The sequence below is a fragment of the Sinohyriopsis cumingii genome, chromosome 13 (genome assembly GCF_028554795.1).
Source record: "Sinohyriopsis cumingii isolate HCF-2022 chromosome 13, ASM2855479v2, whole genome shotgun sequence".
In the NCBI taxonomy this organism is placed as follows: Eukaryota; Metazoa; Mollusca; class Bivalvia; order Unionida; family Unionidae; genus Sinohyriopsis; species Sinohyriopsis cumingii.
In genome coordinates, this window is record NC_142973.1 from 16,963,876 (window position 1) to 17,252,233 (window position 288,358).

General features: G+C 36.4%; 2 protein-coding genes across 13 annotated transcripts; one reads left to right on the plus strand and one right to left on the minus strand.

Moving 5' to 3' along the window:
* Positions 1-7,399: 7,399 nt before the first annotated feature.
* On the plus strand, positions 7,400-163,025 carry LOC149784993 (uncharacterized). The gene is made up of 20 exons (XM_089978671.1): positions 7,400-8,203; positions 84,465-84,536; positions 89,149-89,220; positions 91,627-91,698; positions 97,374-97,517; positions 106,140-106,211; positions 107,737-107,808; positions 112,537-112,605; positions 114,584-114,727; positions 117,411-117,551; positions 126,125-126,190; positions 128,470-128,613; positions 130,376-130,447; positions 133,048-133,231; positions 147,425-147,506; positions 148,425-148,574; positions 148,931-149,158; positions 153,885-154,064; positions 158,068-158,193; positions 158,828-163,025. Exons 1-20 carry the CDS (start codon positions 7,977-7,979, stop codon positions 160,528-160,530), a joined length of 4,020 nt encoding a protein of 1,339 aa, XP_089834797.1. The 5' UTR covers positions 7,400-7,976; the 3' UTR covers positions 160,531-163,025.
* A 37,821-nt stretch (positions 163,026-200,846) lies between these two features.
* On the minus strand, positions 200,847-276,602 carry LOC149784994 (transcription intermediary factor 1-alpha-like). 12 transcript variants are annotated; one of them, XR_016425345.1, is made up of 16 exons: positions 276,151-276,602; positions 257,541-259,514; positions 249,042-249,077; positions 243,859-244,068; positions 238,255-238,399; positions 236,936-237,032; positions 236,235-236,315; positions 233,926-234,003; positions 231,689-231,778; positions 228,375-228,452; positions 226,907-227,130; positions 220,841-220,994; positions 213,735-213,809; positions 211,897-212,049; positions 207,759-211,455; positions 200,847-207,591 (listed from the first exon to the last, which is right to left on the minus strand). XR_016425345.1 is itself a non-coding variant. In XM_089978674.1 (15 exons), the coding sequence occupies exons 1-15, from the start codon at positions 276,344-276,346 to the stop codon at positions 211,237-211,239; spliced, it is 3,798 nt and encodes a 1,265-aa protein (XP_089834800.1). In that variant the 5' UTR covers positions 276,347-276,602; the 3' UTR covers positions 200,847-211,236. The 12 variants fall into 12 exon arrangements, 11 of the variants coding, with proteins under 11 accessions (XP_089834800.1, XP_089834801.1, XP_089834799.1 ...); XM_089978674.1 differs by having other exon boundaries at positions 200,847-211,455; positions 231,689-231,766; XM_089978675.1 differs by having other exon boundaries at positions 200,847-211,455; positions 220,841-220,976.
* Between the last annotated feature and the right edge of the window lie 11,756 nt (positions 276,603-288,358).

Here is a 288,358-nt window from a genome sequence, read left to right on the forward strand (position 1 = left end):
TCCCCATTGAAGTATTCTTAAAATATGACTACCCATTCAAGTATTCCTAAGGCATTACTCCCCATTCAAGTATTCTTAAGAAATGACTCCCCATTCAATTATTCTTAATACATGACTCCCCATTCAATTATTCTTAAGACGTGTTACGACTCTATGGTCACAAACTTAAGTAACAGAAAAGAAGCAAAACCAACAAGTTTTGTGAAACTTAACAAACAACTTAATTATTAAAATAATAAATGAAAAATGTGAGACGAACTTACAGTATAATGAAGTGAATCCAAATTAGTCCTTAAAAAAGTTTATGAAAGTGCCAAACGAATGAAGAGAACCTTATAGTTATCTATACCGGAAATGAACTGGTCCTCCAAGAACCGTGACATCGTCAAGATGGCGTTGTCTATAATTTTTTTGAATAATTTATAACAGTTCTAGAATAATAGTATTGTCCAAATTATGAGCACTGTCTATTACACCGAACAGTCAAAACAATTTTTTATTCCTCTCGAAAAATCTCCAAGTACATCATAAAACACGTCTGCAGACTTACGTCAAGAACACAAAAAGTGTGAATGACTCCAGAAATGGGAATGAAAAAGAATACTTCATTTCCTCCTTATGTACATTGTATATTGCAACTGTATTACACAATAGACCCAACGTAGCGTCATATACTATTGATTTTTGGATGAACTAAGCATATTCACTTGAACTTGCACAACCAATGAAAAAACAGAATTATTCTCGAAACTTCCATACCCCATCAGTCATTAAGAAACTACGTTATAGGTGCCATTTTACGTCTTATTATTACGATTATTATTACTAATTGTCAACACATAAGTAAACATCTATTTATACATCCTACGACAATTTGCGTTCTTAACAGAGCCAGGTCCCGTACAATTTATAACAAAAGATAGTCTATACACATTTCACCCATGAATAAGAAAGATAACGATTAGATAAAACCAAGTACCAGGAGTTACAAAAAAATATAGATATATATATAACACGTCTCATCATTCAAGTATTCGTAAGACTTGTCTCCCATTCAGATAGTCTTAAGACATGTCTCACATTCCAATATTCTTACGACATGTCTTCCATTCAAGTATTCTTAAGACATGTTTCCCATTCAAATATTCTTAAGACATGTCTCCCCGTTCATGTATTATTAAGACATGTCTCATCATTCAAGTGTACTCAAGACATTAACTTCCATTCAAGTATTTCAAGACTTTCAAGTTTTTCTTCGTACTTTTTCCTGGGGTGCCCTAGTTTCCGCATTCCATTCTTGAGCTCACAATAGAAGAGCTGTCTCGGTATTCTGGTCTTTTCCATCCGAATGACGAGACCAGACTATCAAAGCTGGGCTTTCAGCAGCAGTGCCTCACTGTTCAGAACACCGGCCCTGTTGAGGACTTCTAAATTGGACACCCTGTCTTGCCATCGGAGGTGCATGATTGTACATAGTGACGCAAGTGGAACTGCTCCAGTTGCTTCACGTGCAAGTATTATACAGTCCAGGTTACACAACGTGGAGCAGGGAGGTGAGGACGACAGCTTTATAGACCTTCAGCTTGGTGGGCATCCGAATGTATTTTTACTGCAGGACTCTGACACGAAGTCTTCCTAGGGCTTGACTTGCTTTCAGGTTTCTGACTGATTATCATTGTCCAGAGACCCATCTGAAGACACTCCCACGTTCTTCAACGGTCTCCCCTCGATCTTGATGGTGGGTTGTGGAGGGTTTGTGTAAAGGGCTAGCTGAAGTAGTAGCTGTTTTATCCAGGCTTATTGTCAGACCAAACAGCCTGGATGCCATAGAAACATATTCAAGAATCTGCGGCCTGGACAGAATCCGCACTGTGATTAATGTAGCAGTTCCTCTGAGATGAATCTGACAAGTCTGTTCGAGATGGTATGGGAAAGAATTTTCCCTACAATGGAGAACAGAGAAATTACTCTATAGCTGTTGCAGTTAGATCTAGCGGCTTTATTGTTGCATAGTGATGAAATGGTGGTGTCTTGTAGATCTGCAGGCATCTCCTCCTCGTCATAGATGCTGGTGAGGATGTCATGGAAAGCTGCAAATGCTTCTATGCAAAGAGCCTTGAATACCTTTGCAGGGATTCCGTCTTTACTCGGTGCTCTGCTGCAGTTCATCTGTTCAATGGCCTGCCACACCTCTTTCTCGGATGGGGGCAAATCCAACTCTTCGCAGAATGGTCTATGATGGATTTATTGCAGTTTTGCCATATCGACAGTTTATGGCCGATTTTTAGAGCTTGCAAAAGTATTCCTTGCTTATATTCTTCCTGTGCCTTTGACAGCTGTGTGCCATCTTCTGAGAGCAGAGGGATGGATCCTGATCTGGAAGGGCCATAAACAGCTTCAACGGCAGTCAAGGACATTTTGGAGTTCTTCATTATCAGCATATTGTTGATTTTTGGATTTCCTCAGCCTCATCTCCCCGCCATCGATCTTGCATTTTGCTAAGTTCCCGCTGAGCCCTTGCCAGCAGATACTTGAATTTGTCTGTCTTGGAGATTTAGTTTTGGTTTTTCTTTTCGTGTATGCCTTGTTCTTTTCTTCAATCAGGATCTTGACGTTCTCATCATACAATTCCTGGTTGTTTCTTGTACTGTGACGCAGAACTGATATAGTTGTTTCCTTTGAACTGAGTCTATTTTCAATTTGGCCTCCAGTTAGTGGTCCTTTGGTAGACAGCTTGTTACCCTGCTTGATATGGAACTCCTGCTTGTGCTCCGTTTGCTGTGACTTGCTTGTGTTGAAGACAGGTCTCACCTTTTTGGGTCGCTTGTAGTGGTGAGGGATAATGTGTAGGTTAAGCATGGTTCGGACAAAGTCTGTGGTCAGTCCAGCACCCTGCTCCGTGCATAGCTCTAGTGAAGTGGACATTTCTTATGTCAATCCGCTTAGTGATGACCTAGTCTATGAGGTGCAAATGCTTAGACCTTTTGGTGCATCTGCGATGTCTTGTACTTGTCCGCTTGTCTAAATATGGTTTTGGAGATCCCAAGGTTGTGTTCAGCACATTTGCTCAGTAGAAGCAGGCCATTACTGTTCATTTTTCCAACCCCATGTTTCCCGATCACACTACTCCACTGAGCTTGGTCCATTCCAAGTCTGACGTTGAAATCACCCAGTAAAATCAGCTTGTCATTTGCCGGAATAACGGGTGAGGATAGAGTCAAAGTCGCTAGATAAATTTTCGCAATACTAATAGTGCCTTTTGGATTTTCGCTTTGCATTGTAGATAAATGAATTGCTTGTTGATTTAACTTAAACTGTTGGTTTCACCTTTGCTTTCTGCTTCATATTTTAAGACCTGGATAGCAATACGCTGCATTTTAGTTTTAATAGTGTATTGCTGAGGACAATGTGATAATAGGTTGATTTATTTAGAACCAAATTATCACAATATAAGGTTATTATTATTATTGTTATTATTATTATTATTATTATTATTATTATTATTATTATTATTATTATTATTATTATTCTAAGGCGGTGTAAAAAAAAGCAACTGTTAGATCATTTGAGCTATACAAACTGGAATTGATATTCATTGAGAATCAATCACATCAATGAGACAGACTAGCTAAGAAATCACAATTTTCCTAAAACACGAATGGTCTTTTACATTGTGATGTATATGAGAAAAATATATGAATACAAAAATCTATTTACCCATGTATCGTTTTCTTTATCATTAATTTTGTTTTATAAAAATCAAACACAAATAGATAGCCTGTGCATTTGGGTTTTCTTTTGACACAACAATACCATTCTGCATTAGGGTTATACTTTTGACACAACAATGTAACTGTGTGTTAGCGTTATACTTTTGACACAACAATGTAACTGTGTGTTAGCGTTATACTTAATATAACTGTGTTTGGGGTTATAATTTTGACACAACAATTTAGTTGTGCATTAGGGTTATAAGATAAGATAAGATAAGATAAGATAAGATAAGATAAGATAAGATAAGATAAGATAAGATAAGATAAGATAAGATAAGATAAGATAAGATAAGATAAGATAAGATAAGATAAGATAAGATAAGATAAGATAAGATAAGATAAGATAAGATAAGATAAGATAAGATAAGATAAGATAAGATAAGATAAGATAAGATAAGATAAGATAAGATAAGATAAGATAAGATAAGATAAGATAAGATAAGATAAGATAAGATAAGATAAGATAAGATAAGATAAGATAAGATAAGATAAGATAAGATAAGATAAGATAAGATAAGATAAGATAAGATAAGATAAGATAAGATAAGATAAGATAAGATAAGATAAGATAAGATAAGATAAGATAAGATAAGATAAGATAAGATAAGATAAGATAAGATAAGATAAGATAAGATAAGATAAGATAAGATAAGATAAGATAAGATAAGATAAGATAAGATAAGATAAGATAAGATAAGATAAGATAAGATAAGATAAGATAAGATAAGATAAGATAAGATAAGATAAGATAAGATAAGATAAGATAAGATAAGATAAGATAAGATAAGATAAGATAAGATAAGATAAGATAAGATAAGATAAGATAAGATAAGAAAGATAAGATAAGATAAGATAGGTAAGATACGATAAAATAAGATAAGATAAGATACGATAAGATAAGATAAGAGTTTTAAGAGCTTCTAAACCTTTTGATACCGCATACTACTTTCTTGAAAACCTGGTCCTGGTTCCATTCCCATGCTAAGTATCTATCCCATAGTGCGAAGTGTCTCCTGCTAAATCGCCTTAACATATTCCCAAGTGTCTCTCTCTCATGTCTCTGAAACAGGAGGTCGTGGGTTTGATCCCCGGACGAGTCATACCAAAGACTTACAAAGATGGTACTAACAGCTGCCTTGCTTGGCACTCAGCATTAATAGGTTAGTGTTAGGATTGGTCGGCCTGGTGTCAGGCTAATGTGACTGGGTGGGACATCATGCTACATGTCTGCGGCATGATGTCCCAGTGCTAGACATCACTATAAACTGCAACACTGCAGACATCGTAGCAATATGAGTGAAAAATTGTTAAAGCTAAATTAAAAATCCAAATCACACACACACACACACTCTCCCTCTCATGCTTCTCAGTCTCTCTCTCTCTCCCACACTGATAAATCCCTCTCCCAAACTGTCAAGTGCCACTCCCACACAGCTAAGTCCATCCTGCTAAGCACCCCTCCCATATTGCCAAGTTCCGCTCCCACACCAATAAATACAACTGACGTAACTGTTCTCCAAGTGTAATATCTGATCTGGGGTCCTGAGTTTTATTTTGAGTTTTTGGGCTTCAAGGCTATGAGGACAAGTTTTATAACAAAATACCTCAAACTGCATAGAAAGGAATTTTCATTGCTCGTTATTGTGGCAGCAGGTGTGAAACTTACTGTTTCATGTTCACAAGGAATGAAAAAAATTCTTTAAATCTGACAAAAAATAAAGGGAGATCTTGAGGCGGAAGCGGAATGTACATGTCCAGCTACATTCATCTTTTTGGCAAAACACGATATTTAACTTATTGGCCACATGGATCCTAAAGTTGCTGCAATGACAGACTGTGCATATTTTGGAAAGAAATCATTCCATTGACTCTGGACCTCACGCGGCAAACGTAATATACGTCGAGTCTAGAATGAATACTATATCTAAATATATTCGTGAAAATAAACTTTTTTAGACTTCTGTTCGTGGAACACAAATGTCCCGCGACAGTGACCCTGTTTTGCTGAGAAGATATTGAACTGACCAGAACACACCAAAAGATAATGTTGTATGACCCCGTAGATAAATATTTCAGAGAAAGTGACCAAACACAAAACTAGATCAACGCTATTAAGGGAGAATATACATAGCATAGTTACCTAATCTTGCATTCATTAAGAAATATTTCAACATAAATCTCATCGGAGCTAACAATGCCAAAGAAACTGACCCAGTCCAAAACTAGTTATGGCTCTATGCCTCTTTCATTATCGTGTTGATGAATTCAAACTCGACGATTCGTTTGGCATACTAGTGTTATATGTTTTAAAGCTGCCATTGTAAGAAAGGAGCGATTCGATTTCGTGGTAAAAGATTAAGGTCACTGTGACTGAAAGAATAAAGCCTTCCAGACAATGCCGTTTGTTCTACATAACGTCTTGCACTTGGTGTAAGGATAACTCCTATAGATTTTAAAGCTAACCGGTCATAGGAAAAGGTCAATATCCTGACAATTCATCTTTACCAAAGTTTATGGGTGACTTTTACGTTGAATGAGAAAGAAGTCTGGTGTTTCGGGGGTCAAAGGTCAAGGTCACTGTGACTGAAATAATAAAGCCTTCCACACAATGCCGTTAGTTCTGCATAACTCTTGCACTTGGTGCAAGGATAACTCCTATCAATTTTAAAGTTAACTGGTCATAGGAAAAGGTCACTATCCTGACAATTCATCTTTACCAAAGTTTATGGGTGACTTTTACGTTGAATGAGAAAGAAGTCTGGTGTTTTGGGGTCAAAGGTCAAGGTCACTGTGACACTGTGACTGAAAGAAGGAAATTGGTTATTGCATAAATTCCGTTGTGATGGTCTTGCACATAAGGAAGAAACGAGATTTTGTGATTTGTGAGTCAAAAGGTCAAGCGTTAATATTGTTGCTCAATCGGTTTTGTACAATGACGTTTATAATATAGTAATTTACTTAACCAAACTTTGTGGATCGCTTGCACGTAGGATAATAATGCGGTTCGCTTACACTTAGGGTAATAATTAAACATATAGATTTTGGAGACTAATAGTGAGAGGTCATGTTCTAGCTAAGATACAGAAAGAAAAGAATTGTTTTTGTGCACCCTGGGTTGTGTTCAGGACAGCATACCTTGACCAAAACTGGAGATCACTGAGACCGGTTGGTTAATAATCTCCTGAGTCAACCATACTACATTGGTAAATCCACAGGGGACTAATAAACACGGAGTGCGAGTGCAATCTGCCGTTCATGGGACTCTTGTTATTGATAATAAGACCAAGGTGTTAAATCATAATTAAAAAACGCACTGCCGTGTGTGAACATTTTCCTCTTTTACCAATTACCATTGATGATCTGCATGTCTAATACGAGCAAGATTTTAAATTATCAAAAATGCAATGATGTTTGAAAGCATCTGGACCTGAAGATAGCGGAATCAGCATCGTAAAAGGGTCCTTTAATTCACACATGATATCAGAGAGACAATCCCTTATGGATGCACGGATTTTACCCTCCCTCTTCTCCTCCTACTCCACCTCCTCTATTCCTCTCTCACCCTCTGTTTACTCTTTATCTTTCTCATACACATGAAGTTGCGTATTTATGTTTCTACTTGTTTCTCTTTTCAGATACTAAGCTTATAATAGCAAGACAGAGGATGGAACGTCGTTAAGAATGGTTAAGATTGATGGATGGATGCTTAAGTAACGGGTTATAGGAAGTCATTACGAAACATATTAAACATGAAAGACCTAGGTTTTTTCACGTTTCAAATATCAAATATGAGATACCCTGTTAGATCACACGGTGTGAACGACAGGTTCGTCGGGTTGGCTGATATGTCCAGCAGACGATATTATGGGTGTCTTCTGCAACACTAGAGATAATTCTTGGCGAAGAAATTATCACTGAATAAACAGTGATCGGAGATACTGCTGCTTTCCAATCGTTATCGCTTCATTTTCTATCTAGAATAAATAGTTCAAGAAGGAAAGATAGTTATCATTGAGCTCGGAGCTTCCAATTATGGAAATTTGTTTGTGTCAGGTTTGATAGTGTGAAGTGCCTGATCGGTAGTTAATCAATGGCTTTATCGTTATGCCACCCTATCATAACATATTCGGCTACAGTCATAGACTGAAGCACAATAGCTTCAGTGCGTTATAGAAGTCTTTTACAAGATGCTTTGAGTGTATAATGGAGCGAAAATTACATGCGAGACGGTATGTGCGAGTTCTGCTGTCAAGTCTAATTTGGATTATTTGGTGCCCGAACTTAACCGGACAGTGCCTTGGCTTTGAATTTGGCGAAATAGAGTGTCCGGAAAAATGCGTGTGCAGAGAAAACAATGGTTTTGAAGTAGACTGTACAGCCAGAAATCTGACGAAGATTCCCACAGGCATCAACGAGGACATTATCAAACTGTAAGTAGGTCATTCGGTTCACATTATCACCGTCATTAAACTGTAAAAAGGAGAACAATAATGTATAATTGAGCAAGATGTCTTGTCATGTACGTTTAATAAGCAAAACCAAAATGATCAATTGATATTATTATTATTATTTTGGATGAAACAGTTTGAAACTTAGAAAATTAATCCCGTGTCCAGCAATATTTGAAACTTCTGTATTCCAAACACCACTGGAATCGTTAAAATGTTTGGAATAGGCAGTGTATTGGAGTAGGGAGGGGCATGTTTATAATTCATTCATTGCTTTCTCCATCGTGGGGTTCAGAAAAGTCATTATCATGGGATAACGAATAAACATCTCTGCAAAATAGTTGCTGAGTAATCAACTGATATGTTTGCCTTTTTGAAGAATTGGCAACTGATTATATCATTCGTTCCTAGCGACATTAATCACCCACACACATTCAAAAATCTAGAAGCTCAAGTTTTCAAAACTACTTTTCTTGTAGATAACAGGTCTTTGCTTCTAATTACAAGTGGACGTGGGCATGGAATGAACAATTGTTTTACAGTAGGTTTTTAGCTGGCGGGGAAGAATACTTAGTTCCACTTATATTGAGAAGGTTCGGAAAAAACGAAATAGTGTAATTTTATGATCTGATTTTACAAATATTAGAAGTAACTAGGATTCGGTTTATGCTATACTGAAATTCGCTAATTAATAATATGCAATCCTTAACTCAGTTTAGTTTTTTTTTTTTCTCCATATAGAACAGAGTATCCTAAAAGTCAGTACTTAATTAATATGAATCAACTTCTTGAAATATACTTTCTCTCAAACGTATCCCTTCTTACAAAATCTTCCGCTTTGTTCATTTATTCATTGAGAATTTCAGAGACGTCTTTGTTATTTATATTTATTATTTGTGCAATAAAATATAAAGCATTAAAAACCGGATAGAATCGTATCATTTCAAGCGCTATTCAATGTTTGGACTATACGAAATAAAAAACGTGCACAAGTTTTAAAAGGCCTACTTCGTTGCTTAGATTACATCTGTGTGTGTGTTTGATTTTATCACAATCTTTCCCTCTCTTTAAATCTCATACATACATACATACATACATACATACATACATACATACATACATACATACATACATACATACATACATACATACATACATGCATGCATGCATGTATGCATGCATACTTACATACATACATACATACATACATACATAGACAGACAGATAGACAGACAAACAAACAAACAGACAGACAGACAGACATAAAGCCAACGACAACTGGCGTTTATGATAAAATCTCAAGCACATCATTTCCTGTGACCTTTAATTATAATATTATGTTTTGAGTTTTCCTTTCCTGGTTATAGAGGTTGATATAACATTTCATGGATGTGATATATAATGAACGAATCAGTTTAATGACTGGCAAGTTTTTTTAAAATAAAAAATAGTTACTCTTTCTTCCGGATCCAAATTTTAAGTGTAAAATGTTTTAAGCATTCATAGAGGATATCTACGTTTTTTTTAGTAGATCTACGCAAAAAACTCACGAGTGAAGTGGAAATATTGTATTGTCATCATTTGAGAAACCACGAGCAACAATACAAAATGTTTCCACTTCATGTTTCCACTTTCATGTTTCCACTTCATGTTTCCACTTCATGAGTAAACTATTTCCTTATATATACTATACAAAACTTAGGTTTTATTTTATACAGGCAAACACCGTCGATTTACGTTTTCAACCGTGTGTGCCATTGCGATTTAAACTACAATACTACACGTATAAAACGAAGTTCCTTCATTTTACAATACTTATAGGACAGCGACGAATTAAAAATCGAGCTTGTATAATTCATGCTTCAAATTGTGATTTTGTCAAACGATTAATGTCTTTGAACGAAAATTAAGACACTTTTATTTGCTTAAACACATTTCATTAGCTGATTCATAATGTTGAGTTGAGTAACTAGAAACATCACATAGTGGCTCTGTCTAACAGACTTCATAGCGTAACACACAGAGTGGCTCTGTCTAACAGACTTCATAGCGTAGCATCTTTAAACAAATGAGTTTCATGATTGTGAGTTAACTTGTAAAGAATTTCCTTCTGCAATTTACTTATTTCTACATTCAAACGTAAATTTCTACCTGGCCTTGGCAAGCTTGCAGCCCCCCTCATTACCAGACGTTCTGTCCAATTTTCAATTGTTACTTAGTTTCGGTTTACATTCAAGCCTAATCAACGCTCGATTTATCCATTCTTTTCAGTTTTTAAGCTCAGACAGTTTCATAACTTAACTCAAGGTTAATGATGATTGAACGATTAGGTGGAGATTTTGTAAAAGCAGTTGCAGTTCCCCCGACTTAGTGAAGTCAGTCATTTTAATGATGCTTCTTGCAACTCAAATGTAAAAAAAAATGTGATGGTCTATAAACTAGCTCAGAGAGTTAGAGGGGTTAGAATAAAAAATCTTGGAATTATGTTATTGGTTTTATTATATGACAAACAAAACTAGCCTTGGTGCATATACGTATTTTATGCCAAATTATGAGGAATGCAAATGAGCAATATACAATTAAATGGAACAAACTGGATTCCCCTTGTTTACGCCAAAAGCAGCAATCTAAATTTGTCAGACAAATGTCATTGTTATTAACAACCACATTATACTGAGTACCAAGCAGACGTATAAGTGAGATCTTGCCATGCTTGCATTAAAATTGAAGCCTAACAATGTTCTTTTATTTTCGCAGCAACTCGTATATATTTCCAATTCCCTTACAGTTGAATATATATATATATATATATATATATATATATATATATATATATATATATATATATATATATATATATATATATATATATATATATATATATATATATATATATATATATATATATATATTTGTATTCATTCCTATATATATATTCATTCCTATATATTTTCACATCTGGACTTAGCGAGGTACAAAAGGTGCGATCGCACCGGACCAGAAAGCTGACGGGTCAGAAAAGTTTGGAGTTTTTTTAAAACAGAATATAATTAAAGCAGATTCTTTAAAAAAAAATTTGACTGAAAACAAACCTGTATTTTTTTTAAGATTACTTCTCAGAATTTCTTCAGTGATATAGAAATTAGTCATTTCGTGCCAGACCCGCAAAGCCCTAAAACAGCTGCTAGCTAGAGCAATTGTGTGGGAACCAACTGTTCTCTCAGGCATAGAAATAAATTATTGTTTGTCTCATATATATCTCAATTGCAAAAGAGGGTTTAATTTTCTTAACTTCGATTCAGGTTTTATTATGGCATATAATAAAACAAAATGTTTGATGTACTGAGTAAACACAGGACATGTTTATTCTTGTTGAACGAGAAAACGAATTAACCGCGGTGCCACTCGTGTTGAAAAGGGCGTGGGTTCGACTCGTACCATCGGATCAGACAAAACAGGTTGCATACCTCATTGCGTCCTTGGGTTAGGCACTTTACTTCAGTAGCACTAAATAATCTACACGTGCTACTGTGACGTAGAACACCAAGCCAAGAAAGAAAAAATAGATACATTTCCGCCTGTCGTTAAAATGTCACGTTTCTTGTACCATATGATGAAGTACCCGTCCACTCACCTACAATGTAGCTTTGCATCACTTTTATTTACGGTAAATTCTAACTTTGCATGATGAATGTCCTTAAAATAAATTTGCTTACAGATTTCAATCTAACATCAGTTGGTACGTAATGTATCTTACACCCGTAATGCTGAATAATAATAATAATAATAATAATAATAATAAACAACTTGGAACGAGATTTAATAAATGCAACTAATTTTATGTTTGGATTATTTGTTTCCATCAAAAAGCACATCTGATTTGTGGCAACAAACTTCAGGTGACTAGCATTTCATTCAAGCAGTCGCGGTGTTACATAACATTTCTGAGTGGTGTATCCGATTACTTAAGGAAGAAGAAGTTGTCATGGAAACTGTTACGCTTCTAAAGTGCAGGAGAAGCTGATCTAAATGGACGATTTAACCCGACATACGTACGGATGGACGTACTCAGGCCCGACCCCAGGATCTGCGAGGCCCAAGGCATCAAGCGATGAGCTCGGGGCCGCAAAGCGCGGGACTCAAGGCGGTTGCTTCGTTCGCCTTGCCCTAAGGCCGGGCCTGGTCGTACTGACCAACAATGATAATATTACATGTCTAAGCCACAGTCTTGGTGCTGAGCATGAAAAAAAGCAACGAAACTTCAGGTGACTAGCATTTTATTCAAGCAGTCGCGTCTGTTAAATAGATAAACACACTGTGGCACTTACCACTGAGCTGTCACCTTATTGTATGGTATTTTTATTCCTATTCCAATCCGGTTGTTGCACCTCGTCTCATATCAACTATTACTCGCTAATATGCGTACTTAACTACACTAGAGCTTTGAATTTTGTCACGAATTACTTACATACAGCTTGTGTTCTTTTCATCTAAATCTATATGGACAAAAAGTGTTCTCGGTCAACGTGATACGAGTCCATTTCGGACATGGTTTACTCTGAACTAGCAATCCCTCCAGCTTAAGAGTGTATAAACAAATTTAAATTTGCCATATATATATATATATATATATATATATATATATATATATATATATATATATATATATATATATATATATATATATATATATATATATATATATATATATGTGTGTGTGTGTGTGTGTGTGTGTGTGTGTGTGTGTGTGTGTGTGATGTAAAATTATTTTAATTATTGTAATTTTAAATGACCCCTATTCACTTTTGGGGCAACTCCATCTATAAATACAGCAGTCTACCAACTACATATACCCTTCTATGACAACAAATTAGGACCACATAACTTAAGCCTGATTCGGCATAATGACTGGAAATCGTACTTCTGTTTCAGCGTGTTATTATTGCCAATGGAAAATATTATTCCGCACCATGAGAATCATGTATATAATGCGACTCAAAAACGAATCCGAAACGGCGCCAGCGAGTTTGAAAATACAAGGGAAGATTGTAGTATAATTCATTGATAGTATAATTCATCGGGAGTATAATTCGTTGGTAGTATAATTCATGGGAGTATAATTCATCGGGAGTATAGTTCATGGGGAGTATAATTCATCGGGAGTATAATTCATTGGCAGTATAATTCATCGGGAGTATAATTCATCGGGAGTATAATTCATTGTTAGTATAATTCATCGGGAGTATGATTCATTGGTAGTATAATTCATGGGGAGTATAATTCATCGGTAGTATAATTCATTGGTAGTATAATTCATTGATAGTATAATTCAGAAATTGTCTGATAGAGATACTGTTGAACATTTTAGGGGTACAAAGTAGTGATAGACTTAATTTATAACTTGTAAATTGAAAATCAATATACGTTGAAGCTTTATTTAGTTAATTAAATATTTAAATAGCTTAATTAACTAAAATTATGCAGATTAATGGGTTCAACGTTTTCTTTGTCATTCATATACTGAAACAAATAAGAGTGTTTGTATATTAAATGAAACATGAGTTTTATTCCGATTAAGATTATAATTCCTGAAATAAAAGATGTATAGACCTGTTGACTGTTAATTTTATGTATGTATTGGCCGTCGAGAGGAGTAGACTTAGTCTGCGTAATTTGACACCTAGAAAGCTTTTACAAATATATCATGAAAAATTCACAATTTCTGGGTTAGTTGAGTGTGCTAACCACGAGAGTATTAGTGGTCTGTGAAGACAACAAAAAAATTGTTACAAATAAAACTTGAACAAAATAAGAACAAGTTGGAGACAAACAGACTATTTCAATGGGTACATTTTAGAAATGGGTGTTTTCTAATCATTGGTGTAGCAAAGACAGGTTATGCATTAAAACTCTTCACTAACGTCAATGTAAGAAATAATCTGAGATTAGCAAACGTTTTGTCTCAGTCACGAAAATAAGTATGTGTGTATATGCAGAGTATAACGGTATCAACACAATACTGGCTACATATTGCCTGATACGTTTAATGATCATAAAAAGGGCCTACAAAAGACAGATAAAGGCAGCAAACAGTAAAATATTTTTTTTTTAAAAAAGCAAGGTCGCATGTTTTTTATAAATCGCCGCACTCTTTTCAAAAAGTCCAAGAGCTTCTCATCGAAGACATCACAACATCGCGCATCCCAGGGCAGAGAGTTTGCTTCCATTGGGCCCCTTTAACGACACGCAGTAATCATTGGGCTTTTTATATATCTCCGAGCCGAGGGGAAATACAGATGTCAAACCACACACTTTTAAAGGTTATTATGGCGTACACAGATGTATCAAAAGTAAAATTCATAGAAATTAAAGCTGTTCTCAGGAGTAATTATGTGTGATTCTTGTTCGTGTCAACAAGACGCTCATCTGCAGAAACGACAGTTATGTACACACGCGGTACCATCTTTGTACCGGTGTACACAGCTAGCAAACGTTTCGCTTTAATCATATGGCTTTTTTTCTGTGTAGCTCAAATATTTTCAGAATGAGAGGTTACAACTGTATTCATGAAAAGAATATTACAAAACGTTAGTTTTATTAATGGAACGAATATTCTAGAATGTTAGTTTATTAGTGAAACTAAATATTAAAAAATGTTAGTTAATCAGTGAAACGAAATATTCCAGAATGTTAGTTTATTAGTGAACGAATATTCCAAAATATTAGTTTATTAGTGAAACGAATATTCCAAAATATTATCTTTATTGATGAAACTAATAATCTAAAACGTTATATTTAATTGTGAAACGAATATTCTAAATCATTAGTTTTATTAGTGCAGACCCCTCCCCTGCTTTGTAATGACACACGTATAAACAATTTCTTAAATATCTAAAATCAAATACTTTTCATGAAAATATGGTTTCCATTTAATATCATTCTCTTTCTTCTAAGAATATATAGACTTATGTTACAAAATTACTGAAACTATAAACCGTACGGCTGAACTTGAACCTCGCAGAACAAAGTTATGTTTTATTCCTATTTAAATTGTGAGAAATATATAATTACCTTTGGCATGAAAGACAAATAAAATCGGCAGGGGGAAATGTAACGACGCGACAGTTGGAAGTATGCAATATTACTGGCTTGCTGCCACGAATGTGTCATAGCCCGTCACAAGCTACACAAATCGCACAAGTTTTCTTTTCTTATTCCAGTCTTTAGAAAGCCAACGAAATGCTTTTCAGCAGCCCCGTGCCAACGTGATAATCGAAACAGTCTGCATGTTTAGGTCTGCTGTAATTATGTTGTTCAATGTTTTTCTGCGGAGTTATTTTTCACGCCCCATTCTAATTGCCACCTACAAAATATACATTACATTTATCCATGCTTGACTATTGCATATGAGGTTTTCATCGATACACGTACAAAAAAAATGGCCCAACTTTGGATCCTGAACAAGGTTGCGATCTAAAAGCGCTAAATAAAATTACTCTAACTTGGTTCTTGAACACGGGTCTCCGTCCTTAAAACCTGCATACAATTTCGGTTCTTCAAACGAGTTACAAAAGTGAAATGTACATACAATTCTCTCTTCTTGGTTCTTGAAAACTGTATATAATATTGTTCCACTACAAAGCATGGACAATAGATAGATGTCGCTTTTTCGACATTCAGTTTTTGAATTTAGCTATTTTCTCTAACACTGTTGCACGGTGCAGCCATGAAACTGTATGGGTATATAATTCTTGGAGGATGCTGCTTGTCACTGGCTAAAGAACCTCATATTGACCTACTTTAATCTTCACTTTCATCGCGACATTTTCAGTTCAAGAAACACGCTTTCATGTGCAAAAAGAAATAGGAAAACATTGCTCCATTTTCCGTTCTTGAAAACAGTGTAGAACTTGCAAAACTTAGACATAACGTTTCTCCATTTTCGGTTTTCTAAAAGTGTTTTCAATCGACAAAACTCGACAATGACTCAGTTTGTTTTATTGAAAACTGTATTCCAGTCTTACCGTCGTCATTCAAAAAGACCTCTATTAACCACGTGTATTGACCCTTTTGACAAATCAATCAACCGTAATTTGCACGTCATCATCCATAGCCAAGATGAAACTTTGTGTCAGTACGCACATTATGTTTAACACGAGTTCAAGGGGCAAATTTATTAACTTTATAAATCTTGGTAAATAATGACAGATGTTCCAAAGCAAATCAACAGAGGCGTTGCTGAGAGCAAAGTTTGGAATCGCTACCTTAATCCCTTTGTAGACAATTAGGTTAGTTTGAGATAAATCTCTCTCTCTCTCTCTCTCTCTCTCAGTAGGTATTACAATAAAGTGTTCTTAAATAAGAAGTAAGCGGCGTGTATGTGTGTGTGTGTGTGTGTGTGATTTGGATTTTTAACGTAGCTTTTACAATTGTTCAGTCATATCGCTACGATGTCTGCAATGTGGCAGTTTATAGTGATGTCTAGCACTGGGACATCATGCCGCAGACATGTAGCATGTTCCACCCAGTCACATTATCCTGACGCCAGGCCGACCAGTCCTAACACTAACTTTTAATGCTAAGCGCCAGGCGAGGCAGCTATTATTACCATTTTTATAGATTTTTGGTATAACTCGGCCGGGAATCGAACCCACGACCTCCTGCATCCGAGGCGGACGCTCTAACCACTAGGCCACCGGAGCTGTAAGAAAGCAAGCGGCATATTTAAGTTCAAATAATTTGTATTCACAATTGTGAAATCAATTGTTTGTTGTTTGCATTAATCAGTTTACGAAAGTATTTATGATGTTTTAAGGTTCTTTCTTATGTCCCTTTACGTATTTGACAGTGTATATGATGTTACCCTTGTTCTACCGTCCGTGTGTCTGTCGGTATTGCGTTTAGTATTCGTGTTTCATGAAAAAAACATCTTTTAGTTCTCAACGTATTATTCATTATTTCATGTCCATTCCTTCAAAGAACGTTGTTTGAAAAAGATCATGTCATCGGTGCTATTCCTTAGATTACGTTTCAATTACTTGTCGTCTGCCGTTTTAACACACGTGATTCTGTAAATGGTAATTGGTCCAACTTGATATTTTGATGTATTATCTGTCGTCCCTTCATAATACACGTCTTAAATAATGAAACTGATTTTTCAATATACGCGTATTTCTTAAAAAATGTTACATATACTGATTTTGCCTTTCACTATGAGAACTGTTGTTGTAGGATGTGTTTCGTCTAGTATGAGAGAAGACACTTCCTTCAACGCAAGATGGTGGTTCAAAAGAATGATTTTTAATATGAAAATTAAAAACTGATCAAGCAAAATATACATAGATGAAGGTCTTTCCTTTCTGTTTTGTTGGATGATACGATTGTCACTAATCGTGACTTGTAACCTAATGCAAAATGGTTAGTGAAGGTATAACGTATATACTATACACCCTCGTTGTTTCCACAGTGGAATATACGATCTGACGATTAGAGCACATGTAGGGAAAGAGTTGCAATCTACGGTGTGGCGATTATGTCACTTGTAGGGAAGGAGTTGAAATTTCTTTTTTGGAGCTAGTTATATACATATGGGTGGTGTTTAGTGATATTTCTTGTGTTTGTTTCAAATATTGATTGCTTTTATGAGATATTTGAAAACATCGGGTAATTAAGTTTTTATTCTGCTACAGTATGGTCTTATAGAATCTACGTAAGTGTTTGCACCGAGATAAGGAAATCAAATTCGAGAGGTTACATTATTTGTCCCCCACCACGCTCTGCTGAACGCAGAGACAACTATTGTAACCCCTCGATTTGGATTTCCTTGTCTTGATTGAAAACCTAGCATAGGTTATTTTTATCACTCAATCTGTGATTTCTAATGAAAATAAACCATCAATCTTTTGCAATATAGTTTTGCACATTCAGCACATAGAGTATTCATCACGTACTATTTTTTCCTTTCCTTTCGTTTGAAGGTCATTTGTCCTTAAGTTCTGTGAAAATATAAATAACTGTATCAGTGGAATCATACTATATCTGCTGCTCTTACATACAATCTTTTAGCAATTTAAGTTATGATTTGTACGTATTGTGTGTATTGCACCAGATGCGTCGTGATTACCGTGCTGTTGTTTTCTAACCATAGAGCATCAATACATAATTATCAATGAAAGCAGTGGTGTAACCGGGCTATCCGAACTACACAAGTTCTACGCATGCGTAATTAAACAAGTAAAAGCTTTCGATAGTATTGCGATTTCATCACATTGAATCAATGAATATTATCTGAAAATAGCAAGAAAGAATTAATTTTGTTTGAAAGAAGAACTTGTATCTTTGAAAACTTTGTTGATATATAAATTTAGCATTTGACAAAGTAGTTCCTACAACTGCTGTGATAGGAGTAATGACCGAGACAACCGAACTGAGACAACTAGACCGAGATAAGAAACGTACAATTAGTCATTCAGCTAGACTTTTCTGTCGCATGGGTTAGAAATTGTAAGCACATGGGATGCGTTAGAAAGATGAATGTAAACAGGCGCTGTAGTGTCGCTGCTTATAACAATACCAGGTAATGTAAAAATTAATGATACAAAGTTCCCACTAAGCAATTCTGAGTATGTTTAAATATTATTTGATAGAAATTTTAAATTACATTTTTTCATCACGTGGTACTGTCACTAGGAAATCACTTAGCTTGGTAAATATGGATAGCGAGACAGCTATGAACCGTACATTTCACACAGTCTTAATATTGAACAAAAACAATATATACTTTTCTTAATTGATTTAGCGTCGTCATGATCGGTGCATAAGAAGTAACGAACTGCGAAAAAGCACAAAACAAGATCTGCCGCCATATATAGTGAAGTCAGATCACTGTCGACGCTGATTCTTTTAAATCATAACTTATCCAAGTTAAGCGTGATTTGTCGGCGCATCGTGCGATGTTATATCCGGTTCTGCATATTACTTATGCGTGGGTAATCAGATATCATAGTCAAGGTTTATGCTGATATATTGAATAATTATATGACGCTACCTGTGTGAATTCACTGTGTACTTTTTTTAAAAGAAAAGCTAAACCAATTTTCAACCCATAGTTTACAACATGAAAATGTGTACAGAGCTGGCAAGCGTGGTGATCCCCTGCAATGCGTTATGAATAATGTGATAAGTGATTCACTGTTCCGCACTCTTCAGTTTTCAGTTTACACGAACATGAGAGTGAGATTCCAATAAGCTATCGAATTCTCTACAATAAACAAAAATCAATCATAGACAATTTAGACAAGCCATGAAGGTACAACCCAACTACCAAAGATAGGCTTGGTCAAAATTTCAACAAAATATCGAGAATTTAGCATACCTTGACTGTATCCAGTTTTTTAAAGAAAAAAAAAAACACGAACAGAAACACGTATAGAAGTCTTTCATGTGGTCATCATGTAATGGATTTACATACCGTGACAAACTATGCACACACACCTGACAAACTATGCACACACACCTGACGGCTATGCACACACACTGTGACGGGATATGCGTACTTTATGAACGTAATCAGTAATTTTAACATAAGGTATAACATTCAGTTTAATCGGACGTCATCATTGCTCCTGTATTTAAATCTCAAACCAAAAGTAAAAAATTATTTTAAATGAAATTCAAAAAATCTCGAAAATAAATGCTTTAAAAAGTGAAGGAATATCGACTTCTGACTGGTTAATTCAAGTGGTGAAGGAATTATATATACTTTAAGAGAAAAAAGGGCAGGGTAGCATTTCACCTCCTCGTTATTATGTACTCAGACAGTTCTATATGTGTAACATCTGGTTACAAAATGGGTTGCTAAGTTTAGTGTTCTCTGCTGGCGGTTGATATGGAGAGTCCGCGACCCTCTTTGTCCAGAACTTGGAGATCCTGATATAAAAACTAAAGGTCCGGGTGGAAAATAGAGGAGACCATTAGTGGATATAAAACTATTTTTACATTCAAAAAAGGTCAATACAACTTTATTATAGTAGATAATATGGAATACAGAGTTTTACCATTTTTGGACTTCATTAAATATTTTATCTTCACTTTTTTAAATATAAGAATTCTTCCTACTGTTCATGTAAATATCTTTCAAGTCATTTAGGCCGTTTTTACTTGTTAGAGAAAATATACAACCATAGGGTTCAGTTTAGAAAAATCGAGTGTCAAAGGCAAGTTATTAAGGGTCAAAATACTCATTTTTGAACACTGGTGGTCCAAAGAACGCACACTCTTAGAACCCATAGGCTCCATGGGATGCAATCTTAGAACACAGTGGGTCCATAAGATACGCAGTCTTAGAACACTGAAGGTCCATAGGACACACAGTCTTAGAACACCGAGGTCCATTGGATGCGCAGTCTTAGAACACTGAAGTATAAAAACACCGAGGGTCCATAGAATGCACAGTCTTAGAACACTGATGGTCCATATGATGCACAGCCTAGAACACCGAGGGTCCATATGATGAACAATCTTAGAACACCGAGGGTCCATATGATGCACAGTCTAGAACACCGAGGGTCCATATGATGCACATTCTTAGAACACCGAGGGTCCATATGATGCACAGTCTAGAACACCGAGGTTCCATATGCTGCACAGTCTTAGAACACTGATGGGCCATAGAATGCACAGCCTTAGAACACACGGAAAGTCCATATGATGCAGCGTCTTAGAACACAGAGGGTCCATATGATGCACAGTCTTAGAACACCGAGGGACCATATGATGCACAGTATTAGAACACTGATGGTCCATATGATGCACAGTCTTAGAACACACTGAAGGTCCATATGATGCACAGTCTTATAATAACGCTGAGGGTCAATAGGATGCACAGTCTAAGAACACCGAGGGTCCATATGATGCACAGTCTTAAAACACTAAGGTTCCATAGGATGCACAGTCTTAGAACACACTGAGGGTCCATAACTATCATTTTAAGGTCCAAGATGCGTTGAAAGTGCCTACAAAAAGCAGTGCACGTGAAGATGACCTGATTATATATTAATACTGGTAAATATAATTCATCATCATCATCGTCGTCGTCGTCGTCGTCATCATCATCATCATCATCAAATCCTTAAGCCAATATGTCGTTCAGACACCACAGTGGACTTTACAACCAATTCTCTCCATCTTTCCCTTTCTCTACTGCCCTTTTGGAATCTCCAAATCATATGCCTGTCCACTCCTAAATTTTGTCTTCCCACCTCTTTTTCTGTCTGCCTCCTCTTCTGCACCCTCGCTCTGTACCTTGCAAGATTGTTTTTGCCAGTCCAGATGATATTGAGACATGACAGTACCACTTCAGCTTACGCTTTTTTACAGTGGTCAAGAGGTCTTCCTATGATCCAATGGCTCGTTGGATCCTGTTGTGGACTTCTCGTTGGTTACATGGTCAATGCATGAGATGTCCAAGATCTTGCGGTAGCATCTCATTTCAAAGGGTTGAATCCTTCTTTGTAGATCTGATGTGAGTGTCCATGTTCCACAAGCATACAGAAAGATGGATATGACAACTGAGCGCGTCAGCCTTTATTTGGAACCAAAAGCAATGTTGGTATCTTTCCATATTGGTCTCAACCTTGTCATTGCTGCTGTGGTCTGAACAATCCTGCAAAGTAGTTCTGGTTTGGAGCCCTCACCTGTGATAAATGACCCCAAATACTTTAACGTTGTGACTTTTTCCAGCTTATGTCCACTGACCTTTATTTCTGCACTGATGCCGTTGGTGTTGCTTGTCATCAATTTGGTGTTTTCGGCGCTAATCTCCATGCCGGATGCTGTGGAAGTTGAGTCGAGGCGCTCAACCAAGTCAGCCATTTCTTTTTTTATCTCCTGCTAAACCATCAATATCAACTGGGAAGCAAAGGTTGGCGATTGTTCTCAATATATTTGACCATATTTCACATACATACATGAAAATTGGTAGGTGGGTGTAGGTAACTGTGACCTAATTTTGAGTGAATGAAATTTTCCATTACATCAGTCAGAATATTATCGGCAACTCCAAATGTGATCCAGATGGCGACGGATTTGTGTTTGCGATTAAACACCTTGTATTTTATTTCATTTTAGTCTCATCGATAATCTGATATACCAGTCTATATACTACATGAATTCTTCAAACATGGTTCAAATCTCGAATTTCTGTAAACCCAGAGTGCATGATATTTGTAATTTCGTTTCCGTTTATAACTTAGCTAAATTTTAGTGATTATTTTGTTGTTTGTAGGGAGCCGACCCTCCCTGATTTCTTAGCATAGAAAATGATCTGGGTAGTTTTTTCTTATACATGTTTAGTAATTTTAAATAAGAATATATCTTCGTACTGGGTATTTGGGTCGTATTTTGTATTGCATGGCGTGAAATACTATTATTCGGTTCGATAAGACTTTCTAATAAGTCATACAAGTATGAAACAAAAGAAGCACTTTGCAAGGATGAAATTAGAATTTCGCGATATCTGGTGATCAGAGAAAAATTACTGTAATATGTGTGCATTGAAGAACTTCTTAGCTGACAACGATGTTTGTCTTGATGTTCTTGGAAATGGGGAAGAAAACATAGACTATCAATCCATGCTCACGCAGGTGAATGATTCTCTCGGTTTCAGACCCCATGCGCGTAACAATATCTTCAACATTTCTCTTGTATTAGAGCAATAAAGACCTTTAAAGGGATTATCACAGAATAATCCATTGTGATAATTATCAGGACATTAAGATTTACTATTGGAATCCATTTTGAGTTTTCATATTTTGCTGATTTTTTCAAATCTTCTATTTCTGTGTTTACTTCTGTAAATGATTGAAACCTATTCCTTTATCAGGTCGCACCTCCTGAATGATAGAGGTAGAAGAAACAAAAGTTGTGCTTTCGTATGTACCCACAAAAAGCCCAGTTTCACCTACACCTCACACCCACACCCCATACACATACACACACAGTATACACACACACACACACACACACACACACACACACTTTCGTATAGCGGGATAAACACTGCTGTAAACAGTTGTTTTATGCACCTTCCCTTTTTCCTTTCATCTCTACTTATAGCGATTCAAGATGAATTATATAAGTAAGCAAGTTAACATCACATAATTAATCCATAATGTCGAGGACGGGGTCTGTCGCATATTCAAAGCAAATTTACTCTTGCTCATCGAGTGGCAAAATCGTAGTCTAAACAGGAATTAAAGTATCCACCTGCACTCCAAAACAATTAGAAGAGAGAATTGAAGACTTGCTCTGAATAAGTATTTCCGAAGTATGTGCGTCCATGCGTTCAAAGTTTTTGTACAGTGCCTTGGTCAAAGTGGTATGGAAACGAGAATGTTAATAATGTGTGATTTATAATAATGTCTGCAAGATGTGTATTATGAAGGAAGATACATTAACGTAGTCAGAAAATAATCAGCACGGAGAAAAGGAAATACGCGCTGATTAATAGCAAAGCTCCCTATGTATATTTTTAATTGAGAAATACAGTTGTAAATTCCACCAAGATAGCGTATGCTATAACTGGACAAATTTAGCACGTCGGTTTTACTTCTTATTTGAGGATTCATTTGCGCCTTGCTCACTGTCTTAGGAAGATGTGAAATGATGATACATGTATCACATGAATTAAAAAAATGTGTAAATGTGTTAAAGTGTAAATGAGTTTTTGTCATCAATTTGACAGAGATATCATATGCTATCATATGTAGCCGTAGTTCAGGTGATGCCGCAATATGGCGGACAGAAGGTCGCCATTTATCCTATTGGGTCGTTTTCGTGTGTTTAAGCAGAACAATATTTCTGCATGATAAATTATTGGTCGGAAGAGACAACTTCGGTCAAAATGGCTAATGCAGCCTACACCACGCTCACAGGAAGCTTCCAGGGGAACACCAGGCCTCGAACAATATACCAAACACACCCTACACCACGCTCACATGAAGCTTCCAGGGGAACACCAGGCCTCGAACAATATACCAAACACACCAAACACCTCGTTCACAAGAAGATTCTACGTGAACTCCCAGACATGTTCAGAATGCCAAACACACCCTACACCACACTAACAGGAACCTTTTATTGGGACACCCAGACATGGTCAGAATACCAACCACAGCCTACACCACGCTCACAAAAGCTTTTATGGGAACACCCAGACATGGTCAGAATACTAAACGCACCTTACACCACGCTCACAAAAGCTTCAACGGAACACCCGGAGAATTCAGAAGTGAATACTTCACCGAAATGTTAAGTCGTTGTGTCATTTTGACTGACCGATAGAGTCATCCACCCACGGGGTCAACGTATGAAAAACTGTTTCATCCTTTAACCATTTGCAATAATTATCCAATTAGTTCCCTTCTTCTGCATGCGAGAATGATATTATTTTAATGCAAAACCAATCATGAATATCATTTTCGTCTGGTCTGTTTGTTTGGATTCGCGACAACCATCGCAACAAAGAGGATACTGGAGGAAAAAACCCACTAATTTCATTTTCAATCCAAAGCGGGTTTAGCTTCTGTCATAATTACACGGCGCCGCATTAAAAGCAACTTGTATGTCTCGTTTTGCACTAGTCTGGCTTGACTAAAAATGCTTATTCGTCTATATTTTGTATCATTTCAATTTACAAACTACTTGTTTGAAAAGATTAAGGTCAAAAACTGTAGCGATTTCCGTCCGGCGTCTTTTCCACTTCAAAGAAAACAGCAACTAAGATTTTGCAGGTGTGTATATTTAGCTAATGTACAACAGGTGCATGTGCATATATCAGGTTTATATCGTGTGTGTATTTGGTGAATATACATAAAGTGCATGTGCATATGACCGGTTTGTATCGTGTGATTATTTGGTGAACCACATATTCCATGTTGTTTATAACTGTACTGTTGTTAATTCCGGGTCACCAGTGGCTCTCGACCAAATTCTGCCTTTCATGGTCATATTAACACTCTATCCGACAATCGAACACTACGGTCCATGATCGCATTTAATACATGGATCAGCCACAGGTTAGCGATGTGTCAGTCTTGTAATTCCTTCAAAGATTTATACATGAGGTCATACAGATAACAAACACGATTAATATGATTCACTTGCGCTTCATCGGCGCGCGTGGTTGATTACTAGCGTTCAACCGGATATCAAGCCGAGTGCCTGGTCCACAGTAATTGTATCCGGGAAGATGATTCTCTCCAGGATTTAACACGCTGAATGCGCAAATGTAGCCATCACCGAAGTACTACAATGACATGTTCACTACTCTAGCGTTATCGATGCATGCTGAAACCGAAGGTCGTTGAAGAACAGCGATTACTGTCATTTATGTCGTGTAGAGGTCAGTCTACACTGTCATGCTGTCAGTGACCACCGACATGGTTCAGTGCGTAGTGGCAGATCTACAACACGTATTTGTTGCGTTTCAGGACACGTGACAGCGGAATAGTCTTATAAGAAATCCGATAGTGTTTGACCACCTTAACGTGTTTGAAGTATCACTGCGACTGAATGGTCTTCAAGAACCATCAGAAGTAGTCATCATAGATTTTGATCAGGACCATGTCACACGAGCATATATTTGACTGATGTTGTTCATGGGGAGACGTGAGAAAGTCGACACATGACCACAGATTTATTACTTATCCCTTGAGTATCTGGATTAGTTCAGACAGTCCGTCTTGGGTATACATTTCCGAGCCCGCGTTCGTGCACTGCCAGACGGTGTTGTCGCGTGCAGATATATCGCAGATATATCGCTGTGATATTATCAGTCAAAACACTGAGGACTGAAGGGGTCGCCGTACAAATGAAGGTTGTTGTTGCGTCCTTGGATAAGATGTGAGTGGTGCAGATCGCTAGCGTGGATCGCCATCGATTTGCGATTAAACAAACGTGTACCTACAGGTATAATACACCGACATCGCAGTCACACTGTCGCAAAATCAGTTTCAGAAATTGAACGCGGACATGGAAGTACGCACGGTCGTGTCCTTGAAACTGTCCAATGCCACACATGCGGGAGACACACATAATAGACTGATGTTGCGTCACAAGAGAAACGCAGCAACGTGGCACGGCAAAGCGGACACGGAGTCACAATAAAGCTGTCCACGGCTGAGGTTTCTAAGATGATCAAACAGTGTGGAATATTGCCTCTGTTGGCGGCAATCCCATGAATACTCGACGCAGTTGCACCTGTAATTACCAAAGGCGCACCTGCTGCATCTGCTAGAGAAAATAACCAGTGACACGCGAGATGGGTTTTTTCCACTGTTGTCGGCCAGGGCGATGTTGTAATAATATGTCATGAGATTTGATTAACCCCTCGACGTGGAGCAGGACTAAGACTCGTTGCTCCCAATAGATTGCCACCGTAAACTTTAATTTCCTCGCCATCGCGCGGAGACTAAAATTAAAGATTTTCTCTGAGTTTTCATTTACCGCGATGAAACCACCGACTCGTGAACTGTTTTACGCACGCTGTTGATTATTTTCATTCATACGGGTTAGTACACACCCGTGGATTTTTCAGGTAAGTGTCGAAGGTCACTGGTATTCCACCACTGTAGAATTCGACGTTGGTTACACAAACACGCACCGATCAACCGATATGCGGCATAGAAGTCATTGTTATGCTTAATGCGATCAGCAAGTCTGACAACCGTGTTGCTACCTTTTCGAGATTGCGAAAGTAACAACAGCGCCCAAACGGTAAAACATGCCCAGGATATCAATGGACATGCACGTGGCAAGACAACAACGCAATAAAAAATTACCAACGCACCTGCCGTAACGTTTCAATATTCGCAACGCTCTATGACATAGCCTAGATAACCGCAGAACTGACCGAACTAAAAACTTAATATAACGCTCACCTGTCTGCATTCCGGCAATTTCGCTCATCAACTTCAAAGTTCATTGAAGATTTGTACAAAGGTATGTGGAAGATAGTTAAAAAGATAACCGTGGCCCTGGACATAGCATGATTCTGGAACGTCGTCATGTAAAAAATTGATTACACCACCGTGTGATACAGTAAAATATGTCCATGGATATTTATTTCAGTAAGCGTAGATGACAAAGACCTGGCACCGGGCCCATCACCAGCACATCCCAGGTCTGCAAACAAAGATGATTTGGCGGACTTAATAAATCTCACCAGGGGTGTCCCCGACGAGGTTGTTGTTTCAGTTTGGTCAACTGAAAACCAGTAATATCAAATAGTCCGATATCGCCACACGACCACTATGATCCACGTCTGGAAATTTTCCTGAGATTAATCAGGTTGGTAAATTCTAGTGTGTTCGTGAAAAATATCTGAACAAAATACATTGCAGAATTAAAAAATCCGCGACACAAAGACGTCCGAACTAAGCATACAGAACAAAAGAACTGTACTCGTGCAAAAAGCCCGCTAGTGCCGATGACGCAGCTTCAAAAGCATACATCGCCAACAAACAAGCACCATTTGTTACACCCTAAATCGAATATGGTGAGCACATTAAACGTTTTGCTAATTTGCGTAATAACTTCCGTGACGACGAAATAGTGGCGTATGAGTATTTTGGTGACCATTGTTTTAACATGCTGAAGTTGTCACGCTGATGAATAATGTTAAAACGACGTCGAAGCAATACTCAGCTAGCAGGTTACGGCCAGGGTGACAACAATCGAGATCACACGACTATTTGGTGTAATTCGCGACGAAAGACGAACTTACCCATCCGCGCTGAGACCTCAGTACAGCACAATCACAACTGACTGAAGTGGACAAACTGACATTTCCCCGCGTGATTCAGTTTGGGACTTTCGAAAACGAGGTAGGAAGATAATGTTTATCCCTCTATGATTAGCCTATATCCCTACGCTGAATGGTATTATTCGGATTACAATGTTGCCCACGGATATGCATTGAAATTAACAAACGCGCGACATTGATGCATGTATACAACGCTAGTAGTGTCATGGATTTCACATGTTGGATATCCGCTGAGGTGTCTGTTAGTCTGGGTGTCTTCGTGAATGCCACGTATATGACCTTCGAGGCTGACTCTGTCGGAATTGCTATCAGTGCTGCCTCGATTTTCAGGTTGTTGTGGAAAGGTTTATGTATACTGATTAGCAATTCTTAGATTTCGTGTATAATCAACTCGATACTATATACAGTTCGTGTTTTATATGCTTACGGTATCTTTAAAATGACGATGTTCATCACCTTGATACATTCACACAAAATGAAACAATCTCGGTAAGGTTGTGCCGCAGACTATTTCTTTGAGATTAGGCACGCTACTGTTGGAAGCTGTTGTACATCTTTTCTTACGGTAAGCAGATGTGTATTGAGCTTGTGTTCATTACAGTGGTGTGAACTGCAGACCCATAGAACCACTAGAATGTCAAACAACATCTTAAAAGGATCAGAAGTTACTTCAAGATCTATGGATCTGGCAAAGAAGTATGTGTGCCTGGTAGGTAATTAATACCAACGATCAACGTCAATTTGTCTTTCAAATAATATACAACCAACCTGAGCTCCTATATTAATAAGAAAAACATCTCACATTTTTACCGCGACCGTGACTCGAACTAGAAATAATGCGATTAACATTGTAGCGCAGCGCTCTAGCCAATTAAGTCACTTATACACATGAAAGAAAGAACTTGTATACGAAATTAACCGCTCTGGCTCACGAACATATGATAACCAAGACTGTGCCAACATAAAGAAAAATATAGAGCATCGATCGACGCTCATCTGTGATAATATAGACTTACCTTAATGTTGGCGGCATTAAGTTTGACTATTATAGAGGACACTTGTTTGATAAATTGTTGCCTGTTTAGGCTCCAATAAACAGTATTTAAAAAAAGAGAGAAAACAAGAAGCTTTGAAATGTTTAACAAATAATTTATTTCCCTGGGAAAATACTGTAAAAATGAAAAATACGAACTTTCGGTTCTTAGAATCAGATAAAAAAATAATCCAAGAAATCAAGTTCGATTCCCGACGAAAAATCCAAGATGGAAGGCGATGACGTATACTGGATCCTTTGTGGTGTTGTAGGGTCTACAGTTTTGTGTTGGTCACAAACAATAAATCCAGTGTTTGAGTTAATAAAATGTCTTTGTCCAAGAATTCTGCATGAGCACTCATATTTTTCCAGGAAAAATAATTATCCTTTAGAATCCGAATAATTCGAATAAACATTAAAATGTAATTCCCCTAGCTGGTCACAAACAAACGAACACCTTGACATCAAGTGTTTTAAGACCAGACTGAGAAAAATCTTTATAAATAATGATTATACAGTAACTCGAAACTCAAAACAAATTCCCGGATGAGGTCAGCTTTCCAGAACCTTCGAGAAGTATTTACGTATAAAAGCACTTAGTCCTACTATGACCTTGACAAAAACCAATCATTTTACTCTAATAATAGGATAAAAATAAAAAGTTGTTTGCTTCTCTCACTGATTTCTAAATAAAGGTCGGGATCTGGGTCAGCTTTAGGTGTCTACAACTGAAGAGTCAAGGTCAAACTATTTTCTGAAAAAAATATCTAGTTCCTAGGAAACAAAACTACATTTCTTTGGACATATAATGAAAGTAAAAATAAAAAAGATTTTATAACTTACAAACTATTAAATTAAATCAAATATACATAACAAAATAGTATCCCTTCCTTGAGATACAAAAATGCACCTGGAAATTTGTCTTTATTGAAGTGAGGTGTGTGCCACTCAAAAAGCGTCATTTGCTGACTGATTTAATACAGTGTTGCGATCTATGTCATCCGGGGTGGGGACGTATGTACTGGTAGTCTCTTCAGTGGATCTGGCTACCATATTACGTCGTAGATTTTATCAGATACGTAGTTATAGTTTAACTATTGCTATTTACTTATCGCACTATTTTTTTCTAATCATGATCATCGACATAATCTCTGGTCTCGTGAAAAAGTTTTATTATCAGATGCCTGATCCCGTAAGGTGTTCCATTTAGCACTGTAAAGTTCAAGAATACATTCTTGATAACGATCGTTTATGTCAATTTTTCATTGTGTACGCAAATCATCCGATATTTTGTAGTATCACCATCAAGAGTTTTTTCATTTGCCCGTTTCGATATTTTTCACCCCAGGCTTATACGAGAGTTGCAAATTTTTTCTTCATAATTAGACTCTGTGTGCGCTTGCAAATATTCCCTCGCTTGCAGTTAGAAACCCGCGGAGGTGGCCAAACACGCTTGTTTGAATATAGTTAGTGGAGTGCGCCAACGACTTACACAACCACGCGTATGTACAACCCTTGTCATAGGGTACAAGAAAGTAGATCCACCCGCCCTGCTGCACATTTTTCTAAAAATGATCTGCAAACGCACGTGCAGTAAGTATATCGAACACCTGCGTATGTATGTGTGTGATGCAGCATATGGAAAACCTAGTGATGTAAAATGTCAAAGGAGAAACAATACTGCCACTGAACAAAGAGCATACTGTAAAAATCCGGGCACTCTTAGGGTACTCTCTTACTCGTCTCAAGCCGACTTGGATAAAGTTTACGGGTGTAATTGTCTGTCATATCCTAAAAATTTGAAATGGTTTCACCATTTTAAAGATGGTCGCGAATCTATGAAAGATGACCCGTATTCTGGAAGACAGTCTGTGATAGGTTGAAGGGGGAAGTGACTGGTATGAGGAGGGAACTGATTGAGAAATCGATAAAAATTGGAATGTATTTCTGTTACCATGGACATTAATTCGTCAGCAGTTTGTTATACATTGAAAAACCATTCGAAACTCATAATGGTTTGTGCAAGATTGGTCTCTCATTTGTTGATCTTTGATTACAAAACTGGATGAATTTGAAATCACCAAACAACTCCTCACCAAATATGAACGGAGCTGACACATGTTTGAATGAATTTATAACAAGTGATAAAACATTGATTTATTTTTGTCTGAATCCGACGAAACAGAAAATAAGAAAGTTTGGGTCGGACAAAACTAACAGAGACCACAAATCGCTAGACGTGGCCGAACTGTCAAGAGGGTTTCATACACATCGTGTTTCGATACAAAGGCCTGGTCATCCAGGTACGTGAGTCTGACTCGGCCAGTGTCAATGCACATTGTCATGCATCAGTAGTGATGCCACAAGTTGTGGCACACTACCGAACCACCCGTCTTTGAACCTTTACCCGAAGTATTCCATCTAATCCGTGACAACCAGGGCATACAGCCACCATCTTGACATACTTCATGAAGGATCACATCTCTCAAACTCTGCTATATCCTTCTTGCGGCCCTGATATAACTCCAACGTACCAAAATGTTAATACAAACTGACATTTAATAATTGGCTAATCGGACTGAGAATATGTGTAGAAGTGCATGGAGAATATTTTAAGTGGATGCACTGATATGATGTTCGCTTAATTAAGAATCGTTTTGTAAAAGACAATGGTATTCAGAGGTTTTTTATTTTAAAAACCCTCGTAATCCGCATGATTGTATAGGTCTGGTTAGTGTCGTTAAATCAGTTTTCATATTCAGACACTGTTTGTGCACCTGTTTTGGATTTATAATGTTCTTATTTATTTATTTATTTATTCGAATAAAGATCACTGGGAAGTATGAGCTCTCTAATTCAAGAAGAAGAGCATCACATAGAAAATATTGACGTACCAATGCACATACAAAATGATTACTATTAAAGCCCTTAATTGCATAAAATATATTTTGTTTCTAAATATGACGCCCTGTCATTATCTCTCTCCCTTCCTCTAGTAAATATTCACCACACATTGAAGTATTTTCTTTAGTTTTGTATTTTCATGAGATGAAATTAAAAAATGGATTTGGATACGTTTGTAAACTTGTTCGATTATACGTGTGTATGTCTCTCTCTCTCTCTCTCTCTCTCTCTCTCTCTCTCTCTCTCTATATATATATATATATATATATATATATATATATATATATATATATATATATATATATATATATATATATATATAGCAAGCAATGTCTCAAACTGGAGTCCATTATACCAATTCGAAGCAAGCAAACAATGTCTCAAAAAAGAGTCCATAATACGAATTCGAGGCAAGCAAACACACAGGAAGGGATATGAACGGTAGTAGTGTTGGTTTTACTTGCGTGTTGTTAGTTGTATTTAAGGCAGCCATGTTTTGTTGTCATTCGAAATATATGTCGGGCAGCAGTAACAGCAACTTTTTAAAAGTAATTTCGATGTCATTTAATTGTAAGCACCTACAATAAAGTTGGCAGATTATTCAAGAAAAAGAGAAGAAAAGATTATTATAGTTGTAGTCCACGAAACGAGAACTGTCGAAAGCAAGTCTCATGAATAAGATACCATTTCAAACTAACATTTCTTATTTCTAAACATGATAAATTGCCCAAGTTACGTAAGAGTATATGGTATAATTAACAAGTAAAGCTGTTACGTCCTGAACAATAATTGAGCCATCAAATGTACTTAAAAATATGCTGGTGTCAGAATGCCCAATTTCGACGTCGTGAGCATGGAAAGTCAATTGTTCCCAGTGGATAACGCCTGGGTTTGACTGTTGTATATTGTGTGTCGTTTGCAAGTATTTGACACCTTCTAACTCACATTCCATATTTAGATTGAATATACCTTCCAAACCCCCTACACACATAATACCAGCAAGCAAACTGAGATTTGACCAACATTACTTAAAAGCCGAGTTTGTAAACTGGCCGGTTTGGTCAGGTAAAGTAGGTAGCATATTCTGTGCATGAACTTTGATCGGTTTGTAAACTGGCCGGTTCGGTCAGGTAAAGTAGGTAGCATATTCTGTGCATGAACTTTGATCGGTAAAGGTGAATCAATAACTATGTATCCATATCAAATAATATGTAATGACTCCCACCCCTTCTGCTCCGCATTCTCCTCATCCAGGCACTGTCTCTTTCACTACTACTACCATTGCTACTTCCAACACACTACCACCCTCATAACAGCTACTTTCTCTGCATATGAATCTTGTTAGGCCGTTACAGATGAGCCAACAAGATGTTTTTCTGACACCATGACCTATCATGGACAGGGTGCATGGTCAGTTGATCAATGTACAAATAAACACACAAAATAAATAAATAAATCAGTTATAGAAAGATGGACATGTGGACTAATCGAGTACTTGGGAGAGATCCATCACCTATCACCACCCAGAGGAGTCCCCAGTTCCATTTAAAACATCACAAAGAAACTCCAATTATGCTATAACACATTTATTCCCAAACGATTTCTCTTATGTTGCACCAAAGCCGTCTCGGATGCGGGAGGTCGTGCGTTCGTTCACCGGCCGAGTCCTACCAAAGACTTATAAAAATGGTACTAACAGCTGCCTCGCTTGGCGCTCAGCATTAAGAGGTTAGTATTAGGACTGGTCGGTTTGGTGTCAGGATAATGTGACCGGGTGGGACATCATGCCACATGCCTTCGGCGTGATGCCCTAGTGCTAGACATCACTATTAACTGCCACATTGCAGACATCGTAGCGATATGAGCGAAACATTGTTAAAGCTACGTTAAAAATCCAAATCACACACACTCACGCATGCACCAAAGCGCCTCATTTGTCACTCAAACCTATACGCAGCTTTCAAATCGATTGTTCTTAATATTTAAAAGCTGTTTAGATTCGTGCATGGTAGATTATTAGTATGTGCTTTGTCCACCTACCCACCTACCCTCAATAACTTCCATTTGTCCACCTACCCACACCAATTTCCAGCCATTTAAAAAAAAACTAAGTCAGAATGGTACCCATGTGTCGAAAATATGTAATGGCACAAGTACATCTAATGAAAGTTTTAAAACCACAAAAATGGTTAATTTTTTACACGGATATGTGATATGATTAACTTTTTTACACGGATATGTGATCTGGTTAAGTTTTATACACGGTTATGTGATATGGTTATTTTTTATACACGGTTATGTGATATAAATGTGCATTCACAGGCTGAAATATTTTAACTTGAACAAGTCCACTTTTATTCCTTAACCGTTGAAGATAAAACAGGAAAGAGGAAAAAATAAAGCTACTTAAAGAAATGGCATGCTCAGAATAAAAACAACCAATACATTATACCTCTAGAAGACTTTTGTACAATACGGATATCATGTTTTCCTGTATCATAAGTTCTGCTCACGAGCAGACCATGTAACAAAGCGAATGAATTCTCTACATCTTGCGACATACAGAAATAATAGAATCCCATGGAAAACCAGGAATCTGTAATAAAGGTTTTAACTCGGACCGAGATACAGTTGTAAGAAATTATTGGCCTAAATTGTATTGACAGCTGTCTTCATTACTGACACTAATTAGGAAGAGTTTGTCATTGGATATTGTTCTAGCTCATTACACTAGTTTGCTCTTCGGGGTATTTTTTTTTTTTTTTTTTTTAATCTTATGTCTACTCGCCTTCCAAAGTTGATACTTAAAATTCGGTGAAACATACCTACAAAGGACACTCAAAGGCAAATGTCACCTTTGTGGAGAGTGCCCTTTATTTATAATGAAGTAAAATGGGGAAATGAAGAAAAGTGTTTTCAGTGTTATCATCAGGTGTCCTTTATATGAAGACGGAAACTTAGATTTTATTCCATTTCTGTAAATGATAACAGAGCACTCTCCGATCTTGGGGCAAAGTAGGATGCTTTACATTCAAAGTAACATCGTATGAGCACTAACAATGCAGGATCGGTGTGTGTGTGTGTGATTATGATTTTTAACGTAGCTTTTACAATTGTTCAGTCATATCGCTACGATGTCTACAGTGTGGCAGTTTATAGTGATGTCTTGCACTGGGGCATCATACCGCAGACATGTAGCTTGATGTCCCACCTAGTCACATTATCCTGACACCAGGCCGACCAGTCCTAACACTAACCTCTAGTGCAGGATCTAATAATATATTTGTATTTACTGACGTTTTAGGGACTTCACTGTTTACAAAACTTTATTTACCTATACAAGTGATACAGTACGTCCAGGGCCGACAAGGGGGGGGGGGGACAGGGGATATATCCCCGGAGCTCGAGCCCATAAGGGGGGGGGGGGGGCCCGCGGGCCGAACAACACTTTTTAATTTTATGAAAGAAATTTTTTATTTTGACAGGAACTAGGAAAGGCCCAGATGGTTCTTACCTCAGTGCGTGATCGCTCCCTACGGCCCTGAGTAATTATACGCAATCACAGTGACACAGTCTCTTTAAATGTCAATCAACCTTATCATTGGCAATCACCCAAAAGAGTAATAAATACGTCAATTCCATCATATAGCACATAGTCTCCAGATTGTGTATCAGTTTAATAAAGCCTATCATACGTGAAGATTTAACAGCGATCGCTATGGGGTCATGATCTGGTGACCTTTGAATTAGCCAGTGGAAATGCAGCTTTCAGAAATCTGAAAGACAAATCAGATCTTCAGCCACCACAGTACTCAATCTCCCAAACGCGAAGATTAAAGACTTTATCTTATTGACTGATAAAACTAGCGATTATGGCAATATCATAGGTCTCCAGAATATGACCCCTAAACGGCTTCTGTTAGATCTTCACATAGGACATTGGAGATCAGATTTTAATCAGTTCGACAAATGTAGTGTCCAAAATATTAAAAACACAACATGTGTAAAGTACGTTTGCTTTATATAATGAACAAAAAGCATGTTTGTCCAGGTGATATCTGGCCTATATTATTGCATTTCAGTATTGTTGCATATTTGTATAAATTACGTGTTTCATGCATTTCAGAAATTTTATATATGTTACAGATATGTCAAACATGTGTGGCAGCGTTATAAGTGTATATCTCAAACAACGTTTCAGTTAACATAACAGTTAAATCACGACGAAGAATAACATATTTCCGATAATAATATTTCATGTTCCTTTTGTTGTGCATTATAGTTAGCTAATTTCAGCATCACATTTAAGGTTCCTTAATAAAACGTGATCCTGAGCAATATAATTCTAATACAACGATAGTATTCATATTTGTACTGAACATGGCCGGAATGTATTTCTTGCTCATTACCTATGCATCCTAATGACATGAACCCGAATGATGTGTCAATTGACTGCTAATCTATGTACAACGATACATATTTTGGACAGTTCTTTTTTATTAATATTAGAGGTGAGTTTTTGTTTTTATTTAAATAATTTTTTTTATCAAAGCTCATTTATTTTAGCATGCCTAAATATTCTCATAGTAGTTGCTACTGACATACAAGTCTAGCGAAGAACATGGGCACGGTGTTAGCTCAGCTGCTAGACCGTCGGATTACTATATCGTCATGGATAGTGGGCTCAATACACGCACAGACTGGCAAACCCGATTGGGCTGCGTTGATGTGTCTGCTTGAAAGGCACTTCAGTCTCATTCTTCTTTGGCATGATATAGCCAATCATGTTGAAATTGGTATCAAAACCAACAAGCCAACATATTTTGTTTCCTTCAGATGACAAAGAATGAAAATATTTAGTTTGTACATTTCAAATTTCCTAATTTCTTGCGCAAATATATGCACACATTAGTCCAATATTTTTGGTGTTAACACTGCTTTGCGCAGGTGAGTGGATTTTTAATAAAAGTGACCAATAACAGGGCTGTGATAGAAATTAAATATACCTTAAGATAAGAAATTGCATTTCCTACAGATAGATCTTACTACAACAGCGTATCTTTGTATCAATTCCAGCTGTTAATATTCAAAACCCTTCTCAGCCCAAGTTGGGTACCTCACCAGAAGAACGCACATTAGGGTTCAGTCACAGATCTGTCTTGTGACACTTTACGAGATATTATGAGATATTACGAGATACTGCATGTAGTTTCGACAATTATAACAACACATATCACATAGAGGGTAATGGCTGATGTTGTTGTTGTTGTTGTTGTAGGGTTTAACGCCATTTTTCAGCACACGATAGGCTATACATGGCGGCCAGTATTAAGAGGAGGAAGAACCCGGGAAAACCCCGGAAAGAACCACCGACCCACGAGAAGCTACTGGCAAACTTTCTCACATACCCACATTAGCCGAATCCGAGACTCGAACCCACGCAGACAGAGGTGAGATGGCAGTGATCCGTAACGGAGAGCGCTTTAGACCACTCGGCCACTCGGGGCCCCGGTAATGGCTGAAGTAAAGAGTATTTAGAAATTTGACTTTCTGGGAATGAGTCATTATTTGATTGGAGTAATAAAAATCTGCAGCCTCATTATCAGGTCCAATATGTCCTGGAGTGCATTTTAAATGCGACTAGATTACTTGCTCTTGTTTTTTCTTTTTTTTAAAATTAAAATTCATTAAATGAGCTTACACGCACGCATGCACGCACGCACATACACATGTACATGCATACATGCATACATACATACATACATACATACATACATATCTATAAAATATATAGCACGCAAAAGCAGATGGTGACAAATAACACGTCGAATGGTATGTGTGAGGTATTTCAACTACGTAATATATTATCGGGTTGCATGTGTATTAAAGTAGTTTTTAAAATTCCAAGTGTCTGTTGAAAAAAGACACTAAATTGCAAACAAAACACAAGGAGTACGTGCGCATTTACTATGGACAGGCGGAAGGACGCGATCCCCACAGTATCGTTAGAAATTGCTGAAAGAAAATAGTTAAATGAAGAGTATGTTATTATTTTTAGCTTCTGCCTCTTAATAACTTACTATTGAACAATCACCTCAACAAATCCAATTTTTGACAGTGAGTGAATAGTTCATTATCTAACATAAAATTGTCCGAGAATAAGTTGTCAAGTGAAGTTCGTCTCTTCAGCTAGAATATACTGGTGCTCAATATTAGATGTGCTTTCAAAATTTGCTCAGTAAACTTGATCAATAATGCTTGAACAGAGGGTTGTAAATGATTCTTAACCTAATTCGTCTCAAGATCCTGAAATTCAACGATGAGAGAAATTTTATAGAAACCGATAATATTCAATCCAGACGAATCATTCGAATCATTTGCCAATAATGAAGAACCCTTTGTTTTCTTTTTTCTTTCTGAAATTAGTTTATGGATTACAAGAGTAACATTTAAATAAACACGAAACTTGAGCAACTTTGATGGCTTGCCATCGCAGAACTCTATGCTTTACGTAGACCAGTGGTAATCATGGGATGGGCTTCTCTGTGTTTGGCCAGTATCACTAGCTTGATATCATCCCTGCTTCTCCAAAACTACCGTAAAACTGTACACATACATTTATCTGAAGGTCTAGTTGGTCCTGGACGAAAAATGGTATTCCTCGGACATCCAATATAGCCGCCATTGATTAAGAATTCTTGTCTGGAAATCAGTTTGACTTCAGGAAAGGACGACATGGTGTTTGCTTGCTCGCCAACTCCAGAAGAAATAACCGCAAAACATAACCCCGACTTGTACACGACATTATTCGAGCTGACAAACTCTTTTGGCAATCAGCCGTGGGTGTCTTTTGGACAGAATTTTGTATGGCACCTAGATGGTCCTAAATAAAGACGGATACCAGTAGACACTTTGACTGATAAAATGAACATTTTTAAAATAGTGTCACTAATTTTCCTGAATAGATTGTCATATTTACATGCGTTTTGAATAAAATATCTTTTAATGGAATCGAGTTTGTCCTACAAGAAAATGGTGCCGATTTTACATTGCATATTGCATATGCCTACCACAGCGGCGAATCTCAGCCAAGAATGTTAGAGATGGTTTTAACACGCAAAATTGAATTGTGAAGAAGCTGTGTTACCCGAATTCCTGGAAATTTGTTTCCAACAGTGGATAGTCAGTCCCTTCGATGGACTCTTGTTATATATTGCCTTTACCTACCCCTTACCCAACTCAGGAACGGACTTAGCAAACGCAGGGCCCGATTTGGATCATTTTGGCGGGGCCCCTGTATTTACGCGAATGGCCCCCTGTGAGCATGGCATTTGGAAATAAACTTTTAAACAAGTTGATACTGAACTTAAAATTTTCTTCCATCGCTTTAAAAATACTTTCTCTCTATAGATGTATTTTTAAAATTACTAACGCAGGGAGTCCTTGTGAGCGCGGTGCCCGATTTGACCAAATCGGTCCAATCGGCCTAAGGCCGGCTCGATTTGACCAAATAGGTCCAATCGGCCTAAGGCCGGCCCTGATCTTATCAGACAGATCGACAGGCAGACAAAATATTTTTTAATATTCCCAGCTCTTTCACAAAAGCGTTGGAAATGAAATATGTTATGCGCCATCTACTTTGCTAACTGGGGCCCCGAGTGGCCGAGTGGTCTAAAGCGCTCTCCGTTACGGATCACTGCCATCTCACCTCTGCGTGGGATCGAGTCTTAGGCTCGGCCAATGTGGGTATGTGAGTAAGCTTGCCAGTAGCTTCTCGTGGGTCGGTGGTTCTTTCCTGGTTTTTTTGGGGTTCTTCCTCCACCATTTATACTCCGCCATGTATAACCTATATTGTCCTGAAAAATGGCGTTAAACCTACAACAACTTTGCTAACTGAGGAACATTGATAGGACAAAAGTAAAGGCCAGTGTGTGGGTCTTTTATAAGAGGGCATATTGGCCGCATAATCAAACAAAAGTTTACAACAGTTATACATTGTTCTAGCCTACTTTCCTTTTCCTGAAATATAATTCAAGTTTAATTCAATATAATTTAATTTTCTATCTGTTTTTTTTTTCTTTCTTGTAAATTGGCGATAAACATTCCGTTTTCGACTCTTTACATACATGTTATTGAATTGTGACATAAAAAGCTCGATAAAGACGACTAATATTTCCATTCAGCGTATAAAGTTATGAAGTTTGTGTTAATTGCCAGTCTGTAGCGAATTGTTTCTAATTTTCTAATTTTATTATGCTCTTTTTTCGACCCAAGTTTAGGACATGGCCACCATTGTAAAATTCCATAGCGATTGATAATTTTCGTCTGGAAATTTCTTGGTGACATACAAAAATGCAGAGCATTCAATAATTAGGATTAAATAGACTTTGGTAAAGGAAATTTAGTGTTCAATTTTAAAAGAACAATTTATGTTTAATTTAAAATGAGTTAATGCGCATATATGACCCATGTGACTTGTTCTGTATTCAAGGCTGCACGTGGTGTTCATTTCTTTATGAGTGGCCCGGAGTTAAAGAGCAATAAGTATTAAAGGCTGCACGTGATGCTCAGCTCTTTATGAGTGATGTTAAACCGGTACATACAATTATTGCTGTGTTAGCACTATCAGGTCAGTTTAACTCGGCCCATTTTTGTAGTAGTACATGAAGCAGCAGGGGGGGGGGGCGAATCGGACATTTTGTCCAATCGTCATTTGGCTTAATTAATACGTTCTGCACTCAGCGGATCCGGTGTCGTCAGCGCCCGGTAAAAAAAAAACGACGTCGTCGTCGGGGGGTCGTCCAATCGTCATTTGGTTTAATTAATACTTTCTGCACTCAGCGATCCCAGCGTCGTCAGCGTCCGGTAAAAAAGCGCGACGACCGCGTCGATGTCATCCCCCCCCCCCCCCCGCTGCTAAGGGGCTATTTACAATGATCTTACAAACAGAGTGATCACTAACTCCTCCTCTTGTAGATCAATTAGGTTATTTGACTGATCGGTAAGTCTAAAATTAATTCTCGTTAAAAACCGATTATGGCATCGCATATAGACCGGATTAATCGGGCTCTCAACGATTAAGAATCCGGGAGGGGCTGTTGGTGAAAATGAATAAAGGATATACCCCTGTTGAGCTTGATTTGATTGCTTGGTATCTACCTGGTAACTCCCTTCGATAACATCAAACACTAGACTGATTGCTATCACCGATGCGATATTTACGTTGTATGGGGCAATATGCCTACCACCCTCTCCGTTATCGTGTCTGAGGATAGTTGATGGACCGAAAAAATCATTAAGAGACTTTCTTAGTTCTGGCGCGTTGTATCCTGGAAACTTGAAATCGGGTAAATCGGCTTCTGTGATATTATACTCGGTTAGGAATTCTTGTTTACTATTATTGTTGTTATCGGATATTATTTTAACGATTCGTTCATTGATATATTCCATGTCTGATATAAGTTGATTTAACACCTCAACGTGTTTTTGTGCTTTTGTTTTCCGTAGTTGTTCTAGTTGCAATCGGTAATTACGATTAATCTCGATAAAAGCACTATCGATATCATTTAAATTAACTGTGAACACGACGGACGATTCAGGGGTTTTATCATACTGAAAATACCAATACATGGTATTCCTGTCTTGAAATATAAACCTACTGGGTAATAACGTGTTTTTTATAATAGACAAATTATCTCGATACCTGGGATTAATTTCATGATACGATTGCGCATTCGTGTGAAATTCCCGCGGACTTTCATGAGGTGGATTCTCGGGCCAACCTAGTATGGTTCTTATTGAACTGTTATAAATATCAACCATATACCCCGGTGTGCTTATTTCAATCGTCGACGATAACGTCGGTTCATGAACCGTAATAGCGATTTTTGATTCTTTTCCTGTGATCGATTTTATTCTGCGTTGAAATTCTTTATTGATTTGTTCTACTTGGTATGACCCAGTTGGTATTGTAACCTCCTTCCAGTCTGGGGTCCCATTGGGTTTATTTGTCCATGCAAAAACCAGCGAGTTATTAGGTTGTTGTCCGTTAAATGCTTCCGCTCGGATATTAGGCCAACTGTGATATATTCGCAATTTTGCCAGCGCTATTTCCTTCACTGGAATCGGAGAAGGGAAGTTTACACTGAATTCTGGCTTCGTTGATGTTATCGATATCATACTTGTTTGTACCGGAGTGGTGTTCTCCGCGATCCGTTGAAGTAATTGAAACCCTTCGGGGTTCAGCGACATTATTATTATTCGCTGTTTCTAGTGTTTAATTTCAACACCGAATATTAACAACCTGCTTGTTTTCAGGAGAATGTTTTAAGCCCATTGAAGTGGTTTCAGCGACGTGGTTTCCAGCTTCCAGTTGAGAATCCTCGATTTTTGACATCGCGGAGTCATACAACTGGACCATCGTGGAGAATTCAACATCGGATATAAACGAATTATCTATCGCCAACGAGATCAACCCGGATAATTTCGAGTACGCGTCGGATACTATTTGATGTTTTACTGTATACTCGTTGAGTTTTTTCTGAGAACACGATGATATCTTTCTAGTGATTGCGTTGGCGACTCCAGCAATTGTTGTCGCCGCGGAGATAGCGATTGGAACAGCGATCGGGGCCATCATTGTCACCGTGGATAAAATAACACCGGTACCGGCTACTATACCTGACACCGAGTACACGACCGCGTCGATGGCGGTTATTTTTCGACGGTATTTTTTTATTTTTACACGGTATTGTTCGGAAAGCGTTTTCAAATTCGCGGAGAATTCTTTTACGGTATTGAATCGATATTGATGTGACGTCGGTGATACCTCTGATTCAATTACCTTGGTGGTCATTTTTATTTTAAAAGAGCTAGTGTTTTTAATTACTTAGATCCGCTACAAATTCCACATACCATGTAATGTTTGCCCTGGTTAAATTTCTATCAACGGCATAAATTGTAAACGGTTCAGTTGCGTCCTTGTCTATAATTGTTGATATTGTATTGTTAAACCCGGATGAACTCGACGATAATATATTAAACTGCATCATTGAAACCAGTGTCAATCGATAAATGCCCTTAACAGTTGCGGTAATATTTACTATATTCTGTGTAAGAGTCCAAGTGAATGATCCATGCCGAATCGTGTATACTGTGTTGATGGTGTTCTCATGAGGGATTTTTATTTTTGTCATTTCCGGTAGTCTGTCTTTGATATCTGTAACATCAGCTCTGATTGTTCCTATTTCCTGTGTATGCGCGTCTATATTCCCCTTAATCGCTGCAACATTAGTTTTGATTGTTTCTATTTCCTGTGTATTCTCGGTCATACTTTTTTTGTTCGCTGCAACATCAAGTTTGATTGTTCCTATTTCATATGTATGCACGTCTATACCTTTTTTGTTCGCTGCAACATCAGTTTTGATTATTCCTATTCCCCGCCAATACGCGTCTACATTTTTTTTGTTCGCTTCAACATCAGTTTTGATTGTTCCTATTTCCTGTGTATGCGCGTCTACACTCCTTTTGTTCGCTTCAATATCAGTTTTGATTATTTCTATGTCCTGTGTATGCGCGTCTACATTATTTATGATCGTTGCAACATCAGTTTTGATTGTTTCTATTCTTCGTCCATGCGCGTCTACATTATTTATGATCGTTGCAACATTAGCGCCGATTATTTCTATTTCCCGTTTATGCACGTCTACACTCCTTTTGTTCGTTGCAACATCAGTTTTGATTGTTTCTATTTCCTGTCCATACGCAGTGATATCATTTATAGTTATTGTAATTTCATCCGGTTTGACATTTTTTCTACCAAAGAATTTATCAACGGCGTCATCAACCCTGTTAACATTTTTTCGTAACGAGGTAAATTGGCCCGACAGCGTTGTAAACTCCAAAATACTATTTTTTATCACTGCAAGATTTGGTTCGGTCACCGTCGGGGTCCCAAAAAAACTAGCAGTAGTGAGTTGTATACCGGTGACAGACTTTTGTATCCCCTCGAACTGATTTGCTTGCGCGTTAAATTTATCATAGAAATTTTTTAACGAATTCGACATGGATATATAATTGTCGCCCAGTGTATTTATTTTTCCATTTATCGTCAAGATGGATTCACCTGATTTAAGTCGTCCGTCGCCGGTATATAGCGCGATAGTGTTCTCGGCGGCATTACGCTGTCGTGTTAAAACGTCATCCAGCGACACATTACTGGATTTCAATTTACCCTGACGATCTTGAAATACAACTATTTCGCCCGGGTCAACACTGGTTAGATTTAACGTATCAGCGATTTCATCCTCGATTAGTTTTTTTATGTCATCGGTGGCGAGCGTTTCCGTGGATTCTTTCAGCGCCGAAACCGGTCGTCCCCAGATATCAATCATTATTATTGTAAAACAACACAGTGTTTTTAATTAACCCGCCGGGCCTCTACGACCCCACTAGTGTATTCGTTTACAACCACATGAGGTGGTTTCCGCGATGATGAAATCTCCGCGAGTACGTTCAATACCTCACGGCCGCATATCGGTGGGTCACTTAATTGCTGTGTTGGCAGCGTGGAATAAAAAACCGGGGCTGAACACGCCCGGATATACCGCATGAACTCGTTTGGCGGGGCTAACCCGTATGAATCAAAATAGACGATCAATTGCGTATGCAACCCAATGAGTTCCCGCTCCGGAGGATTTATCGAGGTTAATTATACCGGTTTCAATATTCCTTGGTTTTGTCGGTAATTGATCCCTCATAAAAACACCTCTGAAGTTTTTTATCGCTAACGCGTTTGCGGCATCTATTAAATCAAAATTAGACATAGGAGTCATTGACTCTTGCGTTAATAAACGGTTCCCGGTAGTCTTAGACCCTTCCCGAGTACCATGAATACGGGGTTCCCGGTAGTCTTAGACCCTTTCCGGCTACGGGTCGTCCTCGTTTCTTTTTTTTATAGCCTTTCCCGGTTGCCTTCTTCAATGCCATTCCCGCCGCGGTACCAACGGCTCCTAACGCCGCCGCCTTCGCCACTGCTGGGGCCGCCGCGGCAATCAACGCTGGAATCGCAGCTAACAGCGGAAATATCCCACCGGTCCTTTCCATGTTTTTAATCGCTGCGGCCGAAAAATCTATTTGAACACCCTTTTTATTCCTCATCGCATCATTGAAATGTTTTATTTGACGCGCCGTCAACGATATCTTATGATTACCACCTGCCATCTGTGACGGCTTTAACGTTATTGTGGTTCCACATTGTTTAGCCGACTTTGATCGTAATTTCTTGACTTGACCATCGGTCAACTCTACACCGAGAACACTATACGACATTTTTATTGTAAACGCGTTTATGTTTTCAATTACATGTTTTCCACTGGTGCATCAACGATTCTCATTCGTCCACCAACACCTTCCAACAGCATTGATTTATCGCTGAGAATGACAGCAACCGCTCTATAATCAACACCACCCGGGGCTATACGAGCTCGGAAGTGTATATCAACGACGGACTGTCTCGTTAAATCAAGATGTTCCAGCGAAAAGTAATAAATCGGATACAGGTTTTTAAAATCAAGTTGTGATATTTGCAAACCGGTGTCAACGTTTTGATCACGACCCATATATGACAGCATCCGATGATACACACGTGCGACATGGTTGTTGTCGTAATTAAGCTGTATATCCTCGGATGGTTCCTGTTGTCCGTTTATTCTCAGCGAAACCTCCCTGACTCCTAATCGATCAAATATCATATGGCTGCGTTCTTGATTACCCAATCGATCCCTATTCTGTAGCGCTATAAATATATGACGCGGGGCTGAAACGCCTTGTTTTGATGCCAGGTGCCATGTAAATGTATCAGCGACATTATCCTCTTTAGCATCAGTTGTTACCGCTAGCCAACTCAACAACGATTTTCCCCCCTGTTCCATAAATGATAACAATCGTGCTTCCATGGTAACTGATGGAGTCAACACCGGCATCCACAATGCTATTTTAGTTAAAACGACTTTACCGGCAGCGACACCAGCAGCACGCCATATTGCATTGTTATCATCGCCCCTTCGCGTTAGAGCGATTGTATGCTTAGCCCCATAGATAACTTTTCTGACATTTCTACAAAATCCGAATATGTGATGGAGTGGAATCGCGCATGAAGACTGTCGGCGTTGTCCTTGTAATGTTGCTACTCGTGTTGCAAACCCTAGATTAAAATTATCGTTAGTACTTTTTATAATAGTAAAATTGTCACCTGGTCTTGCCCTGCGGTCTGGGTTGGCTGCTTCAGCTTGATTAGCAACTGAAGTATCTTGTGGTGTCAGCACGTTAATGTACTGAATATGATCAGCGTTATTAGTGGTATCCTTTGCGAACATCATAGATGGGCCCGCCGATCTTGTATAATCATCTGAGTATCTCGCTAGCCCAATTATCGTCGTTGCAACATCAACCTCGCGTTCTATTGATTCAATTTCTCGCCCGTCAATAAGATATCTGGCACTCTCAAATAACGCCATGATACCGTTGTTGACAAAACCAACTCGAACACGACCGTCATTTGCGTATGGTGCATTATCGGCGACATTTGTTACAAGTTCTCCCTCAATTTCGATAAACGCTTCACACGGCAAAAAGTATTTACTGGTATCTTGGACTTGAAGTTCAATTCGCGATCGTAGGTCGGCTTGTGGTGGTTGATAGGAATAAAATTGATAATCACGGACAGAATCATCCCTGCGCACTGGGGCGTCCATATCAAACGCGGGATCAGCGGTTCGCGCAAACATTTTATTATTATCATGTTGATGTTTTCAATTGCAATTCATCAACGTCGTTTTCGTCGTAAATTCTTTGAATCCTGTTTAAGACCACTTCCCGCTATCGCGTTCATGAGCGCGTTGGTTGTTGCATCGGTGGATGGCTTTGCCAGAGCCGCCAACGACTCTAGTTTTTCTTCCACGGCGTTATTTATTACTTTACTGACATTTGCAGGCATCACTGTCGTTGATGGCATCACCGGTGGTTTCTGTTTTCTTTTTCTCACCAACGACATTAGTTTATCTCGTGCGGCAGAAAACGCCTTTCCGGCAACATCGATTCCCTTATCACGAATAACATCAATAGCCTTCATTCCTGATTGTTTGGCTAACGGCGCCACTTTTGGAGCCATTCTTGTAAATAACCCCGCAATGGTGCTACCGAGACCGTCTCCGTACCACGCGCGGTATACAGGCAATCGTGAGTTTACCACGTAGACGCTGACTGGTTTATCATGGTTGTAGTATATAATCATCTTTATTATAAAAACACCAGTGTTTTCCAATTAGTGATTGGTCAATCGCTGTAATGACCGTGGTCATCAAAACCGTCCACGAGTTCGTCTATGAGCGTTCGATATACATTAATGTCCATGATACCACCGGCAAATAACGCCTGCAAATATCAGCGGCCTCATTGATTATTTCCGGAGAGTTATTTCCGGCTCGTTTTCCTCCGATTAGTACTTCCAGCCGTGATATATCACTGAGAACATTACCAGGACATGAAACGTCTTTACCAACGGAGTATCCTTTTCCGTGCTTTGGTCTTTTACTTTTTACTTTCTCGTGGAATATTATATAATTATTATCACGCGGTGGTAATACATTTTTATGTTTACTTGCCAAATACACTATTCTTGTCCAATCCTTTAACGACTTTATATTTTTCTCGTAATCGCTATTGATATACATCTCTCGTGAATTCTTATCAAAATTTATGGCAGTAAAATTAACTAATCCTTCGTAGCTGTCGAAGGCTCTAATTTTATCTATTGCGGACTTTGTAAGTACTTTAGAGGGTATATTCTCCTTTATCTCTATTTCTTCCGGTATTTCTTCTTCTGGTTCTCTTGCGGTGGCGCCTAGTTCTTCTTCATCGGCCATTGTAACATAAGGTTCTTGTGGGTCCGTTATAGCGAGTGGTGGCGGCCTCCCCCTCCGTTGGTGTGTTGTAGCAACCGCTATTTTCGCAGGAAGTGTCTCCAGAGACTCTTTTGTTTGCTCGGTCTGAGCCGCTATCTTTTCAAGCGCACCGAGGACGGGCACAGTTGCACTCGTTATCGGAGCAAAGAGTTGTTCACTTCCAACAGCAAAATCAGTTTGTAGTTGTTGCCGCGTTTGAAGTTGTTTTCGGACCCTGTCTCGTAACGGTATGAACTTTTTAAGCGCTGCTAGCCGCTCTCTGGCTAGCCGAGTAGTAAGTGATTCGCCTACCATTATTGCAAATTGCTCCGTAATTTCTAATTTCCCTGTGGCAGCGTCAGACGCACGTTACCACGACCTATCGGGGGGAAAAAAAAAATGTATACAACGTAAAAATTCACTTCCGTACGCTACATGCCATTAAATTGGGGGCTCCACGGAGTTTTCGTCTATAATCCTTCTAATGTTTTTAATTTTATTAGAGATTTCTCGACGCCGTTCAAAAGCCTGTCCTAGTTTTTGTCGTATTTTTTCAACCGTAGTAAACAATCCAATAAATGCATTTACGTCATTGCCATACAGGTTTTCATTGATCGTATATTGTAATCGCTTTATAAAAGAATACTCACGTGGCAAGGTATATCGACCTTTCTTTGATTGCTCGTTAATAATTTCATAATCGGACAATATTTTTTGGTTATCAAGCTTATCAGATAATTCAATTCCTTGATTTTTTAATTTTGAAATCTCGGTTAATATATTATTGATGTCTTCGATATTCATATTCTTATAAAACATCTTATTTCTAAATAAAAAAAAATTATTTTACAAAATGAACCCTGCGTATCAATCCCGAGGTGTGTTATCTAGTATGAAGTTGAAACAGACAATTCGTCATGGTGACCTTGTCACGGTGACCTTATAATCGGAGGATTTATTTATATACGAAAATCGAATTCTGTGACCCGTCTTTTTTGAGATCGCTGTTTGATATACTCGTTCTGCAACAAATCGTACTGAGGCCCTACAAATGTCGAAATATTTTCCTGCCTCATTCATCGACTGAAATATTTTTTCCTCGTGCGTTGATGTATCAAACGATTTGACCCCCCTTGCTTGCTTTGAAAACTTACCAGTTTGGCCTTTTTTATTATTTTGACTCTGAGAGATGGCTTGCAGATTACACAGTCTGTTATTTTGAGGACATCCATCAATGTGATCAATAACAAGACCGTCGTTGATCAATCCGTTAAACGCTTCATATACCACCCTGTGAACAAGATAAATTTCCCCCCCCCGGCACCAAACACCAAATACCCGTGATTATTTACGGTACCAACCGGCTTCTTCAGTCTGCGGTTTCTAACAACGCCGTCGCGAGAAGCCTCGTAATTAACGAGCACAGGATGCGGCTGAAATTCTTGGTTCATTTGTATAATAATACTACTTGTCTAATTCATTATTTGGTTTAATTATAAACCTTGCAATGTAGTCCTGAGGAGTTTTGATGATTTTGTCCTTGACGGAGTCAAGGACGGAGTCAATGACGGCGTTTTTTATTCGCTTATCATAATAACGTTTTAGTTCCCTGTATCGCTTTCCGCCACAATTGATACACAACTGTGATTTTCCTCTTACACCAACGTGGCAAACCAAGCACGGTAGGGGGCCAAGAGAACCATTACGAACGCTTTGTAAATGATACCCGCAGAATTCACCTCTACATGATTTATTGCACGGGGTTGTCGACCCAATCATCAACCATTTGCAGTGATTCATTATACTATATTCTTTCATTTAAATACTTGTTTTAATTATATGGAGGAGGAGTTCAAGAAACTAGCAGCAATTAAGCCCTGGAAAAATATTAGGTTTAATCTCGATAGAGTCCTCAAGGACGCACCAAAAGCGTTAATAAACGATAGAACCCTGTTGAATAAAATACGCGATTGTATCAATGAATTCAAGCGTGATGGTGCATCTCATAGTTGGTCAACATTTCGAATTGATGGTGTTGTTGATGCTACCATGAACGACAACCGCGCAGCAACGATAATATCACAACTTGACGGTAAAAAGTATTTCTTCAGAGTAAAATTCATTGTCCGGGTGGAATCAGGTAATTGGATCATACGTGATAAATTTGAACCGGTTCTCAGCGACAAGAAATCAGTCATTGTTAGCCGCGACTCCAAGCCAGGGCTGTTAACCGGAACTGACAGACCATACTATGAACGAGCGTATCCTGAAACAGCAGTTGTCTATGGAATATACCCGTTAAATAAGAAACCTGATATCGGAAAACTAGCGCCGATGAAACAGTCAACGGGGATAAATTGTGTAGCAGAACGAGTAATAGAGCATTTTACAAATGCGTGTCGAGGAAATAAACTGACCGATTTACGACGTAGCAAAATAAACCAATGGGAGGAGACAGTGCGCGAGCGAGGAGCAACCATCAGCGACATAGCGAAATTAGAAACGTCGTTGAGATTTCCAATAACCGTTACAACAATAACCGGTGAAGTATTATATGAATCAAAGTATAGATCAAAGGGAGCCCCAATCAAAATTATTGATCATAACGAACACGCGTGGACGCCCGCGGTCACAATATTTCCACGGGATAGAACAGTAAAGTATATCCCGGGGGAATTCCTGGGAGAGGATGGTTTTCTCGCGGAGAGGAAACTATTTGATGCTATTGCTTGTTTGTGTAAAAACGACCCTGTGTCAGTGTGGTTACTTCGCAGCGCTGAAAACGATGCGGATACCTTTGATCAGTTTGTAAGACCAAACGGTGAACTATATCGCACTGAAGCGTTTCACAACAAGATGAAAAAAACCGCCATGGAATTTGAAGAGCATGATGAACAACTGCTAACAAATTGTTTTACGATTCCATCGGTTGCGGCTCATGTTGCAGCAAGGAAAAATGCGTGGAGACCAACGCGCAAGGAATTTCTACCGGATGTACAATCCAGTTGTTTGGAATACTATCACGGTGGACTGTGGAACACTGAATACAACCGCGACGCTATGATTTCCGTTGATATGGTTGCCTGTTATCCAGCGAGTTTTCTTGGGTATGGATCCGCCGCTGAGTACTTTAAACGATTTGGACACCCCAGACATGAAATGACTCGTGTTGCTATTAATGGACCACTGCCTGATTTTGATTTAACCGGATTCGCTCGCATAGTATCATTTGAATTCGCAGCAGGACTTCATCGCTGTTGTTATATTTGGATCGGTAGACACATGGCTGAAAAGAGATGGCTTCCAATAGCGCTGCTACGGTTTATGATTGATTGTAGCATGCTTGTATCGTTGATTGTCAGTGACGCGATTATATCATACCGGGCGCAGACTGAAGTCTGGTTACCAGAACCAGAGCGTCTAGATAGCATAATTGACGAGTCCAGAAAACACATTGATGCCAACGAGGAATATATCATCGAATGGTCCAAAAAGATATTCAACCAACGAAACCGCGAGGCAAAAGATCTCGGTAGAAGGATAATTGGTAAGTTCACACAAGGTGGAAAAAACTGCGACTACAAACGATATTGCTCACGGCTGATTATAGATGACGCAGAATATGATTTCGTAATCAAGGACGCAGTGGCAAAAAATAGATACGTGAACTGCAAAACAGCTTTCTTGTCCAATGGAACAAAGTTGGGTACAGTTGTTACCTACAGCGATGGAGACAGCCCCGCGTATCCGCATTTGAGGGCGTCTATGCTGGGTTACGCCGCTATCAATTTATTCTCGATGATAAATAGATTTCCCGACACCGCGGTTAGAGTTGCGATTGATTCATTTTACATAGACGTAAAGTATAAGGGAAACATAGCCGAGTTTACTAGTCCGGACGAGAGTTGGGGTATATGGAGAATTAAAAATGAAATACGACGCGATTATTCCCCGTCAGCAGATGTCACCGTTGAAAATAATTACTTACGCGGTGATAATCTATCAGAATGGTCTAATGCACCACCGTGTTCTGATCCAATTTGTAGATATAAAACAGTTTATTTAAGCGGCTGTGGCGGGTCAGGAAAGACGACTCGGGCAATTGAATTATTTCGAACGCGGGCAAGTATAATCGTGCTTACACCGACCCATAGACTAGCGCGAGAGATAAAACAACGAAATGTTGACGCCGTTACTTATCACAGCTTTTTTCGATACAGCGGCGGTGAGTGGACTCCTGATCGAATGGGGGAAAAATTTATTCCTGAGGTTATCATCTGGGATGAGATATGTACTGTTTCGTTAGATGTTTTACAAATGTTTCTTGAGTGGTTGCTGCGCGCGAATACAGCGGTGATAATGTGCGGAGATCATGGCCAACCACCACCATTTGTCGGCGAGGGTCCACATGATTGGTTAAAGGGTTTTGTGGACTATTATGAAGAAACCGATACTGATTACCGAGCACTTGATGAACAACTGCGCGAGGTTAAAAAATTAATCAGATTACAGCCGGATAGAGTTCTATGTGAAATAATCCGCGAGGTGATTCCGGAAACGCCGTTAAATGAATTCTGGGAAACATGGAGACCAAACGATTTGATTGTAGCGAGTAGAAAGATAGTCAGAGACACACTTCAGCGGAAATTGTTTACATTGCATAAGGAAAAGTTTCCAACGCGCCCAGTGCCGTTATGTTATAGACCCGCGGACACACGGCGGCAGAACATTGAAGCTGAAATCCCGGGCCCGACAGCGTCAGGGACAAAAAAACAAATTCTTGTGCTGAATGATATTGTGCTCGTTGATATCAGCGTCGTCGAGGACGCGCTACGTGCTGATAAATCCCCGTGGACGCTAGGATATGCAACGACAATACATTCCTCGCAGGGATTGACTATCACGGATACAATTGTTTGGATGGTTGATAATCGCATCGAATGGTCAAATCTAGTCTATCTTGCAGTGTCCAGAGTACGGAGAATGAATCAGCTTCGAAGAATTGTTATTGACGAAGCCAGTGACAACGATGACATCATCGATGCAAGCATCATTGATAGAAAACTCTCGGGTTACCGCCAACAGGATAAAAAAAACAGCGGCGTTTTGATATTGATGCCGAATTAATAATTGCGTTACGACAACAACAGAATAATCACTGCGCGAGTTGCAATTGTGTAATGCGCTGGCGTTATTCGGATAAAGACGCTCGCCAATTTACCGTGGACAGGATCGATAACAGTCTCGGTCATGTAAAAAACAATGTGAGGTTGACCTGTCTTGAGTGCAATAGACGCAACGGCGCTAGTTAAGACCACGCGGGGGCAATTGAGTATCGTCAGGTATCACTTGTAGTTGCTCGCGTGTAAACCCCCGCTGTGGGGCAGTTGAATCCAGTCTATAGATCGGTGGTCTACCAGTTGATCGTGTTATCGTTGATATGTTATGTGTGGTAACACTCCAAATAGGATCAGTAGCTCTTTTTTTACCGCCTTCAAGCTCTCCTGGTTCATACAGATATCTAACAGTGACATCGCCGAGAATCGGCTTGGAAACGCTATCTATTTTTGATCTTCCGGGTATATACTTTTTTTTAATCGCGTCGCTGGGCTTCATGTTGATTGCTCGGGTAATCTCGTTATTTAACGCTGAAATTACGCCTGGTAATCTTTTAACCCATTCACGAGATCGTTTTTCCTGGATGAATTCTTTCGCGTATTGATATCCAAATAACCGTTCAGCAAGAGTCCGATTGAATCGTTCAACAATTGCCTGATCACGATGTAGCGCAGTATGACCTCGTCGTATCGCGACGCTATGATGTTTCAGCGTTGATAAAACAGCGCCGCGAAATTCATTGCCAGGATCAACTTGTAATAGATTTGGCCAGCGCAGAGGACCCCTTCGGTAAATCCGCTCAAACGCATCGGCTACTTCAGTTGCTGACTTTGTTTTTAACGGCTCCGCTTGTTTGTATCGACTCGCAACATCAACTACGGTTAGCGCGTATTTGTAACCGTTGTCATGCGGCAGAAATAGTATATCAGCCTGATGAACTTCATTGGGTACGGTAACATCAAAGTGCGAGAAGTTGATTTGTTTAGGCGGTGGTAGATAGATTTGCCATATAGCCTGTTTGGATAACCAATTAGCCGCAGTGGCCTTTGTTACCTTTGCAGCGCTTGCGAGTTTACCAATTGCGGCCTTCCCCTTCCAGTATCCTCTCGGAGAATAATAGATGGATTCCATTTTGTTATTATAAACGCTAGCGTTTTCAATTACCAGCGCGAGAAGCTCCGCTTCCAATCATTAATTTACCTTTCATAGCCGATTTTACCAACCATGAAGCCAATTTTTCTTTGAATGATTTATCAGGAATAGCATTTAACGCGTGAATTAATTTTACATCCGCGATATGACGCTGTTGCAGATCGCTACTTTTGTAGTAACCAACATCATGAGCATGACACGCCTTATCGATAGCGTTTATTGGATACTCACCGGGTTTGGGCTGATTTTGATCATCGAGTCTGATATCTAATCGTGTTCCGGGGCCACAGTAGCTATATCCTGGGAGGTGCTTTTCTCCTGGATACTTTGCCCACGGTGTTCCGGGGAGTTTTGATAACTTGGCTGCAATATCACCTCCTCGCTTTTTTTTAAAACATCCCCGGGTCTAATAGAAATAAATCTAAATTTCTTTTTACCGCATCGTGCACACTTACCAGTAAGTGCCGATCTGTTATTTCTTGTTGTAACGGTTGTCATATCATTTGTGCCAGTACGCACTCTACACTTCACACAATATAAATCCATAATTTATGTATAGAGATATGAATATAATTGATTTTTCGGCGACTAAAACAAGAGAACCAGTTAAGCATGTTGCAGCGTTACCAAACTCGATCCGGATGATTATCATCGGACCATCTGGATCCGGCAAGACGCAATTGTTACTCAATTTAATAATGAGATGGATGAAGTGGGATAAGTTGTATTTAATCGCCCCTAGCGTAGATGATCAACGATGCTACGAGGTGTTGAAAGATTTTAACGAGAATGCATCAGCGATCGCTGAAAAAAATGTTATTGAGTTTATTACAGATATCAATGATGCACCAGGTATTGATGATATTGATGGCGACGTTAACAATCTAGTCGTGTACGATGATGTTATGTTAGACAATCAAAAAAACCCAGCTAGGATATTTTCCAGAGGCAGGCATAAAAACACCGACGTGATATATGTCACTCAACGATACACTCAGATTCCAAAAGTAATCAGAGACAACTGTAATATTCTTGCTGTATTCAACGGCGTTGATACACACACGCTACGAAATATTTGGCAGACATGGTGCGGCGGTGACATGGACTTTAATGGTTTTCGAAACTTTTTTAGTCATGCTCAGTCGACCCCACATGGATTTGTAACGATAAATTTACATGATCCTCGGACACGATATCGTATCGGACTTGACCAAATATTCGGTTAAATTGTAACTAATTTTCATTGTAAATAACTTCTTAGCAGCGGGGGGGGGGGGGGGGGGCGATGACATCGACGCGGTCGTCGCTGTGTTTACCGGACGCTGACGACACTGAGATCGACGCGCAGAAAGTATTAATTAAACCAAATGACGATTGGACGACCCCCCCGACGACGACGTCGTTTTTTTTTTACCGGGCGCTGACGACACCGGATCCGCTGAGTGCAGAAAGTATTAATTAAGCCAAATGACGATTGGACAAAATGTCCGATTCGCCCCCCCCCCCCTGCTGCTCATGATATGTTTTATAAATGCCGGCAAGTATATCTGGTGGAAAGAAAACCGGGTAGAACTACCTACCCACGTTAAACAAGACTGGCAATTTAACAATTCATCTATGTTGGTCACTTGATAAGAGGAAGCTTAAGTACAGATTACATGAATGGGTAAAACGGGAAACAAACTTGGACAAACGTGCAAACTAAAAATATTCGATTTTTTTCTTTGCAGTCAAATTTGTGCTAAATGCACTAAGTGATCAGGTAGACAGACACTCAAAATACACTCTGGTTAAACAGTTATATGTTTGACAGATACCCTATACCATTACAGGACATATAAAATTTAACTCGAATATGGTGTTTCTTAAAGAGTTCAAAATAAACATATTAGTGCAGTCAGAGTGACAAAGAAAACTAGGAACATGCTAGTAATGTGATTTATTAATTGGAATTAGATAATGAACATCTGAAGACGTGAAACATTTTAACTTAACCAGTACATGTCATATTTGTGAGGGAGAAATATGTTAAGACAATGATCTCGATTATGGTTACTTGACTTAAATGTACATAGGTTCACTAGTTACTGTAAACCGATTTTCAGCAACACAAAATGGATCCGGTTGTTATTCATAACTTGCCAGGTTATAACAGTCATCAGTTCATTAAGATGCTTAAGGAAAGTTATCCATATTGTGAGGTACAACTCAACGATGAGGTACCACTCAACGATGAAAATTACATCTGATTTTAGCAAAGATTTTATAGTGAGACGATGAAACATCCTGGTTCTGTCTCGTCTGAGGAAAGAAAGAAATTTAACCATATGCATGTGGTTTTGATAGATATAATGAAACATATATTCCACCCGATCCCACCTCAAAAACAAAATTGCATTCAATCCTGAGCCACATCAGCATATAAGATAACGATTACCAGTATGCTTATAATGGCATGCAGAACAAATGCATAAAAATCACACTTATGTTGTATGACATTTTTGAACAGTTCAGGAATGTTAGTATGACGTGCAACATACTTGATCCAGTGAACCATTACTAAGCATCGAGTTAAGCTTTTGATGCCAGTTCAATTATGTCAGTTGTAAACCCATTTATTTAATGTTTTGGGTGATTTTAAGTGAAATTAGAGGCGAGGTGGTATTAGCCTGATCCTATACAGATACGTCGAGACAAATAACGAATAACTCAGGGATCGTCCTGGGCTTCGCCAATGTCGCAAATTGCGATTTTTTTTCCTTATTGGCGACAAAAATATCCCACCTGGCGATTTTTTTGGCGACATACTTTTTGGTTATTTAATTTGTACATACAATCATGGATTTGGACTGAATAAATTTAAAGCCAGAACGAAAGGAAGCCACAAACTTGACTAAGCAATGCATTGGAATCAATCTGTTACACAAACGATCCTTTGTTCTTATTGACAACCCTATCTTTACAGTGCATTGTTACGTCATAATCTGCTTATGCTGACATCTGGGCTGAGTACTACTGTATGCTGCGATACAGTCAATCATGCTACCGCACTATACCTACAACTGACCGACTTCTGAAGACGCGAATAGAACAGATACAATTAATTGTATGGCTAATCCTTCTGTTTTTTTTTTGTTTTTTTTTTATACATATACCAATACAGTAGTTTTGCTGAACCTTCATAGAAAACTGATAACCTTTGAAGTACCGACTACTGTGTATAAATACAAAGCAAATGGAAAAAATCTCAAATCACAATTACATCTGTCGCCAGTGCAGCATTTTACTCATTGATCTTTTCCTTTTGCCATCAGTCCCGTGTTACGGCTACAGAGACTTAAACTCCGCAACAAGAAATAGCAAAAAAAAAAAAAAAAAAAAAAAAAAAACCAGTTTTGCATAATTAATAATAATTATTTATTTCTCAAAATACAGGAGTGAAAGAATCCCTAAATTGGGTGTGAATTTACGCTTATATATACGGTCCAATATTGCCAGGAGTTGACTCGTGTAAGTTTCATTCGTGGGAATGGAGATCCTATTTTTCTTGTCGAGAAAATTTATACAGCATTCAGTGATTATTCTTGGGATTTAGGAAGCAATTCCCTACAAGCTTTGTGAAGCTAGCCATAAAAGGGGGGGGGGGGGCTGCTGAGAGACTACTGGTGTCACCTGCCAGCACTGAGGACTGTGAACGTGGATTCAGTAAGATGAACCTCATAAAAAGTGACATCAGAAATAAGCTCTGCATCTCATCTCTCGAGAATTTAATGAGAATCAGCATGTACAGATGTGAAAAATTAGACTTTGAAACTGCATTCAACAAGTGGGCAGCCCTAAAATGGCGACGGATCTTCATGTAACACTTTGTAACATTTTGTTAATGCTTGTTGTAATTAAAGTAGTAACTAATCCATCTTTTGTAATTTTCATTGCCTGTTACATTAATAGACTAAATTAACACTTGGAAAAATGTACACTACTTTTTTTGGCGACACTTTTTGAAAATTGGCGACAAAATATTGAGGTTGGCGATTTTTTTGGCGACAGCTTTTTAAAAGCCAGGACCATCCCTGAATAACATGTTGATGATGATGGAAAGATAGAATTTGATTATTAAAGGTCAAGGTCATATATATTGTACCTTGATTCCAACAATTTATATGTTTGGTCTATGCGTCAATAAATGCTGGTTAAATACTTCACATCGGCGGGTGTGAAACAGATCACGCGAGTGGATTTTAAAAAAGCGTGAGACAGTCCAGATATTAGTCAAGCATGGTTGACCATAGAAGTGAGATTGGAGATACCAACACATTAACACGACCATTTCAAGGATTATCTGCTAGCTAGCTCTGGACAAATTGTATCCATACAAAAGTGATTTATCCTTCTTCTTTAAGAAATTGATAAACGATTGCAAAGGTACTATACCAACTATACCAAACATGTCCTGGCCCTGTGCAAGTTGTACATCGTACAGCAAAATACATCCCGGCATTAATCTACTCAAACTCACTGTGCATTTTCATCAAATAATTCACTATTCGCATTACACCAACTTCCGTGGATAGTTCAATTTCAAATAACTCTCAGTTAACTTTTATTTAGTACAAATTTTGTGAATATAATCAATTTACGCTCGTGTCTTTTTTTTGTTTAATTTTGAATGCATTTCTCATCGATAACTCTATTATATCTGCCACCTAACATTAGTGTCGTTATATCTGCTTCCGGTTTAATGTATCTATAGCTATTATATAGGTTTTCCCAATTCAATTAAAATGTATTAAATTCGCTTAATCTTTTGTCTAATCCCTCAGTGTTAAGTTCCACTAGACCGATGCTACTTGTTCTTCTCAGTCAACACACTTGTTTGTATTTGTTATAGATTGTTCAATGTCAGTGTATAATTTGTTTTATATTTTACAGTTTTGCACATGATAGATCGTAAGTTGTCTTGAATGATCTAATCGCACTTTTCATTTTCATTCATTTTTTTACGTTGTCTATTTTTTTCTGGTTATCTATGTTAAGTCATACTTTGCAACTCTGACAACGTCTTTGTTTTTTATGTGATCTTGTTGCCCAGGCAAGTCATGTGTGTGTGTGTGTGTGTGTGTGTGTGTGTGTAAAGCATCCATTAGCATTCCAATCAATATCTTGATTGTGCGTCTTTATTTCATTATTTAATCTCTGTCTTTAACTGGTCAGACTGAGAATGTAGAATGCATTCGGTTTCCTGAGACATTTAATTGTCCATGTTATTCTCTGAAGCATCTATCTCACTATTTATCCTCTGTTCATTTTGGTTTAAAAATGTATTAATATTTTGGCGAGTATCTCTGTGGAAAAAACATGCGCTTTACTGGCTGATTGTAGGGTTTGTTTTAGATTAGATAATGTGTTAATTCTCTGTCCTTTTTTTTTTGTCCTGCGTTTTTCCTTCTTCAACGCTCAGTTTTGGGTTGTATGAACGTTCTCAAGTTACCTACCAATTTCATCTCTACGAGGAACTATTGTTCTTTTCGATGCCACCATTTCAGACACTATTTCAGCTTTTATTTCATCTTGCTTTTTCTCTTCTTCACCTTTCATTTATTTTACCGTTAAATTTGGATGGTAAAAAAGTAGAATCTGAATGTTAACAAAGGTCAGTTTTAAGATGACTTGCAGGGGACTTACGAATAGTTGCAATACTTTTAAATGTAATTGAGTAAATACAAGCATCAATTCCAAAATATGATCTTTGTGTGGAAACGTTTCCATTTACAGGGCCAGTAGTATTACAAACACTGTTAGAAAGAGTACGCGATAATTGATATTGTGAAAACAAAAAGCACAAAACAGAATATAATTAAGACATAAAACTTTCAAAATGGGGATATGACATCCAATAGTACTTCAAACAATGACGAGATGAAAAACATATACGTCAATCAAAGTTAGAACAATAAGGAAACTTGATATTTTATTTCTAAATTGAATCCTATTGTCTTTCTGGAATATACAAATTTAAGCGATATTAAAAAAGCACTTAAGGCGGAAGGATATACGGCTAGCTTGAATGACAAAAATGCTGTGAAATGTCTCGTTCCATTGGATTTCATGTTGTAATCTTTCAATTCATTTTGTACAATGTCCAAGTGGTGGACTGGAAGACTGCTGGTCTGTGATGTCACAGTGTATATCTGAAAATGATTTGGAGGCTCTGTGAATGACAAATATTTTATATATCTGTTATACTCTTTTCTCGTCCATGTTTTCAGACTAATTTTCAGTCAATCGTTTACCGGTCACCTCTTTATATGTTCCATTTGATGTTGATATGTTCAATTCCTGTGTCTACTCTTTATTTGCAGGTATTGTTTCGTGTACACTTTCAGGATATACGGATACAGGTTTGTCTTTGATTAATTGTAGGCGGCGAGCCTGGTCCGAAGGGATAATGTCACTTGAAGAGAATCCTAATTCTTTTTCCAGCTGCGATGCATCCATTTTATTATTCATTTAAATAAGCAATACGTAACTGATGATGGTGAAAACATGAAATAATTGAAAGTAGAGAACTTCCACTTGCGTAACAAGATCATTCAATAATGAAGATAGTTGTTCAATTTCCTTTGCTGTTTTAACTGGACTTATGTACATGTCATTGGCTATATCAAGCAGAGGAAAAGGGCGCTATGTGCCTATCCCAAGTAAACACCAAAGTTGTCGACCCAGGTTGGGCTTGGTGGGTACTGAAACCTACGACCGTTGGATTACGGGCTCGACGTTCTGCAAACTGCGCTACTGCGGGTACCTATAGAAGAGGGTCCGTATAGAAGAAAGTGCCTATATAAGAGGGTCCCTGTAGAATAGGAAATAGAACTACGAGAATCTATAAATGCTGTAGAAGTTGTCAAATGAAAAATAAAATTCACTAAACGTGGTCATGAAATGTTTGATACACACATTAAAGATCTATATAAAAAAAATACAATCAGCATAGAATCAAGACGCAAACAAAAGAAACTATATTGCAACAGTTGAAAAATGTTGAAATAAGAACAGCACAAGTAATTGACCTCCAGTACTGCTAGAGATAAGTTACAGATAATAAATTGGAAGAGAAACAAGAAGAAAATTGCATTGCCATTAGAAGAAATGTTAAACCTGCTGTTCAAAGAAAAGATTATAACAACAGAAGCAGTTGTTGTGGAGATTTGAATAATATCAACTGTTTCTCTGTCTGTAAAAATTTTGCAAACAGTTCTATTTTCCTTACTTTACCTACCCAACTCCACGTACTACAGGTTGATCATTTTTAGAAGTAAAAAAGGTTAGAATAATTTAGCTGATTATTCGTTTGCTTTAGCCAAATGAATACGAATATTATGACCTGGAATTATTGGTAATGCGATAGCTAATTGTTAAATAGTGCTGAACAATTTGTTTCGTTCCTTACTAAAATTAATTTTATTACTTTTCCATACATTGGTAGGTTTTGCTACTCCTCTTTTTGTTGTTCAACGGTGTAAACTTCGCGCTAATGGTTCGTAAATAAGTTCCAGTAACCGTGAGAATCAAAATAAAAGATTCTTGCCTATTTCATTGTCAGTGCTGTTTTTTTTTTGTTTGTTTTGTTTGTTTGGTGTGGGGTTTTTTTCTTTCTTCATTTTGCATTTCAAAATGATCATTGGCAGACAGGCTGAGCACGGCATCGCCAGAGCTGTGGCATTTCGAAGTAACATCATCGTCTTAGTCCTTCATCTCTGCTATAAATATTTGTCGTTATATTTGTCATCTACAGTTTATTTGTGGTATGCCACTGATAGCTTATCTTCATTTAAATGATAGAGCTTAGCCTCATTTCAAACGAGTTACTTGATTTTGCAAATTTTATTATATCCAGTGATACTACCCAGTTTCATTACTATGTCATCAAGTAGTAAAAAGATTCCATCAATCCAACATCCAAGTCCAACTACACCCTATTTAAAAAAAAAAACAATTTACCAGTATGTTTTCATGTGTCGTAATTTTACCGTTCTAGATTCAGTAACTCCATCAACATTTTATCACTGTCCGTTACGGTTGACACAAACTGAGTGTGTGAGAATCATATAGATAATGTGCAAAAAATAATTTTTTTTTTATTGTTGTTCTACAATTTAATGCTAAAATAGTTCAACCAAAGCCTATTAAATCATGAATTTTTAATGTTCTGTACCTTAAATGCCACCAAACCTTCGAGAGGAAAATTGTTGATCGCTACGGACTTTTACAATAGAAACCAGGTATTAAACTGGGTCAGAAAAGAGAACTTCAGCACTATCATAACAAATAACAGGATAGCACTTACTAGTTTTCACCGCGTGTCGCTTTCCTTGTGATATTATAGCGTGACATTTAATCCAATTTAAACTGGATATTTAAGTTTATAGATGTAAGAGACCACAGCTGCAGAATGTTGTCCTAAACTTTGGCGTACAGTTTTATGTTCATTTGGGCCGTTATCAATCAAGTATTTATTTTTCATTTAAGAATATCCAGTCATATTGTGATGGAATTTTAAAAACTGTTCCAGATTAAATTAGATGGTTTAAATTATATGCATTTATAATTTGAATTGAATTCGTCAACATCAGGGAGGGGTTGTGTATATTGAAACAGAAACTTTCGTATCTAGAAATAAACTTGAAATATTTTCACTGATCTCGTTAAGACTTGTATGTTTTTGTCTATCAAATGTCAACATGAAATGTCGCAACCGGATATTACCATTAATGCTGTCCAGTTTAGCTAAATCTACAAAAATGTAATGCACACTATGATTTGTATATTTTCATTAATTCATTGCCGTAAATTCTTTTAGTCCTGTTTTTAAAAATGTTCTTTGGCTTGTATGTGAAAACTGTACTTTCTTTTTTGCAACGTTCTGTCTCGTTAAATTAATTTTCAATGTCAACTTGGTCAAGGTGAGTTGATCACGTCAAGACCTTAAAGTGACTTGTGGTACAAGGGTTTAGTGCTATATTAGAGAGTTCTTTCTTAAGTTATAAAATCAGATTTAATAACACTTTGTGCTAACTCATTGCTAATTACAAAAATTTTGTCTAGGAAAATGCACAGTTAATTGAGAACAAGTATGACTCGCAAATAAACCTATTAGAAATGAAATTGAGAGAAGTCTTAGCTGATATGCTGTTTATAGTAACGTGTCATTGCTTTTAAGCTTGTTCACATTTTATTTTTACATTTTATTGAGGTTATTATTTTTCATATACTATTCAAATGTGGATTCAATCAACTTGATTTTCTTTAGTGTTTTCTTTTCATTTTTTCTCAGTTGTGATGTAATACCTTGACATGACTTTGCCAGCATTGCAGTCACCTTATCACGTTTCATTTGTACCATTTTTAACTACGATGTGATTGGTCGCTGTTGGTATTTCTCAGTTGTCTCATGATCATTGGAAATAATATATGAGAGATGTTTTAACTTTTTTATTTTCCAATGCACTGTTGCTCGGGGTTGATTCAATGGTTGTTTCTTTTTTTATAACTGCCACATTTTAAAGACTCGTTATCATTTATATATTTAAAAAAGCCACATGTTTTCTTTCTTTGATTCTGTTTGTCATGAAAATATTGTCATTCTATTCGCCATGCATGGATAATCTTCGCTCGCAAGGAATGAACTCTGTATCCTTTCCATTCAAGCGTGCTATGCGTTTGATCGCCAATTATTACTTGCCTAATTTTGACTATTTCCTCGGTGAAGTTGGTAAGGTAACCCGTGCAAAAATTGTTTGTATTTTAAAACTTCTGAGTATTTTACAAAATTTGAATTTTCGAATTGCATCTTTATCTATTGTTAATTGGTCGAATTGATCGACCTATGCCCTTAATCCATTGTTTCTCTTTGTTCATTGTCACTGAAGTAATGCCTATCAATGTGTGACGAATGTTCATATGGTATGAGTGTCATTGTTAAACGGACCTTGGTATCGCGTACGCCGTATTTTGGTTTCGTTTGTCAGAAATATTTTCATGTTCTATTTTTGAGTGCTATGTTAACTCTCTGCGATAAATTCCTTTCTGTCTGAGGCAGTTGAAAAGTACTCGATGTTTTCTTTTGCTAATAAATCCATTACTAATTATTTGTTGCAAAACTCTTTCCTATCTTTACTCTATATTTTCTCAGACTTTCTTTGTTTGAAAACGACCGTGAACGCTTCGTGTGTGTCATCTTTATTTTTATTGTGTTAAGTTTTCAGCCCACGCATAATTTGAATGGACATCCCTGTTAATGTCAGTGTGCACTTTATCCATCGCTATATGTTTGATAGACTTGCATATCGACAATGTCTTCCTCCCACTGATCAACTGTGTGAGTAACATATACCCTGGTGGGAAAATATTTATTCCTTGCTTTTTGCAATATGGGTAGTTTATTCGGTTAACCATTCTTTCAATCAGCATACATTATTGTTTGATATGTCTAGTTTATCTTCTTTCGACATTTTATTGATATTTTGTGAAAACAGTCATACTTTCAGTTTCGTAGTAAATATGTTTTAAATACAGTTCTTTGTCTTGCTATCCAGAGTCTAAAACTTTTAGCCATTCAAACAGATATAAAAGTATGGAGAGAATACTTGAAGAATTGTCTTCTGGTCAACAAACCAATAAAACACCCATGGAAAACTGGCTCTTTCTTTTCATTAATTTGAAATATTTTTAATGCTTCACACATGTAGTTTCAGATGGCTGTTTTCCATTAGCATGGTTGGTTCATAAACAGCTACTTCATGCAATGAGCCATATTCTGCTTTGAATCTAACTTCTCTTTCCACAAATATTTTCTCTGACTTTGACGAATCGTTGTATATTGACTTTGTAAATTTTGTGAAATTTTATATTCGTGCCGTTAATTTAGCCGAATGCAAATTCATGTATTTATGCACATCAAGTGGGTAATTTGATCCGTCTGCGTACTGCATGGTTTTATCAACTTCCTTTCGTGGCTGATAAGGTTTATGTCTATATTTTGTCACTGAATTAGATCTGTACATCGGGATATTTCCTGAAACATTGTAGTATATCTGTTTTGATGTTTGACATATTAACATTTGCGTTATCCTGAGTGCTGTTTTATCTCACACTTCACTTGTCCACAATTTAATTTCACCCACGCTTGTGAACAAATACACGTACGTTATCATTTGATACCAAGATCGTTGTTTTTACGTTGAATTCACTAACTATCCCTGTCACTTCTCTGGAAACTGCTGAGTTGATCACAGTGTAGATCTGCGCCCTCATTTCATTGATTTTGTGCATTAAGTTTCAAATTATATTGTATTATTGTGACCTTGAATTCTACGTTTTTAGCAGCTTATCGGCTCCATTAAAGTTACCAGTAATGTTTCAACAGTATTGTGATTGTTCAGTAGTAACATAATGTATAGTCATCGACCACATCTCTCAAAATGAAACTGGCCTCGTGACACAGTGGGGTTTCTTTGTAATGCAGTAATACTGTGTGTGAGCTCGTGATCAAATGCACATATTGTTATGTTTCAGTATTAGGCATCATGCAAGAACACGATAGAATTGTTCCTTTAATTAATCCGTGAATTATTTTGTGGTATTTATTGTCATTTTGAACTGAACTAGTAATATCGTGCTGTTATATATTACCTACTTATTTCCGTGTGTTAATTTTATTTTCTTCTGTATTTTGATTATCTGATTAGCCACAATTTTGAAATGGTCGATGTTCGATTAAAGAATGGTCAGAGCTGACATCTAGCTACAAACAGATTATTTCTAAGAAAATCAAAAAGAAAACTATTTTAAAAAACACAAAAGAATAGAGCAACTAATAGGGTTCAACTTTGTAAATACATACGACACATTCCACATCATTACTCCACCTCATCACCCAAACCACCCCCAACATTTGTATTCCTAAGTTTCCATTAGAATAATATGGAGAGGCTGTGTATTTAGAGACCATTTTATTAGTGGGTTGCTAGCATGTGTGTTTGCAACGTTCGAATCCCTATATTCACGATTAAGTTCCAACCATTTAAGGAAATGTGCGCTTAATCAGAAGGTATGGCATGTGGGCAAGGCAATGTGTGCTGTAACTTGCTGACTCAACTTCCGTTGTCATTGGGGAGACATTATGATGCTCTAACCAGTATGCAAATATTCTTACTCCTTGTAGCTTCACTTGATATTATCACGTATACTCCTGTGGGATCCAGGGATAGTACATTCTGCCCTGTAGGATGTATTTTAAAATCATATCTTGACCCGTTTGTTATATACGCTGTAATTAAAACCAAATTTTGACCCTTTTGCTGTCCGTGCTGTAATTAAAACCAAATCTTAACCATTTTGCAATACACACTATAACGAAAACCAGATCTTAAACGTTTTGCTGTCTGCGCTGTAATTACAACCAGATCTTAATCGTTCTGCGATCTAAGCTTTAATTAAAATCAAATTCTAACGCTTCTCTATTTTCGTTGTAATTAAAGCCAGGTAATGATGCTGCGTGGATCTATAATGCCAGGATCTGAAATATTCGGACTGAGGTCATATCCAGGTTGATACAGATGTATTATTATTCAGAGTTTATCCAACCAATTATGATTCCTTATTATTATTCCTTATTATAGACTGTTCAGCCTGTCCTTTCCATAGTTTTCTGTTTTCTTACATGTGATCGAGTAAAGTCGGGTGAATGTTGTTGTTGAAGATGTTTTTTTATATATATTATAATCGAATTGTCATTTTAACATGACCTTTAACACGAAAGTTGTAGACGCTGACCGATCCAATCGATGTAGCGTTAGGACTTGGTTTTTAATCTGATTGATACAGACACGTCAGAATAAGGTAAAGTCTTTGTACGTAAGGACTATATAGTTATTCTTATCATGTATACCTTTTTACGGTCTAAAGTATATGTAAAAATAATATTTAGCGCGCCACGCCATTATACGTCAAGGGAATGAAGACTTAGGATGGTTAGATTTCTGCAGGTCTTACGGTCACTTCAGTTGGAACAACCTCACCCATTTCAGACACAAATCGAAGAACTTTGATTCTTTCGCATGCAAAGGAAAAAGCAGAGTACGATCCTATTGACGTTCACCTCCGTAAAAGAACAATCTCGTTCAAATCTCGAGAGTAACGCCAAGCTGTATACTCTGGAACCCACATTACACCCATCAACCATACACCAAAAATGAAGGGAATTAAAGGTTCTTTGAACAAGATCTGTTTATTAAATAGCCAGTACAATCAGTGAGGAAACCCGGGGAAATTTATTTTTCTTTAAAATTCTAACCCTATGCAAAATATGAAACTGTAGAGCGCCACCTAACCACTGAATTTACTGTGTATAGTAATTATCAACATTGTAGAATTAGACTGCAGTTTCCAAGAAACTGTTCCTTTTAATCTGTTTAAGCAAACGAATGATATGAAACTGGTATGTTCTTTTACACACAATTTGCATATTTTCATCGATTTAAAACCTGATATTTTTACATAACACATATGTAAGGTGCCGTGTATTTGAAATTCCATCTTTTCATTTCCAAACTTTTATGTAACTATTGTTTACAATGGAGTCGTTCCATGCCTCGTTCTACTCGCGGAATGGTACAGGATAAGTAATTATAATGCCATAGTTCATTGCCTGATGATATATAGGGTTTTATTACCGGGATGGGAGGGGTACATTTATTCTCGTTTATATAATTTCATTGCGAGGTTTTGGACGAGAATTGTACGTACTTTAAGATGTACTTTCATATTAATTCGTCCATTCATTTACGTAGACACGACACCACCCCCATCATACTCAGTATCTACAAGTATATACTAACACAGAAAAAGACAGAAGGCCCATTGTCATTATACGAAGAAACCTTTGCTATCCACAACTTTATTTCCAAAAATAGTCTTCAATCGTTTATCAATAAGTACAAGTTACTGTGGAAACGTAATGTTTTAACTGCTTTGGTGAAGTGTTATTTATTGAACATTCACATGCAAACATTACATTTGGTATAATTATGTACTTTTATTTCGCATAACAGATGTTGTGTTATTACATTTGGCCTAATTGTAGACGTTTATTTCGTACAATAGATGATGTGTTGTATATTGAACATTCACACGCAAACCTTACATTTGGCCTAATATACACATTTATTTCGTACAACATATGATGCTCATCAGCTTCATTTGATTTTCAAAAAGTTAAGTTTTTTTCCTGTTAGCAGTTTGTCAGCTGCTTTCCTTGATATCTATCTATCTATTTATATATCTATCTATCTATCTGTCTGTCTGTCAATCTATCTATCTATCTGTCTATCTATCTGTCTGTCTGTCTGTCTATCTATCTATCTATCTATATATCTATCTATCTATCTATCTATCTATCTATCTATCTATCTATCTATCTATCTATCTATCTATCTATCTATTTGAAAATATAAGTTTTCCCATCATGCCATGCGACGCTTGATTGTGTTTGCCCACAAATCTTTTACTTGCAGAAACAAAAAATGAGTACTTTCTGATCTAGAACAAATAAACAGAAACTGCCGCACATCACATATATGTAAATTAATCTTTGATAAAGAAATTCGACCTGACGCCATTTACATCTCTGAAGTTACCCCCCCCCCCCCCAAATTCATTGACAGCAACGATAAACCCGCTGCGATGAATTGCTTCTAAGGTCAAATAGTTTGCAAAATGACAAAAATGTAATTTATTGTAACAGATTAGGTCAATTCAATCCTACCGCTTTCTTAGGTTATGAATATTTATTTAATCAGGCTATTAAAGTACAGCGAGTTTACGAAAAGAAGGTGGGGGTTAGCGTGTTACCGGAGAATTAGTTTAATCTTCTAAACTTTTACCATAGAGCAAGTCTGGTATATAATTAAAAAAAAAATTCGTATTCCTACATTAATACCGGACATATTTCATCTCGTGGTATCACACACTTGTTAAAATATCTTGCTTTTTGGTATCACGCAATGAAATATATCCGGTATTAACGTAGGAAAAAATATAAATATTCTCTCTCTCTCTCTCTCTCTCTCTCTCTCTCTCTCTCTCTGTATTGAGAGAGAGAGAGAGAGAGAGAGAGAAAGAAAAGATGGATGCATGGATCGTAAACACTTTTACAGAAGTAAGTAATAAATGCATTTTATATCCGTTGTCTCTGAATATTGATATTCATGTATTGCTTTAGTAATCGTGTATTACCTTAGCATTCTTGTATTGCCTTAGTATTAGTGTACTGTCCTAGTATTCGTGTATTGCCTTCGTAGTCTTGTATTGCCTCAGTATTCGTGTATTACCTTAGCATTCATGTATTGCCGTAGTATTGGTGTATTGCCTTAGTATTGGTGTATTGCCTTAACATTCGTGTATTGTCTTAGTATTCACGTATTGCCTTAGTATTAATATACTGGCTTAGTAATCGTGCATTACCTTAGTATTAGTGTATTGCTATAATATTCCTGTATTGCCTTAGTATTAGTGTGTTGCCTTTGTATTCTTGCATTGCCTAAGAATTCGTGTATTGCCTTAGTGAAACTTGTCAACACGTCTAAGTTAGTTGAAAGTGTAACTTTTCTTTTGACAGAAAGCTGTTCTAAGTGTTTTTCTCCATGACGATGATTATTTATTTATTTATTTATGTATTTAATAATAATAATAATAATAATAAGAAGAAGAAGAAGAAGAATAACAACAACAACAACAACAACAATAATAATAATAATAATAATAATAATAATAATAATAATAATAATGATAATAATATTGTTCGTAAGCATTATCATTTGTATTGACCGTATGTTGGTTAAAATATTTTATTTTTTATAAGTCAAGTAATATTGAAATTGCAGTAATTTTTCATTGATATCCATGAAAAACATGATATGGAAAAGAAAGCCTGAAATTCCCGCAATTACTTTTTTCAAGTGTTCTTTTAGATGAATGTTTTTTATTGTTCGTTTAACTTTTTGTGACGCTTTAATTAGGCTGTATTTATAAGAGGGGTTAGTTTGGCATGTCGACTCAGTGACTTATATTTAGTTAATTTTCTCAAGCACTACTACTTTAGATTTACATGACTTGATGTGTTACATAGTAACGAGGAATACAACAACCATCAGTGAAAACCATGTCGGCATGATCTATATTTATTGGTTAGTGATTTATGTCTGCCTGTACAATAAATTAATTTTCTCCAGGGTGGAGTTCGCGTTTGTATAATTTTATCAGACACTATTGCCCGAAGAGTGGCATAAATTGGTATTCAGCCGTGTTATATCACGGTTCGAACCCAACAAAATCTACAACATTGGTACCCAGTAAACCCAAATGAATTTAGAACATTCATCCTTGTAGATCAGGCCATACCGCTATATTCTGTTATCTTTTATGAACTAGGAGGGTAACTAATTTCAAAAACATTATGAGATAATTATGTCCAATACAAAGATCGTGAAAAGAAAGTAAATTGTTTAGTATGGTAAGATCAAAATCGATCATTTACGTAGTTCAGTACAGTCTATGCACATCTTTGGGTTGGTTTGGTTTAGAACATTACGGCACATTAACAAAAGTAGGATATTCAGTGCCAAGGCAATTAAACTAAGGTGCCTTGCATAGTATATGTCGGTAATGGAGCAGTTATTACTTTCTGGAAGAGGGTAGGAGGCGGTGTTGAAATTCGCATTCCATAGAAATTTTGAAGCCAAATACCGTGACGCATGATACCAAAATTACACCATTTCCTACTTCGAAGCCATCCCGAGCACCGTTCCATATGATACCATAACCACTCTATTTCCTCCCGAAATATCTGACACTCTCTAGCCAAGAAGCAGAGGGTAGAATAGTTAACACTGAGACACATATCAAACTTACCCTGATTCCTTCCCAAATATTTAGCACTGTGTAGCCAAGAAAGAGAGGTTGGAATGTTTTACACCGAAACACATATTACCAAATTTTCACTGCTTTCTTCATAAATATGTACCATTCTCTTGTCAAGAGACAGATGGCCTGTTGGAAATCTTATGTCATGGAAATTTAAATGAAATGGACTTTATTTCCTGATCTTAACACTTTGTTATAGTCATCAATCTTCTAAGACGACCCAGGTTTGCAGTTACTGGACGGTTGTTCGTTTACAGACGCTATTTGTTTTTTTTTAAAAATTTAATTTTGTTTCACCTAACACTTCCTCGTGGGAAACCAACATTTTGTGGATTATGTTGGTTCTACAAACTATAAATTTAAGGACTCAGCTAACAAAGATCCATTTGTGAAGGCGTATCCAGCAGAGGTTTTTCCACGAATTTAAGTATCGGCTGTTTTAGCCAACGAAATTGATACCAATGAAATTGCAAAATCCCCAATAAATTATTTAAACTTGTCAATATTTTGATACATTGAAAATTGCGGAAATAAGGTGTAAAAGAAATTGACATTTCTTTCCTCAAATAAAATATAGATTGTCGAGGAAACTGACATGTTATATCAAAGCATCAAATAGTTATAGAATGCAATTTGTCTTCACATAAAATTGTCCCAACACTTGGCGTCAGTGTCATTTTATTTTGTCGGTGATATATTTTTATGAGCTACTATACAATGAAAAAATTATTTTTATATGCAAGGAAAAAGTGGTAAGATATCACACATGGGAACGTTCCCAATGACCAGGCAGAAATAACTTAACGTGATAAAAGTTTGCGTTCAGAATAAAAATGATTTGAATATATAACTAATGTAATACCGAGTTTTTTTTCTTCTTCAAATACGGTATATTATTGGTAAGGAAATGCAAACTATCTAGCACAAACGTGTGTGTCTGTGTGTGGTTACAAAAATAATTGAAGATAAAGCGGACAGTTAAAAAGAAATATGTACGTACTGTCTGGAAGAAAGCAATGCATTCATCACTGGAATAAAATCGATATGCGCTAATAATGTTTGTTTAGCGTGTAAACTAAATCTAGCATCAATGTTAAAATGTGTTACTCATACTTGCAACAAAATACCTATTACCACAGAAACAGTTGTGATTGAACGACCACTTCCTAAAGGACATGCTTTCAGAGGAAGCAAATGTCTGTTCAGGGTATATTATCTTAATGGGGTCAATGATGAACTAATTAGACAACACAAATTAGCATATTATAAAAGAAACTGAAAAGTTCAATGCAAACATATAAAATATGCTTGACTATTTGAAGGAAATGTTGAGAGAACGAAATTTGGTGACTCATTACTTCAACAATGCATCTACTCACACAGTAGCATAAGCAGACCAAAATGATGTGCAACATCGAAAATACAACTCCCAGAACTACATGCTTTACAGTATGCTTCTGATGATCAAGCGAAATACGGATACAGATTCGTTACACTCTTGAAACGTATTAGTGTGTGATCAAGCGAAATACGAATACATATGCGTTACACTTGAGATCGGTGTTAGTTTGTGTGATCAAGCAAAATCGGAATTCATATTCGTTACGTTTGTGCTGGGTATTAATGTGTATCATCAAGCGAAATACGAATACATGTTCGTTACATTTGTGCTGGGTATTAGTGTGTATCATCAAGCGAAATACGAACACACGTTCGTTACATTCGTGCTGGGTATTAGTGTGTGTGATCAAGCGAAATATGAATACTTATTCGTTGCATTTTTGATGGGTTTTAGTGTGTGATAAAGCAAAATACGAATACACGTTCGTTACACTTCTCATGGATGTTAGTGTATTTGATCAAGCAAAATACGAATAAAAAATATTCGTTACACTTGTGATAGGTGTTAGTGTGTGTGATCAAGCGAAATATGAATACACGTTCGTTGCACTTTTTATGGGTGTTAGTGCGCGATCAAGCAAAAGACGAAATACATATTCATTGCACTCATGATTGGTGTTAGTGTCTGTGTGATCAAGCGAAATCTGCAAACATATTCGTTACACTTGTGTTGGGTGTTAGTGTTTGTGATCAAGCGAAATGCGAATACATATTTGTTGCACTTTTGAAGGGCGTTAGTGTGTTATCAAGCAGAATGCGAATACACATTCGTTACACGTGTGACGTGTGTTAGTACGTGTGGTTGATTATCAGTTTTTGTAACAACACTATGTCTATCGTTTCTCTTAACACATTGAATGGTGAAGCAAGATTGCTGCATAACTCCTACAAAGGAGGAATATATTTCATTCTAATTCTACGATGAATTCCACGTTCGTGTGGTATCATACAAATCCCATCACGAATTCCACGTTACATCATTAGATTTATGTCTGAATCTGTCGAAAGTTCACATAAAGTTTGATTCGCATCCTGAACGAACCCATATTGGTTGTAAGGGTGCACAGGCTCCGATAATAGTTTCTGATACGTACTTTCTTAAATTCTTTCAAAATGTCGCAAAACATGACACTTTCTTCTCCGTAATATTGCATAGATCACCTTTTCTATGGAGGCTGTAGTATGACATCTATCACGTGTCGTAATTTACGATATTAGGGTAATAAACTAATTAACAACAAAGAGCAAAGACCAAACAGTCTTTTACAGAATCATATTGTCTAATTTTTCTCTACGAAATCCTTTCTTAACTATGGCTCAGCATTATTAAATAATTCATACAGATCTTGATTGACACCGCCATAAAATCTGTACTCGTTTAAACTTCTCTTAAATGAGTGTCTAAGTCTTTGACTGATAATTCGGTTTAAATGTTGCTTGTTTATAAATCTCATTTTTTTTCCTGTTTGAACATTAGTATGAAGCCTTCACGATTTCCTGAATTTCTTTGTAATCGACACATAACGTATCAAATTCTTTATCATTGATTTACTTAAATAGCAATATAAACACATACATACATTATATATATATATATATATATATATATATATATATATATATATATATATATATATATATATATATATATATATATATATATATATATATATATATATATATATGTTGAGTAGTCGTCGATTATAAAAATATGCCCGTTATAAAAAGTTGCTTACTCAAAATAAATGTCCAATATTATCAGGAGTTTACCGTAAGAAGTGACCTTTATAAGTGGCTTTCTACTATATATAAGTGTCCACTTTTGGCATATGTTTATGTCGACAAAACTCAAGACGCTACTGGTTTTTGAAAATAAAATCAATTAATTTTAGTTAGTACTAAACGATCTGATAAGTTAAACTTAACTGACCGCTCCGGTTGCCTAAGTGGTTATTGCATCAGCCTCAGATGCAGGAGGTCTCAGGTTCGAACACCTGCCTAGTCATACCAAGGACTTATAAAAACGGTACTAGCAGCTGCCTCGCTTGGCGCTCATCATTAAGAGGTTAGTATTAGGACTGGTTGGCCTGGTGCCAGGATAATTTGATTGGGTAGGACATGATGATACACGTATGCGGCATGATGCCCCGGTGCTAGACATCACATCGTAGTGATATGACTAAAATTGCTAAACTTAGGATAACAATCCAAAACCATACACAAACAGTTAAATTTAACTCACATATCTTGAGGCGGAAAACAGTTAACTGCCACTATGCCATAGGTACTTGGGTGTTTTTTGAAAACACACGTTGTTGCTATATGGTTCGATTTTCTTCCATTGTTCAACGGAGTTTAAAGCGGTTTTCTTAACTCCTAATTGCCAGCCGAAAAGCTGACAATAGTGAACGCCTACTAACCTATTTATAAAAACACATACTACTGGTATGTCGCTCTATTTTATTCGATTTTCCCCGATGCTTTACCCATTGTACCCTAACCCCCAATTCCCAGCCGAAAAGCTGACATATGCTGCCAACTACTAACCTATATCGACATGGTGTGTTTAAAAACACTTTCATTTTCTCCTTTAATAAAAACCAGAAAAAACAAGACCGATTTTTCTTGATGACGTCATTATCGAGCTAGCATTTTCCATTTACGTCATATAAAATATTCCATGTTCGATCGACTTTACACGTTTTAATACTGTCTTTGGTATATCAATTAATTTTCATCCATATCAACAAGGATAATAAAGCAACACGATTGTAAAGACAATTCTTATCAATTTGTAATAGGCATAATAATTTGACATAGCTCACATTAGAGTCGGTAGATCACTGCAGTTATTAATTTCATTCCTGATACTTCATACATATTTAGTTAAGTATTCAGATAGTTAGGTCCATATTTAGTCTATAAGACGGTGAGTCACTTGTGGGGAATGCAATTAATGATGACGATGATGACGACAGACGATACCTGAAAATAAAATAAATTGACTTTAGTTTGTGCACAAAACCTGAGAATTACGCACAAGTTTAGTTTTCGGAGCGAGAAAAGCTAAGCAGTTGGACCTCCTTTCTCTGACAGACTTGCTATTTATAAACGGATTTGTTATTTCATAACAGTTTTGTGGTTATTCAGCTCTCTAGTTTGACAGATTCGCCTACAACGTTTGTTTGCCATGCACCTTTGTCTTTTCTTCCTTCTACAGGCTTGGTGTAAACGAAATGTTTGGAAATGCTTGGTGTGTGCGAAATGTTTGGTGTGTACGAAATGCTTGGTGTGTGCGAAATGCTTGGTGAGTACGAAATGCTTGGTGTGTGCGAAATGCTTGGTGAGTACGAATTGCTTGGTGAGTTCTACGAAATGCTTGGTGAGTACGAAATGCTTGGTGCGTACGAAATGCTTGGTGAGTACGAAATGCTTGGTGTGTGCGAAATGCTTGGTGTGTATGAAATGCTTGGTGTGTACGAAATGCTTGGTGTGTCCGAAATGCCTGGTGAGTACGAAATGCTTGGTGTGTATGAAATGCTTGGTGTGTACGAAATGCGTACTTCTTTTATGCAGATTCTTTTTATGAATCGGTCTCTTATTTGACAACAGTTTATTTTGGGCATTCAGATCCAGAATTTCCCCACTAAGACGATGTGAAATATTCAATACCCTATTGTCAATTTATGTATTTCTGTATTTCATTTAGTTTATAAATTAATTACTTGTCATCTTTTTTCGTAAATTATAAAGCCATACAATTATAAAAGGTTTATAATAGGTAGAATTGCAACGCAAATTTAGGTCACTCATTTAAAAAACACATAATTCTTTGAATATCTAAAACCACACTCGTATTATCATACTAAAGTAAATATATAACTCAAATTATGTGTAGTAGTAACCATTGCTCAAATTCTGTGTAGTAGTAACTAGTACTCAAATTCTGTGCAGTAGTAACCAATTTGAATGTGTAGTAGTAACCAATTTGAATGTGAAAGAGTGCTCTAAAGCATTTAAAGTTACCTTTTTCTGTCGCTTATGACAACGCCCTAAAAAAGCACAAAAAAACCCAAAAAACATGCAAAATGTAGGACACCAGATTCAGAATTAGCTAGTATCGTTTTATAGAGTTATTAACACATTAAAGTTTATTCATAAGTAAACCAACAAATAAAAAATTAGTTGTCCAGAACATGTTCAGTATAAAATATTGATCCGTCCACTCTTAATTTGAATTTTGTTGTCAATCTGGAGCAACTTCTGGAAAATGTCGCTGATGCAGTAGGCCTAAAAGTTACTTCGTAATATGAAAACCCCAAACCGCAGCCTGGATTTCACGCTGATTACACATTGCAAACCAGCCTGTAGCTTCTAATTCACATGTAGAGAAATCAAGAAACCACGTACACGGAAATAGCGATAAGATTGTGTGTTCGTTTTTTGATTTTTTTACTGATTTGTCAATACAATATAGCTTGATGCCATCAATTAGAATGTTTTAAAACCTCAGTTTATTTATGCTCTTTTCAATGCACACTCAAGAGAAAACTACAATGTATTTCGAGTAATCATGAAAATGCGAGTACTTTAGTCAGTTGAGGTATTCTAGACTGTCATAAAGTCCAAATTTTACCAGACTGTCATACTGTCCAAATTTTATCAGACTGTACTACTGTCCAAATTGTCCAAATGTTACCAGACTGTCATACTGTCCAAATGTTACCAGACTGTCATACTGTCCAAATTTTACCAGACTGTAATACTGTCCCAATTGTCCAAATTTTACCAGACTGTCATACTGTCTACCAGACTGTCATACTGTCCAAATTTTACCAGACTGTCATACTGTCCAAATTTTACCAGACTGTCATACTGTCCCAATTGTCCAAATTTTACCAGACTGTCATACTGTCTACCAGACTGTCATACTGTCCAAACTTCAAAAGAAGTACACATTCTCTTTCATACCGAGATTCATGCTATTATGTTGAACTCATTGAGGTTTATATTAAGTCTCTAAAAACTGGAGTTTATCACATTGTAGCTTTGCTGCATTATTTACATTGCTCAATGAATTTCAGCTTTTTGTATTGTGATTTTGAAGTACCACAATGTTTATTTAGATTTTTGTATTGTGATTTTGAAGTACCACAATGTTAGCATTTTATAATTTCCAGATAATTTAGCAGGTCGATTTTAATACCATCTTAGTATGATGCTATTTCAGTAGTAAGACATATGAGAGTTTTTGAACACATCTCTTAAAATCTAGATGTTATCTCTCACCGAGTGCCGTTTTTCGTTTTTATGCAGCAGAAAGGTAGTTGGTCACGTGATCATACGTACATGCTGGTGATTTTTTAGTAGTGTGCAATATATGAGATCACGATAGAGCAGTAATTTGAATTAATAAATTGTTTTCAAAAAAATGAATTTCAAGTAAAACTTACTGATTCTTTCAGTATGCGGTCACAAACTGCGATGAATAAAAGAGAAATGGGTCGTGGTTTTCTTTCTAAATTTCTAAATAAAGAAAGAAACAGAATATGATGATTTTCCGATGATGCTGTGTGAAACCGTCAGATTGATGAAGTGAGAAGAATCAAAACAATTAGAAACAAGTCGTAACCTTTAATACAGTTCATAAATTAAACTAGGAAAATATCTTCATTAAATATTTGCTTTACAAATTTATGATGAAGAAATAATAGCATGGTATGTAAAGTAAAACATGGAGAAATATTATTTTAGGAGACAAGGGTTTAAAGAGTAAAGCGTCCCCATGGTACCATTGGAAGACTTATTTTCAATACTTTGGACTAGAAATACATATCTGATACATTTATATTCTTAATGGCTTATATAATATAAAAGTTAGAAACTGCTCAGAGATTTATTGTGAAGGTCATACGTTTAAAAGCGGTTATTTTGCAAAGATGCAATATAAATTCACAAGAACTAATGTGTGTTTCAGGTACGGAAGATTCAAAAATCAGTTTTAACAGAAAGCTCCACATGCGACCTTTAATGTAGCACCGTGAAATAATATGTCCAAATTTTGCATTCACTGAAAGTTCGGCTAATTACTTCTCGAACTCAGACTCCTCATACTGGTTAGATGATGACAGACCTATAAAACTGTAAGTCTGGTGGTAAATGCCATATGGAGAAAACTGTACTTTTTGATAACTTTATGACACATACTTTACATTGTATTTACTGAGATATTTTCTTTTTAGATGTCTTCGTCGCGGGAATTAAAAGATTTCGAATAATATATCTGAAACAAAAATTCCTGTTATTATTTGTTTGCTGTGATGGAATACAATTCCGATGACGTTGTATGCTAGAAGACACTGATATTTTGGCATTACATCCTTCAGTGTATTTCTCACAGTGGAAGACACGTATTTATTTAGTATTACATCCTTCAATGTATTTTTCACGCTGAAAGACATTTATTTGGGATTACATCCTTCAGTAAATTTCTCACAGTGGAAGACATTTTATTTATCTTTACATCCTTTAGTGTATTTTTCACACTGGAAAACATTTATTTATTTGGCATGAAACAGTTCAATTTTAGATATATCACTCTGGAAGACACGGTTTTATTTGTCATGAAATAATTCAATTTTAGATATTTCACTCTGGAAGACACGGTTTTATTTGGCATGAAATAATTCAATTTGACATATTTCACGCTGAAAGACACGGTTTTATTTAGCATGAAATAAATCAATTATTGATATTTCACACTAGAATACACTGATTTATTTAGAATAAAATATTTCAATATTGATTTTTTTATATTTAAAAACTGATATACTTATCATAAAATCTTAAAATGATGTTTTTCAGACTTGGAAACATTGATTTATTTGGTAGTAAATATCTTAATGTTAAATGTGTCACGCTGCAATATATGATTTTATTTGGTATGAAACTTTCAGTGTGAAATTGCCATACTTGAAAACAATAGCCTCTTTGGTATGAAATTTTCAGTGTGAAATTGTCATAATAGAAAACAATAACCTCTTTGGTATGAAACTTTCAGTGTGAAATAGCCATACTTGAAAACAGTAGTCTCTTTGGTATGAAACTTTCAGTGTGAAATTGCCATAATTGAACACAATAATCTCTTTGGTATGAAATTTTCAGTGTGAAATTGTCATAATAGAAAACAATAACCTCTTTGGCATGAAACTTTCAGTGTGAAATAGCCATACTTGAAAACAGTAGTCTCTTTGGTATGAAACTTTCAGTGTGAAATTGCCATACTTGAACACAATAATCTCTTTGGTATGAAACTTTCAGTGTGAAATAGCTATACTTGAAAACAGTAGTCTCTTTGGTATGAAACTTTCAGTGTAAAATTGTCATAATTGAAAACAATAGTCTCTTTGGTATGAAACTTTCAGTGAAATTGCCACAGCTGAAAACAAGTTTCTTTGGTATGAAACTTTCAGTGTGAAATTGCCATACTTGAAAACAATAGTCTCTTTGGTATGAAACTTTCAGTGTGAAATTGCCATACTTAAAAACAATAGTCTCTTTAGTATGAAACTTTCAGTGTTACATTTGTTACTCTGGGAAACAGATTAAATTTAGCACGAAATCCTGAAATATTTAACTCGATAAAATTATTATTAAGCTAAAACTGTAATGTATGTCATGGAATAAATTCCTTCTTTGATGGACCGCTGACAAAAAGGTCCATAAACAGTGGTATTCCTTGGGCTGTAATCTGCTTATTCTAGTAAAGTACATTTTGTCAGCTATCGTTTTGTGTTTATATGAAGAATATTGTTCATATAAGCTCGTACGAACAGTTGACAAAATGTACTTTACTAGAATAAGCAGATTACAGCCCATGGAACACCACTGTTTAAGAATTATTTTGTAGCGATCCATCAAAGAAGGAAATTATTCTACGACATACATTTACATTTTACATTTACTCCTTCTTCATTTTTATATTTTAATTTTGTCCCCATTTTCTTTCTTTTATTATTCCTTTGTAATACTTCATATGGTTTACTTCTGACGCTTTCTAGTATCACGTCGTGTAAATCACGTATACAAACCAACATACGAATTGGTTTGAAAATGGTTTGAAAATGTCAAGAATAAAACTGATTGACAGTTGGTATTTAATGATTCAAGGGCATTAATTGGGAGATTTATCAAATATTAAATTCTTCATTAAATATTTTATAATAACGCTTAATTTTACTTCATAACGAAGTGGATCACATTATCTCATGTTAAATGAGGTCAGGTATTTCATGTGACTTTCTCGTCTCTTTTTGCGTTTGCATACTGATTAGGTGTGGTGCTGTTTTTCCATAGAATTACAATCACAGAAATTAACTTCCACTGCTCTTTGGTTAAAAAGTTTCATATTTTTGGTGCAAGACCTTAATTTTGATCAACAAACAACTTCGAGATAATCAAAAGAGTTGCTTTCTTGACACTGCAAAATGAGGTGGACACTGTTTCTCTGAATTAGATTATTAAAAAACAAAAACAAAAAAAGAACTAAAAATAATTACATCTTAGCTTCCATTATATCTTCTTGTAATTGTATGCAGATGCAGCTGACAACTCTAATATGTAAAGCTAACAAACACGCTTGTCAGTTGTCATGTGACCCTAACATTTACTATCTGAGCAGGGTTCCGTTCCCTCTCCGGGATTTTTGGAGCACCGCTGAAAAACGAGGCAGTCACATGACAAAGTTGATTCTTGTGCAATTTTCATAGCGAAGAGAAAGTGAACTTATCCTTGCACGTCATTCGTCTTCTTGGATTGACGCTTATTTACAATCGGTATTAGTGAAACCGTGTGCTGTCTGAAGCAGACAGTTGATGCAAACGAATGTCCTCTAAAAATGTACTTGAAAATAGCACACTAGCTTTAACTATTTTTGAAATTCAGTTTTAAAAGAAATCACAATTTAGATTTCACTAATTTTTGAAAGTGCGTTCGTGACATTATAATGTGCATAAAGTCATATCTTCAGAAAGTTAAAGACTTTTGTTTTGTTTTTGTCTTTGTATTTTGTTTGCTTTGTTTCAGTTTTTGTTTGCTTTTTGGTTTTGTTTTATTTTGATGGGGGCTGTTATTTACCTCTGAAATTCAGAACATGAAAGTATCCATGTAGAACTAGAAATATGTCAAGAGCTGCAGATCAGAATTAAGGTTAATGGACTCGCAAACCGACATAAACCCCAATAATTAAGATATTAAAATAAGATATCAAAAAAGATATCAAAATATAGAAACGCTCGGTTTACCCGTACTTGTGCTTACTCTTCAAACACCTTCGAGATAGTGACTCTAGCGGTAACTGTAATATACTGAGTGACCCTTGTGTGATAATTCCACAAATTTCTTGATAATAAACAATTTACATGATGTGCAAGACATGATTGCAGGGAACGGACATCTGACATGTTTTAAAACAAGTATCAGTTCTACATATTAAAGGTCACACTCGTTTTTCCGTAATAATTATTATTATCTTGAATATTATTCTAAAATATATGCAAATACAAAAATATATGCAAATACAAATGTACTTACATAATACAATATAAAAATAATCCAATAAATGTGTATTAAAATGTCGACACATACCCACAGACACAAGACCACGTACTGAACCATTCAAACAAGTACTCTGTTTACCTTAGATATGTAGTTTCAAGGGGCGTCACATGATTTATTCTGTGGCTAGATAATTATTAAACTTGGTAAAACGTAGCCAAAGAATGGGCCAACGCATACATCGCAACGTCGGCATTTCAACCACAGAACACGTTGACCCAACTAGCATTTTCCAACGTCGGAATTACAACCTGTCGGAAAACGTTGACCCATCTTGTGCTTTCCCAACGTCGGCAATTGAAGATCGGTCTGACGTTGGCACAAAGTCTTGCACCAAACGCCGACTTTATGATTATTTTCCTACGTTGTCCCAGTGTAGCTGTGCTACGCAGGTGTTCATTCTGCGACTCAGTTACGCACGTTCCTGATTCAACAACCGATCAAAAATCCATTTCCAGACTGATCAAGCGAGACATCAATAAATCAACCAAGAAAACAAAGAACCAAATCATTGGTACAACTATTCATACGCCCAAACAATTTCTTGAATTTTCGTAGAAAGGCTATATCGAGTCATTACTGCAGTATACATGTTAGTTAATAAGGATGTCGCACATTACGCTTTATCGGTTATTACTATGTTCAGTTTATTACTCCCCTCCGCCATCGTATATACTTTATCTATTACCATGACGACATTTAGATATAATGATGTTAGTTTTGTTGTCCCTGGGCATTTTTACATCCGGAGTAACTTTATACCAACAAAATGCGTGCAGGTAGTTTCAACGATATAATGGAGATGACGATGGAATAGGGAAATTCAAGAGTCATTATTACACGTACATACCAAGTCATATCTTATTATAAATGTATTATGTCCACATAGGATAGGACTTTATCACTAAACGTTTAAATCATCAGTTCAGTCTGTATCAAATCTATTGGAATAACAACTTGAAACTTCATCACCTAATGGAGGTTTCGTGTTTTACCCTGATCCATACAGTGAGGCGGCATGACACTGTTGATTGCTCGTTAACGATAAAGGTGCTGTGGTGATGAAACGGGCAGCTTAAAAATTTTAGTCTATCCTCATTGGCACGAAACTGTCTGAACACAGCAATTAAGTTCACACTAAAATACAATTTAAAACGATATTTAACTTCAGAATCTCAAATTTACTGGAATTTCGAACAATGTTTCATTTATTAAAGATAAGATACATATCTATGCATGTCATCATCCTGACATTGATTGATCATAAATTATGTAACATTAAGATTTTATTTGTCTGGGTGAGTAGTACAAATGCGTGCTCAATGTAGTTTCGTGACTGCATAGCCTACATTGAAATTTCAGCTCTTCCTTTTTTAAAAAAGGAAAACTATAATGATTAGTTCCCTAATGTGCTAATTTGTATGGACTGATTATCGGGTAAGTGGAAATATTGTTTTCCGGGTAGGCAATTACCTATCGAAGTAGTTTAATTTACTTCATCGTTGTTTGTTGGGATTGGGGGGGGGGTAGAATGGTACAATTTTTATATATGATAAAAGAGACTGGCACCACCATTGTTAATGATAAAATGATGGATATCGATAGATTTTATAACGTCATAATATAATTATGAATTTGATCAAATTGACATTTTAATGTCATTGACGCGATAACCATAAATAACCATAAATAATAACTTGATGTTAGTATGAGCGATAACCATCACATTTGCGATAAATGGTCATCGTAATACAACATATTTTTATCTTAATGACAGGTTATTAACAAATATGATTATTTTATAACATTTTTAATAAAAATATTGCATAATTTATATATGGCACTATTTTGTTGATTTACAACGTGTAAATAGATATGTCCTACATAAAATATTCAATTAAATGTAATTATGAAATGAGTTAAATAATTTTCATGTTTTGCAGCAAATGTTTGAAATAATTAAACACGTTTCATATAATTCGTTTGAAATGATATGAAATACAAGATTATTCCTTCATATGATGAAAATCAGTGACTTTACCTCAAATTAGTTTAACGAAATATATTTACTGCTTGGACATTACGCATTTGATTCATATAACGTCATGATGCTATTTGTGACGCTTTGATTTGATATAGTTTACATTTGTAGAGGTAATATTGAATGTTAGAAAACACATTGACAGAGAATAGCATGTGTACTAGAGTGAAATGTCTAAAATATAAACGACAATCAAAACGACTGACATATTTTTATTTATTGTTTTTTTGCTACAGGGAGCTGAGTATGAACAATCTAACAAGTATACCTGACTTCGCCTTCAAGAAGTTCAGAAAATTAGAGAGCCTGTAAGTATCGTTTTATCCACATTTGAATTATTCAATGACCTTTTCTTCCTGTTCACTACCGATTTCCTTTGTAGTTGCTTTTGTTGTTGTTGAATCACTGCTCCGTCAATGTCATTGTTTTTTTTTTTAATACTCTGATTTCAGTTTACCTACTTATCATGGCAGCCCGCATATAGGACGGGGGGGGGGGGGGCACTTGTATTCCCCCCCCCCCCCATTTCACCTCTAAACATGTTTTGGCCCACACCCGTAAAAGTTAAAAGCTAACTACTACATGTTTGCCCTTCCCCCACCAAAAAAAACAACAACAAAAATATTAAGCGAGAACGCCTGCCACCTCTATACCTACATAGATACTTATCGTCTAACATACCTTACCACGCTCCGTCATCATGCCTATCTAACTTCCTCTCGACTTATCTTGCTTCCAGTTTACGTATTTGCTCTTGTTTTTGCAAAAACAAACAGACAAAGCAAAATCAGTTTCATCTGAGCTAAAATTCGTTAATATGCATTTGACGCAGAAGGGGAATTTTGTCTGTCTTCACAAATGGATAATTGTCATTGAACCTTAAAATAATAATTTGTCGCAGTCACAATAAAACAATAACGAAAATATTATTCAGTACCGGTATTTATATATCTGAATGATTAATGAACACTCAGAAACCTAAAACAATGTGTGCATTTTAATTTCTTTTCATTCTTTTCTTCCTTTCTTTTACTTTTTTTTTTTAAACTTAGATATTCAGAATGAATGTTTCAGGCTATTTTCTTTATGAAGCATACCTCAGGATGCAAAGTCATTGACTATGAACTTGAAGTCTCCATGATGCTGGGGGTGGGGTGGGGACAAAAATTGTCCCTATATTTATCTGTGTATACCGCGCATCTGAACTGCCGACAACGTAGACTCGGATCTGCCTTTTCGTAATACTCCGATAGATGAAGTGTACGTGATTTCCTGAAATCGTAAAAAATAAACAGCGATGAAACCGATCTGTCAGCGCATAATACTCTAACAGATGAAGTGCACATTGTTTGTTTTAAATCATAACAACAACAAAAAAGAAACGTAGACACTGATACGAGCTTACTCTGACAAAATAAGTGCACACTTTTTGCTTAAGTCATAAGAAAAATAAACAGCATAGAACCTCATCTGCCATCGCATAATTTATTAACGGATGAAGTGTACGCCGTGTTCTTGAAATCATAATAAGAAAAAAACCAGCATAGAACCTCATCTGTTATCGCATAATTAGTTAACGGATGAAGTGTACGCGGTGTGCTTGAAATCATAAGAAAAATAAGCAGCAAAGAACCTCATCTGTCATCGCATAATTAGTTAACGGATGAAGTGTACGGCGTGTGCTTGAAATCATAAAAAAAACGTACGTAAATCCTGATCTTCCACGTAAATACGCTCTTTGCCGGAAATCGTAAGCAAAATAACGCATAGATCTGACATCGAATAATACTGTAACAGATGAAATGTACGATGTTTTCTTGAAATCATAAGAAAAATAAACAATGTATTGATCTGTCGTTGAATAATACTGTAACAGATGAGGTGTACACTGCTTGCTTGAAATTATAAGAAATAATAAACAGCGTAGAACCGATCTGCCGCCGTTTAATGCGATGACAACTATGAGACGAATACGTTTGCACAAACAATACGATATCATATTTTTGGACCCGTTTAAATTATACTAGTTATCGAATTTTGACAATTAAGATATGCGTGTCCGTATCTGTCAACGGTATTTAACTCTCAGCAGGGGTCCACTATCTCTACTCTAAATCCTAACAATCTATATCGAACGAAGAATCCTGTATCTGCGTGGGCAAAGCTAAGTCTCCGAGCCAACAGAGAGAGTTATCGTACATCCCTTATTTTTGTCTATCCGTACTTGATTCCGGATAACGCACACTCAAATGTGAACAATGTGGATTTAGCTCTAATGCGCAAGCAGATAAGATCAGTTAGTACGCTGTTCGTTATTGGTGTGATATCATGCAAGCAGTGCAGACACTCATCTTCCAGCGCGTTATGCAACGGAAAATATAGGTCAACTCTGTTCGTCTGATATTCCGACGCATTATGCAACGGAAGATATAGGTCAACTCTGTTCGTCTGATATTCCGATGCATTATGCAACGGAAGAAATGGGTCTACCTATTTTATACTCATAATTTTGCGCATTATGCTACAAAATAGTGGGCTCGACGCTCTATACCTGATGTTCCGTCGCATTATGCGAAAGATATGGTTCTGCACTGTTTACCTGATGTTCTGGCCCATTATGCAACGGTAGATCTGTTGGACTTTTCGCAATTATGTAGACCTTATACGCAGGTTATACGTCAATTTTCGATTGGTAATAAATAAATTTCTGTTTCTTTCTGATACACATCTGAGTCAGATTTCTAGTTTGTTCTTGATCATAAGTTGTCCATATATTGCATTTATACAGAGGCAAGGAAAGATCTAAAACACAAACACCAACGAAAGAGAAAGGATTGCACTAATCATTCATCAAAGTACAGCACTTCCGAAGATTTTCAGGCAACCGTTTGATTAAATATCTCTACTCTTCTCGTTCAGTTTATATTTTGTCTTACAATTTTGACAGTATTGGAAATTTTTGTCCAAGGTAGAGATAGAAAGAAATATAAAAGTAAATTTGTAGCTTTTAATATTGTACAATTCTGAATCATTGCATTCTTAATAAAGGAAAAAGACGAGAGGAACTCCCTAATAAAACTACTAGCATCGTCAAATGTTCCTCGAATATAAGCCAAGACTGATTCAGAAGAATCTGTGTTATTTATGACAGACATTGAAATCTTATTGCCTGAAGATTTCTCAGAGAAAAATTAATTCTTGGCTATCAAGCAATAAGAAAGATTTTGTGAGAGAAAAAAATAGAGATTTTTGTGAACTGGGGGCCAGATTATGTGCATTGTAAAAATATGTTATATAAACAAGGACCAAGTGCATTCAAAAATTGGGGGACAGGTTATGTACATCGTATGTTTCGTGAAGGGGGGACGGGGAGGGGGGGGGGGCGGGCGGGACAGATTATGTCCAACGTATAAATATGTCATATAAACAAGGGCAATGTGTTTAGTGAAATAGGGGCAGGCAATGTACATCGTATATTATATAAACAAGGGTAATGTTTTAAATATGGGGTCACGTTATGTACATCGTATGTTATGTAAACATGGACAACGTTTTAAATAGGGGCCACTTTATGCACATCGTATGGTATATAAACAAGGTTAATGTTTTAAATAGGGACCAAGTTATGTACATCGTATGGTATATAAACAAGGGTGGTATTTTAAATAGGGGCCACGTTATGTACATCGTATGGTATATAAACAAGGGTAGTGTTTTAAATAGGGGCCAAGTTATGTACATCGTATGTTTTATAAACGAGAGTAACGTTTTAAATAGGGGCCAAGTTAGGTACATCGTATGTTATATAAACGAGTGTAACGTTTTAAATAGGGGCCAAGTTATGTACATCGTATGGTATATAAACAAGGGTGGTATTTTAAATAGGGGGCCACGTTATGTACATCGTATGGTATATCAACAAGGTTAGTGTTTTAAATAGGGGCCAAGTTATGTACATCGTATGTTTTATAAACGAGGGTAACGTTTTAAATAGGGGCCAAGTTAGGTACATTGTATGGTATATAAACAAGGGTAATGTTTTAAATAGGGGCCAAGTTATGTAAATCGTATGTTATATAAACGAGGGTAGTGTTTTAAATAGGGGCCAAGTTATGTACATCGTATGTTATATAAACGAGTGTAACGTTTTAAATAGGGGCCAAGTTATGTACATCGTATGTTATATAAACAAGGGTAACGTTTTAAATAGGGGCCAAGTTATGTACATCGTATGTTTTATAAACTTGGGTAATGTTTTAAATAGGGGCCAAGTTATATACATAGTATGTTATATAAACGAGGGTAATGTTTTAAATAGGGGCCAAGTTATGTACATCGTATGGTATATAAACAAGGATGGTATTTTAAATAGGGACCACGTTATGTACATCGTATGTTATATAAACGAGGGTAGTGTTTTAAATAGGGGCCAAGTTATGTACATAGTACGTTATATAAACAAGGGTAATGTTTTAAACTTTAGTCAAAATATTTTGACAGTCGCAGTTTTCTGTATTCCACTCTTCTGACGTGTATTTCCAGTTATATCGTACGTATTCTTTAAAATGCCTGACTTTACTGAGACATCATTAATATTCGTTATATTTCTATTTGATATTCATTTAAAATATCAACAGTGTGATGTACTGTGTTTTATTTTATACTCTGCTGTCTATATTAAATCGTTGTTGAGATTTATGCTTGCTTATTTTAACCAATTCTGCACCAGTAATATAACTGTATATTAATCAAGGGTTGCATAAGGATTTCAAAATGTTGATATGGAAACGAAACAATTAATTATTTTCTTCTTCATTTCAGCAACTGTCAAATATCCTTCAAGACATTCAATTATTGCCCATAAAAAATCGTGCATTTCATTAGACGTTATAATATTCAAGTACATTTTTTATCTTGCAGGTATTTGGTTGGTAATTCTTTAACTACTCTCTCATCTAATGCATTTAACGGACTCGTGATGCTGACCAATTTGTAAGTATGAAATACAGTTAACAAATCACTTTTAATTATATTTTTTAAAATTTCACATTGGGAAATTTCTTCATTATATTAATAGACTTATGTGTTACACACCAAACGTGTATGACCAAGAAAAATTGTGATAACACTTTTGATGACAACTTGCTATTTCTTTTAATGATTTAGAAAATACTGAAGTACAGATCTGTCATAAGGGTCATATTAAGGGCGTATTGGCAATGAAATTGATCATATTAAGGGCGTATTGGCAAAGAAAAGGGCCATATTAAGAGCATATTGGCAATGAGCTTGGTCATATTAAGGAATTATTGGCAATGAGACTGGTCATATTAAGGACGTATTGGCAAATAGATGGGTCATATTAAGGGCGTATTGGCAAGTAAATGGGTCATATTAAGGGCGTAGGTGTCATATTAATCACTTATTAGCAAAGAAAAGGGCCATATTAAGTGCGTATTGGCAATGAGTTTGGTCATATTAAGGGCGTATTGGCAAATAGATGGGTCATATTAAGGGCGTAAGGGTCATATCAATCACTTATTAGCAAAGAAAAGGGCCATATTAAGGGCGTATTGGCAATGAGATTGGTCATATTAAGGGCGTATTCGCAATGAGATTTGTCATATTAAGGGGCTATTGACAATGAGAAGGGTCAAATTAAGGGTGTATTAGAAAAAAAGGTCATATTAAGGGCGTATTGACATTGAGACTAGTCATATTAAGGGTGTATTGGTAATGAGTTTAGTCATATTAAGGGTGTATTGGCAATGAGATAGTCATATTAAGGGTGTATTGGCAATGAGATTGGTCATATTAAGGGCGTATTGGCTACGAGATTGTTCATATTAAGGGCGCATTGACAATGAGACTGGTCATATTAAAAGAATAGTGCAAAGCGATGGGTCATATTAAGGGCGTATGGGTCATATCAATCACTTATTAGCAAAAAAAATGGCCATATTAAAGGCGTATTGGCAATGAGACTGGTCATATTAAGGGTGTATTGGCAAAGATAAGGGCCATATTAAGGGCGTATTGGCAAAGAGAATGGTCATATTAAGGGCATATTGGCAAAAAGAAGGGTCATATAAAGCGTGTATTGACAATGCGATTGGTCATATTAACGGCGTATTGGCAAAGACAAGGGCCAAATTAAGTTCGTTTTGGCAATGATACTGGTCATGTTAAGGGCATATTAGCAAATAGATGGGTCATACTAAGGGCGTAAGGGTCATATAAATCATTTATTAGCAAAGAAAAGGGCCATATTAAAGAGATGGGTTATACTTAGGGCGTATTGGCAGTGAGATTGAGCTTATTAAGGGCTTATTGGCAAAGAGATGGGTCATATTAAGGGCGTAATGCAAAGAGATGTGTTGTATTAAGGGCATAAGGGTAAAATTAAGCACTTATTAGCAAAGAAAAGGGCCATATTAAAGGCGTATTGGCAATGAGACTGGTCACATTAAGGGCGTATTGGCAAAGAGATGGGTTATACTTAGAGCGTATTGGCAATGAGACTGGTCACATTAAGGGCGTATTGGCAAAGAGATGGGTTATACTTAGAGCGTATTGGCAATGAGACTGGTCACATTAAGGGCGTATTGGCAAAGAGATGGGTTATACTTAGAGCGTATTGGCAATGAGATTGGTCATATTAAGGGCGTATTGGCAAAGAGAAGGGCATATTAAGTGTGTAAAGCAAACAGAAGGGCCATATTAAGGGCTTATTAGCAAAGAGTAGGGTCATATTTGATGCCAATGAATTAGATTAGCAATCTATTCAGAATTTCATTCACAAGTTAATGCATAGAGAGACTGTCATATTTTTTCCACGCATCCGGGATGTGTCTGTCTGTCCGTCCTAAGCTGTTGAATGTAAATTCACGAATACGTTGTTATCTTGTCCATACGTAATGAAGCGCGATAGTGGTCCCATTCCGGGGCCCGGGAAGAGGATCAAATTCCAATTTACAAAAGTCATAATTACAGTGACATTTTCAAACCTTCTCAACAAAAGCACGTGTGCGTATACTAAGGAGACACGTGCTACTTATATACTCCCTTATAAGACGGTCCAACTGCAAACAACATAGACCGATATCTGCCGTTACATAACGTGCTGGTATATCAGTATATATGTTATTTGTTTTACTGGCTACTCATATACATAAACAAACTGCATAGACCCATGTCTGCCTTTGTATTATGCAACGGCAGATCAGGGTCTATGCAGTTTGCAGATGTACACGACTTATAAGCAAGTATATGCAGTATATGTAATTCATTGCAAATCCTCAACCGCGGTTTGGACGTATGCAAGTGGGGGATAAGGAGGGGGATGGTAATAGATAATAAAATTTTAGAGAATTAAAAGTAGTTTATTTTTATGTCCAGGTTTCTTCAGGATAACAAGTTCAAGGACGTTCCCAGAGATGCACTACGATCCCTTCCTTCATTACAAACACTGTAAGTCATACAAATATCTAGTTCCCATTTATACATTTTAAAAAAATCCATAGTTAAGTTACACCCAGATGGAATACAGAAGTAAAGTGGTATTTTTAACTCCGCTTAGATCTAGTTTGCATCAGTAATGTTATCATTAGTTAATATTCGTTCTTGTACTTATCTAGTTTGAGTTTCCTCTGACCCTTGCCACCCCAAGTTTCGATATTTGGACATTTATGTTGAGGTGTAGGGTCAGAGTCCATTCCCTATCGAAAAGCTGGAATTCGCCGACACCATTTGGTGTGGGCATGGGGTAGCCGCGTCCTAGCCTGTCCAGCAAACTTGAACGACCTTTCATCGAGATATACCTGCATGAAATCGATAGGAATCTGATTTATTTTCTCAGAAATTGCGATCATGCATTCGTTATGTATTTAATCCGCTTACAGACGAGACGAAAGTACATCGTTGCTGAAATTTGACCTGGATCTGTATATTTGCATCCCGAGTCACATGACTATACAAATCTCGCAACCAACATGTCAATGACATTATAGGTCATATGGTCACGTGATATCGACAATATGACCAAATTTCAGCAACGACGTACTCTGGCCCTACACCCTAACATAAATATCCACATATCAAAAATGGGGTGACAAGGGTCAGAGGAATCTCTGACTAGTACTTTTCCATATAGTTCTTGTAACTAAAGTCACCATCCCGAACACCTTTGCTTTCTGACCTTGGGGAAAAATATTTAACCATTCAAAGCTACTAAAGCACTTATTGTCAAAATTACTGAGCTCCGTCTGCAATAAATAGGACATTATTTCAGTCAATATTTTCACAAACGACTATGGATAAGGTCCTAGTAAACCGAATGTTTTCACTCGCTGGAAAAGGCTTTGACTCGTATGTTAAATTAATGGATACATTATGAGCCACGTGAAGTGCTGGCAGAATCACCAATAACTTGATTCGCGTGAAAGTGCTATGCATTTCTTAGGGTAAAAGCAGTCTGACAGATTCCTTAGAAATTCGGTAAGATTTCGATTCATTTTCTCAAAGTATCTATACTACTGAATATTAGGTCTCACTGGACAGTTTATCTGGTGAATTTTCATCGTACAATATCCTAATTGCAGAAAAATGAGAATAATTTTACACTGAAGATACAACTAAAAACAAACTAATGATTTTTGTTGAAAGCATGCATGTGAGACTTCGATTACGGCAATCAGGTTAATTCCTTATACAACTGGTGGCTTTTATAATGAACCAACGCTGCCACCAACCCCTCTTTTTACATTCATTTTTGACAACAAAAAGCTATATTGTATATTTTTCTGGGACAAGGCAGCTAAAGGAATCAGTATGTGCCTTATGCATGAATATAGTTTACTAGTACTATAACAATTTAGCATACTTTTCATCAGCCCTCAACCATCTCGATTTTTAGATATCTACCTCTGTAGCAGATATACGTAAACACGTAAGCCAAGTCGGCTGTTCATTTGCAGCCCAAGTTACGCTTTTGATCTCCAGTGTTAGTCTAACTGTGACAGGCAATCACCAAACAAACAAACCCATTTTCAAGCCTAACTCAAAGTAAATCTAAACCACATTGCAGATTTAGCTTTTGTGTGAATTTATAAATGTTAGGCTTATTATAATTAGGTTCATGCCTTCTACCTTAAAAATTAGGAAGGTGTCAGAATAGCCACTCTTGTGTTGGTGTACATTTCAACACTACTACATGCATACATACCCTTTATATTAAATTTAAATAATTCGTTTATGTTTCCTCATAAAAGTGATCCATTCTCTTCTATGTATACGACAACATAGTCGACTAACACGAAAATTAATGTATAGACAATAGTAACAACATTAATCTTCCTATATTTCCAAGGAGATATAACGCAGTTTTACCAGTTTTTACCAGTTTTTAAAATAAAAATACTTTTAAAAAATATAAATTTTCTTACTGAACAGATCTTAATAATTTTGTGCGATCAGGATAGAATGAACGATAGTAAACGCTCAAGAAATTACTGTACAAATAGGCACCATTTTTGCAAGTCAGAGAAGGTATCTTACTGCAAGTTGCTGTCAAGTCTGGTATCAGATTATCTTTTTAATGGATTATAGGGGTGAACCGCAATGGTACGTTTTAGTACCAGTCATGCCTACAATACATTGCAAAACAAAAACAAGTGTTCATTTACAAATATTGCGCCGATTTATACAGACATATCATTTATACTGTCGTCTGGTACGTAATATATTGCTAATTCCTATCGGAATTCATTTACCTGCCCGAAATAATGCGGATTTACTATTTTAAGGTAGATAGTTATTTTTTGTTTGTTTGTTTAACTTGCTGAAACAATTTCAGAAAAGTAGTGGTTTGTATCAACTAGACCTCTGTAAGGAAGACTTTAAAAGGAAATGAACCCCTCGTTATTGGGAGTGAAATAATACTAAAATTATTTTATTATTTACAAATTTGAAAAACTGCGACACTAGGCAGAAATTATATGTGAGCTTTAATACAGATGTACCTCACAACTATAGAACTTAAACCTGATCGATTATTGTTTCAGTTTGGACATGTCAGCTGCAAATATAAACAACTTCACATTACACCCACCACTATCTCAGAAGTTCATAATATCTGTAAAGCGCCCCCTTTATACCGATCTCGGAGTCAGCTACCCCTTTTGGTAGAAAAACTATGACTAATATTGCGAGGGATGTTATTTTAAGACCTTGAATATCGACTGGGAACAACATCCCCTCATTTACCTTAGCAAATCATGATTACTTTCTCTAATCGCCCATCGAAGTCAGAATAATCATCTCAAGTCCGCCTTTATTAATAATTATTCTGGAAAATATCATTGTATGACACCTGTTTCAGATGGCTCAAACTTTTCCAAAAGATTTGCTCTCACTTGTCTCAACCTTGTCACTCCTTACACTTAATTCTACATTGACATATATGTCGGACCGTTATCGAACGAACTCTAATTAAAATCCAATTCATTACCCAGATAAAGCACATCCCGTTCCTCGCTCTCGGCAATGTATTGCGAGCATAGCCCATACATTAATCTTAATGGTTGCGTGTCACGCTGACCAAGACAGAATGTACTGCAAAATTATCTCTACAAAATTTTACACCATTAAATGTGGCTACCCAGATGATAATATTCCAAGCAATCGTTATGCTAAGTGTAACGTATCCAATGCGATGACATGTAAATGAATACAATAGCAGTGTCGCCGATAGCTAACTGTTAATTTCTCCTGACGCAGACAGACGAGACTTAATTTAATTTTCCCAGAAAGGGAGCATCTTTTAAAAACTTCAAACGAAAATAAAACCCATCATATGTTGGCCTCTTGGCAAGGCTTCTTGTCACTGTGGTAAAAATAATTGAATTATCGCCTCTTGTCAATCATGCTGATCAATTAACCAACCAGCGAGTGTAAATTAGACACACCTCCAGGCAGTGCTTGCGTCCGCCATTTTCCTCCGACAAAATGCATAATAATAAATTGATTATGATAAGTATTTACAATTTTTGCAATGATTTGTGGATGTCTCGATCGATAAGGGTAAAGAGAAGGCCGAGTAATTCTGACTCTCGATATGCAGATCGTCTAAATTGAAGAATTAAGAGTTATTCCTTTCCCGAAACATACACAAAGCATTGATGGATAAGGTCTTTTTTGTGATCGCGTGTACTATCAGCTGAATATGGAAACAATTGATGGCAATTAAAGTATGTTGAAAAGAATGTCCCGTCGATGGCTTGAAGGGGAAAAAATGAATTGAAAAATATATGTAAAAATAAACGTTTCTAGAATATGGGTGGCTCCCCTCCCCCAGGCTGTATTATTTAAAGTTTGAAAATTTACACTTTATTGTATCGATCTTTTAGACACTTGAGTGACTCTTTACTTTCTCACTGGGCTGACGGAGGGGTGGAGATAAAAAAATCTAATAATAAAGAAATACAAAAACAATGGTTTTGGATAATTATCGCCCGATATATTAAGCATGCATTTACAGGTTTACAAAAACGGATATCATTGATGAAAATTCCATCTGACGAACATAGCAGAACTTTAAAGTTGTTATGTACAACACTATACTTCTAAACTGTAATTATTTATGATTTTGTTATTAATTTTGAATTTATTTACTGCCAATACAACAGGAACAAAAGCCAGATAAAATTAATAAGGATAAGATCATATATTAAATACCTTAGTATCTTTTGGATCGAAGTTCCTTGTACATGAATACAATCTCGAGAAGCTTTAAAATTGATTTTTATTATTTACTGAAATAACACACTTAGATTATTATTATTATACGAGCTTGAACTGCAATTATAACTATTGTCTACTGCAATGTAAGTAAGGCAACTTTGAAATTTTACCATTTTAAGAATAATGCACTTCATTTTTAATAAACAAATCATTTAGGCTGAAACATATTGCTTTGCCAAATACTGCATGTTTGTAGGCGGTTAGTGGGGCGTCATGTCACGTGATTTGGTAGGCGGCGCGATCTATCAGCTCCCGTAAGGTCAATTGTATTCTGCGTGAGCTATGTAATGAACTCACAGATCCGTTCTGTTCACTTTTTAATCAGTCTCTCGGAGAATCAACCTTTCCAAGCATTTGGGGGGAAAAAAGCAAAGGTTTGTCCAGTTATTAGGAAGGCTGGGGCTTCCATCGTATATAATTATAGACCAATATCGCTTCTCAGTACTGTTGGCAAAGTTTTTGAAAGACTGATTTTTAAACATTTAATCACTTCCGTGAAAACAACATTCTTACACTTTTCCAGTCTTGTTTTATTCCAATGGATTCTACGGCGAATAAATGGACATATCTCTATGATACATTCTGCAAAGCAATAGATTCCGGTAAGGAAATTGGAGTTGCGTTTTGCGACACTGGCAAAGTTTTTGACCGAGCTTGGCATAAACGGCTCATTCACAAATTGAAAGCTACTCGTATCACAGAAATCATTATAAATGGTTCTCTAGCTATCTGTAAAGCAGAAGAAAATGTTTCTCGGTTTGAATCCCAGAAGGCCTGTTATATACTGGTCTACAAGCAAATTAAGCTTTAGTTCGTTTCTTTTAGTACAAATATATAGCACAAAATGTCAGGGCTTATAACGTTAAAAAACGGACACATTTTCAGAGACAACAAACTATCAAGTCTGAAATAAAACAATATTACTATAATATCAAATTTGCAAATCCTCTTCAATTTGTATTTTAATGTCATATTTCCTGGTTTGTTTAAATTTTGCAGAAATGCAAAATTCAAAGAAAAATGTTTATGATTTTCTTAAGTATACCAATGTTCGGTTGTATTTATTTTTAATTTTGTACACTTTTTGGTGGGAATATTCTTCTTGATATATTTGCAATCGGTCTTCATTAAAAATAATAAAATAAGTAATAAAAAATAAACAAAAATATCCTTGAAATTTTGACAAAAGATACATAGCAATACAAAATTTTATTAAAAATAATGTCCAATTAACAGCAGGACCAAACTAAAATCCCACGAAAAACTCTTAAAATCTGAAGTGGGAATCGCAAAAATAATCCTCTGTACATTACATCGCTCATTTATTGCATTTTTATTTCGCATAGATATCTTGACGCAAACGACATTGAACTTGTGCCGCCAGACAGTTTCCAAGGAATGCACAACCTGAAACAGCTTCGTTTGGATGCTAACCGTATAAGAGAAATCCCAGTGGCAGCTCTTAACCAGGCCAAGAATCTAGGGGCTATGTAAGAACTGCATTTCCTCTTACTTGTGGTTGAAACTTTTCACGTATAAGTTTAAGAGTTCAAACCTCTGTTGAACTAAAATGTTAAATGGTCTGCCCAAACTGTGGTTATACGTATTTGGCTTATGTTTTTTTATTATTATTATTATGCTTGTTTTTGGATTCTTGCAAATGTGTTTGAAGATTACTCGATTTTGTAGAATTTTTAAATCTCCCTCAGAGAAAAAAATGACGTCTTTCTGTTGAATTCGGGTAACGACTATAGTTTAGCGCTTCTTGTCTGCTGAGTGTCCGCTGTACGATTTATTGTTTCCAACAGACAGAAAACACGATATTGGAAAATTACCATTTGAAGATAAAAAAAAATTCGATGTTTAGTGAAACTGGCGTCAAGTTATCAAATTATCAGCATATTTTTGTTTAAATTATAGTGTTTGTGATGAGTTATGGCTCATGAAACTAAGACCAAGTTGTCACATAGACACCAATCTCTATCATGCAGCGCAAAATGATATGACAAAAAAACTCATTCAGACCTTTTGTAAAGTATGTGTCAAAGGGACACAGAAAGCGACCGACACACCTACTTGTCCAGTTTAAAATATACGTCTTTCTTTATACGTATCAGGTTTCTAAGGTCTAAGAATGCAAAGAGTCTAGTAGATCAATTTTACATTTTCGTCTACACTGAAATTGCTAAAGATGAAGACTTGGTACCTATCTTCCTCGTGTAGTAAAGTTATACCAAAGTGAATGGAACAAACATGTATATTTATATTACTAAATACTCAGGCATACTAGGTGAAATCCGAGACAGACTCTTGCAAACAGTCCACGTGATAAAGCCTTATCACCCATGTTCAGTAGCATGTGATCTTTTTGAATTGATCGCAACATTCCGGCTTTTTCCACGAGATGAAAGCGTCATGTTGTTGTTTATGTTACTTTGGGGGTTTAATGCCATTTCTGGGCGCAGGATATGCTACGTTTGGTGGCCAGTATAATTGGTGGAGGAAGAACCCTGAGCCAGAACCAATCTTATTGTTGTGTTAAATATTTCGTTTGGGTCTAATTAATTTTTAAATGATTATTCACTGGAAATGCAAAATGCCCATTCATAATATTCTTGAACAGAAACATCAATTTGAAATTATAGTGAATTCAGACAATAATATTTCTGGATTAAACACATTATTAAGATACGTCAAAAGACTTTTAGCACATCGCCATAATCCAGGCTACTGGCACATTAGCATATTCGAGACTAAAGGCACATCAACATATTCAGCGTCGGATCATATTTTGGAATACCACTGACATTTAATTAGAACTTGACTCGTTAGGACTTGTGATATAACTTGTTGGTCTTTTGGGGATTTAATTCACAAGAATGAAAGTTCTTTTTAAATTTTCACTTTTCATTCTCGGAAAGTAAATTATTTGTTGAATTTTACAAGACTTGTTTTTTTTTTTTTTTTTTTTTGCTCTTTTCTATTACTTAGTTTAACACCAACGAGTCGTAATAGCACGTCGGGGGCTTGAAAAAGAACGAATTGATCCAACTTGCACGATCATTCTGAAACGATGGCTTCTTTAAATAAGCAAGAAATAAAAATATTTTGGTCCAATATTTGGAAGACTTTTGTGGATAAAAGTGTTTTATGTTTAATAATTAAGTCTGTATCCGGCTCTGATAATGGAATTGAAATTTCAACACAAGACCGAAATAGAGTTAAGAAAGTTTCAGATTCAGAAATAGGAAAGAGAGAGAGACAAATGCAGCCACAAAAAGAAAGAGAATTGCAGGTGGAGAAAGAAGAGAGAGAGAGAGAGAGAGAGAGAGAATTTCAATAAGAGGAAACATAGGGAAAGAGCAGATAGGCTAATCCAAAAGCCAGTGCAATGATATAAAGAAGAGAGGGAAATGCAGATACAGAGAGAAAAAGTAGAAAGTAATTTCAATTTAGTTAAAGAATTAGATCTGGCACATGGAAAGCACTCCCCCATTTTGCACAGCTTTCATGTTACCAGAAATATTAGGTTATTTCGCCCTTTTAAGGAAATAGAATTAGATAAATATTTTCCTCATTTTGAAAACAAAAAGTGCTGAAAATTTGAAATGGCCAAGAGAGCTTTGAATTATATTATTACAAAGTGTACTTTTTGGCAAAGCTCGTGAAGTCACCACTTTACTGTCAGTACAACAAAGTGGTGATTATGATACCTGAGTCATACCGAAAAAAAAGTTTAGGAACTCTGAAAAATAAACAGGACAGGCCCAAATCGAATTTGCAAGGGAAAAAGAGTAATTATTTGACAGAAAGTGTTCCATCGAGAAGGCTTGTCAAGACTGTGATAACTTCAGACAACTCATATTTATTGAAAAGTTCAACAACTGCGGCTACAGTGAAGTTAAGACTTATCTTGATGAAGAAAAGGTCGAAACTTTAGAAAATGCTGCTCTTAAAGCTGACGATTATTCCTTCACTGACAAAGATTATTTTGTCAGTAAGTCGTCCAATGAGCAGTTTATTGATTAATAGCCGTTTCAGTCTCATACGAGCACCTACAAGTTTCACATTGGCACAACGTTTAAGTATCAAGTATTGATAAGACTGATCAGTAATCTTTATCTTCCTATATGCAGTTATTTCAAGAAGAAAGGGTACGTTATCTCTGATTGACACAGATTGAAAAATAAGCAGCATAATGAAGACAGATTTATTCTAAATGCTATAATCTCTAAGAGGTCAAGGTCATGTTCATGTATTGAATGCCATAAATAAGTTCGGTCAAACAAAACTTTGATCTTGTCATACTTGTTAAATGCTAGGAAAACTAAATCAGAAGATACCTAAGGCTCATCTACAACCTGTTCGTGCATTTGACAAACCATTCTGCCGAATAATGGCAGATTATGTCGGTCCCTTACCCAAACTAGGCGATAGATACTTGTTGACCATAATGTGTGCCTCCACAAGATTTACAGAGGAAATTCCTTTGATAAATATTAAGACAAGAACCATAGTAGAAGCTTTGATAAAGTTTCCTACACCTTTTGACCATCCCAAATCTGTTCTATCTTATCAAGGCTCAAATTTTATATCTAGAATTTTCTAGCTGGTATTGCATCATTTAGGCATCCTGCAAATTCAATATTCTAGCTATTATCCTGTGGAAAGATTTCATCAAACTTTGAAGAATAATGTTCGGTCGTATTGCTTGATACAGGAAAAGACTGGGATGAGGGTGTTCATTTGATGTTGTTGTTGATACAGGAAAAGACTGGAATGGGGGTGTTCATTTGATGTTGTCGGCTCTTAAGGAATCAGTTCAAGAATCATTGGGTTTTAGTTATTTTGAACTAGTGTTGGGACATACTGTCCGTGGACCATTTAAGTTATTAATACAAATTTCTTTCAACTGAAGACTCAGATAATAATTTTCTTGATTATGTCTCTGATTTCAATATGAGTTGTCAAAGGCTTGTGCAGTTGCAGTACTTAATCTTCGCTCAACTTAAGCAAGAATGCAATTAAGATATGATAGAACTACAACAAGAAGGAGTTTGCAGGCTGATATAGTTCTTGTTCTCGTGCCTATACCTCAAAAATCTCTTCAGGCTATGTATTATGTCTTTAAAAAATTGAAAATAAACTTACTAAATTATATCATTATTACTCCTAGCAGAAGGAAACATAAGCATCTTCCCCATATAAATATGTTAGAGGAGTATATTGAAAGAGAAAACACGTTTAACCAATCAATCAATTTATAGATATACCTGCCCCACACAGTCAGGATGTAAACGATGGAATGCAATCTCACTCTAATGAGCTTCGTTTAACTAATCTTGGGAATTCTAAAATATTAAAAAATATGTACGGGAAACTTTCACATCTACAACTACAAGAAAAGAGTGAATTAAAACAGCTGTCATTTGAATATGAGCACTTGTTTCCAGATTGTCCAAAAAGAAACAAATAATTATACTAGGATGCTGAAATTGTAGTTTCCACACCTATGACTCATTATCCTTACAGGATCAATACTCACAAGCAAGAAAGTCAGAGAACGTTGCGGTGGGATTTGACATAAACGTGGACATTAGCTGTAACAAGGGAAACGATAATATGATTGCAGATACACTTTCACCTGTATAGAAATACTTCATTGCTATATTTTGTATATATTTCGTATCGTTCATAATACATTTTCCTAATTATAGCTGTGTTTAAAAAGCATGTAAAAGTAACATTTATTGTATAAACCTTTCTTTTTCTCCATAAGGGTTAGCTTTATTTATATCTATCTGTCTAGTGTGCTTAACTTTTATCCATGATTGTAGGTTTTAGTTAAAGCTAATGAAGATTTGTAACCAAACCTATTATGCAACTAATTCTTTTTTGTGATGGTCGTTTTGTACTTTAAGATAATATCATTTTTGGTAAACATATATACATGGTCTTTTGACATTGGAAGCGTCTAGAATTGATATTGTTTACGAATTTGATGGGAAAATGACCCACGCCATGGTCGTCTTATTGTGTCTTAAGTTTGCATATTAGTTTGAGATTGTATTCAGACTTAATTTGAGATGAATATTTTATTTCAATTATTCATTGGTGTAGCAAGATAACTGGGTTGGGGTCTGATTATAAAAGAACACATCTGATGGTGAAAAAAATGCAATGTTTATTGATGAATGATTAAATGAAAAAGACTGTTTGATTCGTGCGCACACAAAATCGAAATATTGGATATTTAACAAAATATGAACGAACCTGATTGCGGGTGTTACTTTTGCTAAGCCCCTGCTATAGATTCATGTGTAATCTATAATCCACCTGTCTTGGGAATATTACCGCGGCCTTGTGTTTGATCGCTAAGCATTGCCGCGGGATTAGTGTTGTACTCTTACGCAAGGTTACCATGACCAACCAGACACCGGAAAATTGAGTTGGCGAAGGCGACCGGTCGTATCACTTACCAAAGGCTTGCCGTTATCACACTTATACGTTAAAGGTTAGTTCAAGGATCAAAAGGCAAGTCCACGGGGTGAACTAGGCGTGTTCTTATCCGTCCCCACGTTGACAGACAGCGAGAGCGACATTGTCCGCTAAGTTTGATTGGATCGGTCCACAGCAATATCCAATCAAACATTTAGATAGATGGCGTGACTACAATTCAGTCCCGAATGATACCTTAAGACTAATTCAGTATTCATCTGAAATGATTCCAGATCAATAGGGTTTACTCCTAGAAAAGAAGCCACACGTAATCTGGCGGTAGAACTTAGAGGTAGATTCTAAGGAAAGACAAAGTTCGAAAAGGTCGGTAAGTTATTTGCTCGATTTTTGCAGAATATTACGGTATCACAATTGTAATTATTTGTAGTATGTACCCTTAATTACTAGGATCGTTTAGTATGTATTTGTAGCGTTTAGTTTACATGCGTGTTTGAGAAATGAGCTTGAGCCTGACGTAGAGAATTATGTAGAGTGTTAGTTGCGGTGAGAATTAATTTTGTCATTCGCTGTTAGGTTACTTCGTAGTAAACCAGTGCCTTTATTAATGCGTTATGTTAGAATTTACACATGCTTGAATTGTGAATTTGAAATGGTTGAAGTATGTAAGGTTAATTACTATGGACATATGCATATATCAGAACATGGATATTTGAATATTTGCGTTCTTTGTTTGAGTTGTAAGGTAAAGAAATGCGTCTATTATTATTGTGATTAGATTATTGTGATATTGTTTAGTATAACGGGATTAGGAATATGTACTAATGTAACGGAATTTATTGATGTATGTATAAGAAGTAATTGATACCGTGCTGTATTATGGCGTTTCTTTCATCATACAAGAACGTATGAGTATCTCGACGTGAACAAATGCGTGACCGAAGAAATTTAATACCCGTTATCTAACGATAGGCTGTGTGTAGTGTTAGATGAATTGGATAAGGAAAAAGATTGTACCGTCCTATTGTTTTCACAGGAAGCATTTTAGGGGAAAGATAACTTCCGGTTCCATTGGGTCCCAAGTCTTCCAGAGTCGGAGACGGAATTGAGACTGTAGCCGAAACAGTCGAAGTCGACAGAAGAGTAGTCGTGGGGGAGAAAGTGGAAGAGGAGGAGAAGGAGTCTGGAGAAAGTGGAAGTGGAGTCGAAGTCTAGAGAAAGTCGAGGAGGAGGAGGAGGAGAAGGGATTTGGAGAAAGGTCGGGAAGGAAAAGGAGAAGGGATTGGGAGAAATAGGAGAGAGAAATGATACAACAGATGAGTAGAAATACAAGGACAAGTGGAAATCAATCTCACACTGCTAATCAAGTGATGCAATATGCTTATTACAGGAATGTAATTGAAAAATTGAGTCATTTGATTATTGAATTGTTAATAAATTGGTATTCATTGAATTTCAACCTTTTTTGTATATTTAACCATCTAACCGTCGGCATTGCTGACTGGGTACTCGGAGCTTTACATCTATTTTTCACTACACTTAACTTCCAACAAAATAGACCATGGGTGGGACTTTTGTAATAGTTTAAATAAAATACTTGGAGCACCCCACCGCAACCATATACTTCGTCACAGCGATTTAAATGAAATTTGAACTGGTACGCAAGAAAAAAAAACTAAATAATAAAAAGATACAATGATTAACGATTCAAAGTCATTCCACACAAACAATGGAAAAAATTATAGTACTTAAACATTGACAATTTCCACACGAAAATGATATATTTCACTCAAATAGTGACGTATGATATGTTTCACTCAGCTAATGATATTTGATGTGTTTTCACTCAAATAGTGATATTAGGTGTGTTTCTACTCAAATCGTGATATATGATGTGTTTTCACTCAAATAGTGATATATGGTGTGTTTCTACTCAAATAGTGAAATATGATATGAAACGTTGGGACATTATATGTTGCGGAGTCCAATACAAATACGAAAGGTCTTCTCAGCCTCAACGCTCTGTCGATTGGTTGAGGAGCCACCTCGAACGGTCTGTCCCTCCTGGTCAGCCTGAAGATCCGTAAAATCTATTGTTCTCTACAGACCCGTTGGTCTAGAAGCCTTGGTTCTTCACCACGTGATGACTTTATCTTCTTCCTGGCCAACGTCACCCACCGACAGTATCACACTGGGTATAACACAACCCAAATGAGCACCAAGACTAAATAACAGCTACAATACGGTGCATACACGGAGATACAGCGTAACTGTCACTCCTTCACTCCTTCAGCATTATACTTAGAATTCACCAGTTACATTTAACCGGCCCTCATTCAATCAATCACCCATCAGTCATCAGTGATCAATCAGTCAGCTGAAAATATAATATCCGAATCCATGTACTACAAATGACACGGTCATGTATAACCGCAGGTAATGACGTTATGTACTGTAAACTTGAGTTGATTATTTTATACAAATTATATTATCGGGACTACCGTGAAAGCGATAATCAGGGTCAGAAATAAACATGTGTCTGACAAGAATATTAAAGTACTTAAAGTAACACCTTGTCTTCCTTAATAAATAGAACATTATTGCGAATATAAATGTTCTTTTACGTTACATGCAGGTAAACTAGGAAACAGACTATAACATTGCATTATACGACACAAGTTGGAATTACCTAAAATACAACATAAAAATGTGTTACTAAAACAATTTATATCCTATAATACATGTAGGAAAAAATATTTAACTCACATACCTCTACAGCTGGAGATCGCGCGTCATAAAGTGGACTGATCACTGACAAAACTCTTCGTAATGTGATGTATAACTCTACGATGAGATAATGTATACACAGGCCATGTAACCATATACTGCCTATGCTCTCAAAGTATATCGGTTTCCCCCTCGTAAGCACTTTGCTCGTACAGCATGGAATGAACCGAACTCACCATTTCGAAATAATATACGATAAACATAAACCACAGTCGGGTAACGCTTTAAACAAATAACGAAAACCGAGTACATGTATTTAATCCAAATAATAAATAAACGAGAAATATATACAATTCTGTGACAACTGGAATTACAAGTGATCATAGGCTTTTTTGGACTAAATCGTTTTTTGGGGAGTATTGGCAATTGATTCAAGGACATTCTGGATTATATCATTGTGATATATCAAGACTATTGACACACTAGCTCATTCAAAGCTACTGGTATAATCATCACATTCAGTAATGGAATCCATACTAAACACTCTATAATTTTGGACTTGTGATAGAATAGTTTAGGTTTATTTGGGATTTAATTCTCAATACTGCCAGTTCCTTTTGAGTTTTCTTTTTATAAGTTAAATTATTTTTTGATTTTACACAACATGATGGTTTTTGCTTTTTATGTTACTTGGTTTAAGACCGCATTCTTGTTATTCTTTTATTATTTTCAAAAGCTAGACGGAGAGATTGTTTGACTTTCTTTAAAAGTATCGAATTATAAAGTTGATGCAGCATTGCGTATTAAAATTGTAAAATAAAAATGTTATCGATCGTACATACCAAATTAAATTTACATTTTCAAATATTGTTTATATTTTTCTAAATGCGAATGCGTACAAACCTGTCTTTTCTTTTTTTCAATTTCAGAAATCTTGGATTAAATCAAATTTCAAGGATACCGGATTATGCGTTTCGAAATCTCAACAATCTGATTGTTTTGTAAGTCAGTGAAAGAAAGAAACAAAGAAAGAAAGAAAGAAAGAAAGAAAGAAAGAAAGAAAGAAAGAAAGAAGGAAAGAAAGAAAGGAAGAAAGAGAGAGAAAGAAAGAAAGAATGAATGAATGAATGAATGCATCTCAACATGTATCGTGCAAATGTCGAACCAAACATGAATGAAAAATGTTCGATGTCATAGTTGTGACAGAAAACCTATGCCTAGAATTCAATGTTTCGTTGATACGGGTATTTTTGTTTTCTTCTCGTCTTTTTCAGGAGATGTTGATTTAGACTATTGCATATGGGCATTTTATGTGCAAAGATGTCATAGTAGATGCTTTTATTAGAAATTATATCATATTATTTCCGTTTGAAATTATAGTATATATTTCCACTGGAAATTATAGCATATATTAAATTTGATACTATAGCGTATATTTTCTTTTGAAATGAAATTATATATTTCCATTTGAAATTATAGTATATATTTCCACTGTAAATTATAGCATATTATTTCCATTTGAAATTATAGTATATATTTCCACTGGAAATTATAGCATTTTATTTCCGTTTGAAATTATAGTATATATTTCCATTTGAAATTTTTAGTATATATTTCCACTGGAAATTATAGCATATTATTTCCATTTGAAATTATAGTATATATTTTCATTTGATATTATAGTATATATTTTCATTTGATATTATTGTATATATTTCCATTTGAAATTTATTATGTATTTGCATTTGATATTATAGTATGCATTTCCATTGGAAATTATAGCATATTATTTCCATTTGAAATTTTAGTATATATTTCCACTGGAAATTATAGCATATATTAAATTTGATACTACAGTATATATTTCCATTTGATATTATAGCGTATATTTCCTTTTGAAATGAAATTATATATTTCCATTTGAAATTATAGTATATATTTCCATTTGAAATTATAGTATGTATTTCAATTTGATATTATAGTTTATATTAAAATTTGAAACTAGAGCGTATATTTCCTTTTGAAATTATAGTATGTATTTCCATTTGAAATTATAGTATGTATTTCCATTTGAAATTATAGTATGTATTTCCATTTGATATTATAATATATATTTTCATTTGATATTATTGTATATATTTCCATTTGAAATTATAGCATATATTTTCATTTCATATTATTGTATATATTTCCATTTTGAAATTATAGGATCTACTTCAATTATTTCGTAATTTGTTTGATAAGCATGGATATAATATCAATTACACAATGTCATTAATGTTAACACATAAATCATCGACACTGTACAACAAAAATTAGTACAATAACACCACCACTTACAACAACAAGAATAATAATTATTATTTTTATTATTATTATTATTATTATTATTATTATTATTATTATTATTATCATTATTATTATTATTATTATTATTATTATTATTATTATTATTTGGCATGACTTTACAAGCGTTGTCTGTTGCTGTACTAATTCTTAGGCGATTTTGTACCGTTTGTTTTCCAGAATTTTATCAGCTAATAGCATCTCTGAAGTTGGGGACCATGCCTTTGAAGGACTTCCTGTGCTTCACTATTTGTATGTATGACATAGTGAGAAAAAAGTGTCGAATTTGATTTGTATGTATGACATAGTGAGAATAAAAGTGTTGAATTTGATTTGTTTGTATGACGTAGTGAGAATAAAAGTGTCGAATTTGATTTGTATGTATGACATAGTGAGAAAAAGTGTTGAATTTGACTTGTATTTATGACACTGTGAGAAAAGTATCGAATTTGATTTGTATGTATGTCATAGTGAGAATAAAAGTGTCGAACTTGATGTGTGTATTTGACATAGTGAGAAAAAAGTGTTGAATTTGATTTGCATATATGACGCAGTGAGAAGAAGTGTCGAGTTTGATTTGTATGTATGACAGTGAGAAAAGGTATTGAATTTGATTTGTATATATGACATAGTGAGAAAAGTGTCGAAGTTTATTTATATGTATGACATAGTGAGAATAAATGTGTTGTTGTTGTTGTTGTGGGGTTTAACGCCATTTTTCAGCACAAGATAGGTATGCATGGTGGCCAGTATTAATGGTGGAGGAAGAACCCGGGAAAAACCCCGGGAAGAACCAACGACCCACGAGAAGCTACTGGCGAGCTTTCTCACATACCCACATTGGCCGAATCCGAGACTCGAACCCACGCAGACAGAGGTGAGATGGCAGTGATCCGTAACGGAGAGCGCTTTAGACCACTCGGCCAGTCCGGGCCCCGAGAATAAATGTGTCGAACTTGATTTGTATATATGATATAGTGAGGGAAAAGTGTCGAATTTGATTTGTATGTATGTCGTACTGAGAAAAGGTGTCGAATTTGATTTGTATGTATTACATAGTAAAACAAAGTGTCGAATTTTATTTGTATGTATGACAGTGAGAAAAGGTATCGAATTTGATTTGTATATATGACATAGTGAGAAAAAGTGTCGAAATTTATTCGCATGTATAACGTGGTGAAAAAAAGGTGTCCAATTTTATTTGTATGTATGAAATAATGAGAAAAAAGTGAATTTGATTTGTATATTATGTATGACATATGAAGATAAAACATTATCGCATCTGGTTTGTGTGTGACAGTGAGAAAAAAGTGTTGAATTTGATTTGTATTTATAACATAGAGAAAAAAAGTGTTGAATGTGTTTTGTATTTTATGTATGACGTACTGAGATAAAACATTGTCGCATTTGGTTTGTTAATATGGCATTGTGAGAAAAAGGGTCAGATTTGATTTGTATGTATGACATAGTGAGAAAAAGGTATCGAATTTGATTTTGACGTAGATTTAAAGATTTTATTCACAGAATTTTTTAAAAACTTTTTGTCTCTAATGGCGTTAGATTTTCTCCGCGAGCAAGAACATTTTCTCATCGCTGGAGCGGAACTATTGTCGAAGTGATGAAGTGTTTCCTGCAGAGAAAAATACATTTTCTCTGCAAATAATTTTTTGACCAATGTGAAGAAAATTGACTTCATAAATTTCTGTACAAAATTTAATTATTTTTGCTTGCCATTCGAAACGTGCTTTACGCAATTTCTTCAACAAATTGTTTGAATTTTCCCCATAAAAATAAATGTAACAATATAAAGATGAAAGATATGTAATCTAAAGTAGCTTTGAATGTAAGAAATTCTAATCAGTTTGATTATTCAATGAAAGATTAATTGATGACTCTCTAAATCAATGTTTTCGTCGCAGCTCTTAACATATCAACCTTTTCAGTAATTTCAACAAAACAAAATCTCCAAACCACTCAAAGCTGCCTTTTGTTCCGTTGGTTTCAAACAATTTTACAACGCATTTATTGGATTGTGAAAACTGAAAGCTATGGAACAATAGAAATGCAATCCATGAAGACATGGTTTCTTTGCAACGAAAATCACTGGCGAAAAATAATGAAAATATCTCAATAGCAGGAATTCAAGTATCGTCTGGGAAAAGTTAATAAATGATCTTACAAATATTCTGACTGGTTAAAAAAGGTCATCGGGTACAGCTAAATTCAAATTGGCCTTAAATTTTCAATGGAGAAAAATAGTAAAGAAGTTGACATGTATTGACAAGAAACGTTTTCACCAAATCGACTCAATTGTCACTAAAGATCTGAATGTGTCCCTACAAGATCAACCCCTTTCCTATAAGAAAAATCAAAAACATTATTCCAGATGTAGGTTATGTCCCTTGTTTTGGCTGTGAACGCATCTGAGGTCTTTTCTGAATGTATCTTTTACTGTAAGTACACATTTGCTGCCTGATAATGCGCTAAGAGATCAAATTCCACATTGGTTGCGCTTAGAGATCAGGTTATACATAGGTGGCGCATAGAGACCATGATCCACATTGGTGGTTCTGCTTTTCTACTTTGGATTTGAAGCACCCAGGTATGTTGACTCTTTAAACCATGGCGAAGATCTAGATTTGAAGCTGCGTACCCGTCATATATGGACAAAAAGGGAAAAGGATTTGCGTACCAACCTTTCATTTCTCTTGACATCTTAGATGAATGATGACAACATTGGACAATCAGCAAATCTAGTCTTCTGGCTTGCTAAATGGAGTCCTAATGATGCCAAAATGGTTTTCAGTTATTTGTTTCTTGACACGCTTATCGTACCAACATAGGACATAGAAGGATATATTTCAACACAGAAAAACTCAAATACAAACTATTACAGTAAAATAAACCCACAATTTCATTCCATTGTTGAAATATGATATAGTGTGATAGTCAGAATACCAGAGGGTGAACAATGTTGAACTTTTCTCCAATCACATGCCATATAAACGCACAGATCGCATAAAAAGTCATTTCTAAAACAACCACGCATTTCAACAGAATGAAGTTCAAAATATATTTGTCAGTTAGAGATCTTGTTATTGTCATATTAATTCTTTCGAAATGATAACAATTAATATGTCCATCTTGGGATGCGGAAGGTCGTGGGTTTGATCCCCGGTCGAGTCATACCAAAGACTTACAAAAATGGTACTAACAGCTGCCTCGCTTGGCGCTCAGCAATAAGAAGTTAGTGTTAGGACTGGTCGGCCTGGTGTCATGATAATGTGACTGGGTGGGACATCATGCTACATGTCTGTGGCATGATGTCCCAGTGCTAGCCTTCACGATAAACTCCCACACTACAGACATCGTAGCGATATGACTGAAAAACTGTTAAAGCTACGATAAAAAATCCAAAATCACACACACACACACACTGTTCATCTTAAGGCACGCTTGTTTTCTCAACACAGTCACTGCACCGTCTAGTTGTGCCCGGTTAATAACAACATCTTGACCTATCCGTCTTTTGTAATTGCTGTTGGACAAATTTAATCCTCTCTCACTACCAACTTAAAGCTTCATTCCCTCTCAAATAATAGCAAACTTATCTAATTGTATGACATGATTTACTGGCTCTCACTTCAAATAATAGCGAAAAACTAGTTGGAACACCTCGCACCAGAAAGGAATTCAGGGTGGGGGTGGGGACTTGTGAACCCTGTACCAGTCTAGAAGACGGCTTAGCATCCAAATGAGAGAGGATGCTATTCAGTACTTTGCCCGTCAAGTACGTGATTTGTGATACAAAGAATGATTATTGTGGCTTACATAGTGATGACTAATCTACCCATTAGTAACCATAGGCTTTACAGATCAAGGTGTATGCTAAACCTTACAACTGTTATGCCTATGTAGAGATAATGGACCAAGTAAAGAACAATAATAATTTTAAATATACACGGCATATTTGAAAGTGGGACTACTTTTAAAACTGCAGCTTCACTTGGTACAGTAGTACTTTTCAAAATCTATACCAGGGTTTTCAAAAAATATATAAAGAACTGAATGATATAGGACGATATTGGTAGTCAGACGATCCTTTCAAATAACTGGGTGATAAAAAGAACAGGTTTTTTATATCGGTTTGAAATTGTTTTTTTTTTTTTTTTTTTTTTTAATGGAACGCATCTTTAAAGAAAACTATGAATGGCATAATGTGAAGGAAGAAGTGCTTTTGGTGCATAACGTCTATTCAGTCTCTCCATATGAATTAAACGGGTGTGTCATTGTGTTAGGTATTTTTCGTAGCCAGATTTTGCCCTAAGAGTGTTTAAGAATTTACGGAAACGCCATATTTGTTCTTATGTAAGATTCCTATCCAACTGCGAACAAAACAGGAGCATTCCTATCATCGCGCAATGCGTAGATCAAGGGTTACACTGACCTACTTATCGTTTCTAATGGACAGTGCACACCATGAACTGCTGCCCTGTATAAGACGGATCTGGGTTTCTGATATATGCATTTGATGAGGGATATATATGTATAAATACGGTAAATGCATGGCCACCAGCAGTTTTTGATGCTGGACTTCATTTTGTATCTAAACATTAAAATTTTGTTAAGATGACATCTTTGAAGCTTCTGTTCTTGCAATTCAGTAGAAAATTGCTCTTTCAGCAGTGATCCCCATCTTGTTGGTTTTCATGCACTCGGCTGATTACGATACTCGAAGACGTAATATTTTTTTATGCAGCTATTCCGCTGTTCAGCTTATCTGTCTTTCGGTCACGACAGTCATACATTCTTGTGCACTATTCAAGATTTTTCTTATTTCCTCTTAAAAATCTTAACTTTTAATAACGAGTTCATAATAATAATAATAATAGCATCTAGCACTATCGCACAATTGATGTTTTTACCTTCAATTAGTGATGCTGGGGTTATTTGTGTATCAAAATGTGTTTTCTTTGACAGAGAGCTGAACAAGAACCTGCTTGGAAAAGTGCCAGCGGCATTGATTTCTTTGCCCGATCTTGTGGACTTGTAAGTACCATTTGCTAGGCTGAAAACATAGCCAGATTGCTTTAATTTTAATAAAGTGTTGCATAAGATATTCTAAAAACAATTATTCCACGGGACATACGGTTTCAGAGAAGTAAACTTGGAAATTGAAAGTTAAAATTGAAAATTGTACGATGAAGCTGACGATAATGAGTAAAACTTGTCTATAAGTCGGGTTCATTTGCATCGCATGATGCGACGAAATATCTGGGTCTATTCAGTTTATTAGGATTAATCAGTAGAGCAAACAACACAGACTCTGATCTGTCTGCGTATTATGTGACAGCATATCAGGGTCTATGTCGTTTGCAGTTGGATCCAACGTATAAGCGAGTGCGATGGTAATAATGACAATGTGGTGGTATTCAAGTTAACCATGCCAAAATCTGACTTGTGTAAGATACTGCTAAAGTAAAATGGGTGGAACAGTTAAGGTAATTGAAATTGCTGAGTACGTTTGTATGTTATAAACAAATATTTCCAGTTTTGGTGCAATTTTTTTCTCCTGCTTTGGACAGATTTGTTTAGTAAAACATTTCTTGGCATGGTTGCTCAGAAAATAATTGACCTTGATCGATCCACTTTAATATGCCTATTTATATTCACATGTATATGACCTGATTATATTTTTGTTCCATTTAAATAATTTGTGTTAGCTTTATAATTATTTGTTTACTTTTCTGACCTTTAATTTTTATCTGCAATTGATATATACGTGTTTGATAAAAATAAATATAGTTAATCCTACAACCTAAGTGTTAAAAAAATCATTTGGAGAAATTCTGTTTCCAGAAGTACAGATATTATTTTGTCACGTTGTTTAATCTATACCATTAAATTTAAATTTTGTGACCTAAACTATCTTGGACAATTTAATACCGGACGTGTTCTTTATAAATTGCGTCTCGCTCATTTTTCTGACAAGTGACTTTAATTCAACGACGATGAGTATCGTGAAGAATTTTAACATAAAATACAGATATATTTTATTACATGACTTATGACCTGTGTAGGTTAAATCACCAATAACATATTTTTCCACATTACACATCTGTATCACACCTAGTGACTTAATAAATACCCGAGGCTACCAAACTTTCTCGAATCCTTTTTCACTAAAATGCATTGTGGTTTTATCAAATCAAATTGGCATTTTCGTTATGTAATACATATTTTTACACGTGTGTTCTTTCAAATTAAATTTTTAAAGCTCATTGAATAATTTCAACCACGGCTCCAAAAAGATGGAAAATATTCCAAGCGATCTGCAAATTTTTAAATAAGCACACATGCAAGATTCTGTCTCTCATAACTTTTCGCAAATAGATTTTTTTTGCTGAAGTGTTGTGCTTTGAATATCATCGGACGCATGACATGAAATCTTTTGTGTACAGATATATTTTTAATCGGTATATATTGGCAAAACAATTGTTATTGATTTTGTTGAAAAGTAACATTTTAGAATGACGATGAAAGGCGGTTCACACCCGTGAGGACTTTGTTATTTCTTCTTTGGACTTTATAAATCCCTTTTTTCTGTCATATAGACAAAGGATTCGAATGGACCGGACAAATGTAAGGACCATGAGAAAAAAAAAAAAATCGTCTGGACTTATCCAATATGAAATAGAATAATACTGCTTTTTCTCAAATTCCACAAAAAATCCCTTGTTTCTTCTTAACTCCGTAAGACACGGAGTTCGTACATAATAAGCAACAAAGAAAGATTTGAGGAAAACAAAAAGCAAAAACAATATGTCAAGAATTAATTTTTCTTTAAGATCAATATGTCAAGGTTTTGCTGCTTCTCGCTTATACTATTTTGTCAAAAAGTGTTCCTTTATATTTGACCATTCTAAAACAAACAATTTTTAAAAAAACAAAAACATGCAAGAGCTAAACACATTCTTGGATAAATGCTTGAGATCATTCTTTCTGTTATGGATTTTTTCCTTTTCAGAAATATCGCCGAAAATAGAATCCAACACCTTGAGAATGATACCTTCAATGGAAATAGAAAGCTTGAGACGGTCGACTTAAAGGATAACCCAATACGATCGATAGCCAGAAATACTTTTAGTAATTTGCCGGAACTGAAAGAACTGTAGGTATTCCTTCATTATTACTGATCTGATTCTTGATAAGAATGTTTGCTCTTGTTTCCATTTTTGTTTTGTAGGGCAAAACTTCCTGCACCATTTAAGCATAAAGAATGCTGATACAAATCGCTATAAAAATACACCGTATTAATCACGGGATTCCTTGTGTTGCAAAATGATATGGTAATTGCAGTTAACACTGTTACCTGGAATGGTCGATGGCTTCAAGATCTCTTATCATGTATTAATTCCTACTTCACAACTTCATTGCTACTCCATTTTCCTTTTTCCCTCCTTGAGACTTTCTACTTCACGTTGATTTCTTTCATGAATTGACATTCGTGGGCTTTTCTACTTCATTACTTTCAATCACTTTCACCTATTTTATTGTATGTTCTAATTACGCCTAAATAAATAAATAAATAATAGGAAAACACAAATAGTAGTAAAATGTGTCACATTGCCTGTCATGGCAATACGCCAGCGTGAAAAGTGTTCCAACTGTGATTAGCTGAACAGGCCACACGTGCTCAAGAGAAATAACGTTTTGGTTTTATAAAATGCATGAAGGTTGAAAGGAACTTACGTTTAAAAAGGATACAGTTATAAAGACTTTAGTAACTTTTTCTTTATAGCACGTGTTATATAATATTTTGATTAACCACACATACAAAATATACAACGACAAGATTACAAAACAAACGCCATGAAATTTCCAAACTAAAAGATGCTGACAATAATTAAGAACGTAATCACTGTTAAGTCGTAAATTTGTTCTTGTAGTTGAAATAGGTGATTAGGTTTAAGAGCACTCTTGAATGAGGGTACAGTGTTCTTGTGTCTAAGATATATGGGAAATTGGTTTCACGTAGCAAGGTCTTCGGTAAGCAAAAGAATGTTGTCCGTATGACTTCATTTTAACAGTGGGAACAAGGAGAATACTTGACTTGGAAACGGAACGTAAGTTTCTTGATGGAGTATACACATTGGTGAAGTCAGATAGATATGTTGGACTAGAGCCAGTCAACGAAATGTAGCATAGTGAACATATTCTGTGCGTAATTCTGCATCGAACAGGTTGGCAGTGAAGGTTACAGCACACAGAGAGAGGTGTGGTCAGTTCTTCATAACCTAAAGATTATCCAAGCAGTCGATTTCATTAGCTCTCCTTTTTATTGTTGACCTCTTTGAAGTTTCTGTAGTTAATACTGAGACGAACTAGAATGATGTGAATTACAATAGTCCAATCTTGAAAGTACTAAGGAACACACAAGTGTTTTAGTGGCGTCAGCCGAAAGACAATTGCAGCCTTCCATATATTCATGACATGTTGGTGTAATGAAAGCGTGCTGTCGAGAGTGACACCTAGGTTACTTACTGACTGTAAATGTAATGTTGTTATTGCTGATGCTTAGTATTTTGTGTAAAATGTGAATAGGACTATATTTGCGTGGTAATCAGGGTGGCTTCAGTGTCATCATCAGTCATCTGCATCTTGTTGCATGTCTAATCGATTTCACATTGGAAATTCACCTCTCTAGATGGCAGCCTCATCTTCAGTTGGACAGCTAGATTTATATATTTGAGTGTCATCAGCGTAAACTTTATCTGTAGGATACGTTCCGGTTGTTTCTAAACTGATTTGTATGTGTACTTCTTAATGTTTTTATTTATTGACATTGCTTCCGCATATTTTCCTTTTACATCCATTTTATGAAAGAATGCTTCTCTTTGCTCGTATTCATCGATAATAACTTGAAATATCTTTCCTACCTAAAAATATTTCCCCTTTTCATGCATTCTATTCATCCATTTATTAAGGACTTTTTTTTCCACCATGCATTTTATTCGTGCACTGTAATTTAGACTGCCTTCCTAATGACTTTATTTCTGGACAATGCCTAAAAATATTTCACATCTCGATGTTCATACACCATATCTAATAGTAATTTTTACATGATTAGTATATTTATTAAATGACAGGTCTGTATGGATACTTTGCTTCCTTTTCTTCATCCACTATTCCAACGATACTTACTCTCTTATATTTATAGACGATTTCCTTAGAATATTTGCCTTTTTTATTCATCGATAATGCCCAAAGAATATTTATATTCTCAATCCCTTTTTATTCATCGACAATGCCCAGAGAATATTTACATTCTCAATTCTTTTTTTTTCTTCTTTTTTTGATCGACTAGTCTCTAAGAACATTTCCGTTGTCAATCAATGGCTTTAATGTTTATCAACCCTGAATGCCTGAGAATATATTCCCTTGAATGCCTTTTTTCATGGACGATGCCTGCTCCTATCTTTATTTATCGATGATGCATATGAATAATTCCATCCTATATGTCTTTATTTATCGACGATGCATATGAATATTTCCATCCTATATGTCTTTATTTATCGACGATACATATAAATAATTCCTTCCTATATTCACTTACGTATCGACGATACCTATGAATAATTCCATCCTCTATGTCTTTATTTATCGACGATGCATATGAATATTCCCATCCTATATGTCTTTATTTATCGACGATACATATAAATAATTCCTTCCTATATTCATTTACTTATCGACAATACCTAGGAATAATTCCATCATTTGTGTCTTTATTTATTGACGATACATACGAATAATTTCTTCTCATATGTCTTTATTCATCGACAATGTAACAGAATGATATCCGAAGCCCGCGACCAGACCGTGTTTCCATCTCTAACTGGAACAAGAGGTCTTGACAAGATAATATTTGACAGAGCCGCCATTACTGCACTGCCAGAAGACCTCTGTACAAACATGGACAAACTAAAAGTTATGTAAGTATTTGCAAACTTAATCACGCATTTTATAGGTGTAATACAAATTCAAATGTTTCTTTGTGACTGATAGACTAATTAATCGATTGATTGATTGATTGATCGATTCTACCCTCACTTTTCTAAGACAAAGCCGGAATTATATGATCCTGTCCGCCAGTAAGAGCACCTGTGTGGGGGGGGGGGGTAATGCGCGTGCGTGATGTTGTGCACCTCCTTCAACACCCCTTAAGTCTGCGACTTGAAACCTGTGATGTAATTGGGGTAGTTTGTAGATAAGCACGCCACTTTTAAAAGGTTGATTCATGCTCTGGAGAGGAGCATGGGAGTGGAGACTAGGGTGCACTTATATAGGTGTATTTATGGGGGTAGGAAAAAGTGCAGCGATACGTTGCTTTGCTGCTGAATTATAGTTTATTTATGTAACAGAATGAATTTTGAAGCACAAAAATATTATTACAACAAACACAGGAGTCGTTCTTGTCGAAGTCAGCGTGACACGTAACAATCAAGTTTTACCAATGGGCTAGGCCCGCAATAAATCGCTAGCTTGCGATGGATGTGATACTCTTGTTTAGGGCTTAATTGATTTTTAATTAGGACCCGCTGGGATAATGGTCAGATAGAGAGAGAACAGGTAGAGGAGAGGCTAATTGGGGTGGGGGTAGGGGTAGATAGAGGAAAATGTCAAAGTAGAGACAATCCAGAGGTGAAAATGATTGGTAGCATTTGGAAATAAGTGTCGAATATGATTTTCTCCCCGAAATAGTTATTAATAAAGGCGGAATAGTGAGAATTATTCTAACATCGATGGGCGTGTTAAATGTTTGGCAGATCGATAATATCAATCTTGATTGGCTAAACTAAATGAAGAGGTGTTCCACAGACGAAATTCGATGTTTTAAGTAATTTCCCTCGCGAAAGTAGTCAGTCTAATTTTCTGTGGGAAGGCAAGAAGTTCTTAGCTCCGGGAAAAATCAAGTCTTTCTCGTTATAAATTGTTCAAGGGACGGGTGTCTGGAAGTTGAGGGGCACAGGACTTAAAGGAAAAGAGAGATCGACTTCGTAGAAAATAAAGCTGTTCCTGGAAAGCACAGGGGGAAAATAGCTCCATATGTGCACCACACAGTGATAAAACAAAAAACAGAAGACAACCAAGTTACGGTTGATGACCCGAAAGAGGCTGATGAAATAGAGAGAATAGGAAAAGGAATAAGGCGACTCTGAACTGTCATCAACGTTGACGTTAAGAGGACCGGAAGTAATTAGGTAATCCAGTCAAACTGAGCAAATTAGTTCGATCGCTCACTCGATTCTATGAAGCAATTTGTTTTATCGGTACAACAAGACGGCTAATCGTATTTCTTATAAATTTTGTAATTATTCAATATAAATTTATATAATAATACTTATGTACTTTATTTTTTGCCGTGTTTAACCTTGTCACGTTGAACAGTTTCTTTCTTTAAACAAAGTGATAAATCGTTCAGATACTTATGTACAGATATATTGATTAACTCGACGGATTTATTTAGAAGTCTGCAATATTCCGTTTTTCATCTGAGAAAAGTCCTTATGTTTTACATGTAAGGGAGATAGGATATTTTAACATAATTTATTATCAAAAAATAATACAGCCTTCAAAAAAGACCTGGTGTGTATCACTCACAATAAATACATTGGGAGTTTTAACAGTCCTGCCGCTTTTATTTATGTCCACGTCAAAAATACGGTTGATTTCCTTGAAAATGCCTTGTTTCAAGGACGGGCAGATCTGACTATTGTGGTATCAAAGTTTCCAAAACAGACATGCCAAAAATAAATATATTACCAGAATAAGCCTATCGATTTCATAGTAATTTCCTTAACTTGGCGAACAATTCCGGAATCAATTATCCGGAATCTACTCATATTTTCATTCAAATAGTGTTTTGTGGTTGCATTTGTAGAAATTCAGACATGCGTATTCACGTATTAATTACACCAAATACGATCGTATTCCACACTACCTTGACTCAGTAAAGTGTATGCAAAGCCCAAGGAAGATAAATTGGGTTGATTTTTGTTACTATTGATCGACTGAATTGATATGTGTTACTACTGATCGATTAAGTTGATATATGTTACTGTTGATCGACTGGGCAGCTTTTGGTCGATTATGTCGATATATCTTACTATTGACCGATTTTGAAATTATTTCGTTTTGAAATTAAACTGTTATGCTCTTTCTAAATACTATAACTATAGACGTAGTACCAATAAATATAATTTTTTCTCTCAACAAGGTCAGAACAGAAATAAAAATTATAATAATAATAGTAGTAGTAATAATAGTAATAATAATAATAATAATAGTAATAATAATAATAATAATAATAATAATAATAATAATAATAATAATAATAATAATAGTGCCAACGTTATTAGCTTTAGTTTTCTTTTCCCATTCACTATTTGTGTGTATCTCACAACCGTTCCTTCTACAGTCATGACAATGGAATAGAACATTTTTATTACGAACCACCTTTTTATTAGGGTGAATGGAAAATTATATTTCAACAAGAGTATTTGTTGTTTATAGCTGTAATAAAGTATAATTAGTATTGAAAATTAAAATAAATTGTTTGTCAGTATAGTTAATGTGTGTAGTTATTAGTTGCATCATTGAGTTCAGAGTAAAGTAAATTTGTATTGTGTCTTGACAGCCATACTATTTAAAAAAGTAATTAAAAAAAATCACTTTTATCCCTATGCAACTTTTAATGCGGTGGGGTTTATGTCTTCATGTCTGTCTCTCTGTCCCTCCATTATTAATGCCATCTATCTCCTATACTATTAAGACACAAACTTTAAATTTTGGGATTATAGCCCGGGTAGTCTTTAGATATACACAGTGGTTCTGGAATTTTCATTGAACTCTTGCAATGTGGCTGTTTTCTGGGAATAGTTCTTGTTTGTTGAAATCTAAAGATTTAAAGTCTTATAGGAAGAAATCTGAAGTTGGTTTGCGTCATCTTCAAGATCATACTTGATTCTTTCCAAGCATGTTTCAATAACTTCAATAACCCAAATAAAATTTTCTTCATTCATGCGACCTATTCAACATATTTCCTTTTATACTTTCATGTCAATAAGAAGGCAGTATATTGGATTTACTTCGTCCATCTATGTGTGTAGGTTAACCTGTCTTCAGTGTCCATGCTGAAACTCTAATACAGCTTCACTTATTAACATTAAACTGGGAACTTGGTACTAGTATGTGTTTACAATATAGATAAATAGATAGAGGGCTTATCCTTTTATTATATTATTTTATGAGAGAGAGAGAGAGAGAGAGAGAGAGAGAGAGAGAGAGAGAGAGAGAGAGAGAGAGATTTGATAACGTAAACGTTCAATCAGTAACATTTTTATTTGATCCCACATATACACGATCCAACTACACGAGAAATTTACTTGCTTATCCACCTTAGTTCCAGGAGAAAAAATTACTATGTATTTAAACTCTTTCATCCCATGGGCCACAGTAGTAGATACTCTCTTGTTATCATATAAACTAATGTGGTCGCATCAACATCCACTCGGGAAGTTTGCGTCTTATATTTTAAGTTTGATTTTCACGTGGCCACAAAAACGTATTGACAAGCTCTATTTTTGGACGAGGAAAGCCTTACGTGCGTTGACATTTGAACGTTTTAAACGCGAATTTCAGCCTTTTTAAGTTGAACACGGGATTAATATGATTCGACAGTTTGAATCTAACAGAGAAAACAAAAGAAAAGAATTTTTAAACTATATGTAGTAGTCTTCCTTTAGTAATCAATCTCAAATAAAATTCTGTCGACCTGCAGTCATCTTCTGTGTTCAGTCCAGGTTTGTCGAGCTGCAATCGTATGCTTGGTTGAGTGCAGCCTTTGATAGTCTAATTTGTGTCGAGAACCCATGAAGTATGCAAACAATCAATGCCTGCAGCAGTGCAAATAATACTGGTTTGGCAGTGAGGATTGGAGGGGGGAGGTTGGATGTATCATTTGCATATATATATATATATATATATATATATATATATATATATATATATATATATATATATATATATATATATATATATATATATATATATATATATATATATATATATATATATATATATATATATATATATATATATATATGTGTGTGTGTGTGTGTGTGTGTGTGTGTGTTAGCTTTTTTCTCGATAATTATATGTTATCTACAATTGTATTTTGGACTTGACCTTGTCCAAAATCATGTTCATTGTGTCCTGATAAGTAACTTTTATTTTTAAACAAATAATATATAGTTAATACATAGTTAATGTTTCTCTACAAGTATGGTTTAAATATTAGAACAAATTTCAGCTGAGGTAAATATTTTTATTTGGGTCTTGGTCTAGTACGTTGTAAACCTGTTGTACATTATGTTTACCATCTCCTCTGTTGTAATTTTAGTAACAGAGTTTATCTTGTTTTCAACTTAGAGTGTTCTAGAAATGAACGTTTGTCCCTCATCCTGGTTCTGCTTTTGCGTCTTATTTTTTATATATAATGTTATTGACTAGAGAAATTACTCATTGTTGTATTTAACATCTGAGGTAGAGTCCGTCTTATTGTTGTGTTCAATATTTCATTTGCGTTGAATTATTTATTCAAATTATTATTCATTGGAAATACAATGTGCTCATCTACAATATTCATGGAATATCAATTTGGCATTATAGTGCTTTCAGACAAGAAAATCTTTGGATTATATTATTGTGATACATCAAAAAACTGTTAACAGGTCACCACATTACAGGCCACTGGCACCACAGCATACTCGAGACTACAGGCACGTCAACACATTCAATTCTGGAACTTATTTGGAATACCTCTACAATTCAATTGGAGCTTTATACATTTGGACTTGTGATAAATCTTATAGAACTATTTGAGATTCAATTCGCATTACTGTAATTTTTAAAAACTAAATTTTCACTTTGTTATTCTATGGCAATACATTATCTGTTGAATATTAGATTGGTTTTTGCTCTTTTCTATTACTTAGTTTTAGATAATAAAGTCGTAACAGAAAACTGAGAGTTCGTCCTAGGGATACAAATTTCTCTAACATATTTCAGAAAACAACTTTTCAAATTTAAATTTACTTTCTTTCGTAATTTTCTAGGTCCAATGTATTATTTTACGTATTTACAAAATCAATAGTGAAACCAACAAGCTTTCACAATGTCATCTAAAGTGGGGAAATTTATTTTAAATCCTATCCAGGAAAGGTTAGAGTCCTTAAGAAAGGACGAATTGCATCAGCTTGCCAGGCAATATGATCTTTCTAAGGCGAAGGCTTCTTTAATAAGACATCAAAAAGTATTTTCATCAAAGATTTAGTGGAAAAGATTATTTGGTATAAATGTGATCTGGGTGTAATTAGAAAATGTATTTCAGGCTCTTACGTAAATGTAATTGAATTGAAATTAAAACACAAGACGGAAATAGGGTGAATAAAGCTTCAGGTTCAGAAAGAAGTGAGTCAAATGCAGTTGCAGAGAGAAAAAGATGAAAGATTTAAAAAAAAACTGCAATTGGAGAAAGTGGTGAGAGAGACAAATACAGCTACAAAAAGAAAGAGAATTGCAGTTGCAGAAAGAGGAACGACAGAGAGAGAGAGAGAAGATAGACTAATGCAAAGAGCAAAAGAAGAGAGGGTAATAGAGTTGCAGAAAGAAAAGGAAGAAACGCAATTTCAATTTTGATAAAAGAATTAGAGCCGGAGAGTGGGAAGCACCCCTTCCTTGTTTTTACATGCAACATTCAGGTTTTGAAGTTTTCAGAAATGTCAAGTTAGTACCTCTTTTTCAAGAAGAAGAAGTAGATCAATATTTTCTTCATTTTGAGAAAATTGCGGAACACCTGAGAGAGCACTGGATTTTGTTATTACAAATGGCAGAGGTATTGATATTTATGTTTCACTGTCAGTACAACAGAGTGTTGTGGTTAGGGAATATATCTTGGAGGGTTATAAGTTGGTACATGAGGCAAATCTATAATGGATTTATGAATTGTGGAAAATCAACCGACCAAACCTAAGTGAAATTTGCATTTGAAAAGGCACGGCATTTTGATAGGTGTGCTCTTCTAAAAAGGTTGATAAAGATTACGATAATCATAGACAGCTCATGCTAGTTGAAGAGTTGGAGAATTCCATAAACTGTAATATCAAGACCTATCTCAATGACAAAAAGGTGGAAACTTTGGATGAGGCTGCGCACGCAGCTTATGATTATAACCTGACTCTCGAACTTTCTTTTGACAGTAAGTCTTCCACTCGGCATGGCTCAATCAAAACGTATTGATCAAAGTGATCCTCTTTTTACTACTCGTTCTCTTTATTCTAATCAGGGTGACAAACGTCATTCGTTGTCGAACAGGAATACGGTCATGTAATATCCTGTTTGTTTCGGAGGACTATTAGCCAAACTGAAGTCACACAAGTACCTGTTTCTTATTGGTTACAAATAGGATCCTTATTAGAAAACGGAGACCACCTAAGGTACCCGCTGTGGACGAGTGATCACTGAGCTCTCGTTCCTAAGTCATATAGATAGAAAATTCTTAGTCTAGCCTTTGAAACTCTTTCGGATGGTCTTTAGAGGTCAATAAGACTTTCACAATATTTTGAATCATTATTACTGGCCTAAATTAAATGTGATCTTTGTAAATAATGTAGATCTTGTTGCATTTGTCAAATGGTATGAAAACCCAATTAGAAGATACATATGGCTCATCTACAACCTATTAAAGCATTTTGACGAGCCATTTAGCAGAATGATGCTTGACTGTGTTCATCACTTTCCTTAGACCAAGCCGAGAAAGATTTCACAGAACCATATAGAAGTGACTTGAGTTCACTGTGTATCTTGTGTCGAAATCAGATAATACTTTCTGCATGTGTACCAACTATAAAAAAGTGAACATTGTGACGATCGCCAAGAATCAATGACCGCATTGACGAAATTGGAAATGCAAAATACGTAACCACATTTTATATTTTGAAAGAATGCTGGTAAAATCCATTGACGGAAAGGGCAAAGGAAATTGAATCATGCGTTACTCCAGATGGACTTTATAAGATATAAATTAATGTCATTTGGAATCAAAGGTTGCCTCGTAAACTTCAACGTTTAATGAACATAATTATATCTAGTCTAGAAAATTGTGACGCTTACATTGATAACGTCATTATCTACAATGTCACCTGGAAAGATCAGTTGGAAACCATCTGGAAATTCTTTGAAAAACTCAATGTAGATTTAGCAGTAAATTTAAGTAAAAGTGAATTATGCCGCGCTTGTGTTTTATTTTTATAACATATCGTGGGACATAGACAAGTTAAACCGACTGAAGTTAAGGTCAATGCCATCTTTGAAATCCATGTGCCTATTAGTAGGAAGATACTGATGCGATTTTGGGGTATGGCTAGATACTATCGGAAATGTTACTCCAATTTTCCCATATTTGCTAAACCCCTGACCAGTTTGCTAAGTAAGGAAACCAAGTTTCATTGACCTGACAAATGTCCATTTTCTCTATGAGTACAGGTTAATAACTAGGGTCATTATTAGTATAAGTAAATATTATTATTTGGGCCTGGGTCTAGGACGTTGGTTTTCCTCGTGGATCAACCTGTTGTACCTTATGTTTATCGTGTTTTTTAATTATACTTTAGTAACATATTTTTTATCCTGGACCTGTGATAAATCTTTAGGACAATTTGGGTCTTAATTCGTTTAACTAAGTTCTTTTAAATTTTCACTTTGTATTCAAAGAAAATAATGTATTTGTTGAATTTTACAGGTTTTGTTGGTTTTCACTCCTTTGTATTGCTTCGTTTAAGATTATAGAGTAGTAACAATATGTCTGGCTGACAAAGAAGTTGGACAGAAGCCCAGTAGAAGAACACTGCTCTTCCCCTGGCCATTCCTTCAGTGACATTTTACTATATGCATGTGATCACAGTCGCAACTGGATTTCCATAACAAGGAATCTTATTAGATCCGCCACCAAAGAAAACCGAAACCAAGCATATTTAATCAAGAATACTCCAAACCGCACCCATACGCAGATAAAAAATAAACTAATTATCTGTTCAGGGCCAATATTTTTCAGTGAAATAATTAATTAACTTAATTCAGTATTCATTCAATTACATATAATTACTACTTTTATAGTTCTTGTTGGTATTAGTTTTATTGTTGTGATTCTTGTTAATAAAAATAAATAGATGGCACTCTTGCTTCTCCTTTTGTTGGTCATCGTAGTTCAAACCAATCAAACACGACATCCATAATTTTGAAATAATACTTTTATTACATCTGTATTCAGTTTTGAAAGTTCAACATATTCTGTTGTGTTTATTGTTTGTCTGCATTAGACTTAGATTACGTGTGTGTGTGTGTGTGTGTGTGTAGTATTCGGTAACATAACTTCCTCCCTCTACCTAATTACTACGTTGAGATATGCACATGCGTATGTATTATTTCCGTTTTTGTATTCTTTCAGTGACGTACATTCAAACAAAATTAATGAGATCCCCGACATGTCTGGATGCACTGAATTAACTCTGCTGTAAGTTAACGTGGATGGAATGAAACAATATTTCCCCTATTTCGTTCATTTTATTGTGTGAAATCGCTGTAAGTTATCTTTTCCTTCATCCAAATTACTTTCTTCACCGCTTGTCGTTTTATATGCATTATGCGCAGCATTTATTGATTAACAGCTCAACAAGACTGCTTGATTATTCCCTGCACGTGATTTATGTAACACATGCAATCTGCAGTAGTATACTTTTGGATGTTATTTCATTCTATATTGTATGCATTATTGTGAAAATAATTACAGGTGCCATTTTACAATAATGTATCAGACACGTTTCTAAACTGTACTTAATTGAACAATCCAACTGATATGCTTGAGTTTTGATGAGATTTTTAATGTTACATTGCTTGATAGATTAAAATGACCTTTATATTTATTTTCTTCGTTCAGTAATTAGGAAATATGAAACAAGTACATATAGCTCATTCACTTTGACAACTTGCATTTTGTTGTTTTCTCCTCCTCAATAAATTATTATTATTTGCAAAGGTTATCAGTATTGCACAAAATGTGTAATCTCATATTGACTGGCCATTCCGGAATCGCTTTGGGCATTTCAGAACTTCTATAACTCTTTTTGTCAATGATCGGAGAAAATGTTTATTACTCCATTGCCACCCACAATATCTCGGGCCTTCATGCCAAGAATAAATCATATCAAACGTTACACAGTATCCACAATATTAGAATTACAAAGTACACATAAAATGGTTACACAACAACCACAATGTTAGAATTACAAAGTACACATAAAATGGTTACACAACAACCACAATGTTTGAATTACAAAGTACACATAAAATGGTTACACAACAACCACAATGTCAGAATTACAAAATACACATAAAAAGGTTACACAACAACCACAATGTCAGAATTACCAAATACGCGTAACAACGTTACACGGTAACCACAATGTTAGAACTATAAAATACACATAAAAAGGTTACACGGTAACCACAATGTTAGAATTACAAAATACACATAGCGTTACACGGTAACCACAATGTGAGAACTATAAAATACGCATAAAAATGTTACACAGCAACTACAATGTGAGAACTACAAAATACGCATAAAAATGTTACACAGCAACTACAATGTTAGAACAACAAAATACACATAAAAACGTTACACAGCAACCACAGTGTTTGAACTAGGAAAGACACATACAAATGTTACACAGCAACCAAAATATTAGAACTACAAAATACCAATACAAACGTTACACAGCAACCACAATGATAGAACTACAAAATACACATATAAAGGTTACACAGCAACCACAACGTTAGAACTACAAAATACACATAAAAACCTTACACGGAAATCACAATGTTAGAACTACAAAATACACATACAAAAGTTACACAGAAACCACAACATTAGAACGACAAAATACACGTGCAAATGTTACACAGCAACCACAGTGTTAGAAGTGCTAATACACATAATTACAACCTGGTTGTTGCTGGATGTTTTCTTAATTGAGCACGTTATGGACCATATCACGCCCAGGAAATGGGATCAGCGTGACTTTCTCAAGGACACGGAGGCAGCCGAACCAGGCTAGTCTGGGCTGGTATCGAAACAGCTACCCGTGAATTACTAGTCAAACACTACACCAACGTAAGTAAGTAATACGCCATATTTTTCATTATGGAATAGTTATAAAGTCCTGAGATGTTATGGTTGTGGTACGGGAGTGAATGACCGGATTTATGGTGAATGTAAAATGATGATATTTATCCGCAGTGTTCAATCCAAAAAGTCTCATTAAGTCCTTGTGTGTGCGATACTGCCTGCACAAATAATTGAACCCCGAGGTCAGCCTCGTTTTAAATTGTGAAACAAGCCAACGTTTCCTTCTCGATTTTGACGAAAAATCTTTGCTTCGCTAAATATAATTTTTTTAAATTTGTCGGTTCAGTCGCCAAAATATTTTTTTAATAACAAAAACAAACGTATCTGCTAGACTGCTGCAGATAAACAGATTTGGTGACAGTGGCGACTGCTTCCCAGATATTGTTTCTAAACGATCTTAATGTCGGTACAACCCGTTTGAGTCGGGGTTAACATTGTTTTCAGTTGTAATTGAGGTAAAAAGAGAACGCAATTTCTCACAGAATTCCTTGTTATCCTGGCATTCGGAGAACTCCTCTATAATGTTTAGTTTCCAAGGCGATTCCGAAATAGTGCCAATTCTCACAATGCACAGACTATAATAATGTCTTTTCTATTCACAGAAACCTAGGGCATAATCAAATTGCCACTTTAAGGGAAGGGCAGTTTGATGGTCTTTTCAACCTCAAGGATCTAATTCTCAATAATAATCTAATTGACGGAATCCCGGCCCTGGTCTTTCTAGGATTAACCAAATTGATATATTTGTAAGTAGATAACGTGTCACGTACTTTACGGAGAGTCTCAATTTCTATCACTTATCAAGGAGATTTAGTACCGCTTGCGAGGAATTAGACAATAACTCAAACATATTCCTGGAAAAACTTCCTGGTTTGGCAGTAAAAGGACTAATTTCTTGGGGATTAATTTTTTGGGTCACTCTGCTTAAATTAACACTATTTGCCTATTCTAATGTTTCGTTTTAGGTATATTATTTCGTTCGTAGATTTTCGTTACCTGCAAAAACACAGATTATATATATATATATATATATATATATATATATATATATATATATATATATATATATATATATATATATATATATATATATATATATATATATATATATGGTGGAGGAAGAACCCAGGAAAATCCCGGAAAGAACCATCGACCCACGAGAAGCTACCGGCAAGCTTTTTCACATACCCACATTGGCCGAGCCCGAGACTCGAACCCACGCAGAGGTGAGATGGCAGTGATCCGGAACGGTGATCGCTTTAGATCACTCGGCCACCCGGGCCCCCATATATATATATATATATATATATATATATATATATATATATATATATATATATATATATATATATATATATATATATATCGTGTCTTGATTGAACGAACAGCTAAGCAACAATTTGAAAGAAGTATTTAAATTTTGCTTGTACAAGTTATGGATATGAATAATATTTAAAATGAGCATTCATATATTCATATGTTACTGGCCAGGGGGATGCTTTGTTGTTGTTGTTGTAGGGTTTAACGCCATTTTTCAGCACACGATAGGCTATACATGGCGGCCAGTATTAATGGTGGAGGAAGAACCTGGGAAAACTCCGGAAAGAACCACCGACCCACGAGAAGCTACTGGCAAGCTTTCTCACATACCCACATTGGCTGAATCCGAGACTCTAACCCACGCAGACAGAGGTAAGATGGCAGTGATCCATAACGGAGAGCGCTTTCGACCACTCGGCCTCTCGGGATCCCCCAGGGCGATGCAAAGACGGATTGTATTATATGTCAGTAAATAACGACCATACACAAAGGGGATCCCGATGACTGTCCGTATTATATACTAGGAACCAGTGAGTACACATAAGTCACTGGACAGGGAAATGTTAAAGACTGTCTGCATTAGATACTAATAACCAATGAATATCCGTATTCATTTTCCGTCTGAAATCTTTTTCGCAGCTGGAGAACAGAATACAAATTATATTGGATGTTTTAAATGGATTTCGATAAAACTAATGAGACTGTAAGCCATTTGACATCAACAGTGGAATAGCTTTTGGCCTATATATTTGTATATTATGGCTGTATTTCGCCTAACGTCTTCCTAATAGCCAAACATTACACACTAATCATGCAAAAATAATGATCTGATCAATGTAGTTTTTGTTTCTAAAAAAGAACGCATGAAAGATTTGGTTTCCTCTTCGTAATAGAATGAACTGAACTTTATCTCGAGAAAGTAGTAATAACGAGATTGATGAAATTATCGAGTAGAGCAGTTATTTGCCATCCATTTCTCACAATGCTGTAATTTCAATATTATTCCTGAGGTTGTTTTCAAAGACTAAGCAAGCGATTGTAAATATAATCTGACCCGAGGTATTTCGCATAAGAGACATGCGCTTTAAAGTATGGACCAAAATGTAATTTTATGCACACACACACACACACACACACACACACACACACGAAAAAAATACATTCCAAGTAATGCAATTTATCTTGCAGGGATTTGTCATTCAACAGAATCCGATACATTGATGAAATGGCCTTCGCCTCAATGACAGAACTGACAGACTTGTAAGTTCAGTGGAAAACAGATGTGTATCTGAGAGAGAGAGAGAGAGAGAGAGAGAGAGAGAGAGAGAGGCTTTGATGCAGCTGTAATTGCTCTAGTTTTCAGTCAAGTCTTGAGAGTTTGCTTATGTACGTTGTGTGCTTATAAACGTTTGTTGTCAAAATGGTTTTGTATCCTTTGTATTCACTCCTTGCATATCTGATCGCTATAAGTGTCAACGATGGAGGGAATCCGCAGTATCGTGAAGTGTCAACCTGATTAAAATCAGAAGGTCTGACAGCGACTGCTTATGGTCGTGTTATGAGAACCTTTGAATCAGCCAGTGGAAATGCAGCTTTTAAAAATTTGAAAGTGAATCAAATCGTTCGGCACGAATTGATGCTCTTCAGCCACACTGTTAAGTCTCCTAAACGTAAAGGGGTGTGTGTGTGTGTGTGTGTGTGTGAGAGAGAGAGAGAGAGAGACAGAGACAGAGACAGAGAGAGAGAGATTTGGATTTTTCTACGTAACTTTAAAAATTTCATTCATATCGCTACGATGTCTACAGTGTGGCAGTTTATAGTGATGTCTATCAGAAGGGCATCATGCCGCAGACATGTAATATGATGTCCCACCATGATGTCACATTATCCTGACACCAGGCTGACTAGTCCTAACACTAACCTCTTAATACTGAGCGCCAAGCGCGGGAGCTGTTAGTACCATTTTTGTAAGACTTTCGAATGCTTCGGCCGGGGATCGAACCTACTACTTCCCGCATCAGAGGCCGACGCTCTAACCACTAGGCCGCCGGAGCGGTTAACGTAAAGATGTAAGACTTCATCTGATTGGCTGATAACATTAGTGATTATGGTAATAACTTAGGTCATCAGAACACGACCCCTAAACTATCACTGTCAGATCTTCACGTAGAAAGGTGGAGATCTAATTTTAATCAGATTTCATGAAAGGACAAGGAGGGAAGATACAAATATACGGCTTGCGACACCGTCTCTAATTTCATTTTGTGCCCTCCATCGATAAGTCAACATAAAACTGTCATCACGTAATTGCCTTGTATTGGACGCAATTACATTCTATTACGTATTTCAAAATGAGATATTGAAATTCGTTAGTTGGAGAAAATTGATAACGCCAATGCGGCAATATCACTTTTGGAACTGGTTTATTTTCATATTGAGGAAGTATATCTACACTTAAGTATGTTATTCAAACTTATATTTCCATGTATAAGTTTTCTCATTCTTCTTCGTCTCTGCATCTCCCCCATCACAAGGTGAACATATCCTAAAATACGTCAATACTTACAATAATGAAAGCAACGAAGACGTTCAATAAAAAGTGCGTAAAGAGGAACTAGAAAACAACAAAGAGTAGGTGTCAAGTAATGACTTATTTAAAAGTAGCTTTCGACAAGAATCATACTAATGTCCGTGATAGGACTTGCATGACCTGTTTTTATTTGATATTCAGCGTCAAACCATGCAGTACCTATTTCATTCTATACACAAAGTACTGGTTTCTTCTTTTCTTGATTAAATACAATACTCATATTGTTTAATTAGCGACTTTAGTTCTAGACATACTATAATCATGTTCGAAAACGATGAAGAAATATCAGACATTGGTGAATGTTGATTGCCTAACGAAATTAAAGTTACAATAGCAATTTTGGTGCAAAGTTATTTACTTAACGATACTGCAAGCTTGTAAAGGCCACACAATTCACTTCTAATTGCAGAAATAAAAAAGATAATTAAAAAAAAACACGAACTCACCTTCACGATCATTAAAACTTTTGATTAAAGATGTTGCGCTCTAAAACCTGTTGGATGCAACCGCGCAGTGATCGTTCTGCAGTACCCCCACCACAACAATATTCATGAATCCGCGGATTTAATGTATTAAGAAAAATAAAATTTTCATTTTTCAATTGAAAACGTTCATTAATTTGAAAAGATACACAATCTGAATAACTATATGAAGGAGCAACATTATTAAACTGTCGTAAATGTATGTAAAGTTTTCGAATTTTTTTATTGATGTACTAATGAAACCAGTCTTATGAAGAAAACAATTAATCCAGCTGGCACGTGGTGAAAACAATCAATTGTATTGGCACACGATGAAAACAATCAATTGTATTGGCTCACGAAGACAGCAACCAGTCATATATATTGGTCCATGATGAAAGCAAAGTTCATGAAATTCGGCAGATTTTGCCTCCAAACATTTATAATGAATATAAAATATATGCCTTGTTGAGTAGATATAAGGAAATGTTTCGCTCGTGAAGTAGAAATATTTCGTATTGTCAATCGTGACGTAGAAATATTTCGTAATGTCACGATTGGAAGATTTCCTTATATCGACTCAAGAACGTATATATCCTCCTTTATTAGTCACACTATTCCGCTGAAATGGCTTTTGTTGTTCTTAAGGAAGCCAAATTATATAATTCTGCACTAAATATTGGATTAAAACAACTTTGTTTGGAAGTGAATGTAAGATTTACTCATTCAGTTCGTAAACTTTCATGTTCACCATAGCAATTTTCTGTAACTGTTTGCTGCCTGGAAAGTGTAATATTTTGTTTCCACAGGAATTTGAGTGACAATAAGTTTTCATACCTTCCAACCAAAGGCCTGTCAAATCTGAGGCAACTGAAAACTTTCCACAACAAAGAGCTCATAGAACCACCACCATACGACGCTCTACCCAAGATCCAGACGCTGGCCCTGGCATACGCCTATCATTGCTGCGAGTTTGTCAGGAAAGGAAATGGGGTAAGCTGCCTTGGCAGAGTTAAAAGCTTCTTTCTACATCCTCTTCTCGCATAACCCGCTTCCAAATGATATTAGGACAGATCCTGATCTGTTAGCGTATTATGCACGGGTAGATATGGGTCTTCAATAGTGAGAAGAGCAGATGACGACCTTAAAGTGCATTGCATCAAGACAGAATTGGGACTACGTTGTTAGTTCTACTGATGGTTATAAGTGCAATTTGTAGATCCTCCCGTGCATTGTACAACCGTAGATCTTGGTCGTTGTCTTCCCGTGCATTATACAATCGTTGATATTGGTCTTGGAATTCCCGTGTATATTACAATGGTAGACTTGGTCTTGGTCTTCCTGTGCATTATACAATCGTAGATCTTTGTCTTGGTCTTCCCGTGCATTATACAATCGTAGATCTTTGTCTTGGTCTTCCCGTGCATTATACAATCGTAGATATTTGTCTTGTTTTTCCTGTGCATTATTCTATCTTGGTCTTCCCATCCGTTATTCGATCGTAGATCTTGGTTTTGGTCTTCCGTGCATTATGCAATCGTACTTCTCTCTATATATTTGTTTTGATCTTCCCGTGAAATGTACAACCGTACAGCTTGGTCTTGGTCTTCCCGTGCATTATACAACCGTAGATCTTGGTCTTGATCTTCCCGTGGATTTTACAGTCGTAGATCTATCTTGGCCTTGGTCTTATTGTCCATTATTCAATAGTAGATCTTGGTCTTCCCGTGCATTATACAACCGTAGATGTTGGTCTTGGTCTTCCCATCATTATACAATCGAAGATCATGGTCTTGGTCTTCCCGTCCACTATACAATCGTAGATCTTGGTCTTGGTCTTCGCGTGCATTATTCAATCGTAGATCTTGGTCTTGGTCTTCCCGTGCATTATTCAATCGTAGATCTTGGTCTTGGTCTTCCCGTGCATTATACAATCGTAGATCTTGGTCTTGGTCTTCCCGTGCATTATTCAATCGTAGATCTTGGTCTTCCCGTGGATTATGCCATTACAGATGTGGGTCTGTTTTGTTACCTCTACTTATTAATATATATATATATATATATATATATATATATATATATATATATATATATATATATATATATATATATATATATATATATATATATATATATATATGTTCTAAGTTGAACTTTTGTAGTCTTCTTGCATCGAGCAGCGCGTTATAAAAAGTTTCCCATCCGTGGATGACAACACTTTTGAAAAATTTGTATTTTTCATCATGTTTTTAATGTACTACATTGAATCGCGATTGGAATAATTCTTTATTTTGTACAAGGTTTGCCAATCACAATTTTGTTTTAAAAAATACTTGTATCTTTCTTTTTATATAATTATTGTTATTGAATAGAGATTTTTTTAAACGGTGCCTATATACTTTTCACACCTTCGCGATTTTGTCCGTTGGATATTATTTCCTTCATTCGGCTTAAATACTCTTTCACTGAGGTTAATCTATTTTTAAAAAATACCCAAAGATTAATTAATCCAAAAAGAAGAAAAAGAAATGGGTACCTCTGGTTTTATTGTTTTTGTAATCCTATCTTCTATCGGTTTTGTAAGTTCTCATGGTCTTACATTCTATCCGTGTTTTTTTTTTTTTTATTCTGGCGAAATAAACAAACAGCTGTCGTTCAACGTCCCGGTTAATCAATAACATGTTGATTTTGTTTTCGTCTAAATTCAACACCATTACAGGATTTAAAGAGCTATTCAAATTCAACACCATTATACGACATAGAGAGCTATTAAAATTCAACACCAGTATACGGCACAGAGAGCTATTAAAATTCAACACCAGTATACAACACAGAGCTATTAAAATTCAACACCAGTACACGATTTAAAGAGCTATTAAAATTCAGCAACAGTGCACAATACAGAGAGTTATTAAAATTCAACACCAGTATACGACACAGAGAGCTATTAAAATTCAACACCAGTATACAACACAGAGAGCTATTAAAATTCAACACCAGTACACGATTTAAAGAGCTATTAAAATTCAACAACAGTGCACAATACAGAGAGCTATTAAAATTCAACACCAGTATACAACACAGAGAGCTATTAAAATTCAACACCAGTACACGATTTAAAGAGCTATTAAAATTCAACAACAGTGCACAATACGGAGAGCTATTAAAATTCAACACCAGTACACGATTTAAAGATCGATTAAAATTCAACACCACTATACGACACAGAGAGCTATTAAAATTCAACAACAGTGCACAATACAGAGAGCTATTTTTATAAAGCAGCTACGCATATTTATCTTAAAGGCAAACGGAAGTACAGCAGTTAGAGGAAGAGAGCGAAAAACAATTTTAAGGAGAACTGCAGAGGAGTTTGTAAAATAATCTGAGGTTATACCAAGAATATTACAGTAATAAGTTATTGGTATTAGTACAATGGACAAAGAATTATAGAACATTATAATCCCCTAATATAGCAGATGCTAGAATACATTATCAAACAATAGAATTTTGGCATAGTGTCTTTCTGCATTGGTAATACAAGAAGTTGGGTTAGTGCTGTACTAAACAGACAGTAATTGTAGAAGATAACCTGCTATTATTTATTTGAACTTTTTCAATTTTAGTCGTGGTTTAAAGTACATATGCTAAATTAAAATTTTAAAGTATGCTTTAGCAGCTTCGTTTTAATCAACTACTACACAAGCATAAAATAAAATAATAAATACTAATTTCTACTACAAGATAACAGAGAACCCGTCAGCCCTATACTACTAGGTTTAATATCCCAAGTTAATGGGTGGCCTAGAAATGTTTTCGCGATGGAGTACAAATGCATATTTGAAAAAAATTGTCTATTGTGAACAAGAATTTCTTACCCTGAAAGCCTCATTACTTTTTTACTTTGCTGAACAGCAGTTTTATCTTTATTAAGTCCCATCCTAATATGGACTAAAAAATAAAATATTTACAACAACGAAAAATATATCATTAAGAAAGAAAACAAGTGTCAAATATGGATTTAAAAACTAATCCAAGTGGATATATTTGACACAGAATGAAAAAACCTCATTTTTTCGATTTGCTACAGGCACCAATGCATATTTATCATCTGGAGACTGGCACAGTTGTTATCTCCAAAGTTAATAGACAAATTGAAACTTTCTCCACTTAAACTTGCTCCCAAAAAAGAAAGATTAAAATAATATGCAGACCATATTTTTTCAACTCTGAAGCTGAAGTGGATTTTGGGTAAGTTTGGAATTACAGATGATATATGGTGGAATGTCTCTTTCCCGTGTTATCGTTGCTGTAGCTGGGAACGAGATCAACCGGTGCAACGTTCATAAGTGTTCTTCGTTTTCTTAGACCTTTTTGTTTTGGGTGGTTGCGCCTGTAATTCAGCACTAACCAAATCAATTTGAAGTTCATATACCGTTATGCTGTATCTGTAATTTCTGTCCCTTAATAATCTGTTATCGTGACTTGACCCAAGAGTCTTTATACTTTGTCTGGCTTTTTAAAACTTGCAATACACGCTTTCAGTGGCAAAATACTCTCTCCCTCCCTCTTTCTCTCTCTCTCTCTCTCTCTCTCTCATGTTTGGTGTCACTTTCCACGTCAGTTTCATCTGAGAACTCATTCTCATATATTCTGTCCTAAACAGTGTTTGTTGTCAACATCAAGTCTAATTTCTTGGTGGTAGATACCGTGAAAAGCCCATGAACTGCTTATAGCACTACCCCGTCACCCCAAGCGGCAAAGCTGCCATTTTCACCGAATATGACTTCATTTATTAACATCACAAACGTGTGCCAACCGGCACGTTTAGGGTGTCATTTTTGTCAAACACTTACTTAGTAATGTCTGTGATCAGCAGTTCGAATTCAGTGCAGAAGCCATCGAATTTAATTATCTATCTTTTTCAAGGTTACTCGACACTTAAATTTTTATGATTCTGAAGTAAAATAGTTTTGGCTTCTCTTTCTCTATATGTTCCAGTTTATTATATTTCTAAACAAGACATTGAATTGCGTCTTTCTTGAAGTATTTCCTTTTAGTTTCCACGCAATGATTTTTTAGGCCGAGAAAAATAAGAAAAGAAAGAAAAAGTGTAGATATTTCACATTACCTTCCGTGAATTGTTATTGTTGATAGCTTTGTTGAGAGATTTGTTTTCTTGATCTGTATTCGCTTCCATCTTCAAAAACGATAAGCAACAAGTTACACTTGCCTTCTGTTGTTTTTTAACCTTCTGCTTCGACGTTTAGAGTTTTGTCTGTCAACTCCATACCTCTTGATCATGCCGTCTTCATTTGTTTGTCTTTCAACTTCAGATCTCTTTATCATGCCTTCGTCACTTGAACTTCTGTTGATTTTTCAGCCTCTGTTTCTCTTGTGGTAAATCTTCATGACTTTTTTGTTGTTTTGTTTTCCGTATTCTTTCTTTTAATATCTCTCATTGATTCAGCGTAATAACTTACTGACTTATTAAAACTGACATCTTTCAACATGTAGAATTATTTCATTGTTGTTTCTAATTTTCAAAATATTAAGAAACGATTAAGTTTTAGCTAGAATTGTTAGATTATTTTTTTCCCTCATATTTGTCCCCAGTGAATACAAAATTCCTTACGAGTCTAGTACGTTGGAGAACAGCAATATCCACATCAGTGTGTAGAAATTTCAGTGACAGATGGGGTTGAGGTTTACGAATTGCACGATCAGTCAAGTATCTTTCGGTTTTGTATTCGTACACAGAATTTGCACGATTATTCCACATTCACAGATGGTGTCCTTTCATTCACGGACATTGTCCTTTCATTCACAGATGGTGTCCTTTCATTTACAGACGGTGTCTTTTCATTCACAGACGGTGCCCTTCCATTCACAGTGTCCTTTCAATCAGAGATGGTGTCCTTTTTATCACAGACGTTTTCCTTTCATTCAGTGTCCTGTCATACACACACGGTATCCTTTCATTCACAGACGGTATCCTTTCATTCACAGTCGGCATCCTTCCATTCACAGACGGCATCCTTCCATTCACAGACGGTGTCATTTCATTCAAAGATGGTGCCCTTTAATTCATACAAGGTGTCGTATCCTTCCATTCACAGACGGTGTCATTTCATTCAGAGATGGTGCCCTTTCATTCATAGAAGGTGTACTTTTATTCATTGCCCTTTCATTCACAGACTGTGTCATTTCATTTACAGTGTCTTTCATTCACAAACGGTATCCTTCTGTTCACAGACGCTGTCATTTCATTCACAGATGGTGTCATTTCATTCATAGACGGTGTCCTTTCATTCATTGTCCTTTCATTCACAGACGGTGTCCTTTCATTCACAGTGTCCTTTCATTCACAGCTGGTGTCCTTTCATTCACAGATGGTGTCCTTTCAGTCACAGACTGTCCTTTCATTCACAGTGTCCTTTCAGTCACAGACTGTGTCCTTTCATTCACAGTGTCCTTTCATTCACAGTGTCCTTTCAGTCACGGACGATATCCTTTCATTCATAGTGTCCTTTTATTCACAGACGGTGTCCTTTAGATCTAGGTTGTCCTAAACCTCCTCTTTCGTTCAGTCTTTCGTTTGTTAGCATATTTAGATCTTGTCCAACCATCGTTTTTTATTTCAAGGTTATTTGCTAATTTGTATCCACTGCATGTCTTGCATCACGTTTTATTACATCACATATTGGATATCTATCAAAGTAAGAACGTTTTATCCTCGGGTATCTGGAGTGATGCATTTATTTTAATGTACCTTTTTCAATATTTCCCTATAACTCTAATAATATTCCTCAGGAAGAAAGTTACACAAAAATACACACTATTTTATAGTTATTGTCATTTATTTAATTAAAAAATATTAAAGTAATGTAAGTTAGCTAATTCTTTTAGCAAATTTTAGATAGGTTAGTTTCAAAAGGTGAGATTTAGAACTTAATTTTGCGATTACCTAAATCATTGATAATGCGTCAGTTATGCTAACATTGTTCTTATACATCATGGAATATGTGGAATCTAGACATGAAATATGTGGAATCTAGCCATGGAATATGTGGAATCTTGACATGAAATATGTGGAATCTAGACATGGAATATGATGAATCTAGCCACGGAATATATGGAATCTTGACATGAAATATGTGGAATCTAGCCATGGAATATGTGGAATCTAGCCATGGAATATGTGGAATCTAGACATGGAATATGTGGAATCTAGACATGGAATATGTGGAATCTAGCCATGGAATATGTGGAATCTAGACATGGAATATGTGGAATCTAGACATGGAATATGATGAATCTAGACATGGAATATGTGGAATCTAGCCATGGAATATGTGGAATCTAGCCATGGAATATGTGGAATCTAGCCATTTTATGAAGTGCAAGTCAATGACAAAACGAACTTGTTACACCAAGAGCCGCAACGATTATACGAGCAATTACAACAAAAATACAACAACTTGAGGCTGACAGGAAAATGTCTATAGATAATTCTACAATTCGATTTCGATTAAGTTTAAAATTTTAATTGACACAATAGAAGACTTGTGCAAAAGCACTGATGACATAGAAGAAAGTATGAATCGTACTCTAAACAACATAAAGGAGAAAGAGGTCTAAATGAATTGAAAGAAGATTAACAAGAGGGGGAAATGTTTTATTAGGGACCAAGGAAATCCACGTTATTGCCTACTGAAACTGGAATGAGTTCGATATTTTACCATGTAAATATAGTTTGCAGAGATGAATCCTAAGCAGGCCATTGCTTTCATCATATGATACAATTCTATAACTCGACATCCATACTAAATTCGGACATATTCTAATTGTCCCTGTAGGTTTAGCTGAATCATCCAATGATTGTCTAATTACGTTGTATCGACGAGCCGATTCAAAACAGATTTAAGGAAATTTTTGTTATTAATGTTAGTAGCTAAACGTATGGGTGATACGTGAACGAAACAAAGCTCTCATATACAGTGTACTTAGATATATGCAGTATCCATAATTGCTTTAGCATAGTACGCCAGACACTGTCATGCAGTGGAATCTCGAAGATGCTTAGTGCTCAGGCGCCCTGGGGAAATGCTTGTAAGAGATTCCCTAGTTTGCTCTGGAGAAACGTTTTTATGTCTGTTGCCAATTTCATATATAACTAATGTGAAAACTTATCCCCGTTCCACCTAGGTGAACGTGAAATACTATCAAAATTTTAGCGGAAAAAATTCCGATAGCGCCCTCTTCGCCTATATGCCACTCCAATCCCACAATCCCCCTAGCGCATCGACTGCTTGGTATGTGGATAGTAGAACACATGCTCTTTTGTATATACAGTCATTACATTTGTTGACCGTGTTCACGTTGAAAATTACCACAGGCTGAAAACGGCTATAGCTAAGGGTCATCGATCCACTTCGTCCCACATAACTAAATGGGTCATCGACCCTTCGCTAGCAAAGATGAGGTAGTAGATAACTGCATGTATAGGAGTCTGACGTTTTATCAATAACGTACGATGAAATCTCTGACAACATGAAATCACCTAATCGGTACTATAAATTAACCCAAGGAGTGCAAGCTTGACCCCAAACATCCGCTCGATTCGACTTTTATCACGCGTATTTTATCGCTTCAGAATCGTAAGAAGACTGAAAAAGCTATACATATCCATTCAGTAACAGTAATGTACCAACGCACAACTCTCGGACGACCATTACGGTCACAGAGCCTTTCTACAGGACTCCATCTGGCTGAAGTAGCCGATTCTACCACGGGACGAATGACACTTTGAAAGTAATTTCATAAAATAAAATGTTTAACTTGCCTTTTATTTCAGATTGTATCATATGATAACTTTATATAACTTTCCGGAATTGAAATATCTCGTTAAAGTTAGGATAGTAGAAATGAAGTTGATGACGTCATCACACTTCAAATAGTAAAGCCAAGACGGATGCTGCACCAGGTAGTATTTAAAGATAACACAGACTCTGCCCCGTGATCGGTACGACTAAAAAACCTTAACAGTTATTTACTGCAGGGTAGAATCTGGTGAAATCGGATACCTCCATCTGATGGAGTCCTGTAGAACGACTTTAATTAAAATTCAAGTCATGCCACAAACACTGCAGATCCAATCACTGCAGTCAGCAATTAATTACGAGTTACGAGTCTAGCCCATATTTCAGACTGAATGCCTATGTGTCACACTGACCACGGCATAATATACTGTGAAATTATCTCTACAAAATTTTAGATCATTACACATGGCAGTATCCCTTTGGTATCAAAGATTACCATTCCGCCTAAGCCCGATGGGTCAGATATTACTAGATATTAGGTTCAACAACTGATTACCTATGCCAGCCCCAATGCTGCGTCGGTTAGTCTATCTAGAGACTTACTTAAGCAGGCAAACTCCCATCTGATAACAGAGAGTGAGTGGACCCTTCTTGTGAGAAGAGTAGACCCGTTTTCCACATCACTCATTCCTTCCTAATGCACACTAGGAAGGGTTGTAAGCAGAAGCCAGTTGAGTTCTTTCTTTGAGTCACGGTCGTCTCCTTGGATGAAGGAATGGGTCTGAAAGTCCTCAGGTTTGCTGTGTAAATTGAATGGCATTCAAGAACTAAAGGTTATGTGTGTGTGTGTGTGTGTGTGTGTGTGTGTGTGTGTGTGATTCTCTACTTTTTAGCAAATTGCAATGAAAGATTTTTTTTTTATAATAGTCTGAGTTGCCAATGTGAGTAAAGCTAGAAATGTACTTTATCAGTCGATGTACATAACTATCATTTGAACTTATTTTCTTGCATTACAGTGATGGAAAAGAATGTAAGACCTATCCGAACTGACAAACAGCAACACCGGGTTTGACTGTGTTACGGTTACAAATGAAACAATTAACAGTCTTGCATCATATTGATAGAATTCCGACAAATGACAGTTATTGTAAAATGGTAAATTTTTCCTTCAAATCCTACTAAATTTATTTTGATCACTATTGACAGTCACTCCACTGTATGGTTACTAAATATAAGCATTATGTACAGTACCTGCCGGTTATCTACAAATGAAAAAAATAAAATTGCAAAGCATCTTGAATACGTCTCGTGAGTTGGACTATAAGGATTAGCTTGGAATTATGGGTATCCTATTTAGGTACCGTATTCATTTCCAAATCGTGCTTGTTCTTTTAATGGCCCAACGCGTCACAAATTGGTGTTGTTGCTTGGGTTTTTTTAACATGAAGCTCGCGTCAGCAGCTTTTTGCTACTCGTTAACTATTATTTGGTTCTTTGCTAAATTTTCAGTTTCTTCTTCGGTTTGAATACATTGGTCCATTGCTTTATCCCCTTGTACTGTTGAAGTACGTAGTGGAACGGTCTTGCGGACAGGGTAGATAACGAACGCTTTACACGTCACGCTATGATCTCATGAAAAAACAATAGTTAAATATTCTAATTTCCTGTGTATCTCGAACTTTATTACTGCCGTATTAGCTGTTTAAAAATGCTTAAACTCGTGCATAGCAGTGATCATCGGTGTTTCAAACGAGGGACCCTTGGTGTTCTCATCGACCATCGGTGTTTCAAACGAGGGGCCCTTGGTGTTGTCATTGGCAGATATGAATCAGCTGCAAATTTCACTCTGATCTTAGGAAATGATTAATACTCCCCAGTCTGCAAAAAATGAGTACTACATTATCTCCAGTCTGTAATGAAAAAGTACTATAGAATCCCCAGTCTGAAATGAAAAATGTGTACTACAGTATCCCCAGTCTGAAATTAAAAATGTGTAATATACAGTCTGAAATGAAAAATATGTTCTACACTATCCCCAGTCTGAAATGAAAAGTGAGTGCTACACTATCCCCAGTCTGAAATGAAAAATGAGTACTACACTATCCCCAGTCTGAAATGAAAAATGTACACTAAACTTCTGATGTGCAAAAGAAGTTTGATAAAAAGACAAACAAAATACCCACACCAGCATGAAAGACACAAGTATAACCTACCAGTTTTCTGTCTTATTTACAATAAACTGTGTTGGTGATTTAAATATCCACCATGACTAATCATAAAATCAACTCCAGAACTCGCGCAACGACGGTGGTGATGTCCCACAGTCCGCTATGAACATTGGCAATATTGATATAACCGTACACACTTGATTGTAAGCTTTTTAGCTTTTAGATTCGTTTTCTACACCAGTACTGGTGTTGCTGTCGTGGGTTGAAAGCCGGTGAAGGAAAACCCGTTAAGAACCGCCGACCCGGGGAAAGGTACTGGCAAGCTTTCTCACATACCCATATTAGCCAAGGCCGAGACTCAAACCCACGTGGACAAAAGTGAAATGGCAATGATTCACTGCACCAGACTGTTTGAGCTATTCGTCGTGTCAAGCTGGACACCGTGTGGCACATAAATAGATGATGATGGCGGGTCCATCCCATGTGCACTGTACACGTCCCTGGTCATACAAAATGGCCACACCCATTAACTGACATGTTTTCACCCCAGAGATACATAATCCGTTTCTCGAATACGTTCATAAGTTGGAAGGAGTAAGAATTTTTGGCATCAAATTAAACTTCTGTAACGTTTTCTAAAACTTTGTACCTTGGGAATGCTATTTATACACTGAAACTGGATCTGAATCAACCAGAAGTTGAGATGTAACAAGGTCACGACTTCCACAGCTTATACTAATCTTGTACATTGGATTACGTCCCTTATACCACGAATTTAGTAGTACAACTTGCTTGACGTGTAAGCTAATTGTTTTCCATGACGTAAAATATTTAGCATGCCTATGTTGCGTTAAATCTGTAATTAATCTTATAACTGGTAGCAAATCTCATTATCATTAATCTTATAATTGGTATTAATTTTTAAACAGTCTATATCGTTATGATTGCAGGGCCTCAATAATATACGGTTTAGACTTTACTTTTAGAATGTGTAAGATTATTTGGGGTTTTCTGGTTTTGTTGTATTTTTTTGGGGTGGGATGGGGTATTTACACCATTTTTCAGCACATGAAATATGCACTGGTAGAGGAAGAACCCGGAAAAATCACAGAAAGATCCACAAGAAGCTTCTGGCAAGCTTTCTCTCATTACCAATGCAGGTGAGATGTCTGTGATCAGTGAAGGTGAGCGTCTTATGCCACTCGGCCTCAGAATATGTATGACAGAAAATCCACTCAGTATTCACAGTAGACTTACTATTCTAACATGAGATATTGAACCCACTGCAAAGTTTACATGCACACATGAATGCACCGACTGATAAAGTACATATTCTTGCTTTACTCATATTGGCAACTCGGACGTTTATAAAATAAAAATAAAAAATCTTGCATTGCAATTTGCTCAAAATGAGAGAGGCACATAAATAATAATAATAATAATAATAATAATAATAATAATAATAATGCTTTATTTATAGAGGGTGACTCATTAGTCAAGGACTATTCTCCCTTGAGGCCCTCTTAAGGAGAGTATAACAATGCACATTATATGAAGATAGCAATAATTAGTGTTTATTTTAACATGTTTAGTATTAAAATACTAAATTCCATTATCTATTAGAAACAAATACATGCTCATGATATCTTTTCTAAATACTCTAATATTTTCAGCAGATTTTATATGTAGTGGAAGCTTATTCCACAGAACTGTACCAGAGTACTGAAAACTCTTTTTAAATTGCTCTGTTCTTAGTTTTGGTATTAGAAGGTTTCCATGTGATATTGATCTCAACTGGTATTGTGTTGAAAAAGGCCTGAATAAATCCTGAAGATACTCTGGTGCAGTTCCATGTAGACATTTATATAAAAGAACTGCCTTATGAAAATCTATCCTGTCATATATTGTGAACCATTTGAGTTCTGTAAATAATGCTTTTGAGGGATGACCAACAGACGCATCTAAAATTACGCATGCTGCTCGTTTCTGAAGTTTATAAATCCTGTCAAGCTCAGATTTGGCACAGTTTCCCCATACATTAGAACAATAATCCATTGTTGGAAGAATATATGACTTGTAGTATAGATTGCGAGTTTCCATGGGTAAATATTTCTTGATTCTGCTGAGAAGGGCAATTTTGGATGACAGTGTTTTACAAAGCTTATCAATATGGTCATTCCATAATAAATTATTATCTACGGACACACCTACAGGCCTTTCATGTTTGACATTTTCTAATGGATGATTATTTGTTGCAAGAGATAGTTTTGGGTTCCCTGACTTGTGTAGCTTTTGTGATGTCCTCAAAATCATACATTTTGTTTTACCTTCATTAATTACCATCCTATTTTGTTGTGCCCAGTTTTGGACTCTAATAAGGTCTGAGTTTAATCTCATTTGGATAACTTCAGTATCAGAACTAGATGTATACAAGGTTGCATCATCTGCAAACAAATCTGTGTTTGTGGATTCATTATTTAATGGTAGATCATTGATATAGATAAGGAAGAGGAGAGGGCCCAAAACTGAGCCTTGAGGGACTCCTGAATGAATAGTGCGAGTTTGAGAGCTAATATTGCCAATGCTTACTTGTTGAGACCTTTGGTTTAGGTATGATCTTTAAAACATTCAGTTATGACTGCAGGTCTCTGACCATATAATTGCTACACCAACATAAAAAAATCTAAGCATGTATTGTCTAAATTATTTTGCGTAACAAACATACCGTTCCTACATTTTGTTCTTTGTTCGGACATCATATCATTAGTTGTGAGACTAAAATTAGCCTTGTTCACTTGTTACATTAAAAGAAAGGAGCATAGTAACGACCTGTTCGTACACTTGACAAACGTTTGTTGTGTATTGATGCAAGTAATCGAACTAAACTACCGCCAGTTTTCTTTGATGCCATACCCAGCAACATTTTCGCTTGATCATTTGTGTCAAAAACCTTACCAAGCCCCACAGACACTGAGTGGAATGTATTACGTATTGTGTATTCTGGATTGTATATTGTGTGTTATATGGTGTGTAGTGTGCATCATATATTATGCATTGTGTATTGCATACTGTGTATTATGTTTATTGCATTGTATGTATATTGCGAATTGTACAGTGCATGTTGTGTATTATAACCGGGTATTGTAGCTAGTATCTTATGTATTATGTATTGTGTATTGCATAGAGTATATTGTATAGTGTGACATGTGTATTGCATAGTGTGTATTGTATAAGTGTATTGTGTATTGTATAGTGTGCATTGTATAGTGGGTATTGTGTACTGCATATTATATAGTGTATATTGTTTATTGCATAGTGTGTATTGTATAGTGTGTATTGCATAGTGTCTATTGTATATTGCGTATTGTGTATTGCATAGTATGTATCGTATATTGTGTATTGTGTATTGCATAGTTTGTATTGTATATTGTGTATTGCATATTATGTATTGTATATTGTGTACTGCATAGTGTTTATTGTCTATTGTTTATTGTGTATTGCATAGTATGTATTGCATATTGTGTATTGCGTATTGCATAGTATGTATTGTAGATTGTGTATTGTGTACTGCATAGTGTGTATTGTATATTGTGCATTGTGTAATGTGTATTGTAAAACGGTATTGATTATAAACTGCATGTCTTCCACATTAATTCTTTTGGCAGGAATAGAAAGTCTACACAGCAGCCTTGTTGTTAGTTTGTTTGTGTATACAAATAACTTGTGTCATTCAAAGTGGCGTTTATTAAATAAGAATTAATAAGTACTTAGTTGTGATTTGTAGGGAAACGAATTACAGGCACAACTGTTCAACATGAGTAATATATGAAAACTAATTGTTAATCATACAAACTGACAGAAGAATCTAGAGGTTACTGTAAGGTTTAGAAAATGTACAACCTGTCAAAGTAGAAGGATGTGTGACAACCATTCAGGTTCGTTTCAATTCGTACTATTAATATTTACCAATATGTATTGAAGATAATGGGTTTGTTAAACGAAGATGCATTTTTTGTTTGTTTGTGTTTTGCTGGCGTTTCTTTTGGATTATTCGAAAATTTTGCATTCTTAAATGATCAGCATGCTTGACCTGTGAGATTTTGTGAATGTCAGCAATACTCATGTCTTGTCTCCCCTGTTCAACAGACAGCTGCCTGTCTTTACCGTCTTGAATTTTATTGCACTTTTTAATGCAGGTGAAGAAAGAACCATTGGCGGTTCAAGAAAAAGTTGAGTGGACAAAGGGAAACGGCACTGTAGGACCATGGCGGTTTAAAGGTCTTCCACGGTTTTCTTCTATATCTGTCTGTTTTTTTTGTGTCTTCATATGACTTGTTTTCTTGATTTATTTTCTTGGTTTTAAATCGTAAATATGCATCAAAACTGTAGATGAGTACTACCATCCTCTATATTAATGCAGAATGTATGCCTATAACTGGACCGCATCATACGTCTTCATATTATACATGGGATCTTCCAATTTGTGTTGTATGATATAAGTAATTTATTATCGAACACTTTTAATAATACAAACCACAACTAAGATTAATATATTTAATCACTTGATCCAAATTGTTTCGAATTTAATTGTTAATAAACAAATGTGACAGCATATGACTAAACCTGTGGCAAACAAGGAGTACGTACCGGTAAGAATAGGTTGTACAATAACTTCATTACACAGGTATCCTTTTTGTGCCTTTATATTTTGAAGGAAAATTTTACTTACATGCCACTGCTTATACCCATAATGATATGATACTTCATGTAATGACTGTACCAAAGAAGCGATTGACTCTGTATTCATCATTAGAACTTCTTTCTTTTCTAAAAGATATGCAATAGTTCAACGGCGCTGCTTTCATTTTTAATGTTATTTGTTATGTTGTTGTTGTTGGTAGCATTACAACTTCAATTCTTCCGAATATAAGCTTTATTTTAAGTAATGCACACAGTACTGCAGTTGTGACCATTTTTCTGCTGTTGCACAAGAAAATGCTGTTGTAAATTTTGACAGTGGATTTTGCGTAAGATAAGAGAAAATTTTATAGCTTTTCACTTACCGGAATCAAACAGATCATGAATTGTCTATTTCCGTCAGGGCGGAAAATAACTTTCGCATTTACAGAAAGGGACATGCTACGCTTCGATTGTCAGATTCTAACCCGAATAGGGGATTTACCTCTTGTCTTTTAGATAACGAAACCTATGATACTCCTGATGTGGAATGGCCGTCGTCATTCTGGGACGAGGATTATTATGAAAATAATACAGAGATGTCACTATTGCTACAGGTGGAGGACATAATGCTGGCCAGGCCACCCGTAGACTGTCGGCCCCTTCCAGGTACAAAACACACAGACACACAAATGCTGTCTCTAGGTTCTAGAATATTTTTTCGGCTCCTTTTACTTATGAAAGAAAATTTTAACAATCAAATGCAACTCTAAACTTTAAGATATATGGTTCTTCTTGCAGTATTTTAGGGTTCAAAAAATAAAAGGAAAAGGGAAAAACATTTTTTTTCTGATAGTCTGTCTCTGTGTGACTATGACTCTCTCTCTCTCTCTCTCTCTCTCTCTCTCTCTCTCTCTCTCTCTCTCTCTCTCTATATATATATATATATATATATATATATATATATATATATATATATATATATATATATATATATATATATATATATATAATTCTGTATACAGGACCATTCCTTCCATGCGATGATTTGTTTGGATGGTGGTCACTGCGCTGTGGGGTGTGGATAGTTTTTCTTCTGGCAGTTCTAGGAAATGGTGCTGTTCTCTTTGTGTCCATTACCAGCAGATCCAAGATGGATGTTCCCAGGTTCCTCATTTGCAACTTGGCATGTTCAGATTTCTTTATGGGAATATATTTAGGCTTTCTAGCGATCGTGGATGCATCCACGCTAGGTAAGTCACTGAAAATAGTTCTTTGGAAAATTATGATAACAATGGTGTCACTTTCAGAAGTTCATACGGATTTGAGGTTACGTTCCCAAAAAAATATAAAGGGGGAAGGGTGCATGTACTAAAATTCGTAGGGACTTGCCGTGATAAGTAACTATAATTCTTATGTTGATTTATGTTTCATTTTCTAAAATTCTTCGTTTTCTTTGTGTGCATCGGGCGACATAGATTTCGGCCAGATAATCGATCGTCCAGATGTTCCTTTTTTGGTCAAAATGTTGAACTACAAATGGAAGCATCTGGGTTAAATGGGCCCGATAATCGTATTCTTGACTGTATGTATATCAGTAATTAAATCGATAATCGTACGTTTGACTGTATATGAATCAGTAATTAAACCGATAATCGTACGTTTGACTGTATATGTATCAGTAATTAAACCGTTGATTGTACGTTTGACTGTATATGTATCAGTAATTAAACCGACAATCGTACGTTTCACTGTATATTTGTTAGTAATTAAACCGATAATCGTACCTTTAACTGTATATGTAACATTAATTAAACAGAGAATAGTTCGTTTGACTGTATATGTTCTAGTAATGGCATAAATATTAACATTTTTTAAATATTTGACAGTTCAGCAGCCTTTTTTCCTTTGTCAAGTGTCTTGTTCATATCGATAGAATCACTCATAGATATTGCTATCCGTTGTGGAATGATAACATATACGTGATCGATATATGATATGCAAAAAAAAAATCATCATCGGTATGTTAACAAATTTAATCAGGAATCTGTCTTTATAGTCATGTTTTATAAAATATCCATGAATAAACATGTATTTTTGATTGACAACCATTTTATGTATGATCTTGTAAAATAAGTGTCAAGGGGCTTTGATCAAGGTAAACTCAGTTAACGTAGATTCTATAAAAATAAAATAAAAAGCCTTTGCCGGGGGGTAATTAAGTGTTATTACCCATTAAGCCGCCATTGATTAATCACTGATCCAAAATTAATGACACTGGCTTGGACTGCAGAATGCCTTTGATCAGACAAAAATTAATTACATGGCTAGGACTACAGAACGAATTGAGCGGATGATCTTGAGTCTTTAATCATGGTTAGCTTGGTGTTTCTGTCTGATATATGATATACGTATGTGACATATTTATATTCTATACACATTGATTCCTCGAGTATGCCTGTACGTTACTGACCCTTCAGAGATAACGAAATTTTTGTTTAAGATGCATATGTCATTATAGCATGTTCACGGCATCTTGCATTTGTTCCAACAATCAATAAAATATGTCAGTTTTGATTAAACTATAGGGAGCATCCGCTGTCTGCAGTTTTTAAGTATATGATCATAGGTATTTGCACTCGATTTCCGTGGTATAGGTGATTCATTGAAATGGTCTTATGCTTCGTGTCTTTAATTACATGTGTGACATTTCTCTTGCACAAATTTAGCAGTTGCTTCTATCAACATGCCTAAATTACCCAGAAAAAACGTGTTTGGATGTTTCATTTAAAAGTCCATGAAAGAACTGAACACAAACGACGGTACAGTTTTAATCAATTTTGAAAATAATTCTACGGTCACTTTTTTACCTTGTAATGACCAGTAATAATGCAGGGTCTAAAATGTTTGATTTTTTAATGAGATTTTCCACTTTCTTTCATGTGTCAATCTTAAGAAATAAACTTTGATCTCTTTCCTTCACGTCATAGGTGTGAAAATGTTTCTGGTATATGCTGCATATATGGACGTATTTAGATTACACTTGGCTGGGCTGAAAATAGGTTTACGTATTTAGACTACATTTGACTGGGCTGAAAATAGGTTTACGTATTTAGATAATATTGGACTGGTCAGCAGATAGATTGCGCGACAATGCTGAATATATTATGTTATATATATTTAATTTGTATTATTTGTTGGTTTTTCTTAATGATACATTTATATTTTGTATTTGACCTTGTCCAAATTCAAGTTCACTGAGTACCTGACAATGATATATATTTTGTAAACAACATACTACGTATCTAATTTATCTCTATGGGTATAGGTTAAATATTCAAATCATTATTAATGTAAACATGTTTATCTAAGTTTGAGTTATAAAAAAGACCTCACAATCTTCTAGAAAGGAAAACTCTATTTAAATTACAGAGTATTTTGGGAAGATGGTAACTGCGACCTAGGTCAAGTAGACAGATATATAATCTTGTTTATATGAGAGGAAAAAATAATTCTTGCCTTAACATCTTGAAGCAGAATCAGTCTTATTTGTTGCGCTCAGTTTTTCGTTTAGGTCGATTAATTTCTTCAAATTATTATTTACTGGAAATACAAAGTGCTTATCAATAATATTCTTTGACTGGAAAAAAGTGAATTCAGACAAAATCATTATTTGGATTATATTGTTATGATACATCAAAAGACTAAGCACGTAATCACAATCCATGTCACTGACACATGAGCACCTTCGAGACTGCAGGCACATCAGCACATTCAATATTGGAACTTATTTTGAATACCACTGGAATTCAATAGGAACTTTATACATTTGGACATGTTATAGAACTTTTATGAATATTTAGAATTTAATTCCTTGTACTGTAAGTTCTTTTAAAATTTTCACTTTGTATAGTAAATTAATTTGGTGCATTTTACAAAACGTCTTGCTTTTCGCTCTTTCCTGTTACTTAGTTTAACGCCATATAGTCGTAATAATACTTATCGTTTGTGTGTATGTGTGTGAGTTTATATATATATATATATATATATATATATATATATATATATATATATATATATATATATATATATATATATATATATATATATACCGCACACATTAAAAATAACATGGCATTTAAAGTGTTGGTATAAAGCAAATTGATATACCAAACCTCTTGGTATATCAAATTGTGATCCACCCATGGCGCAATAATGCCAATGTATAAACATTCTTTCAACTGCAAACCTATAGATCCATCACAAATTTCTACTCATTCATTAATCATAAATGACATATGAAAATAACGATAAAAAGTATTAATAGTCCCTGTTTTCTAAATGAAATTAAAATGGTACACAATTTCATCGGAATCCTTTCTTTTTTCCATTCCCCTCTCCATTAACGTGCGTAAGGGACAAAATAAGCAAAAATCTGGAGTGAGAGAGAAAAACATATTGCGCTGGACGAAAACATTAAAAGTGGACTTGTGCCAAGTAACCTACAGTAATCTGGTTCGTCGTAACGGTATGTTTAGCTTTCCTTGGGATCTCTCTACAGTTTTCATAATATCAATGATACATAGTTGCAATAGCCAGTAGACACAAGACCTATTTGTTAAATTTGTCGGTTACGAGGCACACATGCTGCAGAATATTTAATGTTTTGTTGTTTCTTCAACGTATTATAATGTTCTAAAACTCCATTATTAATTATTAAATATAAAAATGTCCAAATGGGTACTCTCTCTCTCTCTCTCTCTCATCGTAGCTAGATACGAGCAAAAATCCATGAAAATACGGGCATAGAGGATTTTCATTTGTGTCATAGGACGATGTCCATGGACCTATGAATGATGATAAAGTTTAGTCAAACCGTCCAATGGAGAGAGAGAGAGACAGACAGACAGACAGACAGAGAGACAGAGACAGAGAGAGAGAGAATTTTATAGTCTTTAGAAATGTTAATTAAAGCAGAATAGCGACTTAGATGAACTGTCAATATATTAAAATATTTTAATTACCTCTTGTTGGTTCGTCATTTCCCTTAGCTTCTGTTAGACGCAAATTTCCATACGCCACTACGTGAATGCCTTACAGTTCAGGCTCAGTGTACAAGAGGCTAACCCTGTTTGTAGTGCACTACTTTCTTCACAAAAACCATATTTCATGTTTAAATCATGAATGTGGCTTATATTGATTTAATAAATGTGAATAAAGATAGAAATTTAAAAAACAAAACAACCAGCTTATCAATTTGCATATGTGGTTGTAAACAACAAGAAAAATCGTAGAACTACATTTTGTAGCAGACACACTCGCAGGGATGTGAGTCGTTCATTCACTCGGTCTATACACAGTTGCCCGGAGCATATCGTAACTCCATTCAATATGCAAATATGTGTATTTGTTTGTAATATAAATAAAATATATATATAGTATGTACGCTGCATCAATGATATATCACTCGTTGTATAAATTTTTCATTAAAATGAAACTCGGCAAGCCTTGTTTCCTGTTAATGAAAAATGTATACATCTCGTGGTATATTATTGATACAGCGTAATTCTACACACACACACACACACACACACACACACGAAAACACACACACACACACACACACACACACATATATATATATATATATATATATATATATATATATATATATATATATATATATATATATATATATATATATATATATATATATAATGCCAAAATCCGTGACAATTACTGCTAGAGTAACGGGCAAAGAAATTCCACGGGCATTAATTATAGATTATATCCACAATGATTTGCCTGGATGTTTTATTTTCCATAAAAGTCATATCAAACGTAACGTTTTGTAGTACGTTTAGCAACGGTTTCTTAGGTTTTAAAGCTGGTTTATTGTTTTTATTCTCTATTTTTAATGTCTTGTCGTCTTTTTTCTCTGCTTTGTAATTATACACGTTTCATTTCAATCATCTACAGGAGAATTTAAGAAGTATGCTGTGCAGTGGCAGCTAAGTTCTGGATGCCTCGTGGCTGGATTTCTTGGCGTGCTTTCCAGTGAACTCAGCGTATTTACTCTGTGTGTGATAACTCTAGAAAGACTGTATGCAATTTCCAATGCAATCCAGCTAAATAAACGACTGTCCTTAAAACAGGCCGGTAATTGGTATTTCCAATAGTATTGATCTTATGGATTTTTCAACGTATACTCTTAAACCATCTTAATCTCTCCAAACCCTTAAGAAGTTGGTTTTCTCCGAAAGCCGGTATTTGTATCAATATATTATTTCGATCTTAATCATACAGCGATAATAATCGATAAGATCGATATTTAAAGCTGTACATCATTCTCATATAGTGACTGTGTGAAATGGTTCAAAAGGCAGGGTTCATCATGACTGGATAATGGTTTAAAAGGGTTAGATGGCTGTGTGAATTGGTTTAAATGACGGGTATGATTCTGACTGAATTGGTTCAAAAGGCGGAGTTAGATTATGAATGAAATGGTTTAAAAGAAGGGGTTGATGATGACTGAAATGGTTCAACGGCAAGGACTGATTATGACCTTGAGTTAGTTCAAAAGACGGGTTGATCGTGGCTGTGTAAAATAGTTCAAAAGGCGGCGTTGATTATAACTCTGAAATGGCTCAAATAGAGGGGGTTTATCATTTTGCTGCGTGACACTGCTCAAAAGTATGAGTGTGAAACGGTTGATAGGGATTGGGCTAATGATGACTGGAAAATTGTTCAAAGGGCGAGGCTGACTAAGATTGTCAAAGGCAGGGCTGATAATGTCTGTGCAAAACGGTTTCAAGGGCAGGGCTGATAATGTCTGTGCAAAACGGTTTCAAGGGCAGGGCTGATTATGTCTGTGCAAAACGGTTTCAAAGGCAGGGCTGATTATGTCTGTGCAAAACGGTTTCAAAGGCGGAGTTGATTATGTGTGCGCAAAACGGTTTCAAAGGCGGAGCTAATTATGTCTGTGCAAAACGGTTTCAAAGGCGGAGCTGATTATGTCTGTGCAAAACGGTTTCAAAGGCGGGGCTGATTATGTCTGTGCAATTATATCTGTGCAAAACGGTTTCAAAGGCGGGGCTGATTATGTCTGTGCAAAACGGTTTCAAAGGCGGAGTTGATTATGTCTGTGCAAAACGGTTTCAAAGGCGGAGCTGATTATGTCTGTGCAAAACGGTTTAATCTGTGCAAAACGGTTTCAAAGGCGGAGCTGATTATGTTTGTGCAAAACTGTTTAAAATGCGAGATGATAATGTCTGTACAAGCGGTTCAAAATGCGGGGCTGATTATGTCGGTGCAAAATGGTTTCAAAGGCAGCGCTGATTATATTTGTACATAACGGTTTAAAAGGCAGAAAATTTAAGCGCGTGAAATGGTTTAAAAATGTGGGCATGACATTCGCTGTTTTAAATGGTACAGATGGTAGGTTTAATTATGACTGTCAAACGGTTCAAAAGGCCAGGTTGATTATGACCGTGAAATGGCTCAAAAGGCAGTTTTGACTATGACTGTACAATTGTTCAAAAGGTGGGGCTAATTAAGAATCAAATATTTCAAATGTCAAGGTTTTAAAAAGGCGAACTGATTATGAATGTGCAAAAGGGTTAAAATGACAAGATTATGACTGTGAAATTACTGAAAAAGAGGGGCTGGTTATCGCTATGTAAAATGGTTCAAATCGCTAGCTTAATTTCTTTATGACTGTGAATAGTTCACAAGGTGAGGTTCATTTTGATTGTGAGATGGTTCAAAAGGCGGCGCTGACTATGACCAAGTCAACTGATTCAAACGGCCTGACAAAGTATGACTGTATGAAATAGTTTAAACGACCGGACAAAATGTCTGTGTGAAATAGTTCAAACGGCCAGACTGAGTATGACCATGTGAATTGGTTCAAACGGCCGAACAGAGTTTGAGTCCGATTGTTCCCTCTAAGCTGTGTGCGTGCGCGCGCACACACAGGTCGCGAAACCAGCGCACACAAGAAAACAAAGAGCGCACACAAAATGAAATTTTGCTGACATCTGTTTGTGTGCACTGTGCAGCTACTTAGCGTTAATTGGCGTACTAAACCAAACACATCTTGTGTGACCATTTGGCAGACAGATTTCCAGAGAATGAAGTACAAGAGTAGTCAGCTTTTGATTGTGCAGAACTTGCCCAGTGTGATTTCAAATTTGTTGCTGAGAATGTTAAGAATCGTTGTGCAAAATATGAAGTCATTCTTGGTGAAAATACCAGTATCATTGAGCTATGCAATGATTTCAAGTTTGCGGTTGGAGAAAATATCAAAAGTAAATTGATCTTGAATTTTCATGATATGGTCAAATATGTACTTCAGAGTGAACCGTTTTCAAATCTTCCAAAGTCGACATATTGGAGGAACTTTCCTGGCATCCAGTGTGAACTGTGATTGTGGCTTTAGTTTATTTAATTCTCTAAAGACAAAGTTAAGGAATGGGTTAGAAGACGGCCATCTAGACATGATGATGCGTATTAAAAGTGACCACCTTGCAGGAGGCTTAATAGACCTAGACACAGTTTATTCTGAATGGGCAAATGCCAAGGATCGCAGAGAGAAACTATAAAAGCTAGGCCCAAATTAAAATTCTACATTTATATGTCGAATAATCAAAGAAATGTTTGAAAGATGAACTTTAAGAAACGTTTGAACCAGTTTCTCGTGTTTTGGTAATAAAATATATATTTACATATATAAAAATTCTTAGTTATATTTCCGTCAAATGTTATGATTTTAATCACATAATCATAGTAACTCCAAGACGGTTGGATGTAGAGTGCGCATGCTCACATTTTTATTCTGCTTCTGACATATAGGACATAAAAACTTTTCTGCGTACACGGTTCCAAAAAATTAGAGGGTACTTTGAGTATGACTGTATGAAATATTTGTAATGGTCGGAGAGAGTTTGACGGAAATAGTTCAAAAGAACGGACTGAGTATGACTGTGTGAAATAGTTCAAACGGCCGGACAGAGTAGGACTGTGAGAAATATTTCAAACAGCCGGACTGCGTATGACTGTGTGAAATAGTTCAAACGGCCGGACAGAGTAGGACTTTGTGAAACAGTTCAAACGGCCGGACAGAGTATGACTTTGTGAAACAGTTCAAACGGCCGGACAGAGTAGGACTTTGTGAAACAGTTCAAACGGCCGGACAGAGTAGGACTGTGAGAAATATTTCAAACAGCAGGACTGCGTATGACTGTGTGAAATAGTTCAAACGGCCGGACAGAGTATGACTTTGTGAAACAGTTCAAACGGCCGGACAGAGTATGACTTTGTGAAACAGTTCAAACGGCCGGACAGAGTAGGACTTTGTGAAACAGTTCAAACGGCCGGACAGAGTAGGACTGTGAGAAATAGTTCAAACGGCCGGACAGAGTAGGACTGTGAGAAATAGTCAAACGGCCGGACAGAGTAGGACTTTGTGAAACAGTTCAAACGGCCGGGACTGCGTATATCTGTGTGAAATAGTTCCAAAGGCCGGACTGAGTATGACTGTGTGAACTGGTTCAAACGGCCGGACTGCGTATATCTAAGTGAAATAGTTCCAAAGGCTAGACTGGGTATGACTGTGTGAACTGGTTCAAACGGTCTGACAGAGTAGTGCTGTGTGAAATATTTCAAACGGCAGGACAGAGTATTACTTTGTGAAATAGTTCAAACGGCCGGACAGAATATGACTATGTGAAATAGTCAAACGGTCGGACAGAGTATGACTTTGTGAAATTGTTCCAAAGGCTAGACTGGGTATGACTGTGTGAAATAGTTCAAACGGCCGGACAGAGTATGACTGTGTGAAATAGTCAAACGGCCGGACAGAGTATGACTTTGTGAAATTGTTCCAAAGGCTGGGGATGATTATGACTCAAAACTTTAGGGATGATTGTGATTCTGAAATAGTTTAAAAGACAAATCTGTGCTGAAATAAATTTCACTAAAATCTGGGTACAGTCCTCCTTGCCTTTGAGAGGAAGGATATTGCTTTGCTAAAGGTATTATGAAAATTCTATTTTATCACAGATGTTAGGCCTAATTTAACCTTATTCTAAACAACCTAAAATTCTATTTTGTCACAGATCTTAGGTCTAATTTAACCTTATTCTAAAAAAACATCTTTCAGGTTGCATCATGCTGTGTGGTTGGCTGTTTGCCATCGCAGTTGCAAGTCTACCGCTGTTTGACATAAGCGATTATAGGAAATTTGCGATATGCCTTCCTTTTGAAAAGGAAACTGCTATTTCATTAGGTAATGTATATTAGTGTTTTGATTTTCAAAATTATTTAGTTCTCAAATTTCCTGTAACAATTTTTTATTCTTCTGTTTAGCAGGTGTCAAGAGAGGGTAGTAATTAGTTCGATGAAAGGCTATTGAAACTTCTAATGAAGCTTATGTAAGTAAATAAATATAACACTTGCAGGCCTCAAATACTGCTGATAGATTACTGCACCTTCTATCAAGGCTGTAAATGAATAGATTTAACACTTGCAGCCTCAAATACTGCTGCTAGATTACTGCACCTTCTATCAAGGCTGTAAATTAATAGATTTAACACTTGCAGGCCTCAAATACTACTGATAGATTACTGATCCTTCTATCAAGGCTGTAAATGAATAGATTTAGCACTTGAAGGCCTCAACCGAGGCTGGTAGACTACTACAGCTTCGAATTTTGCAGAGGCTAATGTAAATGAATAGGTGTAAGACTTTCATGCTTCCAATGCTGTTTGACCGGCTAGGTTAAGGACCAGATACAATTTTGTAGCTAAAATGTGCTGTACGAATAATTTATGATTACGATTTGTCTTATTTTTTTCTTCGATGAAACACCGATATACCGTAACAGCTTTTATTTAATGTCTTTGTATTTAATTTCTTTTTAGGCTACGTATGTTTCATCATGATCTTCAACGCAATCACTTTCTGTGTCATTGTGATCTCCTATATCGTCATGTATGTGTCGATACGCGGGGCGCACGCCTGGAATTCCACGGACAGCCGCATGGCAAAAAGAATGGCCCTGCTCGTATTCACCGACTTCTTTTGCTGGGCACCCATTATTTTCTTCTCCATCACTGCTGCATTTGAGTCCAACTTGGCGCGGATTAGTCTGGACGAAGCAAAAGTCCTCACAATTTTTGTTTTACCTCTAAACAGTTGTGCCAACCCGTTTCTTTACGCGTTCTTCACAAGACAATTTAAAAGAGATTGTGTGAAGCTTTGCAAGCGAATAGAAGAATCAAATTTCTCAAGACATTTCTCCAGTAGTGTCAATAGACGCGTGTCTCTTTCATCCAATCGAGGTCCATCCCATCTTAACAGCTCCTTCACTGTCGAGAAAATAGGAAGCTGTAGTCGCTCTTTCAGTAATGGGAGTATTAGTGGAGAGGTCCAAAATGAACGCGAAATGGCGGAAGAGACTGATCTTAAGCGCGCGGAGTTTACGGATGCTAGTGATGCACTGCAATATGTGAGGTCTGATAGTGGTATCTGTATGGGTGATGGAAGAACAATCCAGTTGGATGATGTTTCACCTATTAGTGATAGGCCAAAAACGCTAAAATTACCGACTACTTTAGATTTTGAGAATCAGGATGGCTACAGTAGACTGGGGTCAACGCCTGATATTGTTCTTCACACGGATGAAGGAGAGATATACCTATGTGCCCCGTCTAAGATACCAAATGAAACTGAATGCAAAATACCTTTGATTCCTGCTGAAAGAAGTACACGAGTTCAGCGTGGTGAAAATAATATTGGCTCAAATAGCAAATGCACAAAAGGCCCGGAGAATGAAATTCCAACAAGGCCTTGCTCAAAGACAGATCTCGATTCTGGCAATCAAATTAATTCAGTGAAAAAGCGAGTGAAACGAAATCAGCGTTGTTCTGTTAAAGATTCTGACAAACCCCAAAATAAACATAAGATGGTATCGGTAGACCCTAGAAGTCGCAGAGAAAACTGTACAACAGCCACACAAACAGATTCAGAAATAAAGGTAAGAGACAGACCGGTAATAAATAACTTGCCTGGAGCAGTTAATAGCTCTGACAGAAACAAAGAAATCAACGAATGGAGAAAAACCTCCCATCTGTCATTCCTTTGGAGAAATTCTCAGGATTTTGATCCATTCCTTCCTCAGCAGAAATCAAACAGCCTGGTCGAATTGACAAGGCAGATTCGTGATTGGGGTGATTCGTCCTGCAAGCGCCATAGTCTTTCATCCAGACATGAAGGATACATTCTTTTGAAAAATTCAAGCCGTGATTCGGCCTACGATGAAGATGATCTCTATGAATTCCATAACAAAAGCTTATGTATTCCAAGTACTAAATCAAAAACAGTCAGTGCAAGTGACATTCAAGAAACGAGTCTGTGTGTGAGAGGAGATAGTGTTGAACGAGTCGACTTATCGCGGCATCAGCAGCATTCGCAACCGTCGGGCAATGAGTACGTGGATCAGTACTCTTTTAGGACGACTGCGCTGCTGGAGGCTGTCTCGTCTGATGAAGATGCCGGGGATTTTCGTACAGACAGAAACAACGAGCCAGTAGAGGAAGAAAGTGGAGTTCGCTTTGATTCTTAAAGTCTGCATAATTCTTGAGCTGTTGTTCTTTCCGGACATCTGTTTCGCGAACTACACTTGCTTCTGTGAGAATAGACCTTAAATTCTTTTATTAAGGGGCCTTAAAAAAGACGGATCTAGGATTTATTCGAACTAAAGGGCGCGTTTTTCTACTTGTCAATATTCTGTTCAGCCATTTAAGCTCTGAGATACAAGAACGTTTCATAAAAGGAATCTTAAAGATTAAAACTTTAACTACCACAAACTCAGTCTCAGATAAATAGTAAACCTAGATTTAAAAATAATTGTTTTCTTAGATCTTTGAAGTTGTTGAAGACATTAGTTGACTGTTAAAGTTCAGTGCCTGCTGGATATAGAATTCTATATGACACCATTTGACTCCCGAGGTCCGTCGGAATTAGCTGCTACATTATTTCTTTTACTTCGATGCCAAATACAGACAAGTTAAATTGGGTATTCGCTCACTATTCCATGTGGAAAAGTATTAAAATAAACTCAGTGTTTTCTCACTATTCCAAATGGGAAAAAAATATTAAAATAAGCTCGTAGTACGTATTTCAGATTTGTGTTCTTTTAGATCGAGAAATAAAACCCTTTATTTAAAGATGACTTTCGAAAATGTGTATGGAATCAAAGAGAACCAGAGATGATAAATAATTGCATATGCCTCGATATGTGTTATTGTTTTATGGCATGTAATTATATTGTAATATCCACAATGAACTGGTCCTATATAGATCTCTATGGTATGTGATTACATTGTAATATCTACACTGAAACTGGTCCTACATACAGCGCTATGGTATGTGATTACATTGTAATATCCACAATGAAACTGGTCCTACATACAGCGCAATGGTATGTGATTACTTTGTAATATCTACACTGAAACTGGTCCTACATACAGCTCTATAGTATGTGATTACATTGTAAGATCCACAATGAAACTGGTCCTACATACAGCGCTATGGTATGTGATTACTCCATAATATCCACAATGAAACTGGTCCTACATAACAGCGCTATGGTATGTGATTACTCCATAATATCCACAATGAAACTGGTCCTACATAACAGCGCTATGGTATGTGATTACTCCATAATATCCACAATGAAACTGGTCCTACATAACAGCGCTATGGTATGTGATTACTCTATAATATCCACAGTGAAACTGGTCCTACATATTTTGCTTGGTATGTGATTAAAATTGTAATATCCATAATGAACTGGCCCTGCATATTGCGCTAGGTATGTGAATACTTTGTAAGATCCACAAATGAAACCGGTCCTACATATATCGCTAGTGAAATAATTTTCTGGATCAGTATTCATTTCCTAATAGAGGGATCAATCGACTCTGTTATTTATCATGGACGTTGTCTATGAAATAAACCATTAAGTGGCCGATATTACTTATTTCAAGCGATTAGTTTAATCTGTATTTATCCATGCAGACAATCTAACCAAATGACAAATATAATTTTCAAACGGCGCTGATTTTACCATGAAAGGCCATTTTATTTCCTCCGATTTTCTTAATCGTAAATAAATCCAAACTCACGAGTTAATGATTTCACTCCAGGACAGTGGATAAGGTCCGAGTATACAATGAAACTGGTCCGACATAGATCGCTATGGCATGTGATTACATTGTAAGATCCACAATGAACTGGTCCTATATAGATCTCTATGGAATATGATTAAATTGTGATATCCACAATGAAACTGGCCCTACATACAGCGCTGTGGTATGTGATTACTTTGTAAGATCCACAATGAAACTGGTCCTACATATAGCGCCATGGTATGTGATTACTTTGTAAGATCCACAATGAAACTGGTCCTTCATATAGCGCTATGGTATGTGATTACTTTCTAAGATCCACAATGAACTGGTCCTTCATATAGCGCCATGGTATGTGATTATTCTGTAAGATCCACAATGAACTGGTCCTTCATATAGCCCATGGTATGTTATTAATTTGTAAGATCCACAATGAAACTGGTCCCTCATAAAGCGCTAGTAAAATAATTTTCTGAATCAGTATTAATTTCCTAATACAGGGATCAATCGACTCTATAATTTATCATGTACGTTGTCTATGGGATAAGCCAATAAGTGGCCGATATTACCTTATTTCAATCGATTAGTTTAATTTTCAACCGGCGCTGATTCTACCATGAAAAGCCATTTTGTTTCCTCAGATTTTCTTAATCGTAAATAAATCCAAACTGACGAGTTAATGATTTCACTACAATGGATAAAGCCCGAGTGTACCGAATGTTTTAACTCACCGGAAACAGATTGACTGGTGTGGTAAAATTATCGTTTCGTGTTAAATGCGTTTGCAGATCCGTCGGTCAGACTTCTTTTGAACGCTGGTAGCACGCATATTAAACTGGTGATGTTCTCATTGTTTCCACTTACTATTTGTATTTAAAATGTGCCTTCAATTTTCAATCGCAAAAAAAAAATTAAGACTTAAAATTTGCGAAGTAGTTGCTTTTTTTTAAGGTACCCTAATACAAAACGTCATCGATACGTTACCTTGCATAGTCTGGTTTGTCGAAAGCAATTGAATGCTTATATTTTAGCAATTATTTAATTAGTCAGCAAATATTTCATTAGTCATACGTGACAGCTTTTCACTTTCTCAAATGGTGTAATATTTTGTGTTAAAATACTTTAAATTTGCTGAAGGGTTATCAAATGATCTTTTTATTTCATTTCCTGGTTAGACTGTCATGTTTCTTCAATTTAAATGAATAATCTCTTCTCGAACTGTTGTCTAACACTGTTACAATGTATAGGTGACATTGTTTTTTCAAAGACATTCAGTATCCTGTAACTTGGATAACGCCCATTCTATTTCTTCTAAACTATAATGTTGGAATTCCCAGTTCCCGTGGTCTTTCTTCAAAATGTATTTATTGTAAATCTTCCACCACTTTGAACGCTCGCTACTACATATTTAAATAGCATCGATCTTCTTCCCTAAATAGAGTTTCTACACACACTTAATCAAATATTCACGATATGATTTTACAAAGAAATTGCAAAGAAGTAAAAATATTTCCGCTGTCTGGTCTGTAAGGAAACTAATTAATCTCAGGAGTGGCATCCACTCCTGCTTTCACATGTTCCAAGTTGTTTTGAGGATATTTAGGTATCATCAGGAAAATTCATCAAGTCATTTTCTTCTGTGACTTACGTAAGTTATGTTTTCCTCCCATTTTCTGTCATGGTGTACTTGTACTTTCCGTAAGAATATCAGAGGCGCATACCTTTACGCTTCCCTGCAATTAGTCGAAGCTGTTACTTCTCAGACCACAGTTATTCAAAAATCATTTTCAAGACAAATTCAATTGTTGATAGTCAACTGAGCGGTTGACTTTCGAGCCCTTGACAAATACCATGCTCTCATAACCTTCCTGCAGGTCATTAATAAACATCAACAACAGAAATACTATTAAATCCCAAACTGATCCCTCGGTATTCCGTTGATGACATCTGTCCATTCAGATACACCTGATTTTACCATTAGTCAAACAAGAGGCCCAAGTGGCTCTAAGATCCCTCACCCAATTGAATCTGCTCAATAGACAACTAAATGCAAAAGCATATGGCCAAGAAATCTGCGTCATTACGATACTTTCAGTCGAAATTTCTCCCATGTTGTCGAGTGCATATGTTTCAGGGTTTCCGTAGGTTTTGCAAATTCACCCATAGTTGATTGCATATTGTCATCGTTTGGCCACCAGAAAAAAGTGCAGTACGCATTGTGTCAAGCTTGGTCAAATTCTATTCAGCTTTCGCTTAACTTTGTGGTTTTTCTTTTAGATAACGTTGTGTACATAGGTTTTTTTACTAGTGGGAACTGTTGCCATATTAGCTGACGGAACGGTACCAGTTGTATAAATCTGAAAGGCGTTCCAATTAAGACCCTTTCTGTCATTTTTTATCACATTCTGCTTAGCGGTTATTTTGAATAAGTTGCTAAAGGTCTTCTAGTTTAGATGTATCAGCCATATTTAATGGCAGATTTGCATCCTTTGTACACGTCATGTTATGATGTTATCTGTAAAGTTGGGTCTAATTCTGATGAGTTGTTTTTGAGATTTTCTTTTTAGTATTAGCGGTTAAATATAAAGTTAAAGCTTTTAATACCAGAATGCTTGATATTCTATTGAGCAGTTTCTGTAACTTTTTAAGTGTTTTCTATATTTAGTAACTGCAGCCATATTTGATAGGGGATCGGCATAATGTATGTAACATTTAAAGATCTTTATGTCATAGTGCTTTGTGTCTACTTCAGTCAAATTGTATTCAGTGGAGTTGACAAAGAAATTGTTTAAAGATTTGTATATTTTAGTACAAATGGCCATCACTTGTACTTTGACGGAAGCTCATACATGAATGCTTCCTGTCAATTTTTCGGAAGTAGTCTTTGATATAGCACCGTTTCGAAGTCCTTGTGAAAATCTAGATTGCTGAAATCTATTGTGAATGTTATCTATCAGACAGATTTATTCGTTAATATCTTCAAGTACTTGCCTGCTGTATGATAGCTTGGACCTGAATCCAGGTTGACTGGCTTTAAGATTTATTTTCCATGTGTGATGTTTATACTGTTTTGTGACACTATGTGATACTATTTTGTTTCTCATGACTGACTGCATTTTTTTGTAAATACAGCAGATGTTCAGATAACTGGTATGTAATATTCCGGTTTGTTATTGTCCCCTTTCTTGAAAAATGGTTGTCAAATGAGATCATTTCCAGTGGCTGGTAAGATCACTATACCGAAACGCTCTTTAGAGGTTTCACGGACCTGTTCTCTAGCTTTATCAGGTGTGTCCGATTTATACGTGTTTTAATCCCATTTCATGCGTTAATTCTTTCTGGTCTTTGCGATTTATACGTGTTTTAATCGGTTACATGGGTGCATACTATCTGGTCTATGTGATTTATACGTGTTTTAATCGGTTACATGCGTGAATACTCTCTGGTCTATGCGATTTATACGTGTTTTAATCGGTTACATGCGTGTATACTGTATGGTCTATGCGATTTATACGTGATTTAATCCAGTTTCACTTCAGCTTGAATGTAACGTATACAATCATCAGGTTCATTTGCGTGACATGTGCGCAACAGAGACGGAATCTCGCGTAAGTACTCTTCGCGACACGCATAAGAAAAAGGGCATCCATTTTATTATACTCTTCTATACTAATTTCAGTTAAATGACCATCAGATGTTTTAAGTTATGGTATGTAAATTTTCAATGGACATACTTCCAAAATTGTATTGCATCAATTCCTATATTCTTGGTCAGTCTTTCCTGCGAAATACTTTGACACCTTCATCATAGTGATAAATACCGAGTTAATGAACAACCCTTGTTCAATATTATTGTTTACGATTGATTGAGAAATGTTTATGATTATTTTGGGGGATGCTGCATTGGGGAGAATCTTATCAAACTGTGTGGTAGGTAGAGATGCAAGTTTAGAAAGTGGGATCTATTGAAATTTCATGACTGCTCTCCCAAATTCGGTCGTTGGAACTGAGCAAGTACCGATGACCAGTTCGCAAGCTCCATTTACCTACCACAACATATAAGTCAAGCATTGATTATTCAGCATTCGTAAGGAAAGCTGCCCATTTTCATCTCATCGGTTTGATATATTGCGTCGTAACGTCTGGGGTGCTAAGATTGAAGGGCAATAAGCGGTCTGACTTAGTGATTGTAAGTTATATTTCCAGTTCTGCTATATAACAAGTAAAAAAAAATCGTCATATCTTCAGTGCATTTCAACCATTCTTCATGAAATTTTCACTGTGAACAAAAATCTCTTTGTAATAAAGTGGTAAAGACATTAGTATGCTAATTACGATTCGTCAGTTTGAAAACTTTGCGAAATAAAAGTGCCTCAAAGTCTTGAATGTGGCGATGATCAGAATTGCAGGCTGGGCTGATAGGTGCATCTTAGGAAATATTAGAAGAGATATTGGAGCAAGTACGGTTAAAACATTTGATCTTATAAGAACCTATCGGGGAAAACGAAAATTAAAAGGGTTTTTGAGGGAAGCAGTTGTACTCACTAAGCGGATAGCACTTTAAGTTTGACTGAAATGGGGTTGTATTTTCCAGGTAAAATTACCTGACTTCCAGCAGGCTTAATGATTTTTTTCTTTTACAGATTGTATCAAAATTTAAATGGATTTTTTGCAATTGTATGCAAATAACAGCAGCTGGCTTGTTAGTAGTAGATAATACCTATGGTCTTCAACTGGTTTTGGCGGTGTATTGCAGAAGAGAACAAAAATTTACTGACAAGAAAACACACACAGGTAGTACCTATATGGCATAGGAGTCAAGTACATCAAAAGTTCTAGCATATAAGAAATGCAAACATACAAAAATGAGAGAGAGAGAGAGAGAGAGAGAGAGAGAGAGAGAGAGAGAGAGAGAGAGAGAGTATTAATTTGAGAATCTACGACTGTGGTTGCGCAAACCTCCATAAGAGCTTGACAATGTGTTTGCTGCCGGAAGTCGATATTTATCTACATTGTGCTTATTGCTGGAAGTCGATATCCATCATTGCCCTGGGCCTATATGACACACCATTGTCCTGGGCCTATATGACACACCATTGTCCTGGGCCTATATGACACACCATTTCCCTTGGCATATATGACACACCATTGCCCTGGGCCTCTGTGACACACCATTGCCCTGGGCCTATATGACACACCAAAATTCCAGAAGGACTTGTACGGCAATTTCAAGTGATGTTTGCGAAAACTGGATAAACCTTAAGGGCATTCCCTTTCAATCCCATTAGATCACAGTACACTGACAACAGTGAAAATGACAACTTTATTTGAGATTATTATCCATTTATATATATATATATATATATATATATATATATATATATATATATATATATATATATATATATATATATATATATATATATATATATATATATATATATATATATATATATATATATATATATATATATACACACATTACATACAATTACCTTTTCCAACGATCAGTTAGAGTTTAGTGACGACATCATGAATTGAAAAAGTAATTATTTGCACTAGGAACTATTTGATTTTTAAAATAACAGAACCTTTTTCTCGATATCTCATTAGAAAAATGAACCTATAATTGTAACACACATTCAAACACTTACTTTTATTACGTGAAAAATATGTCCACGAGGAGCATAGTTCACATTCATGCAATATGAAAATAATTAAGAACGTTTTTGCATCATTTCTGTTGATAAATGTGTGTTACTTTCTTCTTGGTGTCCAATCGGTCAGTTCGTCAGTTGACGGTAAACATAAATGAACAATACAAGGACACAAAAATATACAATGTCCTTCAAACATGGATTAGAAACATTTAGAATATTTTCGAAAAGTAATATTTCATCTTTTCATGTATCTCAGTGTCAATAGAATACTTCCTTAGATTGGTTAAATCAGTATTATTGGCTCGAAATAAAAACTGATATTAGTGAAATCCGTATTACTGGCAGGAAATAAAAACTGTTATTACTGAAATCATTATTATCTGCTGCAAAGCGGCTTTTACTGAAATTCGTAATATCGGCTGTAACAAGAAAAGGCTGTTACTGAAATCCGTATTATCGTCTGGAAAATGTTTGAAAAATTCGATTACTGAAATCCGTATTATCGGCTAAAATAAAAGCCGCTATTACCGAAATCCGTATTATCGGCTGAAATAAAAAACGCTATTACCGAAATCCGTATTATCGGCTGAAATAAAAGCCGCTATTACTGAAATCATTATTATCGGCTGGAATTTAAAAAACAAAATGCTACTACTGAAATCACTATTATCAGCTGAAATAAAAACTACTATTACTGAAATCCGTATTATCGGCTGAAATAAAAGCCGCTATTACTGAAATCTGTATTATCGGCTAGAACAAAAAGCGTCTGTTACTGAAATCCATATTATCGGATGGAAATATAAGCTGCTATTACTGAAATCTGTATTGACGTCTGAAAATAAAAAAGCTGCTATTATTGGTTTTAATGAGTGATATTTAGACGAAACTGTATTTTATGTGTGCAGAAAAAAATTCAAAATTATATTTTTAAGAGAAGAGATCATAATAGATAAGGAGGTGGACTTTGTACATTCATTCATGTTTAGCTTTCGATCATCAGAGTAACCTATGAAATTATAATTGAAAAATTATTTTGAGGTGAACTTTTTCTCACTTAAACACAAGCTCTATTAATAGGTGTAGTTTAAAGACCCACAACCTCCACCCTGCACAACCCCAACCCCTCCCGCAACCCCCAGCCCCAAGACTTGCATTGTTTATTAGAATAGTCTTGTTCTTCGAATGCAAGGTTTCTTGACCTAAAACCTTGTATCATGGGTGATGTCAATTAATGGTTTCTAAAAATACAAATAACGTTTCTGCTTTAGCTAATGCGTTAAATAATTATATATACCTCTTTCATATTAAACAGCCGATCAATTAACCAACAAGAATTTCAAATACATCATCATCAGTTTTGGACCTTACTTTGTTTTTTTTTCATACTTTGAATATGTCAAAGTGGTGTTAATTATTATTGGCGTAAGTAATCATATTTTTCCACGATAAAATAATCAAGTGTATTATTGATCAGCACACTACTGTCAAAATGAGTTCTTTTTAAAATTGCATTGCTGAGTTTTATCAAGAACATTATTTACTGTAAAAAAAAAAGATTTTCAGTTTTGATTTGTAATTTGGTTAAACAGGTAGATGATCAGTTGGATCTATAATAGATGAGATCGTAAGTCAAAGAAATTGGAATGAAACAAACGATAATTCCTTAGAATACGAAAATTTGGAACTTGGGCACGAGATAGAGCTTTCTATTGCTGTAAGAAATCAGGACAGTTGTATGATTATCTCGAATTTGTCAAATTAAGAAACAAATCGCAGAATCTAATTAATGGAGCTAAACATGCTAACTTCAAAAATAGACTTGATAAAAATTGTACTGACTCCCAAATAGTATGGAATACATTAAAAGAAGTAGGCATGCTGTTCAAGGAACATTGGAAAGATGTGTTTTCATGAGGTTAAAATAAAAGAAAAATTCGACTCTTTCTTCTTTATCGAGGAAAAAGATTTAGTTAGCTAACTTCCACCGTTATGATTTCATCAGGATCGTAACCTAAACTCCACTAGAATATCTTTTAAAAGGCAGTACTCCTGAATTTACCGATTCTTTCCATGTTGCATGCTGATTAAAATACAAAACAAATTTCCCATGCCTCCCCCCCCCCAAAAAAAAAACAACAAATTGTGATAGATATTTAGATACAAACATCTTTGTGACAATAGCCACGATTGTGAGGCACTTGTATCATTGGACCTAATACATTCGAGAGGTCAGTTTAATCAAGACAATAATACTTTTGACCCTGTCAGATTCAATATCATACATCAGTAAGGTGATAGCTCAGTTGACCATCATGCCAGGACAAATTAATCAAGGGTATTTAGGGTTCCTACCATAGTTCTTTCATGTAGATAAATCCAAAGTATGTAAATAAATATATAAGGTCAAGGACTTTGGATCAGTAGGTACATCCAACGTTTATGCATAGTATATATTAAGGACGTTGAATCCGGTAAATCCAAAATATATACTTATTAGGTCTTTGAATAAGTAGGTACACGGTACATGTAAAGGACTTTGAATCAGTAGGTATCTCTAAAGTATGTACACGGTATATGTAAAGGACTTTGAATCAGTAGGTATCTCCAAAGTATGTACACGGTACATGTATAGGACTTTGAATCAGTAGGTATCTCCAAAGTATGTACACGGTACATGTAAAGGACTTTGAATCAGTAGGTATCTTCAAAGTATGTACACGGTATATGTAAAGGACTTTGAATCAGTAGGTATCTCCAAAGTATGTACACGGTATATGTTAAGGACTTTGAATCAGCAGGTATCTCCAAAGTATGTACACGGTATATGTAAAGGACTTTAAATCAGCAGGTATCTCCAAAGTATGTACACGGTATATGCAAAGGACTTTGAATCAGTAGGTATCTCCAAAGTATGTATACGGTATATGTAAAGGACTTTGAATCAGTAGGTATCTCCAAAGTATGTACACGGTATATGTTAAGGACTTTGAATCAGCAGATTGCTAAAGTTGGTGCTGAGTTTACCTTATTTGGAATTAAGTTAAAGAGAGACACGAAACAAAATCATTACCTTATTTAGAACGCAATTAAAGAGAGGCATGAAAGAAATGCATTACCTTATTTATTTAATTAGAGTCGAAAATAAAAAAATTTAAACTGGAAATGTGGATTAAATAAATTGCCGCAAGAAAGATACAAGAGTCGTTTAAGAAAACAGTCAATAAATACACATTTGGAAAAGAAATACAAGTAGCCGGAATGTTTATGTTTGATTTAAAAGAAGTTAAGCCATATTTATAGAAAACAAACTAGACAAATGAGGCAAACTGGTTCAGTAAAATAAAACTAGATTCATCGCGTAAGAAGGGAAAAATGATGGAACTGATGAATATGTTGATTGGCATAAGAAGGGAAAAATGATGGAACTGATGAATATGTTGATTGGCATAAGAAGGGAAAAATGATGGAACTGATGAATATGTTGATTGGCATAAGAAGGGAAAAATGATGGAACTGATGAATATGTTGATTGGCATCAATAAACATGAAGTAAAATCACAACGAACAAAATAAAACTGAAAGTCAGGTTGAAAACTGACATATCAAACATAAAATGTGAGCAGGAAACAAAGGCAGAATCTCATTTTTTTAACGAAAATTGTTCCACTTTATACGTTGAAACGCTTATACCAACACTAAGACAGTTAGTCATATGTTTATCAGATTTGATAAAATAAAACAGCCTGTCTGAATTTGCAATCTTTTAAAATACAAAAAGAGATCTAGTTTATTTTTTGTGCAATAGGTTGTATTTTAAACGTACTTTAGAACAAGACTACATACCGCAAAATATATCATTGATAAATATAAACATTTATTTAATTAATACCCAATAAGTATACCAGATATAACAGAATTTTAAAATAAATTTAATATATCAGTCAATTTCCATATACCAGTAAAAAAAAAAAAAACTATAAACAAGGTCGAATAACGAACAGAGAACGAGGGCAATGTGGAAATCGTTTACTCATATTTGATGAAACAGAACGAGGGCCATGTGGAAATCGTTTACTCATATTTGATGAAACAGAGAACGAGGGCCATGTGGAAATCGTTTACTCATATTTGATGAAACAGAGAACGAGGGCCATGTGGAAATCGTTTACTCACATTTGATGAAGCAGATAATAATTATCTCCATCATCAGTATTGCGGAATATATAATTAATCAAATTGGTATCATTTCAAATTAACGAAGATATATTTTTTTAAAACACTTATATAAGGAATGCTTGAGTTTTCATTAAAATTCTGATTTAAAAGTAGAACACCACAGATTATGCTACCATGATCTGTCACAATGGACTTAATCTCAAAAGAGAGACCTAATCTGTCACAATGGACTTAATCTCAAAAGAGAGACTTAATCTGTCATATTGGACTTAATGTCAAAACAGAGACCCAGAAATACATTTAAAAACTATCAAAAATATATATTTCACTATTTATTCATCATTTTATGGATATTATTCTCTTATTAACATCGATCCCGATCAAGAATCATCAATAATGCCAAATAAAAATCATTATATATATATATATATATATATATATATATATATATATATATATATATATATATATATATATATATATATATATATATATATATATATATATATATATGCAGATTTTATAACTGATATAAGGAGCAAAAACACCGAATGGCCTCAAAGACCTCAAGCGGCTTGCTACAATAGAGCAATGTCAGTTTCATATAGTTATTAGTTTATGGGTCAGTCTCTACAGCAGCTTGTAAACATCTAAACGATGATAAATTCACAGAAAACATAAGCAAATTTAGCTTATCCGTAGAGCGAATCTATGAGAACAGATGCGTAAGAAACGTTATTTATCTTACGAATATACGGATTCATTTGAAAGATGATTTATCTCCGCTACTAAAGAAACTGATAAAAGACAAAGAAATATAAAATTTTCAGCACGTACATTATTATGCACGTAAAAAAACAAACATATTATTTTTCACTCTCTTTATATTTTCAGCTTGGAATAAAACCAAAAAAAGATTCGCAGAGCAGTTATAATCAATCGATCACGGTAATTTTCTAAAACCTTACATAGAACTTAATGCATCATTCAGAGGAAAAGCAACTAATGTCTTTGAAAAATTCTTTTTTTAAATTAATGAATAACGATGTCTTTGGAAACAAATGGGAACTTTAACAAAGAAAATTTATGTAAAAAGAAATATAATAATCGTAATTAACGTGGCATAGGTAAATGACAGTCAAGTGAAATGGGGAATGTGAACAAATCTGCGACTGTGCAAAAAGCATGTTTTAAAATCCGAGTGCTTTAATAAAGTTTACGAATGTAACTTCCGCTTCTCTCCTGCAATTTAAGGTGGTTTCTTCTTTGAAAAGATTATCGCGTATTCATGGATGATGTCCCACTTTCTGGAAGACCGTTGTCTGTCTTTTGTGAGCGGGAAGTGACTGATGTGAAGGGGGGCGTTGAAGAAGATGCTCAATACACAGTGGAGAATATTTCAGCTATCAATGGCATGAATTCAGCGGCTGTATTTAATATGCGGCAGTATCATTTGAATTTAAGAAAGGTTTTGTGCAAGACGGTTCATACATTTTTTTTTTACAGAAGATTAAACGAGATTGTCTCAGGTTATGAATATCTGCAAATAATAACCCCTCTCTCAACCAAGTTATTAATTTATCTGCAAATAAATAGCCCCTCCATCCACGGCCAACTCAACAGGTGCTCGACGCGAGCTTGATGTTGAAATAAAAAAGCAATAATCTGAAGGGAAAAAATCATACCCAGTGATATAGTTACCTCAGATTACCCACAAGACCCGTTGTAGCATTAGACCCTCTCTATCATACTATAAATGATAGGGAATATTATTTTCAGTTCCTCTAATTTAAAGTTATAAGATACGTTTTGCATCATTTTGTTACAGCTTCTTTAGCTGGTAAAGCAGAATTTTTATTAGCTCATGTCTGTAATGTAACCAAGTATGTATGCTCGTCTTTGTTAGTCTACAGATAAAATCTATATATGCCAATTCGAAAAATGAAATGTTTGTATGCGTACAAGTATCAGTTATTCTTCATCTTATAATTGCAGCATTAAATCAATCCTAAACCTTCTATTCTTTGACGCATCTCTTCTGTCATATTTAATAAAATTATTATTTTGTTTCTACCAAAAAGGAACGATAGATAGATAGATAGATAGATAGACAGACAGACAGACAGGTAGGTAGGTAGGTAGATAGGTAGGTAGGTAGGTAGATAGATAGATAGGTAGGTAGGTAGATAGATATATAGGTAGGTAGGTAGGTAGACAAAAAGATAGATAAGTAGGTAGGTACGTAGGTAGATAGAAAAATAGATAGATAGATAGATAAATGGATAGATAGATAGATAGCATTGCAGCATCAAATTTAATATCCTGGTTCAAAATAGTTATGATACATGTGTGTAATTATCTAAAGATGTTTAAAGTATTAAAAAATATTCTACTCACCGTTAAAATATGTTTATGAGCCTGACTCATGAGTCTTGATCATATTGTTATATATTTTGTCTATATGATCATTAATTTCATTTTTCTCACGAGTAAAACTTTTATTTTAGCATATAGATGTGGAATAGATAACTTGTACAATGTCTTGATTGATCTAATCATACTTTCATTTTAGCTCATAGGTCTGGAATAGATAACTTGAACATCGTCTTGATTGAGCTAATCATACTTTCATTTTAGTACAAAGATCTGGAATAGATAACTTATACATCGTCTTGATTGATATAATCATACTTTCATTTTAGTACAAAGATCTGGAATAGATAACTTATACATCGTCTTGATTGATATTATCATACTTTCATTTTAGTACAAAGATCTGTTATTTCATCTTCTATCTTTTTAACACGGCTTTAAAGTCACTGAACTTAGTGCTAAAGTCTTTAAATCTAAGTCATTGTTCTACGTCAAAATCTTTATTAATCTTTTTATCTTTTATCTGATTAATCAATACTTCCATGTACAACATAGATATTATTGCAAAGTTATTTTTCTCTGTACATACTTTGCTATGTGTTAGAGCTTTTCTATTCCAACCGAGTTCAGTTTTGCAAGTCAATAAGTCATGTTCTTTTAAATCTGATTGTATTCTTTAACTCTGAAATGTATCTATGACATGTTGCTTTCAAAGATCTAATTGAACTTACATTCATATTAAATTTAGTCTTTAATTCCTGCACCTTTCTACTATCTTATTAAAAACCAGCCGTCCTCTGTAGTTGTAAGGGGTCCCGGGTGGCTGAGGGGTACAAGACTCTTTAGATCACTCACTTCTCACTTCTTTCTGTTCGCGTGGGTTTGAGTCACGACTCGACCAACACTGATATGTGAGAAAGTTTGACAGTAGCTTTCCTTGGGTCAGCGGTTCTTCCCGGACTCTTCCTTCAACAAATACACTGGATGCCATGCATAGCATATCATGTGTTGATAAATGGCGTTAAACCCACAAAACTCTGTAATTTTGGAAGACAAATTTGACGTTTGTCACTCTTTCTCAAAATATAATTGTGCAAGACGACTTTGACAGTTGTCATTCATCGTCCACCTATGGAATTGTGAGACGACTTGAGACAGTTCTCACTCCATCTTCCATTATGAAAGATTACTTTAATAGCTGTCACTCCATCTTCCATTATGAAAGATTACTTTAATAGCTGTCACTCCATCTTCCATTATGAAAGATTACTTTAATAGCTGTCACTCCATCTTCCATTGTCCGTAATTGTGAGACGACTTGAGACAGTTCTCACTCCATCTTCCATTATGAAAGATTACTTTAATAGCTGTCACTCCATCTTCCATTATGAAAGATTACTTTAATAGCTGTCACTCCATCTTCCATTGTCCGTAATTGTGAGACGACTTGAGACAGTTCTCACTCCATCTTCCATTATGAAAGATTACTTTAATAGCTGTCACTCCATCTTCCATTATGAAAGATTACTTTAATAGCTGTCACTCCATCTTCCATTGTCCGTAATTGTGAGACGACTTGAGACAGTTTTCACTCCATCTTTCATTATGAAAGATTACTTTAATAGCTGTCACTCCATCTTCCATTGTCCGTAATTGTGCAAGACGACTTAAGGCAGTTCTCACTCCATCTTCCATTATGAAAGATTACTTTAATAGCTGTCACTCCATCTTCCATTGTCCGTAATTGTGCAAGACGACTTAAGGCAGTTCTCACTCCATCTTCCATTATGAAAGATTACTTTAATAGCTGTCACTCCATCTTCCATTGTCCGTAGTTTTGAGACAACTTGAAGCAGTTCTCACTCCATCTTCCATTATGAAAGATTACTTTAATAGCTGTCACTCCATCTTCCATTGTCCGTAATTGTGAGACGACTTGAGACAGTTCTCACTCCATCTTCCATTATGAAAGATTACTTTAATAGCTGTCACTCCATCTTCCATTGTCCGTAATTGTGCAAGACGACTTAAGGCAGTTCTCACTCCATCTTCCATTATGAAAGATTACTTTAATAGCTGTCACTCCATCTTCCATTGTCCGTAATTGTGCAAGACGACTTGAGGCAGTTCTCACTCCATCTTCCATTATGAAAGATTACTTTAATAGCTGTCACTCCATCTTCCATTGTCCGTAATTGTGCAAGACGACTTAAGGCAGTTCTCACTCCATCTTCCATTATGAAAGATTACTTTAATAGCTGTCACTCCATCTTCCATTGTCCGTAATTGTGCAAGACGACTTAAGGCAGTTCTCACTCCATCTTCCATTATGAAAGATTACTTTAATAGCTGTCACTCCATCTTCCATTGTCCGTAATTGTGCAAGACGACTTAAGGCAGTTCTCACTCCATCTTCCATTATGAAAGATTACTTTAATAGCCGTCACTCCATCTTCCATTGTCCGTAATTGTGCAAGACGACTTTGACAGCTTTCACTCCATCTTCCAACTCTGGAACTGTGAAAGATTAATGACAGCTGTTACTATGTCTTCCAAGTCTGTAAATGTCAAAGACGACTTTGACAGCTGTCACTCCATGTTTCAACTCTGTAATTGTGAAAGATGACTTTGGCAGCTGTCACTCCCATCTTCCAACTTTTGACACAAGCTGAAAAGCCCTCAACTGAATATATAATATCTCCATCATAGTCTTTATTTTCCTTATTATCTTTATCATCAAATTTTTTCTTCTCCATACCTTCATCATGCTCTTCCTCTTTATTCTTTCAGCAACTGCTGAAAGTACAAAGAGAATTTTAAAACAAAATTTCTACACTTTGCTCTCTAAAGCTGACATTTCATCATTTATCCTTTCTTCAACTGGTTGTAATAACTGTTGTACACATTCTACATATTCTCTGCTAAAACAAAAGTTTACAAACCTTGTATAGCAGCAGAGTTGCACAAAAACGATTCAGCATCTTTAGTCTCTTATCCATTTCTTTTTGCATTTCTAAAGACTTCAGTCAAAATGTTCTTCTATACTCTGCTTCGCAGCTGTTAACAATTAACTTCGATTTATTCTTTTCTAAATTTCAAATTAATATTCTTAAAAGTCTTACATATTTGGACATCAACACGTTTTTCTAACAATCGTTAATATGCTGTATCCTATTTTTCTATTGAGTCTACCAGATTTGTAATGAGATTGTTGCTCAAATACAAGTCATTGTCCAGTGATTGACGTAGGGCTTCATCTTTTTTTTAAAATTTGTCTCCATGAATTTAAAACTGAAACCTCTAGGCAGCTCTTTCTCATTTAAGAAATAAATGTGAGATATTTTGATTGTGTGACTTGGATTTTTAACGTAGCTTTAAGAAATTTTCAGTCACATCGCTACGACGCCTGCAGTGTGGCAGATTAGCACTGGGGCATCATGGCCCACCCAGTCACATTATTCTGAAACCAGGCCGACCAGTTCTAACAATAACCTCTTAATGCTGAGTGTCTAATGAGGCAGATGTTAATACCATTTATAAATGTTTGGCATGACTAAGTCGGGGTTCGTACCCGCGACCTCCCGCATCCGAAACGGAGATATTTTGAAGAAATATGTCTGTGTCATTAAATGTTATTCCTTTTTCTTTATTACTTATATTAAATCTGTTGATATTACATCTTTGTTATTGTTTGTATGGGCTATCAACATCGCATGATTAACAAGGTAAACACTCTAACAGGACGGAGTTGTAGCTATTATAATCATTCTTTGGTTTTTAACTCATCAAGGAAAATATGTCGTTAGATGTATTTACAGATCTCTGTTAAATACTAGTAAGTTAGAATTGAAGTTGCTTTTATACACCATGACATTAAAACTTTAGAGCAACGTTTCTGGTTTTCGATATCATTACTTTCTTCACTGATGCAGGCATTCCGTCTTCGACGTTTTCTATGTTCATTTTAAGATTACCGAAACCATCAGGCATTGATCTGGTCTCGATTTAATTTTTAATGTTTATATACAGAGCATTTTTTAAATAAAAAAAATCGTTTAAACTATTTCAAAAACCAAACATCAAAATATATTCAATAAAACGAAATGTATAATATAGATCATTTATAATGGGGATTTGAAAATCTATATTTCTTTTTTCGACTGTCCTTCCACATTAATCAACTTGGCGTTGCCATCTAGGAAACAAATATCCTTGTGATAAAATCCTATTCTGTTCCATTCTTCTAATCATTTGTTGTATTCACCAACTATAATATTACATTCATCATAACTTATTTCGTGATCTCTTATATCTCTACTTGACATGTCATCAATACGGTTGTATTCAACGTACTTGTAGTCGAAGTAACACATTTGTTAAGCAGTTTGTCTTCGAGAGCTTTTTGCAACAACAAAAAATAATAACAACCCCCCCCCCAACCCAACAAGAAAAAAGTTGCACCAACACATGCCTAAGCTAGATGTATAATAAGTCCTGTGGAGTAGGTCACTGCGATATAAGTAGTAGTAGTAAATAGGGGCACTAGAGCGTCAATGGGACTTAGCATTAAAAACACCCCCTGGGCAAATATAGCGTCAAGGGAAATTGAACATGGAGAAAAATCGTGGGCAAATATAGCGTCAAGGGGAATTGAACATGGAGAAGAATCGTGGGCAACTCTAGCGTCAAGGGGAATTGAACATGGAGAAAAATCGTGGGCAACTCTAGCGTCAAGGGGAATTGAACATGGGGGGAATAAAGTGCGGGACAAGCGGAATTGAACATGGGATTTTTTTTTTTTTTTTTAAATTTTTTTTTTTAAATTTAAAAAAGGGGTAGGCAATTGAAAGTCGTTCTCTTTTCGAGAAATATGGGTGGCCCTGAAAAGGGCCTTTGGGTTTATGTTAATATACCCTTAACATAAAGGGCATCTGCGGCATCTTCTTGTCCTCGAGCTGCGTCTTACTCGAGGGCCATAAATCAGTGTCCTCTTGAGGCAACCTTGTCTTTCTACGTACACTCTTCGTATCCACAGACTGGTGTCTGACTTGTCGACAACGGTCCACTTGGACCGGACATACATGAGCATGTCCGTCCTAAACATCATGGAAGACACAAGGGTGGATGATTCGACTGTGGTTCACATCTTGAAGCGACGAGAACAGGTGAATCAATGCAGTGAACTGCGCTTATTTATAGGTAAAGGAAGGATTGAAACGGATTGAGTCAGCCCGCATCCAATCCGAAGAGAGCAGTCTGTGACGTCACGTGGTCTATATAGATTCGCTAGCGCTTGTGTGCAGTCAATCTATGTGACAGTGATTCAACATGACGGAAACTCAGAAAACGATTCATTGGGGTGCACCAGCAGTGGAGACCGCCCAAGGGAACCCGGACTTACTTTCAGAAGAGGTGAATTGGGATTTTGTGGATTTTCTTACCTTGCAAGAATTTGTTCCGGAACCTTCGTTACCTTCTTCATTACCGCAAGTGGAGAATTTTAGACAGAGACAGAAAGAAGAATTGGAGAAATTTATACAACGACAAAAGGAAGCGGAACAAGCCAATAACTCAAAAAAAAAAAAAAAACCAACCCATTTTACCCCCTATAGTCCGTCTCTGTGTATGAGTGCGTGAGTGTACGTTCTTATTTTAAAATCAAAACTCAAAGACACTTACCTTATATCATTAATTTATTCTTTTATCCATTGTTACAATCCAATTCACAATTCACAACACAACACTTTAATAAAAAGTTCATTGACTTCTTCTTTCTCCTTGTTTAGTCTCTCTGTTTTTTGAATTTCTTCACCGTCACACTCTTTTCCTCTTCTTCCTCCTCGCTTTCTTCCCTTCTTCTTTTCTTCTCCTGTTTCTTTTTCTTCACCTGTCTGCTTTCTTCCTCTGAAGAATCCCTCTCTTCCTCTGAAGAATCCCTCTCTTCTTCTGAAGAATTCCTCTTTTCTTCTGACTCCTCTTGTTTCTTTTCTGGGCAATCTGGAGACCAATGTCCTTTTTCTTGACAATAATAACAGGTATCTTTACTTTTGTCTCTTTTAGCTCCTGTTTTTTTTTTCTTTTTTGACGGTCTGGACACTCTGAAGACCAATGCCCTTTCTTCTGACAGATATAGCAAGTATCTTGACTTTTATCTCGAAAGGAAGGAGAGTAGTCCGTGGGCTGGTCTGAAGAGAATTTTCTAATGACCCCTCGCAAAGCTCTGATGAAACGTTCGATTTGGTTAGTCTCTTCCATCGTTGTGCTCGGCTTGAGAGTGAAATGAATAGTGAAAGGACAAGAAACACACCCTTTTATATACGCTGGTCTGCCATGACTATAAATTAGTCTATGGTGTTTAAACTTGAGTCATTTGACGTTTTTCACTCAAGATGAAACGATCCTATTCATTCGAGAAGAAAGAAGAAGAAAGTAAGAGGCAGAAACGTGATCTATCGCCTCGTACCAGGGCTGAAATCTTGGCACAAATTCATGCCAGTGATTTTGAAGAGGACATGAGTGAACCAGAATCCGAACCCTCTAAACCAAGTTCACCACCCTTAGTCAACCCTGAAAAATACTATTCCATTCCAGAGACGGAAAAGCGCTCCTCTAGAAAATTTAGAACCACGGCTTACAAATACACAGTGAAGTTTACAGATTTCAAGGCTGAAGTGCTGTTAGAGAAAGCAGAAGTGTTTATCACTGGGGTGTGGGATTCTTTGCTCACCGCACTCAAGGGACAATGTCAACCCAAAGAAGACGATCGCTTGAGACTTTCCATACAACACGACGGTTTGAAATCCCCTGTTTGGATCGAGTTTAGCACCCCTGCAGAATTGACCGCTTCCAAAGTCATGGACAAGATTCAACACGTACAATAATCTAATGATCAGTTTGACATCACCGATGGTAAAGCCACACTGGACATGACCCACGTCTCTCCTCCTCAAGGGACTGGACGCAAAAAGATGTTATTGGTGAACGAGCTTCGCAGCATTAAGCGTAGCCTTGTCAAAATTCACAACCCTCAAGACCAGATGTGTTTAGCTCGAGCCATCGTGGTGGGACGAACCTATGTTAACAAGAACGACACGGCAGAATGGAAAAGAGCCTGGAAAACTATTCAACAATCGGACCGAGCCAAACAGCGAAACGAAGCAGAACTCCTGTTGCAACAAGCTGGCCTATCCAAAGACACACCCTGTGGTATTCCTGAGATGCAAAAATTGCAAGATGCCCTAGCTCCACGATACACCTTGAAAGTGCACCCTCAAGAAGTGCGCGGACCTCTGTTGTTTCGAGGCCAAGACTTTAAGGACGGAAAATACATTCATGTCTATTATCACGATGAACATTTCGATACCATTACCAGTATCACCGTATTCCTGGGATACAGTTATTACTGTGAGAAATGTGACCATGGTTATAATAATCGAGAGCAACACAAGCATTGTGGATTGAAATGCTCAGGATGTTTGGCCTCTTCACCCTGTCTGAGCTAAGGACCAGTGCCTTGTTCAACTTGTCTGCGCACGTTTGTCAGCCCTACCTGTTACTAACAACATCTGAAGACGCAAGGTTCACAGCAGAAATGTGCTTGTCAACTCCTGAGATTGTGCCCTACGTGTGGACAAGGCATATGTACCAATGCTGCCAAGGCACACGTATGTCGAGGAAAGAAAAAATGTCACATTTGTCACCACATCGTGGACTTGGAACACCAATGCTACGTGCAAAAATACCAACCTCCACCAGATAAAGAGGACGGTCACAAGAAGAAAAGCAATTTCATCTTTTTCGATTTCGAATGCATGCAAGAGACTGGCATTCACATTCCTAATTTCTGCGTGGCTCATCGAGCGTGCGAGAAGTGCATTCAAGAACCTATCTTCAGTCATTGCCCTCACTGCAGCAAGATTCCTGGAGGACGTGAAAAAATCTTTCGGGGACCGAACACGTTAGCCGATTTTGCTCAATGGGTCTTAGACCCCATCGACAAGACGTGGAGCAAAGAGGACATCGAACGTTACGGAGATTGTCATCGTCATGCCACGGTGATGGCTCACAATTTCTCCGGATACGATGGACAGTTTCTTTTGAGGTACTATACGGAACGTCCTAAAGTGACTTTGAACGGAGCCAAAATCATTTTCATGCAAGTGGGACAAGTACAGTTTAAAGATTCGATGAGCTATTTGGCCATGCCTTTGAGCCGAATGCCTAAAACGTTTGGAATGACAGAAATGGCTAAAGGGTACTTTCCACACTTTTTCAATACGGAAGCCAATCAACACGCTGTTCTACCCCATTTACCTGAGGCTCACTATTACGACCCCGACAACATGCGTACCGAACAACGAGAAGCTTTCTACGCTTGGTACCAGGCTCACGCCTCCGACCCTTTCGACTTTCAAGAAGAAATGCTAAAGTATTGTCGTTCCGACGTGGACATTTTACGGCGTTGCTGTGGAAAATTTCGAGAACTGTTCATGGAACACGGAGGGGTCGATCCTTTGAAAGAATCTTGCACCATTGCCAAAGCGTGTTCCTTAGTGTATCGACAACGATTCATGCCTGAAAACATCGTTGCTGTCATCAGCCCTCAAACGACCCACTATGTCAAACGTCAATACTCGGTCAAAGCCCTACGTTGGTTACATTACTTGTGCGACAAGGAAGACAAATGGATTCAGCATGCCCGCAACGGAGGGGGTGAAAAGACCATCGGAACGTATTCGGTCGATGGCTGGGACTTAGAAAACCCCAAGATCGTGTACGAGTTTAACGGTTGCTTATTTCACGGATGTCCTGTCTGTTACCCTGACCGTGGCACTAAAAATCAGTTTTTGCAACGAACCATGGAAGACTTGTACCAGGACACTTGTCAGCGACGCCTAAAGTTGGAACAGGAAGGATACCAAGTGGTGGAAATGTGGGAACACGAGTAAGATCACCGTTTGAAAACCGATCCTGAGTTTAAACGCCTCGTAGAAAGTTACCAGTTCATGGACCCGCTGAACCCGAGGGATAGTTTGTACGGAGGAAGGACCAATGCCACCTGTTTGCTGTACCAAGCCGACGAAGAGAAAGGAGAAGAAATCAAATACTTGGACGTGTGTTCGCTGTATCCCTACGTGTGCAAATATTGTCGCTTTCCTGTAGGGCACCCGCAATTGTTCACGGAACACATCGACCTGAAAAACATTCGACAATACGAAGGCTTGATCAAGTGCAAAGTTTTGCCTCCCACGAACCTATACCACCCCGACTTACCTCACCATTGTCAAGGCAAACTGATGTTTCCCTTGTGCCGTACTTGTGCCGAAACGTGCAACCAAGACCATCCTTGTCAGCACACCCAGGAAGAACGTGCTTTGACGGGAACCTGGGTCAGCGTAGAATTGTTCAAAGCTCTGGACATGGGATACCAACTGTTAGAAGTGTACGAAATTTGCCACTTTCCCAAGACAACAATACCACAAGGGTGACCCCACGCAGAAAGGCATTTTCGCCGACTACGTGGATGCCTTTTTGAAACTGAAGCAAGAAGCCAGCGGCTATCCGTCCTGGTGTCACACTCCCGAAGACCAAATACAATTCAAAGAGAAATACTATGAACAAGAAGGCATCACTTTAGACCACATCGAGAAAAACGAAGGCAGGCGATCGTTTGCCAAAGTGATGTTAAATTGCTTGTGGGGTAAAATGGCACAACGACCGTGTTTATCCAAAACGGAATGTTTGACAGAACCTTCCCGCTACTTCCAGATGATTCACGACAAAACCAAATTCATGAAACACGTGGACGTCGTTCGCAAAAATTTGATCTTAGTGAATTACGAAGAAGATCTGGACAAGACGACCCTTTTGGAAATGTCATCATTGCGGCTTACGTGACAGCTCATGCTCGCTTAAAATTGTACGAAGCTTTAGAACTGTTAGGGGAACGCGTCCTGTACTTTGACACGGACAGTTGCATTTACATCCATCACCCGAGTCAACAGCACCCTAACATCGAAGGAGACCGTTTAGGAGCCTGGACAGACGAGCATCCCGACGACAAGATTCTAAGTTTCGTCAGTGGCGGTCCCAAAAATTACGGTTACGAATACCGGGACAAACAAGGAGAAGTGCACACGCAGTGCAAAGTGAAAGGATTGACTCTAAATTAACGTACCAGTCGAGTGGTCAACTTTGGGGTATTGAAAGAAGCCTTGCAATCCGGAGAAGATGAACACTTTAAAGTGACCACCTATCAACCCAACAAGATTGTACGTTTACCCACTCACCACATCGTCAGTCGACCTTTGGAAAAAGTCTATCAAATCGTGTACCAGAAGCGAGTTCGACTTCCCAATCATTTCACCTTACCGTATGGACACATTGGTATAAAGCGTTGGTTGTAAGAGGATAGTCACCCGCTAGAAGGATGACTTCGCCACAGCAAGAATCGAGTGAGAAACCCGATGAGAACTCCAAGTTCAAACCCTACCATTTTCCAGCCTTCTTACCTGACTATTGTGATTGTGCCCGTCGATTGGACACGTTTCAGAAATCGCCTACGGATAGGGAAGGATTACCTTCTTCGCATGTTTTAGCTAGAACAGGATTTGTCTACTTGGGACCTGAGTCAGGATTGGGATACGAGGTACAGTGTTTCGCTTGCGGACTGAAGTTACGAATGGATCTATGTATCTATAAAGATTCAGCTATTCTGGAACATACTCGATGGTCTCCGCACTGCCCTTACCTTTCTATGGCCTTTCCACCCATCACACTACGGTACAATGTTGACGGTACCTTAGAGACGGTATCTTCCAAAACAAGACATAAAAAACGTAAAAAAAGAAAGATGTACAAGCTGGAGACTGCATTGCGACTAGTATAAAAAGGGGCTATGATCAAGATCGATAGTTCATTGTGACTACCAAGACCGAGCGAACAAGATGAATACTTTCAGAGAAACACAAAACAAGTTGTTTAGAAAGGCACAATTCAAGTGTGAGGCTCCTGAAGTGGAATGCGATTGTGAGCCTTGCGATGGGTACGATGCTGTACGTTGTGACCTTAGCGATGCCGTAAAGCATCATGGGAACTTTAGTGTCACTACCCCTATCATGGAAAGTGATGCTGTGCGTGACAAACCTGAGGGATGCGAAAGTGATGCCGTTCGTCCTCTTGGACATTTTACTGGGTTTCGTTTTAAAGGGGAATGTTCACCTTCACGTCTACCCCCCTATGGATGTCATCCAGCCCTGAGCAAACTCCTGTTCATGTCACCCAACCCTCATCGAAACGAACCTGTGAAAGACGAATATTCGTTCCCTGTGCGTTTGTCGGAATACTGCGACTTTGAAAATCGTCTTCAATCGTTCAAAGGAAAATGGCCTAAGTATCTGGGAGGACCGACCCCCGAAGAATTAGCCAGAGCCGGATTTTTCTACTTGGGCGAAGGAGATAAAGTCAAGTGCTTCAGTTGCGGTGTGTCACTTCACCACTGGGAACCGCAAGATTCGGCCTACGTAGAACATGCTCGATGGTCACCGAATTGTCATTACTTACCCTTAGTGGGACCGAGACATTGAAGTAACTTACCATAATCTGTTCATGGATACTTTACACGAGAACATTCGTGCTTTGCCTGTGGAGTTGAGAGAACGCATTTACCGAGAACTGATTAAAATACAAGTGAAACGCAAACGCAAAGTTTTTCAACCGTTTTTAAATTATGCTCTGTTCCAAAGTATAAGAAGACTGATTATGAGTGGATATTACATCAGGCACAAAGGTAAACGAGGCTATTGGCCACCACCCAACGATTCCAAAAACAGTGTATATACTTATGGATACTTTACAAGAGAACATTTTGGGCTTGCCTGTGGAGTTGAGAGAAAGGATTTACCGAGAACTGGTCAAAATACAAGTGAAACGTAAAGAACAGTTGCATCCGTTACGTCACCAGATCTTTAACCACTGGTACCTGAATGGTATAAGAGGACTGATTCGTCAGAAATTTTTTCAGTGGTCAGATCTTGTTGAACATTTTCAGTTTGTGAATGATGATGAACTAGACGTTCGTAATTTTGGTTACTTCGAGATTCACTTACTGCAACGTATTGAGGAAGACGAGTTAAAGGATTACAAACATTTGTTACATGGAATCTGCTTAGAGAAAGACGAAACATCTAGACAAACTCTGACGTTTCAGTTACAGTATGTAACATTTAAATTCCCTACTGGAGAACGAACATGTCTAGTTAGAAATTACCTTTATTGCTTCCGAAAGAAAGAGACTATAAAATCAAGTTGCCATGCCACGGATTATGTCACATATTATTGAACAGATTCCGTGGAAGGAACTCAATGACCATATTCAAACCGTGGATCATTACCATCGATTATTACAAGAACTGTATCCATTCAATTTGGGTCGACAAGTGGTGTGTGTCTTAGTGACTTGTTTTCTGGGATTTCGTTTACCAGCCGATTCTTTGTGGACTCTTTACGATCAGTACTTACCACCTCAATGGCCTTAAATGGTCACGAAAAACTCCTTTTGCTCAAAGCCTTGCGTTTTCATCTGGATACTTCTCGACCTCAACAGGAAAAAAAGATTCGTCAACTTTTAGCTACCCAAGACGTGTATTACGATGTGTGTGTAGCTTGTGACTTACATCCCCATTCGACAGATGTCCGTGCCTGGAAAGAATGGGATTTTGAGGCTTGGACCAAAGAAGTGGCCCAGTATGCACGAGAGTTGTTCAAGGAAAAATGTTACTTTTCAACCCGTGTTAGTGACGGTGCCAGAAGAACCCGTCACCCAGGACAGGACTGTCGTGGACAGGCCTGAAAGACCCTTTCGGGAGGACACTTGTGTGACCTTACCCCTACTATAGAACTGGTCAGAACATTACCCAAAACATGTTGTTGTACAGACACTTGTTTTTATTCCACGTTAATGGTTATCATGTGCCTTTTATCCTTGTACTTAAGCCTTTGGCTTTTATGTATTTTTGTCTGTCGTATTCATGTTTGAAACATTCAACAAACGTGTTCTGAAAAAAGTATATAAACTCTTGTCTTGTTTGTTTTCGTGTCACAAGTGATATTTCTCACACTATGGCTACCTCTGATGTCTCTGCTCCCTCTTCCTCTACTGTCAAAGTCATCGACGAACACTTAGATCGTGCCAGTTGGGAGGCTTTGTATCTTCGCCATCCTTTTAACATGCTCATTGCTGGACCTAGCGGTTCAGGCAAAACCGAATTCGTCAAACGTTTGATCGAACATAAACATCATTTGATCGATCGGCCACCCCAGCGGATCGTGTGGTGTTACAAAGAGTGGCAATCGGTGTACAGCCTCTTGCGAGAAAGTCAAGGCGATTCCATCGTGTTTGTGGAAGGCATTCCTAAAGAAGACGACGGCATCGTCTCTGACTCCCGTCAAACCCATTTGGTCATTTTCGACGACATGTTAGGAGAAGACGAAGAAGAAATTAAACTGTGGTTCACGCGCAAAGGGCATCACCGTAATGCCAGTGTCGTTTACATCACCCAAAATTTGTTTCAACAAAGTAAAGCCCATCGCACCATCAATCTCAATGCTCATTACGTGGTCTTGTTTAAAAGCCCTCGAGATAAATCGCAAGTGCAAGTCTTAACCAAACAGTTAGGAACGCCTTGGCTGACTCAGGCGTACGACGATGCCACTCAAACGCCACACGCCTATTTACTCGTCGATCTGAAACCTACGACCCCCGAGGATTTGCGATTTCGTACCCACTTCTTTCACCACTGGTGCCAAGACGGAGGGCCTATCCTGTACACGTCTCCGTCCTCGACTTAATTTCACTCCACAAAAAAATCTATAAAAACCTCAGACCCTTTTTCGTCTGTCTCACACAACGTCAACATGACGTCCCTTCAGTCGCATCTTTCCGTCAAATTGATTCGTGCCTTGTATGGCATCAGTCGAGAAAAAAATCCACAAATACGAGCTCGTGTCTTAGAAGCTAGTCTCAAAGAAGTCTTACGATGGTTCACGGTGACGGCACGTCAAATACTCCAAGGAATCATTCAGATTCCTCATAAAACCAAACGCTTTTTCGATCGAAACAAAGTTGCTTTGACCCAACTGGCCGATCTCCGCATCGACACTCAAACCAAAAAACAAATCATTTTGAAACCTAGAGGGAGCGGTACACTAGGAGGGGTCATCATTCGCTCTCTTTTAAGATGGGATCCTAATGCCCCCAAACTTCTCCCCAAGAAAAAAGTCAAACGAAGCTCCAAGAAGAAGAAAAAGACCAGGTCCCCAAGAAGAAGAACTTCTCCAGTGGCGGGACCCTCCTCTTACCAGACACCACTCCGGAAACAGAAAAGAAGCCCCCAGAAAAAGAAACAGAGAAAAAGTCCCCAGAAAAAGAAAAGCCCACAGAAGAAAACTAGTCGCAAGAGAGGTACTTCTTCTTCGGCCAGGACGCAACTTTACACTCGCAAACCACGACCTGCCACGGCGGTGACTGCGTCTCCGGCAGCCTCACGTTCATCCACTTCTCCATTAATGACACCAAGAACTGAAGAGTACTTGGAGACGTTGATCACACCAAGAACTTCTCCGTTGATGACCCCAAAAAGAACTTCCCCAGTGGCAGGACCCTCCAAAGTACCTTCTCCCAAAATCAAAGTCCAAGAAAGATCGGGCATGTTACAAAGTTTACTGGATTTGTCCAAGCAAGAACTGGCTCGATTGAGTCCGTTACGCACCCCTGCACGACGTGTCATGCCTGTCCTCAAACTGATACGACGTCAAGACAATCAGTGGCGACGCGTTCCAGTATAAAAAAGGTCTGTGACCAAGTAGGGGTATCAGTGTTTTTGGTGCTGAAGACTCAAAGATGTCACCCTCCAGAAAACATCCCTCTTCTAAACAGCCCCAAGGAAAGAAAAGAAAAGGTCTGCCTCGTCGTTTAGTTAAACATGGGGACATGTTATCTGTCCTGTCCAAAGCTTCTCCACCCCTACGAAAAAAACTCATTCAATCGGCCTCCAAAGAGGTCATCGATACCGTATGCGAATGTTGTTTGAACGTCTTGAAAGGCACGATCCCTTTGTCCAAACACCAGAAACAATGCTTAGGCAAACATCGTCACGTTCTTCGCCAAATGGTTCAAAAGAAAATTCCCATTCGTCAAAAAAAGAAGATGTTGGTCCAACGTGGAGGCATTTTACCCCTCTTGTTAGGTCCCATACTGAAAGGAGTCTTGGGAACCATGTTGGGAGGACTGGTGGGAGCAAGATAAAAAGGCCTCGGAAGTCCCAAGATCTCAGAATCGACCCCTGACAACCCCATGGAAGGACGAAAACTAGCTTTAGTGCCTTACAAACGATGGATGGAATACCATCGGTGGCAAGAACAACGCACCCCGCATTTACCTCCCAATCCCAATTTGAGCGAAATGTCCCAGTTACAACACGAATTGCAGTCCTTGATGGATCGCCAAGATTTGTCCGAAACAGAAAAATCGCAAAAGTACGGTCAACTCTTGCAACGACTGAAACTCTTTCACCAGAAAGCTTTAGACGAAACAGTCTACCCACTCTGAAAGATTTTAAGACCTTGATGAAAAGTCCAGCACCATCACCAGTACCAATACCAGTACCACCACTACCAGTGACCAAGACAGAAAAAGGAGAAGAAGAAGAAGAAGAAAGGTTTCAAACTCGACCAGAAAAAGTACGCAAGTTAACAACACCACCTACCTCCAGAATTGGATGGATTAAAAAGATGATGGCCACCCCTTCTTCATCACAAGAGAAAAAGAAAGTGAAGACAGAAGTGAAGACAGAAGTGAAACAAGAACCGATATTCCCCGCTCAGACATCCTCCTCTTCAACACCTATTGCCGGTCGCACACGCAAAGCATTGCAATCCAAGAAAGTACCCCAAGAGAAAAAGAGTAGCATCCTCCAAGAGTGGGTGTCTTATTAACACACAAACACAAAAAAATGGAAAAAGTCTTAGCCAGTATTTACTACGATCCCTCGCATCCTGCAGGTTACGCAGGAGTTCAAAAATTGTATCGTGCTGCCAAAACTCAATTGAAAAGTCTCCGTTTACCTCAAGTGCAACGATGGTTACAAGAACAAGCTATCTACACTTTACACAAACCCATTCGACGCAAGTTTGCCAGAAGTCGCACCCGAGTGGAAGGCATCGATCATCAATAGCAAGCCGATTTAGCCGATGTCTCTCATTTGGCCAGCTACAATCGTGGCTACAAATATTTGTTTTGTGTCATCGACGTCTTTTCCAAATTTGCCTGGGTCGTGCCCTTGACTTCCAAATCGAGCAGCGAGTTAGTGCGAGCCCTGCAACGGGTGTTGAAACAAGGCGGTCGTCACCCTCTTCGATGGCAAACGGACAAAGTCACCGAATTTCTGAACCAAGCTTTCCAAAAAGAATTAAAGAAACGTGACATTCATTTTTTTACCACCGAGAAACCCGAAACCAAAGCCAGCATCGTGGAACGTTTCGAAAGAACGCATGTGGGAATATTTTAAGCATCACCACACTCTGAAGTACATCGACATCTTACCGCACCTGGTGCAAGCGTACAACCAATCTTACCATCGAAGCGTCGGACGTGCCCCGCAAGACGTGACTCCCGAGAACGAAGTGTTGGTGTTTGAGCGCCTGTTTGGTACGTCCCCGACGAGGGCTGTCCGCAAGAAAAGTGGAGACTTGGCCGTAGGAGATTGGGTGCGCATTGGCAAAACCAAACGCACTTTCGACAAAGGTTACTTACCTAACTGGACGACCGAATTGTTTCGCGTCACTGGACGAGTGCATGGCCGTCATCCTACCGTCTATAAATTGGAAGACATGAACGGAGAAGTGCTCAAAGGAACGTTTTATTTGCCCGAGTTACAACGTGTCACCAAAAAAGAAGACGACGTGTACGACATCGAAAGCATTCTCGAACGCAGAACCCGTTAAGTGGGCAAACGACGTGTCAAAGAAGTCAAAGTACGTTGGAAAGGATATCCACCCAGTTTTGATTCTTGGATCGACGCTTCGCAAGTCATCGACTATAAAAAGAAGTGACCATCATGCCCTTTCACACAGACGCAGCTACGTCGACCACTCCTTCACCTAGTTCTTCTGTGCAAGATTTACAAAAACAACCCTTGTGGGTGTGGTGCGGAGAACGTGTGCCTAAAACGCAAATCGTCTTTTTCTGCCAAATCTTCGTGGTGTATTGTGTCATCGGGGCAGCCATTGCGAATTTGAGTTTGCAACAAGGAGACAAACAATTGTGGACCATTTTATTGAGCAGTTGCATCGGTTACCTGCTTCCTAATCCCTCCCTGAAATTCACCTCGAACGGGAACCACGGGAACCTTGTGTCCAGTGCCAGTGCCAGTCACCACTCCAACCACAACCAGAACCCCATTTTGGGCGGAGACACGCCTCTGACGTCCAGTAACCCCTCGGACAGCCACAGAACTCTGGAATTATGAGTCACCAAAACCAATTTTACTTAACCTTACCCAGTGACAGTTCCATGGAGGTGTTTCACCACAACACGTTGTGCTGTTACACGGCCAAATTACCTCAGGCCATCCAGTTAGATCACGAAGCAAATTGGGAAGTGGCTTTGGTAGAAATGATTCACCCTACACAAATCCAAAACATCACTGAAAAGCAAAACACTTTTGAGGTCGAAATCCTGAACCAACAATTGCAAGAAACCATAAATGAAATCGGGTTTTCAGGGGACACAAGACCAGTCAGCAATCCACCCTTCAATATCTACACCTTGAAAATTCCGGCAGGGTTTTATTTTAGTGGCCAACATTTGGTGGACACCATTGCTTCCAGGTTCGAGTTAGCCTTTGGCAAAGCCCTGAACAAAGCCAGAAAAAGTGTCACCCTGGAGTACCATAAAGTGGCTCGTCGCTTACTGATGAAATTTCAGGACACCCAAACGTTGTCCATCAGTTTTAATCGTGACTTGTTTGATATTTTAGGTGGAGACACAAAAATGGCTCCAAATTTTAAACCGAAGATCAACAGCAATACGGAATTTTACAAGTTTTTTCGATTCCCTGTAGAACTGAACCAAGGACTGAATTTGATGTTCGTGTACTCCGATGTGGTGGAGTATAACGTGGTGGGACACACCTCTGTGCCGTTACTGCGTGTCATTCCTTTCAAAGTGGATAGTACCACGACCAGTGACCAGGAAGGTGGAAACACTTACCACGTCCACCGCGAATTTGTACATCCTCACTATTTGCCTGTCAGCAAGTCCTATTTGGACACGGTCAACATTGCTATAAAAGGAGATTTGGGACAAAATATTCCATTCACCAAAGGAAAAGTCACGGTGAAACTCCATTTTCGAAAACGGTTCTCTCACGACTCGTAAGTCATGTATCCAGTGTACCGAGGACACGGTTTAGGAGATATGTTAAAATCTGCCTTTCGTTCGGTGGCCGCTGTGTTGAAACCGATAGTGACACGCGGATTGCACGCCTTGAAAGATGCGGCACTGACGCAAGGCAAGGAATTTCTCCAAAATGTCATTATCGACAAACAAAACCCTAAAGAAGCCTTCATGAGGGCAGGCAAAAATGTCTTGCTGCAAACGGGCAAAGACATTTTGGGCCGCCGAGAAACACCTATAAATGCCCTGCACGCTACCGAGCCAAGCATTCAGCAAGGACAAGGCAGAAAGAGACGACGAAGAAAACACCCTTTCACCAGACTTCACACGTCTAAAGCTAGAAAGACAAAGAAAAGAAGAACCGTTCGAGACTTAGACGTTTTCGATTATTGAGAAAGAGACAAAAAATGATGCACCGAGAGTCTTGCGCCTGTTCCAAGACGGAACTGGATCTGTTTGCCATGCCACCCACCATGATGACCATGCAAGAATCCCAATGGGTGGAATTTCATCCCGTCTCCTCATTGACCGATTCCGCTCCCATCGAGTTTGAAATCAAAGGATAGCCCGAAGATTACATCGATCTGAATACCAGTTACTTGTACTTGAAAGTCAAAGTTCAAGATAAGGATGGAAATGCTATAGACACTGAGCCAGTAGCTCCCGTCAACAATTTCATGCATTCCTTGTTTAGCGGAGTGGACTTGTACTTGAATAACAAACTAGTCAGTAGCAGCATGGATACTTACCCTTATCGAGCGTACCTGGAAAATCTCTTGACGTACGGAATAGACGCCAAGAACACTCATCTCAATGCCTGTGTGGTATGGGAAGCTGACGATGCAGGCGAATTTGAAACATTCAAAACTGATACAGCCAAAGACCACAATGCGGGATTTGTAGAACGAAGAGACAGAATTAAAGACTGACACAGCTTAGAACTGATTGATCGTTTGCAATTGGACATGTGGTTGCAAGAAAAGTATTTGCTGAACGGGGTGGATGTCCGCCTGAGACTGAATCGCAGCAGTACCGCTTTCCATTTAATAGCTGATAGTGACGATAATTACAAAACCAAAATCCAAGAAGCCAGACTCTACGTACGCCGTGTGGAAGTGTTACCTAAAGTGGGAAACGACATCAGTCAGACGTTGAGCAGAACGACCGCCAAGTATCCAATCCGACGTGTGGAAGTGAAAACCTTTACCATTCCTAGGGGACAGCGATCCATGATCGAAGATCATCTGTTCCAAGGACAGTTACCCAAACGTTTAATCCTTGGTATGGTCGAGAATACAGCCTTCAACGGAGCTATTGCTAAAAATCCTTTCTACTTTCAACACTTTGACGTGTCCAAGATCGAAGTCAGTCGCGATGGCAAGACCTTGTGTACCCGACCTTTCGAACCTAACTTTGACAAGAAGAATTACTTGAGGTCGTACTTGTCGCTGTACAAAGCCACGGGACAGTTAGGAACCAACACCAGTCACGGCATTACGTACGAGGATTATGCAGGAGGCTACGCTTTGTGGGCTTTCGATTTCACTCCAGACCAAGGCAGCGACGAGGGACATTTCCACCCTATAAATTCTGGCCAGATTCGTGTGGAACTTCAGTTTGCAAAGCCACTGGACGAGACAGTGAACGTCATCTTGTATGCAGAATTCGATAATACCATAGAAATCAACAGTTTGAGAGAAGTCATTCTAGACTATTAGAAACCATTGAAGACTGTTATCCCTCTTTACCTAGTGGAGAAACTTTGGAGATGGAATGTGAGAAGACTGTGGAAGAAGAAGAAGTGATCATGATGAAGTCAAGATGGCCAGAACAAGAAGCCCATGTAGTCTCCTGTTTTGCCAAACACTTGGTGGAGAAAATGACGGAATTGATCAAGAAAAATTGCTATGGATGTCAAAACGATCATCCCAGTCAAATTCAACACGATAAATGCCTCATGCTGAGTCAAGAAGAAAAATTGGACGAGTATCTGGACGATGCTTGGAGTCTCATCTCGGACGAAGACGTGTTGCACCAGTGGTATAAAGACTTGCGTGAACATTCTTGTCCACCATTAACCACTCAAGAGATCCATCGTATCGAAGCTCTCCTGAATCAGAGTGAGGAGACGAAACGAAGAAACGGTTATTTGTCAGACATTTTCAAGCAAAAAGTCAGGATCGAATTGACGACTTATTATTATCTGTGAAGAAGAAAAAAAAACACACAAAACATGGATACCTGGGAACTTTATTACCTTTTGAACCACAGTTCGTATACGGCTTCTTGGAATCCTGTCGTCTGTGCTAAAGATGAACTCCCTCATCGCAAACCTCAAGACCATCTAGCTTATGTCATCAACACGGACGACAGTCATCTCCCAGGAACCCACTGGATAGCCGTTTACTTTCCTCAAGAAGGATGTGTGGAATATTTCGATTCGTATGGATTGCCCCCTTTGGAAGACGATATCATTGACTTTATGAGAAGAAATGCTCAGACCACCCGATTCAATAATGTGAAATTACAAGGCACAGATTCCTTGGTGTGTGGACAATATTGTGTGTATTTTCTGCATCATCGCAGCCTGGGCTATTCCTTAGAACATTTAGTGACTCATTTTGATCCTCGTTCTTCTTCAAGAAACGATGTGAAAGTAGATCGATGGTTTTGTGACCATTATGCTTATCTTTTGTCTCAAGCTAGGAAACGTAGTGTCCATCAATGGCCTAATGATTTCCAACAGTGGAAATCACAATTTCATTCACAACGTTGTCAGCCCTGTTTAAAGTAGAGTGTGAATTGAAAAAAAATGTTTGTGATTTGAAAAAAATTGTTTGAAAAAAATGTTTGATGTTATATTGTTGGATTATTGTTAAAAAATGTTAGAGTTGTTGTTTAGTGTTAAGTGATTTTTGAATAAAAAATGTGTTTTGAAAAAAATGCCTTTGTCTTTTGTTTGGCTATAAGAATGTTTGATTCATGCTCTTTGACTTCTTACTATCCCTCTCATGACACTCATTGAACGTTGCGACTCGAAAACCGTGGAGGGATGTTTTCCTTCACGTCCGCGCTTTGACTTTAAGAACCGGGGCAGTTTCCAGTCTAACCATCCATTGTCGACCCATCCTCCTACGAAGATGTGCTCCAAACTAGCTAAGCTAAACGATGCCTACGTGAATTTGCATAAGGTCAGACACAGTCTGATACCGAAGCCAGAGATAGAGAATGTGAGAATGTTAAAAGTCACTAAAGACCTGATAGAAGAGCTCTTCAGAGAAGAAGTGAACAGGGAGAAAGAAGAATGGACAGAGAAGTACAGACTTCAGAGACAGCAGCAACAGCAACAACAACAGCAGCAGCAGCAACCTGAACCTGACAGAGGCTTTGTCGATTGTCGTATCGACACCAAAGAGTTCTTCTTCTCTTTCCGAAGAAGCAGACCTATCGCCAGAAAGTCTATCCTCAGAGGACATCGCATTCTTAGAATCTAAAAGATTGCCATAGCAAACAAAAAAAAACAGCCCTTTTCAGGGCTACCCCATACTCTAGAAAAGAAATAACCATCAATTTGCCAATGTGTGTAGGTAGAGTAGTGTGAATATAAACACTAACTCTTTTTTAATAGTGTGAGTGTATGTGTTTGTGTGTTTGTGTTTGTAACCGCTCACGTACGTTGGTGTGGATAGTAGATTAAGATGTTTTTTTTTGTGTTTGAGGTGTGGGGAGAGTAGATTTGGGGTTGGATTGGATTGCTTTGCGTATGTGGATAGTCTATTGAAGTGTTTAATGAAAAAAAATTTTTAGAATAGTGATGGGTAGCATAAAAAAGTGTTTCTTTTAGGTCCGCGCGTTGTTTTTTTGGTCATGATCTAGGTAAGATCAATTTTATGTTTTTAGGGGATGTTTTCCTTCACGTCCGCGCTTTCACTATAAATTGAAACTCGCTGGACAGTCTAGCTACCCTGTTCATTCGTTGACAAAACAATGAATACCAGAATTGTGAAACTGCTAGAACTCCAGATGCACCTGGAATATGCCAGGCGCATACTAAATGAACTGGCCGCGGAGGCCATTGTAGAAGAAGCAAGAATGAAAGAGGAGGAGGAGGAAAGAAGACGAAGAAAAGAAGAGGAGGAGAGAAGAAACAAAGAAGAGGAGAGGAAATTTCAGAATCCCAGAGACAGAAAATTGGGATTCTGAAGCCACATATCCCGCCTCTGCACTCCCAAGAAGAAAGGTGAAAGGAGACTGGGGAAGAAGATGCGTGTGTGGCGCCAGGCCAGGAAGGTGATATCATTAGATAGGTGCATCTGGAGTTAAAAAAAAAAAACCAACAGCCCTTTTCAGGGCTACCCAATACTCTAGAAAAGAAATAACCATCAATTTGCCAATGTGTCTAGGTAGAGTAGTGTGAATATAAACATTGACTCTTTTTTATAGTGTGAGGGTATGTGTGTGTTTGTGTTTGTAAGAGCTCAGGTATGTTTGTGTGAATAGTAGATTATGGGTTTCTTTATTGTTTCTTAGCGTATGTGGAGAGTATAGTTTGGGTTTTATTATATGAAATGAGAAAGTAGGGGGATGTTTTCCTTCACGTCCGCGCGTTGTTTGGTCATGATCTAGGTAAGATCAATTTTATGTCTTGGGGGATGTTTTCCATCACGTCCGCGCTTTCACTATAAGAACCCACCACGTTCGTCGTTCGAACCATTCTACGGAATAACAGATACAAGATGGAAGTGTCGGCGTTGTTTAATGACTTAAGAAATGTTTACTTTTGGATGATGGATGGAGAATATACTATTGAAAGGATAGAAAGAGAATGGAGGTTGAGAAAAAGTCTTGACTATGTCAATGAACTACAATTAGCGAGGAAGATGATAGAGGTGATGATAGAGGAAGAAGTTAAGAAATTGAGAGGATTGATTCAACCAGAGTATGTAAGAGTGGGGACTATAAAAGAGTCTATGGACAAGGTAAAAGGAGTGAGATGTTATTTAGAAGAGCTAGAGAAATGGTCCGAGTGGAAGTTCGTGAAAAGGGGCAGTGAACAACTAAAGAAAGCGGAAGAAAAGATGAAAAAAATAATAGAGGAAGAAGTGCAGAAAATTAAGGACAGGTGGGCAAAAGATAGAAAAGAACAAGAAAATAGAAAGAAAAAAGAAGAATATGAGAGACTGAACAATAACTGGATAAAAATCCAACAGAAATTCAGAGCCATGGGTCACCCGGACTGGATACCGGAAAATGAAAAGAAGAACAACAAAGGAATTTGGGGAAAGATTAGGGGCTGGATGAGGAAATAGAAGAAGAAGCAGAAGAAACCCAAAGGCCCTTTTCAGGGCCACCCATATTTCTCGAAAAGAGAATGACTTTCAATTGCCTACCCCTTTTTTAAATTTTTAAAAAAAATATTTAAAAAAAAAAATTTAAAAAAAAATCCCATGTTCAATTCCCCTTGTCCCTAGATTGACCCACACTTTATTCCCCCCATGTTCAATTCCCCTTGACGCTAGAGTTGCCCACGATTTTTCTCCATGTTCAATTCCCCTTGACGCTAGAGTTGCCCACGATTCTTCTCCATGTTCAATTCCCCTTGACGCTATATTTGCCCACGATTTTTCTCCATGTTCAATTTCCCTTGACGCTATATTTGCCCAGGGGGTGTTTTTAATGCTAAGTCCCGTTGACGCTCTAGTGCCCCTATTTACTACTAGTAGTGTATAGGGATAGCCACTGCAATATAGCTAGAGGCATACCAATTCATATGGAATAGGTCACTGCAATATAGCTAGAGACATACCAATTCATATGCAATAGGCCACTGCGATATAGCTAGAGGCATACCAATTCATATGGAATAGACCACTGCGATATATCTAGATGTATATGAAGTTCTATGGAATAGGCTACTGAAATATAGATAGAAGCATACCAAGTCTTAAGGTATAGGCCACTGCAACATAGCGAGAGGTATAACAAATTCTATAGAATAGGCCACAGTAATAAAGCCCGAGGAATATTAAGACCTATGGAATAGGCCACTGCAGAAAAGCTAGATGTATACTAAATCCTATGGAATAGGCCACTGCAATGAAACTCGAGGTAGACTAAATCCTATGGAATAGACCACTGCAATGAAGCTAAAGGTAGACTAAATGCTATGGAATAGGTCACTGCAACTAAACTAGAGGTATACTAAATTCGATGGAATAGGCCACTGCAATGAAGCCAAAGGTAGACTAAATCCTACGGAATAGACCACTGCAATGAAGCTAAAAGTAAACTAAATCCCACGGAATAGACCACTGCAATGAAGCTAAAGGTAGACTTAATCCTATGGAACAGACCACTGCAATGAAGCTAAAGGTAGACTAAATCCTATGGAATAGACCACTGCAATGAAGCTAAAGGCAGACTAAATCCTATGGAATAGACCACTGCAATGAAGCTAAAGATATACTAAATCCTATGGAATAAGCCATAGCAATGAATGTGCGTGTGATTTAGAATTTTAACGTAGCTTTAACAATTTTTCAGTCATGTTTCTATGATGTCTACAGTGTGGCAGTTTATAGTGATGTCTAGCACTGAGGCATCATGCCGCAGACATGTAGCATGATGTCCCACCCAATCACATTATCCCGACACCAGGCCGACCAGTCCTAACACTAACCTCTTAATGCTAAGCGCCAAGCAAGGCAACTGTTAGTACAATTTTTACAAGTTTTTGGTCCGCCACTGCAATGAAGCTAGAGATATACAAAGCCATATGGATCAGGCCACTGCAATTCCTAAAAGAGCAGCTGTATCGTTTCACTGGAGACATCTAGCAACTTCATCAGTATAAAAACGGGTACTTCAAACGTTTTCTTACACGTCAATACTTTCGCATCTTTCTAGTTAAATCATTCTTTTTTTATCTGCCTAAAATTAGCTCCATGGTCATTCGGTAATGCCATTTATTTACTGGATTATATTGTCTGTCATTTGTTGTATTTTTTGTAGGGTTTAACGCCATTTTTTTTAGAACAAGATAAGCTATACATGGCGGCCAGTATAAATGGTGGAGGATAAACCCGGAAACCTCCCGGAAAGAACCACCGACCAACGAGAAGCTCCTGTCAAGCTTTCTCACGTACCCACATTAGCAGAGCCCGAGACTTGAACCCACGAAGACAGAGTTGGATGGCAGTGATCCGGAACGGTCAGCGCTTTAGACCACTCGGGGCCCCGTCTGGCATTTGTACCGTTTGATACATAGTTGAATATCCTGTCTGGTACTTGTACTTTTTGATACACTTTCTTAAACCTATAGTGTTCTATCTCTAACTAATTTCAGTTAGTTTCATCAGTCTAAAATTAGTTCCATGGTCGGGAGTAGGTTTAAGATTAACAACTATCTAATAACACAAAATATACTACTATTGTGGGTTTAACCAATATTTCAGCACAATTTAGGCTATACATGGCGGCCAGTATATATGGTGGAGGAAGAACCCGGGAAAACCCCGGAAAGAACCATCAACCCACGAAAAGCTACTGGGAAGCTTTCCCACGTACCCACATGGCCGAGTCCGAGACTCGAATCCACGCAAATAGGCGAGACGGCAGTGATCTGTAACGGTGACTGCGTTAAACCACTCAAAGCCCCAACATAATAAAATTTTGTCTTCTCTGGTAATTTTAGTACTTCTATACCCATGTTAGTAGGGGAATCCATTTTAAAATGAAATATTTTCATCAAAAGCGTACTGTAACTTCCTGCTTACCGAGTTGGCTATTATACTTGAAAATTTACTTAAAAATGCTAAAAAAAATTGCAAAAATAGGCCACTTTGGCAGCATATTTTTTAATGTTATTGAAAAACCAAACCATACAAATGAAGTGGTGGATTGGCATCAACTGAACAAGCTTTGTGCCAGGATGATGTCAAATTCTTTCAAGTGAATTGCAAGACAATGTAAATTCCAAATGGATTATAGGCAATGCATGAAGGACCATACCATCAGCTCACTTGACCATTACAGCCAGGAAAGACAAATACTGAATGAAAAAAAAAAACCCACAACAAAACCGTTTCAGCAAGAATTTTGTACACAATTTAATGTATGAACAATGTGACCTCCTGCATAAGACAATTGTAATGAAGGCAACCCTTTTGCAGAGGATGTTTCCTATAATGATGTTCCTGAACAAGTCTTGTTTTTTTTTTAAAAAAAAAAACAAGTCAGGTTTAAAAAGAAATGACTTTGCATTGCAAGTCTTTACTGGAATGCCAAAACTTAATCATCAATGATGCTATTAAATACTATATATATATATATATATATATATATATATATATATATATATATATATATACTGTGGAGGCAAATTTAAGCCTTCCCCATCTGTAAATGTCCTTATCCTTCATATCTACAACCTAAATAGGACAACGTTTGGAAAAATGTTGACTACTTTTTGTCAAGCTTCCATAGCTAGATTCCAAACAGATGCAGACATGTTATTCTGAGCAAAAGAGGTTAGATAGTTTCCAACATGCAAATTTTATCCAACAATAACTATATGTACAATAATATTAATAATCATCTGTCGTTTGGGAGAATTTAATGCCAAACCTATTGCATATATGCACATGTCTTTCATTTGTGCATGTTTGTTCATCACTATATGGATTGCTCAGCATTGGAGACGGCAAAATGATGACTGGATTCATTTCTTGGTAATCCCCTGCAGACACGGACTGGATTAACTTCTAGGTAATCCCATGTCGACTTGTACTGCATTAATTTCGAGGTAATCCTCTATAGACATGGACCCCTCCTGCACATTGTTAGAGGTAATTAAAGGAGGCAGGGAGCAAGGTAGCTCAGTTGACAATACAGGACTTGAGACTTGAAGGGTGCAGGTTCAAATGCTATCATCAAATAAAGCTGCCTGGGCTACCAGTGTGCAAAGCATTGTATTCATATTGCTTAGGAAGTAATTCTAGATTATAGCAATATTAACGAACTTAGTTACATCAACAAAAGGCTCAAGTGTGTAAGAAACGGCCCACTTGGCTTAAATAACTTAACTGCTGACCATTTCACTAAACATGATTTAGTATTATTATAAGAATGCATCCTAAACTCTGTATCATATAAACTTTACCTGTTTCATATATCCAAATAAAAGTTCTTTTCAAGGTTAAAGAGCATGTGCAGTCCCTGGCTCATAGGTCAATTGATCAAGATCTTGTAGGTAATAAACCCAACAGATCCAAATTGTGCTTTGATTAGTCAGCCATTCAGATGCATTACCACCTTGTTAATATGGATCGATTCCAGTTCCTTTTGAAATAGCTCAAGATCTTGATAAAAGCCATATTCAATTTTGATCAAAATCATATCAGAATTATGGCTTTAAGAGTGTGAATAAATTCAACCTACGCCTTGTTAATATGCATGGAGCCTGCACATTACTGACAGACAAGGACCTTGATCATATAAGTATATATTCAAAACTGGATCGAAATTTTGGCTTTCAGCATGGTAACAAGTTTAACCAATTAGATCCAGGATTACATCATTGATATCCATGGATCTTACTCGTAATCAAATCCATACTAGATTTTCATGACAAAAGCTTTAATTTCAAGTTTGATCACAAAAAAAAAAAGGATCAGCAAACATGATTTCTAGAGTGGCAAAAAGCTTATCAAACCATATATAAGACCAACTTGTTAACATGCATGCATCTTGATAATACTGAAATGGCACCATATCTAGATGACACATGCATATACTGATCAAAAATCAGATCACAAATTTTGGTTTCCAGTGTGTTCAAAAGTTCACCCAGCCAGATCCAAAATTATATAATTTGCATGGATCTTATTCATAATGGAACCTATCCAAGATTTTAAGGACAAAAGCCATATTTTAAGTTTGATAAAACTTGGATCAGAAATGCAGCCTTTAGAGTGGTGACAAGCATAGCCAATCATATCCAGGATTACCTCATTAATGTGTGCGTACATTGCTCATTATCAAACTCATCTGAGATCTTGATGATGTAAGCATACATTCCAAGCTTGATCAAAAATATTTCCACCTGAGTGGTAACAAGATCGACCAAGATTGCCACCTGAGTGGTAACATGATCAATATTGCCCCCGAATGGTATGAAGATCAACCAATGTTGTCACCTGAGTGGTAACAAGATTGACAATATTGCCACCTGAGTGGTAACAAGATTGACAATATTGTCACATGAGTGGTAACAAGACTGACAATACTGTCACCTGAGTGGTAACAAGATCAACCAACACTGCCATCTAAGTGGTAACAAGACTGACCAATACTGCCACCCGAGTGGTAACAAGATTGACAATATTGCCACCTGAGTGGTAACATGATTGACAATACTGCCACCTGAGTGGTAACAAGATTGACAATATTGCCACCTCAGTGGTAGCAAGTCTGACCAATACTGCTACCCAAGTTATAAGCAGATCACCCAATAATTGCCACCCAGGTGGTAACAAGATCAACCAATCTGATGGAAGACCACATCGTTAATATTAATGCTCCTCATCATTATCCAACTTGTCAGAGATTGACAATATATATCTATATTCCGAAGTGGAATAAAATCAGATCTGACATATGGACTCTGTAACAGTAAGATGAAATAGTTGACAGATGGACATATGGTCACAATAAATGCCCACATTGCCTTATGGACAGGTGAACTAAAAATTGAAGGGTGGACATCAAAATAATGAATAAAGTTAAATGCAACAACAACATTCAAACCTGAATCATTTTTTCATCAAAATATACAAAATAACTTAGCATGCAATTTATGTTCAAATAAATGCTATTTTTTCCCGATTTTGCAGTGTTTTAATGATTACATGAAAGGCAAAATATAAAGTACTATTATTACATACATAAAATTTATGTACACTGTTGTATTAGAACAGTACCTGAGGAATGTGCTCTCTCTCTCCATCATGAGTTAGAAGCATATAAGTACATCACTTCTGCATGAAAATAAAAGGTGACCTGTAAGTCTTATCCAGGTACCAAATGTTAAGTCAAGCAGCAATTTCATCCTTGATCTAAAACAGTTTTACATTCTTCTTCTATGAGAACCAATGGTATAGTAAATTCATGATATCAATACACAGGTAATAAAACTGCAATTTTTTTATTGTCAGACGATTCGGAACAACTTTAATGCCATGCTCTGATCTTGGCATAAGTGCATAACAAGCCCAATTGTCAACCAAAATACAAATATAAATTCAATGCATGGATATTGTAAATTTATTTTAGTCCTTATAACAATATTATAGTGGATCCTGAAACTCAAAGCTTTCAATGCGTCGGGAAAAAACGACTGACAACCCTCCAAACTGCTTTACCATGAACACTCATCTCATTCTTTACAAATAGAAGATATTTAATACAAAGAGTAAGTAGCTGAAGGTGCTGCAATTGTTTGTGTGTGTGTGTGAATTGTTTCCTCCCAATAATAATACACTGAATACAAAACTTAAAAAAGTTTGGGTATCAACAACAATACGACTTAATGAACATGTTTATGCAAGCCAGTAGTACTCTTGACCAGTACATATAACTTTTCTTGAGATTTTCAGGTAATCACTGATTTGATTTGTTATGAACATGTTTCATTGTGAAAGGCATATCACATCTCTGAATGATGGCCATTATTTGTATATTATGCTGTGAAAACTGAAATCCATCAAAAAGTGAGACTTGTTGCTTTCACAGGATTAGCACAATTGGCCTGCATAACAGTCCACCATTTCACTAAGCAGGTTCATGTACTGTAAGATAATCTATCAAAATTATCTCGTAAAATTTACGATTCACCCACTTTACTAAAGTTGGAAAAACTCATTTTCAAATATAAAGGCATAACTACTGTGCATTATCAATTGCTCATAATCAAACTTGTTCAAGATCTTGATGATATAAACTTATTTACCAAGTTTTATCAAAACAAGAAGAGAAATATAACCCTTACATTAAAGTTATGCAGTAAGATGCAAAATCCCAGAATTAATATGTGAAGATCTCAATCATCATAAAATCTATTCAAGGCAAGGATGATTTAAGCTTACTAAGCAAGCTGGAACAAAATCCAGACTGCCAAAAAGATGAGCCAATCAGAACCAAGTTTACTCTAAAAATATCCATGGATCTACTGATAATCAAATTCATTCAACTTCTTGACAATAGAAAGCTACTGAACAAGTCTGATAAAAATGTAAGAAATCAAGTTGATAAAGTAATAACATTCTCAGCTAATCAATGTAAGGTACCCTCAATAATTTGTATGAATCTTGCTGTCAATCATTTTTATACAAGATCTTGATGATCTTGCATTAAAATCAGGTCAGAAACAGTCTCCCAAATAGTAAAAAGACTTAACTAAAGAAATATAAAATCTCATAAAATTAGCTAATCAAATCTGCTCATCAATAAATGCAAATTCTAAACACATTAAATATCTTCATAACAGAAGTTTAATCAAAATCTGGAAAGAAATAGTTGCTAAATCTTAACAAGCCCTGCTAATCAATGCAAGATTACCTCACAAATAGGACTTATCTCATTCACTAGCAAACTCATGCGAGGTCTTGATACAAGCCTATATACAACAAGACCCATAATTTATTAATATATATTTGACCTATATTTCATTAAAAGCCAAAAGGTACAGAGTTTAAGTTAGAAGATAAACCTATAATCTACAATTGCAAACTTGTTTTAGGATGGTGACTAGCATTTTTGAACACGGAACACTTTCTTACTTCACGTGGCACTTGCATTGCATCCTATAAGGTTAGTGACCAATGTATAGTGCTGCATAAATCTTTAACACCTAACTCACAAACATCTTAAAGAAAAAAAAAATTACTGTAAAGCCAGGGTCAGTGTTTCATGCCCTGTACAATCACAGCATTTCAGAAAAACATGTGACTGTGACTCAGCGGTCAAAAGGTTGAGTGTGTCACAGAATAAACTGTCTTAGCTACATAATGCTTCTTCTTAGGTATGAACAAAATCTAACAAGGAGTTAAGAAAATAGAAACAAATGCAAAAATTCCACAAAATGCTGCATCTTGCCTGTCCCCCCTCCCCATCAACGTAATCACTGTAGCATGAAATGTACCCTCCGAAATGAATATGCTGACAAATTTCACTACTGTATATATATACACAACAGTGTCTAAGAAACTGAGCTAAATACATAATTGCTGGAGTGTGTAAATTAAGTCACTGTGATTTAATTTTTCCAATGGTGAACAGTACTCTCCGGGATGAAATTCTTTAACTTCATGACTGAACATTCAACAGAACTAAATGCAAAAACTGAATATAATCTCTACAGCATGGTGGGTCAGCATAACCTAATATTGCTCATGATGATTACTGTTCTCCAATATTAATAGGCTCATCAAGTTTTATTGTTGTATACACAAGTGTGTAAGAGAAACTGAGCTAAACGCAGAAACGAGACCTATTTTGAAGTGTGTAAATACATCACTGAGACCTAATCTTGCTTGTGGTCAGTAGTTCTTGTCAAGATGAAATCAGTCAAGTTCTACAGCTGTATATATAGTGATGTCTGAAAAATAGAGGTAAATGGAAAACTTATCACTGGAGCTTGAAATGTACATCACCATAACCGAATTTGCCCGTAGTAAGTGGTACCCTTCAAGATGAATGCGCACATTAAATTTCATGACTTTACACACTTAATTGCTGAAGCATGTAAATTATGTCAAAGTGACCTAATTTTTTCCAGTGGTGAATAATACTCACAAAGAAGAATACATCAGGTTCTATGTACAAACATTAACAATGTAATTGCTGGATGTTCCTCTGACCTAATTTCAGTGAGTAGTACTAAGATGAAGACACAAGTTTTAAAATGGAACAAACGATGTCAGAGATATGGTTCCCACGCTTTTCTAATATAAATTTCCAGTTTTTTCCAGGATGAAATTAATTTTTTCAAGGTTAACATATGACCATTACTGAATAGAATTAAAGAACATTTTGCATTAAAAAAAACATGCAATTTCCAAATCTGAAGATATTTCTCTTTCAAGACTCCAAAATATGTATGCCAGAAAAGATGATTATGTACAAAACCACAAAATGAGTCACAAGAAACAAATCTGACTATATTCCCATAAATTGGCAGTTAAAACCATTTCAATGTACAGATTACAAAATTCTAACTTTGCTTTGCTGACCTGCATTATGTTTCTACATGGAAGCATCATAATGAGCATAAATTATTTTGTTTCCTTTCAAACCTTTAATTCAAAGAATTTCTAGAGAAATATTTGTGCATGTTATACAAAGTAAACATTTTCCATCACAGTATGAAAAAAACCCACATTAATGCAATGTATTAGAATCTTATCTTATAACAAAAAACGTTTAATCCTTTATGTGTGCCAGTAAAATCTCAAACAAGATTTTTCAACCAACCTAAACTCCTTAAAACGATTTAAAAATTCATCATTTAAAGACATTTACAAAAGGGTTGATTTAAATTTTGACAAAAGATCTTCAAAATTATATATTGTTGTATAAACAAGGACTGAATTTTCTGTAAAATCAAATTGTCTTCTTGTAGTTCAATAAACCAGTCCCCAAACCTGTATACATGGGCTCTTATCATTTCTTAATATATAAGAAAAGGGATGACTAGTTCCCATTTCTCCTGCATTCCATTTAAGATCTGAAACCAATGCTTCAAGCTACGTCACTGTGCAATATTTTTGCACCTAAGTTGAGCTCAGATTCAAAATTTTTCAAATCCAGGTTTCCTCCAAATATTCCAACCCCATTTTTCACATTTGGACATTCAGGATGGAGTGTGGGTTCTGGGCAATTATATATAAAGATCTGAAACCAATGCTTCAAGCTATGTCACTGTGTAATAGTTTTGCACCAAAGTTGAGCTCAGAGATTCGAAATTTTTCTAATCCGGGTTTCCTCCAAATATTCCAAACTGATTTTTCACATTTGGACATTTAGGATGGAGTGTGGGTTCACGGCAATTACATATTAAAAAAAATTGGAATCTGCCGCCACCGTAAGATTGCTTACCAGCGGGCCTAGGAAATTTAAACTATGTTATATTGACTTGTACCTGCATGAACTTGACAGGATAGTTATTTTCTCAAAAAATGTCAAGTTTTATAACCGTTTACTTTTTTAATCCGCTGACAGACTAGATGAAACGTGACACAGTACTTGTCATTTGCGTTAATAGTCACACGACTTCACAAATCTCAAACAATGACATGAAGTCCAATAATCACATGATTGTACAAAATTTCAACTATATTAAAAGAAAAGTCAGATACCTTTTGTAAAAACCAGAAATAACATATAATTCTCCACATATTTATTTCAAGAACTACAAGAAACTGGGCCAGTCTGATTCATCAAGCATAGTAGTCTGGTTCCCTGCTCTGTATGCTCCCTGCGTGAGATAGCACATATCAATGTGGTAGTCACGCGAGTACAACAATACTCCAGAAGTTGGTCTCGGAATAAATGTAGACAATTTTGTGCTCTTTTGTTTTTGTATTTTTTGTTACAACCAGTATACGACTTTCATTTAATATTTTTTTTCTACAATATTTTAAAATGACGGTTGTGAGATTCTGTCTGCTCGTGCCATTAGCAATCAAAATCGCTAGTACCAGTTCAAATTTCATCAACACAATAATTTTATTGTCTGTCAGCAGACTAAAGGCATAACGATTTTAATACTCACAATTTCAGAGAAATTAAATAATTTTCATATCAATTTCATGCAGGTATAACTTGATTTAACAATGTTTAAGTTTGCTAGCCCATCCCCAAAGCGGCTTTGCTTTAACGGCACCATGTTGGCCTCTTGTGGTGCTAGAATGGTTTTCATAACTTCCATATAAAAGAAGATATGGATATTGAGCTGTCTGTGAAACAAAAAGTCTACTAGATGAATCAAATATACTGAGCGTTTGGATTGTCTCGGCAAATATATTTAAGGAAAGCACCCAAATGATCCATACTGCAACCTCCTAATATGCCGGTTAGAACTCGATAAATTTAACTCACGATCAGTTCAGTTATGACTCAATTACATAATTATTTCGGGTGTCAAGTTGTGGAGGAAAATTCAGTTTTTCCTTACTTTTGTCACTATTTGCAAAATTCAGGGACTTTTCATGGTTGGGAAAAAATTATCATTTCTCCCGACCTTTTCCCGGTAGTGTGGGAACCCTGCAGAGAAAATAAGTAAAATGCAAAAACACAATGTTACTGCCTATGAAAATGCTGTTGGAAAAATAATCTCTCTTCTCTGCATGTGCTTCGAAGGCAGGCAAGACAAATAAAAAAAAAAAAAAAAACATTACGCGAAACCTTTAACAACATTTCTATCAGTGCTAATTTGATTTTAAGAACAAAGAGACACGACTGCATGTCATATGCTCTTAGCTCCATAATGATTTACTCACATCAAAACAAAATCCATCAAAAAAATACTAGTAAATGGAGAACAAAAGTCAACCAACCATAACAAAAATTGTCTAAGTGACCTTGACCCAAAATGTTGTGTCTTGCCTTCAAGTATAATGAGAATCTGAAAACAGTTTTTATTTTAAGTACAAGCTAATGATAAACTTAAACCACGACTGCTGATGCTGACACCACTGCTGGCAGAAAAGCAACCACTCTATCTTGCTTCCAATTATTGTAGGCTCCACAAAAAAGAACCATTCAAAAATGTACATGTTCATCATACAAATATAAAAACATTTCAACAACAATACTGTATTTAACAAATGACCAAAGACATTTAATTTTAACAAGAAAATGATCCATCAGAATACACTGCCATATTGTACAATACTGCTGATACTGACACAGCTAGGCAGGTATGACGAGTTCTAGCATCACGCACAAACTATGTGCCCATCACCCCAATATTTTTAACAATTTATTTTTAGGAGACTGGGGCCCTTTCCATTTCTTTATTCTAGCTATAACAGTGATTTATCTTACATCAGTAAAAGAAACATTTTCAGACAAAGAAAGATTTTTATTCACTAAGATTGGAATAAAATGTTTCAACAAGTACAGACAAGTCAGGTTTTAATTAATGAGGTTTGTTCTGGGTCAGATTTATTCAAATACTAAAAATATGCATGATAAACTAGATCAGTATCTCTTGGCAGAGCAAACCTAGTTTAGTAGGAGACATGGAAAAAAAACCTAAATTGTTTGTCTTCAGATCTGCAACACATTCTCGACAATTCTTGTAATAGTACAATTTTCAACTTTTCAAAGTCAAGAGGGATACTTCATCTTGACATTATATATACAAGAACAACAGACAGGTTATAGACCTACATGTTTATGTTCCACAATTACTGAATTAAAAACCCAAAATGCTTGTATAAAATAAAATTATTAATTATTTACACTAAACGTTTTGTATTTTGTTTTGTACACTGAGGCAAAATTAAGTGTCCTTTTAGAAGCTCATGTGCACCATCAATTTCTGGTGGGGTGGGGTGGGGGAGGGATGTACTTTACATTTAATAATCTGAACAATAAAAATCAGCTGATATTCTGACAAACAAACTGCATGTATATATGACAGTACATCACACATAAAAGACAGATACATCACATTTCAGTATCTAATTGTACCAACTACAATATCTACATAATTACATATGCTGTCCTTAGTATTATTGGCATCAGAATGTGGAAATTGGAGAAAATTATTTAATATAAAAATGGGACAAGTACACAATTGATCAAGACAATTAACTTCAACAAAATCACTTGTCCTGGATAAGTAGTTGGGAAAAACGTGTACTGCACCAAATGGCATCATGATGTAACTTTCTGTTTAAAGAGGGAAGCCAAAAGAATCAGCACATCTGGCTAGAACTTCTGATGTAATATCATAGCAGCTTCAGTTGAATATTGCAAACTGACACACAAGACATGCAGCTTTAACAAACAAGATTTAAACCTTCTTGACAACAATACCGAACGCTTTCTGTTATAAAGGTGAGATGGAAGTTCCTAAAGTTCATACTTAAATTAACATTAACCCAAAGTTTCAGTTTAAATACAGCAAATCATATCAAAGTTCATGTGACCAGTTGAGGCAAAAATGTCATCAGATTAGAGAGTGGAAAATATATTACAATTATTTAACATCAAAATCAAAATGTAGAAAATAAATGATCCCTTGTGTGGTTGTGGCTCAGCAATCTGAAAAACATGTATTGGATAAAGAAAAGTAGACTGGCCCTATCAAAACAGCATAGTTCCTGGATCTAATCAAAACCAGCATAGTTCCTGACCCTAATCAAAACCAGCGAAGTTCAAGAGGCATGAGGTGCTGGAATGGTGTGTTAATGAATATGAACTGGATCTTCATCCAGATCTAACAAAGGACTTTTTCTCTTTTTGGCCTTGGGTCTCTCTGATCCGCTGGAATCAGACACATCACTGCCTGGGGTCAAGGAATCTCGCTGATGCAGAAGATGGGTATAACAGGGAATAAAACGAGCCACCAGCTGTTCGAAAAGGGACTCGACTGTCTTCCCAACTTGATAAATCTCTGTCCCAGGCTGTAAGTATAAAAAAAAAAACAATTAAAAAAAACCCTGCTAGATACATATTGATGGCAGACAAATGCTGTGCAGCATGAACACAAAGATAAAGACATACTCCAAAGAATGCATAGAAATACTAAAGACATTTGGTTGTATCCATTTTTTTAAAGGCAAAGTTCAACAGGTGTGAAGAAAAATTTCAACTTATGTCCTTGCTTTGAAAAATATAAGCAGGATATTTATATAATCCAAAATCTGGTTAGATCATTGTTTTTTTTGATGGATGAGTTACTGTGTGGAAATGAAATAATATGGATAATGAAAATGCTAAAGAAAAGAACCATTGACTCTATGAAGCTACACATGAATTCTCCATTTCAAGTAAGATACATCACTGGTATGAAACTGTATGACAGATCAATGAAAGGTTTTGTAGAATTCAATATATCAACTTACAGCATTGTATGTGTAGCAGTTTTTGAAGACCAGCAAAACATCGGATAAGAATTCCTCCACCGTGTTGTAGTGGTTGAAATGTTCTCGTCTGAGTTTGTGCTTGATGGAGCTAAAGTCCATTGGGTTGGTAATGATTTTGTAGTAGTTTGGAACCTGCAAAAATATGCAAACATTTCTATGACAATATTAATAAACAGAAACCAAATTACCCCTGCTGCCACATTAAAAGTGTCACTCTGTTATGTCTTAAGTGTTGGTTTACACAACTAAATATCAAGAGGGATTGAATAAACACAACGGGGATTCAGAACCTTCCCTCATTCTTTACAAAAAGAACTAGTTCTATGATGAAGGGAATAAGAACAGCAATTATCATGACAACTTGTGTATATATATATATATATATATATATATATATATATATATAGAGATGTATGTTTCTAAATTGAAGTGAAGAGTCATTACAATCCATATGGATGACGGATGCTAAAACATCTATTTTTTTTAATGGAAACATGTAAAGCCTAAAGCCTTTTCAAGTGTAAGTAATTTCAGTACACTTTAGGCAAAATATTTTCTGGACTATATGAAATATAAAACTTTTGACATCATTTTAAGAGACATTATTTGTAATATGACTTTTTGAATACAGCAAAACAAAATGATTCCGTTAGGAAATCACTCTAAGAGCAACTGTTGCTGGTGATACAATTCTTTTAATTTATGCCAATATGGTGCCAGAATCCACCTCATCCACATGAAGTAAATTCTTGTGAAGCATTTTTTTGGTATCCATAATGAATAGAGGTAACGTGTATTGCAAATGGAAGTTTTATGATCAAACCATAATCTTCAAAGTTAGGGATTGTAATGAACCCTTCCAACGTGTCAGTAAGCAATGCCTATCATCTCCTTGTTGCCAATGGACGGGATATCAGCTGACAACTGGGGTTAGTAGTTAAGGAGTGTTCCATACCTAAGGCCGACTTTTAGGCCTGGTCTCTCAGAAATATGGAGAAACTAGAGGTGAAGCTTGTTTTATGCCATAGATCCGTTCCTGAGTTCATGGCATAAATTAAAAATGCTCAGAACTCTTGAACATGGAATTCAAGCTAGCTAAAAGTCCAAAAACTTCATTAACTTGCAACTTCCAAAGAATGAAGCTAGATTTGTACAACTGTCAAAACACCTTGCTTCCCTAAGCAACACTACAATATTTAATTAGAGGCATTATTTAAAATATTCAATTAGAATTTCAATTACACATATTTAAAATACTAAATTTGAATTTCAATTACACTGGCATAATTAAAACATTAAATTAGAATTTCAATTACACAGACATATTTAAAATATTACATCTGAATTTCAATTATATTCGCATAATTAAAATATTAAGTCCAACTTTTAATTACACTGGCATATTTAAAGTATCAAATTCGAATTTCAATCATAAAGCGTATTTAAAATATTAAATTTGAATTCTGATTCAATGGTTTTGAACTGGTAGTTGAAATTTCTTGCTTAAAACATTTAGATAAAAATAAACCATGACACTTCATTCTATCCCCACATACTAATCCTTCCTCTTTACAAGATTATGGTCTCCGAAAGTTAGGCACATGCACTAAACAAAAAATTAAGTTGAGCCAATATAAACACTTAAGAAACCACAATCATTATTGAGGGGTGGGGAGGAAGCCACAATAATTATTCAGGGGTTGGGGAAGAAACCACAAACAACCTACTAGTTGAATGAAAAATACCGCAATTGTAGCACAGTCTTCAGTACTCAATTAAGACTGATATAACCCAACATGCTGACTGTGTATACTTACAGCTTTGTTGACGGGTTCATGGAATACACTACTACTTGTGTGACAAAATAGCTCTAGTAGGATCCTTTCACAGGCCTGCAATTAAAACATGACTCTTTTTGTTAACCAAATTAGTGTCACAAAACAAATCTAGTAGGATTCTTTCACAGGCCTGCAATTAAAACAAGACTCTTTGTTAACTACATTTATGTGACAAAACAAATCCAGTAGGATCCTTTCTAAGGCCTGCAATTAAAACAAGGTTTCTGTTAACTAAATGTTTGTAACAAAATAACTGCAGTAGATCCTTTCACAAGCCTGCAAATAAAACGAGACCATTTCTTGTTAACTACTTTTTTGTGAAAATTGTGTTCCAGTAGGATTGTTTCACAGACTTGCAAAACCACCATTTCCATTAACAAACACTTGTGTGACAAAATAGACCTGCACAAAAACCGAGAGTTTCTTTTAATTACATTCAAGTGATAAAACAGTTCCAGCAGATCCTATCACCGACCTGCAATTTAAACACGACAGTTTCTGCTACTAAACTTGTGTGACAAAATAGTTCCAGCAGATCCTTTCACAGGCCTACAATTAAAACAAGACTTATTCTGCTACTACACTTGTGACAAAATAGTTCCAGCAGATCCTTTCATAGGCCTGCAATTAAAACAAGACTGTTTCTATTAACTACAATTTAAGCATAGCAATCATAAGAACGGCTGATCCCCCTAGCAACATTTAAGAGATCACTAGAACACCACCCCCACAAAGTCCCAAATGGGCCTGAGACTACTCAGCTGACTGCCATTTGCTAATAACCCAATGCAAGAGCAGCTGGCCAAGAAATCTGTCTTCCCAATAGGATGCTTTTTCTTGTTTTCACCAATGATGTTGACTGCACAACTGTTTCTCAGGTTATTGTACCTCCATCTGATGGCACATCAACATCTTATATCCAATATTAAAAGAACCCCAAGCCAGGGCACTTCCTGTCAGAGCCGCTCAAATTTTGACAGCATTGTTTTGAGAATATTATGTTTAAATTTTTTTTAGATTTTAGTGGTGGATTGTCATCATTGCACAAGTTCTGTTAATTAACCCTTTCAACACTACAGACCAGTAAAGTGGTCCAGGAACAAAAAACTCCTGCTCAACACTGTAGACTGGTATTCCGGTCTCACATACCTTCAGACATGATTTGGTATTCCACAAAAAAAACAACTGAAAATTTGAAAGAGGGGTTTGGGGGCCAAAGGCCCTAGGCCAGAAATGCATTTTACAATCATAAAAAACTGCTACTGGTGCAACTTATGATCATAATATATAACAAAATAATCATTTGAAAAACTAACAAACTTACCAGAAAGTTTCAACTTGACCTGAATAATCTCATAATATTTATTGTCACATGAATTTGTTCTCCAATAATATTGGCGCTTAGGTTATTTCATGTGCATGTCAGTGTTCACATCGTAATTAAGTCACAAAAATTTCTAAATTTTTGCAGCAACTAGATTTTACTTCTCTCTTTTCATAACAAAACTGTAAAATAAACACCCAAGTACATCAACTATATACAAATAATCCCATATATTCACTGGTCTTTTTCTCCAATGGACACAACCTGTTGATATTCCAGTCGAGCTCTTTGTGCGGCTTTGGCAAAGATTTGTTTAGCCTTCCGTTTTGGGCTCAATGTGCAATCATTTCTTTTCCTTATCAATGACAGCCTTTTTCCTTTCAAACTGGTACTTGTATTGGCAATATGCAGTGCGCATATTCTGACAGAGAACTACATCTGTTCTCTCATGCAAGAAATCTTTCTTCTTATAGTAATTAAGTGCGCTTTTTCCAGATGCCTTCTGAGCTTAAATTTTTCTGTATGCAGCTTCTTTTGTAGGTGCCATTCCTAACTCTTCTAACCGCGATTAACATAGAGCAGAGGTCATAAAATGCCAGTCCCCTAGCGTTCAGTTTTCTTATAAACTGACCAGCTAAATTTCTGTTGATTTTTCACTCCAGCCATTCCCATTTCAGTAAGTTTTTTTTCAACCTTTATCTAAACTTCTCGTGTCATGGTCTCTCTCAAAAATCTGGGACGCCATTTTTTGCAAACACGCTTCTTCTTTCCACTGCCATCAGTTTCCATTACATGAAGATTCACTGGATGAATTTAAACTGTTGACCAATCAGAATACTCTTTACGAGAGTCGTAGGCTAACTAATATATGGAATGAATACGTTACAAGGGTCATTGAGGAATGGGACCGAACAGACCGTTTTTGAAAAACTGGATCGGAGATGATTTTTTAAAAAAACTGACTATATCAAGAAAAACCTGATTCAAGTCAGGATAAAAGCGGAATTCTGCTTTAAAACAGAAAAATCATGTCTAATACCTATCTCGTTTTGGTGATAAATTCTCTGATTGGTCAATGCCTGGGATTAACCCATATAGTACATATTTATATCATACACTGATACAGTTGCATACTATTTATATACATTCTGACTTTAAGGTAGGTTCTTTACAAGAAAGGGTTTTTTTCCAATCTATAAATGGAAATCTTCGACATTGCCTAAGTATATCCGAAATGGCAGACTCGTCCGATGATGAATTGGAACCATCTAGGGACTAAATTTTTGAAAATGTTGGCAATTTTGGTCTTGTAAAGATAAATCAAGAAGAGAGGGAACGTATACAACAAGAATGGTGTGATATTGCTGGCAATAATGATGACGATGAGAAATTTGAAGGTTTGGAACTCGCCGATGTGTACGAAACACCTGAATTTTGTCACTGGACAAAATCTCCATCGGAATGTAATATTCACACATTTTCCGAACGTGAAAGTCCAACACGAGTATTTGATGGTTCAGCAACACCTCTTGAATATTTTCACCTATTTTATAGCGACTATGTTTTCAGAAATGGCAAGATTTACAAATTGCAGCACACACCTGAAGCGAGAGACTGACCCAAATCATCACAAAGGTGTTTGGACTAATGTCAACATTGTCAGAAATAAAGGCATTTCATGGCCTGTTCATACTGATAAAAGTTATGAAATTCGACAGTGATGAACTGTATTGGTATAAAAGTGAGAAATTCTGGCTTCTTGGATCAAATTAATCTGGTTCACAATCAAAACATGTTTTATTTCATATTTATTTCCATTGAAATGAACATAAAACCTTGTATACTTCAGTTTTTAAATACCTGTAGAAATATTGTTAACACACCTTTTGATTTGCTTGAATTTTGAGATAACATTGCATTTATTCAAGCCATGATTTGTAAGAACACCAAATTGGATAAAAAACAGACCATATATTACTCTTTATTCACTTGATTCAACATTTTTTAGAGTGTCCACCTCGGATGCAGTAGGTGGTGGGTTCGATCCCCGGCAGAGTCATACCAAAGACTTACAAAAATGGTACTAACAGCTGCCTCACTCAGCATTAAGAGGTTAGTGTTAGGACTGGTCGGCCTGGTGTCAGGATAATGTGACTGGGTGGGACATCATGCTACATGTCTGCGGCATGATGCCCCAGTGCTAGACATCACTACAAACTGCCACACTGCAGACATTGTAGTGATGACTGAAAAATTATTAAAGCTACGTTAAAAATCCAAATCACACACACACACACATAGAGAATAGTGAAACTTGCCTTTGACTTACCTTTTGAAATAGTTTCTGAAACCTGAATTTGTCTTCTTTAAAATGGTACCAAATACGTATTCCTATCACAAGATATGAAATTTACACAAGTCACTGAAAATGTGTGTTGCCTACATTTATTAAGATCTTGAAAGTTACTTATTGTTGAATGGTAGTCATTCCCTTCTAGTTACTTAGTGGTGAAAGGATTAAGCACTTTTTCAAAAGTTGTTTCAAGTTTTTTTTTTATATTTTCATTAATGTTGGCTTAAATATCATTACAGAACGCTCTGTCCAATTTGATCAAATTTTTCAATTTTGGATTAGTTACTGAAAGGATTTTATAGTTTATGTAACACTGGCCAATTATATGCATATCTATATTGTGTGTGCTTAAATTTTTTATGCTTGTAGCTTGAACTTTAAGATAATGGTCATCTGTAACATGTTTACATAGGTAACTTTTGACCATGATTGTAGATTGTACTTTAAAGATAATGGTCATTTGTAACATGTTTACATAGTTAACTTTTGTCAATGATTGGAAATTTTAAATAAGCTGTTGACGTGGCTTTTTGAGCTCAGAATATTCTAGAAACAGACTTGTTTACAATTTGATTTGAATTTTTCATTAGAATGATTCACATCTAGGTCTAGTGAAATGAGTATATATATATATATATATATATATATATATATATAGGGACTTGGTAAACAAATAACTCATTCCTGTTTTAAGATCAGTCTACAGGAATCCTAAGAGCTGTGATCAGATACAATTCAAGAGGATTTATTAAAAAATTTCACTGGAATTACCAAGAGCTCATTGACCTTGGATTAACACATTATTTTGGAATTATTGTAAACTGAAAGACATTCTGGATTGCATCATTTTTATGTTACATCAAAATGATTGGAATTTATTTGGAACATTCAAAACATTTGGACTTGTGATCAGACATTTAGGATTGTTTAGAATACAATTCACAATAGTTTAAGTATCTCTTAAATTTTCACTTTGTATTAAAGTGAAATAAACAGTTTGTTGATTTTGCTTAAGTTGTTGGCTTCACTTTCTTACTGATACCTAGTTTAACACCTTACACCACAGTCAAGGCAGATCATTCTTAACCTGAAAGATATTCCTGTCAACTTTGAGCAAATTTTGTTCATTGGTTTTGGGAAGTTGTTGTTTAAAATGTTTTAGTAAGGGTGGAAATATCTGATGTTAGACTGGCAATCTGTACAAATTTTAAAGCCTAGTTGCCAGTAGGATTACTCCCAAATTGTTAAAAACTGATCCATTTTTTTTAATTTAGAAATTTTCAAATAGCAATTGTTGCCACAAGTTCTTATCAAAAGCTCACTTGGCCATGCTGCATTAAAACCAACTGAAGGTGTTTGAACCATCATCAAAACAGACAAACTGAAGGTATGATTTTAATACCTATGTACTCCATAGTGTAATGAGCATGCTTGTTAGCCACTACTATGGAAGAGGAAGTATGCTCTTTTTTAAAAAATATACATACATATATATATATATATATATATATATCTGCCTACAGACTGGCACATACTACACTGGCAGATCTTGGTGCTGCTCACAGGTAGTTTTACACAGTTAACCTCTGCATTTTGTGAATTTCTAAGGTTTGAAAATGATGCCAAAACCATTACCAACCATGTCAAGTGACTCACCAGCATCAAACATGAATGTGATCACTAACTGGAATCTTAATATAAAGATAAAAATACTTTTATTAAACAATTTATTTTAAGCATTTAATGATAGCAGACCTGCCAACCCTGACGAGGTTGTCTCAGTAAGGCAGTTGAGTCATTTCCCCGTAAGACTGACCTGTTTTCAGTAAGGTGGTAACAAAATATCAAAAACTGCTATTGTAAAGCTGGAAACTGTAATTTAAAGTATGCATAGACTTTATTTACCACTAGTACAGTTGCACAAACTCTTGTTCCAAACCCTATGCAGCTCAATGGCTTGTTGCTATTTCTCAGCTTGACATAATTCTTGGTAAATTCTTTTCCATTTCACATGACGACGGCAATCATATCTCCTGCCATGAGACATACTCAAATTGGCAAGTGATGTCCAATAAACGTAATGGTTTTCCTTTCCAGCTTTTATTCACAAGAATCTTATTCTTCTGTGTTGATTATTAACACTTTTCTAGAAGCTTATTTTCTCTTTTGTCTTAAACATGCATCGCTTTCTGGACTCCCTCTGAAAAAATTCTATAATCAACAGCTGGATCATGCAGATGCTTTGCATGAACAAATAGTTGCAGTTTAAAGCGTCTGGGGTGCTGCTGTAAAGCTGGTGTGGTTCCCTGACTAATTTCATTAAATCAAAGATAAAGCCCAGATCCAAATAAAACAAGGATAAACCAATTATCCAGATTTTTTGGCATTCATCATTTTTCCTGTAGTTTTTGCTAGTATGCCATAAGTCCGTATTTTAAGGATAGTTTTCGTTAAGACTTGCAGCAAATTTGTAAGAGTTGGCAGGTCTGTGATAGTGCCACAATATGCTCCCTGTCTTCTTTTCCACCATGTGCCACAATGAAGCCCATTCAGGAAACACTATAAATGCATGCAAGTCAGCCGTGTTGATTCCTTGTGTATCCCATTATGAACTTGGGTAACATGCATCTATTTTTTATAAAGGCATAATTCCTATTTGCTTTATGATCAAAGTTTCTCTGGTGAAAAGAGCACTAAGCTCATGCAATCTGTTTTTGGTCAATTGCTCTTGTCATGCAAGTGCCCAGACACACATTCTCAATTGAATTTCAAGCTTTTCAGTCATTTTGATACACTAGTATATATATTTGACTTAAGTCTGGGAATCTGACAGAAGTGATCCTAATGCATAATATATGGCTCCAAACAGGAACTATTCTGCCAAAATTGGAATGGTTGGCATCTCTGATCTGAAAATAATCCAAATGTAAACCCTAACCTCAGTGCTTTTGCCAGCTGGGTGAATGTATCTGTATCCAAGAAAATCATATTCAATCATGTTAATCGGAACATAAAGTACTACGATGTATCTCCTTAGTATAAATTTTTGCAGTTAATTCTAGTATTTTAAGAAATAATGACTTCATTCCTCACATGCTGACAGTACAAACCTAGTTCCCAAGAGGTTTAAACAGGAATACCACTTGTATGGATCACAATTATGACCCTGATTAAACAAGGTTTCCTCCTCAGAATGAGGTTTCTTTCTGCACACCATGCTAGGGTGTACCACCCACCCCTGTATCTATTTTGCACAAACTTTAACATCTGGAACAGAGAAAAATGACAGAAACATTAATGACAAAAAAGTGATACCTGTATCCCATTATGAAGTCAATAGTCCAAAATACAGGACGAGTCCTAAATACAGGATGAGACCAAAATACAGGAAGAGACCAAAATATTTACCTTGGTTTCTTTTTCCACTAAACCTATGGGTGCCTTCCTTTTACTGGTACCAGGGATGATAACATAATCTTTGTGAATGGGTTCTGTGAGCCTTAGCTCTGAATCAGGAATACAAAGTGTACAGTACCAGTTGTCTCTGGAAAAGAAGGAACTCCTACAATGAGAAATTTAGAGTCATAAACACAAGCAAGGGCTGTTCCATAATAAAATGACAGGAGGGGACTGGGTCAGAAGACGACTTTTATATAATCCCAACTATCCATATGCTCAAGTACCTTTGACCTCACCCCATCCCTTTTTCTGGAACAGCTCTAGGATACTTTTTCTGATAAATATAGCAAATGAAAAATTTCATTAAAACTTCTACACTTCTATGCCAACCCAAAAATGAGAAGAAATCTGCTGTTCAAAACACCATTTAACTATTGCCATCCATTTAGAAGCTGAGATGACAAGATTTGGTAAGGATGTGAATACTATACAACCATCTATTCAAGATTAGTGTTAATAAGATCTTAACAATTGCAACAGTGGTGGCCATATTGGATGTCCATGGGCAATCAGATTAACGTGAGACCAAATTTATGTCACAAAAATCTGTTAGTGAAGACCAAATGTTGCAATTAACATTGGCACAGGAGGAGCAGTGAAAATGTGATCTTCAAGGTATCATATTTGCATTATTTTCCTTTAGGACCAACCGGACTTGATATGAAACCTTTTATTTAAATCTCTGTGTCACTACAGCTATCCGTTCAAGATGATTTGTGTTAAGATTTTCAAGACGGATAGCGCTGCAGCCATATTTATAGCCAACTAAACATGAAGTCTTTGAGTGAAAACCTCAAAACCTCAAGTCAAGATGATGATCTGTTCTGATGAATTAAGATTTTCAAGATGGATGCCATGGTTACTTAGCTAGATGTCAGCAAAATTTTCATTTAAGACCAATCAGAGATTGTAAAAAGTCTTTTGGTGAAAACTAGGACTTTTTGTTCAGAAACAGGTGTGAAAAGGATTTTCACGATGGCTGCTGTGGTCGAACATTATCATTTTGGACCAAAAATATCTTGGGATGAATGTGTCAAATTTTGTTATAGTGGTTTAGAAGGAGTAGCAGTAACAAATTTGTGCCAACAGACACAGGACAAAAGGTCACCGCACAAGCCCTATCTGGTCAATGACCAGTAGGGCTATTAAAGAGCAATAACAAATTTGTTGTTACCAACACAGGACAAAAGGTCACCAGACAAGCACTTTCTAGTGAATGACCAGTAGGACTATCACTTTCAAGGGCAAAGAGCTATTTAACACCTGCAGCAAGTCCACGATCCATAACTTCAGAACCTATGCAAGACAGCACACTCCAAATACAAACAGCCAACAAGTCTTCTCAAACAACAAGAAATAAGCTGCAAACATGCCAACCCTTGGCAAAGAAAAAGTGTAATCCAAGTGGACAAAAAGAGTAATCCACATATAACATGATAAAATTCAATGAGCATATCGTACAAAATTATTTATTTACCCCTCTGGTCTTTTAACATCAATTACTGCTTCAAGTTTTCATATATAGCATTTTGAACTTTAAAAAACAACAGACTCTCATATTGCATTTCACAACACTTTGTACCAGCTGAGATTACGAATGTTTTGCACCCCAGTAGAGTACCAAGTGCTGGGTTACAGAGCCTGGATCTGAATTCAGTTTTATTTTTTGTTAACAATACTGAACAATCTCTCATAGCATTAGAATGGTAAAGAACCAATATTTCTTTCATAACATGACAAAGAAGAGGAAATTTCTATCTTCCAGTTATTGGGTCTTTTAGGTAGGAAATAAGGTGCCATTGCACATCAACTCTGTCCACATGAAGTACATCATCAGATAGAATGCCAACTTGATATTTCAGGAGTTCTCCCAGGTTATTGGCAGCCTTTCATGCAGCAATGTGCATTATATGACAGGGACAACCTGATACGTACACTGATGGAGACATTTTTCAAAATATAAAATGCAACTCCTTTATGAATTTTCATGGCTTCTGCAATTTTAAGTGAAATATCTTCTGCTAAACACCTAACAATATCTGATGATTTTGTTCTTGCACATGCATATTTTCAGCAATCAGAATTTTGGAATCAGGAAACATCTAACAATTTTTCAGTCATATCGCTATGATGTCTGCAGTGTGGCAGTTTATAGTGATGTCTAGCACTGAGGTATCATGCTGCAGGCATGTAGCATGATGTCCCACCCAGTCACATTATCCTGACACCATGCCGACCAGTCCTAACAATAACCTCTTAATGTTGAGCACCAAGCAAGGCAGCTGTTAGTACCATTTTTGTAAGTCTTTGGTATGACTCAGCTGGGGCTCGACCCCACAACCTCCCGCTTCTGAGGTGTATACTCTAACCACTAGGCCACCAGAGCGGTCTGTTTACAGAGAAATGAAAATATCTCAAAGTTATTTCACCAAATCAAAATAATAAAATGGCAAATCTTTATTTAATAACTCATCTTTATGGTCTATTCAAAACATTTAAAGTTTGACAGCCAGCCATATTATTACAAAACAGCAATTGCCATCATCAAAACTACAATTTTTTTCCAGCCACCAGCTTCAGTCACTGCCTCATACCTTGCACCTTTTGACACCAAACCAAAAGGCATCTCCATTTAGGCTATGAGGAAGACATCCAAAGGTCTGGTAACAAGGAAACTGACAGACTGCTGGACCTATTTAGCAAACTCTTTCCATCGGTCACTCAGCCAACATAAATGGACGAGTCCCACGCCCAGTTTGTACAACCCCACAGCAATCAATCATTATGGATCTTGTAGATCGAGTCATAAAGTATACCATATTGTAGGTAGGTGTGAATGCCTCATACCATGGCAGATTATAGTGAAAATGAATGCAGAAGTGATTGTTATTTCTAACTTAATAACAATCAACCCTTCTGAACTAAAATGAATAAATTCAAGAGAAATTTAAAACCAAAACCATCCTTAAAATTGGACCAATCATAGATCCCTCATCTCTTAATGTCATCCTGACCTGGGACTTTTTTTTGTGTGTCTGCAAGTCCCCATATTTCCTTTGTTAAAATTTGTCTTCTGCACAGTCCCCTCCCCCAAACTGAAATATAGCTAAAATGGATGGCACTGATAATGAAATACATACAATGCTCAGATTCCACATGATCCAAGAATATCAACAAATGTGCCATCTTTCCATCTAAAAGTTTTAAACTAAAAGCATGCATAACGTAATATAATACTTGTGACTTTACCCAACAAGAACATCAATATTTCTGAGGAAAAAAAATCACAAAAAACGACACTTGTTTAACAGTTACATGCAACTTCTTCATGAGATTGAAGCAGTTAAAAGAATTACCAGGACAACAAGAAAATTCCAATCTAATTATTGACATGGTACCAAACTAACGATACTAAAATTTATCTAAGAGAATGCACCACAGAATTATAAGTACTTTTAAGTGATTATTTCATGCAAAAAATAATTGCATTAATATTTCCATAAACATCCCTAATAAATATACTCTGACAGGTATCGTCAGTGAAATGTAACTTCCTCTGCATTCATGATACCAGATCAACCCTTTAAATGATAAAGTGTTGATCTTTTTAAAAATAAGTGTGCATACAAATTTTGAACAAATTCTGCTTATAAAAAAAAAATCAAAAGAAAAAACACTGAAGTGGTAGCAAAAATGTTACACCAATATAAGTAGTTCAAAAGTTATTACTAATTTTACAAAAGAAAAGACACATTTTAAAGGCAGATAGGTATAATAAATATAGTTTTTAAAACCTCAAGATACTGTCAAATCGAATAAAAGTTAGTACCGCACTTAATAGTCATTTAAATATTCCTGTTCCATGAAGATTTTTAAAATATTTTTCTATTGTTAGTAACAGCAAACATATTTGATGAAGGATAAATTTAATCTGTATGAATATGAGAGAACTAAATGTCACATTGCTGCCAGCCAAATTTTGTAAATTTCTGCCATTAATTTGGTAAAAGAACATGAAAAACAGCAAAGCTGACGCAAACAATGAATGACAGGTGCTCAACAGACCTGTGGCAATACCAAAGCTCAACTGGCCTCAAATATTTCTTGTTAATTATTTCTAACAAATCATTTAACTTTTTTTTTAAAGAAAATTGGAAATTGATATACTACGTGTTCATCAGGCTAAATTTAAATGTAAGATATCACATGTCAAAATTATGGACATTTTTGAAAATGAAGCTAATTGTGTACAAATGATTGTATTACAACTGGTCTGGTTTGGGTCCTAATAGCAGAGGGAAAATCCAGTCAAGCACACTTTAGACCCAGAGAAAGCCCTTTCAATGTAGTATAGTCATCCATATATGCATTTTGAATTCTGTACAATTTCCACATGAACTCAGAATAATCAGAGAACCTTGTTGTACAATTTTTAGAACAACTTCCTTCCTGGGTATCATGTACATTTAAATGTAAATATCCAGAGCTATCTTGATTACATGTGAGACTGATACACAACATAATTTTTTTCTTTCTCTCCCTTTGTGATTGGGAGGGGGACATAATAAATCAGAGTCACTCTTCCCTCCTTTCTCTATTGCTTTAATTGCTAATTTAGCTTAAATTAATAAAGGCTATTTCAGGTAAAATCTTATAAACTACTGCTACAGAAGCAACTCAGGCCACCATGAACTTTAATATAAAAATTTGCCTCACAAGACAGGCTGCTAATGACTGAAAAGGGGTTCCTGAGTGTGTCTGGTATGCTAACCTTGCCAAAATGTACCCCATTATATCCAACTTTTAAAAGCTTCAGCACAAAGCTTGGAATCAGGCTGATGATATTGCTGTTACAATCTATGCTGAAAAGATGCTGCTTACTTAAGCAAGAAAGAAACAAAACACACTGTGCATTGTTGCAATAATTATAATAAATCATAATCAGACAGAAGTTGGGTCTGATCTGCCATTACACCATACACTAATAAACAAGTGTCAATGTTGTGTGTTTTACTGCTTAGTTGTAACCAATTGCACTGACTTGGACCTGCAGGTTCATTACACAAAGGCAACTGGGTACTCTGCGTATGATCTGTGCAATTATCTCAGTGCCACTTAACAGAAACAGCTGCAATCTAGCTTAGAAATAATACTGTTAAAATAATGAAAAAGTTTCCGAGTTTTAGCTGGTTTTGCCATATAACGTCTTGTCTTGCCAAGGTAGCCTCAGCATCAAACAGGTTCTACCGAGTTTTCTGAGTGACCAATCAGAACTGAGCTTGTGACACACACTGGAAACGCATAATTCACAACTACAAAAAGACAACATACCTGCTGAGAGTGACAACCCAAATTTTTACATTAAAAGATGGGGGGAAAAAATACTGCACGACTGACAGCAAAAGAATTGACAATTTTGTGGGAAATTTTAAATTATGGAGGGGGGTGGGTGGAATTTAATGATTGCACATCCTAAATGCAACCCTGTTCCTCCACGAGCCATGCAGGAGTCACTTGAAGAAAACCACGCAGAAAGCAGATTTCTCTCCCAGATGAGTATCTGACATGGAAATTTTCAAGTAATCTTGCATAAATCACTGGAATGAATGCAAATGGTCTTTTTCATTGGCAGAGTTTTTTCTCCACCATTATGCTTTTATCTCTACCTTGTGGTCAACTGGTACCCATCCAAATCTTATGAATTGGCTACAGTAAGAGACAATGCATGGGTGTCATTTACCGGTAAAGGAAGCAATGCAAAAACTACTGTCAAATTTCTTTAACAGAAGAAGTTTCTTTCAGAACTAAAAACTGTTATGAAATGACATGTTACAAAATTGATACACAAACGCCAAGGCAATCTGAAAAACTCAGAAATCCCAAGATGTTGGCATCTCTGGGTATGTACTATATACAGAATGCCAAGTTAGATAATAAAGACTACCTAAGTGGAGTCTAAACACAGATCTGAAAACGCATGATAAAAACTTGCTAAAGAGTCGAAAATTGGCTTACTGTGTAGATGGTGATGAAGTAATGACTGGTATGTGACACTGAAGATGGAAGACTTTAGGACACCTGTCACAACACAACAGATCCCCACCATTATGACAAACGGCACAGTAATCCTCACTCGGATCATTGGGGTCATGTTGAACATCAAGATTGTACAAGTTGAAACCTGGCAATGAGGATGGATTCAACTCCTTCATCGCTGCACTTCTATCATCATCTATTAACTGCAAGGAAATTTAATATAATTTAGCCTTTATTCAATGTGTCAATTCAATTAGCAGTATCAAGCCCCACTACCAAAAAAAAAAACCAGCCCAGGCATTAGAACTTCTCTAGTGTTGAACCTAAGGGAGGCCACCATGAAATACCATGGGGTTTTTTCTCGATGTCCCCAAACAATGTCAACAATTTTTTTAGTTTTGAAGTTGGTCTGCTTGCACCATAGTATTGTTTGATAGGGTAATAAGAGTTCCTTCCACTACAAATGCTAAAGCATTTTTATGAGCACAAATTTCAAAGCATCAAGCTGATATCATCTTACACCTATTTCTGACACAGTAAGTTGTGCAGCCAAAAGTTCCATAAATGCATGGGAAATCAGCACAGCAACCTAGTTAAGTATTAAATAGCTAGACTGGAACAGCTTTACAAACATTTTACAAGTTTAAGAGCCACACGTACATGTTACAATTTATGATGGACTTGTCTGTTTCAAGAATCTGCATGACAAGACAATGGTGTTTAGACAAGTATTTTAGTAAATTGATTAAGAACTATAAAAATCCTTTGAATACAGTAGAGTGAACATGTTTTTCCAAGAAAGAAATTTCTGTTAATAATTCAACCGGATCTTCTGATGGGAGATAAAACAAGGTTAAAAGGTCATCTATAAACATTTTCATAAAGACTGGAAATTACAATTTCCCTTTTCAAGTTTGTATCATGGTCAATTATTAATTTCTCCTTAAAAATTTAAATAGCCCCTTCAAAACTAGTTAGGGAAAATCAAGTCCCATAAAAATTCTGATCTAGGCACAACAAAGAGTTATAATAAATCTGATGAGCAATTTCTGGATCATTGATTGTAAACGCCCCCCCCCCCCCCCCAATCGACCATCGTTTTGTCATTTAATTCAGCTAAAAGGAAAAAATCTTTAACAATGAGGGTAACCCAACACAATTCAACCTTGACCTTAATCTGAGGCATGGACTTTATGGATATGCTCATGCACTCTAAATATATAAATGAGGAATAAGCAGTGTACCTATTCTAACAATCAAATACATTTTCAAGCCAATCAAGGTTTGTTTATATCATCTATCAGTCCATTAAATCAATATGTACATATGAACTAAAAACACAAGTTAAATGCAAAAACAAGGATTTTTTTTTTACAACACACAACTGTTTGATGATAATATTATAATTCTGAAACTTATGGGATGGATTAGGAGAAAAAGAATTTACCTGAACATCTGGGACATTTGGTGACACATTCCTGGCATCATTTAACTTAGACTGGGGGCTAAATGAATTTCTGTCGAGCTAAAATTAAATAGATAAAAAGAAAAAAGTTAAACAATTATTCTTAAGATTTAAAATATCTTGCTTCAGTCTACATATATAAACTGGACTGGCTTTCTGTTTCTTCTAAACAGAACTAGCAAACTAGAACTTGGAGCACACTTCAAACAGTTTAAAACAACGGACAGTTACAATTTAAACACGTCATCTTAAGATTAAACAAGTCATCAAAAGATGACATACCCCCCCAGTTCCCCACCTTATGTAAAGACTCCTACTGAAAGTAATCTGTGGTCTAATATTCTTAACATGTATACTACTTATGCTACACATTTCCATGGCATGATAAACAAGAGTCCCTCAAAGGGACCGATACTCTACTGGGTAAAAAGAAATTTCCAGTAATTTAAGTCCATTTCTTCCTTTTAACTAACGAACGATGAAACCATCTCTGATACTCTTTAGCAAAAACAAGACTTTCAAAATTAGGTACTATGGCACACATATTGGATATAAGTGGGGACTATTTTTATTTAGGACCAAGCAGATACCATTAGAAGTCTTTGCTAAAAACAATATGTCATAATGATCATTCATTCTGGGGACAGCTGTCAAGGCAGCCATAATGGATGTACAACTGGCACCATTTTCATTTAGGAGTTGGTGAAAACACCAACATAATGGTAATACATTCTGGAAGAGAAGTGACAAGATTTTTAAGACAGTTGCCATAGCAACCATACTAGATGAACAAACTGGGACTATTTTCATTTACAACCAACTAGGTATCATAAGACAATGAAAACCCACTGCTGACATGGCCATCCATTTGGAGAGGAGTAGATGTAATACTATTTTCAAGAAATGACTTTCCATTTGGGAGGAGTGGCACTAACAATTCAGAACCAAAAAGACTGATGTATCTTGGTGAAAAACCCATGGTTACATGACCATCATCTCTTCAGGAGTAATAATGGCAAGTTCTTCAAGATTGCTGATATGGCAGTCATACTGGACATTAGATTGATAACCTTTTTTTAAATTTAGACACCTTTTTTATTTAAGATAAAGACAAGTATTTTAGTGAAAATCCCATTTTGATATGACCATCCATGTAGGAGTAGTGGTGACAACAGGATTATCTAGCTGGCCATATTGGATGTCAACTTGGCACCATTTTTATTCAGAACCAATTAGATATCTCAAGTCTTGTAGCGAAAATCCCATGAGGAATAACAAGATTTTCATATTGGATGTCCCAGCAGTACCTTTTTCATTTAGGACTAACTAGACCATGGGATGAATATGTGTCAAGTTTCAAGGAAATCTTATTCTGTCAATGGACATCGTAGCAATATGACTGAAAAATTGTTAAAGCTACGTTAAAAATCAAAAATCACATCACATCACATATTCTGTCAATGTCTACAAACCAGCGGACAAATGTACAAGACCCGTTCGAATAATAGAAAGATAATGAAAAGAATGTAGGTATTTCAATCATATTTAAAGAAGACATTAATGATAACTGTCTCCATTATCATTATTGTAGAATAAAGGACCTTTCCAACACAAGTTCCTTCCAAAATAACAAAACAAAGAATAAAAAGTGCCTTCGTAAGAAGAAATTGAATTTTTTCATTATTATTCAGAATTAAAATTACAAGATTATGTCACCAAACAGCTATCACAATTGAAAAAATGCAAGAAAATTTAAATTTAAAAACTGCCAAAATCAATCAAACATTACTTTTTTTGTACTGTAATTCTAAAGTAAGCCAGCAAGTACTGAAAATGAGGACCCAAATATGTCACAGAAAATACTCAAATGACTTAAGCTCCACTGTCAAAAAGAGTTTCCAGGAATTCAAGAAACGATCATGTCTTTTTTAAATGTTAAGAGTTCAAACAATCTCAGATATTGCTGAGTGACAAGATTATCAATTTAGCCCCCGTGGCAGCCATACTAGATGCATAATTGGTGCCGTTTTCAATTAGAACCAACCAGACACCATTACAAAACATCTGGTGAAAACCCCATGCAGATACGACCATTTATTCCTGTAGAATTAGTCATATCATTTTCAATGCGTTTGTTTTGGCATACATATTTAATGTCAGTTGGGCCATCATTTTCATTCAGGACAAATTAGACATAATTAGTCTTTTGATGAAAATCCCATGTTAGTTAGACTTTAAAGTTAGAAGGGTTATCAATAAAAAGATTGTCTAACTTGTCATCACAAGTTTTCTGGTAAAAATTCAATGTTGATATGACTTTCCATGATGGTGGAGTATTGATGCTTTTAAAAATTGCAGCAATGACAGCCATATTAGATATCAGAGTGGCACAAGTTTTATTTAAGACCATTTAGATACCATATGAAGTCTTCCTGTAAAATTCCAAAGATGACTGCTATGGTGGCCATACTTAATGTCAGATTGGCACCATTTACATTCAAGACACACCCATGCTGTATGTCAGATTTGGTCAAATTCTGTCAAGTGGTTTGTAATAAGTTGTTTAAAGGGTTATTTTATTTTAGTAATGGTGACCATATTTGATGGCTGATTGGCATGTCATATTCTAAAGGATACAAAGTTGTAGTTCACCATACTCCATATATTATATTTGCATTTAGACTTGTTACAAATGAAACACTTAAACTATGATTTGCAAAGTTTGAATAAAAAGGTTATTACCCTGAAATTGTGACAAGGGATAATATCAAAGTTATCTAAAAACTTTAATGCATCATAAAATGAAGTATCAAAACAATCATTGAGATCTCTTTTCACCAAAAATAAAAAAATTGGAAGAAAAAAAAAAAACAACAATGTCAATTATTGTCAAAATTATGAGGCTTTTAAAATGCTGTCAATATAAATCCAAAGACTTTGCCCATTTTTCTGATACTCAAGGGTTTTTCAACACAAGATATTAGATTTAAAGCCTTTCCAATACATGAATGAACCATGTGCTATGAAACTGTGTCAAATTTTGTTTAATTTTTTTGTTGTTGAAGTCTTCCTTCATAAAGGTTTTTCTTTTTTACAGTAACGACAGCATCATATGACACAGATCACCATCATTTCTATAAAACATATAGCCCATAATGCCAGGTTTCCCTCTCTTCAAATTGGGTAAAATTTGTCCCATATTCGGCCCTTTAAATCACATCTTTCCAGGTAGAATCATATCAATATATTTAATAGAAAATATAAAGTTCCAAAGTGAAAAAAATCATGTTTGATACCTGTAGTTCTGGAATGTTTGGTGAAACAGTTCTGGTTGCTTCAGATTGGGACACAGAATTCATGGAGTTGCCAACAGACTGAAAAAAAATCTAATCAGATATCTCACTATGTAACAAGGGAAAACAAAATACATAGCTGTAAATACATACCACGGGAGACTGATTTCCGTTTTTTATTAAAAAAATCATTCCTACATTGACTCTTCACTTCATACTTGGCAAAACAAGCAATCTAACAGCGAGATCAAATCTGTCTCTTCAGAGTTTCATTAGTCATTTCAATAGTAGTTTTATTCTGGAAGGCTGATGACTATGAAAACACTCATGGCACAGGTTCTGCCAACTCATAAGAGCAGTACAATTAATAAACCAAAACAAGGGGATCATTTGAATTTTAAAATCTCTCCATCATTCATTAACTCTGAATGACAGCATTGGTGTAAAAGGCAACATATTAAAATTGGGTACATGGCTGGATCAACATGACCGGGCAGTTGAATCTGTCATTAGTATAATATAAAAAAAAAGAGATAAGAGTCTGGATCAGACACCTATCCAGCTTCAATAACCTATTATTGACTAGAATTTTCTTTCTTATATCCCAATCTCACAATGAAATTTCTTTTCAAAAACAGAAGGTCAATTTATTTCTGCACATTTCTTTTTAACCATCAACAATAAAGCCATGAATCCTTCTTTGTGTTAGTCTTCAATGTAACCATCAAACCTTCTTTGTGTTTGTCTTCAATGCAACCATCAACAAAGAAGCCATTAAACCTTCTTTGTGTTTGTCTTCAATACAACCATTAACAATAAAGCCATCAAGCCTTTTTTGTGTTCGTCTTCAATGCAACCATCAACATTAAAGCCATCAAGCCATCTTTGTGTTTGTCTTCAATACAACCATCAACAATAAAGCCATCAAACCTTCTTTGTGTCTGTCATCAATGCAACCATCAACAAAGAAGCCATTAAACCTTCTTTGTGTTTGTCTTCAATACAACCATTAACAATAAAGCCATCAAGCCTTCTTTGTGTTCGTCTTCAATGCAACCATCAACATTAAAGCCATCAAACCTTCTTTGTGTTTGTCTTCAATGCAACCATAAACTATAATGCCATCAAACTTTCTTTGTGCTTGTCTTCAATACAACCATCAACAGTAAAGCCAGGTCTTCTTTATGTTTATCTTGAATGCAACCTGTGAGCAAATATTGCTCAGTCATCTGGCAAACTTGACTAATCACCAAATAATGCAGTGGTTTAAAAGTTTTGCAAATAAATTCATATATCAATTAAATGTATCCACAAGTTACAGGCATATACACAGCCTGTATAATGTTCACTGAAAAGAACTATTTAAGATTCTTGGGTGGCAGGATTTGCTGTTATAATCAAACATACTAGTCCCTCTTTATCACATACAGTAGTGCAAAGTAACTGTTATAAAGAAAATTTTAAATATTACATTTATTTTTTATTGGGTCTTTTAGAGAATGACAACTGTTTGTATGGAAATCATTCTTTACCATGAAAAACAATGGTGTACTCACATATTGGGTTCAGGCATTTATTACTGTTACAGGCATTTATTACTGTTACAGGCAGTTATAACTGTTCACCTTATTCTAATGTATATTACAAGGTCAGTATATTTGACCTCCATGAATTGTCAGTTCAAGTAATTTTCAAGCCTAAATACAAGTTTCTTTTATTACAAACTCCCAATGTCTAATCTGTGTTATTTTGTTGTTGGTTGGAAATCAGACATTTGGACATGACCAGCATATAAAAACGTTTTGCAAACTGAACATTTCCTAAAGTTAGTAAGAGTGTATTTGAAAGAAATCAAGTACTTAGATTCAATAGGTTCTAGCAGGAAATTTATGTTACATTGCATTTTTTTGGTACACATTGTCTGTGGAATTTGAGTTACAGATAGATTGGTTGTTTATTAGTAAGGACACATACTCCAACTACACACTTGAGTTAAGTAAGTATCAATGGTTTCTCTGCCCCACCTCAAATATTAACTATGTAATAATTCTTGTTTAATATGCAACAAGTTGATAAATGACTTTATCAATGAAGTCCATAGTTCTGTGCTCCCCCAACTGTTTCCCGATGTCTGGACACTCCATTTGTATGGCCTTCCAGACAGAAATGTATACTGATATATTTAACAAGAATTTTATATTTAATGTAACAGTCCAAAGTGAAAAGGTCATGTATGATACCTTTAGTTCTGGAATGTTTGGTAAAACAGTTCTGGTTGCATCAGACTGGGACACAGAATTCATTGAGTTGCCAACAGACTGAAAAAAAAAAAAAATAATTGAGATAATTTTAGCTCTAAGAAAATGATACGTAGTTGATATACATCCCACAAGATCACTGTTTATCTCATCTTTTTTACAGCTTCAGTTGTCTTTGTAAAAATTATTTGTTCCATCCTGGAAAACTGACGACTATGGAAACACTCATGGCTGTGTTTTGCCATCACATTAGAGCAGGACAATTAATAAACCAGAAAGACAGGAGCATTCCTGTTTTTAAATCTCTCCATTGCTAAGTAACTCTGAGGGCAATGGTGTAAAAACAACAAGTGATGGTGGGTACATAGCTGATCAATATAACCTGGCAGTGTCATTTTTAATTTGATCACCAAGTCCATAACAAATAATTAAAAAACTGGTTTAATTATGTACATGATTGTGCATGCTCCAGGTTCACGTTGGAATTTCCTTAACAGTCACTACATTTTACCCTCAAAAATACAGATCTGCTTCATTACCAGAGAAGGCATGCACTCTGATTTTTACATGCTGGCTCAGACTCTCATTCAGTTTTTTGTTTAAAAAAATATTTATAACCTAATAATGACTAACATTTTCTTTCTTACCCCCTCCCCAAAACAAACAGACAAATTATGCATTTTTGAAGGTTCCTTTGTTAATATTTTGTTAAGAAATTTAGTGTACATGAACTTATTCAAGCAATGGTGTAAATGTTACGCTTGTGGTTGTCTGCAACTTCAACACAAAAATCTGCAGAAAAAAGTCCACAAATTTTAAACTGACTCACCATCTGAAAATGTTGATTGCCACTGGTGATCTTGGCAACAAGTGCCAGCATAGAAGCAATGATTCCTCTATGCCTCACATACCAGATCCATGCACACCATATTAAAATATGAACTTGGCCTTTATGAATATTTTACTTAAAACAATGCCATGTCAATGCAGTACTCAAGCTGTGACTCGAAATTTAAAATTGAAGAGTTAAATCTGTCAACTGCTTGTATTCTTGCAACAATCAAATTCAAGCTGCAACAACAACAAAATTGCATAAATGCTTTCTAATTACAAGTATATACCACACTGCACACTTAGTACTTCAGCATACAGAATTTAACTTACATCATTACAAGGCAAGTAAGCAATGATTCAAGGGTCTGTCATCACCACTTTGGGCCCCAACCCATGGAGTCATAACTCAAAAACAAATGAGATTGCAGTACAAGAGAGCTGCAGTGGCTCAATTGTTATGGCACTGAACTAATGAGTTTTATTTTCATAATCAATTAATTAGCCAGGTTCCTCATTAATATGCATGACTTTCACTCAAAATTCAACTTAACTGAGGTCTTGATGGCACAAGTATACATCTGTCTACCTCAGTTGGTTATTTTCCTTCATCATTTAAAAACATATTGGTGACATGTAAATGTTGAAAATATTCTGTTATGGCTGCAAAATATCAAAAACCAACCTGCAACTGCAAACAAAAATGCTAGACAAATCTGACGTCTGTGTTGAGTGTTTTCTGTGCAATCTTGCTACAAGCTTCTCAGGATGAGAACAAAGACATACAACACCTAATCAAGATGACCCTGCTGCAATCAGTGACGACATACTGTACTACAAGAGCAATTTATAAACAAGGTCTTTACTTGCAAAATAATTCCCTTGTCACCGTACAAAAAGCATGTTTGGAGTAGCATACAAAATACAGACTGGCATGGATGAAAATACATAAATCACTCAAGATTAGAAATTAGCTCAAAGCCTAATTTTGGTATGGCTACCGGCTGTCTGCACGAGATCAACTCAATTTTTGTTGGTGTTGGTGAAGAAATAGAATTCAATATAGTCAGGATGCAATAAACAGCTTAAAGTATTTTAGTCACTCAAATGTGAAAAGGAGATCACAATGACCTTCTTTTCGCATCCTAGTTACTCTCCATATGATACATACACATGTATATTTTCACGTGTAGGTGAATTAGTGTTCATGATAATGAGTACTGAGGTTTAAAAGGCTGTTAAAAATACCACAGTCACTCCAGCCAGAAAATTAGGTCACAGTGACCTATACTTGCTAAAGTTAGATTATATCTGTCAAGATACATGTCCAGTTTCAAGTGTCAGTGAAACATGATCCAATATAGTAAGGGTATAAAAATAATTAACTGAAAATACAAAAGTCTCTCACGCAAGAAAATTAGGTCACAATGACCTAATTTATATATGGTAAAATTACTCACCTTGATATGCATCCACTTTTCAATTTTCATAAGTGTAGGTGAAATAGGTGCTCCATCATTTACAGTGGAACGAAAAGATGGCTGAAAATACAAAAGTCACTCCAGCATGAAAATTGGGTCACAATTTTCATGGCTGAAAGTGTGAAACATGATCCAATATATTTATAGTGTAAGAAACAGATAAGAATTTAAGTCAAGCAATCATGAATATTATGTCAGACTGACCTTGTTTTGATATGGTCAAGTTTGTAACCTTGAAACACATTCATTAACAAATTTTCACAAGTGTAGATAAGACAAGTCTGAGACTTCAAGGGTGTAACAATCAGACTGCTTAAAATACACAAGTTGTCCAGTATTGGAAGTTGGGTCACATTAACCTAATTTCCATATTGTTGAGATGAATCCATAAACCAATACTGAAGGTAAACTGGTCCAAAACATTTTGTGTAATATGAACAAACTAAACATACAAAAGTCACTAATGAGTTGAAAACTAGGCCACAGTGGCCCAGTTTGGGCTTGGCCAAGTTGCTCTTCCAGATACCAGTTTTCATGAACATAGGTGAAACTGGGTTCAAGATACTGACAGAATAAAAGAATGAACACACGAACAAACAGGAAAAGGCTATATCCCCTCCATATGTTGGCAAGGGTTTTTTAAAAAACCCGGAATTACTTGATTGTTTAAAACTACTCACCCCTGATGTGTCACTGGATTTGACTTTGTTGCTATATGCACATGAGGAGAAGGTCTCATTATCTCTGGGCTCATCCTTTATCTTTATTGGTTCAATACTGTAAAAAAAAAAGATGACACATGTCTAGATTGGGAGTTATTCATTTTCATTATTATTTATGCTTTCAACTTTAATCTATTTTTTCTTCATTGTTTTCTTAAAAAAGGAAATTTTTATTGTAAAATTACAATGAAAAAAATAACAGTGAAGTGATCCTGAAATGATAGTGTCCATCATGCAACAACGTGCAAATTCTTCTTACAGAAAAGAAAAAAGAATCACAAACTCTTAAGTTTTCATACAAATAAAGATGTCTGGTAAATGAATACTCTCATCCAGCACAAACAAAATATAAAAACAAACATGAAAATATGAAATAAAAAGGCCAATAATAGTATACATCATGAGCTTCACAACATCTGAGGCTCTACTTCTCAAATAATGGTACGAAATCCAATGTCATGCTACAGTATCAAACAAAAATTTTATTATGTGACATAATGACATAAAATAAATATATGTATATGCACAGCGAGGCAATTGTTAGTCCCCTTTTTGTAAGTCTTTGGTATGACTCGGCCGGGGTTCGAACCCGCAACCTCCGAGGTGGATGCTTTAACCACTAGGCAACCAGAGTGGTAAGGCAATCTTGTACTATGATGATGATCTCAACTGCCCGAAATGTAACTGCAATGTGATGTACATATAAAATTTGTCTAAAATCTATGTAACAGCAATGTAGTCCTACATATAAAATCCAACTTGTCTGTGATCTATGTGTAGCAATGTAGTCCTACATATAAAATGTAACTTGTCTGTGATCTATGTAACAGCACTATAGTCATACATATAAAATCTAACTTGTCTCAAACATAACTGCATTAGAGATGCTGCAAGAATTTTATCTGATGGGGGAGAGCTCCCTGCTTGCCATGAAAAAGGAGAGGGAGGAAACAGCCACAGTCGACTATTAACCAAACACTTCAATATCTGTCTTTCTTTCTGCTCCACTCTGTTAGAGCTCTTTTATAATCAACATTTAACGATGTCATCTAACTCAAGGGAATCATAAATACATGAAGCAGGTGTTTAAGCTGCATTATGCCTACATACAATTTTACCAGAAAATCAGAATTGGACAGAAGTGATCAAAATGGCATAATCTGAGGTTCAAAATAAGATTGATTCTGCCAAAATCACAAAAGTGGTCTCTTTAAAAACCTAAATTGTAAACTTTCATCAAAAACCCAATGTTAAGGGTTAGTCAATTTAATATTTACCTCAACATCCCTGTGTTAGATTGGTTTCCTGAGGCTGATATGCTTGAGGACAGACTAGACAATAGGGCACTGGCTGAATGGTCTGATCCTGCCCCTGCCCCCACAGGACTAGGAGCTCCTGCGTAACCTGATGCGCCTTGAGGCCCTGCAGGGAAAAAATACAGTCTGACCTAATTAACTTGAACTTGCTAAAGGGCACAAAAATGGGTAAAAGAATCAGGATAAGACCGAATAAATTAAAACCAGACTGGAAAGACTGCTGCTAAATGTACATGTATAGAAGACTAAAAACTCTTCTGGTCTGTGACTCATAGAGCTAAAACATAAAAATTCAATCCAACATAAATATTTCAAAGTATGATGATCTCAAATGAAAGATGATCAGACTTGATGGACCAGATACTACTGGCATACAGACTGGACCTTCAAGTCAAGTTTCCGAGTATTTTTATGCCTAAGATGAAGTAATTTTATGATTTCTGAGATCTTTTCTCAACCTAGCTTATATTGCATTGTAGTCACATGTTAAATGTATTGCATCAGACATTTTTAGTTCATTTCAAGATGTGAATAATCTTTCGGATAAAAAGTGTAGTTTTCCATTCAAATGTGTAGCACTGCCTTAGCTTCTAATTAACAAAGAAAATCAATTCACTGTAATGATTTTATTTCCTCAAAAATCAGGTTAACATAGGAACAAACAAAAATAAGCTAACATGGCAAACTTTCATGAATAAAGAGGGGTATTGCTTTTCTCATTACTTTTACTCTTAACCCTTTACCTCATAGAGTGTATGGCTTTTTAGCCCTCCAATACACATGAAGCAAAGTTGCCCAGTGCAGTGTGCTATAAAGAGAACACCTGTTACCTATTCGACTCCATACACATAGGCCTGCCTGTTAACTGTTATGCAGTGTAGTGTATGTTACATTTAGCAGCAATTTTAACCATTTTACATTTTTGGTATACATCTTTTAAGTATGGAAAAATGTAAGAGTAAAGTCCGATCATTATAGCTATGTAATTATTTTTCATATAAGAATTTGTTATGTGCTTTAAAATCTTGAGAGAACTTGTTCACCATCAATTCAGTGAAGCTGCGTGATCAACTGTAGCTGCCATTTCTCATACTCGAAATTTACAAGTTCTTCGTCTGCATCTACATCACTAAGTCATCTGAATCTGATAATTTATAAAAACTAATTGCTACCTACATCAATATCAGAGCCTTTACCTAAGTTATTGAAGCCGTCATAGTTGTGATTCTAATCAGGAAAGTACTGAACGAAATCTGCGACCTCCATTTTGGAGAGTGGAGAATACGACCCAGTTACTTAAAATAGCAGATTTCGACCAGAGCATAAATAGAGACCATGTGATCTGACGTAATGGTCATTCACAGCAATGAATGAGGTATCTAATAGGGGGTTTTCCCCGAAGGTGGTGCTACGAAACCCGCTAAAAATGAATGATGTTTGCAGCAGGTATCAAAAGGCACTTCCATGTGAATGGAGTAAACGCGTCAAAAGGGGCTTCCATGCGAATGGAGTAGCAGCATCTAAAGGTGCTTCCATGCGAATGGAATAGAAGCTTCCAAAGGCGCTTGCATGAGGTAAAGGGTTAAATGGCACAACATGACATTAAGTCCTTCGTGATTTCAGCACAAATCTGTAAGACTCAAAAGTATCTATTGCTGGAGACTATCAAATATCTCATGGTAGCTTTGACAACTAAGGTTTTGTCTGTAATAATGTAATGCACTGAAAAAGGGACTATCTCAAACTAAAGAATATCCCAATGAACAAATGACAAAAAAATATTGTATACTGACATAGTACTATAGTGATGAATAATAAATATTTTATACGACTACATTAAAGCATGACATGTAACCCAATAAGGCTCATTCTTGTGTCTCATAATAGGATCATCAATGACTATATATATAAAAAAAAATTTACAAGCAAATATCTCCATACCATAATGATGACAGGCAAAATATTTACATCTTAAATGAACAAAAAGAAACTAAATATTGATGAATTGTTTGCAATATATGCAAGGACCTGACTGCAAAATTATTACTCTGGTGTAAATGAAGGGCATAAAAAAACAATGTAAAAAATGATTAAGCGTAAACAGTTCCAATTCAGTTAGTTAAAAAGAGCTAGTAATCCCTAAGTGATCTGTAGTAATGTTTTAAGGCAGTCAAAAATCTCATCCGAGTATTGATGATCCTCATCATTATGATAGCGGTGCTGAGAGGGCGATTCTTGTTTGACATTATCAATTCATCAGCTCTTTTCCTCTCATCCTCAAAATTCTGATTGCAGGTAATGAAAAAACAAAAACAAAAGGTTTTGATCAAACAGTTTTGTGTCTGAAGTTTCATAAAGTTCTTGTGTACCTTAGACTTCACACATTACTAACAGCTAACCAATATGCCATGAAATGAAGAAAAATCATATTTGTACAGTGAACAAAAACATCTCCTTTTCTTGATGGTCCACAACAGTTCTATAATGTCAAATTAAAATGCTTTGTATTTCTGCTTTGAAACATATTTTCTCTGCATGTCGAAAGTTGTCAGGTTTGAAAAGCTTTCATTTTTGCATTTACTCTGCCATACTTAACTCCAACCATCATCTTGCACATACTGTTGTACCGAGCATGTGCGGCCAGAAATTACACACATTTTCAGTAAAATTGCAACACAAATATGTTTGCAAGAAAAAAATCTGAATTGGAAAGGACAGATAATCAGAAATTCTAAAATCTGTTTAACCCTTTCATCACTAAGTACTTTGGGGGCATAGAGTCCTCAACACTAAGTAACTTTGGAGTTGTAAAGCAAAATGACTTGTGGATTCTGAAATAACATAACTTTGCCAATTTTAAAGACATCTGTCTGGATTAGGTGTCAAAATCAAGGTTAAAAACCAAATTTTATGATTAGCTGACTAAAATGTGCATATCTATTACAACTGTTAAAATACAGGTGCAAAAAACAGGTAACACAACAGGTAAAATACAAGTTATTATTTATTTACTTTTTAGAAAACTTAGAAAGTTCCCAAAACTTGTTGAATTGACCCTAGATGTACTCGTGAATAATTCCAGGCGCAACAAAAGTCTTTCTTTCAGGTATATGACAGGGAGAAATTAAAATTCAATAAAATGCCTTGATTTCATCCAAGGTGAGATCTGTCCACACACCTGTATTGCCTCTGGCACGTTTGATCGTCGCATTCAAATTCGTTAGACAGACAATGTTTCCAAAAACTTCATCTGACTAGAATATTTGAAAATATTCCAAAGCTCTCCTGGAGCCATCTAATACTGGGGTGGGTCCAACTCTCTCAGAAAACTGAAACAAATCTATCTGGTTTTCCAACTTCGTCCAAACAAAATTACGTGGAGGGTACACTTCCTCCGGTTCAAAGTCCTCTTCATCGTCATCACCGTCACCCACAAGCACATTCCATTGCCTCTCCAGACGCCTTCTCTCATTTTCATCCAACTCTGCTAGGTCGAAATTGGTAAAATTCTCTGATAATTCAAAATCTAACACTTCACTCACTTTCTTCAAACTCCGCCATTTTGGACAAATTTCACCATTCGGAAAACTCTTTAAAAGTGCCTACTTTGTTCGATATTTCTAGTTCTATACAAGCTAAACTCATGAGATAATCCAAATATAATATCTACATTACAAGTAGAAGTTATTAGAGGTATCCCAAAATTTATATAGTCGGGTACTACAACGTTAGAGAAGAACACTGCCCCAGACCGGTAAAGCGGTCCACAGTGTTTACAGACTTACTTCCACTGGACCGGAAAATCAGTCCATAGTGATGAAAGAGTTAAAGAGATGTGTAAAAATGTTAACTATGGCATATATTGAGGATGAATTGCACACAAATCATGCCAATACAAACTGGTCTGTAACATTCAGCCTTAGTAGGTGTTGATAACTGTACATTCAAAAGCTTGTGTTTTCATATCTGGTTGACCATTAACCCTTTCCCTTGCAAGCTATTATTTGTTAACACTGTCCAATTTCTACAACTATCATTTCAGTTTGAAACACAAGTCCCATTAGAACTGAAAAGAGCAAAAAGAATACCATCTATACGTGACTTGGGTCCAATAACAAACACATACTCAGACTTGCCATCACATAATGTGCAAATCAGTCCCAACAAAATGCATATATCCAGATCTGTTGGTACATAATGTAACTGCAGATCTGGGTCTATGCAAATTGTAACTGAAACCAACTTATAAGTAAGTATATAGGGTTGATCATGTTCTCTATTGCAGAATATTTCCTGAGAGATGCCAACACATAAGAATGCTATCTTGGACCCAAGCATAAACTTTTCAGCCCACCCATAATGGATGCATAATCTGTATACACCATAACGTGGGAAAACTCTCTTTAGAAGATTAATCCCACTGACACAATGGTGTAGATTTGGTGGTAAAATGCCACCTTACAAAAACCATATGCTTTGATAACTGCATCACACTCAATCCATATTGCATTTTCTAGATCTTTTCCCTACAATGGCTTTAGTACTTATTATCCAGGAAGAAAATGTCAGGAATTATCTACTTAAAATTAAAGAACACAGAGATCCTGTTCAAAGTAGCATATGACAGACTAATGTCACTGAGGTCAAAACAAACCTCTGGCAACCATATATACTAAAAGTATATATGCAATGTGCGGAGCATGGTTAATCTGCAGCAGAACTTTCAGCCACTGCATAAAGATACAAGTGCTGTAAATCTCAACATGCATTTTTGTTAAATAAACTTGTATTTTGTGAGAATTGTGACTGTCAACCCCGATATATATACAGTGGTCTCATGTGTAACACAACGTACTTTATTTCCAGTGTAAGTTTATTACAACATTTGGTTACAACATGTTCATCAGTAAGCCCCCCCCCCCCAAAAAAACCTAGCAAGACTGCCTAAGTCAGTTGATTTTTTCTCCCTATGTTTGACAAGTTTTCAGTAAGGTGTAATAAAACATTATATACTGCTATTGTAAATTTGTAAAACATGTATTTCAAATGTTCTGCATTTGAAACTGAAAAGTTTGTAATGTACACAAAGTCTATTAACTTTAGCATGGTTGCACAAACTTCAGTTACAAACCTTATGAAGCCAGTTGCTATCTCTTAACTGATGTAATTCTTGGAATTTTTTTAATACATTCTTTTTACACTTCACATGATGAAGGCAATCTTATCTTCCACCATGAGACATACTCAAATGAACTTGTCATATCCAATGTGTTCCTTCCTGCTTTTATTCACTCCTTTTTATTCTTCTGTACTGACTATCGATAATTTTTAAGAAGCCTATTTTCCATTTCATCTTCGACATGTATTGTTTGCTAGATGCCATATGTACAAAATTCTACAATCAACAGTTTGCATGAAGAAAAAAAATCTGTCCAATGATGCTTAGGACTAATATATTTGATGTTTATACGATTTTCGGACATAGGAACTAACTTAGTCAATTACTACCTGGAGCAAAATTAAAATGTCCAACATTTACATCATCTATTTGGCTTCTATACTTACCAGGTGAGGTATTAAAATCGGGCCTGGATCTGTATCGCTGATACTGTGCATTGTTGTTATTGCTGTTGTTGCTGACCATATGCTGCTGTCCTAATCCCAGTCCAGAGGGTCGGCTATTTATAAGGTTGGGAAATGTCTGGTGGAAGGTGTATTGGCGTGGTTGCGGTGGCATAGTAGGGTGACCTACTGGTCTGGGCCCTTGGGCATTACCTGAATGAAAGACAAATCTATTTATTTCTCTATAAAACTAATAGAATCAAGTGTAAATAGTCCAAACATCCATACATATGTTAGGTCAACGCATGAAAATATTCAGTTCTTAAAAAAGTGGGTCTGACATAAGAAGTCTTCTGGTGAAAACCCCACATCATTATGACTCTATTCAAGCAGAGTTGTGATATAAGCTTCTTAAAATGGCTGCCATTACAGCCACATTAGACATGAGATCAGCACAATTTTAATTAATATTAAACATCATAAAAAGTCCTTTAAAGCCTAAATGCCATTATTTATCATTAATTTCCCCATTTTTACAATTTAAATAAAGTCTGGAAGGAAGGAAATGATTTGTCAAAAAGGCTACCTGACATAAACCATTCTTTGAAATAATCAAGATGTTAGGTTTAAATGATGTTCTGATATTCAGTTTAGAAATAAGAGGTGCCACCCCTTATTCAGTTAATGAAGCTGCTCGTAATTCCATTCATTTTTGAGAGTGCCCCAAAAGTGGCCATGTCATACATTCAACAAATTCCATCAGTGACTGATCAAATAGAATTTACATATGACACACAAATCGATTCAAGAGGGAATGAAGAGAGGCAAACCCATTTTTTTTACATTGGATTAATTCACACATGTGAAAAATGGCCGGGTTTTTAAGTTCTAGGGAGAAATTACATGGCTCATAATGTGATTAAACATAAATTTTGTGCGGTTTTACTCAGTCCAACAATGCTTTGGACTAGTACCTTCAAAGATTCCGTATTATTCAGACAATCTAACATAGAAGACATTTGCACGTAATGGGAGTATTGGGGCTTTAATTAGAACATCTCTTCATACGATCATCCATTATGGAGGAGTAGCAATAAAAAGACTTTCAAGATGGTTGCTGTGGTGGCTATCGTACATCACACTGGCACCATTTTTATTTAAGACCAACTAGACATCAAAAAAGTCTTCAAGCGAAAACCCAATGAGAATTGGACCATCGATTCAAAATGAGTAGCAATAAGAGATTTTAAAGATGGCTGCCATACCCGACATCAGACCAGCAGTCTTCTTTTGATCAATTAGTCATTACAAGAAGTCTTTTAGTGACATGCCCATGTTGATATTCAGTAGGCATTGCGATAACAATACTTTCAACATAGCCACTGAGACAGCCATGTTCTTTGTGTGTGTAAAGTTTTGTCGCAATGCTCAAGGTAGCTGATGAGGAGTAGCAACATCAAACTTGTGCTAACCGACAAACGGACAATGGAGAACCATCCCTAGGCTCCAAAGATGAAATAGACCAAAATAAAAAAGTATGTGCAGTTCTGGTTACGTGAAAACCCTATTCTTTCCTGCTGACACTATTTTATTTTGTAAAGAAAAAGGAAACATTTTTTTGAAGAAAAACAATTAAAAAAGCAATGCAACTACCGTCAAAATTAAATCAGAATGCGAATGAAGCTAATTTTCAAGCTTGTGCTTACATCAACTCTGTCCAGACCAAACAAACTAAAACAAAACAATAAATAAAACCCATCAAGTTTGTATTGCCTTACCACAGATTTGTTTCATTGTAACCATAACCAAATATATTTTTAAGATTTTCTCTCCAAAACTGCCATATTGCATAAAAGCAACAGTGATGGGTCAAGTCCTTAGCCATGTAAATGTTGCTCGATCATGATAGTAACAACTGTAGGTTTCTTAGCTAGTTGCTATGAAAGCAACACCGCTTCTAGTTGAGCCACCCCAGATACAACTTTGATATAATGTCTCAAGAAACAGTCATGCCATATTTGATCAAAACTGGCTAGAATGTCCTGAATAAAAGTTGAAAATAGTTATCCATATGTTCACTACGGATTTTAGTAAGAAATAACTGTGATGTAGAATGTCCTAAGAAACACTCCTTATGGCTAGGTGAGATAACTTAACAGCAAATTCAGTCCGAAGCTTATTATCCACATTAATACAAATACTCTCGCCTTTCTATTGACACATTCAAATGTTTACTCCAACACTAAACAAAAGTGTATCCTTATTTGTCTTATCTGTAGGCTATGGTATCTGCATGACAATTTAATGCAACAAATTTTCTGTTACAAAGAAATTCATTAATTAGGTTTCGTTACTTATCTACTAGAATGGGGTGAGAACAAAACTGTTCAGATAAATGAAGTTTGACTTTCGTGTGGATAAAAACTTTAAATTTTGTGTACTGCCTGTTAATGGTGTTCATTTGTTAGTTGTGAGGACTAGGGATCATCCAATCAACCGATTACTGCCAAGTTTCAAAATACCATCTCAAAAGATATATGGGATGGACATGTAAGCATTCCCTTTCCTTTCACAATAATTGCTGAGAATGATTACAGTCGAAGTTACCACATGTCAACTGAATTTAAGTTGTTACTGTCTGGTTAAGTAGATATATATCTAAGAAAAGAAAATGGAGGGTTCCATGGAATGCTTTTTTCCTGCTTATCTTGTGTAAAAACTTTTAAATGGAATCATAAAGTCAATGCCACCATAAAAGTGATATTGGTGCCTCACCATTTCCTGGAGCAGTAGATATAAAAAATATTGCAAATGTAAATGTTTCAAAGACAGTAATAAAATACTGGCCATGTGCTGCATTACAAACCCACCCAAACTTTAATGATGAGTAGATGCAAACTGGGCCTATATTCAAACATTCAAAGATGGTAGGATAACATGGTACTAAAATAAAAGCAAAGTAACAAGAGTCTCAAGACGGTCAGAGTTCACTCTCTGAAATAAGCATAATTGCCAAATCAAGAGCAGTTGGTGAAGGACTCTAAGCAGAAGGATGCTTTTGTTGAAATATCTTCTAATGCAGTTGACTGCACAAGTTATAAAAATGAACCATTTCAAGATTTCTCCAATTTTATAACTTCATCCATATCTGATGGCATGTCATCATTTCATAAACAGTACATGTCCTGTGTATCATGATGTTCTCTGTCACAGTTGGTCAAATATTGTTTTAGTGGCCCTGTGTGAATGTTCTGTTTTTAGAAATGGTCACCATAAAAACATGATTATGGATCAACACAAATTCTGCTCATTGGTTTTGAGAAGCCATTCAAAGATTTTTCTATTTTTACTAATGGTTGCTATATTGTTGATGGATCAGTTTCATTTGAAAAAATATGAAAACCTTTGTGACATGATGCTTTCTACATGCTTTTAAAAAAGTTTATATTTTTAGCAATGAGATCAAATTTGATGGTCGATCTGCATTATTTGAATAAAACTCAAGACACTAATATTGGACAGTTTCTATCAACTCTGCTCACAACTACTTTAGTTTTTCTTGAGTAATTTCTAGGTATTTCTATTTTTAGTAATGGCAGCCATATTTTAATGGTGGACTGGTAATATCTCAAGTTAATGACCAGAATGATGTATGTTCAATCTGTTGAACATTTTTTCTGAGAAGTTGTTCAAGAGTTCTAATTTTAACTGTCCATATGGGGGATTAAGATTAGTAGAACAAATGTAAAACAGTACCCCTCTATGACAGGGTGCTTTCTGTTAAATCTGGTCGAATGGGTTTTGTTTTCTGGTGATTATGCATGATATGTGATAGCCATCTCTGCCAGGATGCTTTCAATCAAGATGGGCCATAGTCTATTCAGTTTATTTTAACTGTAGTTGAAAATATAAGTATTAATGGACTCTTGACAAGCAGGTCCATACCATAAGCTTACTTTTTAAGTTAACACTGGTTGTGAACAGACATACAGACACATGGATAAAAAAAGGGTCATTATGATTAGCTTCTCTCAGGATGAGCTTGACAAAATAAAAGCATTGTAAATAATAACTGCATACATTCAAAACACAAAGACTTGAACAAAAAGAAACAGAAAACACTGGTCAGGAAAGTTCCAGATATAAACAAGAGTCCTCAAAAGGATGGATGCTCTACTAGGCGAAACAAATAATCAGGAATTCAGTATTAGGCCATATCTTCCATTTAACTCTCTAGTGTTGAAATCATATTTGATATTCTTCAGCTATAACAAGATTTTCAAATTAGCTGCTGTGGTGGATATAGTGGATCTCAGAGTGGTATCATTTCTGATTAGGACAATGTAGACATCACTAGAAACCCTTGGTCAAACCAATGTCACAATGATCGTTAATTAAGCTGGAGTAGATGGCAAGGATTTTCAAATTAGCTGCTGTGGTGGATATAGTGGATCTCAGAGTGGTATCATTTCTGATTAGGACGATGTAGACATCACTAGAAACCTTTTGGTCAAACCCAACGTCACAATGATCATTAATTTAGCTGGAGTAGATGGCAAGATAGCCGCTATATAGGACAACAGATTGGCACCCTTTTCTTTCAGGACCTAGTAGGCATAAAGTCTTTTAGTGCAAAACCCTATGCTGTGATGGAGCTGTGAAAACAAGCCTGTGCTAATGGACAGACTGACATCTGATGACAGACAACAGACCATCCCATATGGTCCCCCAAAAATATGTTTTATATTGCACTGGTTTTAAAATTAGGGTAGGCAGGTCATACAGGGCAAGGGAAGTACCAGGGTTGGCAATGAGAAACAAGGATGGTTAGTCAATTGGAAACACTGTTTTGGTTGGCCTAAGCTATTCTGGTCTACATCCACTTCAGGTTAAAACAAAAATCACAGATCTCCATTTATCTCAAAGACATGATCAAGACATAATCTGCCAACATTACATTAGATTACCAATTATATTTATTTGAATCAACTACTCATGTTGATGAATATTTCTAACATGATTGCTCTCACCACGCCAAAACAGAGCAACAAAAGAAACTGGGCAGCCATGAAATAATGACAAAGGTTGACAGTAAAAAAAGAAAACAAATTAAATTTCAATGGTGTTTACTATTAAATCAAATTTCATGCAAGCATTGGCTTTTTGTGCTTGTTTGGTATACATACAGTAGAAAATGGATGTCGTTGGTCCATCATGTTGTGCTAAAAATACACAAATTTCTTACTAAAAATAGTGCATGTAAACTGGTAAACTATGAATACTGAAATATGTATATGCCCAATCCGTTAGGTAATTTAAATATTAAAATAAAGGTATATAGCACTTAAAGGAATTTAATGTACCATAATATTTACAGTAAAATGAACTGATTTCTATTTCAAAGGTGCAGGAAATAGAATGAATAGCATGAGTCCCTTGAAGGAACTAATGTTCTACTGGTCAAAATGAATTTTTAGGAATTCTAGATAATACCATTTCTTCCTTTTAAACTGCAAGAAAAAAATGGTCAACAACTCGAACATTTAAGGGATTGGCACTCTTAAAGCGAATTTCCAGGATTCAAGATAAGACCATTTCTTCCTTTTAACTACTGTGTATTTAAACAATCTGATATTCTTCAACAACAATAAGATTTTCAAATAAACTCCCATGGTGGACATACTGAATGTCAGATTAGCACCATTTTCATTTAGGGTCAAGTAAATTTTGTACTAAAACCCTAAGTTCTAATAATCATCTAGTCAGCGGGGAGAAGTGATAACAAGGATTCCATGACAGCAATCATGGCAGCCATATTGGATGTTCAACTCGTACAGTTTTCATTTAGGTCCCATGTTAATATATCTATCCATTTGGAAGTAGATATACCAATATATCCAAGATAGCCACAACAGTGGCCATACTAAAGGCTAATCATTTTCCTTTCGAACAAAGCAGAGACCATAAGAACTATTCTGAGAAAACCCAATGTCAAAGTGTCTTTCCATTTTTCAGTGTTCAAGATGGCCACTATGGCAGTCATATTAGACCCTAGATCATACCATTTTTTTTCTTTCAGGACCAGGCAGATATAGTAAAACATCTACTGGTGGAAAACCCCATGTCAATATTACTTTTCTGTTCCAGAGAAGTAGCCAAACAAGATTTTCTACATGAATCATTTGGCAGCCATATTTTATGTCAAACTGGCACCATTTTCACTCATAACCAAACAGACAAGTCATTCAATGAAAACCCCATAATGATATCAAGAGGTGCAACAATACAATTTTCACGATGGTCACTGAGTGGTGGCCATATTGGATATCAGATTGTCACCCTCTTCATTTAAAATCAACCTGACATCACATTAAGTTTTTTGGTGACATCCCCACATCAATAATAAAACTTTCTCTTCATAAGGAGTTGCAAAAAGATTTTGAAGATGGCTGAAGTGGTGCTATATTGGACTTCAGATCAGCACCATTTGAATTTGCATTTTAGTGCAAACCCATGTTGATATAACCATAATGGACACCAGATCAGCACTATTATCATTTATGACTAAACAGACATCACAAGAGATCTTTTAGTGAAAATGATCTTGATATGACCATCCATTCAGGAGGATCAGTGCTCATATTTTCAAGATGGCTCCTGCGGCAGCCATAATGGATGTGTAAGCAGCTTCAATTTCATTTAGAATCAACTTGACTATGGGATGAATGCATGGGTATACAGTGTTTCACAGCAATCCCTCCAAGCACTTCAGGAGGAGCAGTGATAACAAACGTATGCTAATAGATGGATGGACATTGGACAACAAACAATCCCATAAGCTCTTGCTGACCTTATATTTTGCCAAATTACAGCCTTCAAATTTCCAAAAGCAAAAAATATATATATATATATATATATATATATATATATATATATATATATATATATATATAGTGTGGAGGGTGGGTGGTAAAGTAATTTCAGTTATATAACACTTATCAGCTGTTAATGCACTACTATCTCTTTACCTCTTGCCAGACTCCAGCTCAAAATAAATTTCTTTCACCAATTAGTAATTGGAAGTCTTAGAACAAAATAAAACACATCCCATTTTGAAACCTTGGTTACTTTATTCAGAATACTGTCCTTCAACTTGGAAAGAAACAAAACTGCAGGCAAGTTTAACACAATTAAAATTAATGTCCCACCCACAACTACATTTTAACACTATATGCTGTTATGTTTTACCAACATTACAGTGGGAGGCTGAAGGCTTGGAATAAACTTACCATCAGCTATCAGTAGGATGTTCTATTGCAGCCTGAATGATAGCTTGACTCCTTTCTAGACTGACTCAATTGGTCCTAAAGCAAGAAAAACTTTGGTACAACACTGATAGAAGGCAGAATGCACAGAAGGTGGTGCAAGACCACCCAAATGTGGCTATTATGATGTAACAATAGCCCCAACCATATAGACTTAGCTTCTTATGAAGCTAAAAGTGTTTGATCACTTCTGAAAGATGAAGACCCAACTTAATGGTACATTCAATAGAGGAAGGGTGGTGCTAGTGCAGTTTTTGGGAGCAGATTAGATCAATGCATTTCCTTCTGCATCAATTATGGAAAATTATTCATTTCTCTCTGTAAACCGTTGAAGTTGATTGTTTAAGAAAGCCAAGGCAATGCACTTTTCAACATTTCTAAGTAATCTTGGCAGATGGATCTTTTGATGAGGCATGAAGGTGGAGAATCTATGGATTCTTGTACAGGAGGGACCCTCTGTGCATATCCCTATTTAGTGACAACTCCCTGAGATGTCTACAAACAGGTCAACAAGATTTCTGAACCTTGGAGCCACATGTGGGCCATCAAAATGAGCCATGACACAAAGGTCCTGACTCAAGGCAGAACCTACAGGATTCTTTTGCATGGTGGTTAGGCATAGGCATACAGTTGATCCAACTTGAGACCACAGGCATCAACCACCAATGCCCTCTGGTCACTAGAAAGGCAATGTAGTAGACTGTTGTTCAACTACATTGCAATAAAATCTACTGGTGTTAACAGCAGCTGAAAAAGTGTCGTTGATACAGACCAGTGCCAAGACCATTCTGTGATGAACACTGTCCCCATCTGGATATGGCTGTACAGGAAAGATAGATTCTGTCATAGTCCTCAAGCCATGCAGGACTAGGACATACAGAAAGGATGTGGTTTTGGAGTTTTTATCAGCCTCCAAGCAGAAACATCTCGATTTAGTCACCAGCTCTGATGGCAATGAAAATTTGATCCCAAGAGAATCTAAGTTTACAGGGGGTTTCAATAAAGTCTACAGTTTACTAGCATGAGAAGACCTCCTAGGAACAGAGTCCGCTGGAGAGAGGAAGAGTCAAGCAGTCAGTGAAGCCATCTCGAAGATACTTGATATGCAACAGAATTAGTGTGGTTCCATTGAGGGGAACATGAACTGCCCATTGAATGGGGAGGAAATTCATAACCAGGTAAACAAAATTGTGAGAAGGAATCATACTGGACTTTTCCTGGCTGGTGATTAACCATAGAAGATGGTCTTCCAACAAAGGAACAGATACCTCCATACAGTGCATCTGTGAATGACGTGCATCAACCATTATCAAGATACTGGATAACAGGAACTCCTAATGATCTTCAGGCATTATTACAATCATCACCCTTATAAAGGCTCTGAAAGCAGAAGCCATACCCAAGAAAAATAGTCCATAATTTAAATCCATTCTGGCTCTGATAAAACTACAGGAATTTCTTGTAGGATGGACACATGACAGTAGGCATCCTGAAGTCTATGTTGAAACACAAATATATCAACGAAATAAAGATCAATTGAATATCATGCTCAAATTCTCAGTCTTTCCATTCAATGGCTATTCAAATGTCAACCAATAATGCTGACTAGCTCCACCATGGTGGAGTTGCCATTGGCATGCCTGCCAAGGTGGAGTAGCTATTGGTATGCCTTCCAAGCCACAGGTGATTGTGTAGGTAGTTTATTTCTCCATAATAAACCATGTCAGCTGTATTGAAAGTACAAGTGAGGTATGCAAGTCCAATATACAATTGTCACAATACTTTCTCACCTCTCAATGTGGGATGTCACTCCAATAGTGGGTTCGATGTTTTCTTATGCTTTCATTTCACATATTTTGCCAACTGCAACAAACATGCTAATTTACATATTTCAAGTCAACATACAGAACCTTCCATTCAAACATGGGTGACTGCATGACTGCTTTATCTGCGCTTTCATTGCCCTTTACACAAACATCAATCAGCAGCCAAAAGGAACAGAACACCATTCTCATATTGCATGAGCACACGTTTTTGTAATATCTGGGATAATGATGGGTTGTCAGATTTGTTTATGTAAGGCTGTCAACATGGAAAGAGAATCTAGAAAGATGATAACATTTGTTCATTAGCGAGGTTCAGTGTAGGTTAAAGCTAGAACAGCTTTAATTTCTGCAGTAAAAACAGGATTTATATGGCAATTAACTCAAGATGGCCACAGGTCACTGCACAAGCAACTCCAACTTTGTCCCCAGCCTTTGAACCGTCTGTGCACATGGCTCTGATAGGAGGTTCTAATTTTACTGAATTTAGCATTTTAAATTAGCCAAGTCAAATATCAATTTGGGAGATTTTGGTATGGGAATATAGAATTTTGCAACATTTGCAAAATGGTTATTTCCTGCTTCTAGCTTTCTGTATGCACAAGTTCCTAAAGATGATATCATGTGGGACTAGATTAATCTGAAAATAATTTTGTATAATTCTTCAGAGCTAATTTAATTAGCCCAAGATAAAGTGACAGTTCATTTCCCTTACAGGAATTTAATGGGAAACATTTTTGAAGGGGCTCACGTGATTCCCCTAGCCAATAATCAAAGTTCTTTGATGGTTCCCACAAGGATTGAATGGTAAGATCAGGTGAGGGGTGTGTTGGCCCCTTCCCCCTTACTAGACCAGTGATCCAAGTCCAGTGCCCAATAATATGACCAGTGTCTAAACCTGGTGCCTGGTAAGTGGTAATAGACACTCAATGACCAGTACTTTTTGCCTTAGTTGGTGAACAGTCAAGCAAACAGAGACCAGGTGGTCAAGAAGTCTCTATCCAAGGAGCTTGACTACAAGATTGCCTCGATTTATATGCAGATCCACCCTTGCAAGAACTTGCCCTTGTGTCTGGGATGGCGGGACTAGCACATGATTAATGGCACTGAGCCTTCCGTCAAGGAGTTTATCTTACTGGGAAGTGCCAATCATCCCTCCTTTATGGGACTTTCCTCAACAGAAGTTCCACTATTTTGGTTTTTACAGTAGCTGATAAATTCCATACTCTGGGAAGTATCACTCATTGATCATACTGATTATATATGGAAGCATCTGTGACTTCCTTGCACCAGGAAGTGCTAATGATCCCTCCTGGTAACAGAGAGGGCTTTCCCGAGAAGAGGAGATTGTGACTCCTAACTTTCTATCTCTATAGGCAGAGTTCGAAACTAACAGGCATCTGTTATTCCGTGACTAATAGTTTTCCTCATGGACTAACAAATATGTTCCAATACAAGTCCACCTGACTAATAAAAAATGAATGCATGTAATTATTTTAAAGTCTGCTTTTCTAGTATTTTTTAATGAATTCCGTAACAGAAATGCAGACAAATAACTTGCTATTTTTTGTTACTGAACTTGTTGTAACTCCCGTATGTAAATCCAGATCACCCAGGCACTTTATATTAAGCATTACAAATGTGGTGTGCAAAGCGTTATTGTCGCAACTGACCAGGATCATAGTTAAAGAAAGAAAAGAGAATGTTGCGATTTGTACAAGGTGTGGAAAATCTGGAAAAACAGCTGAAGACTGACAATAATGAGGACAAAAGGGAACGCAACAAACAGTATGATAAAGAAAGTAGGAACTGAACTTTTCTAGAGAAGTGGAAATGCGGTCAGCTATGGCTTAGCTTTAACCCCGAAGTTGCTTAGGAATGTACACACTCTAGAAAACATGAGAAGGCTGTTTAGCGATAATATGTAGATGGTCCAATTGAATGCCAAAAAAGGGAATTGATGTTGGTCAAACATATGTCAATGACAAAGAGGCACAAGTTTTCAGAATTTATTGCACAGTGTGCAAGAAATAAACTTGAACAAAAGATTAAATCAGCACCATTTATTAGTATTATCACTGATGGTTCCACTGATATTGGGTTCCGTGAACAAGAAGTTGTTTATGTGGGAACTGCCTTGGGTGGGCAAATATGCACTTCATTTCTGGGTATGATAGAAGTTTCACGAGGTAATGCTGATGGGATTTTAGGAGCTATTGATGATGCATTTGCATCAATTGCAATGCCTTATTACAAAAGTAAACTTGTTGGATTTGGTTCTGATGTAGCTGCTGTCAATACTGGAAAAAACAATGGTGTTATTGCCAGCTTTAGAGAATCGCAGAAATGTCTTGTAGGAATACATTGCCATGCTCTTCGTTTGGAATTGGCTAACAAAGCTGCACTTGCAAAAAAAAGCCTATCCATGCAAAAGCTGAGGAGCTGTTAACAGGACTTTACTATTTTTATCGGAATAGCCCTTTAAATAGAAGTGATTTGTTAGGTGCATGTGAGGTGCTGGGAATCACCAAGATAGTCCCTACTCATGTTGGTGGAACTAGATGGTTGGCACATTGGCAGAGGGCTTTGGACAATTTGTGGAAATCATATCCAGCAATAGTCAGCCACCTCCAGACGTTGACTAAAACTGATCAGCCTTCACCTAGAAGACCTGAAGCTACTGGGAAAGTAGCTGGCTATCTGAAAATGTTGCTAGATCTGCATCTTGTTAATTATGCCCACTTCTTGACAGATGTCATAAATTACTGTCCAAGTTGTCATTGTTTCTTCAAAATGTCTTATTTTGGTGTCTGAAGTGTACCTGAGAGTTCATGCAACTATTGGTGTCTTGGAACAGTTGAAATTAAGAGACAGCCCTAGGTTTAAAAAGTTTCTGCAGGATACTGGTAATGGACCATTAAAAGAATTTCAAGGTTTTGTACTAAAAGAACAAAGTTCCACAGCATCTGTGCAGTTATCACTTCATGCTCGAGAGGACATGATCAACAGTTTAGCAGAACACTTGGATGCCTGATTTGACAAACAGCAATGTGATGTATTGAAAGCCACACATTTTGCAGATTTTCATTCATGGCCAAAAGACTTAAATCATATTGGATTTGGTGATGAGGATGTTACTACTCTGCTGGAACATTTTTCCCCAGTAATGACAATGGCAATATTCTATCCAGACAAGGTTGAAGAGGAGTGGCAACTCATGAAAAGTTTAATTTATGCGTGTGGATGTCAGGTAGAGAACTTACAATGGTATGATGTTAACAAGAAATTTCAAGAAGGTCACACTAGCATTCTTACACTGGTGGATATTGTGTTGACCCTTCCAGCCTTGTCTGCAGATGCAGAGAGGGGATTCAGTGAACTGAAAATGACAAAATCTGACTGGAGATCCAGACTGCACAGCAGTGTATTGAATGACTTGTTAACGATTCACTTTTTAAGTGAAGACATTGCTGATTATGACCCATTATCAGCTATATATTTATGGAAATCTTGTGGACAGAGATAAAAAAGACCACTGTATATGGAGGACTATTCAGAATCGGATGGAGAAGATTATGATTTGGGACCAACCGATGGCAAATCAATATAATTTATAATGTGTATAAATCTCTATTGTTGTGTTATGTACATGTACTTTGAGGACTAATGGATTTTGCTGCGGACTAGTGTGTCTTTTGCCCCGTTAGTCTGCTTGACTAGTTAAAAAAAAAAGTTAGTTTTGAACCTGTCCATAGGTCACATACGCCAACTCCTTATGGCATGATGAAAAGCTGAAAGAAAATACAAAACGAGCCCAAAAAATTGTGGTTAAAAATACTTTCCCCAACACTTGGTACAAAATATAAATAACCACAGCTTCACCACTGAGTACAAAAAACATCCCTCCAAATTAATAATCAGGTGAAAAATGCAAAGTCGGGGAAAAAGTGTCAAAAAATGTTCTAAATAAAGGAAGTAACTAAGGCATCAGACTGGGATTATGTTCATTTGGCTCTAATTCCTTTGTAACATTTCATCTTGGACTAGGTACTAAAGCCAGAAAAAGAGACTGCAATGCAAATTCAGCATGTAGTGCATAACAACTATTAAAGGTTTAATCTTATGTTGTTCACTATATGCTATGGTATAATAATTATGTTAAACACTATGATTGGCTGTTATACTATGTAGTTGACTATTCCTAACACAATATTAAACACCAAATCTAACTGGCTGTAATATGTTGGCGACTATTCCTAACACTATTAAACACCAACTCTAATTGGCAATAACATGTTGTTGACAATTCCTAACACAATATTAAACACCAACTCTAATTGGCTGTAATATGTTGGTGACTATTTCTAATGCAATATTAAACACCAACTCTGACTCGCTAGTATAAATAATGGAGAGCTAATTTCACAGGTAACAAGAACATAACCTTTTACTAGCGTGTGTATAATCTCTGTAATTTCATAGACCAGCTACTGAAATCAACAGGTACCCACTATCTTATGTTACTCAGTATACAAACCTTGCCAGGAGTTGAACATGGCCGGTGGTCTATTTGGTGACATGTATCTGGAGATGTGAGATTGCTGATGAGAACCCAGGGATTGTGGCTGTGGCATCATCATATTTGGTTGCACCCCAGGCACTGAAGTACTGTGATAGTTCCTGTTCTGGTGGGTAGATGGCAGAAATGTTCCTGATGTTCTAACAGTGGGACTAGAATTGTAATGATCTTGCAGAGCTGTGCTGTCCATCAAGTGCTGCTGAATTTGGGGATGTTTGTCTACTTGAGTGCCAGGACTGACCTTTGACCCTTGACCTTGTTCCATCTGCTTTTTCATCTGGTACTTAAGAAGACCCTGAAGGAAGACCTTTCTTTCTTGAACTGGAAGACTGAGGTACCGTTCCCGAACTGCCGGTGGGTACTGGTTCAACCACTCTGCCACCTGAGCTGGACTAACCTGGTTTAGGGCTGGGGGGCTGTCACTATGAGGACTTGAAGGGAAACTCAGTCCATTGACCTCCATGCTGCCCATCTTACTCACGTTTTTCGTAAGATAGGAAGCATCATGTTTATATTTCATTGTTAAATCAAACACCTTATCCTGTACTTCAATCTCTTTATGGAGCAGCTGATCCAAATTTTTCATCATCAAACTCTTAGTGTAGAGAATCGACAAGTCATCCCCTTCCTTTAATGCTGACTCAACGAAACTAATACAGTGCTTAGCATGTGTAGAAAATTCATTCAGCTCTTTATGTTTTTCCAACAATGTGCTCATCCTTGAGTTACAGACTCCAGATAAAAAGTTCAGCAGTTTTTTGCACCAAGAAATGATCTCATTTGTCACAGAATCTGCCACTTTACGCACTTCATTAAAAATTGCTTTTTGTTGCTGTCTAATGTCGTTTTCTTTGTTGGATATTTTGCCTCCCAAATCACTAAATTTCTCGAGCTGTGCTTTAAGCCTCTCAACATGGCTTTGTAAAGTTGCTTTCTGTTCAGTGATTGTTTCATTAATAAACTGGTACTTATGATCCTTGTGTTCTAAAAGCTGGCAATCCCGGCAAGTTAATTTATCACAAGTTATGCAGAACAACTTGACCTTTTCTGTTTTGTGCAATTCACAATATATGTGTCTTTTTGGTTTCGAATCTGGAAGGTCCATTGCTGTCTCTGGAGTAATTTTCTCAGAGATTGTATGATCTTTCGTGATTCGGACTCTCTTGTGTGCAAACACACACTGATCACAGAGCCATTCATGGCAGTCAATGCAAAAGGATGTAGCTTTCTGGCTTTCATCACACGCAGTGCATACCTCAAATGACTCCTCTGTTGCACCACCATCTTCCGTCTTTATTTCACTTTTAACCTGTGCTGGGATGAAAAGATTCTCTATGAGAAGCTCTTGATCCCATTCTTTTTTGCAAATAGGACACCTGATTGTGGTAGGCTCCTTAATCTTTACCTCTCCATTCTTATCTGTGATTGCCTCATCTTTACTAGTACTGGTTGGAACAGACTCAGTGATGGATTTGTCTGCTACAGTGTCCTTCTGATCTATCACTGAAATTGCCTGCTCTTCATGTACATTTTCCCCATTTTCAACACACATCTCATTATTTTTTTCCACATCGCAATTATTGTCGACATTAGTGGTATTTTCGCTAATTGCTTCTTCAGAAACAATGCTTGCTGTTACATCTTCTGTGCTCTTCTCTTCATCTTTCTCAGTAGTTTCTATTTTCTCAGCACTATTTTCCTTGGAAGTGGAACTATCCATTTTACTCTCTGTTTCTATCAACTCCCCTTTCTCTTTTGACTCCTGGCTCACAGCAGAAATGTTCGAATCCTTCTCCTCGTTTTCTCCTGCTTCCACACCTGCAGAAGATGCAAACGCTTTGCTGATGTCCTCACCTTCTTCTGACGAGTGAGGCATTTCATTTTTCTTAGGGTCATTGTCTGGAGCATTCTCTTCAATGCTTTTACTTTGCTCTGAAAGGAAAATAAATTTTAAAAAATTGTTTGACAAAAAAATTTCTTACAATATTTCCATTGTGACATAGCTGCAGCGACTCTGAACCTTTCACAAGTGTGCTGAAGTATAAGCCATCCAGAGTCTGGTCAATGTGTGTGGCAGGCAAGCAAATGTTTTTCTAGAAAGCAAATTAACTTCAACACTTGACCAGTCAAACCAAAAATCAGTTTTTTTTGGGTAATCTTAAGCGCCATGAAGAGGCTTTGCACCATATTACGATGAGCTTAAAATAACCCCCAAACAACTGCATTGGAACATCATCACCTTTCCCATTCTTTTTACACCATACTCCATTCTCCTTAACCCTTTACTTCACAGAGCATAGTGACAAAGTGCAGCACGCTATAAATAGAACATGTTACCTAGTCGACACCATACGCATAGGCCTGCCTGTGAACTGTTAAGCAATGTAGTGTATGTTACGTTTAACAGCAATTTTAACCATTTTACATTTTTGGTACACATATATTATGTGTGAAAAAGTTTAAGAGTCAAGTCCGATTGTTATAGCTGTGTAATTATTTTTCACGGAAGAATTTTTTAATGTGCTTTAAAATCGAGACAGAACTCGTTCACCGTCATGTCAGTGAGGCCGCATGACCAACAGTAGCTGCCATTTCCGATACTCAAAATTTACAAGGTTTTCGTGTGCGTCTACATCACTAAGTCATCTGAATTTGATAAATTATAAAAACTAATTGCTGCCTACATCAATATCAGAGACTTTACCTAATTTATTGAATCTTTCATGGTTGTGATTCTAATCGTGAAAACTTCATATGTACTGAATGAAATCCGTAGCCACCATTTTGGAGATTGGAGATTATGACCCAGTTACTTTAAATGGCAGATATCGACCAGTGCATGAATAGCGACCACGTGATCTGACGTAATTGTCATTCGCAGAAATGAATGTTGTATCTGATAGGGGAGTTTTCCCCAAAGGTGGCGCTACAAAAACCAGCTCAAAATGGCTGATGTTTACAGCAGGCGTCAAAAGGCGCTTCCATGCGAATGGAGTAGAGGCATCCAAAGACACTTGCATGAGGTAAAGGGTTAATTACCCCTCCATCCAGCCATGACCTTTGGTGTGCATGCTATGTCACCAAAATTCTGCCTTGTAGCATTTAGCATGCTGGATTCACCTATCAGCCAACTTTTTGCTTCTCATTGCTACAATTATCAAATCCTACATACTTTTCTTCTTTATCAGATCATAGCGACATTTAACACTCATTTTATGAAATCTCTTTGCAAGAAATCTGAATTTGAATATCACCCTAATGTATACGAGAAACATCCACCAATTACTTTTCAATGCCAACACACACAAAACATTAAAAAAACTTTCATTACAATGAAATATAAAATTAGTGCATCAATAACATTGGAAAGACATTTTTTGAAAAAGCCACAGTACTGTAAATGGTACATTTAACACCCATCCCAGTTTTAATAGTCCTCTATGATGATTACTTAAATTGTTGTGCTCAAACAATTTTTCTTCTTTCAGTGTTCATTACTTTTGATCTGTATTGTCACAAGTGTGGTGTAGAACTAGTGTTATTGTGTGCAAACTATGTTTCTATTTTCATTCAGTGACCACGACCATTGACCTTTTGACTCCAAGTGCATGGCATTCATAAAATACATTTTTGAAATACAGTACTTGATTTCTGTGGCCCATGTGGTGAGGGACATGAGGGGTGAGCTAAAAAAATGTCTGTAATCACTTTTCTGTTCATTATGGATAAGTGTAAACAAGAATACGTTTCAAAATTTTCATACAAGTTAGGTGGGTTTTTAAAAAAGTATCTTCTGTAAAAAAGAAAACATGTTCTTGAATTACACTAGTAATTTTTGAGGTCACTGAAGATGCAAAAAAATATGGCAAAATTGGCTGTTTTTGATACACATACCCCCATTAACTTGAGAACAAATTTAAAGATTTATTTTAAAGTGTTGCACTGTACCACACGTCACAGAAGATATAGTCATTGTGGATTGCGTTAAAATTATTTTATGCCTTGAATGTAGCGGGAATATCAGCTTAAATGTAGTTAATGATGCAACATACCAATGAATGCTGCCAGACTTAAATTTTCTTGTTTTTCACATGCTCCACACAACTAAAACAATATTCTAGTTAATGGTTCTTGTCATACATTTATATTCTGGAAAAAAAAACATGTACAATGGGTACTTGCCTTTGACACCACATCAAACAAATGTAAAACTCAATTGCAATAGTAAGTTTTTCAAAAGTTGACTACTTTTCTGATAAGTTAAGTTTTGGGCCAAAAGAGGTCTAGAACCTACCCCTTTGAAATGTACACCGAAGAAATATATCTGAATCAATCTGTCTTAATGTTTTGTTTTTATCCCCTCCTTCCATTCTGGAAACCCATTTGTAATAAAATAAGGATCCAATGCACATTCAATGTCTTAACAGTTGACATTTCAAAATTTGAATCCTCAGTATGCACAAATAACAAAACCTTGCTTTGCATGTCAAACAATTGCTTTACAGCAACCGCATGCTCCATCTATCTTTCAAAAAGTGGCATAAAATAATTACACATTCGGACCCATTCATCAACATAAGGAACAATTATCTTGCATTACTAATAAAAAAAGGATGCGTATCTTGCAGCCGATATACACAAAACATTGGTCACTGATGTTCTTTATACTTTTAATAATTCCTTTACTACACACCATAGAAATATACACGCATCACCAATATAGAAAATGTCTGCAGGTATTTTTGTGAAGAAAATGACCAAGAAACACAAACTGTCCAGGTGATTTTGGCATGATTCTGACAGCAGGTCAGTGCAAATAATAAAACATTTTAAATGAAAATGTGTCCAAGGTAATAAACTGAATTTAACGGAAATACATCCATCTAAACAATGGCCCCTAATGGAAAGAATCCACAAAATAAAATGTATGTGCCAATGAATGTGCACACTCTGAGAAAGACAAAGCTAAGAACCCACAAAAACACACTTTTTCAATTACAAAATCACGATAACCAAACAAGCTATTTTTGGGATGTCAAAAGCTAAAACAAAATGTTTAACCCGAGCCCTCATGGACCCGTACTTCAGGGTCAGATACATGTGAAATTCTCAGAGTAATGCATCACCACATGTTTTATATTTCAGGCCAAGCACTGCAGATGTGTTAAATAGCTAATGGGAAGAGGTGGGTGTGACTAATTAACAGGCAATCTTTGTGTGCTGACTAAAAAGACACAGATGTCCATTTCAATGTGCATGTAAAGAACTAATTGTTGTTCATGTTTTGGTTTTAACATCATTTCAGCAATGATAAGCTATACACGGCAGCCAATAATTAGTGGAGGAAGAGCCCCAGAAAACCAGGAAACAACTGCCAACCTACAGGAAGCTATTGGCAAGCTTTCTCGTGTACCCACATTACCCAAGCCTAAACTGATTGCTCAGCAAATACAGGATGCACATTGTCGTTATAAGACTGTGTTAAAACTGGCATTGATTTGTATAATAAAAGTTAATACCGTCCGGTCATCAATTTATCATTAATATGCAATTATATTAATAATAATAGTTACAACTCTATGGTCTTAAACTAAGTAACAGAAAGAAATTGAAACAACATTTTGAGTAAAATTCAACAAGCAAGCTATTCCCCTAGAATAGAAAGTGAATATTCAAAAGACCCTTGAAGTAATGTGAATTCTGAATAATCCTATCACAAATTCAAAAGGATAGAATCTTCCAAATGAATAGTCTTGAATATCATGATGTACCATAATGATACAATCCATAATATCCTTTGAGTTCTCTCGCAGTAGCATTGTAGTTAATTAAAATTGTGTCTATAAATCTGATAACAGATTCCCAAAGACAGATAATAAAAGGAATGAATAATTATTCACAAAGTCTCTATGTATACCTATTGTACTTAACCCGGTAATGAAATACAGAACCACATCTGTACCAGGGGTCATGCTACCAGGTGAAGTGGGAGACCAAGTTGCCTAAAAAATGTAAACTACTCTTCTTTATTTATGAATGTAAAAACGACTTTGCCCTATGATCATTTTTAGACGTACACTGAATGCCAGTTTTTTAATTTTGACATGCTCCTTCACCCTAGCCAGGTAGTTCAGTATTAAATTGTAGCTCAAGGTGAAATGATTTGCATGCATCAAAAATAGCTGATGTTGATACATGTATCAATGTGCTGACAAACTCGTGCACATTCTTGGGTATGTGTTTTGATAGCTTACTGGCCATTAACCCTTTTTGTACAAGTTATCACAGCCCGATTTTTTTATTTATCATTTGATAATGAAAAAACACAAGCTGAAGTTTCAAAACGTAAAACATCAGTATTTAAAAAACTGGACGTGATTTCAGAATTTAACTGGTGAAAAGAACTTTCTAAAAAATGGAAGATTTTAACTGTCTTGTTTTGCATTATTTTCTTCATGCAATCAGTCTGAAATTACCTAACCAGTCATGGGGAAATAATGGTAGACATCAATGCAACTAGGAAGTACCACTTCATTAGACTACATCTTTCTGCATATCATTGGTCCAAGATATTAAGAAAAATGTACAATTCATAAAATGCAAAGTCTCAATATGATGTTACATAAGATTTAGCCCAAAAATACAATAATGTAGGTCAAAAACATATGTAACAATGCTATGTTGTGGAATTCAAGAAACGCTTTAAGGTCAAGGTTGTTTTCTGACCTTGCTCATTTGTGTGTGTTAGTTATTTGGATTTTTCACATAGTTTTAAAAAAATTTCAATCATATTGCTACAATGTCTGCAGTGTGGCAGTTTATAGTGATGTCTAGTACTGGAACATCATGCTGCAGACATGTAGCATGATGTCCCACCCAGTCACATTATCCTGACAACGGGCCAACCAGTCCTCTTAATGCTGAGTGTCAAGTGAGGCAGCTGCTAGTACCATTGTATTTATAAGTCTTCGGTATTACTCAGCCGGAGTTTGAACATACTACCTCCTGCATTCAAGGTGAACTCTCAAACCACTTAAGCCACGGAAGTGGTCTTCGCAACAATGAAATTAGGACAAACAGTAATGTATAATGACACCTCTGCATTTGCTCTCCTGTATCATTATGGGCTTGTTTAAAACTAGTTTGGAAATCTTTTCAACTGCCAATTATCAGAAAGTAAAAAATTCTTGTTAAACGGCAGCTAATTAATAATTTTTACTAACTTCTCCCTAATATTTAAGTCTAGCTGCAATACATGATTTAGGAATCTGTTTGGTGTTGCAAGCTGTGCAAACGGACAATCCTACATACTGAGAAAATTCTCAAAAATTAGGTAAAAAATGACAACTGCAAAGCAGCACATTTCTGTATAAAAAAAGCTGAACAAATAAACCAGAACAAATGTTGAAGGTGTAAGAGTGCAGTATCATGCAAAGTGTTTTGGACAATTACTAAAAAAAATACTTCCTCTCTGCTGAGATGTTATGAAGCTGTAAAAACAATCCAGATTTGAAAGTGAGGGCTCCTCATTCTGAAACTCTGTTGAGAGCCATATAAATATCCAAGTTTTAATTAATAACAAAGCTAAATAAATATTGGATAACAATAGTTTCTTTTGTTGTAGATACAAGGAAACATTTAACGAGTGAAAAGTGTGAAGCATTGTACTAACACAAGTGGCAAGCCGCACAGACAATACAAATTGTCAATTCATGTGTGAAATGAAATATTTCATATATATATACATCTCCACTTGACCTGTGACGCATTAGTTTTCTGGAATTCTAATGGTAAATTCCACAACCTCATAAACAAGGTTTGGCTTTGAATTTATATTTTAGTAAACATCCTGATTACCACTTACAACCATGATAAAAGGCAGGCAGGCACAAATTCTATCCACAACACTCAATCACAGACAAAAATCAAGCACACAATATAAATTACGTAAGCACAATACCTGCACATAATGCTTCAAACTGTGTATTTTGTGAAAGTAAGGACTGTTTTCAAATGAAAATGAGATTTTTGCCAACACATTTCATGTGCAGATCAATTCAGTAAACATTGCTCGGGTAAAGGTACTGTAGAAATATCAGAAAGCAGTCACGTCCAACAGATTTCAGTGCATAACATATTGAAGCAAAATAATTTTAATGACTGCAAGCTTACTTGTCTGGTTCTTTGCTGTTTTTTTCAATTCTGCATTCAAAAATGAATCTTTTGGCTCAGCTATCCCTGCAGTCTAGTTTGGCAACAGACACTGCACCCAAATATTGGTTGTCAAGAAATGGCAGTTTGCAATCAACACATTGTCTGAATTCACTGTTGTTTTCAAATTTTAATATCACATTTAACCACGAGCTTTTCCTAAATATTTATTCATTTGTCCAAGATTGTAAAAGAAATACCATATGGGTAACAGACTATCTAATAACAGCAGTTCATGTAAGTTTAGTCACCAATCATTTGCAGGATTCATGTGGAAAACTTATTTTAAAAAGTTATTACTTCAATACTTGTGCCTAATTTTTGTTCAGTTGAGATCATTTTCAGGCACCTTTTTTAACGGCACATGCATTTTGATTAAATAAATGTTATGAACTTAAAGGCTAAAATTAACACACACAAAAAAAACAAGTTTTGTTAAATTCAACATACATGTAATTTAATTCACTAATTTATAAAATGAATATTTACTCGGAAAGGAATTTACAGTATTGTGAATTAGATCCCAAATAATCCTAAAGATTCAATAACAAGTCCAAAAGTATGGTGTGTTCCAACTGAATACCAACAGCCATGAATGTGATGATGTACCAAAAGCCTTGAATAGTTTTATGTACCAACAGTCTTGATGTATGACAATGATATAATCCTAGATATTTCGATAATTCACAATAATTCCAAAATAGTTTTAATCCAGCCAACGAGCACTTTGCAATGACAATGAACATTTTAAATAAACAATTTCATTTCAAATTATAACTGAACATAAATTAAAAGTTTGCATGGTGGTGGCAGTGGGAGGGATGTCCATTATAGTCTTACAACATACAATGTTGACCTTGATTTACATGGTGGTGGTAGTGGGAGGGATGCCCATTATAGTCCTACAACGAATACAACGAACAATGCTGATCTTGATTTGCATGGTGGTGGTAGTGGGAGGGATGTCCATTATAGTCCATTATAGTCCTACAACGAACAATGTTGATCTTCATTTGCATGGTGGTGGTAGTGTGAGGGATGTCCATTATAGTCCTACAACATACAATGTTGACCTTGATTTGCATGGTGGTGGTAATGGAAAGGATGTCCATTACAGTCCTACAATGTAAAATATTGACCTTGATTTGCATGGTGGTGGTAATGGGAGGGATGTCCATTATAGTCCCACAATGTTGACCTTGACTGTATGGTGTGGTAGTGGGAGGGATGTCTTGGTGTCACGACAGACGGTGATGAGCAGATCTTTGTCACACTAAACTTGGAAACCAAATTTTCAAGAATATGTCACATACATACTTTGAGCAATCCACATTAACACATTTGCATAACTGGAGTCTAACTGCTTTATTCAAACTATACTTAATGCCATTTTCATTATCAAAGTGAGGTTCTTGTTATGTCATTCGATAGAATGCACAAATTTGCAGTTTATATTTTATTCCAAAATATAGGCAAGTGTTACCTAATGTTGTTCATTCAAAAAATAATAAAAAAAACCGGTTCATCTCATGTTAAATATATGATTTGGCTGGGTCATTAGAAAAAAATATGGCAAATCATTCGAAGAAAAAAATCTACATAAATAAACTATAATCCATTTTTGAAATCAGAATCATCATTTTCAAAATGCTTTTCCTTTTAACCTTTTTTCTTTCAATGAAGAAAATGTGTTTTGATCTTTTAAGCCCTGTAAAAAAAAAGTCGAATTATTTCCTTGCTAGTTTCAGGGACAGCTCCGGTGGTCAAGTGATGCAGGAGGTCGTGGGTTCGATCCCCAGCCAAGTCATACCAAAGACTTACATAAATGGTACAAACAACTGTGTCACGTTTGCCTGCCTGCGATTATGTAAGTCAGGAACAAAGGAATGGAATAGCGCCATGAGTATGTCGACCCTGCACTGCTCTGGCGATTCGTGTTTGTGCAAGAGTTCTCTTCGTTAGGTGTCAAAACATGTAGACGTTAGAAGCTTTTTTCTAGAACAAAGGACCCTCGATGCTGTTGTAAATCTCCCCGTGTTGACAGATGGCCTCAGGCTCGTCTGTTAAGCTGGACCGACTGGGGTAGAATTGATATCCAATCAAAACTGAGAAAGGGTGGGGCCATCAATTTGAACCAGAATTTAACAGTCATTTGGGCTGGGAACGAATTAGTGATTGTAAGCCATCGTACTGGTCAAGCAGAAATATACTCACTCCAGGAGCCACTCGTGATTTGGCGGGAAAAACCTTGGTACATTCAAGGACAGAAAGCTTCGTAAAGGTCAGTGAGTTATTTGCTCAATTGTTGCAGAATGTTACGGCATTGTAATTGTAATTGTGTACAGTATGTCTGTTTACTTACTAAGATCTTTAGTACGTAGAATTACCTTTGTATTGTTTAATTTACAAGCCTACTTGAGAAATGAGCTAGGATTATGTAGATTGCTCGCTCGTCAGAATTAATACTGTTATTCGCTATTTAGTTACTTCGTGGTAAACTAGTGTATTTATTTATGTGATATTCTAGATTTTGCTATTGGTGAACTAAATTGTAACTTTGGAAAAGTTGCAGTCTGTAAATTTAAATAATATGGATATTTGAATATTTGTGTACACTTGTGGGAGTGTAATGTACAGAAATGCGTCGGATTGTTGTGATATTGTTGAGAATAATGAGATTAAGAATATATATATATATACATACTGATATGACGCAATTTAGTGATTTCTGTATGATACCGTATAGCAATGTTGTTTCGATAAGAACGTGTGGGTTTTTCGATGTGCACGAATGCGTGACCAAAGATGTAGATAGCCTTTCTCTGATGAGTGATTGTTGATGTAGTGTGAGGCGAGATGGCTAACACAAATGCTAATGTCCTTGTTTTTTTTTTCATAGAAAGCTTTTGGGGACAGAACTACCAAGTAGTCAAGTCCTGAGTCTCAGAGAGACAGGATAGAACAAGGCAGTAGGCCGAGAACAAGCCTAGTTGCTGATGAAAGAGAGAGAGGAGGAGAAAAGGAGACAAAAGGGGAAGAGGATAGGAAGAATCGGAGTATGGAGAATGCCGGAAGGAGGAAAGGAAATGGCGGAATAAACACAGATGAGTAGAAACCAAGTACAGGGGAAAACTATCTCACACTATAATCACGTGATGAAATAGGTTGTTACATGGTGGAGAGGAAGAAGATTGGTTGAGAAATTAATATCGTTTAATTTGTATTAAATTGTTATTCTTCTGAATTTCACCTTTGTGTTCTTAATAATTTAACTGTTGGTATTGCTGAGTGGGGGCTCAGAGCTTTACCTCCCACTATCACCAATTTTACTTCCTCCAAAAACGAGCCAGGGTGGGAATTCCACTTTAAATCAAAGAAATATTAGGAGCATCCTACCCCAACGCATAACAGTGGGTCACATAGAACTTCACAAGCTGCCTCACTTGGTGCTCAGCATTAAGAGATTAGTGTTAGGGCTGATCTGCCTGGTGTCAGGATAATGTGACTGGGTGGGACATCATGCTATATGTCTGCAGCAGGATGCCCCAGTGCTAGATGTCACTATAAACTGTCACACTGCAGACATAGCAATATGACTGAATTTTAAAAAAAAGCTATGTTCAAAATCCAAATCATACACACACACACACACACACACACGCTAGTTCCAGGTAATTGTTGTGATGTGTAGTTAGCTATATTGATTAACAACAGACATTTAATCTAGTATTTACACAAAATAAAAATTAGTACAGTACAATCTCCCAGATGCAAAACTTGTTGAATATAAAAAAATCAGCTGAGGAAATAAATTTTACCAGCACTGCCATTTCTGACTTCCGATAAAGAGAACTTGCTTTTATTGCACCATAAGAGTTCCTATTAGGAGAAACTAATCTTTATGTATTACATCCCAGGTTTTTAAAAGCCACATTTTCTTATTTGTCTTTTAAATTTACAAGGTCACAACAATTAAAAGTGATACCAACAACATTAGAAGCAGTCGGTAAATAGGCTGTATATTTCCAAAAACTTCAGAACATCAGTGTTTCCCTTTATGCACATTTGTGCGTCAGGAAAAAAATTGACGCACACGTTTTGTTACTGTGCATTTTTTTGACGCAAAGGATTTTCATAATATGATCATGATTTATTTAATACCCAATGCATTGGACAACGGATGGCATCGTATATACTTCGCGTATAGGCATTGACTGGTTCCCCGCTTTGTTTGCTCCCTACCTTGCACTCCTCTATTCGTATAGCAAAGTGCAACGCAGGGAACATATAAAACAATGAACCAGACTAGCATAGGCAATGTTATGATGGAGTAGCTTCCCCTAATCTCACGATCTTCTTGCGATTTCCATCAAGCTCAGCAAGCTGTTCTAGATATTTAACATCAAGGCTCGTTGCACCAGAAAGCGATCGCCAGATTAAAACGTCATGCACTAAAAAGCATTAGCAAAGAAAGTGAAAGAAGCAGAACACAAGAGAGTAACTGTGGATCTAACTTTAATGAAAAATGGAGAAAACTATTCCCTTGACTGGATATTCATTATGATTACCAGTGTGACTTCTGATCGCGTGATTGCAAAGACTGCAAAAGTGAATAATCCTTTCGTGACAGGATTTTAGAATTTTTAAAAATAGGCCCTCGTTCACCATAAGATATATAACCTAAGACATTATTTCACAACATAGAAATCAGTAAACTTGCAGAGACAAATGAGCTATTTGGATTACAAAGTCAGCGGGTCACTGCAGATTTTGTTGGTTTTTAACTTTTACTGCAACAGAAGAAAAATCTTGAAGTTCAAGTGTAACTTATTAGAAAGAAGATGAATCAGTATCCTCCTTGATATTTGGATAAATGTGTTCTAGGACTAAGTACAATGAAACCTATGATAGTACACATTTGATGAAAGGCAGTAAATTAACTCCCATTTGGTTAAAAAGATTTATTTGGCTTTCTGTATTGGTTTATATGTAATGTGTTGGGCTATAATATTGTTGAGGAGACTTAAAAGTATGACTTTAAAAGAAAAATGAACTAATACAATTATTCTTTGAATGGACAATGCATTTGTTAATTATGCATGTTGGTGTATTTGTATGTTTAGAGAAAGAGAGAGTATGTTGTGCAAGTTGCAATATCCTATTTCAAGCTGAAAAAGAACGAGTCGTATGAAAATTTGTCAGTACATTTTTGACCCCCCCATTTTTTATTTGACCCCCAGTTTTGACACCTAGGGCTTTTTTGTACCCTCAATTTTACACCCCCGGGGGATACACAGGAACATTTTCATGTCACTGCTGTTTATATGGACATAGCACAAAACCTACCCAACAATGGGTCAAACAACACATATCTTATCCCACTTACCTTTTCGTTATTTCAATAATTTGCTTCAATGCAACAAAAAGACTGCACTTTAATCCATTGAAAGAACAAAACAATGCTTTTGTTTCCTCAATGGACTTAATGTCTTTGAATGATTCTTCAAGAACCCCATAGTGTTTTAGTCCAAAAAGTAAATTGGTACTTTGTAATTCCAATGAATTTAAATCAATAATTCATCTCAAATTATATCTGAAAATAATAAATTCTCATCATATATTCCAAAAGACTAATTGTTTACCAAGATGTCTCAGAAACGCTTCATCATGCGTATTTGGACGCCAATGTTTTATCTTGGACGCTGAAAATACCTTAGGTGGGAGTCCTCTGTACGCATGTAATAGGTAAGCAGCAAAATTCAAAGACTTGCCCGTCCTGCTTCAGCCACCTGCTTAGTCGGAAAATGTGTTGATTAATTAGCTGTGCTGATATTTACAATGACATAATTTAGTGGCTGAAAGACCCATTGATGTACAGGTTACAGGTTACAGGTTGCCATTATAAGAGTATGTCAAAAGAACATGATGCAAATAGCTGGGCTGCAGGTTCAAAGACTAAAACTGGCTGCTGGGTGGGACAATGTATTGATATTGAATTCTGAGGCAGAAAGACCCAGAGATGTACATGTGGTCATTTATAAGAATACATCAACTAAACAAATTTATATTTCATTATTATGTTAATTTCTGAGCATAGTGGAATAAGCAGTGCATGTGACCTCAGAATCCAGGCACGTTGAGACTTGGACAAAATGCCATTCGCAAATTTGGATAAATAATTTGGGGTTAAACGGCAAACTGATGAAGACTAATGAGATTCAGAAGAGTAGTAAAGTTGCTAGAATTGATAGTTTGAATGGGACAGCAGCGAAGTATAAGAAAGTGTGTGATGCCTAGCTTAGTGCTTGGAATAAGACATTCTCTGGACTGACAAAATTTAGTCTCACTCAGATGGACAAACAAGAGCTATGTCTGTGTTATAAAGAATGTAGAAATTAAGCTCAGAATCAACACAGGCAAGTGTGGATCTATTTTCATTAGGAGAGGTATGCGTAATGTAATCACTCACTTTAATATAGCTTCATTACAACAGTCCATTGACAAGATTGTCTATGTACTTGTAGTAATTTTATGCAATGGTTCAATAGTATCTGCTTTGCCACTTTTTTCCATATTTTCACAAATACGTCAAAAAACAACTTAAACCTTACAATGCATCTTGTGAATTCCACAACATAGCATTGTCCCATACGTTTCTAACCTACATAATTTGCATTTTAAAGTTAAATCTTTAATAAAATAATACCTAGGCATTGCTTTCAAAGAATTGTATATTTTTCTGAATACATCTGCCTGATGATTTATGAAAACACAGAATCTAATAAACTGGTACATTACAGACTTAGTGATGTCCGCTATTATTTCTCGTTAGGCCTACTGGTTCACTTAAGTTTCAAACTAACTGTATGACAAAATAGTGTACAAGAGGCATTAATATATATCCAGATCACCGATTTTGATCTTAAAACACAATTTGCTATTTAAACACTATTGTTAAAGTTTCAAAACACAAATTTGTATGTTTTTATCATCAAATAATAGCATGCGGAAATTGGGCAGTGATAGTTGCTACCTTACTCTGGAAAGGGTTAATGGTCAATCAGCTATCAAAATACATGCTCGTGAATGGGCAAGAGTTTGTTTGTCAACGTAATTGATATCAGAACTAGGCCTAGCTACTGATGTCTTGATGAATACATTTCGCTACAACACTAGAACTAACCTAGTCCTATAAATCAACCCCACAAATCTTTGTCGATACTGATGGACCATGTTGTGAGTCTGATGTCACCTGTTCATTAAAATATGCAATTCAGCTGCATGCACATCATTCCGGAACAAACTCATGTACACTTTAGACACATACCGGTAATTAGTAACAGCCATATCAAGCGTGAAATTCAAAATGGTCAAAGGACAGATGGCTGTGCTATTCCATATGGATTTACAAGTGTGCAGCCAAATTTGAACGCAGATAATTGTAGCTTTTAATGAATTAGGTGATATCAGCCCCTCATCCAAAAATCAATATCACCACGGGTGAAGGGCTGATTTATCTGCCTAGAACTAAATGGGCTAAAGGGAGGAGGCACTCAAAAAGTATGGTCAGTCAATGTACGTCTTAAAGAATCACAGGGAAAAGTCGTTTTCACTTTCCTAACATAAGAAAGCAAAGTTTACATTTTTATGTGACTTAGTCGCCACTTCTTCTGGCACGGCAACACATGGCCCTCCCAAAAAATTAGGAAAATTAGAAAACTATTGGTTGCCATTGAGTTTAATTTCTACATTCTTTATAACACAGACATAACTCTTGTTTGTTCATCAGAAAGACTGAATTTTGTCAATCCAAGTAAGGACGTATTCCAAACACTAAGCTAGGCATCACACGCTTTCTACTGTCACATCCAAACTATCAATTCTAACAGCTTTAGCACTCTTCCGAATCTCATTACAATCTTCTTAAGTTTACCATTTAACCCACAAATGCTTATCCAATTTGTGAATGGCATTTTGTCCAAGTCTCAACATGTATTGATTCTGAGGTCATGTGCACTGCTTATTCTGCTACATTCAGAAATAAACACAATAATGAAAGCTAAAGTTGTTTATTTGATGTACTCTTATAAATGACCAAATGAACATCTCTGGGTCTTTCTGCCTCTGAATTTAATCATTGTTAATATCAGTACATTTTCCCACCCGGTCGCCAGTCAAAGCCTTTGAACTTGCCGTCCAGCTATTGCATCATGTTCTTTTGAAGTACTCTTATAATCGCAACATGTACATCAAGGGGTCTTTCAGCCACTGAATTATGTCATTGCAAATATCAGCACAGCTAACTGATCAATACATTTTCCCACAAAGTAGGTGGCTGAAGCAGGACTGTCAGTCTTTGAATTTTGCTGCACACCTATTACATGCGTATAGCGGACTCCCGCCTCAGTGATTTTCTGTGTCCCAGAAGGAAAAATTTGGCATCCAAATATGAGTGATTAAGTGTTTCCAAGACCGCTGATATCCTGTGCTGCAAAAGCATTGTAAGGTCCTGAGGTGAAACAAGACTTCAGTGGTCAATCCTGAATTTTCAAGTTCACTGACATATACGATGAATTTAAAACCTGTGCCAGTGTTGGATATTGTATCCAAACATAGAAAAAGTGATTCAAGCCATGGATAATTATCAGTCCAATTTAACTGAAAATTTCTGTGTCAGTGGCATCAAACCTGAAACGTCTTGTTGCCAATGTCTGGTTTATGTCTCTTTGGAGAAATAACTCCAGACTATGTGGCAGCCTTGTTTCATCCCTCCACTTACACAACAATGTCCCTGGTCAAAATAAGACTACTTCTCATAACATTCATTTTGCAGTATAAACACAAACACCATTACTTCATGAATTAAAATAACTGCTCTTCTTCAAACAGAATGTCACACATGAAAGCTGATCCTCTGTATAATCAATTAAACATTAAAAACTCTTTAGATGCAACTCATTTAATCAGTTCATGCAGCAAACTAATGTCACTAAGGGGTCTTTTATTAACTGAATTGCACTGACTTACTGGACTGAACTCAAAGGATGATCCACAAACTGGTATCTAAGGCAAGTAAAAACAATGACATTTAAAATACTGCTAATTAACTGTACCAAATTTGTTGTGTTTGGTGTGTTCTTTGGCTGACAATTTGGTTGTTTAGCCCAATATGTGTTCTGATTTTTAATATAGCTTTAACAATTTTTCAGTGATATCGCAACAATGTCCACAGTGTGGCAGTTTATAGTGATGTCTAACACTGGGGCATCATGACACAGACATATAGCATCATGTCCGACCCAGTCACGCTATCCTGACATACCAAGAAGACCAGTCCCAACACTAACCTTTTAATGCTGAGCACCTAGCGAGGCAGCTGTTAATACCTTTTTATGTCTCTGCTATGACTTGGCAGCAACATCCCCTATTAAAGGCAGACACACTAACCACTAGGCCACAAGTACAGTTGGACCAATATACATTCAAGCAGTAACAGAATATGCACACAGGCATCAGTTATCAATGACCACTTAATGTAGTATCACACAAATATGATGACAGATGTAGATTTAGACATTAAGTACAGGTAAAGGGATAACCATTCATGGCCAGACAAGACATAATCATTAAGCAATAAACACTGGTTTAAATTATGCAATAGGATCTGGAAACAGACTAACATCTTGCAAAACTGTACTTATCCAACTTCAAAAATGTGTGGTCTGGGCTTTGGGATTTGATCAACTTTGATCCAAGAACACAATTCAAGTGTGATCTAGAGCTCTCATTGGAATCCCTTGACATGGGCCTGGTTACATTTTTGCAAAGAAGACATTACTGGCAGAAAGTAAAGAAAATGTTGAATAAAGAAAAACAATACTTCACATTCCATGTAACTTGAAAAACATCTTGCTCCGATTTGCAAAATATGCAAAATGAACCAATTATATTAGTTATATACAACAAATAGGCCAAAGCACAAACAAAAATAAAGAAAATTCGATAGTTAACAATAACAGCAACGAGACAAAACATTTACTGGGGGGGGGGGGCATAGCACAGCTTGAAAAATAATCTTGCCCTGATTTGCAATATATATATATATATATATATATATATATATATAAAAGGTTATATCCATTATATTGATTACATATAAAAAAATATAACTATGGTTCCAAATAAAATCCAAGGCATACTCCCTTCATTGAAAGTTAAATGGACGGTACTTAAGTGCGAACTTTCCCTTCACGTGCTGTAACTCAAACATGTACTTCAGTACGAACCGACTATATTATAGTATATACAATACAAACAAATAGTATATCTGCAAGACACAGTTCTGAACAAAACCAACCTTCCCCGCCATTTCCTTCCGTTTGGTTTCCAGTCACATTGTCATTCACTGGTCGCTTTTTTAACGGCGGAGGTTTCAAACAGTCTTCGCACAAAGTATGCAGACACGGCAGTAATTTAGGTCGTATAAATGCAACATCTTGTTTGCAAGCTCCGCAGAACACGTTTGGTAACTGTAGTACGGTTGATCCCGACATACTAATTTGTATGTAATGTACTCAGTCGTTGGTATTTTTGATTCAACATAAGCCAATTTACCGGTTGCTTATTTTATCAAAGCGTTTACATGACCACGAAGCATCTTTTATCGATCTCAGCTGAGCGCTTGAAACGAGTGACCTCTTCCGATTAGCATAAAGGTCAATAAATGGTTGGCTAATAGCCAGCTATTTATATCGACCAGACGTGGAGAATTCGTACAGTGCTGTTCTTCCTCGCATATGCTTGGGAATATGACTCAGGCAAGCATTCGCGTGGGGACTTTGTTCAGGCAGAACTGCTTTCAGCTAGTAAAAACTGGCCTAAACCGGTTCGGGCTAGCGGCAGCCGGTCATATGTTAGGAATGTGGTACCAAGCAGATAAAATGCTCTAACATTTTGCAAAAATTAGAGGTCGTAGGTGAGGCATGTCGCCACATAATTACCCAAGAGGAAATTATATTTTATTCTACGAATAACAGTGAGGACACAAAAGAAAAGAAATGCGCACATTACTTATGCTATAACACGTCGCACCTCATATGCTTTTTTATTGTTTTTTTTTTAATATATACGTTATACAGAATGTTGACTATCAACTTGAAACAAGGATCATATGAAGACTGACATTTCAAAAACAGGAAAAAAATCCCCATTAGAAATATGAACCATCAGTACATAATCTCCAGATAATCTCAGTTCATCTCGCATAATTTAAAAAAAAATACAGAAGGCGAGTCCATGTTCGTTTTATTTTTTTATATGTATAGTATTATTTCAACTACTGTCCTTGACCTATAATTTTCACCAGAGGTGAAAAATCAATAGCACGAATCACAAGCATGTACACAACCTGAAACGTTATATTTGTGACCTTGACCGTTTCTTAACTGGGATGATTCACCCCTCTTTTGATTTATCCCGTTCATACTGCAGAGGTCATATACACGATAGATAATGACTGTTTCAGACAGCTGTGGGATTAGAAGCCGGACATCATTGTAAATGGGTTTTTTTTTTTCTTCTGGGGGGGGGGGGGCATTGTGTAACAACGTTGCATACCAGACTCGACAAGACTTGCACTTCCAATCGCCACGTGATATGATCACATAAACCAATACATGGGTGGCAAAGGTACAGACACCATCACATGGGTGGCAAAGGTACAGACGTAGCGTCTAACTGTAAGCTCTCTAAGCATTTAATATTGCTGGGTGGGTGGGTGGAGGTTAAAAAAAATCATGCCCAAAGAATATTGGGATTTGAAACAAAGTTATTCCCCATTGCCGTTAACGGGTCATGCATGGCCCATGACCAAGGCATTCGTCTTTCTAAACCACACATCTCGCCTCTATCCGCGTGAGTTTGAGTTTTAGCTCAACCAACGTGAACATGTGAGAAAGCTTTTCTGTAGCTTCCCGAAGGTCCGTGGCTCTTCCCAGATTCTTACTCCACCAAATATGCTGACTGCCGTGTAAGCTGATCATGTGTTGAAAATGGGTTCAGAAGCCACTAAGCCTAATGAAACTACGAATTGGCCTAACGGGTGTGTGGGTGTGGTATAGTCGGATATCACGTATAGAACGTAATGATTTTTAAAGTTATATATGAACAAATCAAAAAGAACTGCCATCTCAATTCAGAAGCAAAGTTTTTTTTTAACGATAAATATATCTATATGAGCAAAAATAATTTGACACGCAATAGAGCACGGCATTGAGATAGTACTGACCTAATGTACTGTAATCATCTTGAAGCATGAAGACTAATAATGCAACAATCAACGTTACATTTTTCGTATACATTGGGCATTGCGTACAATGCACGTGGTAAACATAACGATGCGGGGGGTGGGGGGCTTATTGGTCGTCTTCCAGTTAACCCGGTCCCGTAACTGACAGTTATATTACACGCATACCTGTAACCAGATGGCTATCAACTTTCCATATTGAAAGTACAGTTGCAGAGTGTGTGTGTGTGTGTGTGTGTGTGTGTGTGAGTGTGTGATTTGGATTTTTAACCTAGCTTTAACAATTTTTCAGTCATATCGCTACGTCTGCAGTGTGGCAATTTAGGACTCGTGGTGCTAACTGAGTTCGCATAGTAAACCTATGCAAACACCATGATATTAAAAATTCAGTAACTTATAATTTTTGACTGCTCATGATCACGCCTATAGTTATCAGTATAGATGATACCTGGATGTCAGCTTCTGTGTAGAGGAAAGGAGATGAGCCGCGGCATTTTCTGGACCTGTTTGTGTTTGAAACATGTGCTTTCAGTTCCGCACCAAAGGGTCAGGTGCTAATCCATACTGTTAAAGGACTTAAATTCCATCAATAAAACAATTTTTCCATACCATTAGTACCGTTTGTCCTATATAGTGATGTCTAGCACTGGTGCATCATGCCGCAGACATGTAGCATGATGTCCCACATCGTCACATTATCCTGACACAAGGCCGGCCAGTCCTAACACTGAGCTCTTAATGCTGAGCGCCAAGCGAGGCAGCTGTTAGTACCATTTTTGTAAGTCTTTGGTATGACTCGGCCGGGGATTGAACCCACGACCTCCCGCATCTGAGACGGACGCTCTAACCACTAGGCCACCGGAGCGGTTACAGTTGTAGTCGGTACGGATAAGAGCAAAGAGGGATACAAAACATTCCTGAAATACATGCTATAAAAATGACTTATTTGCTTGTTTACATTTTGCTTCTCTTTATCTCAACTTTCACCGCGTGTACTTCTGTAAGTATTAATGCGCCAAACTTTATGTATTCCGATATCATCAGTCTTTTGGTCTTAATACACGGCTACATATAATAAAAAATTACATGTCATTAGCTACTTATTCTAAATAAATATTATATGTAGATATAATTAAGATGTATATTGACGTTAATTGCAAACAGGCGAACTATTATAGTCGTGGTATGCATTTCCGCTAGTGTGTGTGAGGAGGCACTTCACCAAAACGAGAGTGTGAATCAAATTTCAAACTGGTCAGGTAAGATATGTTAGCAGTTGCATACTTTACTAGATGGTACATGGCACAGATATGTTGATGTCATAGTCGTCACTAATATGACATATGTATGTGTGTGTGTGTGTGTGTGTGTGTGTGTGTGTGCATTGCATTTTACGGTGTGTTGAATAGGCCACGTATAGGAAAAGAGTTGACACTTATTTGTACAGTAAATTATGCACTTTTGCGGCGATTTAGTAACAGTTTTTATTATTTGTGATAACTAGTTATTTATGTTTTGTGCTGATAATGGATAATAATTTTTTTTTATCTTTGTAAAATGTAAAGGGGGACATTGAAACCACGATACATGGAGTCAGTTAAATGTGGCTGGTTGCCTACATAAAGGGAAATACTAGACCCAAGTCTTTTGCATTCAGCCCATTACTAGGATACCAAGAAGGTGGTTAGAGATCTAAACTCAAGATTCATTAATTAATAAAGTTTAGACATCTGAATTACCAGTTCAGTATATACAAAAAGAAACATCAGCAGAGAATGTAAATATTCTAAGTATTCATTATGGAGAATATTTTGGGATTATTATTATACATGAAGAACTGTGTTATTGTCTTTCTAATGAAATACTGCTTATGGCCAATTCAGGCTGTCGTACCTTTGTTTCGAACTACTGTCAATGTTGTTCACAACTGATATAATCCATTTTATTTGCGAACAGTATGTGCAGAAGTACGGCTCATATTCAATTTCTCCAAGTTGTATTCAAAATCCACTTCTCCCTGCCACTAAATGGATTATTCATAAGCGTCAGTGGCATTTCCTATTCACCGCATACATACTCCACATTGCTGTACACTGCATCAAAGTATGTGGACAAAAAAGGTACAGAATTCTTCTTATTTTTAATTATACATGCAAGTTATTCTTTCAAACTCTCACTGCTAAAATGGTACATGATACTTAACGGAAAGAAATGAGACATCACTATTACCATAATTTTTAGCCATTTCTTCACAACCAGAGTACCATCACCAACCACAGTTAGCAAGAGCTTTGTTCACAAACTCGTTCTTTTGGACTCGTGCCATCTCTGGAGCAGTGAAGAGAACAACAAAAATGGTGCAACATGCAAAAAAGTGTGTGTGTGTGTGTGTGTGTGTGTGTGTGTGTGTGATTTGGATTTTTAATGTAGCTTTAACAATTTTTCAGTCATATCGCTACGAGATCTCTCTCTCGCCTAGTCACATTATGATGAAACCAGGCCGACCAGTCCTAACGCTAAGCTCTTAATGCTGAGAGCCAAGCGAGGCAGCTGTCAGTACCATTTTGACTTGGCCATTTTTGTAAGTCTTTGGTATGACTCGGCCAAGGATTGAACCCACGACCTCCCGCATCCGAGGCGGACGTTCTAACCACTAGGCCACCGGAGCGGTCTACAAAAAACGTAATGCGCCACATGTTATTTTTATGTTTGCTGTTTTGTGGGGTTAATGACACATTCGCACCCAGTCTGTTGATGTTTATTAACCAGAACATTATAATATCTATTATTCACAGCTTTTTCTGTAGTTACATATGTGGTGCACTCCGCCACAGGCGAATTACCAAACATTAAATTGATGTGCAATCCTATAACCATTTTTGAGGTTATTTCACGACCTGACGGAACTGGCCAGGCGATGTTCCTCCGATCGGTGGCAAGAGTAACGCGTTAGCACAGCAACGGTAACTACCATCAGAATAAAATCGTTGTTATCGAGACAGATTTATCGATCTATTTATGCACTAGTGTCAGGATAGTCGACTCATTTTAATTAATTGTACTTGTTTCCTGATACCGTTCTCTGTACACTGTACTCGGTAAACATAAAACATAATGTCAAATCTAATGTCATAAGCAATTGTGCCGTACAGTTCATTTCCCATGGAAGGCATTTGCATTGAAAAACGCGTCTAGGAAGACTGAAATTTTCAGTTAAATTCCACTCTGTCTATTCACTGCACAGCAAGCTTCGCTCCCTGTTAGATTTTACCTTTGCATGCTACACTGTTTGATGTGTGCAAGCATTTATCAAAATTCAAGGAAGTGTTTGATCCAGTAGGATCATATTCTTACCCATCTGACAATGGAGACTCCCAAATTTTCAACTATGACTTTTCTTGTCTGGGTTATCTCGGGTCGTCACGTGACGGTTTTATCAAGTCAGAGCCAGGCAAAGCTGAGCGGCCTCGCTTAGCGAGTTCATTAGATAACGCGTAAGAAGTTATATCAAAACTATACTCCTAAAAGCAGGGGTGGCCAACCTTTCTTGGCTGCGGTCCAAAACAGATAAAGTGCATAAGGTTCTGTGCTGCATTAGCAAGAATTCCTTGTCACTAATTATGCATATTAATTAAAATGTATATTTTCAAAAGGACAATCTGATTAAAATCAGATTTCCAAGGTCCTATCTGAAGATCTGGCAGCGACCGCTTAATGGTCATCTTCTGGTGACCTTTGTATCAGCCAGTGGAAATGCAACTCTCAGACATTTGTAAGTGAATCAAACGTTCGGCACACATAAATGCTCTTCAGTCATACTGTTCAGTATCCCAAACGCTTAGATATAAGACTTAATCTAATTGGCTGATACAATTTGCGATTATGGTAATAACATGGTTCATCAGGACATGACCCTTGTGCGGTCGCTGTCTGATCTTCACGTAGGGCAGATGAGATCTAATTTTAATCAGATTGTTCTAAAGGAAAGAATACATGGTCGGTGGTCGTACAATGTCAAGGATTGGGCCGTGTGCGGGCCTGTCATAAATCTCTGAATACAGTGCCAACATAAATGTCTAGGTCTCCGCCATTCCCCCCCCCCCGAAAAACCCCAAATAAAAAACACAAAAACGTATACATACATTCAATTCCCAGGTCTAGTTCTACCTAAATGAAAACAGCGCTGCTCAGACATCAAATATAGCCACCTCGGTAGCCATATTCAAAATGCTATCATTACTCCATCCGAAAGGATGGTCAATCAAGATAGGGTATTCACTAAAACCTTTCTCATGATGGTAGGTGGACCTTTATGTATGATACTAGCGCCGATGTGACGACCAATAAGGCGCCGTACCTTCAGAACGAAATTGACTTTGCAAATATGTTAAATTTTATGTTTATTTTATACGCTAATGACGCTATACTTGTAGATAATCCTGCTGACATGCAATATACCAGAGGCCAGCAACGTACGGCACGCGCGCCACAAGTCAAGAGGTTTTGTGTAGAACGCAAAAGGCAGACAAAACAATATGGATTTTAGCAGTGCTACTCTCTTCTTGGTGACACGCGCTCGTTCATTTTGTAAATCCGGGAAAAAGTGGCACGCTACCTAAAATAGGTCGCCGCCCCCTGCAATATACTGTTGATATGTTTAGAACTGGAAACTTACAATACAGACAAAAATTTTTTTATTGTATTTGTTCCAGAAAAGATCGCACATCCACATTTCAGATCTTAAATGTAGCTGACATGTAGCATGATGTCCCACCCAGTCACATTATCCTGACACCAGGCCGACCAGTCCTAACACTGGTTTACAAACAAAACGTACCCAAACCAAAAAGTTTGACCTGAATGTGTCTATAAGTACCTAATGCTATAAACAATTGCTTCTATTTTTGACTTAGTTCCTGGCCTTGATTGAGGGTCAAGTAAACAACTTTTTCTAGAAATAAAATGACTGGTTCTTATCAAGGACATACAGAAGCTGTGCGACTTTTACATGTAAACATGAGCATGTTATCCTCTATTTCGCAATATATTTCGCAATTAGGCATTTTCAAAATTGCGAAATACTTAGTATTAATACTGATGGTTAGAGAGAGAGAGAGATCTCAGAGTCCGGGCATTTAAACACTTGATGTCAAGTTGTTTTCATCTGTTGTGACCAGCATTGGAGTTTTGAGTTTTTGAGTTATATACTACTTTTTCTTTAAATTATTTGGACTCTTGTAGATTAATTCGTTTCTCTGGAAATATTATTGTATTCAGCCAGAACTCTTGAACAAGGACTTTTCTTGAAAATTGTATTTGGATTTCCAAGACCGGAGGATTAATTATTGTTTCAACAAGGATTCTTCGTCGGGACTCGAACTTGGAATCATTAGAACATTTGAATATTAGGACTTAACAAATTTTATTTGCGGATTATTCTTGTATTATTTTTGGATTTGATTCTGGAAACCGCAAGTTCTCATTTTTTCATTTTTACAGTATTTTTTCAGGGAAATAAATTACTTGTTATATTTTTAAAAGCTTGTTTTCATTCTTGTGTTACTATTTATTAAGCCTAAACTGGTGACATAAGACTTCTCTTATAATCTAGCTTCAAAGCACATTAAGAAAAACGTATTTAAGTTAAGAAGCATCGCTTGAATATATCTATGTTGTGTTTTTCCGTGGAGAATATTCTACCAAATGATCTTTATTTAGAAATTCACTGAATGTCAGAAATTCACCCTTCTCAATATGTGATACGGCTAACTTGTGTAGGTTCCTTTAATAATTAAGATTGAAAGTCGCGTGATAAATTACTGGACTTGATTAGTTAGTGGTCATGATGAAAACTCGTCCCACCATATGTATTCTCTCTAACACGAACATCTTCGTGACAATTCCTACAAGAATGCATTGATACTAGAAGTAAAAGCGATATTTGATGTCGGGTTTAGCTACATATAGAGAAGTCAAAGTTGTTGTTTTCTGAGTTTAAGACTATTCAGTGCCGTATTACCCATTAAGAACACTAAGCACGTGCTTAGGGCACCAGCCAAAAAGAGGCACCAGAAAGAAAAAAAACTGTTGCTGATAAAATTGATTGAATTATATGTGACTATTTCGATCCGCATGTACGAATATTTTGATTTGGAATGATGGCAACACTAGTATTTTCTCACCCTTTTAGCTTTTAATATTTGTTTTGTTTTAGTTTCACGTTTTTTTTTTTGTTTGTTGTTGGGGGGGGGGGGGGCATAATATTTGCAGTGCTTAGGGCCCTGGAAGGCCTTAGGCCGAACTGACGTCATTTTTCAGAGCATACTAGTCTAGACGGCAGGTATAACTGGTGGGGGAAGAATCCGGGAAAACCCCAAGGTAAGTACCATCGACCCACGAGAAGCTACTAGCAAGCTTTCTTACATATCCACACTGGCCGAGCCCGAGACTCAAACTCTGGTGGACAGAGCTGAGATGGCGCTGATCGGTAAAGGCGAGCGCTTTAGACTACATGGTTACCCGGAGCCACAGATACAAAAGTTTTTGTAAGTTAAATATTGACCAAAATCTTTAGAACTAAAAGATGAATACAGGCATGCCTGAGGTGCAAACATGAAAACGTTATCAAAGATCTCAATTATGCGTAATTGAACACTTGACTGGATTTAAAAAGATATATCCCTCATTAAATATATATCTAAAAAGCTCAATTAGGTTCAGAACAGCAACTCATAGGTTTCCTGTTGAAACGGGAAGATGGGCTGATGTTTCTAATTTGTCAGTCGCAAGGCAAAGATGGTGAACATCACTATCTCCCGTCGGGTTCTTATTTTCATGATGAAAAACGAAATTTAAACCTCATTTTTACGTTTCTAGGACTAAAGTATATAAATTTAATCATTTAATGAATACAGATAACACACAACTCTTGAAATATATTTGCAGGTTCATTAACTTTGTAATCCCTATTAGGCATTATGTTATATCACACGTCATATTTATGTTATGATATCACACGTTCTATTTGTTATGATATCACACGTTCTATTTATGTTGTCATATAACACGTTATGTTCATGTCCTTTGTCTGATATACCTCATATATTGTAGACTTTTTAACCTGAGTGGAATAAAGTCTTGTCTTGGTACAAAACTAAAATGGTGCCGATTTGGAATTCAGTATGGTCACCATCTTGAAAAGCTTGTTAATACTACTCGTCCTAAAGAAGAGACATATCGACATGGGATTATCACCAGAAAACTAATTATGATATTTAGCAGGTCCTGGGTAAAAATGGTACCGATCTGACTTCAGTATTTTGTTCCAGCTCGGGAAAGTCAATATACACAGACAAAGAAAATTGACGCAATAGCCGACCATGGGCAAACCGTTTTGGACCTTTCGCCCAAACCCCAAATACACATTCTTTTCCCTGTCCTAAAAATTAGTTATCTCGGCACAACACCTGGCTTGTCACAGCCGGAATGTTTCGCCATCTATGTTCTCGTCCACGCCAGAGATGGTGCGAGTTCTCAGTCCGTGAGTTGTGTCATGGCTCTAGGTTTTAAACTATGTAATTGAAAGAAACGAAACCAAAACGTTAAGAAATAAAATCAACCAATAATTTCTCTCAATTACAAAGTGAAAATTTAAGAGATACTTACAGTAATGTGTATTAAATCCGTAACTATCCTAAATGTCCAATCACAAGTCCCAAAGAAATGATTTCAAAGTCTTGAATGTCCTGATGTACCACAATGAGACAATCCAGACTGTCTTTGAATAAGTTCTTAGTAATCGCTAAGTGGTATTTTAGTCCAAAAAGTAAATGAGCACTTTGTAGTTCCAATTAATAATATAAATAATTCCTCTCAAATTATATCTGAACACAACTGTAAACCGCTCTGGTGGCCTAGTGGTTAGAGCGTCCGCCTCAGATGCGGGAGGTCATCGGTTCGATCTCTGGCCGAGTCGTACCAAAGACGTACAACAATGGTACGAACAGATGCCCTGCTTGGTGCTCAGCATTAAGAGGTTAGTGTTAGGACTGGTCGGCCTAGTGTCAGGATAATGTGACTGGGTGGGACATCATTCTACATGTCTGCGGCATGATGTCCCAGTGCTAGACATCACTATAAACTGTCAAAAAACACCCCTCTTACACTTGATGCCCATTGAACTCATTCGTTATCGTCCCATGAGCTAAGCGCGTTTAAGCATTGTGTTGGATGTCTGATCCTCTCCAGATGTTACAATTTACATCAGTATTTAACACACCTAGGGCAATATGGAAGCAAATAATGGATCGACTTCCAGAGCTAATATTAAAATAATAAGTAAACATCAGTATTTGACACGCCTAGGACAAAATGGAAGAAAATAATGGATCGACTTTAAAGGAAATATTATAATAATAAGTAGTAGAAACTTCGTGCAGTTCAATAATTTAGATTTATTCTCCACTGTTCCTAACGACTCCCGTGTCGTTATGGCATCCATAGAGTTCGTTCCCCGATACCATCCTGGCAGAATGTGAAGGTGTTCGATTTCAAGATTAAAGTGATCATTGTTTTTGCAACATTTTTCGAACTCGAATAACCAAACGCGAGGAATGGCCTTTTCTCACTTGGTGCGTGCTAGAATAGCTTCTAATAACAAGAGTTGTTGAATGTTAATCTAAGAGGTCTTTGAGCGAGACAGTTCTTGATAAGCGAAAAATGTTTATGGAAAAGTTCTTATCCTAGTAAGAAGAAGTTTGCTAGCAAACGTTCTCCTTGGATTAAAAACTCAGTTGACGTATTAAACGAGAGCGGAGAAAACCAAAATGGCGGAACATGCCAGAAGGGGATGCGCCATGCTTGTTGTTTTGTAAAGTCATTGATTTTAAGATCGTTGTTTTGTAGGGTCAATAGACAATTCGTGCCGAAACTGTTGCAATTTATAGTACGCTGGCCGGTCATAAGTTGTTAGATGAAAACGCCACGTGACAACCAGAGCCAACCGACTCGACATAACGAAGAGAAGGAAAGCCTCAGTCGCAAATTCACGATAATTCTGTAATAAAATGTGGGATCAAACACTTCCCTTTTCATTTACAAGGTACCATATACATTTTATTTAACGTCGATGCTCTGGGTAAAGTACATAAAACACCAGCGCTGTACGAGCTATTTTACGACATTACACAAAAAAGGCATTTCATAATTCAGCAGAAAGGACACAAATAGTACGTATTTACAGTGAAACAAGACAAATAAACATTACAATACCGAAACAGCTTAAAAGACAATGGGACAGTAAATAGCATGCTTGCAAAGTTACAGAGTTTTGGGATTTTCTTTTTTAGCGTATGAACATTTTGAACACTTGACAGAAAGGGGTACACTTAATTATTTAAATATGGAATATGACAAATTTATTGTTAAAAGCAGGCACAATGTCGGCGATTTACCATGCCACCTGGGTCATGTCCAAGTCAGTCTGAAGAATTCTTTCAAATCAGCGATTTTTCTCAGTTCATTGGGCAGACTCTTCCAGACTCTGGAGGTGTCACCATAGCTTGTGGTCTTTACGCTTTGTACTATTGCCAGATTTTGGTCTCAAAAATAACAGTTGCGGTTTTTTAATGTAACCAAATACACCAGGTGATCACGGTAGGAATTTTCATTTTGAATATCAAAGGTTGTAGTATTGAGCCTTGTATCACTTCTTTTGGAAATCATATACCAGTTGCAATACGAGGATCCTACGATAACGCTTTGTTTTCGGATATATAAATATTTTTTAATTCGTTTTATGGAGTTTAGATCAAGGTTATGGGCTTTAAGTTTTTTCTCGATGATGATGATGTGCGGAAGACTGTGGAAGGCCATGTCAAGGTGTCCTCTCTAGTCCTCTATCAGTAGTTAAGTGGGCCACCATAGGGACAATGGGACTTAGCATTAAAAACACCCCTGGGCAACTCTAGGGACAATGGAAATTTAACATGGAGAAAAACGCTGGGCCACTTTAGGGACAATGGGAATTTAACATAGAGTTTGGGTCTGTCTAGGGACAAGGGAAATTAACATGGGAATAGAGTTTGGGTTTGTTTAGGGACAAGGGGAATTGAATATGGGATTTTTTTTTTTTAAAAGTTTTTTTAAATTTAAATTTAAATTTAAATTTAGAAAAGGGGTAGGCAATGGAAAGGCTATCTCTTTTCGAGAAATATGGCTGGCCCTGAAAAGGGCCTTTGGGTTTATGTTAATATTAATATTA

What these genes read in the sequence shown, in the direction of transcription:
- LOC149784993 (XM_089978671.1), top strand. Translation starts at nt 7,977, where the DNA reads ATGGAGCGAAAATTACATGCGAGACGGTATGTGCGAGTTCTGCTGTCA. An exon ending in CTTCCTGTGCTTCACTATTT is followed by an intron (nt 107,809 to 112,536) that starts GTATGTATGACA and finishes TTTCTTTGACAG; the next exon opens with AGAGCTGAACAAGAACCTGC. An exon ending in TTGCCGGAACTGAAAGAACT is followed by an intron (nt 114,728 to 117,410) that starts GTAGGTATTCCT and finishes ACAATGTAACAG; the next exon opens with AATGATATCCGAAGCCCGCG.
- LOC149784994 (XM_089978673.1), bottom strand. Translation starts at nt 276,346, where the DNA reads ATGTCGGGATCAACCGTACTACAGTTACCAAACGTGTTCTGCGGAGCT. An exon ending in CAAACATTCCAGAACTACAG is followed by an intron (nt 228,453 to 231,688) that starts GTATCAAACATG and finishes ATTTAATTTTAG; the next exon opens with CTCGACAGAAATTCATTTAG. An exon ending in ACTGCTACACATACAATGCT is followed by an intron (nt 211,456 to 211,896) that starts GTAAGTTGATAT and finishes TTATACTTACAG; the next exon opens with CCTGGGACAGAGATTTATCA.